General features: G+C 38.7%; 1 protein-coding gene across 1 annotated transcript; it reads left to right on the forward strand.

Annotated features, from left to right (window-relative positions):
- The first annotated feature begins 52,001 nt into the window (after nt 1–52,001).
- On the forward strand, nt 52,002–218,280 carry STING1 (stimulator of interferon response cGAMP interactor 1). The gene is made up of 7 exons (XM_053718542.1): nt 52,002–52,064; nt 59,051–59,304; nt 102,030–102,195; nt 129,621–129,729; nt 129,824–130,062; nt 140,652–140,838; nt 216,407–218,280. The coding sequence occupies exons 2-7, from the start codon at nt 59,051–59,053 to the stop codon at nt 216,514–216,516; spliced, it is 1,065 nt and encodes a 354-aa protein (XP_053574517.1). The 5' UTR covers nt 52,002–52,064; the 3' UTR covers nt 216,517–218,280.
- The last annotated feature ends 70,078 nt before the right edge of the window (nt 218,281–288,358 follow it).

Here is a 288,358-nt window from a genome sequence, read left to right on the forward strand (position 1 = left end):
CGGCATAACTTTCCCCTCGTCAGATTCCTCTGGTGATAATTTTTTTAAAAACAGAATATGATCTTTATTGCATAAAATGAAATCAGTACATTTGGTACACATTCTAAGAGGGGGTTCCACCATGGCTTTTAAACATAATGAACAAGGAGTTTCTTCTATGTCAGACATGTTTATACAGACTAGCAATGAGACTAGCAAGCTTGGAAAACACTTTAAATCAAGTTAACAAGCAAATATAAAAAAACGGTACTGTGCCTTTAAGAGAAACAAATTTTGTCAGAATTTGAAAAACAGTGAAAAAATGCAGTAAATCAGACGAAATTTTTACAGTGTATGTAATAGGCTAGCAGAGCATTGCATCCACTTGCAAATGGATGATTAACCCCTTAGTTCAAAAAACAGATAAAAAAAACGAAATAGACTTTTTTTTTTTTTTTTATAACAGTCACAACCAACTGCCACAGCAAGCTGTGGTCCTACCTTCCCCAATAAACGACTTTGGAAAGCCTTTGAGCCCTTTAGATATATCCTATAGCATACAGGGGACTCCTGAAGGAAGCTGGATGTCACAGTTTGTAATTTTAACTGCACCAACTGTAACTTTTATACTATAACAGTGGAAAGCCTCAGTAAAACTGTTTCTAGTCAAAATTTAAGCCAGCCATGTGGAAAAAACTAGGCCCCAATAAAGTTTTATCACCAATGCATATATAAAAACGATTAAACATGCCAGCAAACGTTTATATTGTAATATCATAAGGGTATTACCCCTGGGAGTAAGCATGATACCAGTCGTTATTAAATCACTGTATTCAGGCTTAACTTACATTAATCCAGTATCAGCAGCATTTTCTAGTGTTTTCCATCTCTAGAAAAAATTATAACTGCACATACCTGATAGCAGAATAAACTGCACGCCATTCTCTCGCTGAAGTTACCTCATCTGTGTAATCCCCTCAGACATATGTGAGAATAGCAATGGATCTTAGTTCCAACCTGCTAAGATCATAGAAACCTCAGGCAGATTCTTCTTCTATTTACTGCCTGAGATAAAATAGCACAACTCCGGTACTATTTAAAAATAACAAACTTTTGATTGAAGAAAATAAACTAACTATATTTAACCACTCTCTCCTACAACATCCTAGCTTGTTGAGAGTTGCAAGAGAATGACTGGGTATGACAGTTAGGGGAGGAGCTATATTACAGCTCTGCTGTGGGTGTCCTCTTGCAACTTCCTGTTGGGAATGAGAATATCCCACAAGTAATGGATGATCCGTGGACTGGATACACTTAACAAGAGAAATAATGCATATCACATTATAAAAATGTATTTATATTGTATGCTGAACATAATTGAATGTAAAATTTCATGTCCCTTCAAATAATATACCTCTATTTCAACTATAGAATGTATTCCTTTGTCTGAATGGTCATAATGTGAGTCCTCTCTAGCACAAAGTAGGGGTAATGTATGTAAAATAAACATATTCTAATATAGGACATGTATCTATTCCTAATTATTTTAACATTCTTCCTCCTGTGATTCTTAACTAGCATGCATTGTGCAAACTAACCTGGATGTATGGCCTTTGAAAGGCAATTATCTTCAAAATATCAGTTATCTTTATTAGGTGTCTTATTCATCATTTTCAAAATAGAGGATTGTGAAATACCATCTAAAAGAAAAATAATCTAAGTGTCTCCAATAGGATGCATCCACAGCCTTAGTCCATAAAATTGTTACCACTTACCATGTGAATGTGTCTTTGTATGGTTTTCAAGGTCAGCACATTTGAAAGACAATGCCAGACATGATCACATTGGTATTCATCACTTTAAATCTGGGATTCTTCACTTTCAGTCTGGGATTCTTCACTTTCAGGCTTGAATTCTTCACTTTCAGTCTTGAATTCTTCACTTTCAGTCTTGAATTCTTCACTTTCAGTCTTTAGATGAAGTCATCTCCCTAATGGCCGAAAAAGTGAAAATAAAAATATTAATAGAAGTGTGTAAATTAGTTCTGCACCCCCCCATTTCTGAAACTATTTCTATCACTAGCTTACTAAGTATGTATAGCATCTTGTGTTATGTTCTATCAATCAAGTGTGAAGATGAGTCATACATTGTACAGACCTATCCTCTGATGTGTGACTTTGAATATGACTTTGAAGCATATAGTCTTGCTAGAGGATCCCTTTCTGAGTATCCACATTTCTAGTAATGTGTAAACTAAATACTACTTTGTAAAATGTATGCCATATGATGGGTGATTGTGCCAAATTCCCGCCAGCCACAGTCCATACATTATTTATACTTACCAGCTGATGTCTTTAAAAACCAAGTGGCGCAGTCATTACAGGACCCAATGCCAGGAGCATCACCTATAATAATCCAAGTACATTTTTATAATCATTTGATGAACAATCCTAACATGTTTGCACAAGTCTCTACTTCTCATTTCCCTAGAATTCACACATATTCGCAATACTCCAATCTAACGTCTATTATTTACCGTCTGAAGTGGCGGTTGATGATGTCTGCTTTGACATTGAGCCCCTCGTCCCGGAATGGCCCCTCTAGAACAGGGTCATCCTCCTCATCTTGGAGGAGGCCTTGGGGTGCCTGGACAGCCTGCAGCATCCCAGCCCGCTGTGCAATGTTATGTGCACCCTATTATAGTGCTCCTGGGCCTCGTCAGTGGGGTTATGTATAGGCGTAATGAGCCAAGGCCGGCTCATGTAACAAGAATCACCTATAAATAATGAACATAACAAAATGACAAATATTAATAATTTATTTATAATTATTATATTAAAATACTTTTCATTTGTGTACATGAAAATCCCCTAAAATAAACATTTTCCTTAAAAAAGAATTATATGTTTAAATCGCATTCTTTATCTGCACATTTAAGCTAAGACATACTACATATCTGTTTTTAACTAAAACTAGACATTTGCGGAAAGAGACAATGACATGGTTAAATTGCATTCTCTATCTGCCCATTTAAGCTAAGACATGCTACATATGCGTATTTCGCATAAACCAGACATTTGCTAAACTAAAAACAAAATGGTTAAATAGCATTCTCTATCTGCCCATTTAAGCTAAGACATGCTACATATCTGTTTTGAACTAAAACTAGACATTTGCGGTAAGAGACAATGACATGGTTAAATAGCATTCTCTATTTGCCCATTTAAGCTAAGACATACTACATATGCGTATTTCGCATAAACCAGACATTTGCAAAACTAAAAACAAAATGGTTAAATTGCATTCTCTATCTGCCCATTTACGCTAAGACATGCTACATATCTGTTTTAAGCTAAAACTAGACATTTGCGGAAAGAGACAATGACATGGTTTAATAGCATTCTCTATCTGCCCATTTAAGCTAAGACATGCTACATATCTGTTTTGAACTAAAACTAGACATTTGCGGAAAGAGACAATGACATGGTTAAATAGCATTCTCTATCTGCCCATTTAAGCTAAGACATGCTACATATGCGTATTTCGCATAAACCAGACATTTGCTAAAATAAAAACAAAATGGTTAAATTGCATTCTCTATCTGCCCATTTAAGCTAAGACATGCTACATATCTGTTTTGAACTAAAACTAGACATTTGCGTAAAGAGACAATGACATGGTTAAATAGCATTCTCTATCTGCTAAAACTAGACATTTGCGGAAAGACAATTAAATGGTTAAATTGCATCCTAGAGCTGCACATTTTGCACATTACACAAACACAACTGGTTTTGAAGACTACAGTGGCAATTGTCTAACTAATTAACCATGTTGTGCACAAGTACTCACCAACGAGCCACCCAGGTGGAAACTCTCTGTCCTCAAACTGCCGCCACAGGGACGACTGTCTGAGGATGCGGGCATCATGACAAGCCCCGCCGAAATTCACACACACCTGCATAATCCGCATACGTGAGTCACAAACAAACTGCACATTGAGACTATGGAAGTGTTTGCTATTTCGGAAGGGCTTGTCATGTTGTGGAGCATGCAGCGCAATGTGGGTGCAATCTATTGCTCCCAAGACATTGGGCATTCGAGCGATAGCAAAGAATTCCCTCTTCAAGCGCCTCCAATCACCATCATTCTGAGGGAATCCTATGTAACGCTTACTGACTCGTACCATGGCGTCCAGAAAGTTGTCAAAAACCACAGAGAAAGTACCCTGAGCAAGCCCATGCAGGTACCCCTCTCCAGATTGAAAACTCCTGGAGGCCAGGACGTGTATGCAACTAAGCATCTTGGTCATACCAGGGATTGCCGTTGCCATACGTCTCGGTGGCTCCATATGAGGTCTAAGAACATCGTAAAGGCCAATGAGCTGTTCGTGATTGAGCCTATACTTGTCATAAACCTCAAAGTCACTCATGTTGTCCAAGGTGGGCCTCACCCTGTGAACAGGAGGACCTCTAACCAAATGAGCCCTTTGTCTCTCTTGGAGCTGCCGAGCCCGCCTGATTCTATTGAACGCTACTTATGCAGCAGCACCAGCAGCAACTAACTGAGCATCATCCATATTTGCCAAGCTAAGCAGCACAAAGCCAAACAGCAGAACAAACGCACAAGGAGTAACAAGGTATGCAAAAACACAAAACCGATTTGATACAATGTTGATCACAAGTGATGCTTTGGCCATGTTGTTTGGGGGATTTATAGTGCAATTAGTCCAATGGTAGCGTGTTCATAATGATTGCTGATTGTATACACTTGTTTGTATGTGAGCGGCGTGAATGCTTTCAAAGTGGGCGGTTTTTTTAGGTGTTTGCTGAAATTTTGTTTTCCCCCAATGAATCGCAATGTGAAAGTGTAAAATGTAACATATACAGTGCATCTTCATAATGTTTGTTCATATGCGTAATAAATACTTAATAAACGCGATGTTATAGTAAAAAGCACACGTTCACGCTAACATGAATGAAAGTGCATACTTGTGTATAATGGCATAGAATCTGATCGATCAATGTTGCTGCAATATTGTTTGTAAACGATAAAGTAACAGCTGACATCTATAATATTGTATATATAAGTGATTGGCGAGATGTCAATATTGTACGCGTCCCATTAAAATCGCAATAATAATGAAGATCTTCCGGCTGACATCTCTAGTATTGTATATATAAGTGATTTGCAAGATGTCAATATTGTACGCGTCCCTTTAAAATCGCAATAATAATGATGTTCCAAACTGTCGTTTACGTATATGTAGTATTGTAGTATTGAGTGATAAACTTCTGAAAGGGGCGGTACAGTCCTAAAGCTGTAATGTGTATGGTTGAAGCTTCTAATGACGTCATCATATTATCAACCTTCCCTGTCTAGTTATCAAATCCTCATTGTGTTGTTGTATTTTACTACATTGTTATTGTGTGCTGATTAAAATATAAATGTGTGCTTTGTGGTTGCGTGATGCGTGTTATGTATAGTACATATATATGTATGTATTGTGATTCTCTCCCACATATGCTGACTTATATAAAGCAGTATAGCATTGTTGTTCCTTCCCAAAAAGTGACAGCTGTAATCTGTTCTAATGATGTTCTTATTGTACGTAATTCCTAATGGTATATTCTGAGTGAATCGTGATGTTAAAGGGACAGTAAAATCCCTATTTTATGTTTCATGATTCATAGAGAGAATCTAATGTGTTTTTCCCCCATCATATCAATGCACATGTATGAGTGAATGATAAAAGTAATGTATGTGCATCCATTAATGATCATGTGTTAAGCCTATGTAGATATGCTGTTCATGCAAGCATATGAGTTGAATAAATGAAATGCTATAATAGAGGTAAATGAGACGTGTTTCCAATTGTCTACTGTTTGTGAGTAATGAAATGTTCAAATTATTTTTCTGTCCGTTGAAATATGATGTAATTTATTAAATATATTTCGTATTGTTGATGGTGATTTGTAGTTGATGTAATGTAAATGTATAAAACAATTTGATGTTGTAGTGAATTTTACACAAGTAAAAGCCATAACTCCATAGAGAACTAGCCATTTCTTGATCTATTTGTCATAGCGGAACTAACGCAAGAAAGCATGAGTTAGTTTCACAATTTTAACCCTGGTATTACGAGTTTTCTTGTCTACGCTTTTTCCGTGCGTTAGATAAATCTGTCTGTCGTGTGCACGAGCACGTCTTCCCCATAGAAGTCAATGGAGGAGACAAATGTGTGTAGAAATAAAATCCAATACTTGTTTTGAGCATAAAGTGAGTGACGTCATGGTCTTGTGTGAAAAAGTAGCTAAATCGTGTTTATTTCATAATAAAAATCTTATTTGTGTATGTAATGTGCTGTATATTGTTTGTATGTATCGTTTAGTGTATGTATGTGATAATATTTGTAGTTAGATGTAGCTATATGAGTGTCTGTTCCCGTCTGTCTATGTAAGTCAATGGAGAATGGATTTGTGTGGCTTTTTTCAAACACCCGAGATCTCGTAACTTTGATCCGTTCTATTTTGACGTGAAAATATAAAATCTTAAAAATAAATATAGTGTAGTGTTTGTATGAATGTAAGTGTAGTTTGTGTAATGATTTTTTTTGTGACTCGTGGATGTTTTTTTTCGCGGTATATGTTAACTACTGGGTCTGGGTTGACGTAAATAATTTCAGCGGAGTCGGATATTTTTGTGGCGTTAGGGAAACTCATAATACCAGCGGCCATAAAAAAGCAGCGTTAGGACCGGCCAACGCTGCTTTTTAAGCCTAATGCCAAACTCGTAATCTAGCCGAAAGAGAGAAATGCTCTACCAGGAATGAACAACAGCTCATCAGCTAGTTCTATGGCGATTTACCACCCAGGAGCAGCCTCTTTTAGACCAGTGTGCTTTTCACAGAGGAAAACGTTCCTGAAGTATATCAGTTTCATCCCGCCAAATAAGGTCAGTCCAGCCCCGAAATACAAGGCAATACTCCTCTGAACAAGGAACATGACAACATACATATGGAAAGTAGATGATTCCTTTTTCAATAATGCAGAAACTCTAAACAAATTAAACAAAGCCATCACTGAATATTTTCAGATAAACTCCCCTGCTACTTATAACAATAACGTATTATGGGAAGCCCATTAATGCTTTTTAAACAGTGAATTTATCAAAATCAAAGCCCACTACCAAAAAATAAAACGTCACCTATATGAACTTTGCAATTTAATGGGGGATTGGTAGGAGTTAGTAAATGATAGATATTGTACCTATTATATAAATCAAAAGGGGTATGTAATATACCAGTACTTTGTAGTCACTTATAATAGTTAAGGTACGTATCTATTGTGGATTCTTAGAGAGCAGAACTAAACAACTAGGAATACTAATTGTACAAAGAGATACATTTAGGATTGATAGAAAAGAATACCACAGAAGTAATAAATTCTCTAACTCCAATTATTCATGTAGATGTAGGATTACTCTATCTATTAAAATGTTCCATATCATTCATACTTTAAATCTTTATTCTTACAACTAGGAACAAACATTCACACAGTAGTAGCCTGAAAGAGTTAAAAACACTTAAACCCAGTCATATAGGATTAATATGATAAGCAATAATGTGTATATTTATCCTGATGCCCACAACAATATAATGTAAGATAAGCTAAGCCCTTACAATCCGAGGGCTGAATTACTTTTAAGTTATTATATTTTAAGGTAAATGGTAGGCACCAGGAATCAACAAATATTCATAAAGATAATGGTTCTTTTTTAACTTAGGTAAGCTGTTAAAAAGCGACAGACAGGAGAGAACTAGCTTCTCCTGCTGGACCCCTGACGCGCGTTTCACATAACGCTTCCTCAGAGGGGGTGCGGGCCGCTGCTACTCAGCGTTATTTATGTGGGTAGTTGTCCCACCTCATGCCCCTGATTCGTTGTCCCTCTTGGTTTAGATAGATCTGATTCGCTGCTAAGTCAGTCTGTAATAAGAATAGACGGTGACATCCGGAGTTACGTTGCGTAATGAGGGGGTGTGAGTAGGGGGGCGTGTATACTTTTACTCATTGACCAGTCACTACTCAATAAACAGGGGGTGTGTGTGTTGTATAGTAGCGATTGGATGATCACCAATCGCTACTATACAACACACACACCCCCTGTTTATTGAGTAGTATCTAAACCAAGAGGGACAACGAATCAGGGGCATGAGGTGGGACAACTACCCACATAAATAACGCTGAGGAGCAGCGGCCCGCACCCCCTCTGAGGAAGCGTTCTGTGAAACGCGCGTCAGGGGTCCAGCAGGAGAAGCTAGTTCTCTCCTGTCTGTCGCTTTTTAACAGCTTACCTAAGTTAAAAAAGAACCATTATCTTTATGAATATTTGTTGATTCCTGGTGCCTACCATTTACCTTAAAATATAATAACTTAAAAGTAATTCAGCCCTCGGATTGTAAGGGCTTAGCTTATCTTACATTATATTGTTGTGGGCATCAGGATAAATATACACATTATTGCTTATCATATTAATCCTATATGACTGGGTTTAAGTGTTTTTAACTCTTTCAGGCTACTACTGTGTGAATGTTTGTTCCTAGTTGTAAGAATAAAGATTTAAAGTATGAATGATATGGAACATTTTAATAGATAGAGTAATCCTACATCTACATGAATAATTGGAGTTAGAGAATTTATTACTTCTGTGGTATTCTTTTCTATCAATCCTAAATGTATCTCTTTGTACAATTAGTATTCCTAGTTGTTTAGTCACCTATATGAAGACTTATCTACTGCTTTTTTGCATCTAGACCTGGCACATAAGAAAGCACCACTAAATTCTGATATTCTAGAACAACTGCTGAAAGCCAGAAAAGATCTAGATAACTTTCTCAATATTGAATACCAAACATTACGACTGAAAACCAATAGCATGTACTATTTTGAAAATAATAGATCTGGTAAACTATTAGCTAGGGCTTCGAAATAGAAAAAACTAAAATGCCACATATATGAGCTCCATTCCAATTAACATACAATACTCAAAACCACAAAAGATATTCTAGGATCATTCCACACCTACTACTCTGATCTGTACAAGCTGCACCCTAATAGGTCACATGCCAACACCACTCGCCAAATGTCATGTCCCACAACTAACCACAGAACAATCCAGTGATATGCTGTGACATCAGAGGCTGGTGAGGCACTGTCAATGATAAGCCGGAGAAACACATATATGAACCCAGTAGAAGTAGCTTAAATTAAACTAAAGCATTGTTTCTCAACCGTGGGCCTCAAATACCCCCAACAGGGCAGGTTTTCGTTATAGCTGAACCAGTGCACAGGTGAAATAATCAGCTGATGGTTGAGAGTTGGTTAGTAACCATGGTGTTAATAATCAGCTGTTTATTTTACCTGTGCACTGGTTCAGCTATAAGGAAAACCTTGCATGTTGGAGGTACTTGAGGACCGTGGTTGAGAACACTGCACTTAAGCACCAGCACATCTGTATTGTGTTGATTACCTGGAGAATAAAGCACACACACAACATGTGCACAAACACTCTGCTCAAACAGTCAAATTCTGACATAATTACATAGGAATACAATATATTATTTTGTATAATAAAAGCGGGGTTATCCTATTGTTAACTTGAGATAAGTTTGAAATGAAATTATGAGAAATACATACTGCCACATCTGCAGCACTTAGATTGTATAACATCACCTCTTCAGTCAAGATTTTATCTTTTTATTATTTATGCAAATGATCATTTGCATATTATTTTGTACAAATCGGTACTGTTTCCCAGCTGACAGCAAGCTAATAAGCTAATAATAATAATAAATAATAATTAAAAAAAAACTCAAACAAGTGTAGAATTTTAAGATAAAATCTTGACTGAAAGGTATAATAGGGCAGATGGCGCAGTTAGATATATTTCTTTAACAGTGACACTAGCTAATAAACAGCATTAAGACTAACAATATGGCAATATGACAATTTTTCCCTCTCTTCTCCTCCAATATTTTTTTAAATTGACACTAGGTTGACATAAAAACAAAATAGACCGGTTACAATTTATGAAAAAGAGTGTTAATTTAGTTTTTAAAAATGTTGAGAGCAGACAGTATCACTAACCATGAAAATGTAATTAAATTTGCTGTCGGAAAAGTGATACTACAAATGACCACTAGAGGTCCTCAGAGACAAAAATATTTTTTCATATAAAATAAAACAAATACAATACGTGATAATTCTATAAACATTTCAACACGACAAGGAAGTTGGTTTCTTATTCAAGCTGTTTCTTATTCGTGAAATTCTGTTTCTTATTCATGGAAGTTGGTTTCTTATTCCATTTTTTTAGTCAGACTGCTTTAAATTGACTTTAAAATAAAAATATAGGTTTTATTTCAATAACAATATGATTCATATAATGTAGTTACACCGAGGTGAATTCCCTTTATACAACAATTGGATTTACAAACTGGAAAAAAGGGCATGCGTTGGCACCAATACAAATATTACAATTTTGAATAAGTAACTGATATTTTCAAAAGGTTAATGACCATTGGGCCACTCATTTTACTGTTAATATATGTACGATAGATCCCCCTCCATGACATGCAATTGTTTTTAGCCTGGCCCAATGGTGTTCTTGGCACAGAAATTGTTGCCAACCCTGGCATAGGTGCTTTAATTCTCATTTTTGAGAAAGTAAATTATATTTTCAAAGGGTTAATAACCATTAAGCCACTGATTTCACTATGGATATATACAGGGTAGATCCCCCTCCATGATATGCAATTGTTTTTAGCCTGGCCCAATGGTGTTTTGGGCACAGAAATTGATGCCAACCCTGGCATAGGTGCTTTAATTCTCATTTTTTAATAAGTAACATGTTTTCAAAAGGTTAATGACCATTGGGCCACTGATTCTACTGTTCATATATGTAGTGTAGATCCCCCTCCATGACATGCAATTGCTTTTATCCAGATCCAAAATTATTCCACAGCACCAGGAATGTATAAACAAAACTTTTATTAGAACATCAGAGCCAACAGACAATGCAACGTTTCGGGTTATTCACCCTTAATCATAAAATGCAAATACACCTGTATAGGTGCCTTAAATACACCTCCACACACCAACAAGTAATACCTATTATCAGTAGACATGTGCGATTCGGTTCGGCCCGAATCGAAATTCGGACGAATTTGTTCGAATTCGGGATTCGGATCGATTCGAATTTCCGAATTGCGGTAGTTCCGAATCTACCGAATAAATCCAAATCGATTCGAATTTATTCGGTAGATTCGGATGGATTCGGATGGCTGTGTATTACACTAGTATACTAGTGTAATACACAGCACATCCCACTTTACAGTGACCGAATTTCCGAAAATCCGAATCGATTCGAACCGAATCGAACCGAACCGAAACAAATGCGAACCGAATTTTTTCGAATCCGAATTAATCCGAAACGAATTCATTCGATTTCTTCCGAATTCGAATAAATCCAAACCGAAATTCTAATCGGTCCGAATCGATCCGAACCGAACCGAATTTTTCGCGGCTGCACATGTCTAATTATCAGACCATATATCCTATATACCAATACAACAGTATTGTCATAGTGACACTTAGTGTTCAAAATTTAAAATTACAATCATAATATATACTATGAGGATTACTATGCTCTATACAAAATGTATCAACATAATATCAGAAGTTGAAGCAGCATTCATTCATAAATATTATTAAAATTTTTATATTATATTAATATATATATATATATATATATATGCAATGTATATTCATAAGAACACTGACAAATCTTTTTCTTTATTCAGACCTTTTGGGATCATAGTGTCCAGCTTATCAATCCAGAATACCTTCCTTTATTTCAGTAATAATTCCCTATTACCAGCCCTCCTAGGTTTTTTCACACTATCAATTACCTGCCATCACAACTGACTAATGGCGTGCCCTACTTCTAAAAAATGTGATGACAGTGGCGCTTCCTTATTTTTGCACCTTATATTAGATCAATGTTCGTACTGTTTCCCAGCTGACAGCAAGCTAATAAGCTAATAATAATAATAAATAATAATAAAAAAAAACTCAAACAAGTGTAGAATTTTAAGATAAAATCTTGACTGAAAGGTATAATAGGGCAGATGGCGCAGTTAGATATATTTCTTTAACAGTGACACTAGCTAATAAACAGCATTAAGACTAACAATATGGCAATATGACAATTTTCCCTCTCTTCTCCTCCAATATTTTTTTAAATTGACACTAGGTTGACATAAAAACAAAATAGACCGGTTACAATTTATGAAAAAGAGTGTTAATTTAGTTTTTAAAAATGTTGAGAGCAGACAGTATCACTAACCATGAAAATGTAATTAAATTTGCTGTCGGAGAAGTGATACTACAAATGACCACTAGAGGTCCTCAGAGACAAAAATATTTTTTCATGAAAAATAAAACAAATACAATACGTGACAATTCTATAAACATTTCAACACAACAAGGAAGTTGGTTTCTTATTCAAGCTGTTTCTTATTCGTGAAATTGTTTGTTATTCATGGAAGTTGGTTTCTTATTCCATTTTTTAATCAGACTGCTTTAAATTGACTTTAAAATAAAAATATAGGTTTTATTTCAATAACAATATGATTCATATAATGTAGTTACACAGAGGTGAATTCCCTTTATACAACAATTGGATATACAAACTGGAAAAAAGGGCATACGTTGGCACCAATACAAATATTACAATTTTGAATAAGTAACTGATATTTTCAAAAGGTTAATGACCATTGGGCCACTGATTTTACTGTTAATATATGTACGGTAGATCCCCCTCCATGACATGCAATTGTTTTTAGCCTGGCCCAATGGTGTTTTGGGCACAGAAATTGTTGCCAACCCTGGCATAGGGGCTTTAATTCTCATTTTTGAATAAGTAACTGATATTTTCAAAGGGTTAATAACCATTGGGCCACTGATTTTACTGTTAATATATGTAGGGTAGACCCCCCTCCATGACATGCAATTGTTTTTAGCCTGGCCCAATGGTGTTTTGGGCACATAAATTGTTGACAACCCTGGCATAGGGGCTGTAATTCTCATTTTTGAATAAGTAACTGATATTTTCAAAGGGTTAATAACCATTGGGCCACTGATTTTACTGTTAATATATGTAGGGTAGATCCCCCTCCATGACATGCAATTGTTTTTAGCCTGGCCCAATGGTGTTTTGGGCACAGAAATTAATGCCAACCCTAGCATAGGTGCTGTAATTCTCATTTTTGTATGAGTAACATGTTTTCAAAGGGTTAATGACCATTGGGCCACTGATTCTACTGTTAATATATGTATTGTACATCCCCCTCCATGACATGCAATTGCTTTTATCCAGATCCAAAATTATTCCACAGCACCAGGAGGAATGTATAAACAAAACTTTTATTGGAACATCAGAGGCAACAGAGAATGCGACGTTTCGGGTTATTCACCCTTAATCATGAAATGCAAATACACCTGTATAGGTGCCTTAAATACACCTCCACACACCAACAAGTAATACCTATTATCAGACCATATATCACCAATACAACAGTATTGTCATAGTGACACTTAGTGTTCAAAATTTAAAATTACAATCATAATATATACAATGAGGATTACTATGCTCTATACAAAATGTATCAACAAAATATCAGAAGTTGAAGCAGCATTCATTCATAAATACTATTACAATTTTTATAATATATTATATTAATATATATATATATGCAATTACCTGCCATCACAACTGACTAATGGCGTGCCCTACTTCTAAAAAATGTGATGACAGTGGCGCTTCCTTATTTTTGCACCTTATATTAGATCAATGTTCGTTAATCCGATCGCGTATTCTACGTGTCGTTTCACCTATATACACCTTAGAACATGGGCATTTTATAAGATAGATAACTTAAGTAGAGTTACAGGTATAATAATCATTGATCTGATACTTATATTCAGTTCTGGGATGCAGAAAGAGAATGTTTACTGCTACCAATATCAGATTTTACCAATTTATCATGCACACTAGGGACCTTCCTTCCTATATGCCATCAAGGGAAACTATATAAATTCCATAATGTTTTTATTACATTGATGTAAAATGTGCCAATGTTGTCTAATGGTAGATTCTATCTTATTATTAAGAGCATTGTATTATGATACAAATACTAGTCTATTTGGTTTCCTCACCTCTCTATTGATCTTAGATTTGATTTTCTTATGAGTGTCAACAACTCCCATCATCTCATTCGTAGTCAGGGGTTTAGGATAACAAGCACAGGACAAGTGGTGAGGTTCTGAGTCTATTGTGACTTTATATGCAATTGTTTTTAGCCTGGCCCAATGGTGTTTTTGGCACAGACATTGATGCCAACCCTGGCATATGTGCTGTAATTCTCATTTTTGAATAAGTAACTGGTATTTTCAAAGGGTTATTAACCATTGGGCCAATGATTTCACTATGAATATATACAGGTTAGATCCCCCTCCATGACATGCAATTGGTTTTAGCCTGGCCCAATGGTGTTTTGGGCACAGAAATTGATGCCAACCCACCCTGGCATAGGTGCTCTAATTCTCATTTTTTAATAAGTAATATATATATTCAAAGGGTTAATAACCATTGGGCCACTGATTTTACTGTTAATATATGTAGGGTAGATCCCCCTCCATGACATGCAATTGTTTTTAGCCTGGCCTAATGGTGTTTTGGGAACAGAAATTGATTTCAGCCCTGGCATAGGTGCTGTAATTCTCATTTTTGAATAAATAACAGATATTTTCATAGGGTTAATAACCATTGGTCCACAGATTTTACTGTTAATATATGTAGGGTAGATCCCCCTCCAAGACATGCAATTGTTTTTAGCCTGGCCTAATGGTGTTTTGGGCACAGAAATTGATGCCAAGAGAGATGTCACACAGACAATGTGAAGGGCCTAGGTGCAGAGTTACTTCGAAAATTGCTACTATTGTGTGAAAAAGAGTCCATATCTGAGCAGCCACATCTCTCAAAAGGACCCATTACTGGAAAAAAGAGGGTCTTTCATTTCAGATGAGGGCTTTTATGTCCCTCTAGGATGAAGGTTATTAACATAAAAATGTTGATCACCGGAATCAACAGCTAAAACATATTAGCGATCAGTTGTTCTCCTATGATATGAATAATCACCAAGAGAAATAATGAAGACTTCCCCAAATGACTACCATGGACTTTGCTATGAAACTCTTGGAAGGCTACAATACAGCTCAGAGCTCTAGAGTAAGTAAACAATTTTATACATTGTAAAAAGGTTTATTTGTAGCAGAGCAACATTAAACACCTAATAATTACAATACTTTTTCTTTGCTAAGATATGGTAACTCCACAGCGTCATCAATTACTGTTGGGAATATCACTCCTGGCCAGCAGGAGGAGGCAAAGAGCACCACAGCCAAGCTGTTAAGTATCACTCCCCTTCCCACAAACCCATTCGACCGAAGCAAAATGGAGAAAAAAGGAGTAACACAAGGTGTAGAGGTGTCTGAGGTTTAGTAAAAAATAACTAACTGTCTTAAAATAAAGGGCTGGGGCCATGGACTCACCATATCCGGAAAGAAATCTATCAGGTAAGCATAAATTTAGCTTTGTTTCCTAAGATATGGTGAGTTCACTGCGTCATTAATTACTGTTGGGAACCAATACCCAAGCTAGAGGACACAGATGACTAGAGAGTGTTGTATATACTAGGTTACAATATTATTTATTATTATCTCAGCAGTAACCTCCAATTATTTTTATACGTCTTGTAATTATGAATATTAATAATTAATAGCAGTATAAAACTATTGTAAGCGATATCTACAATTGATATAGCAGAACTTTGTCAATACACTTCAGTAAGATATTACATCTGCAGTGTACTCCAAAATATCGCTACTGAGATGTCTATAAATTTGACAACAATATTATTATTAAAAATTAATAATGAATCATTTGTTCTTGATCAGTTATCTTTAGACACCTTGAATTATATTTATATAAAAACTAGTTTATGAATCAATTATACACGCTTATTCTGTTACAATTTTCTATACAAAACAGATAATAAAATATATCTCTAAAGATTAACCTTACTCACAATGAATCATTTATTAAAATACCACAAATGAGAATACCAGAACAGCCTATAATTAGCCACCAATTCTAATTTACTGCTACTACATAAGCCTATAAGTTATAATGCTGAACTTATAACAATCAGAGAAATTGTATATTATTAACACAATAACCAATTTATATGCAATTTCTAAGAGATTTCACAATAAGTAAGACTGACTTATAAATACCAAAATACAATTTTTTTTCCTAGCAATAAAATAACTTAGAATCAATATAATTATTTCTAAGCTACACAGTCCAATAGGACATACATTTTAAGTACAAAATACCCTTTTAAACCACAGCTACAATTTAACTACAGTAATAGCTTTAGAGTACCTTGATTTAAATATTAAATATACTTAACAATCGCTTATACTTTACAAAATAACCAATTTATGAGGGTTTCAGCTTTTGCCAATATTCTGTCGGTCATACGTGAAGGAATATTCCACTATTTGCCAGGGCACAGATCACAAAATTTTCTTTCTTATCCACAAGAAAGGGTTCTAAAAATAAATGTCAGAGAAAATACTAGCCCCAAATCTGTGTATTTTTCTCTTAGTCAAGTAAGTCTGATCCTGTTTCCTCAGTGTGTGGCAGTTTTATCAAATGATAAGCCACTACTTCACTTCTAATCATTCCACCAAGAATTTGGATAAGACCTTAATCCAAGCTTGTCTCTAATTGGTTATTTGGAAATGCCTCTCTGAACATCCAAATACCTTGACTGCAATACCAGTTTTATTCCATTGGGGGGCAGCAGACATAGAAAAAAACAGTTTCATTTTCAATACTGCTACAGAAAATATAGATATTCTTATATATTTTTATACACTTATAATCTCCTAGTTTTAATAAACTATCGGCTAGATTACGAGTTGTGTGTTAGGCTGAAATAGCAGCGTTAACAGGTCCTAACCCTGCTTTTTCACTACCGCTGGTATTACGAGTCTTGCAGGTTTAGGGGCACCGCACAGTTTTTTGGCCTTACCGCAAAACCACTTAAGTAAACTTCGTAAAGTCTTTTTTCTATGGGACTTCCATAGCGCCGGTATTACGAGTCTGTCCTGGGAGGCCAAGAAGTGAGCGGTACACCCTCTTCCTCCACGATCCCTAATGCATTTTAAAGTCAGTAGTTAAGACTTTTATGGTACAACGCCGTAACATAAAACTCATAATTAAAGTGCTAAAAAGTACACTAACACCCATAAACTACCTATTAACCCCTAAACCGAGGCCCTCCCGCATCGCAAACACTAAAATAAAAAATTTAACCCCTAATCTGCCGCTCCGGACATCGCCGCCACTAGAATAAACATATTAACCCCTAAACCGCCGCACTCCCGCCTCGCAAACACTAGTTAAATATTATTAACCCCTAATCTGCCATCCCTAATATTGCCACCACCTACATTATACTTATTAACCCCTAATCTACCGCCCCCAACGTCGCTGCCACTATTCTAAATTTATTAACCCCTAAACCTAAGTTTAACCCTAACACCCCCTAACTTAAATATAATTTAAATAAATCTAAATAAAATTACTATCGTTAACTAAATTATTCCTATTTAAAACTAAATACCTATAAAATAAATCCTAAAATAGCTACAATATAACTAATAGTTACATTGTAGCTATCTCAGGCTTTATTTTTATTTTATAGGCAAGTTTGTATTTATTTTAACTAGGTAGAATAGTTACTAAATAGTTATTAACTATTTAAAAACTACCTAACTAAAATAAATACAAAATTACCTGTAAAATAAAACCTAACCTAAGTTACAATAACACCTAACACTACACTACAATTAAATAAATTAACTAAATTAAAAACAATTAAATAAATTAAATTAAATTAGTTAAATCACAAAAACCCCCACTAAATTACAGAAAATAATAAACAAATTACAAGATATTTAAACTAATTACACCTAATCTAATAGCCCTATCATTGCCCCAAAGAAATCAGCTCTTTTACCTGTAAAAAAAATACAAACAACCCCCCCCAATAGTAAAATCCACCACCCACACAACCAACCCCCCAAATAAAATACTAACTAAAAAAACCTAAGCTCCCCATTAGCTTTTTAGCGGCCCAAAGCCCTAACCTAAAAATAAAACCCAAAAAAAGAGGTAGAAGCTCTCCAGAATGCCAAAGATTCAATACTTTATTATAATCATGTGCAGAGTCAAACAGCCACTACGTTTCGGGGTACTATGCCCCTTAATCATGTGGTAAGTGATTATACAGGTACACCTGTTTAAATAGCTTCACTGGGATTTTAACCCTTACAATCTTATAAAGCACATAGTTTATATGCATTAGCACCATCTACTGGTCAAGATCAGGTATAAACAAGTACAAAAATTTAAAACAAACAGCTATGAAGCCTCTAAAAATAGATCACATACAACACCAAATTGTAAAAAAATTCCACATAACTTATACTAGATTTATTTACAAAAAATTATGCATTAAAGAGATATTAAACACAAAAGAGCAACATTAAACTAATAAAAGACAGCCCAATCAATTACTCTATTTAACCCCTTCGGCTCCAGGGTATCCAAATGAAAGATCCAAAAAGTCTCACGTTGTTTAAGAAGGGTATCTCTATTAACCCCTCTTCTAGGAACCTTAAGAGATTCATGAAAATGTTGACATAATTAGGGGCAACGTTGGAGCCCATGGCTGTCCCCTGCAAATGTAAATAGAAAGAATCCTCAAAGAGAAAATAATTATTGTATAGTATTATCTATATAGGGTATCTGTATTACCCCCTCTTCTAGGAACCTTAATCTGTTTGATAACCTGGAACCAGAGTTGGCTAACATGACGACCTGCTGCTAAAAAATGATAAGCAACCGGAGCTGTTAATGTCTTACACCTAATGTTGCTCTTGTGTTCTGTTATGCGATCACGTATCCTTCTTGAGGACTCGCCAATATAGGCCTTCCCACATGGGCATTTAATCATGTAAATAACATAACTACTATTACATGTAAAATAATCCTTATAATAAAATTTATAACGACTGTGTGGATGTGAAAAATAAGGACTCTTTACTATAGAGTTACAATTACTGCACCCAAGACAAGGAAAACAGCCTAGACTTTTCTTAGTGATATATTGTTTTACCGATGTTTTACCAGAGCCAATGTCAGCTCTAATTAACCCCTTAACGACCAAGGACGTGTGCCATACGTCCTCAAAAAAAATACACTTAACACCTGAGGACGTATGGCGTACGTCCTCGGTCTGGAAAGCAGCTGGAAGCGATCCTGCTCGCTTCCAGCTGCTTTCCGGTTATTGCAGTGATGCCTCAACATCAAGGCATCCTGCAATAACCCCCCTTGGCCATCCGATGCAGAGAGAGCCACTCTGTGGCCCTCTCTGCACCGGACATCTATGGCCGGTTTCGTTGGTGGGTGGAAGCCAGTCTGGGAGGCGGGTGGGCGGCCATCGATGGGCCGTATGATGTGGAGGGGGGCGGGATCGTGGGCGGGAACGCCGGGGGCGCGCGGGGTAGGGAGCGGGTGGGAACCGCTATACTACAGAAAAATGATGGGAGAAAAGTGGCAGTGAGGGCCAAATATATCTAAAGTATGTCGATCTAAGAGATCTGGGAGGGGGTGGGGGGTTGGTTTTTGGGGGGGGGGCAAGCTACACTACAGAATTTTTTTAAAAAAAAGAATAAAAACAAATGTTTTACTATAAACTGGGTACTGGCAGACAGCTGCCAGTACCAAAGATGGCTACTAATAAGTTAGAGGGGGATGGGTAAAGAGCTGTTTGGGGGGTATCAGGGAGGTTGGGGGCTAAGGGGGATCCTCCAGAGCAGCATATGTAAATATGCCTTTTTGATTATTTTTTTTATCAAGTATAGCTTTTTTTTTAGTACTGGCAGACTTTCTGCCAGTACTTAACATGGCGGGGACAATTGTGGGGTGGGGAAGGGAAGAGAGCTGTTTGGGAGGGATCAGGGGGTGTAATGTGTCAGGTGGGAGGCTGATCTCTACACTAAAGCTAAAATTAACCCTGCAAGCTCCCTACATGCTACCTAATTAACCCCTTCACTGCTAGCCATAATACACGTGTGATGCGCAGCGGCATTTAGAGGCCTTCTAATTACCAAAAAGCAACGCCAAAGTCATGTATGTCTGCTATTTCTCAACAAAGAACCATTTGTGCCATAATTGCACAAGCTGTTTGTAAATGATTTCAGTGAGAAACCTAAAATTGTGAAAAATTTTACTTTTTTTTTTTATTTAATCGCATTTGGCGGTGAAATGGTGGCATGAAATATACCAAAATGGGCCTAGATCAATACTTAGGGTTGTCTACTACACTACAATAAAGCTAAAATTAACCCTACAAGCTCCCTACATGCTCCCTAATTAACCCCTTCATTGCTGGGCATAATACACGTGTGGTGCGCAGTGGCATTTAGCGGCCTTCTAATTACCAAAAAGCAACACCAAATCCATATATGTCTGCTATTTATGAAAAAAGGGGATTCCAGAGAAGCATTTACAACCATTTGTGCCATAATTGCACAAGCTGTTTGTAAATAAATTCAGTGAGAAACCTAAAGTTTGTAACAAAATGTGTGAAAAAGTGAACAATTTTTTTTATTTTATCGCATTTGGTGGTGAAATGGTGGCATACCAAAATGAGCCTAGATCAATACTTTGGGATGTCTTCTAAAAAAAAATATATACATGTTAAGGGATATTCAGGGATTCCTGGAAGATATCAGTATTCCAATGTAACTAGCGCTAAGTTTGAAAAAAAGTGGTTTGGAAATAGCAAAGTGCTTCTTGTATTTATTGCCCTATAACTTGCAAAAAAAGAAAAGAACATGTAAATATTGGGTATTTCTAAACTCAGGACAAAATTTGGAAACTATTTAGCATGGGTGTTTTTTGGTGGTTGCAGATGTGTAACAGATTTTGGGGGTCAAAGTTAGAAAAAGTGTGTTTTTTTCCATTTTTCCTCATATTTTATATTTTTTTTTATAGTAAATTATAAGATATGATGAAAATAATGGTATCTTTAGAAAGTCCATTTAATGGCGAGAAAAACGGTATATAATATGTGTGGGTACAGTAAATGAGTAAGAGTAAAATTACAGCTAAACACAAACACTGCAGAAATGTAAAAATAGCCTTGGTCCCAAACGGTCAGAAAATGGAAAAGTGCTGTGGTCATTAAGGGGTTAAAGAATCTCTCAAGCTTTTACTCCGCTTGTAAGCTGGCATTGGCATTTGATTAAACTCCACTACTTCTGAATTGCAACTTTTCAGAATACCCCAATGTCTCTTGATTATCCTCCAAACCTGATCACTCTGTCTAGAGAATTCAGAAACAAAAATCATTCTCTTAGAATCTTTTTTGACAGATTGACTAGGTTGCAATAGTGTATCACGGTCCAATTGAGACACCTGATTAATGGTGTCAACAATTAGATCCTTAGGGTATCCACGCTGCAAAAATTTATCACCCATTTCAGATAATCTCATGGGGACCTTGGACTCCTCAGCTACAATGCGCTTCACTCCGAGCAATTGACTTTTGGGTAATGACCTGATCAAGGAAGGATGATGGGCACTATTGTACACCAACAGGTTGTTTCTGTCCATATCTTTCCTGAAGATATCTGTTTTAAAATTACATCCATCCTTGGACAGAGTCACATCCAAAAAATCAATTGAAATATCACTATAGGTCAGTTTAAATTTTATGTTGCCAGTTGAATTATTCAACCCCTCAACAAAGAGCTCAAGGGCTCCAACGTTGCCCAGCCATGCCCCAAAAATATCATCAATGTAGCACCACCAGGTGGTGCCACATTGAAGAAACAGGGCATTTTCAAACACAAATTTCTCTTCAAAGAGATTCATGAAAATGTTGACATAATTAGGGGCAACGTTGGAGCCCATGGCTGTCCCCTGCAACAGTAAATAGAAAGAATCCTCAAAGAGAAAATAATTATTGTATAGTATTATCTATATAGGGTATCTGTATTACCCCCTCTTCTAGGAACCTTAATCTGTTTGATAACCTGGAACCAGAGTTGGCTAACATGATGACCTGCTGCTAAAAAATGATAAGCAACCGGAGCTGTTAATGTCTTACACCTAATGTTGCTCTTGTGTTCTGTTATGCGATTACGTATCCTTCTTGAGGACTCGCCAATATAGGCCTTCCCACATGGGCATTTAATCATGTAAATAACATAACTACTATTACATGTAAAATAATCCTTATAATAAAATTTATAACCACTGTGTGGATGTGAAAAATAAGGACTCTTTACTATAGAGTTAAAATTACTGCACCCAAGACAAGGAAAACAGCCTAGACTTTTCTTAGTGATATATTGTTTTACCGATGTTTTACCAGAGCCAATGTCAGCTCTAATTAAAGAATCTCTCAAGCTTTTACTCCGCTTGTAAGCTGGCATTGGCATTTGATCAAACTCCACTACTTCTGAATTGCAACTTTTCAGAATACCCCAATGTCTCTTGATTATCCTCCAAACCTGATCACTCTGTCTAGAGAATTCAGAAACAAAAATCATTCTCTTAGAATCTTTTTTGACAGATTGACTAGGTTGCAATAGTGTATCACGGTCAAATTGAGACACCTGATTAATGGTGTCAACAATTAGATCCTTAGGGTATCCACGCTGCAAAAATTTATCACCCATCTCAGATAATCTCATGGGGACCTTGGACTCCTCAGCTACAATGTGCTTCACTCTGAGCATTTGACTTTTGGGTAATGACCTGATCAAGGAAGGATGATGGGCACTATTGTACACCAACAGGTTGTTTCTGTCCATATCTTTCCTGAAGATATCTGTTTTAAAATTACATCCATCCTTGGACACAGTCACATCCAAAAAAATCAATTGAAATATCACTATAGGTCAGTTTAAATTTTATGTTGCCAGTTGAATTATTCAACTCCTCAACAAAGCGCTCAAGGGCTCCAACGTTGCCCAGCCATACCCCAAAAATATCATCAATGTAGCGCCACCAGGTGGCGCCACATTGACGAAACAGGGCATTTTCAAACACAAATTTCTCTTCAAAGAGATTCATTAAAATGTTGGCATAATTAGGGGCAACGTTGGAGCCCATGGCTGTCCCCTGCAACTGTAAATAGAAAGAACCCTCAAAGAGAAAATAATTATTGTATAGTATTATCTCCAACAGCTGCAGGATAAACCAAATTTGGGAAATTTAATATAAACCAGAAGTGAACAGCGCATGTTTCACAGCTCCTAGACCACTCTCATGGGTGATTGAAGTGTAAAGACTTGCAACATCCAGACTAAAAAGAATGAATTTATCAGTCTGGTGCTGCAAGTTATTCAATTTGACCAAAAAATCATTGGTATCCTTAATGAAAGTACTTGACTGCTCCACCAGGGGTCTCAATAACCTGTCCAGAAATATGGACACGTTAGAAAAAACAGAGTTAGTCCCAGCAACAATGGGATGTCCTGGTGGAGCAGTCAAGGACTTATGGATCTTTGGCAAAATATATAACACTGGCGTAATAGGATCTTTAACAATAAGATATTTAGCTGTTTTGTCATCAATAATGCCATTATTCAATGCAAATCTAATAGTGGTTGATATTTCTTTGTTAATCTTAAACACATGGTTAACTGGAATCTCCCTATAAACATTGCCAGTATTTAACTGATGATAAATCTCATATTTATAATCCATTTTATTTAATACTACAGTTGCACCGCCCTTATCCGCTTGCTTCAGTATGACCTTATCCTTAGATTTAAGGTATTTCAGGGCTAGGTGGTTAGCAGCTGTAAAATTAACAAAATTAGGTTTAACCCTAGATTTTTGGTGAGTAATTTTAGATTGTAATTTGTGTAAATCTAGTAGTACAAGTTGTTCAAAAGTTGCTATACTATGGTCAGTGACCATAGGATAAAAATAACTTTTATTAAACAGCCCCAAATTGTTAATGCTCAAAGGGTTAACTTTATTCACATCAATACTGACAGATTCGGAATGTAAACCAGTGGAACCTGAAACAATATTACACTGTGACACAATTTTGTTCTTATTACTGTGCCAGAATTTCAATCCAATATTCCTGAAAAATCTGTAAATGTCTCTGTTCAAATTAAAGAAATTACAGTCACTCAATGGGCAGAAAGATAGTCCCTTCTGAAGGATCTCAGTCTGGATCATACTGAAGCAAGCGGATAAAGGCGGTGCAACTGTAGTATTAAATAAAACAGATTATAAATCTGAGATTTATCATCCGTTAAATACTGGCAATGTTTATAGGGAGATTCCAGTTAACCCTGTGTTTAAGATTAACAAAGAAATATCAACCACTATTAAATTTGCATTGAATAATGGCATTATTGATGACAAAACAGCTAAATATCTTATTGTTAAAGATCCTATTACGCCAGTGTTATATATTTTGCCAAAGATCCATAAGTTCTTGACTGCTCCACCAGGACGTCGCATTGATGCAATCAGCCAATAGGATTGAGCTCGCATTCTATTGGCTGTTCCAATCAGAAGATGCTGTCTGGATGAAGACTTCTGCCCGTCTGGAGGACCACTTAGTCCGGCTTGGATGAAGACTTCTCCCGGCTTCGTTGAGGACTTCGGCCCGGTTGGATGAAGACTTCTGCCGCTTCCTTGAGGATGGATGTCCAGTCTTCAGAACAGTAAGTCGATCTTCAGGGGGTTAGTGTTAGGATTTTTTAAGGGTGTGTTGTGTGGGTTTCATTTTTAGGTTAGGGCTTTGGGCCGCAAAAGAGCTAACTGCCGTTTTAAGGGCAATGCCCATCCAAATGCCCTTTTCAGGGAAATGGGGATCTTAGGTTTTTTTAGTTAGGGTTTTATTTGGGGGGTTGGTTGTGTGGGTGGTGGGTTTTACTGTTGGGGGGTTGTTTGTATTTTTTTTTACAGGTATAAGAGCTGATTTATTTGGGGCAATGCCCCGCAAAAGGCCCTTTTAAGGGCTATTGGTAGTTTAGTTTAGGCTAGGGTTTTATTTTATTTTGGGGGGACTTTTTTATTTTGATAGGGCTATTAGATTAGGTGTAATTAGTTTAAATATCTTGTAATTTGTTTATTATTTTCTGTAATTTAGTGTTTAGTAGTTTTTTGTGATTTAGCTAATTTAATTTAATTTATTTAATTGTTTTTAATTTAGTTAATTTATTTAATTGTAGTGTAGTGTTAGGTGTTTTTGTAACTTAGGTTAGGTTTTATTTTACAGGTACTTTTGTATTTATTTTAGCTAGGTAGTTATTAAATAGTTAATAACTATTTAATAACTATTCTATCTAGTTAAAGTAAATACAAACTTGTCTGTAAAATAAAAATAAACCCTAAGCTCGCTACAATGTAACTATTAGTTATATTGTAGCTAGCTTAGGGTTTATTTTATAGGTAAGTATTTAGTTTTAAATAGGAATTATTTAGGTAATAATATTAATTTTTATTTAAATTTATTGTAATTATATTTAAGTTAGGGGGTGTTAGGGTTAGACTTAGGTTTAGGGGTTAATACATTTAGTATAGTGGCGGCGACATTGGGGGCGGCAGATTAGGGGTTAATAAATGTAGGTAGGTGGCGGCGATGTTAGGGACGGCAGATTAGGGGTTAATAATATTTAACTAATGTTTGCGAGGCGGGAGTGCGGCAGTTTAGGGGTTAATATGTTTATTATAGTGGTGACAATGTCAGGGGCGGTAGATTAGGGGTTAATAAGTATAATGTAGGTGGCGACGATGTCGGGGGCGGCAGATTAGGGGTTAATAAAAATAATGTAGATGTCGGCGATGTTGGGGCAGCAGATTAGGGGTTAATAAGTATAATATAGGTGACAGCGGTGTCCGGAGCGGCATATTAGGGGTTAATAAGTATAATGTAGGTGTCGGCGATGTCGGGGGCGGCAGATTAGGGGTTAATAAGTGTAAGGTTAGGGGTGTTTAGACTCGGGGTTCATGTTAGGGTGTTAGGTGTAAACATAAAATGTGTTTCCCTATAGGAATCAATGGGGCTGCGTAACTGAGTTTTACGCTGCTTTTTTGCAGGTGTTAGACTTTTTCTCAGCCGACTCTCCCCGTTGATTCCTATGGGGAAATCGTGCACGAGCATGTACGACCAGCTCACCGCTGACTTAAGCAGTGCTGGTATTGGAGTGTGGTAAGGAGCCTTTTAACGCCGGGTTTGTAAAAACCTGTAATACCAGCGCTGTAGGTAAGTGAGCAGTGAGAGAAAACTGCTTGTTAGCACCTCATAGCCTCTAATGCAAAACTCGTAATCTGGCCGTATATGTTCCATACAAGGCCCATTTAGTCTGACCGAGCACGTAGTTATAAGTCCAAACATGAGTATTCCACCTATAATATTTTAGAAAATGCATATTGTCATCTTTTCCAGTTATTATAGATATTGTATACTTGTGAATATAATTTTAATATTCAGTGTCAGGATTTATGTTTATGACCAATATTTATAGGACATCTTATTGGTTTATTACATGTCTGAAAAATACAGAACTAGATGTTGTTATTTTGAAATAAGTCAAACATTTATAAATACCAATGCAGTTATTAATTTTTAATTCATTATATCCAACACAGTATGTAACATGTGATGTATCTCTTAGATCATTATATAAATTATTCAGGCAGTCTGCTGTACACATTAATTTATCTAAGAACTATATAGATAATTTGTTTAAATTTTAAATATTCAAGACTCTTATGCTTCCAAAAATACATAGGTTAAGATATTTTAAAATCTTACGGCTAGATTACGAGTTGTGCGTTAGGTTAAAAAAGCAGCGTTAAGAGGTCCTAACGCTGCTTTTTAACGCCCGCTGGTATTACGAGTCTTGAAGGTACAGGCTCACCGCTCACTTTTTTGGCCAGACTTGGAAAAACCGCAAATACACACGTAAATTGCGTATCCTCTTTTTTCAATGGGACTTGCATAGCGCCGGTATTACGAGTCTGCCAAAAAGTGAGCGGTAGACCCTCTCCTGTCAAGACTGGTACCGCATTTTAAAGTCAGTAGTTAAGAGTTTTACACTACAACGCCGTAGCATAAAACTCTTAACTAAAGTGCTAAAAAGTACACTAACACCCATAAACTACCTATTAACCCCTAAACCAAGGCCCTCCTGCATCGCAAACACTTTAAAAAATTTTTTAACCCCTAATCTGCCAAACCGGACATCTCCACTACTATAATAAATATATTAACCCCTAAACCGCCGTCCCTAACATCGCCAACACCTACCTACATTTATTAACCCCTAATCTGCCGTCCCCAATGTCGCCGCCACTATACTAAAGTTATTAACCCCTAAATCTAAGTCTAACCCTAACCACCCCTAACTTAAATATAATTTAAATAAATCTAAATACAAATTACTATAATTAACTAAATTATTCCTATTTAAAACTAAATACCTATAAAATAAACCCTAAGATAGCTACAATATAACTAATAGTTACATTGTAGCTATCTTAGGGTTTATTTTTATTTTACAGGCAAGTTTGTATTTATTTTAACTAGGTAGAATAGTTATTAAATAGTTATTAACTATTTAATAACTACCTAGCTAAAATAAATACAAAAGTACCTGTAAAATAAAACAACCTAAGTTACAATAACACCTAACACTACACTATAATTAAATTAATTCCCTAAATTAAATACAATTAAATAAAATTAGCTAAAGTACAAAAAAAACCCCACTAAATTACAGAAAATAATAAACAAATTACAGGATTTTTAAACTAATTACACCTAATCTAATCTTCGGCCCGGTTGGATGAAGACTTCTCCCGGTAAGGTGATCTTCAAGGGGGTAGTGTTAGGTTTTTTTAAGGGGGTATTGGGTGGGTTTTAGAGTAGGGTTGGTTGTGTGGGTGGTGGGTTTTAATGTTGGGGGGATTTGTATTTTTTTTTAAAGGTAAAAGAGCAATGACCCGCAAAAGGCCCTTTTAAGGGCTATTTAAAATTTAGCTTTTTTTTTATTTTGGGGGGCTTTTTTATTTTGTTAGGGGGATTAGATTAGGTGCAATTAGTTTAAAAATCTTGTAATTTGTTTATTATTTTCTGTAATTTAGTGTTTGTTTGTTTTTGTACTTTAGCTAATTTTATTTAATTGTATTTAATTTAAGGAATTCATTTAATTATAGTGTAGTGCTAGGTGTTATTGTAACTTAGGTTAGGTGTTATTTTACAGGTACTTTTGTATTTATTTTAGCTAGGTAATAACTATTCTACCTAGTTAAAAAGAAAATTTATAGAATTTAAATGTTACAAAGGGTGGAGGCGGCGCCAAAAAAGGCGATCTGGCACTTATAAATTACTTTCTATTAAACCGTGTTAGTATCAAGTTCAGAAATTGTAATGTCAGTCACAAATGAGAAAAATCCCAATTAATCAAAATGGATTAGCAGCTAACAATATATAGATATATAAACAATTTAACCATAGGATCTAGTTTGAATTATTTATACTTCTTTAAACTAACCCAAACCAATTTAATCAGAGTTGGATTCCTTAAAAAATGCATGGTGCTGCGGGTACTAATGTCAAATAACAAATTTTATTACAGATTTCCAGATAAATCTAGGTAAATTCACAGGGTTCAAAAATAACATATGGAATTATTCACTAAAATACTGTGACACCGGTGTCCATTAATCTAAAAAATAAAAATAAAATTACTAATACCTGTTAAAATCTGTTCAACAGACTACAAGCAAACATTAAACAAATAGTTACAACGCTCTAATCAGACATTGGTTGTAGAGCAGGTTCCATCTACTATATAGAACTGTTAGCAAAGACCAGTTTAAAACTCTGTGCGATAATACTTAATATTGACTATAACTAAAACAAAGCTTAAATTAAGCTGTTATAAGAATGACCAGACTGAATAACGAATGTAGTGACCACTTATGATAGTTACACAGTTCTTTGTGTGTTAGGACGCTATTGGGAGTCTGTTTGCAGCGGTGTGATCATACTCATATATGCGCTGTTGTATGACAATCTTCCGTAAGGGCTTTAAAGTCTCTTAGGCTGCAATCGCTTCCACAGATATAAATCAGTGTTTTCAAGGTAATTTGTAAGTCTCTTTTAACCATTCAGAGTATCTGTGTTTGAACATTTGTCATAATCCAATTTGACACGTTTAAAGTTGAGATTGAAAACACTCACCCGGTCTTTCGGTAGTTCAGGCGGTAGGTCTTCAGCCTGTTTGTCTACGTCCCACCGTGGTCATGTTGGTTCACTTTTGATATGTGTTGACAAACTTCTCCTGATTTCTTTAGTGTGCACACTGGTAGATAATCCGTTGATCTATACTCCTACCATCTGACCAGGTTATTCAGGTATTTCTGGCGTGACGGTCCTGGGAGTAGATGTGTCTCTGTATTTCTTTCCTCTCCTGGTGAGCTGAAACGCGTAGACTTGTCTATTATCCAGCCCTGCAGAGAGGAAAGAAATACAGAGACACATCTACTCCCAGGACCGTCACGCCAGAAATACCTGAATAACCTGGTCAGACGGTAGGAGTATAGATCAACGGATTATCTACCAGTGTGCACACTAAAGAAATCAGGAGAAGTTTGCCAACACATATCAAAAGTGAACCAACACGACCACGGTGGGACGTAGACAAACAGGCTGAAGACCTACCGCCTGAACTACCGAAAGACCGGGTGAGTGTTCTCAATCTGAACTTTAAACGTGTCAAATTGGATTATGACAAATGTTCAAACACAGATACTCTGAATGGTTAAAAGAGACTTACAAATTACCTTGAAAACCACTGATTTACATCTGTGGAAGCGATTGCAGCCTAAGAGACTTTAAAGCCCTTACGGAAGATTGTCATACAACAGCGCATATATGAGTATGATCACACCGCTGCAAACAGACTCCCAATAGCGTCCTAACACACAAAGAACTGTGTAACTATCATAAGTGGTCACTACATTCGTTATTCAGTCTGGTCATTTTTATAACAGCTTCATTTAAGCTTTGTTTTAGTTATAGTCAATATTAAGTATTATCGCACAGAGTTTTAAACTGGTCTTTGCTAACAGTTCTATTTAGTAGATGGAACCTGCTCTACAACCAATGTCTGATTAGAGCGTTGTAACTATTTGTTTAATGTTTGCTTGTAGTCTGTTGAACAGATTTTAACAGGTATTAGTAATTTTATTTTTATTTTTTACATTAATGGACACCGGTGTCACAGTATTTTAGTGAATAATTCCATATGTTATTTTTGAACCCTGTGGATTTATCTAGATTTATCTGGAAATCTGTAATAAAATTTGTTATTTGACATTAGTACCCGCAGCACCTTGCATTTTTTAAGGAATCAAACTCTGATTAAATTGGTTTGGGTTAGTTTAAAGAAGTATAAATAATTCAAACTAGATCCTATGGTTAAATTGTTTATATATCTATATATTGTTAGCTGCTAATCCATTTTGATTAATTGGGATTTTTCTCATTTGTGACTGACATTACAATTTCTGAACTTGATACTAACACGGTTTAATAGAAAGTAATTTATAAGTGCCAGATCGCCTTTTTTGGCACTGCCTCCACCCTTTGTAACTTTTAAATTCTATAAAATCAATTGCACAACTGTGAGAGGTGCAATTAGGAGGTAGGCAATTCTGGTAACCATCGGTCCAAACTAACCTTGTAACTAGTCTAAAAAGAAAATTTATGCTTACCTGATAAATTTGTTTCTTTTTAGACATGATGAGTCCACGGATTTCATCCTTACTTGTGGGATAACGCCTCCTGGTCAGCAGGAGGAGGCAAAGAGCACCACAGCAGAGCTGTATATATAGCTCCTCCCTTCCCTCCCACTCCAATCATTCGACCAAAGTTAGGAAGAGAAAGGAAAAGCCAAGGTGCAGAGGTGACTGAAGTTTAACAAAAAAAAGAAAAACCTGTCTTATAGAAACAGGGTGGGCCGTGGACTCATCGTGTCTAAAAAGAAACAAATTTATCAGGTAAGCATAAATTTTCTTTTCTTTTTAAAGACACGATGAGTCCACGGATTTCATCCTTACTTGTGGGATACAATACCAAAGCTATAGTACATGGATGAAAAGGGAGGGACAAGACAGGGAACCTAAACAGAAGGCACCACTGCTTGAAAAACCTTTCTCCCAAAAATAGCCTCAGCCGAAGCAAAGATATCAAATTTGTAGAATTCAGAAAAAGTGTGAAGTGAAGACCAAGTTGTAGCTTTGCAAATCTGTTCAACAGAAGCATCATTTTTGAATGCCCATGAGGAAGCCACAGTCCTAGTGGAATGAGCCGTAATTCGTTCAGGAGGTTGCTGTCCAGCAGTCTCATATGCAAAACGGATGATACTCTTCAGCCAAAAAGAAAGAGAGGTAGCCGTAGCTTTCTGACCCCTACGTTTCCCTGAAAAAATGACAAACAAAGAAGACGATTGTTGAAAATCCTTAGTTGCTTGTAAGTAGAACTTTAAAGCACGGACTACGTCTAAATTATGTAACAGACGTTCCTTCTTAGAAGAAGGATTAGGACACAAGGAAGGAATAACAATCTCCTGATTAATATTCTTGTTTGAAACAAATTTAGGAAGAAAACCAAGTTTTGTACGTAACACCACCTTATCCAAATGAAAAATGAGATAAGGAGACTCATATTGTAATGCCGAAAGCTCAAATACTCTTCGAACAGAGGAAATAGCAACCAGAAATAAAACTTTCCAAGATAATAACTTAATATCTATGGAATGCATAGGTTCAAATGGAACCCCTTCAAGAACTCTAAGAACTAAATTTAAACTCCAAGGAGGAGCAATTGGTCTAAATACAGGCCTGATTCTAGTCAGAACCTGACAAAAAGATTGTACATCTGGAACATCTGCCAGACGCTTGTGTAACAAAATCGATAAAGCAGAAATCTGTCCCTTTAAGGAACTCGCTGATAACCCCTTCTCCAATCCTTCTTGGAGAAAAGACAAAATCCTGGGAATCCTAACCCTACTCCATGAGTAGCTCTTGGATTCACACCAATAAAGATATTTACGCCATATCTTATGGTAAATTTTCCTAGTAACAGGCTTACGTGCCTGAATTAAAGTATCTATGACCGAATCAGAAAAACCTCGCTTAGATAAAATTAAGCGTTCAATCTCCAAGCAGTCAGTTGCAGAGAAACTAGATTCGGGTGACGGAAGGGACCCTGAATGAGAAGGTCCTTCCTCAATGGAAGCCTCCAGGGTGGCAGAGATGACATGTCCACCAGATCGGCATACCAAATCCTGCGATGCCACACAGGGGCAATGAGAATCACCAACGCCCTCTCCTGTTTGATCCGAGCAATCACCTGGGTCAGGAGGGCTAACGGGGGAAACACATACGCTAGGCTGAAGGACCAAGGAACTGCCAAGGCATCAGCTCGGCCCGAGGATCCCTGGATCTGGACCCGTATCTCAGAAGCTTGGCATTCTGACGAGACGCCATAAGGTCCAACTCCGGCCGACCCCATCTGAGAATCAGGATTGAAAATATATCCGGATTGAGTTCCCACTCTCCCGGATGAAAGGTCTGCCTGCTCAGAAAATCTGCCTCCCAGTTCTCTACCCCTAGGATGTAGATCGCCGACAGATGGCAAGAGTGAGTCTCCGCCCACTGAATTATTTTGGCCACTTCGGTCATCACTAGGGAACTCCTTGTTTCTACCTGATTATTGATGTAAACCACTGTCATTATGTTGTCCGACTGAAATCTGATGAATTGGGCTGAGGCCACCTGAGGCCAAGCCTGAAGTGCATTGAATATCGCCCTCAACTCTAGGATGTTGATGGGAAGTAGAGATTCTGCTTGACTCCATACTCCTTGAGCCCTCAAGGAGTTCCAGATTGCTCTCCATCTTAACAGGCTGGCATCTGTTGTCACAATCACCCATGAGGGTCTGCAAAAGCATGTTCCCTGGGATAGATGATCCGACGGCAACCACCATAGAAGAGACTCCCTTGTCTCCTGATCTAGATTTATTCTAGGAGACAAATCTGTATAATCTCCATTCCACTGCCTGAGCATGCTTAGTTGCAGAGGCCGGAGATGAAAACGAGCAAACGGTACAATTTCCATTGCCGCCACCATCAATCCGATTACCTTCATGCATTGAGCCACTGATGGTCGAGGATTGGACTGAAGGGCTCGACATGTATCCAGAATTTTTAACTTTCTGACCTCTGTCAGAAAAATCTTCATTGAAATAGAGTCGATTAGAGTTCCCAGAAAGGGAACCCTTGTCCGAGGAATTAACAAACTCTTTTCCCGATTTACCTTCCACCCGTGAGTTGCCAGGAAGGATAGCACAATGTCGGAATGGGACCTTGCTAGTTGATAGGATGATGCCTGGATCAGAATATCGTCCAGGTAAGGCGCCACCGCAATGCCCCACGGTCGTAGAACTGCCAGAAGAGACCCTAAAACCTTTGTGAAAATTCTGGGTGCCGTGGCCAGACCAAAAGGGAGAGCTACAAACTGAAAATGTTTGACCAGAAAGGCAAACCTCAGGAACCTGTGATGATCTCTGTGGATAGGAACATGAAGATATGCATCCTTGAGATCCACTGTTGTCATAAATTGACTGTCCAGGATCAATGGGAGAATGGTAACAATGGTTTCTATCTTGAAGGATGGAACTCTGAGAAACTTGTTTAGACTTTTGAGGTCTAAAATAGGTTTGAAGGTTCCCTCTTTTTTGGGAACTACAAACAAATTTGAGTAAAAAGAATGCCTCTCTTTTTATCTGGTCTGCAGATAATCATGAAAGAAGAAATCTTTCTCTAGGGGAGGAATTTCTGAACTCCAATTTGTATCCCTGGGACACATCTCTATTGCCCAGGGATCCTGAACGTCTCGTATCCAAGCCTGTATGAAGAAGGCCAACCCTTCATGCTGACTTGGGAGCAGCAGCAGGTTTTTTAGATTGTTTACCCTTGTTCCAAGACTGGTTGGGTCTCCAGGTAGACTTGGTTTGTGTATAGTTCCATTCCTGTTTAGAGGAAGAGGAAGGAGGGATTCCCTTGAAGTTTAGAAAGGAACGAAAATTACTCTGTGGACCTCTCTGTTTGGATTTCTTATCCTGAGGGAGGAGATGACCCTTGCCTCCTGTGATGTCAGAAATAATTTCCTTCAAGTCAGGTCCGAACAGGGTCTTCCCCTTGTAAGGAATAGCCAAAAGCTTAGACTTAGATGACACGTCCGCAGACCAAGATTTCAACCATAAGGCTCTGCATGCTAAGATGGAAAAACCCGAACTCTTAGCCGCCAATTTGGTAATCTGCAAAGAAACCAGGATCAGTAATCCCCCAAAAGAGGCGCACTTGTGTTTAGTGTAATTGTAGAGTGATTCAGATATGTCTCAGGCTGCACTCACAGTAAGATTATCCAAGGAGGACTCCTAAAGATGACGAATAGAAAGAAAGAGAGGCACCAAGTGATAGAGCAGTATCGTCTGGATGTAAAGGCACAATTTGCAGCCCTTCCCCCAAATAACAGACTACTCACATACAATGCGGCTAGGATTGCTAGTACGAGCAAGCCGGGACTATTAGGAGTCACCCGACAGACGCATTAAGGCTGATGACATCACAGGGGCTCTTCCAATCGTGGTGTCAGTTCCTCTGGTCTGGTCAGAACACCAGCTCCTCCCGAACTCCCCCGGATACAAGCCTGTATGTGTTAAGCCAAAGTGGATGGCTAGATAGAATGGCGGGCAGTCAACGTAGTCAGTCAGACTAAGACTCTTAGGCCAGCATAGGTAAAAATATGAAGCATTTATTTATAACAAAGTTAAAACAACAACAGCAACGCTGTTTCATCAGGCTGTCAAACGGCTGATGAAATGGCTATCAGCCGAGAAATGCGTTGCTGCTGTTGTTTTAACTTTGATTTAAATAAATGCTCCATATTTTTACCTATGCTGGCCTAAGAGTCTTAGTCTGACTGACTACGTTGACTGCCCGCCATTCTATCTAGCCATCCACTTTGGCTTAACACATACAGGCTTGTATCCGGGGGAGTTCGGGAGGAGCTGGTGTTCTGACCAGACCAGAGGAACTGACACCGCGATTGGATGAGCCCCTGTGACGTCATCAGCCTTAGCGTGTCTGTCGGGCGACTCCTAATAGTCCCGGCTTAATCTGCAAAGAAGCATCTGTAATAAAAGAATTAGCTAATTTAAGAGCTTTAATCCTATCCTTTATCTCTTCCAAAGAAGTCTCAGTTTTAAGAGATTCTTCCAGAGCATCTAACCAATAAGCGGCCGCACTTGTAACCATAACAATGCAGGCCGCCGGCTGCAATAGCAACCCCTGATGAACATAGATCTTCTTAAGGAGACCCTCCAATTTCTTATCCATGGGGTCTTTGATAGCACAACTATCCTCAATAGGAATAGTAGTTCGCTTAGCCAAGGTGGAAATAGCTTCTTCCACCTTAGGGACGTCTGCCAACAGTCCCTAATAGCGTCAGCTATAGGGTAAATCTTCTTGAAAACAGGAGGAGAGAATGGAATACATGGTCTCTCCCATTCCTTAGCAATAATCTCTGAAGTTCTCTTAGGAACTGGAAAAACATCAGAATAAGAAGGGACTTCTAGATATCTGTCCAACTTACTCAATTTCTCTGGAGGGACCACAATTGAATCGCAGTTGTCCAGAGTCACCAAAACCTCCCTCAATAACAGGCGGAGGTGTTCAAGTTTAAATCTGAAGGAAACCACTTCTGAATCTGTCAGTGGCAAGACACTTCCTGAGTCAGAAAGTTCGCCTTCGGATAGGATCTTCATACCCTCCAATTCAGAGCCCTGGGAGGGTATATCTGAGATCACCATCAAAGCATCAGAAGCTGTATTGACCACTTGGGTTTCCTTCCTTCTGCGTTTGCCTTGAAGTACAGGAAAGGCAGATAATGCATCTGAAAGTGTAGATGACATAACTGCAGCTATGTCCTTTAGTGTGATCGCAGCAGAAGCTGCAGAGGTTCTTGCTTCCGCTTGCACGGGCATTAAAGTCTGTGACCCTTGGGGAGAAAACTGCAGCATACTCTATATCTCATCAGTAGAACCCTGAGAAACATCCGTTTTAGTCAAATTTTTAGCAAAGCAATTTGTTCTCTAAACTGTAATGCCCTCTCAGTGCATGAGGGTCAAAAAGTAACAGGGGGTTCCACATTGGCATTCAAACACATGGAACATGTGACGCTCTGAAGGTCTTCCATGAAAACAAATAAAGCAAAAACAAATTTTGGTCGTGGACCTGTTGCACTTAAATCATAAAAAGTATGAGAATAGCCTAATATGACTTAATAAAATATCTCCTGAAAGCAGAGCTTAACTGTGCCTTTAAATAATAAATTTACACAATTTTACTGTACCAACACTCAGCCTTGCAACAGAGTGTAACTGTATCTTTAAAATATAAAAACACATATTAATACAGCAACTCTGACAATTAATCCATTTTACTAGGAATAATAATGAAAAACTAACATTGCACCTCCTCGCCTCAACATCTCTGCTGAGGCGCCTACCTGCCCCGACGGTACACCAACCACGTCTATCCGATCTGCAGAATGCCTAAGTCCGCCTGGCTTAATCCATGCGGTCTAGCAAACACCGGAGCCTAAAGCTTGTTGCGCATCGGATGTCGGGATCCCTTAGAAGAGACAACTGCGCGGCTTCTCAGCGTGCGAATGCTAAGCCCAACCCATCATGGGCGGTCATCTGAACCTGGCTAACCATAGTGAAACAAATGCCGGAACCCCAGTAAAACACACTGCCTACACCGGAGTACATATCAAAAACTCTGTAACATCCCCAGCGTCTCGCCCACAGCACCACCAATATTGGTCTATTAGTTCAGGAAGAGCCCTATCAAGTTACGGTCTGACATGACACTTGAAAGCTCCTTCCACCTTTCGAAAGTCAGAGTACTGAGGGAAACCCTTAATAAACGTTTATGACCCCTCTTGTTAGAAAGGAAAATATACAGTCTTTTCTGAGCTAGCTCATGTCCCAGAGAAATAACATACTGCACATATCTCTATGCTGAGTGACAGCATGACAAGTCCCACAGGATCCAGAAGTCTTCTCCCTCCTGTCGATCTGTGGAGACATACAGGGCCTTAGTTAACATCTGCTAAGACCATCATCAGAAGGGCAGCACTCAGTATGGGAGGCGCAGTGAGAGTTAAGTCCCACCAGTTCCCATTGCTTTAAAGCCTCCTGTAGCTCTACTCTAGAGGCTGACAAGGAATACGGCTACACCCTTAATAAAATAGCACTCACTGGTACCATTTTAAAATAACAAACTCTTGATAGAAGAATCTTAAACTAACATCTCACTTTACCTCTTCCTATCACTAACACAGGCAAAGAGAATGACTGGAGTGGGAGGGAAGGGAGGAGCTATATATACAGCTCTGCTGTGGTGCTCTTTGCCTCCTCCTGCTGACCAGGGGGCATTATCCCACAAGTAAGGATGAAATCCGTGGACTCATCGTGTCTTTAAAAATAAATAAATACAAACTTGCCTGTAAAATAAAAATAAACCCTAAGATAGCTACACTGTAACTATTAGTTATATTGTAGCTATCTTAGGGTTTATTTTATAGGTAAGTATTTAGTTTTAAATAGGAATAATTTACTTAATGATATGAATTTTTATTTAGATTTATTTAAATTATATTTAAGTTAGGGGGGTTAGGGTTAGACTTAGATTTAGGGGTTAATAACTTTAGTATAGTGGCGGCGACGTTGGGGGCAGCAGATTAGGGGTTAATAAATGTAGGTAGGTGTCGGTGATGTTAGGGACGGCAGATTAGGGGTTAATAATATTTAATTAATGTTTGTGAGGCGGGAGTGCAGCAGTTTAGGGGCTAATATATTTATTATAGTGGCGGCGACGTTGGGGGCTGCAGATTAGGGGTTAAAAAGTGTAGGTAGGTTGAGGCGACATTGGGGGCAGCAGATTAGGCATTAATAAACATAATGTAGGTGTCGGCAATGTTGGGGGCAGCAGATTAGGGGTTCATAAGTATAATGTAGGTGGCGGCGGTGTCCGGAGCGGCAGATTAGGGGTTAATAATTATAATGTAGGTGTCTGCAATGTCAGGGGGGCAGATTAGGGGTTAATAAGTGTAAGATTAGGGGTGTTTAGACTCGGGATCATGTTAGGGTGTTAGGTGTAGACATAAAATGTATTTCCCCATAGGAATCAATGGAGCTGCGTTAAGGAGTTTTATGCTGCTTTTTTGCAGGTGTTAGACTTTTTTTCAGACGGCTCTCCCCGTTGATTCCTATGGGGAAATTGTGCAGTTGCACCAGCTCACCGCTAACGTAAGCAGCGCTGGTATTGGAGTGCGGTAATGAGAAAAATTTTGCTCAACGCTCACTTCTTGTCTGGTTTGAAAAACCCCATAATACCAGCGCTGTCTGTAAGTGAGCGGTGAGCATAAACTGCTCGATAGCACCGCACAGCCTCTAATGCAAAACTCGTAATCTAGGTGTTAGTCTTTCAACTTCCCATATTACCCTTCTTAGGCATAGACAATCTTCTAGGTTCATATATATATATATATGTTATTTGAGTATTTTAAATAGATTTGAATATTATAACAATTAATTTCAAATGACTCTTTTAAAGTTTCAACCTTATGATTTCAAATTACACAGGTTAGGATATTTCTTTGTTTTCTCCTGTTGTTTTCCAAAGAGACATAAGCCTGAACTTTGTGTATTTGAACTCAGTATGGGGTAGTTAACACTTAGATGATAAGGGCCACAATCCCTGAGAATCTTGGTATATTCAAATATCAGTTCAGACTGAGCGACTGTTGTCTACAGGGGGTCTGTGTCATCCTTGGGAGTTTCTGTAACATATACACATCTTGGGCAGGAAACTCCATATATGGGCGTTCAGACCTGAGGGTGCCATGTGATAAAATTTCTTTGAAGGCAATTCCTTTGATGAATTGGGACAAAGGTTTGCAATGCGTCCTTGACAACAAGAAGGGGGGGGGTTGTGTTACCCAGCTCAGACCATTTGATAGAGAGAACTGTAACATACAGTAATAAAACTGATACAAACAGCTTCATATATAAATGAATTATTTGGTCTTATCATATACAGTATCTCACAAAAGTGAGTACACCCCTCATATTTTTGTATATATTTTATTATATCTTTTCATGTGACAACACTTAAGAAATGACAATTTGCTACAATGTAAAGTAGTGAGTGTACAGACTGTATAACAGTGAAAATTTGCTGTCCCCTCAAAATAACTGAACACACACCCATTAATGTCTAAACTGTTGGCAACAAAAGTGAGTACACCCCTAATAGAAATGTCCAAATTTGGCCCAAAGTGGCAATATTTTGTGTGGCCACCATTATTTTCTAGCACTGCCTTAACCCTCTTGGGCATGGAGTTCACCAGAGATTCACAGGTTGCCACTGGAGTCCTCTTCCACTCCTCCATGATGACATCACGGAGCTGGTGGATGTTAGAGACCTTGCGCTCCCCACCTTCCATTTGAGTATACCCCACAGATGCTCAATAGGGTTTAGGTCTGGAGACATGCTTGGCCAGTTCACCACCTTTATCCCCAGGTTCTTTAGCAAGGCAGTGGGCGTCTTGTAGGTGTCTTTGGGGTCATTATCATGTTGGAATACTGCCCTGTGGCCCAGTCTCCGAAGGGAGGAGATCATGCTCTGCTTCAGTATGTCACAGTACATGTTGGCATTCATGGTTCCCTCAATGAACTGTAGCTCCCATGTGCCGGCAGCACTCATGCAGGCCCAGACCATGACACTGCTTGTAGGCAAGACACACTTGTCTTTGTACTCCTCACCTGGTTGCCGCCACACACGCTTGACACCATCTGAACCAAATAAGTTGATCTTGGTCTCATCAGACCATAGGACATGGTTCCAGTAATCCATGTCCTTAGTCTGCTTGTCTTCAGCAAACTGTTTGCAGGCTTTCTTGTGCATCATATTTAGAATAGGCTTCCTTCTGGGATGACAGCCATGCAGACTAATTTGATGCAGTGTGCGGCTTATGGTCTGAGCACTGACAATGCTGACCCTCCACCCCTTCAACCTCTGCAGCAATGCTGGCAGCACTCATACGTCTATTTCCAAAGACAACCTCTGGATATAACGCTGAGCATGTGCACTCGACTTCTTTGTTCGACTATGGCGAGGCCTGTTCTGAGTGGAACCTGTCCTGTGAAACCGCTGTATGGTCTTGCCCACCATGCTGCAGCTCAGTTTCAGGGTCTTGGCAATCTTCTTATAGCCTAGGCCATCTTTATGTAGAGCAACAATTCTTTTTTTAAGATCCTCAGAGAGTTCTTTGCCTTGAGGTGCCATGTTGAACTTCCAGTGACCAGTATGAGAGAGTGTAAGAGTGATAACACCAAATTTAACACACCTGATCCCCGTTCACACCTGAGACCTTGTAAAACTAATGAGTCACATGACACGGGACAGGAAAATGGCTAATTGGGCAAAATTTGGACATTTCCACATAGAGGTGTACTAACTTTTGTTGACAATGGTTTAGACATTAATGGCTGTGTGTTTAGTTATTTTGAGGGGACAGCCAATTTAAACTGTTATACAGGCTGTACACTCACTACTTTACATTGTAGCAAAGTGTCATTTCTTCAGTGTTGTCACATGAAAAGATATAATAAAATATTTACAAAAATGTGAGGGGTGTACTCACTTTTGTGAGATACTGTATATGTGTGTGTATATATATATATATATATATATATATATATATATATATATATATATATATATATATATATATATATATATATATATATATATATATATATATATGTAGATACTGTATATATACAGTATATATATTATTTAATAACACTCACAGATATCCTGACAGGAGGGACAAGACATCTCTCACATCCTTTACCGCCTCGACTACTGCAACCCCGTCCTCTCTGGTTTACCTAGCTGCCACATAGCTCCTTTACAATCCATTATGAATGCCTCTGCCAGGCTCATCTTCCTTGCACGTCGCTCTTCATATGATACACCCAAATTTTTTCTTTCGTGATCCAGATAGAGCATGCAATTGCAAGCAACTTTCTAATTTACTCCTATTATCATTTTTTCTTTGTTCTCTTGCTATCTTTATTTCAAAAAGAGGACATCTAAGATTTTTTATTGGTTCAGACCTCTGGACAGCACTTTTTTATTGGTGGGTGAATTTATCCACCAATCATGCATCTAAACTTACATTCTTGCATTTCAAATAAATATACCAAGAGAATGAAGAAAATTTGATAATAGGAGTAAATTAGAAAGTTGATTACAATTGCATGCTCTAAATCACGAAAGAAAGCATCTGGGTTCAGTGTCTCTGTTTTTGGACTGATTTTAGCTTTGAATTCTGCCAAGACACCATCAGATCCAACTCCGGAACCCCCCATTTAAAGCTTAAGCTGGAGACCACCTCTTCCCACTCCCCGGGATGAAAAGTCTGTCTGTTTAGGAAATCTGTTTCCCAGTTGTCCACTCCTGGAATGTGGATGGCTAATAGAAATCAATTGTGAGCTTCCGCACACTGAATAATCCGAGTCACCTCCTTCATGGCTACAGAACTCAGAGTTACTCCCTAATGGTTGATGTAAGCCACTGAGGTTAAGTTGTCTGACTGGAACCTGATAAACTGGACTAAGGACAGCTGAGGCCAAGCCATCAGAGCATTGAAAATTGCTCTCAACTCCAAGATGTTTTTGGGGAGAGCAGATTCCTCCTGAGTCCAGAGTCCCTGCGCCTTTAACGAGTCACAGACTGCTCCCTAGCCCAGCAGGGTGGCGTCTGTGGTCACCATCACCCAGGATGGTTTCCGAAAGCATGTTCCCTGAGACAGCCACCACGGGAGAAAGTCTCCTGTCGACTGATCTAGATCTATCCTCTGAGACAGATCTGCATGGTCCCCATTCCATTGACTAAGCATGCATAACTGCAGAGCTCTCAAATGTAATCGAGCAAAGGGAATGATGTCCATGGAAGCAACCATCAGACCAATTACCTCTATACATTGAGCCACGGATGGCCGAAACAGTAAACTGTATAGAGAGAGGCAAGAGCCCAGAGGCAGAACTTTTTTTCATTTTCTGCAATGAGAAATTTTTTAGTGAAAATGCAGTGTCTCTAAGGAGCCGGTGTTGCTGTGTTTGTTGCCCTTACTCGCTGTGTATAAGGACAGGTTCATGTACAGCCTCGCTGATGTCTGCTGTACGTTCTCAAAGTGTCAGTCTGCCTGGGAACCTGCTCTACTGTACTGCTGGGGTCTATATGCTTATTTTGCAGGGTCTGCTGCTCTATGATTATCCTGCTGATGTAGATGTATGTTGTGTGTGTGTGTATATGTTGTGTGTGTGCATATGCTCTGTGTGTGTGTCTATATGTTGTGTGTGTATGTGTGTGTATATATATATATATATATGTTTTGGGTGTGTGTATGTATATATGTATGTATATCAGTGGCCCAATGGTTATTAACCCTTTGAAAATATCAGTTACTTATTAAAAAATGAGAATTACAGCACCTATGCCAGGATTGGCATCAATTTCTGTGCCCAAACCACCATTGGGCCAGACTAAAAACAATTGCATGTCATGGAGGGGGATATACCCTGTATATATTCATAGTGAAATCAGTGGCCCAATGGTTATTAACCCTTTGAAAATATCAGTTACTTATTCAAAAATGAGAATAAGAGCCCCTATGCCAGGGTAGGCATCAATTTCTGTGCCCAAAACACCATTGGGCCAGACTAAAAACAATTGCATGTCATGGAGGGGGATATACCCTGTATATATTCATAGTGAAATTAGTGGCCCAATGGTTATTAACACTTTAAAAATATCAGTTACTTTTTCAAAAAGTTGGCATCAATTTATGTGCCCAAAACACCATTGGGCCAGGCTAAAAACAATTGAATTTCATGGAGGGGGATATACCCTGTATATATTCACAGTGAAATCAGTGGACCAATGGTTATTAACTCTTTGAAAATATCAGTGTTTTTATTAAAAAATGAGAATAAGAGCCCCTATGCCAGGGTTGGCATCAATTTCTGTGCTCAAAACACCATTGGGCAAGGCTAAAAACAATTGCATGTCATGGAGAGGGATCTACGCTGTATATATTCATAGTGAAATCAGTGGCTCAATGGTTATTAACCCTTTGAAAATATCAGTTACTTATTCAAAAATGAGAATTACAACACCTATGACAGGGTTGGCATCAATTTATGTGCCCAAAACACCATTGGGCCAGGCTAAAAACAATTACATGTCATGGAGGGTGATATAACCTTTATATATTCATAGTGAAATTAGTGGCCCAATGATTATTAACCCTTTGAGAACATCAGTTAATTTTCAAAAATGAGAATTAGAGCACCTATGTCAGGGTTGGCATCAATTTCTGTGCCCAAAACACCATTGGGCCAGGCTAAAAACAATTGCATGTCATGGAGGGTGATATACCCTGTATATATTCATAGTGAAATTAGTGGCCCAATGGTTAACCCTTTGAAAACATCAGTTACTTTTCAAAAATGAGAATTAGAGCACCTATGTCAGGGTTGGCATCAATTTCTGTGCCCAAAACACCATTGGGCCAGACTAAAAACTATTGCATGTCATGGAGGGGGATCTACCCTGTATATATTCATAGTGAAATCAGTGGCCCAGTGGTTATTAACCCTTTGAAAATATAAGTTACTTATTCAAAAATGAGAATAACATCACCTATGCCAGGGTTGGCATCAATTTCTGTGCCCAAAACACCTTTGGGCCAGACTAAAAACTATTGCATGTCATGGAGGGGGATATACCCTGTATATATTCATAGTGAAATCAGTGGCCCAATTGTTATTAACCCTTTGAAAATATCAGTTACTTATTAAAAATGAGAATAAGAGCACATATGCCAGGGTTGGCATCAATTTCTGTGCCCAAAAAAACATTGGGTCAGGCTAATAACAATTGCATGTCATGGAGGAGGATCTACCCTCTATATATTCATAGTGAAATCAGTGGTCCAATGGTTATTAACCCTTTGAAAATATCAGTTACTTATTAAAAAATGAGAATAACATCACCTATGCCAGGGTTGGCATCAATTTCTGTGCCCAAAACACCATTGGGCCAGACTAAAAACTATTGCATGCCATGGAGGGAGAAATACCCTATATATATTCATAGTGAAATCAGTGGCCCAATGGTTATTAACCCTTTGAAAATATCAGTTACTTATTCACAAATGAGAATTCGAACACCTATGCCAGGGTAGGCATCAATTTCTGTGCCCAAAACACCATTGGGCCAGGCTAAAAACAATTGCATGTCATGGAAGGGGATCTACCCTATATATATTTATAGTGAAATCAGTGGCCCAATGGTTATTAACCCTTTGAAAATATTAGTTACGTATTCAAAAATGAGAATAAGAGCACCTATGGCAGCGTTGGCATCAATTTGTGTGCCCAAAACACAATTGCGCCAGGCTAAAAACAACTGCATGTCATGGAGGGGGATCTACCCTCTATATATTCATAGTGAAATCAGTGGCCCAATAATTATTAACCCTTTGAAAATATCAGTTACTTATTCAAAATAGTAATATTTGTATTGGTGCCAACGTATGCCCTTTTTTTCCAGTTTGTATAAAGGGATTCCACCTCTGTGTAACTACATTATATGAATCATATTATTATTTTAATAAAACCTTTATTTTTGTTTTAAAGTCAATTTAAAGCAGTCTGACAAAAAAAAAATTGAATAAGAAAACAACTTCCATGAATAAGAAACAGAATTTCACGAATAAGAAACAGCTTGAATAAGAAACCAACTTCCTAGTCATCATTTTTATCAGCCTTATGATTAGTGCAGAACTGCAGATAAGATGAAGAGTAAGTAGTAACCTTCTATTGCTACAAGACACCCGCTCACATTAAAGGGACATTCTAGTCAAAATTTAAATTCACAGAGATGAATTTCATCTTTGAATAGAAACATATTTGCAATATACAAATATACAGGTATTGGCAAAAATGCTTCTAGTAAAAGTTATCACTGTATTATTGTTAACATTTTTCTCTGCACGTGCATGTGAGACATAGCTAGAAATTCTCAGAACACCAGAATTTTAAATACTGCAGCTGGTCAGAGTGCCAGTGGGCTTGTATCATGTCAGCAATTAACAAATTCAGTCATTGCCAGATACAAGTGCCTTAGGCTCTCTGAGCAAGTGCTGTGTTTATATGCTGGTGCACGGTGCATACTTAAATACACTTTTGAAACAGCTATAGCTTTCATAAGAAGCATTTTTGCTAATACATGTATATTACAAAAATGCTTATATTCAAAATTGAAATGCAACCATGTGGATTTCAGTTTTGGCTGGAATGTCCCTTTAAAAGCTGCAGCCCCGAGTCCACACACTCCCCTTTCTATTCCTAGTAGCAGAACCTGCTCCGAGCCTCTTACTGACTGCTGGAGAGACACGGGGGGGGGGGGGGGGGCAGAGGGAAGTTTAGAATAAGAGACAGATGTGGGAGTTCCTTACCAATGTAGCTATGGAAGACAGTACCTGCAGCTGTTACAAGAACACCACACTCTCTATGATCAATAGTAGTGTAGGGCTATAACATAGATCCAACATAAATAATACCTTACACATTCCTTTGTTCTGTACTTTTGGTAAGAGTTTAGTAGTCATGGAAAAAGTTAAGTACACATATGCCGTGTATGAGTTATACAGTTATAGAGGAGGTGTTAAAAAATGGCTGTGGTATTTTCCATCATGTTCTCTCACACACTGAACATTTATTCAAGCTTTACTAACCTGGAAGATAAGGACTTTGAAGTTGCTCCTTCTAGTGGAGACGAGACAGACAGTGAGCAGAAGGGAGGGATGATTTTTCAGTAAGCTACATAACACCGTTCACAGAGAATACAGTTTGCAGCAACCCATGTGACTGCCCCGCAAGGTCTCTGGATAAAAACAGTACATTGACAGTCTGTGCTCTTTTGAGGTTCAAATTTGCCAATCTGGTGTTCAACTTCACACAAACAGATTTAGTTATAGGCACTCTGCTGACTGTTACCTATGAATTAACTGATTGTCGTTAAAATTCTGATTCAGATTCCAATCAGTTACTTCACGTGTGGCTAACAGTCAGCAGAGTGGCTATAACTAAATCTGTTTCTTCCGCAGAGACACAACTTCTCCCTCATACTTTCATCACGTACGTGCGGGAGGAGGAGCCTCGTCGGCTCCACAGTGATGGCTGACTTTCATTCGCACAGCAAAATCTGTGCAATTAAGAAGGATAGGGGCTGAGTTGGGAGCGGAGCTACAGGAATATAGAAATTAGTGCAAAGGGCTTGATGCCTATACTTCTATTTATCGCACGTGCAGTGTGACAGATAGAAGTGAAAACAGCAATATTTTTTTCTTTTTTTTTACAAAACAGAACTGGAACCTTTTTGGCTGAATAAATATAATTTTTCCAATAGTGGGGTATTGAAAAAATTCTATTTATTCAGCCAAAATGTTTTTTGTTTTTTCTCTCTGTAGGGTTGACATGCACCTTTGCTCATATAGAGGAGCATCCACTGCTCTCAAACCATAGGGGGTAGACATCATATGACCCTGCAACATGCACAGCCCTGGGTGCTCATGGGACTCACATTCTGGACTTCCTCTGTGTGTTGTATTAATTTGTTTTGTAATTTTCCCTATGGCCCTTGCACCCAGACCTGTCTGGGGTTAACTGTCTGTGACTCTGGGGACAGTGCAGCTGTCTGAAAGTGCTATTTAGCATGTTGCAGGGTCATAGGATGTGTACCCAGTCCAGTCTGAGAGTGCAGTACCCTTCTGTGTTTTGTATATGTCTAGAGTGATTACATAAGCCCATGCACCCTTCACTTGTTCCCAGTTTGTTTGTTTGATTGAGAGCTTGCATTTGTATGGCTCTATTAGGGGCCCATGTTTTGGGATAGACCTTAAAGGGACAGTCTACACCAGAATATTTATTGTGTTAAAAGATAGATAATCCCTTTATTAACCATTTCCCAGTTTTGCATAACCAACACAGTTATATTAATATACTTTTAACCTCTGTGATTATCTTGTATCTAAGCCTCTGCAAACTGCCCCTTTTTCAGTTCTTTTGACAGACTTGCAGTCTAGCCAATCAGTGCCTGCTCCCAGATAACTTCTCGTGCAAGAGCACAGAGTTCACGTATTTCATATAGATAACAAACCCTCTAGTGGTGAAAAACTGTTAAAATGCAATCTGAAAGAGGTGGGCTTCAAGGTCTAAGAAATTAGCATATGAACCTCCCTAGGTTAAGCTTTCAACTAAGAATACCAAGAGAACAAAGCAAAATTGGTGATAAAAGTAAATTGGAAAATTGTTTAAAATTACATGCTCTATCTGAATCATGAAAGTTTATTTTGGCCTAGACTGTCCCTTTAACGTGGTACCTGGGCTTGTCCCATTTGGCCAGATGCAGTAACTAACTCTCCCATTTTTGCTTTTAATTTTAGCTGAGAGCTTGCAAGTGAGTGCTGGGCTTCCTCTGTGTGTTGTATTAATTTGTTTTGTAATTTTACCTATGGGCCTTGAAGCCAGACATGTCAGGGGTTAACTGCCTGTGACTCTGGGGACAGTGCAGCTGCCTGAGAGTTCTATTGAGCACCCTGGGCTATGCATGTTGCAGGGTCAAAGGATGTATACCTAGACCAGTCTGAGAGTGCAGTACCCTTCTGTGTTTTGTATATATATATATATATGTGTGTGTGTGTATATATATTTATGTGTGTATTAATGTTTGTCTGAGGATGGGGGTAACCCCGAAACGTCCATACAATAAAGGAGATAAGTTTATTAAGACCCGGTGAGTGCCTTTCTTTTTTGAATGACTATATATATATATATTTATACTCTGTTATATTTATATTTTGTATATGGTGCTTGAATTACTCATAGTTCCTTCTAAAAACAGACTGAATGTTATTGTTTTTGGATTGGCATTATTTTCCTGTATCCGGTTCCTTTTTTATGTCTGTATTTCAGGGATAGGGACTGTCCCCAGTATATTTTTTCCATTGTACTTTTTTTTTACTGCTGTGGGGACAGTAAAGAAATTTCAATTATTTGCCTTCTGTCTTAAATAAACCCTAATTTAGGGAAGTGTACTTTCTATTGTGTGTTTTGAAATAAAAATTATTTTTTCACATATCAGTCTGTAATAGACTATATTCTGCAATAAGTCTAGAACTTAACACTTTCTTTAATTAGTTCTTGTCATCAATCATATTATGCATGTTCTTATAAATGTTTTACTTTTAGTTATTCAAATGTCACCTGTATAAAGTAAAACTGAACTTCTTACATTTTACCTCTTACTAAATCATAGATAACTGAACTTCTTACATTTTACCTCTTACTAAATCATAGATAACTGAACTTCTTACATTTTACCTCTTACTAAATCATAGATAACTATATCTCTATCATTCATCTCTGGCTTTCGCCCATCTGTTTATATTGACTAAAATATCCTATCCTATATAATAAAAGGCCAAGTGTGTTTGTCCGAAGCTGTCATGCGCAGTAGAGACTGCGCCCAAGGACAAACACACCTGGCCTTCCAACTGACCTGGCGTGTGGTGTAGTGGGCATGACCGGGTGGGTGCGGCGTGGGCGGGGCCCGGACGTGGCGCGGGCGGGGCCGGGCGTGATGCGGGCGGGACCGGACAGGGCCAGATGCCGGAGCCGACAGAGAGCTCTAAAGAGGGGGGATAGAGAGAGCAGAAGAGGGGGGATAAAGGGAGGGAGAGAGACAGCAAAAGAGAGGAGGGAGAGAGACAGAAAAATAGAGGGGGGAGGAAGCACAAAAGAGAGGGGGGAGAGAGCACATAGAGGGGGGAGAGAGCACAAAAGAGAGGGGGAGAGAGCACAAAAGAGAGGGGGAGAGAGCACAAAAGAGAGGGGGGAGAGAGCACAAAAGAGAGGGGGAGAGAGCACAAAAGAGAGGGGGGAGAGAGCACAAAAGAGAGGGGAAGAGAGCACAAAAGAGAGGGGGAGAGAGCACAAAAGAGAGGGGGAGAAAGCACAAAAGAGAGGGGGAGAGAGCACAAAAGAGAGGGGGAGAGAGCACAAAAGAGAGGGCGAGAGAGCACAAAAGAGAGGGGGGAGAGAGCACAAAAGAGAGGGGGGAGAGAGCACAAAAGAGAGGGAGAAGAGAGCACAAAATAGAGGGGGGAGAGAGCACAAAAGAGGAGGGAGAGAGCACAAAAGAAAGGGGAGAGAGAGCACAAAAGAGAGGGGAGAGAGAGCACAAAAGAGAGGGGGGAGAGAGCACAAAAGAGAGGGGGGAGAGAGCACAAAAGAGAGGGGGGAGAGAGCACAAAAGAGAGAGGGGAGAGAGCACAAAAGAGAGGGGGGAGAGCACAAAAGAGAGGGGGGGGAGAGAGCACAAAAGAGAGGGGGAGAGAGTGCATAAGAGAGGGGGAGAGCGCACAAAAGAGAGGGGGAGAGAGAGCAAAAGAGAGGGGGAGAGAGAGCAAAAGAGAGGGACAGAGACAGCAAAAGAGAGGAGAGAGAGAGCAAATGAGAGGAGAGAGAGAGCAAACGAGAGGAGAGAGAGCAAACGAGAGGGGGGGGGAAGAGAGAGAGCAAAAGAGAGGGAGAGAGACAGCAAAAGAAGGGGGAGAGAGCAAAAGAGAGGGGGGAGAGAGAGCAAAAGAGAGGGGGGAGAGAGAGAGCAAAAGAGAGGGGGGAGAGAGAGAACAAAAGAGAGGGGGGAGAGAGAGAGCAAAAGAGAGGGGGGGAGAGAGAGAGCAAAAGAGAGGGGGAAGAGAGAGAGCAAAAGAGAGGGGGAAGAGAGAGAGCAAAAGAGAGGGGGAGAGAGAGAGCAAAAGAGAGGGGGAGAGAGAGAGCAAAAGAGAGTGGGAAGAGAAAAAGCAAAAGAGAGGGGGAAGAGAGAGAGTAAAAGAGAGGGGAGAGAGAGAGAGCAAAAGAGAGGGGAGAAAGAGAGAGCAAAAGAGAGGGGGGATAGAGAGAGAGCAAGGGGTGGGACCGCTGTACTGCAAAAAATGGCCCGTGTATACGGGCTTTAGGACTAGTATACTATATTTTGTTAGTCATGCAATACAAACATAAAAAACATATTATCTAGAAATTAACAGTTATCTATACAGGTTACAAGCTTTTGAAGCATTTATCAATTTAAAGGATCTTTGTAATCAATTTTCTCTTTGTTCCTCCTAATAATGAGGTTATGCTACAATATACTTTTTCTTTATTTTTTTTAAGACAAAGTAATACCTGTCTACTCACTACAATGGGAATGATCCTTATCACCCTTATATGTCATATAGAAACACACATTATATCAAATTTGAAATTAAATACAAATAGATTTTTAATCTAGAACAATGTAGCTTATTTAAAGGTACAGTCTACTCCAATTTTTTTATTGTTTCAAAATATAGATTATCCCTTTTTTACCCATTCCCCAGTTTTGTACGGTCAACTTTTTACCCCTGTGATTACCTTTTATCTAGGCCTCTTCTGACAGCTCCCTTATCACATGGCTATTTATTTATTATCTACTGGCTTGCAATTTAGCCAATTAGTTTAATGCACAACTCCAGGGGAGTGAGCACAATGTTATCTATATGGCACGCATGAATTAGCAGCCACTTGTAGTGAAAAGCTAATTAAAAAGCATGTGATAAAAGGCTGTCTGTAGTGGCTTAGAAACAGGCAGAAATTTAGAGGTTTAAGTATATTAATATAGCAATGTTGGTTGTGTAAAGCTGGGGAATGGGAAGTAAAGGCGTTATCTATCTTTTTAAACAATAACTATTTTGGTGTAGACTGTCCCTTTAAAAAGACAGTATACTGTAGCATTGTTTTTCCATTAATGTGTTTCCAATTACTTTTTTTTTTTACCAACTGCATAGAATAAAATATATAAGAATTTGATTTTTAAGGTTTATTTGTGTATATGAAACAGCTGATTTTGTGTTTTGAAGCCACAACCTAATAAAATTGGTTGAGTTTATAGGTATAATCAGATCTCATTTCTTTATCACATTGTGTACATACACATGCTTCATTATTTTATATCTGTCCATAAACCAAAGACCAATACTTGGAGAGAACAATGGAAAATTAACATTTTAGTAACTTATCTCTTCTATACCCCACTAGGAGTGTAATTGCTTCTGCTGGCTGTGTTTACACAGCTTATCTATAGCTTGGACCAGAATAGGTGGGGATACCACAGGCTAAATCAACTATTTCAAATGCCAATATAAGGGTAAATTAAATACTTGTAAACAATTTAATACAATCCAGTAGGTAAAGTGGATCATTGGGAACAAACTAAAAGGGAGAAATGTTTTGAGTAAACTGTCCCTTTAACTTCTGTTCTTTCATATCTAGGATTTAAATTCATTGCATTTAATTTCCTTTTAAAAATCTAATCTACAGATTTGTATTTGTGCTCACAAATATGTTTTACTACCACCTAAATCTGTCACGTAAACATACAGAACAAAAGAAAGTTACTTTTACTTTCATTTCTCATTCTATCCCCGCCCATGGTACATAAGCTGTAATCTCAGTTATTGCTGCCGATCTGTAAACGTAAGATAAGGTAAGAGTAGCATTTTACAAAGGCTGTATGTATTGTCTGAGACATTGTGAACTGCATAAAAACACTGTAATGCCTTTAGTTCTCTCTAAATATTGTACAGGTAAAACGCAGGTCAGCCTAAAACACATTCTTATATTGCATTGTTGTCAGACTGAGGATCCGCATGTGTGTCTGTTATTTATGGGCGAGGTGCGTGGATTCTACAGTTTATTTTAGCTTTTAGCAACAAGGGACAGTATACAGTAAAACTGGTTTTCCCTTAAAGGGACAGTTTACGCAAAAAAAATGCCTCCCCTTTAATTTGTGCCCAATGATCTACTTTACCTGCTGGAGTGTAATAAATAGTTTACAAGAATTAACATTAACCTTATATTGGCATTTGAATTTGTTTATTTAGCCTGTGGTGTCCCCACCCATCCTGAAAGTTTTTGGCCTTGAGGCCAAGATGTTTTAACACAGTCAGTAGAAGAAATTACACTCCCAGTGGGTTATAGAAGAGATAAGGTAATAAAATGTTAATTTTCCATTGTTCTCTCCAAGTATTGGTGATTGCTTTATGGACAGATATAAGATAAAGAAACAGGTATATTTACACAATGTGATAAAGTAATGAGATCTAATTATACCTACAAGGTCAGCCTATTATTAGGTTGTGATAATGACTTCTTATACAAGCTGCAAAGTATAAAATGTATGAGAAGTTGCATTTTCAGGTTTATTTGTGGATATTAAATTGCTGGTTTTGTGCTTTGAAACCACAGCCTATGAAATGGGTTAACCTTGCAGGTAAAACTTGTAAACAATTCAATTCACTCCAGCAGGCGAAATAGATCATTTGGAACAAATTAAAGGACAGACAAATATTGGGTAAACTGTCCCTTTGATACATAGGAAAAGTTTATTTTTGGTCTATTATTATCTTGTAATGTGATGTTTATTATATTAAAGGGACAGAGTACAGTAAAATTGTTTTCTCAATACTGTATGTTTCCAATGACTTGTTATACCAGCTGCAGAGTATAAAATATATGAGAAATTGCTTCTTTATGTTTATTTTTTTATATTAAATTGCTGATTTGGTTCTTTGAAATCACAAGCCATTAAAATTGTGCTTGCAGGGAAATCAGATTTCCTTATTCTATCACTTTTTGTCTGTATACCAAAGCCTAATACTAAGACCCTGATGACCAAAAGTGCAGACAGTCTGCAAGAAAAGGAATCCGTTGTGATGTTGAGAAAGCCCGCAAAATGTTCAAAAGGGTCAACAGTACTGTTTAAAGGCAGCATCACCATGAGGCATTTTACCATACATATCAGTGGGTGCCAATACTGCTCTTATACGCAAATTGCAATATATATTTAAAGCATCATTGCCACCTACATCAATACACTTAATACACTCCAGCAGGTAAAATGGATGTTTGGGAACAAATTAATGGGGAGAAAAATTTAGAGTAAACTGTCCCTTTAAGTTATTTTGAATAGAGAATGGTTGCTATAAGGGACAGCTCAAGCCAATATGATGCTGAATGAAATGTCAACCCCCAAACTGTTCTTTCACTCCAATCAAAACCCAACCATAGTCTGCAATCTCAAAGATTAAAAAATTGCTCAAGATCATGATAATACCCAGCTGACACTATGGGGTAAATTTATGAAATGGCGGGCGGACATGATTCGCTGTAGTGAATCATGTCCGCTCGGCATCGGTAAATGCTGACAGCATACGTGGTGTTTAAATGCTCTGGTACGAAGCACACAATAAAGCATTTATTAGAAGTCTCTCTCATACACACAAACACATATGCAGTCTCACACATATGCTCTCTCTCTCTCATACACACACACACATGCTGTAACACACACACACACGCTGTCTCACAAATATGCTCTCTCTCATACACATACACACATACCCCCCAACTGTCCCAATTTTCGCAGGACAGTCCCGATTTTAGGGGTCTGTCCCGCTGTCCCGGTTTTCTAGCCATCTGTCCCGCATTGCCCTATGCATTTAATTCTATTGGGCACATACTCAGAAGCAGCTAGTTTTTCTCTCCCAGGGTTATATACCTGTTAGATTCCTTGTGGAAAAGTAATGATGTGTGGGTTAAGCATTAGTAGGCAGGCTGTATACCCTCTGACCTCAGGTAATAGTGACCTCTAACCCCTGGCAGTGATGATGTTTAACCCCTGGTGATAATACTAGCATGCCTTCAGTTTTATACAATGAGCAGTGCTAACACCAGGGTAACAGACAGCGGCAGCCTCAGACTGCCAGATAATGTGCTTGCCAACCCCAGGACCCCATACAATGAGTTACAGATACCCATATATGATGTAGTGTGTGTGTCTATCTGTATCTATTAGTATGTATGTGTGTGTATCTGCATGTATAAGTGTAAGCTGTGTAGTGTGTGTGTATCTGTATGTATAAGTATGTGTGTATCTGTATGTATAAGTGTGTGTGTGTATCTGCATGTATAAGTGTATGCTATGTAGTGTGTGTGCCTGCATGTATAAATGTAAGCTATTAAGTGTGTGTATCTGCATGTATAAGTGTATACTATGTAGTGTGTGTGTATCTGCATGTGTAAGTGTATACTATGTAGTGTGTGTGTGTGTTTGTATCTGCCTGTATAAGTGTATGATATGTAGTGTGTGTCTGCATGTATAAGTGTATGCTATGTAGTGTGTGTGTATATCTGCATGTGTAAGTGTAAGCTGTGTAGTGTGTGTGTGTATCTGTATGTATAAGTATGTGTGTATCTGTATGTATAAGTGTGTGTGTGTGTATCTGCATGTATAAGTGTATGCTATGTAGTGTGTGTGCCTGCATGTATAAATGTAAGCTATTAAGTGTGTGTATCTGCATGTATAAGTGTATACTATGTAGTGTGTGTGTATCTGCATGTGTAAGTGTATACTATGTAGTGTGTGTGTGTGTTTGTATCTGCCTGTATAAGTGTATGATATGTAGTGTGTGTCTGCATGTATAAGTGTATGCTATGTAGTGTGTGTGTATATCTGCATGTGTAAGTGTATGCTATGTTGTGTGTGTATCTGCATGTATAAGCTTATGCTATGTAGTGTGTGTGTGTATCTGCATGTAAAAGTGTATGCTATGTAGTGTGTGTGTATCTGCATGTGTAAGTGCATGTGTAAGTGTATGCTATGTAGTGTGTGTGTGTGTATCTGCATGTGTAAGTGCATGTGTAAGTTTATGTTATGTAGTGTGTTACTGTGCATTTTTGCTTACTTTAAAGGCCAGAATCTAGAATATTAATGAGGAAAGCAGAGAGCAGCTTTAAAGAATCTATTATTAAATGTCCAATTAAGATAAAATATTCAGCACTGTCTCTGCAAAGGCTAATTAAATACAGAGCTCACATAGCTATACCTGTGGTTTGAGCTTGTGTTTGATTTGCTGCCTAAGAGTATTAAAAGATATGACTTTATTTAGAATTTTATTTATATTACTTTGGTCTTATGAATTTTTAAGCCCCGCCCCCGCTCCTGCCCACCACATTTACATTTTTTGCCACAGAGGGGGGGTGGTGTGTCCCTCTTTTGAATTTTGAAATGTTGGGAGGTATGCACACACACATATGCTGTCTCACATATATGCTCTCTCTCTCATACACACACACACATGCTGTAACACACACGCACATGCTGTCTCACACATATGCTCTCTCATACACACACACCCACACATGCTGTAACACACACACGCTATCTCACACATATGCTCTCTCTCTCATACACACACATACTGTAACACACACATGCTGTCTCACACATATGCTCTCTCTCTCTCATACACACACACATGCTGTCTCACACATATGCTCTCTCTCTCATACACCCACACCCACACATGCTGTAACACACACACGCTGTCTCACACATATGCTCTCTCTCTCATACACACACATACTGTAACACACACACATGCTGTCTCACACATATACTCTCTCTCTCTCATACACACACACAAATGCTGTAACACACACATGCTGTCTCACACATATGCTCTCTCTCATACACACACACATACTGCAACACACACACATGCAGTCTCACACATACTGTATGCTCTCTCTCATACACACACACACATGCTGTAACACATACATGCTGTCTCACACATATGCTCTCTCTCTCATACACACACACATACTGCAACACACACACACATGCAGTCTCACACATACTGTATGCTCTCTCTCTCATACACACACATGCTGTAACATACACACACTTATGCTGTCTCAGACAGATGCTCTCTCTCTCATACACACACACACATGCTGTAACACACACACACACACATGCTCTCTCACACATATGCTCTCTCTCTCATACACACACACATGCTGTCTCACACATATGCTCTCTCTCTCATACACACACATACTGCAACACACACACGTGCTGTCTCATACATACTGTATTCTCTCTCTCTCAGACACACAAATTCTGTAACACAAACACACATGCTGTCTCACACACATGCTGTAACACACACACAAACATGCTGTCTCACACAGATGCTCTTTCTCTCTCACACACACACATGCTGTCTCACACAGATGTTCTCTCACACACACAAATTCTCTCACACACAAAAAAAAATGCTCTCTTTCCTACAGATTTTTCTAACACTAACACACACAGATCTTACTCTCTAACACAAGGGGGCCAATTTATCACGCCTGTATGGGGCCATATACCCCTTTTTCCGCACCAATCTTCAGAATCGCCGGAAACAGGAGTTAAGAAGCAGTGGTCTTAAGACCGCTGCTGAAGCGGTGGACAGCAGTCCACCTGGTCGAATATGATTGGGTTGATTGACACCCCCTGCTAGCGGCCGATTGGCCGCGAATCTGCAGGGGGCGGCATTGCACAAGCAGTTAACCAGAACTGCTTATGCAATGATAAAAGCCGACAGCGTATGCTGTCGGCATATATCGATGTCTGGCGGACATGATCCGCTACAGCTGATCATGTCCGCCAGACACTTGATAAATCGGCCCCAAGGTATCTCATACACATTCTCACAGAAACAAGCAGTAACACTGACATTCAGAAGCTGTCTCAAAAACTCACAAAGATAATAACTCATGCTGGGCTCCCCCACTGCAAAAAAAAAAGATCAAACTTACCCAAGAAAAGCATGCAAGAAGTTTCTTAATAACTCAATATTCCTGAAAGCAGAGCAGCCACTGGTCATGTGACCTACTGATGTCACAGGATGCTCCCCAGTTGCTTCCAAATTGGGTGATAGATAGTATGGGGGTGTAATAACATTTTGGTTGGGAGAATCAGGAGATCAAGGAATCAATGTTATAAAAAAAATACAGCAATTAAAAATACCTTTATAGTAATTAAGCAGAGGCAGCTTGACTGTTAGGCACTGAGGACTTGCAGTGTTAATCTCCCTGGCTGCTTACTGTGACAGACAGCCCAGGAAGCAGCAAGGTTCACCGGCTGGTGGCAGATGCAAAAGGACACAGGGAGCAATATAATATAATAAAACATAACCTGGCTTCCGGTTCTTCTAGTCTCTTGATGCCTGGGTGACCCATCCCTCACCTAAGCTTAGCTCAATTAGATCCTTATTGCAGGAAAAGATCCCTGAGCTGAGTGTGGATAGAGCACAGAGGAAGAAGTTTAGGAAGTTTGACTCAAGCACACAAATGTCATGGAACAACACGCAAGCTCCTCTTACCTTCTCTCCCTAGACCTGCATGGTACAGGATTACAGACTGTATACATGTTTAGCGTGCTGCAAGAAGAGGTGGGCGGGGCTACGGTGCAACTAAAAAAGCTATGGTAGGATAGTGTTACTTACAGAGCTGCCACCTATGCCGCACAGTTTATAGTTAATGCTTGTGCTTGCTGAACAAAACACAGTCACACAGTGCATGTGCTGCTGACTGCACTGAATATTGCATCTTCTGCACCGCTAGTACTGTAGTAGATCCGCCCTTGGCCAGCTGAACATGCTGAAGATGTGAGAAATTAATTGTGTCGTAACAGGAGCGGTGCAGACCATCTGTCTTCTGGGGACATTTCCGGGAACATAATTTGTTTGGGGTCAGTCTCCTCAATCCGGGGACTGTCCCCGGAAATCGGGGACATCTGGTCACCCTACTTTAAGCAAATACATAATTTTTTTCTTTGTTGTTGTTTTTATGCATGAAAGACAATAAAAGGGTCATTCTAGTGTAAAAATAAAATGCTTCCTTTTATTTTACTATGTGTTTAGTACCTCAGAGTACTGACGAGACATCTTAAATAATCTTGCAAAGCCAGAGAGCTTTAGAGAATTGGGCCCTAGGCAGTAGCGTCATTGGAGACCTCCGACAAATGCCCCCCCATAATTACATTCTGAGAATTTCACTGGTCCTAAGAAATGGATATTTTATCCACTGTACAAAACATCAGTTGGAAAAAAATACTTTTAGAAGAGGTTCTTATAATATCAGTATTAGTAGTTATACTGTCTGGAGATCCAGTGTTTTGTATACAGCATAACAACATATTATTTAAAGGGATATAAAACCAAAAATGTTTCTGTTATGATCCAGATAGAGCATGTGTTTTTAAAAAAAACTTTCTAATTTACTTCTATTATCATTTTTTCTTAGTTCGCTTGGTTTCTTTTGTTGAAAAGCAGCGACGTATGCTTAGGAGCCGGACCATTTCTGGAGCACTATATGACAGCAATTTTGCAAGAATGTTATCCATTTGCTAGAGCACTAGATGGCAGTAATATATGATAATAGAAGTAAATTGGAAACTTTTTTTAAAATTGTACTCTCTCTGCCGGAATTAATCAAAAACATTGGCCTATCCTACTATGGCAGGCAGATCAACTGAGAATAATTACTGGTATGATGTGTAATTTAAGCTAAAAATAAAGATAAAAACCTATCAACATTTTAAAGAAGTTTCTTGAAAAATTTGCTTTATTCCAGATGTTACCAAGAAGACTAAACGTTGAAGTTGAAAACAGCAAAATTATTCCCCAGCCAAGAGGCCACTTTGCTTCTGCGGCAGCTCTCATATTTTTTCTCATTTGCGTCATCAGTTTGTACATATTTGGGACTGAAGAGTATACAGTTATGCATATTCTGTCTCGAATAATAGAGAACTTTGCTATTGTATTTTTTGGACATACTGCAACAAGTATATGTGAATGTTTTGAAGAATTCAGGCATGTGAATACCAGGTATATACAAACTATAACTAATGTTTAAAAAATAATAATAAAGCAATATGGATATAATATTCCATAGAGCTGATTTTATACATATACACACACACACACACACACACACACACACATATATATATATATATACACACACACACACACACATATATATATATATACACACACACACACATATATACACACACACACACACACACACACATATATATATATACACACACACACACACACACATATATATATATATATACACACACACACACATATATATATATACACACACACACACACACACACATATATATATATACACACACACACATATATATATATATACACACACACACACACACACACACACATATATATATACACACACACACACACACACACATATATATATATATATATATATATATATATATATATATATATATATATATATGTATATATATATATATATATATATACTGTATATATACACACTGTTCATGATGTTAAAGGGTCTTAAGTGTTTTGCATATGAACATTATTCTGTCAGTCTTTCTCCTTGCAGCAAGAAGCACCTGACAGCACACTCTACTTTCCAGGAATTAGTTGAACCCATCTGTTTGGCTGCATCCTCCAGCACAAGGCCGGCTCAACCATGGGACCAAGTGGGTCCCATGGACCCAGGCGGCACTTGACAGGGGCCGGCACTTCAGTCAGTGACTATTATTATTATAGTCTGCTGGCTGCTGCTCCTCCTCCCTGCCTCCTGTCTTCCCCTCTGTCAGGCTCAGCTAAGTAGCATAATAATCAGTTATTTCTCTGACCCAAGCAGCACAATGGGGCCTATTTATGAAAGGCCTGTCCGATATGATCCGATCAGTGGATCATGTCCGATAGACCTCGCTGAATGCGGAGAGCAATACGCTCTCCGCATTCAGCATTGCACCAGCAGCTCTTGTGAACTGCTGGTGCAACGCAGCCCCCTGCAGATTCGCGGCCAATCGGCTGTTGGCAGAGCGGTGTCAAGCAACCCGATCGGGTTGAATTGCGGCGATGTCTGTCAGCCTCCTCAGAGCAGGCGGACAGGTTATGGAGCAGCAGTCTTTAGACCGCTGCTTCTTAACTGGTGTTTCTGGCGAGCCTGAAGGCTCACCAGAAACACAGGGCTTCAAGTTCCATACAGAGCTTGATAGATATGCCCCAATGTCTTGAGCCAGCCCTGCTCTAGCATACTTAACCCCTTCATGCTGGGGTGAAGGTGCTTAGGATCAGAACAATGTAAACACTTGCATGAAAATATGAAATCACGCAACCGTCAATAAGATCACGTGATTTCAAGGCCAGGATTGAATCACGCAGGGCTGCCTACAATGCTAGGCACACCCCCCCAGTCTGAATTTCCATTTTCTCAAAGGAGGAGGCTGCAGGACGCCATATACGTTAGGATGTTCCATGCCGTGCTAACAGCGCTAAAGCCCAGCGCTGTTAGGATGGCATGGAACGTCCAAAAGACGTTTAGGGGTTAAAGGGACAGTCTAGTCAAAATTAAACTTTCATGATTCAGATATGGCATGCGATTTTAAACAACTTTGCATTTTACTTTTATCATCAAATTTGCTTTGTTGTCTTGATATTCTTTGTTGAAAGCTTAACCTAGGTAAGATAATATGCTAATTTCTAAGCCCTTGAAGACCATCTCTTATATCAGTACATTTTAACAGTTTTAAACAGCTAGACAGTGCTAGTTCATGCGTGGCATAACATTGTGCTCACTTCCGTGGAGTTATTTATGAATCAGCACTAATTGGCTAAAATGCAAGTCTCTCAAAAGAACTGAAATAAGGGGGCAGTCTGCAGAGGTTTAGAAACAAGGTAATCACAGAGGTAAAAAGTATATTAATATAACTGTGTTGGTTATGCAAATCTGGGGAATGGGTAATAAAGTGATTTTTTTACTTTTTTAAACAATAAAAATTCTGAAGTAGACTGTCCCTTTAAAAAATGGGCTATAGCAGAGGGCAGACTAGAGCCAGCAAAAACAGGGAAATATTTATTTAAAGGGACATGTAGTCATAATTAAGTTTTCATGTTTCCAGCAGAGTATACAATTTTAAAAAAATATTTCCATTTTACCTCTGTTATGAAATGTACCTCTTTCTGTCGGTTGAACCTTATCTCCTGAAATGAGAATATCAACAAAAAACTATCAAGATAAAATGCTTTACACTCAAAAGCTCCATTTGTTTTTTAATTAAATATCCATACCCTACACCAGTGATCTCAAAATACAGGCCCCAGGGCCATATGTGGTCCTCAAGATAGTTTCATCTGGCCCTCCCTTTTTTATCAAGTAAATTATTAATTTGGACCCGTCAAATATTTTATGGCCCTAAGAAGTGTATCTCGGTGATATTCTAAACAGACTCTTAACGTGCACTGCTTGGATAAATGTGACTTTTTACGTCATTACTAGTGATGTCACGAATAGTTCCCGGCGAACATAGCATGTTTGCGTCCGCCGTCATTGAGTAATACTTTGACCCTGTACCTCACAGTCAGCAGGCACATTCCAGCCAATCAGCAGCAGACCCTCCCTCCCAGACCCTCCTACCTCCTGGACAGCATCCATTTTAGATTCATTCGGAAGCTGCATTGTTAGTGAGAAGAGGGACAGTGTAGCTGCTGCTGATTTAGTAGGGAAATCTATAGCTAGGCTAGTGTTTTCAGTGTCCACTACAGTCCTGAAGGACTCATCTGATCTCTGCTGTAAGGACAGCACCCCAAAAAGCCCTTTTTAGGGCTGCTTTTTTTTTTTTCCCTGTGTAATCTAATTGCAGTTGCCTGCCTGCCAGAGTGTGTGTCAGGCTCACAGCGTATACTGTGCCCACTTGCCCAGTGCCACCACTCATATCTGGTGTAACAGTAGTGTAGATTTAAAAAAAAAAAAACACTTTTTTGACTGTGTTAAATAATAGCAGTCAGCTTCCTTCACACGTGTGCGTTTAAGTGCCTGCCTGCCAGGGCACAGTGTCACCCCAGTGCAACTCATATCTGGTGTAACAGTAGTGTACATACCTGATGTTTTAAAGCACGTTATTCCAAACAATTTAGGAATGTTAGGTGATTTATGCCCTTTATGGATTAAAACCAGACTCTGCATCAACTAGGTAATTTTCCATGGGAGTTTTGCCATGGATCCCCCTCCGGCATGCCACAGTCAAGGTGTTAGTACCCTTGAAACAACTTTTCCATCACTATTGTGGCCAGAAAGAGTCCCTGTGGGTTTTAAAATTTGCCTGCCTATTGAAGTCTATGGCGGTTCGCCCGTTCGCGAACAGTTGTGGAAGTTTGTGTCCGCCGTTCGCGAACGCAAAATTTTAGGTTTGCAACATCACTAGTCATTACACAATTCCCTTGACATTCACAAAATAAATATAAACAACTATGTTGGTCTATTATGGGCTACAACTCCCGCCATGCACTACTACTTGGGTAAATGTTACTTCCAGTTCCTAGTATATCCAGTTCCAGAGCACTCACTCTGTTCAAACAGCCCTCATGGAATAAGAACACTTGGCCAGTGGCTTCAGATACATTGAGCTTGATACCTCTGCCCTATACTTAACCATTCTGGCGCCTAATACAACCTTTGTAAGCTGCCGATTTCCACCTCCTTAGCCTTTTTATTTGCTCCTCTGGGCAGCTTCTTAGAGGGACATTGCACACTAGATTTTTCTTTGCATAACTGTTTTGTAGATGATCCATTTGTATAGGCCATCTGGGAGTGTTTTTGTAAAAATGTATAGTTTTGCTTATTTGTAAATAACACTGTGCTGATTTTCAGACTACTAACCAAGCCCCAAAGTTTTAGATGTATACTGATGTCTACAGGTTTCTGTTTGTCTAATGGGTCTTTGCACATGCAGTTGAGTTGGAGGGGAGAGTATCTGCTCTTCATGCTTTCCCAGCCCATTTAAGTGGTTGTCCCAGCCTAACCTCATCAACAATGCTAAATTGGGAACTTCTCAGTAAGTTTTTAAAAGGTTTTATACAGGATTTTTATATCAGTATCTGTGCATATTCTTATTTATAGTAATGTCTATTACATGCAGTTATATGAAAATTGATGTATACTGTCACTTCAATGCTGCGCTTGTGGCTGCACCTATTCTAAACGAATGTGGTACAAAGTACCCTTTCTCCCATCCCAACTCTTTCACCATTAATTGCATTAACCCTCTAAACTAAAATTTAGTTAGACCAGATTCATCCTATGCATGAAAACATTATTGGCTAGATTTAGAGTTTGGCGTTAGCCGTCAAAACCAGCGTTAGAGGCTCCTAACGCTGGTTTTGGGCTACCGCCGGTATTTAGAGTCAGTCAGGAAAGGGTCTAACGCTCACTTTGCAGCCGTGACTTTTCCATACCGCAGATACCCCTACGCCATTTGCGTATCCTATCTTTTCAATGGGATCTTTCTAACGCTGGTATTTAGAGTCGTGGCTGAAGTGAGCGTTAGAAATCTAACGACAAAACTCCAGCCGCAGAAAAAAGTCAGTAGTTAAGAGCTTTCTGGGCTAACGCCGGTTTATAAAGCTCTTAACTACTGTGCTCTAAAGTACACTAACACCCATAAACTACCTATGTACCCCTAAACCGAGGCCCCCCCACATCGCCGCCACTCTACTAAAATGTTTTAACCCCTAATCTGCCGACCGCACACCGCCGCCACTTACATTATCCCTATGTACCCCTAATCTGCTGCCCCTAACACCGCCGACCCCTATATTATATTTATTAACCCCTAATCTGCCGACCAACGTCGCCTCCACCTACCTACAATTATTAACCCCTAATCTGCCGACCGGACCTCACAGCCACTATAATAAATGTATTAACCCCTAATCCACCTCACTCCCGCCTCAATAACCCTATAATAAATAGTATTAACCTCTAATCTTCCCTCCCTAACATCGCCGACACCTAACTTCAAGTATTAACCCCTAATCTGCCGACCGGACCTCACCGCTACTCTAATAAATTTATTAACCCCTAAAGCTAAGTCTAACCCTAACCCTAACACCCCCCTAAGTTAAATATAATTTAAATCTAATGAAATAAATTAACTCTTATTAAATAAATTATTCCTATTTAAAGCTAAATACTTACCTGTAAAATAAACCCTAATATAGCTACAATATAAATTATAATTATATTGTAGCTATTTTAGGGTTTATATTTATTTTACAGGCAACTTTGTATTTATTTTAACCAGGTACAATAGCTATTAAATAGTTAAGAACTATTTAATAGCTACCTAGTTAAAATAATTACAAAATTACCTGTAAAATAAATCCTAACCTAAGTTACAATTAAACCTAACACTACACTAGCAATAAATTAATTAAATAAAATACCTACAATTATCTACAATTAAACCTAACACTACACTATCAATAAATAAATAAATTAAATAAAATACCTACAAATAAATACAATTAAATAAACTAACTAAAGTACAAAAAATAAAAAAAGCTAAGTTACAAAAAATAATTACAAACATAATAAAAATATTACAACAATTTTAAGCTAATTACACCTACTCTAAGCCCCCTAATAAAATAACAAAGCCCCCCAAAATAAAGAAATGCCCTACCCTATTCTAAAATTAAAATAGAAAAGCTCTTTTACCTTACCAGCCCTTAAAAGGGCCTTTTGCGGGGCATACCCAAAAGAATTCAGCTCTTTTGCCTGTAAAAAAAAACATACAACCCCCAACATTACAACCCACCACCCACATACCCCTAATCTAACCCAAACCCCCCTTAAATAAACCTAACACTAAGCCCCTGAAGATCTTTCTACCTTGTCTTCACCATGCCAGGTATCACCGATCGCTCCAGGCTCCGAAGTCTTCATCCAAGCCCAAGCGGGGGCTGGAGATCCATCATCCAGCTGAAGTCTTCTATTAAGCGGCGGCTGAAGAGGTTCAGAAGAGGCTCCAAAGTCTTCATCCTATCCGGGCAGAAGAGTAGATCCGGACCGGCAACCATCTTCTTCCAAGCGGTGACAAGCGGCTCCATCTTGAAGACCTCCGGCGCGGATCCATCCTCTTCTTCCGACGTCCTTAGTCCGAATGAAGGTTCCTTTAAATGACGTCATCCAAGATGGCGTCCCTCGAATTCCGATTGGCTGATAGGATTCTATCAGCCAATCGGAATTAAGGTAGGGAAAATCTGATTGGCTGATTGAATCAGCCAATCAGATTGAGCTCGCATTCTATTGGCTGTTCCGATCAGCCAATAGAATGCGAGCTCAATCTGATTGGCTGATTGGATCAGCCAATCGGATTGAACTTGAATCTGATTGGCTGATTCCATCAGCCAATCAGATTTTTCCTACCTTAATTCCGATTGGCTGATAGAATCCTATCAGCCAATCGGAATTCGAGGGACGCCATCTTGGATGACGTCATTTAAAGGAACCTTCATTCAGACTTAGGACGTCGCAAGAAGAGGATGGATCCGCGCCGGAGGTCTTCAAGATGGAGCCGCTTGTCACCGCTTGGAAGAAGATGGTTGCCGGTCCGGATCTACTCTTCTGCCCGGATAGGATGAAGACTTTGGAGCCTCTTCTGAACCTCTTCAGCCGCCGCTTAATAGAAGACTTCAGCCGGATGATGGATCTCCAGCCCCCGCTTGGGCTTGGATGAAGACTTCGGAGCCTGGAGCGATCGGTGATACCTGGCATGGTGAAGACAAGGTAGAAAGATCTTCAGGGGCTTAGTGTTAGGTTTATTTAATGGGGGTTTGGGTTAGATTAGGGGTATGTGGGTGGTGGGTTGTAATGTTGGGTGGGGGGTATTGTATGGGTTTTTTTACAGGCAAAAGAGCTGAATTCTTTGGGGTATGCCCCGCAAAAGGCCCTTTTAAGGGCTGGTAAGGTAAAATAGCTTTTCTATTTTAATTTTAGAATAGGGTAGGGCATTTTTTTTTATTTTGAGGGGCTTTGTTATTTTATTAGGGGGCTTAGAGTAGGTGTAATTAGCTTAAAATTGTTGTAATATTTTTATTATGTTTGTAATTAATTTTTTTATTTTTTGTAACTTAGCTTTTTTTATTTTTTGTACTTTAGTTAGTTTATTTAATTGTATTTATTTGTAGGTATTTTATTTAATTAATTTATTGCTAGTGTAGTGTTAGGTTTAATTGTAACTTAGGTTAGGATTTATTTTACAGGTAATTTTGTAATTATTTTAACTAGGTAGCTATTAAATAGTTCTTAACTATTTAATAGCTATAGTACCTGTTTAAAATAAATACAAAGTTGCCTGTAAAATAAATATAAATCCTAAAATAGCTACAATATAATTATAATTTATATTGTAGCTATATTAGGGTTTATTTTACAGGTAAGTATTTAGCTTTAAATAGGAATAATTTATTTAATAAGAGTTAATTTATTTCGTTAGATTTAAATTATATTTAACTTAGGGGGGTGTTAGTGTTAGACTTAGCTTTAGGGGTTAATAAATTTATTAGAGTAGCGGCGAGGTCCGGTCGGAAGATTAGGGCTTAATACTTGAAGTTAGGTGTCAGAGATGTTAGGGAGGGCAGATTAGGGGTTCATACTATTTATTATAGGGTTAGTGAGGAGGATTAGGGGTTAATACATTTATTATAGTAGCAGTGAGGTCCGGTCGGCAGATTAGGGGTTAATTATTGTAGGTAGCTGGCGGCGACGTTGTGGGGGGCAGATTAGGGGTTAATAAATATAATATAGGGGTCGGCGGTGTTATGGGCAGCAGATTAGGGGTACATAGGTATAATGTAGGTTGCGGCGGTGTACGGAGCGGCAGATTAGGGGTTAATAATAATATGCAGGGGTCAGCATGCACCCCATGTGGCCTTAGCATTATCAGTTGTCCCTTACCTTCTCGGTCAGTTTTAGTTTCCTTATCATTCCTTTTCTTCATGTATCCTAACATCTTTATCAATTGAGCCCTGATTGTCATCCTTCTTAGAACTAGCTATTAGCTGTCCTATTCCCATTGTCTCCCAACAAGGTCTCACAGCAAGGCAATATGCCTGTCAATTCTGACAGGTTCTCTGATATCCCCCCTATGTCTCCCACAAGGAAATAAGCCTGGCAATTGTGTCAGGTTCTCTGCTATCCTCCCTAGGTCTCCCAACAAGGCAATAAGCCTGTCAATTGTGACAGGTTCTCTGATATCCCCCTATGTCTCCCAACAAGGAAATAAGCCTGGCAATTGTGTCAGGTTCTCTGTTATCCCCCCTATGTCTCCCAACAAGGAAATAAGCCTGTCAATTGTGTCAGGTTCTCTGTTATCCCCCTATGTCTCCCAACAAGGAAATAAGCCTGTCAATTGTGTCAGGTTCTCTGTTATCTCCCCTATGTCTCCCAACAAGGCAATAAGCCTGTCAATTGTGTCAGGTTCTCTGTTATCCCCCCTATGTCTCCCAACAAGGAAATAAGCCTGGCAATTGTGTCAGGTTCTCTGTTATCCCCCCTATGTCTCCCAACAAGGAAATAAGCCTGTCAATTGTGTCAGGTTCTCTGTTATCCCCCTATGTCTCCCAACAAGGAAATAAGCCTGTCAATTGTGTCAGGTTCTCTGTTATCCCCCCTATGTCTTCCAACAAGGAAATAAGCCTGTCAATTGTGTCAGGTTCTCTGTTATCCCCCCTATGTCTCCCAACAAGGAAATAAGCCTGTCAATTGTGGCAGGTTCTCTGTTATCCCCCCTATGTCTCCCAACAAGGCAATAAGCCTGTCAATTGTGGCAGGTTCTCTGTTATCCCCCCTATGTCTCCCAACAAGGCAATAAGCCTGTCAATTGTGGCAGGTTCTCTGTTATCCCCCCTATGTCTCCCAACAAGGAAATAAGCCTGTCAATTGTGTCAGGTTCTCTGTTATCCCCCCTATGTCTCCCAACAAGGAAATAAGCCTGTCAATTGTGGCAGGTTCTCTGCTATGCTCCCTAGGTCTCCCAACAAGGAAATAAGCCTGTCAATTGTGTCAGGTTCTCTGTTATCCCCCCTATGTCTCCCAACAAGGAAATAAGCCTGTCAATTGTGTCAGGTTCTCTGTTATCCCCCCTATGTCTCCCAACAAGGAAATAAGCCTGTCAATTGTGGCAGGTTCTCTGTTATCCCCCCTATGTCTCCCAACAAGGCAATAAGCCTGTCAATTGTGGCAGGTTCTCTGTTATCCCCCCTATGTCTCCCAACAAGGCAATAAGCCTGTCAATTGTGTCAGGTTCTCTGTTATCCCCCCTATGTCTCCCAACAAGGAAATAAGCCTGTCAATTGTGGCAGGTTCTCTGCTATGCTCCCTAGGTCTCCCAACAAGGAAATAAGCCTGTCAATTGTGGCAGGTTCTCTGTTATCCCCCCTATGTCTCCCAACAAGGCAATAAGCCTGTCAATTGTGGCAGGTTCTCTGTTATCCCCCTATGTCTCCCAACAAGGCAATAAGCCTGTCAATTGTGGCAGGTTCTCTGTTATCCCCCCTATGTCTCCCAACAAGGAAATAAGCCTGTCAATTGTGGCAGGTTCTCTGCTATGCTCCCTAGGTCTCCCAACAAGGCAATAAGCCTGTCAATTGTGGCAGGTTCTCTGCTATCCTCAGTAATTTATTCACCCCTCCCTCCACTCTCCCAGAAGCTGTGCAAATAAGGCTACCCCAGCAAATGCTTTCTTTTCTCCATCTATTTAATTTTCCACAGCTACTTTAAAAACACTTCCTCTTCACTACTACTAGTTTTTACTCTAAAATCCTTCCATTGCACCAATTAACTTTTGTAAATCGCCCACATTCCTGCAGCCACAGACATGGTTACCATTTGCCTTATTTAGGGTTACCATATTGCCGCTTTAAAAAGGGACACATATGAAAAATACATATGTCAGGGTTCTTATACAAAACATTTCTTTAAACAGCCCTGTCATATGTATTTTTATATGTGTCACTTTTTAAAGCGGCAATATGTTCTCATGGGGGCCGATTTATCAAGGGTCGAATGGCCCCTGATGCCCCTGTTTCCGCCACGAGCCTTCAGGCTCGCCGGAAACAGCAGTTATTAAGCAGCGGTCTTAAGACTGCTGCTCCTTAACTGGTCCACTGCCTCTGAGGCTGCAGACATCAATCCGCCCGATCCTATCCGATGTTGATAAACACCCCCTGTTAGCGACAGATTGGCAGCGAATCTGCAAGAGGCGGCATTGCACAAGAAATTCACCAGAACTGCTTGTGCAATGTTAAATGCCGACAGTGTATGCTGTTGGCATTCAGCGATGTCTGGCGGACATGATACGCTACAGCGTATCATGTCCGCCAGACATTGGTAAATCGGCCCCATGGTATTCTTTGTTTACAGCTAAACCTACGTAGGCTCATATGCAAATTTCTAAGCTCTTGAAGGTCTCAGTGCATTTTGACAGTTTTTCACAGCTATACAGCTCTAGTTCATGTGTGCCATATAGACAACATTGTGCTCACTCCCGTGGAGTTATTTATGAATCAGCATTGATTGGCTGAAATGCAAGTCTGTCAAGAGAACTGAAATAAGTTTGCAGAGGCTTAGATACAAAGTAGCCACAGAGGTAAAAAGTAAATTAAATTAATATACCCGTGTTGGTTATTCAAAACTGGGGAATGGGTAATTAAAGGGATAATCTCTTTTAAAACAATAACAATTCTGGAGTAGACTCTTTAAATATCTGATCACTGGATCAAGTGACGTTGACAAGTTATTGACTGCCTCCAATACTCTCATATTATCTGACCAAAATATAATTAGCTTGATCGCCAGATACTGCAACCATATTTCCACTGCCACCACTATGGGAAAACCACTCTAAAAGCCCCAGGTTCCTTACCCATCCCTTATTTATTCAATCTATTGGTCAAGCGGCAGCACACTACTTTTCTTGCAAGCATAAAACTAAACCTGGCTTCCGTTGGGGGAGGAGTTTTGCAGAGTACCTGCATGCAGGTGTCCTGAGAGGACGCCAATTCATCAGCACCCAGCTCTCCGCCACTTACCTGGGAAAGCTTGCTTAGGTTACGAGTGTGGCGCTCTACAGGGTTGAGTCCCGCCTGAGAGCTAGAAGCCTGGAAAAGCCATTTCGGCTACGACTGCATAGCAGTATATTGTTTTAAACTTTCCCTACAAGCTACCGCCAAAAAGGGGTCTTGCACCGCTCCTGAGGGTTTTGCACCGCTCCTGAGGCAAACATGGGAAGGATCGATCCTGTGTGGTGAAGCTGTTATGCGGCTGCCTGGACAACGCTGTTCTTCAGTACTGGCACTCTGGGCTGGAGGGCTATGAGAAAATTTCTGATGATATAGTTGCCGCGCTGGACCTGGTCTCACTTCCAGACACCAACCGGACAGAGACATCACTGAGAGATAAGTCCTGATCGACGCTGCCAGTTAAAGGTCACGGATCCTGCCTCCAGCAATAACAGGTGAAGGCTGGTGCCGCTGTGTTCAGAGACTTACATCATTGGCAGGTCAGACCCGCTTACGGGCTTCTTTTTAAGTGGTTAAAAGGTCTGGTTTGATGAAGGGGGCAAACTGGAAGCCTATTAGTGCTGACCGGTGTTATCTTGAACCCCTCTGCTGGTAAAACTGACATCGGTCTGCCAGATATAGCTGCCTGAGAAGGGATCAGCAGCTTAACAAGTATGTGATACAGCTTGCTGACAAAATTAGAGGACGCTGATCTGGGCTTTTGTCTCTCTGTCTCTCTCTATGTGGCATAGTTTTACATAGGCGGTGTATGGCCAAAAGAGAAGAGCGGTCTAGCTTTAAAGCTGTGTTCAGCCACCTTTGGACTTTTCTGTGCTCACTTTTATTGTGGAGCTGTGTTGCTGAGGAGGACTTGGCAATCTGACCAATATCCCACTAAAGTCGCTACCGCATACCCTTTCTCCAAAAAGTTGGAAAGGGAAGGGGAAAAAAAAAGAAGGGAAAATATATATATCTGCATTGGGCTGGGGTATGTGCAAAGAAGGGCAGGTGTAGCTGTTTAATACAATTCAGTTTTCTCCAGCTATGATACAATAAAAGCCTGCTGGAGTAGGTGCAGCGTTGAAATTCCCTGCTATCTTCTCTGTCCTAGTCTGTTAAGCCCCCCGGAGTTCGGGGGGGGGGGTGGAAAGGGATAACCAAGGTAATAACATCAGACGGGGATACAACTGTGGAGGAGTATACAGTCATAACACCCGGCTTAAGATGCTCTGCTCTTGACAAGAAGTGTCTTTATTCCCTAGACGGTGGATACATTGTTCTGTGGACTCAATGGGGCCCATTTATCAAAGGGCTTGCGGACCTGATCCGACACTGCGGATCAGGTCCGCAAGACCTCGCTAAATGCGGAGAGCAATACGCTCTCCACATTTAACATTGCACCAGCAGCTCACAAGAGCTGCTGGTGCAACGCCGCCCCCTGCTGACTCGCGGCCAATCGGCCGCCAGCAGGGAGCTGTCAATCAACCCGATCGTATTCGATCGGGTTGATTTCCGGCGGTTCCTGTCCGCCTGCTCAGAGCAGGCGGACAGGGTTATGAAGCAGCGGTCTTTAGACCGCTGCTTCATAACTTGTGTTTCTGGCGAGTCTGAAGACTCGCCAGAAACACGGCCCTTCAAGCTCCATACGGAGCTTGATAAATGGGCCTGAATGACTGTACTAAATGCTACACTTAAAATATCTCTTTGCTACAATGTTAAGTTAGATACTTATGTTATCTCTCCCCCTTAAAGTTGGGTTAAGTGGTATCCTAGAACTCAATTTCAAACTACTACATAGGTGGTATTTTACCCCAAAGAAACTACACAGGTTATTTCGCTCCCACCCAAACACGTGTTGGAGATGCGGACACGTGAATAGTAATGATGCACATATGTGGTGGTGGTGTAATGACATTCAAAATTTCTGGTGACACGTAGTTAAGGAAATAGAAACTATTCTGGAGATTGTGCTCCCCCTAGACCCCATGATATGGCTTCTAAATAAACCCCCAAATATTAAACATAAACCTTATTTACGATTATTTATGATAATGACAAATGGAGCAAAACAACTAATAGCCAAAAACTGGAAAAGTAATAAAGGCCCTTCACTGGGTATGTGGGTTGAAAAAGTTACAGACCTTTTAGAACTTGAAGAATATTATTACCTCAAAAATGCAAAAATGGAAACTTATGCAGAAATGTCTCAAATCTGGGAAACTTACATACACACAAATTAATCCTATATATACATCTCCAATTGGTTGCGGGCGGGACAGGACTCGTCCACCAATACCTCCCCTTTTTCTTTCCCTTGAAACTCCCTTTCCCTTTTTTTTTTCCTTTAAACTCATTTTATAAATTCTTATGAACATAAGTTTTTGTTCGCTTATTCACAAATTCAAGAACATTTATGACAACTGTTGAACATGTAAATTGGAGGAGCTGCGTCTCCCACTTCTTGTATGTTACTTCTTTATTTTCAATAAAGTTGTTTGAAAAAAAAAAAAAGTTGGGTTAAGTGGTAAGGTAAGGACGGTATTCTGTCCTGAGAAAAAGGTGGTTGACCTAATTATTAGCTATAAGGTTGTAGTATTTTCATGGTGTAAAGTCTATTTATAGCTAAAGTGGAGAGTTTATACTCCGAATGCAACTGTAGTCTATTTTAAATGCTAAATGCAGTACTAGAATTACAGATAGTTAGAGGTTGGAGCTTTGCCGGTTAGAGCTGAGCTTTTCACAGCAGCTGTATTAACCATATCTGTTATAATATGATGTAATATCTATAACTGTCATTTATTTTCAGGGTTGGAAGATATGTGGTAATTTATATTGGGGAGATAGTATCCTCATTCTGATCTGAGTTTGACTTAAATGAGTACAATGTTATAGAATGTTAGATAGTTAGAGGTTAATAGCTTATTCTAGTTACCTCTAAGTAGAATCTCTTGAGTTTAAAGGGTAACGATAATTAGTGTCCCCACGCTGCTAGCACTAAAGACAAAATACAGTATAGGTATCTTTACATATTATTAACACATTTTTTTGATCTATTATAGGCTGTTGGTTGGATCCTAAGTGAGAGTGATTTGCTATTGGTTCTAATTTGAGATCCTGCTAATATAATAATTGTCCCTAGTGGGGGTGGGTTTTTTTTTTTTTTTTTTCTGTCACTGTGTATGCGTAGGCGCATACTCCTAAATAAATCAAGGGCCTGATCTTCACCCAGGAGGGGCACGGGCTCCCCTTCAGTTTTTTCTCTTTTTTTTGTGTGGCACTTTTGATGCACTAGGGCCAGACAGGGCCATACTATTAAAAATCAAGGGATCTGATTCCCTTATAGGTGGGGCGGGGTCTCCTCCCTAACTTTTATATATTTATAAAAAAAATATCTCACGCATGTTTTTTTCTTGGTGCACTCACCTATCACATAAAAGTTTATGGATAAATTTTTGTTGCAAGGGAAATCCTCTTCACCCAAAATGACGGGTAAAACTAGAGATAAAAGAGTTAAAACGTCTGAGCCTGACTTAGATACTACGGTAGAACCAGTGGCTAATTTGGTTGATACTCACTCTTTATTTTCACAGTTGTCCGATTTATTCTCGATTTATTCTCACCGCAATTTGATATGATTAGAAAGGAGTTAGGATCTATTTCATCCGGAATTACTGCTTTGTCAGTAGAAGTAAGGCAGTTCTCTCATAGAATGCAAGAGGCTGAAAATAGGATTTCTGATCTGGAAGATCAAGTCAGTACCCAGGAAAGCATAATATCTCAACACGATTCTAAAATTACTAATCTCCAGCGGCGTCTAGATGATCTTGAAGATTGGGCAAGACGAAATAACATTAGAATTGTGGGTCTCCCGGAAGACGCAGAATTTGAAGATTTATTAAAGTTTATTTCTGTATTACTTCCGCAGAGGCTGGGGGTCCCACAATCGATCTTACCTATCATGATTGAGAGAGCCCATAGAATTGGCCCTAAAAAAACACGGATGCAGGACAAAGTAGGAGTAGGATGTGTATATGCAAGGTGTTAAATTTTCAGGACAAAATTATTTAAAAAATTGAATGAACCTTTAATGTTTGGTAATAGCAAAGTTTTACTGTTTCAGGACTTTTCAGCTGAAACCTCGATGAAAAGAAGGATGATGGCTCCTTTCTGTACCCAAATTATTAATAAAGGAATTAATGCATTGATGGTTTATCCTTCCAAAATAATAGTTGAGTACAGGGGATCTCGCCTGGTCTTTACTGAGGTGGGGGAAGTGAAAGATTTTCTCAAAGATAAATGAGAACTAGGCTATCATCTTTTACCCCAGGATATATAAGTGCTGAATGGTATTATAAATTGGTATTCCTGTACTTTCAGGAGCGTTCTATTACACTAGTCAGCGAACTATGTAGATTAAATATAAAATGCCTAGTTGTGATCATGGTTTTACTATTATTATATCATAAGACAAGATTGTCCCCCCCTGTGTTCTTTCTCTCTTTCTTTCCCCTTCTTGGTCCCTTCCTCCCCGTTGTTTTTTTTTTCTCCCCTCCCCCCTCAGGTCTGCTAGGGTACTCACTATATATTAGTACATGGAGTTGAAGATAACTTCATGGAATGTGGGTGGGATCTCTTCACCCTCAAAACGCAAAGTAATTATCAAACTCTTAGCTAGAAGCAAACCCGATATCTCCTTCCTCCAGGAAACCCACCTCGAAGAACAGGAAGCCAAAAAACTTAAGATTAAATGGGTAGGTGAGGTAGTTACTTCTTCTGCTAGAAGTAGGAAATGTGGGGTAGCGATCCTTATAAATAAGACCCTAGACTATAAAATTATTCAGGCAGAAACAGATCCGGAAGCTAGATTTATTATTTTGCATATTCTGGGAGAAGATTAAGTTCAAATTGTTTCCTTTGGTAAAAGAGAATTTGGTAATCGGGGGCGACTTTAATATGACATTACATCCAGAAATAGACCGACTTTTAGGTAAAAATATTTTAGAGAATAGGAGAAGTTCAATGTACTTTCTGCAATTCTGTCAGAAACTGCAGGTCTATGATATATGGCGTAGGTTAAATCCTGATATACAGAACTTTACATGTGAATCCAAAGCACACAGAACGTTCTCTCGTATAGACCTATTTTTAGTTGCAGAGTCTGTTGGGAAAATGGAGGCAGAGATTGATGAGATCTTGATCTCGGACCACGCAATCATTTCTTTAGTCTTTTTCTTCCAGGACAGAAGTGACGCTAAATCTCCTAGATTTTTTTTACCCAAGATATTTTTATAATGATCCTAGATTTTTGTCCTGGTTAGAATATAAGTGGAAGGAGTATTGTATGTTTAATTTTGGTTATCTCCATAAAATTGAGGTTTTTTGGGAGGTGGCGAAAGCAGTTCTAAGGGGAGATATTAAGGGGTATATGGTTGCTCGGAATAGGAAAATTCAGGCTAGGGATATACAATTGTCCAATCAAGTCAGAAACACTTTTAAGAAATACTGTGGTGACCGTTCAAAGGCCAACTGGATTATATATATATATATGGCAGAAAGGAAAGAGATGCCTTCCTGCTGCAAAAACATCAGCAAGAGGAGTCAAAAATCAACCTACGGTTTAGGGGCATCCATGGTAGCTCTGCTAAATATCTGGCCAGATTGGTTAAAGCTAGGAATAAGAAGAACCTTATTTTGGTGATTCAGGCAGAAGTAGGGCGTACCTCTGATGCTGATGAAATATCCGGAACCTTTTTCCAATTTTACCAGCAATTATATTCAGAAGGGGAGTTCAATCAAGATAACCAGACAGAGTTCTGGTCTTTTATCTCTGTCCCCAAAATCCAAAAGGAAGAACTGCAGATGCTAAATGCGCCAGTCTCAGCTGAAGAAATAAGTAAAGCTATAATACGGTCCAAACTTAATAAAACAGCAGGTCCATATGGGCTACCAGCCGAATACTATAAAAGTTCAGCGGACCAGGTTATACTAATATTGGAAAGATTATTTAATAATTACTATTTCAGGCCTCAATGCGGACTATAAAATCCTAGTCTCTATTATAGCTCAGAGATTAGTCTCTTGCCTGGATAGGCTGATTCATCCGGACCAGGTGGGTTTTATGGCATCTCACAGCTCCTCTAGAAATATAAGGAAGTTAACAACTTTAGTTGACTTTATTTGGAATACAGAGCAGTTTAAAGAGAGGACTGATCTCAAGGATATAGCGGTCCTTATGTTAGATGCGGTCAAATCAGTTGACTGCATTTCATGGAGACATCTCTTTGCAACGTTAACTAAATTTGGTTTTTCAGGTAGTTTCTTCAATTTTGTCCAAAAAATATACCAGAACCCAGTGTCATATCTGCTGGTAAATGGTAGGGTCTCTCCCAGGATATTATTGCAAAGAGGTACAAGACAGGGTTGCCCTCTCTCGCCTTTGCTTTTTAATATTGTTTTGGAACCTTTGGCGATTAAACTGCGAGAGGTCTTGCCTGGGATTCCGTTGGGTGGGTAGAATTTGAAAATACTGCTCTATGCGGATGATATTTTACTATTTTTGAATAAAACAGTAGTAACGATCCCGAAAGTGGTTTATACGATAAAGCAATTTAGTACATTTGCGGGCTATAAAATCAATATGGAGAAGAGCGACTTGATGTGGCTCGGGCGTCGGTGTGTAGATCACCCCGATACAATATTCCACAATGTCAACGCGATTAAATATCTTGGGTTAGAGATCAATAGAAATCCGAAACAGTGGTACCAGCCAAATTTTAGGTCACTTTTTCAGAAAATCCAGGAAGATCTTAAGTTCTGGACTGCATTTCCTTTGTCACTTACAGCCTCTATTAATTTAATTAAAACTATAATTTTCCCTAAAATTCTCTATTATCTTCAAAATTTACCTCTTATGATCCTTAATAAGAATCTGAAGAATTTGTCTTCATGGTTTTCGAAGTTTCTATGGAAATCTAAAAAAACGCGAATATCGATTAATAGATTAACGCAGAAATATACAGAGGCAGGCTTGGCTCTGCCCAGTATCAGATTATACAATTGGGCATCATTGATTAAAATAGCAATTGACTGGATTGCTCAGTCCAATTTGGTTTCTACATATGAGCTTGAATCTTATTTGGTCAAACCATGGTCTTTAAAAGCCCTTTTACATTGTCCTCCGCATTCTTTACCTTTGAGGGTATCTTCTCTTATCTCAGTTAGGAATATAGTTGTGATTTGGCATAAGTTTTGCAAGCTTTTTAAAGTTGATCCTTCTTTCTCTGACTACTTACCCATTAGAGGGAACCCTTTATTTTTACCAGGATTAGACCAAAAATGCTTTCAGGACTGGCAGGCTGGGGGGCTTGAATATTTGTATCAACTAGTCAATAATGATCTACAGATACTCCCATGGGAGACTATCAGGGAGCAGTTCTCTTTACCCAGCTCAAATCGGTTTGCTTATTTTCAAATTCGACATTTTCTTAGTGCTCAAAACTGGTATGCGACCAGGAGATGTGAGTGGCCCGAGATCTCTCTAATTTATGATATTATGTTGACAAAACAAGGTATACTGGAGGAGGATAAATGAATCCAATTTTGGCTATCTTATATCCCCTCTATAGACCATGAGATGATATCAACAGCCTGGCGACAGTGGCTAGATATCCGGTAGCAGGGAGCTGGAAAGAATCCCATTTAAAACTACTAAATAATTATTATTATTCTCCAGCGATACTAGCTAAATATTTTTCTGGCAAAACTTTTATGTGTGAACATTGTTCGTATGTCCGGGCTGATATCCGTCATATGTTATGGACTTGCCCTAAAATCTCTCAATTATGGCAGAAGGTCCAATTTTGGTATAATAGAGTCTTTGAAAGTGCTATCTCCTTTTCTCTGAAAGATATAGTGTTACTTTTCCCAGATGAAAGAGGCAGTTTGACTTTGCGCATCTTAAATACTATTATATTAACAGTGAGATATAATATTTTTAAAAAATGGATATCAAAGACCCCTCCTACTCTCTCATTAGTTCTGAGGGACATCCAAGCACAGATTATTTTTGAATCTTTTCATCTACAGCAGTTATCTGAAAAAAGAATTAGAAAGTTTCTGGAAGGCTGGGCTCCGGTCATTAAGTCATATACTTCCTGCCTCCAGAGACAGATCTTACTGCCCTTTGTAGCCTCAGTAAGCTTTGCTGAGCTGGTCATACTGCAGGTATTTCCGGATACCTGGATAAGGAATGGCTGCAATATAGATTAGAAAAGGAAAAGTAAGATTAGATAGGGTTGCTGATATATAATATCATAATATCATATTCGACTCTGAGAGGGGGGGGGGTTCCCCAATTGTCTTTTTTCCTTTTTCCCCCTTTTTTTTTCTTTTTTTTCTTCTGTCTCTTTTTTTTGTTTGTGTGTTTTCTTATGTTTACTTGGATGTATGTATATACTTGAAAATTTTTAGCCATTATAATGTTGTCCGTATCGAGTAAATGGATAAGGACAATTCACATTTGGGAATTTCTTTTTGTGTTTTCTTGATTTGTTTATATATCATTCTAGATATTTTGTTTGTCCTGTGTGACATTGATTATGTTGAGATTATGGCATTTTCCTTTGTATGAAATGGCTAAACCCAAATAAAAATATTAAAAAAAAAAAAAAAAAAAACCTTTGCCCCATGTCTATTGACTTATTTTAAGAATTCTGCCCAGACCTTCAGGTGTGCCTTTATCTGTCCTGTTACCACAATTTTCCAATAACCTCTTTAATTCTCTGTCAAAGTATTCTTAAATTTTCCACATATTCCTGTATTTTCTGGGCCAACCAAAATCATCTAGGTAGTGCACTACTGTGCAACTGACTGACCCCTGCAGTAACAACCAGTGTAGAAATGAACTAAAGTACTGTTCAAATATTGAACATAACACAGCATGGCCTAGATTACTAATGGAGCGCAATCAATAGCACAGGGTGCGCTATGCATATCAAGACTCATTCTGGTATTATAAGTGAATGGTAAAAAAGATTTACCTGAGAAACTTAAAGAGGCCAGCATTTTTCAGCAAAGCCTATACTTTCAGTGGATAGATTAGAGTGTGCTATCATCACTCGTATTAAAATGGTAAGTTATGTGAGCTCAACACATACTGAGTCAGATTACGAATGGAGTGCAAAATATCGCTTACGCGAGTGCAATATTTGGGCTCCACTCAGTAATACCAGCACATGCAAATGTACTCTGGTATTACAAATTAGGTGCACCTAACGCATTTGCTTCTGCCTTGTCCTGTTCTGATTGGTATTTTCCACTGTGCTTACTCTTTCTCCTGTATCTGTCCTCTCTGTTGCTGCTGCTGTTTCAGCTCCTCTGTCTTTCTGTGCCACAGGGTCCCAGTCTGTACCTGGGTTTGTCTGTGGAATGTTCCTAGCTTCTTGTGTTGGTGCAGCTTCTGCACGACGCAAAGGAACACTGGTAGCAACGTTCACATTCTGTCCCTCAATCATATTGTTAACTGAGACCTGTTGGGCCTTGACATAGGTATTACCATGTGTATCCCTAATAAATAAACCTGGAACACAAGTTTACTGGTTGAGAACATTGTCTACCCTCACTATGTGAAATGGACAATTCTATCGGAATCATGAAAGTTGAGTTGTAACTTCCATATTTTTTGAAGTATGAAAGAAACATGTATTTTTAATGTGCAACTAGCGATGCTGATTGGATCGTGAGATTGGGAGATGAAGTGACACAACTTTGATAGGGAACCAGTTCCTGCACTCAGAAGAAGGGTATATTTGTATATTTAAAAAGATTATTTCAGGGACAGATTCTAAGGGGCCTTATGTGTTGGGGAGTACTTCGGAATCATCTAGTGGAGCCAGAGTTGCTGGTAGGGCCAGGGATGTCAGAGTAGGGCCAGGGTTGCAACTAGGCTTGGGTAGTGTAATGTTGACCAGGGAGTTGCAGTGTTGCAAATATGGCTGGGGTTAACTGAGGTGTGAGAAGTTGTGGTTAGGGATAATTTTGGTTGGTGGGTAAGGAATAAAGGAATTTGAGGATGTCCCTAAAACATATATAGGCAACTGTGTAAGGGATGGTAAAGGTTCAAAATACTTCTAAATATTTCCATAATACTCCCCAACTTATTAGATTTAAATGCACCCTTTCTTTTCAATTCAACTTTTAATCTTTTAAGCCCTTTGCTATGGGAATTTCAAAGAGCAATTTACCCAAGGTACCAGAGATTATTAGCATTTTTGAAGGTGTTGATCTAAGCCCATTTTGGTATATTTGATGCCACTGTTTGGCCGCCAAATACAATCATATTAAAAAAATTATTAACTTTTTCAGAAACGTTTCTCACTGCAGTTATAAGACCAATGGTTGTAAAGGCTTTTCTGGGGTCCCCTTTGTTCAGAAACAGCAGACTTGCATAGCTTTGCAATTAGTTTTTGACAATTAGAAGGCCGATAATTGTAGCTGCGGACTACACTTCTGAAATTCTTGTGAAGGGGTTAACCAGTTAGTTTAACCAGTAAGATAAATGTTTTCTGTAGTGTAGATATTACCATCCCACCTGACACCTCCCCCCTCACTGGACACCACCATCTTAGGCATTGGCAGAGAATCTGCCAGTATGCAGTTTAGAGCATTTAAAAAATATATTATTCATTTATTTATTTATGCTGGGCAAATATATATAAAATTATATATATATATATATACACACAGTATATATATATATATATATATATATATATATATATATATATATACTTTGCTCTCTTGGTTATCTTTGTATAAAAACATACCTAGGTAGGCTCAGGAACAGCGATGCACTGCTGGTTGCTAGTTGCTGATTGGTAGCAGCACATATACGCCTCTTGTTATTAACTCACTCAAAATGTTAAGCTAGTAGAATAAAGCAAATTTTATAATAGAAATAAATTGAAGAGTTGTTTAAAATTGTATTCTCCGACTGAATCATGAAAGAAAAATGTTGGGTTTCATGTCCCTATAATGCTAACTAGAACAACAATATGGGAAGCTTTGTACAAAGGTGAACTGGCAGCATTTACATAAAACCACACCTGTAATTTTAATATGAATAAAGTATTTAAAGGTGCACAGGCCTCCCAAGAGAAAAGGACAAAAAAAAAAGTACAAAAGGTTTTACATAAAATAGTACTTTAGCTGCTTAAACAACAAACTAAGACAACTTTAAAAAAACTACAGAATGAGAATAGGGGAAATGAAATGGGTGGAAAAGGATTTGCACAAATTGTGATGCGTGTAAACGAGGAAGTCAAGAGAAAACTAAAGAATTAAAGGAATAGTCCAGTCAAAATTAAACTTTCATGATTCACATAGAGCAGGCGATCTTAAGCAACTTTCTAATTTGCTCCTATTATACATTTTTCTTCGTTCTCTTGGAATCTTTATTTGAAAAATCAAGAATATAAGCATAGGAGCCGGCCCAATTTTGGTTCAGCACCTATGTAGCTCTTTCTGATTGGTGTCTAAATGAAGCCACCAATCAGCAAGCGCTATCCAGGTGCTGAACCAAAAATGGGCCGGCTCCTAAACTTACATTAAAATAAAGATACCAAGAGAATGAAGTAAAATTGATAATAGGAGTAAATTAGAAAGCTGTTTAAAATTGCTGCTCTATCTGAATCATTAAAGTTTAATTTTGACTAGACTATTCCTTTAAAAAAAAAAAGATATGAAAGAGGAAAAGCATAAAGTGGAAATAAATACAGAGAAAAAAAGTACCAAAGAAATGAGAATGTGGAGGAAGAGTTGGGTGGATGTGTATGTGAAAAGGAAGTCCTTATACCCTAGTTTGTCAACCTGAGATACATTATACCATAGGGGCATCCTAGCCAAAAGCAAGAAGGACGTAGGTTTGCCCTATAATTAAATAGTTTATTTGTCCTGATACAAATGAAAAGGACATTGTACTGAAAAAATGTTCTATCAGCCAAATGAAAAATGTGAAGCAAAAGCTGGGTAGCCATATCAGTTGTGTTCTTCTTAAGTAATGCTCATTGGCTGATAGGTGCTTCACTAATGCTCATTAACATTCACTCACTATCAAAGGGTAGGCGTATAGTTACAGCAATGAAGTGCTGCTGTAAATATGGAACGTTGGGTTGATGGTAGAGCATTTCCGTTAAGGTGGAGGGCAGCTGCGGTGTGGAGGTGCTGAGAAGAAGTTTAGGGGACTTTCAAAGGGAGAGGCAAAGTCAACAGGAGTGTGGCTTATGTAAATTAGGTAGGGCCCTGATTTGGCTGATTTGAGGTCTGGGAGCAATAGAAAATGAGGGGATGGGGCATATGTAAATAGAGAAGGCTAATTGGTCGTCAGTAGCAATTAAGTAGCATCTCTAAATTTAAAATGTTAGTCAACGTTCAAATTAATGTTACATAATTCTGCATTATGTGCAGAATTATGCAACTTTAATTTAAATATTGACTGGTACTTTAAGTGGGAGAGTTTTTGAGTTGTATACATTAAAACTTGAGCAACAAAGGGTATCTTGAGAGATTTTGAGGTCTTTTCTGAGATTTTTGCTTTCAGATATCCTAGTCAGGTGCCAAAGTAGGGGAATGTGCTTAAAACATTTATTTAAAGGAATATTGTGGGGAAATAAGAAATGCTCTGCACCCATAGAACAGTTAATTTTTAGCAGATAACTCCCTTAAATGGATAATGTATTCAAGCAAGCAGCTGATGCATTTTTTTTTTGTATTCAAAGTTACTACAGGGATACTTTTTCTTCTAATAGTAATTATTACATCTTATTTGTAAAAAAAAATTGCCATAATGATGCAGCTCAATCTGTCCCTAAAGTTACTATAGGAACTGTCTGTTGAACACCTTTCTATCACAGCTAAGTGTGCTTATTGTAAAAACAACTGAAGTAGCTTCTTCAGCTCATTTACATGACTCATACTTAGATTTCTTATCACATACTGATCAATCTAATGGTGTTTCTATGTGTACTAATGCACCTACTGTCCTACATAATACTGAAGTATATTCAAATGATGAGGATTCCTCTAATAGTGAGGTTCCCTCATTGGATGTAGAACCTGATAATTCCTCCTTTTTATTTAAAATTGAACATATTCATTCTTTTTTTGAAGGAAGTCTTAGTCACTTTAGGAAATGAAGAAGCTAAACTTTCTAATGATAAACACTGTAATTGTTTGAATTCAGTATATATATATATATATATATATATATATATATATATATATATATATATATATATATATATATAAAACTGTTGTAAATCTCTCTGATATTTTCCCTATACCTGATGCTGTCTCTGATTTGATTGCTAAGGAATGGTCTAAACCAGGTGTCTCTTTTAAGTCTTTTTCAATGTTTAAAAAAACTATATCCTATTCCTGCTGCTAACTTGAGTTATGGAAAACGGTTCACAAAGTTCATGGCACCATTTCCACTCTGGCTAAACGCATTACTATTCCTTTAGAAGACAGTGCTTATTTTAAAGACCCCTTAGAAAGAAAACTAGAATCTTATCTAAGAAAGGCATATTTACAAGGGGGGGGCGGAGCCTGCTGCATGCGTGAGGATGGCAGCAGAGACCTGAAGCTCCGCAAAAAAGTCTCCCTGCCGGAATGAAGATATAGCTAAAATGCTTTAGTAAACTACAAGGAGCGACTATATTATACCCCCTGTCATATGGTAAAATAAATGGTCTCTCTTCGTGCAAGAAGAACCGGATCCCTGGGACAGGTTTTCTTACCTGCGGAAAAGAGCCGGGTCGGCGTGTGACATCAGCGGACCCAGGTAGCAAGACAAGCGGTGTTGCAGGAGCGCGCGCCGCATTCGTGGAGCTCACCCAGGGAGTTGAAGTGGTGGAGGAGTGGTGTAGATTTCGGACACCCGAAAAGAAACCAGCTTGTTGAATTGGAACAGGAGAAGTCCTTGGAGACTAAAAGGAGGGTAACGCTGTGGACGCCCGTGGTGAAACGGAGAAGGGGTATTACACGGAAGCCCAGGAGAGAGCTGTCAAGGGAGTCATTGGGGAACAGCTAACTATCCCCTATTTAGACACAAACGGGGAACATATAAATAATCAGTTGTGTTAAGAAAAAAACAAAATAGATCTCCAACATAAGTATCTTACCTTGGGAAAAGTGCTTGCAGACACCGGCCCGAAAGAGTGACGTCAGAGACTTTCGGGGAGAGGAGAAAACAAGCTATTGAAAGAGCGTAGGATATACATACAAAGAGACACCTGGAAATTGAACTAACAGCAGAGCGGCCCTGACTCCAGACAATAGAGAGCAGAAACCCCCTGGAGGAGAAGGGGTAATAAACAGCCACTGATACGCTGAGCTCAGAAACAGAATTTTACCGCCAACCTCCCTGCCGAGAGAAACAAGGATTCAGGTAATTACTAAGAAGTACCCCAGAGACATTTCCTAACTGTGATATTCTGAGTTGTATAAGGAAGTAGAGCAGTGGGGATAGTCGCAATAAAGGCAATTCTATGGTTTAAAGAAAGAAATAAACCCAGAGTGACCTTGAAAGAAAAAGGGGAAAGGAAAGAATAAAAAAAAAGGGGGAGAAGAAAAGGGAAGAAAAGAGAAGAGAGAAAGAGATGAAAAATATATTTTAAAGGGGGTAATAAAGTGCAAATTGCAAACAGTGACATATCCAAATCACTATAACTAAAAGTTATATTGTATAGGGGATGAGCGGTGTGACTGATGACTATAAGTCCTTCTGAGAAAGTCATAAGGAAGTGTTTGTGCCCCCCCTTCGAACCCCCTGGACCTTAATAAGAAGATCTAGTTATCCTACTAAAAAGGAGAGAAAAGGAAAGAGAAGGGGAAGGGAGAAAAAAGAAAAAAGGGGAAAAAAAAAAACCTTAGAGGGATGACGTCAAAAAAAGCCACTAAAACAGACAAAATGAATAAAAATAATAAATCTCCAAGTATGAAAGACAATCCCTTTTTTCAAAATTTGAGTATGGAGAGCCACAATACCCCTAAAAATATAGGGGCAAAAGACATGGATAGCGCTTCAACTAAGGAACTCCAGTTTAACATAGAAGAAATAAGAAAACTAGCTACTAAAGAAGATGTTGCGTCAATAAAAGAATGTATAGTGGCAGAAATCTCAGAATTGAAAAAAGATGTGAAGGAGGTGGGACAAAGGGTTAATTCTCTAGAAGAACAACAGGAGGAAATAGAGAAAAACCTTACCCAGGCTAATGAAACAATAACAGCCCAATCACATATCATTTATGATATTCAAAATAAACTTGAAGACCTAGAAGATAGGTCTAGAAGGGAGAATTTGAGAATAAAAGGTATCCCCGAAGAGATCAAAGCAGAAGAACTTAAAACTTTCATACAAAACTTTTTTGGTTCTCTCGATCTGAACTTGCAGAGCAGAGAAATAAAGATAGTCAGATGTCATAGATTAGCAAGTCAGGGTCCAACAGGGAGGCCAAGAGATGTAATATTAAAACTACAAGAATTCAAAATAAAAGAACAAATACTAAGAATTGCTAAAAAATATCATGTTCTTAAATTCCAACAATGGGACCTCCAAATTTTTGCAGATCTGAGCTTAGCAACAACTAGCAAGAGAAGGGAGCTTAGATTTCTTACTAGATCCCTACAAGAAAAGGGCATTAGATATAAGTGGACATACCCTTTCGGTTTAATTATCACATATAATGGGAATAACTTATACTACAAGAGAAAAGAAGATATTCATCAAATTAACACTAAACTACATCTACAATTAGAAGTACCCGAGGATTTTGCAAGGTCCATACATGAGGAGAGTAAACAAAGCTTACCTATGGGCAAGGAACTTAATAAGAATTACTGGGAGGAGACCAGAAGAAGGAAATAGGACTTCACAAGATAAAACCCTATAACAGCACCTTCAACATAATGTCAGAAGACCCATTTGGAAAAAAAAGGACTGATTAGTTTCACTGTACTGCATTTTAAATATGTGGATATGCTCCATATGAGATTATAGACAGGGAACAATTTTTTTTATTTTTTTTTGCTCTCACTGTATTCACCACACTTAGGCCTAGATTTAGAGTTCGGCGGTAGCCGTGAAAACCAGCGTTAGAGGCTCCTAACGCTGGTTTTAGGCTACCGCCGGTATTTGGAGTCAGTGATTAAAGGGTCTAACGCTCACTTTTCAGCCGCGACTTTTCCATACCGCAGATCCCCTTACGTCAATTGCGTATCCTATCTTTTCAATGGGATCTTTCTAACGCTGGTATTTAGAGTCGTTTCTGAAGTGAGCGTTAGAGCTCTAACGACAAAACTCCAGCCGCAGGAAAATAGCAGGAGTTAAGAGCTTTCTGGGCTAACGCCGGTTCATAAAGCTCTTAACTACTGTACCCTAAAGTACACTAACACCCATAAACTACCTATGTACCCCTAAACCGAGGTCCCCCCACATCGCCGCCACTCGATTAAAATTTTTTAACCCCTAATCTGCCGACCGCCAACTACGTTATACTTATGTACCCCTAATCTGCTGCCCCTAACCCCGCCGACCCCTGTATTATATTTATTAACCCCTAACCTGCCCCCCACAACGTCGCCGCCAGCTACTTACAATAATTAACCCCTAATCTGCCGACCGCAAAGCGCCGCCACCTACGTTATCCTTATGTACCCCTAATCTGCTGCCCCTAACACCGCCGACCCCTATATTATATTTATTAACCCCTAATCTGCCCCCCTCAACGTTGCCGACACCTGCCTACACTTATTAACCCCTAATCTGCCGAGCGGACCTGAGCGCTACTATAATAAAGTAATTAACCCCTAATCCGCCTCACTAACCCTATCATAAATAGTATTAACCCCTAATCTGCCCTCCCTAACATCGCCGACACCTACCTTCAATTATTAACCCCTAATCTGATGACCGGAGATCATCGCTACTATAATAAATGGATTAACCCCTAAAGCTAAGTCTAACCCTAACACTAACACCCCCCTAACTTAAATATAATTTAAATCTAACGAAATTAATTAACTCTTATTAAATAAATTATTCCTATTTAAAGCTAAATACTTACCTGTAAAATACATCCTAATATAGCTACAATATAAATTATAATTATATTGTAGCTATTTTAGGATTAATATTTATTTTACAGGTAACTTTGTATTTATTTTAACCAGGTACAATAGCTATTAAATAGTTAAGAACTATTTAATAGTTACCTAGTTAAAATAATAACAAAATTACCTGTAAAATAAATCCTAACCTAAGTTATAATTAAACCTAACACTACCCTATCAATAAATTAATTAAATAAACTACCTACAATTACCTACAATTAACCTAACACTACACTATCAATAAATAAATTAAATACAATTGCTACAAATAACTACAATTACATAAACTAACTAAAGTACAAAAAATAAAAAAGAACTAAGTTACAAAAATAAAAAAATATTTACCAACATAAGAAAAATATTACAACAATTTTAAACTAATTACACCTACTCTAAGCCCCCTAATAAAATAACAAAGACCCCCAAAATAAAAAAATTCCCTACCCTATTCTAAATTAATAAATGTAAAAGCTCTTTTACCTTACCAGCCCTGAACAGGGCCCTTTGCGGGGCATGCCCCAAGAAAATCAGCTCTTTTGCCTGTAAAAAAAAACATACAATACCCCCCCTCAACATTACAACCCACCACCCACATACCCCTAATCTAACCCAAATCCCCCTTAAATAAACCTAACACTAAGCCCCTGAAGATCTTCCTACCTTGTCTTCACCATCCAGGTATCACCGATCCGTCCTGGCATCCGGTGCTGAAGAGGTCCAGAAGAGGCTCCAAAGTCTTCCTCCTATCCGGCAAGAAGAGGACATCCGGACCGGCAAACATCTTCTCCAAGCGGCATCTTCGATCTTCTTCCATCCGGTGCGGAGCGGGTCCATCTTGAAGCAGCCGACGCGGATCCATCCTCTTCTTCCGTTGTCTCCCGACGAATGACGGTTCCTTTAAGGGACGTCATCCAAGATGGCGTCCCTCGAATTCCGATTGGCTGATAGGATTCTATCAGCCAATCAGAATTAAGGTAGGAATATTCTGATTGGCTGATGGAATCAGCCAATCAGAATCAAGTTCAATCCTATTGGCTGATCCAATCAGCCAATCAGATTGAGTTCGCATTCTATTGGCTGTTCCGATCAGCCAATAGAATGCAAGCTCAATCTGATTGGCTGATTGGATCAGCCAATAGGATTGAACTTGATTCTGATTGGCTGATTCCATCAGCCAATCAGAATATTCCTACCTTAATTCCGATTGGCTGATAGAATCCTATCAGCCAATCGGAATTCGAGGGACGCCATCTTGGATGACGTAATTTAAAGGAACCGTCATTCGTCGTTCAGTCGTCGGCCAGGATGGATGTTCCGCGGTGGAGGTCTTCAGGATGCTGCCGCTTTGCTCCGGATGGATGCCGCTTGGATGAAGACTTCAATCGGATGGAAGAACTCTTCTGCCCCGCTTGGATGAAGACTTCAGCTGGATCATGGACCTCTTCAGCCCCCCGCTTGGGCTTGGATCAGGACATCGGAGGAGCTCTTCTGGACCGATCGGTGAACCTGGTATGGTGAAGACAAGGTAGGAAGATCTTCAGGGGCTTAGTGTTAGGTTTATTTAAGGGGGGTTTGGGTTAGATTAGGGGTATGTGGGTGGTGGGTTGTAATGTTGGGGGGGGTATTGTATGTTTTTTTTTACAGGCAAAAGAGCTGATTTTCTTGGGGCATGCCCCGCAAAGGGCCCTGTTCAGGGCTGGTAAGGTAAAAGAGCTTTTAAATGTATTAATTTAGAATAGGGTAGGGCATTTTTTTATTTTGGGGGTCTTTGTTATTTTATTAGGGGGCTTAGAGTAGGTGTAATTAGTTTAAAATTGTTGTAATATTTTTCTTATGTTTGTAAATATTTTTTTATTTTTTGTAACTTAGTTCTTTTTTATTTTTGTATTTTAGTTAGTTTATGTAATTGTAGTTATTTGTAGGAATTGTATTTAATTTATTTATTGATAGTGTAGTGTTAGGTTTTATTGTAGGTAATTGTAGGTAGTTTATTTAATTAATTTATTGATAGGGTAGTGTTAGGTTTAATTATAACTTAGGTTAGGATTTATTTTACAGGTAATTTTGTTATTATTTTAACTAGGTAACTATTAAATAGTTATTAACTATTTAATAGCTATTGTATCTGGTTAAAATAATTACCAAGTTGCCTGTAAAATAAATATTAATCCTAAAATAGCTACAATGTAATTATAATTTATATTGTAGTTATATTAGGATTTTTTTTTACAGGTAAGTATTTAGCTTTAAATAGGAATAATTTATTTAATAAGAGTTAATTAATTTCGTTAGATTAAAATTATATTTAACTTAGGGGGGTGTTAGTGTTAGGGTTAGACTTAGCTTTAGGGGTTAATACATTTATTAGAATAGCGGTGAGCTCCGGTCGTCAGATTAGGGGTTAATAATTGAAGTTAGGTGTCGGCGATGTTAGGGAGGGCAGATTAGGGGTTAATACTATTTATTATAGGGTTAGTGAGGCAGATTAGGGGTTAATAACTTTATTATAGTAGCGCTCAGGTCCGCTCGGCAGATTAGGGGTTAATAAGTGTAGGCAGGTGTCGGCGACGTTGTGGGGGGCAGGTTAGGGGTTAATAAATATAATATAGGGGTCGGCGGTGTTAGGGGCAGCAGATTAGGGGTACATAAGGATAACGTAGGTGGCGGCGCTTTGCGGTCGGAAGATTAGGGGTTAATTATTGTAGGTAGCTGGTGGCGACGTTGTGGGGGGCAGGTTAGGGGTTAATAAATATAATATAGGGGTCGGCGATGTTAGGGCAGCAGATTAGGGGTACATAGGGATAATGTAAATTGCGGCGGTTTAGGGAGCGGAAGATTAGGGGTTAATAATATAATGCAGGGGTCAGCGATAGCGGGGGAGGCAGATTAGGGGTTAATAAGTGTAAGGTTAGGGGTGTTTAGACTCGGGGTACATGTTAGAGTGTTAGGTGCAGACGTAGGAAGTGTTTCCCCGTAGGAAACAATGGGGCTGCGTTAGGAGCTGAACGCTGCTTTTTTGCAGGTGTTAGGTTTTTTTTCAGCTCAAACAGCCCCATTGTTTCCTATGGGAGAATCGTGCACGAGCACGTTTTTGAGGCTGGCCGCGTCCGTAAGCAACTCTGGTATCGAGAGTTGCATTTGCGGTAAAAATGCTCTACGCTCCTTTTTTGGAGCCTAACGCAGCATTTTTTTGAACTCTCGATACCAGAGTTAATTTTATGGTGCGGCCAGAAAAAAGCCAGCGGAGCGTTAACAGCCCATCTACCGCCAAACTCCAAATCTAGGCCTTATTTTTGTTTTTTAGGTAGAACACAAGAGCACAACACCACGAGGGTAATACTTTTTTTTTGTGTTACCCCCTCTTTTTAACACAGGATACACTGAATGTAGAAGGCAAGACCTTCCTAAAAAAAATTTTTTTTTTTTTTTTTTCTAACACTAGATACACCTGGATTAGAAGGCAAGACCTTCTTTAATTTTTTTTTTTTTCTTAACTGTAGTCACTATACTTATTTCTGTTTTTAAGCAGAACACAAGAGCACAATTCACGAGGGTAATACTCCTGTTTTTTTTTTTTGTGTTACCCTTCTTCTTAACACAAGATACACCAAATGTAGAAGGCAAGACCTTCCTAAAAAAAAAATTTTTTTTTTTTTTTGTGTTTTTGATAAGATTTGTTCTAAAATTTTTATGAGATTTAATCTAATTTTTTTTTTGTTTTTTCTCTCTCTCTATAAAAGAAAAAGTAATAATTCCGTCAGGGAGGAATGACTACCCCTTGATCTTAAACTTGGTTGTTATGTTTTTTTGTTTTTTATTATTTTTATTAATGTTTAAGCTTAAAACTAGAAGGATTTTGTTAGAGTTGAATTACAATCACCCATGGTATAAAATACATAATGTTTCAGTTGAGAGAGAGAAGCGGAAAGTTTTTATGGATACTCTTCTGGGGAGTCTTTAAATGACTGACATACAATTTATCTCTATAAATGCCAAAGGGCTGAATACTCCCCAGAAGAGATCCATGGCACTGAGGGAGATGGAGAAGTTGAAAGGGGATATTCTATTATTTCAAGAAACTCACTTTAGAAGAAATAAAGAACCCAAGTTTATTAATGAAAAATATAATGTATGCTATTCGGCTTCGGGCGGGGATAGGAGGAATGGAGTCTGCATTCTAGTACATAAAAAACTGAATTTCCAATTAAAAGACCAAATAAAAGATAAAGAGGGAAGATATATAGGAATAAAAGGGAATTTACAGGGGGAATTGGTGACTATCTTTAATGTATACGCCCCGAATACGAAACAGAATATATTTTTTAAGAAAATTATTAATCTTATTTTAGATTTTCAAGAAGGAATTACAGTAATGGGGGAAGACTTTAATGTGACATTGGACCCATATCTAGATAACTCAAAAAAAAAATATTCTACGCCAAAATATATTATAAAACAAGTTAATAAAAGTTTAGACCAACTAGACCTTTTAGATGTATGGAGATTATTTCATCCGGATCAAAGAGATTACACTTTTTTTTCCCACCCTCATGCAGCTTATTCTAGAGTAGATTATTTTTGTTTGGATTTTAAGGGACTATCTAAAATAGTGGAAATAGGAATTTTTTCAATGACATTGTCAGATCATGCTCCGGTAAGCTTGAAGTTAAAATGGGGATCTCAGGAAGATAAACAGTATAATTGGAGATTAGATGACACTATATTAAAGACACAAGAAGATAGGGATAACATTGCTAGATTAATGACAGAATATTTCGAGTTTAATAATATAGAGGATATCCCAGCATCAATTCTTTGGGATGCACATAAATGTGTTATGCGCGGAGAATTAATTAAACTTAGAAGTACTCAAAAAAAGATAAGAGAAAAGCAATTTCAGGAAATAATGAATAGAATATATGTTTTGGAGAAAAATCATAAACAATCCCCAGAAAATGAAAATATTTTAGAGGAATTAATGAAAGAAAGAAAATCCATACAGGAGTACTGGTCGAGTATTAATAAAAGAAAAGCAATATGGCTAAAACGTAAATTTTATACAGAAGGGGATAAAAATGGAAGATTACTAGCTAGAGCTATTAAGAAAAAAGAAATAAGTAATGGGATTTATAAAATAAAGAATGAGGCTAATAAATTATGTAAGAACCAAAAAGAGATTAACACACAGTTTGTAAACTTCTATCAAGCTTTATACAATTTAGACACCCAAAGAAGTAAGGATGTAGACTGGAGAATTTATACAAATAAACTTAGTTTAACTAAAGTAACAGAAGAAGAAAATAAAAAATTAGAACAACCAATAAGCCTCCAGGAAATAAAAGAAACAATAGAAGGATTAACAGAAGGGAAAGCCCCCGGTCCAGATGGGCTCTCTGCCTTATATTATAACAATTTTAAAGATATCTTATCTCCATTTTTATGGAAATTATATATGTCAATAGATGAAGGAAAGAAATTTTCCATAGAAATGCAAGAAGCGAGTATAAGTATGATACCTAAGACAGACAAGAATAAGGAGGATGTGAAAAATTATAGACCTATTTCCCTGTTAAATTTGGATTTAAAAATGTATGCTAAGATTATGGCCAACCGGTTAAAATATATTTTAGAACGAATTATACATCTGGACCAAGTAGGTTTTGTACAAAACAGGGAAGCGAGAGATAACATTATTAAAAACATACATCTATTAGAATATGCTCGAATAAATAAAATTCCATCGGCGCGCATCTCGGTGGACGTCGAAAAAGTGTTCGACCGGGTGAAATGGTCTTTTCTAGAAAATACGTTAAGGTTGTTTGATTTTAATCAGATAACTATTAAGAGAATAATGGCACTATATTCAGACCCATCAGCGAGGATAAAAATAAATGGGAGATCCTCTGACAGATTTAGAATCCGAAATGGGACAAGACAAGGGTGCCCATTATCGCCAACTTTATTTACACTGACTATAGAAATTTTAGCAGCTCGAATCAGACAAAATTCACATATTAAAGGGATTACCATAGGAAATATGGAGTATAAAACCTCATTGTTTGCGGACGACATCCTCCTGTCCCTGACCGAACCGGAAACATCAGTGGCAGCCCTCCTAGAAGAACTGAAGGAATTTGGATCAATGTCAAATTTCTTGGCAAATGTGAGTAAATCAGAAATAATGTGTGTGGGAACCGATGTAAAGCTACAAGATACTATAATTGGGGGGTCACCCTTTAAAAGGACGCAGGCACTTAAATATTTAGGCATATATTTGTCAGAATCATTAAGTAAAATATATGACCTTAATTACGGAAATTTCAAAAAAATTATTACAAATGAACTATTGTCATGGTACCCCAAAAAGATTTCATGGATAGGGAGGATAAATATTATCCAGATGAACGTCCTACCAAGATTTTTATATATTTTACAAGCTCTCCCGATATATCTCCCATGTAGTTATATGGTAGAGCTTCAAAAAATGATTAATAACTATGTATGGGTTAAAATCCACCCAAGAATTGGGATAACCACTATGTATAGGAAAAGACAAGCAGGGGGTATGGGCCTACCCAATTTAGGAATGTATAGACAAGCATCTATACTGCAAAGGGTAATAGAGTGGCATACCAAAAAGGATATGAAATTATGGGTGGTAATAGAAGCAGCTCTCATAGATAGTAGGGAAATATGCAATCAATGTTGGATAAAGCCTAAGGATAGATCAATACATATAAAAAAATTTAGTATATTGGAAGAAAACTTTAAGATATGGGATAAATTGATAAGGAAGAAAGAGGGAATCTCCTCTATCCCATCCCCATTGCTATCACTAGTTGAGAATAAAGCATTTCAGGAGGGCCGGTTTATAGGAGATAAAAAAGAAAATAAATATTGAATAATAGATTTATTAGAAAAAGGGAAAATAATGACTCAGAATAATCTACAGGCAAAGGGAATGGAGGGAATCAGTGAGTGGTATACGTATTTTCAAGCCCATCATTATCTTGTAACTTTTAAGGAAAAGGATAAGATAATTAGGCCTTTAACAAAATTAGAGACTCTTTGTAACCTAAAGATGAACATAAGACATACTCTTTCTAAAGCATATGGTATCTTACAAAATAACTTAGATCTCCCCCCTCCATATACTAAAAACTGGCAAATAGAACTAAATATGGATATTAATATTAAGACTTGGACAAAGATCTTTCATAGCACAGCTAAATCCTCTATATCAGCTAGAATGCTGGAACAAAATCTAAAAATCTTAACTAGATGGTACCTTACTCCTACTAGAATTAAAAAAATGTATCCACACACTCAAGATAGCTGTTGGAGAGTATGTGGGGATAGGGGTACACTATCTCATATTATGTGGTTTTGCCCAAAGATTAAACCTTTTTGGGCTAAACGTTTTCAGATAGTGGATAAAGAGGAAGACAAGAAGAAATTAAATAAGTTCCTGACAGCAATACTAAATAACCTTGACTTTAAAAGTAATACACCTAGAAGATACCTCTACCAAATAATGCTGAATAGCGCCAAGAACCTAATTATAAGTAAATGGAAGACAATAGAAATCCCTACAAAAGAAGAATGGGTCAGAAAAGTTAATGAAAATCTGCTAAATGAGGAATATTTTTACTTAAGTATTAATAAATATGAAATCCCATTAGAAGCTAAGGTCATTTGGGAAAAATTAATAAGGGATTCTCCACCTCCCTCAGAGGTAGAGGGAAAGGAGGGAGAATAAAGAGAAAGGGACTTTGTTTATATATAAAAAAAAATATATATATTTTCCGCTACCATACGAAAAGTGATAATAAGTAAGGTGATAACGAATAAGTACATTATGGGTGATGTTTTTGTTTTGAAGTTTTAGTTTTTTCTTTTTTGTCTTTTTATGTTTGAAAAAAATAAAAAAATTATAAAAAAAAAAAAAAAAAAAAAGAAAGGCATATTTACATAATGGCTATATTCTTAGACCAGCTATATCTATTGCTAATGCGGCAGCTGCTTTTACTTTCTCATCAGGGCAGATTTAACCTTTTTCAGAATGCTTGGTTACAATTTATCCAATCTATCCAAAATCCCTGGATTAAAAACATTATTTCTCAGGGATATCGCATTAGATTCAGAATACAACCTCCTAAAGGAAGTTTTTTTCTCACCCATATTCCAAAACATCTGTTGAAAGATCAAGCTTTTCTCAAATCTGTCTCAGATGTCCCAGACATCTAAACAGATATTCTTAGATCCAAACACACATCTATCTCTGACTTGGTGGCTAAATCACCAATCTATTATTCAGGGGGCTTTTCTGCTCGTCCTACCTAGTTTGTGATCACCACAGATGCAAGTATTTCAGGTTGGGGAGCTGTCTTTCTTGGAATCCTCGGGAGGTGATGTTACCAATCAATATTTTGGAATTCTGTGCTCTCATCAGGGTCCTTCAGGCTTAGCCTCTTTTGAAAAGGAAGCCTTATCTACTTTTTCAGACAATATTACGGCAGTAATTTATGTCAATCCCTAGCCACAATAGAGGTATTTAGAATTATTCCTTGGGCAGAATCCAATTCCTGCCTCATCACTGTGATTCACATCCCAGATGTAGACAACTGGGAGGCAGATTACCTCAGTCGCTGGTCCCTACATCTAGGAGAGTGGTCTCTCCACCAAGATGTGTTTTATCTGATTGTAAATCTATGGGGCCTACCAGAAATAGATCTGATGACCTCTTGTTTGAACAACAACTTCCCAGGTACCTTGCGAGGTCCAGGGATCCTCAGGAAGAGGTGTTGGATGCTCTATAAGTTCCTTGGTTTTACCAGCCTGCTTATATCCCCCACCCTATCCCCCCACCCCTCTGGTCCTGCTTCCTAGAGTGATTTCCAAATTAAATATGGATCAGTCATTTAATCATGATAGCCCCAGTATTTGGTTGCGGACCTGGTCTGAATGTTCAGTTGCCTGCTGTGGCCTCTTCCTCTAAGGCCAGACCTTTTGTATCAAGGTCCTTTTTTCCCATCCAGATCTAAAGTCTCTGAACTTAATGTCAAATTGAACACTTTGTTCTCAGTAATAAAGGATTTTCTGACTCTGTGATTAACACTATGATTCAGGCCTGTAAGCCTGTTTTTAGAAAGATCTATCACAAAGTTTGTAAAACTTACATTTCGTGGTGTATTTCCTATGATTATTCCTGGCATTCTTTCAGAATTCATAGGTTTTTTTCAGTTTCTTCAGAATGGTTTTAATAAAGGTTTATCTGCCAGTTCTTTGAAAGGACAAATTTCTGCCCTTTCTGTATTATTTCATAGGAAAATTGCTAATCTTCCTGTTGTGCATTGTTATGTGCATTGTTTTGTTCAGGCTTTAATCTGGATTAAACCTGTTATTAGGCCTATTTTTCCACCTTGAAGTCTTAACCTAGCATTAAAGTCTTACAGGCTCCTCCTTTTGAGCCTATGCGTAAACTGGACATTAAACTTCTTTCTTTGAAATTGTTGTTTCTTTTGGCTATCTCTTCTGCTGGAAGAGTTTCAAAATTGTCTGCTCTCACTTGTGAGTCTCCTTATCTGATTTCTATCAGGATAAAGTAGTTTTGTGAACTACCTTTCGAGTTTTAACTAAAGTTGTTAACTCCCACAACATTAATAGGGAAATAATCGTTTTCTTCTTGTGTCCTAATCTTAAAAATGCTACTGAAAAAGCATTGCATTCTTTGGATGTTGTTAGAGCATTGAATTATGTTCATGCTTCTAAGGATTTCAGACAAACTTCTAGTTGTTCATTTGTCTGGTCCTAAGAAAGGCCAGAAGGCCTCTGTTATTTCTTTAGCCTTTTGATTGAAACTTTTGATTCACAAAGCTTATTTGGAGGCGGGTCAGCCTCCCCCTCAGAGAAACAAAGCTCATTCTACTAGATCAGTTGACACATCTTGGGCTTTCAAGAATGAGGCTTCAGTTGATCAAATTTAAAAAACAGCCATTTGGTCTTCTCTGCATACATTTACAAAATTTTACCATTTTGATGTTTTTGCCTTGTCAAAAGCAGCTTTTGGTAGAAATGTTCTTCAGACAGTTGTCTCAGTTTGATAATTGCGCCTATATTTTGAGTTTTTGTCATAAAATACATTATTTTGGGTTATGGATTTAATCTCTCAGCGAAAAAAAGCTGTTTTTATTGTATCCCTTTCTTGTTACTCATGGACTCCACATCTTGGGTATTATATCCCATACGTAATAGCTTGTGGACTCTACATGAAAGAAAACATCATTTATGTAAGAACTTACCTGATAAATGTATTTCTTTCATAGTGGTGAGAGTCCATGAGGCCCCGCCCATTTGGGGTTAATTTTTTGTTTAAAACACATCTTTTTTCCCAGACTATCGCTCAAGCGTTAAAAGGCAACTTTGGACTTATGGGTGCAAAAATGGAAGAGCTCTTTTTTCGCGCCACATGTAATCTAGCCCATTATTAGCTAATTTTATTTTATTGGTTTCACAGACAAAGGGGCACTAACAGTTACGAGCAAGCATTATCGGGTTTATCACGGCTGTGTGAGCTCATTGGATGTAGTGCTCATATTAGAATTTTAAAGTGAACGCAATAGCTTGAGCGCAATTGAGGTTAATGTGATCGAGAGTGCGACTGTAGAGGTCGTGTTAACTGTTTTCGTGAAACAAAAAACTGTCACAAAACACACAAAAAATACATTTAAAAGCACAGTTACACTCATAATAACACTATCTAATACAAATGTTTAAAAAAGATATGAGGTCTCAATTGTCTCAAGTGTTAGAAAAAAAAAAGACAGGCAAAGTGATTAAAGGGACAGTTTAGTTCAAAATTGTTATTGTTTAAAAAGATAGACAATCCCTTTGTAACCCAGTTTTGAATAACCAACACGATTATATTAATACACTTTTTACCTATACGATTACCTTGTATCTAAGCCTCTGCAGACTGCCCCCTTATCTCAATGCTTTTGACAGACATGCATTTTAACTAATCAGTGCTGACTGTTAAATGACTCCATGTGAGTGAGCACAATGTTATCTTTATGGCACACACAAACTAGCACTGTCTAACTGTGAAAAACTGTCCAAATACACTGAGATAAGAGGAGTTTTTTTTAACAGTTTAGAAATCAGCTTCAGTATACCTAGGTTTGGCTTTCAGCAAATAACACCAAGAGAACAAAGCAAATTTGATGATAAAAGTAAATTGGAAAGTTGTTTAAAATTGCATGCCCTATCTGAATCAGAAAGTTTAATTTTGACTAGACTGTCCCTTTAACATAGAGATACATACATACAGTATACATGTCTAAATATGTGTATGTATGTGTGTGTGTGTGTATATATATATATATATATATATATATGTGTGTGTGTACAGATGTATTTATGTGTATATACACATATAAACACATAAATACATATGTATACATATATATATATATATATATATATATATATATATATATATATATATATATATATATATATATATATATATATATATATATATATATATATGTGTGTGTGTGTGTGTGTGTGTGTGTGTGTGTGCATTAGAGCCCTTTGCAGTCAAGTACAGTGGGGCAAAAAAGTATTTAGTCAGCCACCAATTGTGCAAGTTCTCCCACTTAAGAAGATGAGAGAGGCCTGTAATTTTCATCATAGGTATACCTCAACTATGAGACAAAATGTGGAAACAAAGCCAGACAATCACATATTCTGATTTGGAAAGAATTTATTTGCATATTATGGTGGAAAATAAGTATTTGGTCACCTACAAACAAGCAAGATTTCTGGCTCTCACAGACCTGTGTCTTCTTCTTTAAGAGGCTCCTCTGTCCTCCACTCATTACCTGTATTAATGGCACCTGTTTGAACTTGTTATCAGTGTAAAAGACACCTGTCCACAACCTCAAACAGTCACACTCCAAACTCCATTATGGTGAAGACCAAAGAACTGTCAAAGGACACCAGAAACAAAATTGTAGACCTGCACCAGGCTGGGAAGACTGAAAATGACAGGCCTCTCTCATCTTCTTAAGTGGGAGAACTTGCCCAATTGGTGGCTGACTAAATACTTTTTTGCCCCACTGTAGATGAAAACATGAAAAAGCATATTTATGCAATATTCATATTTAATAAAGTGTTATACTGTGTATTTACTGTAAATATTTGACATTCCAAAGTTCTGCAGATAAGTTCACTCACGGGCCACTTTATTAGGTATACCTGTTTAATTGCTTGGTAACATAAATTGCTAATCAGCCAATTAGATGGCAGCAACTCAATGCATTTAGGCATCTAGACGTAGTGAAGACGACTTGCTGAAGTTAAAACTGAGCATGGGCTCACTGAAATTGGACAATAGAAAATTTGAAAAACATTGCCTGGTCTTATGAGTCTCGATTTCAGCTGTGGCATTCAGATGGTAGTGTCAGAATTTGGCATAAATAACATGAAAGCATGGATCCATCCTGCCTTGTATCAACGGTTCAGGCTGGTGGTGGTGGTGTAATGGAGTGGGGGACTTTTTCTTGGCACACTTTGGGCCCCTTAGTACCAATTGAGCATCGTTTAACTCCCACGGCCTACCTGAGTATTGTTGCTGACCATGTCCATCCCTTTATGACTACAGTGTACCCAGGGTCGGCTCCAGAACGAATGAAATGGGGGGGCATTTTTTTTTCACGAGGGGGCACGCATTTAAAAAGCATGTATGAGAGTCAAAATAAGAGCAGACCTACTGTGGCAGTCCAGGGGTTACATTTATCAGATCTCTGGCTGTGCAGGAGTTAGATTTGTTTATATTTCTGGAAGTGCAGCGGTTACATGTGTCATATCTCAAGGAGTATAGGGGTTACATTTATAAGATGTCTGGCAGTGCCGCAGCAGTTACATTTACCAGATGTATGGCAGTGCAGGGGTTCCATTTGTCATATCTCAGGAATGTCTCCCACATATGACACAACCAGTGGACACTGTTTGCATGTGTAGCTCTACCAATGACCCTACTAATGATCAAATAAGCTTTTATGTGACAATAAGTTTGAGTGCCAAGCAATACATTACTTGTACAGATAATATTAATGATATTTACCAGCACACACACAGTATATACAGTATGTATATACACACAAATTATATATATATATATATATATATATATATATATATATATATATATATATATATATATATATATATATATATACATATACACACACACATAGACACACACACACACACACACACACATATATATATATATATATATATACACACATACACACAGTATATATATATATATATATATATATATATATATATATATATATATACATATATATATATATATATACACACACACACTACTCTCACACACACATTGGTTATACGGCTGTGTTTTCACAAAATTACTTCTGCCTTCCCTCTCACTGACTGTTAGCTTCTCCCAGCACTTCCTGCAGAGGTCTGATGATGTCATCATCTCACTTCAGCTCTATAGTAAGTGGGCTAGCAGGAGGAGGGGCATTGCAAGCCCTAGGTTAACTGTGAGAGCACCAGCAGGGAAATGCAACTTTATTTGTTATCTGGTTGTAAATAGAGGAGAGTAAAGAGATTAGCTGGGCCCTCCAGTGACGGATCTCCAGGGTCCAGTGGCTGCAAATGGTTGATGCGACATTTGGGACCCTGGACGTTCCGTCACTTTTAAAATGTAAAAAAAAAAAAAAAAACACTTCTTTTGCCCTGGGGGGCACAGCATTCCATTTGGGGGGGCATTACCCCCAATGCCCCCCTTAGAGCCGACCCTGAGTGTACCCATCTTCTGATGGCTACTTCCAGTAGGATAATGCACCATGTCACAAAGCTCAAATCATCTCAAACTGGTTTCTTGAACATGACAATGAGTTTACTGTACTCCAATAGCCTCCACAGTCACCAGATCTCAATCCAACAGAGCACCTTTTGGATGTGGTGAAACGGGAGATTCGCATCATGTATGTGCAGCCGACAAATCTGCAGGAACTGCGTTATGCTTTCATGTCAATATGGACCAAAATCTCTGAGGAATGTTTCCAACACCTTTTTGAATCTATGTCACAAAGAATTAAGGCAGTTCTGAAGGCAAAAGGGGGTCCATTATTTACATATATCTCTAAATAACTATACCTATATATATAATAATTTTTTGCTATATTGACTTCTATGGGGGGAAAAGTTAACGCGTTTGTGATTTTCTAACTTCAGGTTTTTTCGTACATTGGGTTAGCGTGCAAGCAAAAAACGTTTTACTTTTAATACGAGCGCCACCCAATGCACCCACAAAGCTTAGTTCTAGCAGATTTAGTGCGGGAGCGTTAAATACTGCTCCACTTGTAATCTGGCCCAAAATGTTTTCCTTGTACAGTGTGTCATCCTTATTCATACATATGCTAAAAGTGTCTGTTTATATTGTCTAACTGAAACATTCATGTTTATCTTTTCTTTTTAAGGTACAATGGAAAATACTTGAAAGCAATGAAAGCAAGTTTCAACCCAAAGTATTTTATATTTTTTATACCAGTCTGTTTGATAGTATACCAAATGGAATTCTCTGAATCAATCAAAGTTGCTCTTAAAGTCCTTTCCTATGTACTGGCCTTTCTTTTTGGACTTCAGGTAAAGTAAGATTGTTCTGAAATTAAATGATTTTATATATATATATTAAGTGTTAAGTAAATACAAATTATGGTGGGATAAACGCTCACTAGAGAAATATATGTCCCTATCCATGGTTCCTAGGGGCTTACGTTTGAGAAAATACCCCACCTTTCTGATTCCTGACGATAAGTTCATTCAAGAATGGAATACAATTCTATCAGAATGCTCTCTCCGACTGATGGCACTCATTGTACAACACAAAGAGAAAAAACTAGCGGAAGCAAGAGAACATATAGAAGAAGTACAGAGGGATCTCAACACATTCATGAACCATCCTGACTACCCGAAACTTGACGGAATCCTACAATCCACGGTGGACAAAGCAAAGAAGGAAATGGATAACATTAAATTCAAGAAATACTCCAGAGATTTGGAGGACTATAAAGGTCACAAAGTATACAACTGGAAAACAAGAAAATTTCCAAAGAGAAAATCTGGAAACAAAAAGATGCTCCAGGGAAAAGGAGAAAACAAGCCCCAGAAACGGGTTTCATTCTCTGACACTGATCCTGAATCAAATGAGGATGACGACCTGCAGGACTTTGTCAATTTCATGACTAGTGAACAGTCCTCAGAAGATGATGGCCGAGTACTAGACCAGACGCCTATGGCCATAACCAATATGGTCCCCCCTGCTCCCCAATTAACCCATGTTAATATACCACCGCCTGATACTACACCTTCCACTCAAATATATGAGCCAATGGGTGCACTGGTCAGTAATAGTCAGTTAGAACCCCCAAAGCCACCTAGAGGTAACAAATATAAAAAAGCACAGGTTACCCCTAAAACAGATTCTAAGGCAAATCAGCAGGTTTTTCAGGTGGCAATAGGCCAAGAGGAAGGAGGAGGAAGAGGAATTCTCAGACAGGCCCAAAAGAGGGAACAATACCCACTAAGGAGAGCCAAGCAGGGCAACAGATACAGAGATCAAATGTGATTAATTTATCTAGTGTCCCATTAACTAAACCAGAGGAAGAAGTACTTAGTTTAGGCCTTAATTTTGTACCATCCACTAAATTTAATGTCTTCAACACACTGTTAGATTTAAACAGGTTTATCCGTAGTCTTACACTCAACAAGTTCTATAAACTCAATCCCATTGAGGACATAGACACCAGAGTTCCAGACACTACACCACAACATGATTACTTCAACATAACAGAAGCTACTGATTTTTTAAACCTCTATACACTAGAAAGGGAGGGTTTGACTGAGGAGGCAATCATTGACTCCCATAAGGGCTACAAGCCCAAGTCTATTTTTTACCCTACACAATGTAGGGGCATTGCCCTAGAGTCGTTTCAACGACGTATGGAGGAAGATCTGGTAGCACTAGATCGGAAGCATAAAGCCACGACAAGTAACTTGACAAGAAGTCAAAGATTGGCTCTGTACAAATTGCGGAAGAGAGAAGACATTATAGTGAAACAGTCGGATAAGGGGGGGTCTGTTGTTGTGCTGGATCGAAATTATTATATTTCCGAGGCACACAGACAACTCCAGGACCGAGAGGTCTATGAAAAGTTACCAGGAGACCCCACACGACTTTTTGGAGCCTTATTATTAGATCTACTAGATGATGGTAGGCACCAAGGCCTACTCGATGATGACACCCTTGATTTCCTGAACACCAAACACCCAGTGGTGCCGATATTCCATCACCTCCCCAAGGTACACAAGTCCTTGGAGGAGGTGAAAGGACGGCCCATAGTTTCAGGAATAGGGTCACTCCTTGAGAATTTGGGCAACTGGCTCGAATCATTACTTCAACCACTGGTCTATAAATTACCGTTGTTTCTAAGAGACACCAAACACCTGTTAAACATATTAAGCACCTGCCAATGGGATGACCGTATGTCTTGGTTGGCTGTTGATGTGGTAGGGCTGTACTCGGCCATCCCACATGAGCAAGGTCTAATAGCTACGTGCTATATGCTCGACAGTTTTAGTGACTACTCTGTTAACTTGAAGAATTACATCCTCCAGGTACTGAAATTTTCATTGACACACAACTATTTTGAGTTTTTGGGAGATCATTACCTACAGAAGAGAGGCACGGCCATGGGGGCCAAATTTGCCCCCGCCTATGCCAACATCTTCATGGGCTATTGGGAGCACAGTTACATCTACAGTGACCAAAACCCATTCCTCAAATCCATTATTGGATATAAAAGGTACATTGATGACCTCCTAATCGTGTGGGCTGGCACACAGCCAGACAGTAAATTGTTTGTTGATTATTTAAACAATAATGAAATGGGATTACATTTTACTTATACTTTTGAGAAAAAAGAAATTCCTTTTTTGGATTTAGTTCTAACTGGAGTCCCAGGGGAAAACAGAGTAGTCACTTCACTGTACGTCAAACCGATTTCATCCAATACTTACTTACATGCCAAAAGCAATCATCCGCCGCATACCAGCTATGGAATAGCTAAAGGACAATTCTTGCGAATCCGGCGTAACTGCTCAGAGGATGATGGCTTTTTGGCAGAAAGTGAAAAACTAACTCAGAGATTGTTGGAGCGAGGTTACGACATCAAAGTGGTGCACAAAGCACTCGAAGATGTCAAACATCTCGACAGGAATTCTTTACTTGAGACAAAAACAGTAACAAAGGAAGCTAGAAAAAAGCCTACCTTTGTGACTACCTATAGTCCGCAGTATTATTCAATTTGTAAAATACTGCGCAAAAATTTGCCAATTCTGTTGGGAGATGATTTCCTTAAGGATGACATCAAAGACGGCTGCTTTTGTGTAGCAAGACGAAATATAACTATTGGCAATCAAATTTCGCCATCAATGCTCAAAAAACCAAAACCACAAAGTACCTGGCTTTCACAGAAGGGACACTAAGTGGAGTGGGGAGAGGGAGAGCTAGAAGGGATGATGGGAGGGGAGATGCCCGAGAGCCCCAGAGACCAGGCACATCTAGGAGAGCGACAGAGGGTGCACATGGGGACAGAAGGGGGGAGGAGGGAGAGGATAGGGAGGAACCCACACCAGGGACATCACAGGGAGCAAGCCAGGTGTCCATGGAGGATGAGATGTCCCAACTTCTCCTTTGATGAAAATGTTGCCCTAGTCCAGGCCATCATGGACAATTACAGTGCCCTCTTTGAGCAGGAGAAGGGCAAAGGCAGTGCCAAAAGGCGAAAAACAGCATGGTTGGTGGTAGAGGATGCTGTCAACAGTGTGGCCCGCAGAGGAGGACTGTTGAGGGCCTTAAAAAGCGGTGGAATGACTGCAAGAGGCAGGTGAAAGAAAAGATGGGGCAGGAAGCTATGCACCAGAGGGGAACAGGCAGTGGTCCATCCCTGGACATAGAATATAACACCTGGCAGGAAATGATACACAGGTCCCTGAGTATTACAGCAGTCCGTGGACTTCCAGGGGCTCGTGACTCAGGGGCTGCAACCACAGCACATCATGCTGATGAGTAACATTCTACACACCAGTATTATATGTATTTGAGATATAACATCCTTTAATATCACACATTCATGTACTCAATGAGGAGCATGGTATTTGGCCTACTAACAAAAACATCTACAATTATATTTGACATTAATGCTACTTAACACAATGCAATTCATGATATGAGGTGGAATAGTGCAATACTAACATGTCTCAGAGTAACACAGGCCACATGCCACATGTAGAGTTTTCAGTAAATGGACACTATAGCCATCACAATACTTTTAGCTCAAGAAAGCAGGTTCTGTGCCTACATCAGGCTAAAGTAAATTGTGTGACCATAGTGTCACTTAAAGAACACATTTTTTCCATCATAGACATGTACACATAACTATTGTATGAAACACATACCTGTATACTGCACATATTAAAATCCCTCATAGCACAAATCACAATGTGCACATGCATGTTATAGAGTTTGACATGAGAATCAGTATAGGCCCTAGCATGTATCAATGTACATTGTATGCCCACATGGACATATATATGACTGTACTAATCCCTCTCATCATTTGACTCCTCCACATAACCTCCTGTCATGAGGATACAAACAGGCATGCCGCCACCACCACCACCACCACCAGTCACAGGCATGCCGCCACCCCCACCACCATCAGTCACAGGCATGCAGTCACCACCACCAGTCTTCAGGCACCCACATGAACAGTATGCTCCCAGGCATGAGCAGTGTTGGATGGCTTCAGTTGAGGACCCAGGAGTGATGCCACCAACATTGCCATATGACCCCTGGCAAGATTCCTGGCCAGAGGAATATTCTTCTTTTGGCTTTGAGGGGGAGCCAAGACAGCCACAAAGGGTCCATGTATTTAACCCCCCCCCCCCAACACAATCTCAGGGCAGTCATGGCTTTTACCCACAGACTATGTCACAAGAAGTGCCAACTGGACAGGCTGAGTGGTCACACACTGGTCATCAGTGGGACTATCAATCCACCCTGAGAGCTCCACCATCCTCATCACTTGGGAGAGCTCCACCATCCTCTTCACTTGAGAGAGCTCCACCATCTGCAGATGAAAATATAGCTGAAAGTACTCAAGCACCAGCAGATGCAGCTGAACCTGTCCCACCAGAAAAAGCAGATGCAGCTGAACCTGTCCCAACAGAACCAGCAGATGCAGCTGAACCTGTCCCACCAGAACCAGCAGATGCAGCTGAACCTGCACCTCAAGCACCTAGAAGCCCTGCTGCTCAAGAGCCTGTGGATGCATTGTATTCTCCCTTGGGTGAGGAATACATTGCACTCCAGAGGAGGCTCATAACAAGCTCCGAGAGCAGACAAAGAGGCCAAGAGAGGTTCTTCAGGAGCCAAGAGAGGTTCTTCAGGAGCCAAGAGAGGTTACACAAACATAGCATAGAGCTGCAGAGGGACATGGCAGCATCATTAAGTGGAAGTGTTCAAAACCAGTCACAGATTATGCAAATTCTGTCTGATATGCAGATGCAGACGGACAATAGATGGCAAGAACAAAATCAGCTCTTGGGTGTGTTGGTTGAGCACTTTACACACCAGCAGGACACTGCCTTCAGCCTATCATCTGTGGCCAGCACACCAGCAGAAACATCAGAATCCTCTCAAACCAGGAGAACAAGGCAATCCACTACAGTCACCTCAGCTCCCTCATCCAAGAAGCCAAAAAAGAAATAAATATTCTTATAGTTCACCATAAATCTTGTCCTCTGTTATTTAACATATAATTGTCATCCACATCTATGTGAGGTGTGTTTTAGTACACTAATATTGTTAAAACATATAATAAGACCTGTGTGGAAATGGCAAAAAAAAGGTAATATTATCATGTTTATGACATATTCATGTTCTATAAACCACATCACATAGTTGTGTATGAAGGGTACATATAGTAATATTCACTTATAAGATGTAAATCAAGGTTTCTCACATCCAATATAAATTGACACATGGGTATATATAAATAATAATGTATTTACAGAAGGTGTGAACATAAGGTATAAACATCCATTTTCATTATTCTTAATGATAGTCAATACATCATAGTGACCTAAACATGAATTAAACAAATGAGACATTTTCAGTAATTAGGGTGGTTAAGGGAAGGGGGTGGGATGTAATAGTTTCACTTACATACAGTGGAAATCCGCAGTATGTAATTCTGCAAGACATGATATATACACATGCAATGGTTGGTGAGGTACAGTCAAACATCATAATACATGTGATTGTTACAGTTTACTGTACTTATGAACAAGTAACTTACAGGTGAAGTATTCACGGATGACAAAGTCCCTCACTTCATTCCCCCTCAGTGTCCCCCTGTCCACATCCTCAGGTACAGGAACCAGCTGCTGATCTTGGTCTGGTTCTATGTCCCCCAATATACGTGTGTCCACAGCAATGTTATGTAGAATACAACATGCATTGACAATGGAACACACTTTGTTGGGGTTATACTGTAAAGCTCCACCTGTCAAATCCAGACACCTGAATCTGGTATTGAGTAGGCCAAATCTCCTTTCTATAACATTTCTGGTATGTATGTGGGCCTCCTGGTACCTGAGTTGTGGCTCTGTAAGGGGGTGTGCCAAGGGGGTTAACAGCCATGGTCTGCAGCTGTACCCTGCGTCACCTGTCATGTAACATATGTATTCTGATTACTACAGGTTCATCATGTGCTTAAAGGGACATAACATGGATTTCATTTAAAAGACATATTTTCCAAAAATAAATAAATTGGTGCATTGTAAGCAATCTACTTTTATGCCAGGATTAGTCTAGACAAAATTCTATTTTCATGATTCAGATAGAACATGCCATTTTAAGAAAATGTCCTTTTAAGTGAAAAACTATTTATAGTATAGTGTCCCTTTAAAGGGACATGAAACACACATTTCTTATTTCATGAGTTAAAAAGAACCTGCAATTTTATTCAACTTTATAATTTATTTCTATTATGTAATTTGCTCCATTCTATTGATATCATTTGCTGACAAGCATATTATATATGCTCATTAGCTGCTGATTGGTGGCTGCACATAGATGCCTCATGTGATTGGCTCATCTATGTGCATTGCTATTTCTTAAACAAAGGATATCTAAAGAATAAATCAAATGAGATAATAGAAGTAAATTGTAATGTTGTTTAACATTGTATTCTCTATGTGAAACATGACATAATTATTTTGTGTTTAGTGTCCCTTTAGTAGAAATATACAGAAAGAATGATGGTGCATACTCACCAAGCAGCCAACCTCCCGAGAGTGTTCCAGATTCAAAAAGCTGGAATAAGGAGGTCTGGCGCAGGATGTAGGAATCATGGGCACTCCCTGGAAAGCCTGCATACACATGTGTGAATTTCAGAGTGGTATCGCAGACCATCTGGCAATTCAAGGAGTAAAACCCTTTCCTGTTAATATAGAGGAAGCTCCTCATGTGGGGCCACGATACGTACATGTGTGCAATCAATTGCCCCCATGACATTGGGAATACCCCCCAGTCGATAGAAGCCTTGTTTAAGACTGTTCCATTCCTGGGGGGTACGGGGGAAATGAATGTATCGCTGTGTCTGGTTATCTTCTAGAGCAGTCAAAACCTCCCCTAGGAGCCTGGAGAAGGTGGACTGCGCTAGGCCAGACACAAGGCCCTCTGTTGACTGGAATGAGCCAGATGCCAGGAAGTGTACAACACACAACAACTTCTGCATACCAGTCAGAGCTTGGTTCCTATTCGCTTGAGGGTCAATATCATCCTTCAAGACCTCATATAGGTCAATGAGGCTTGCAGAAGTCAAGCGATACTTTTACCTGACCTCATCTTCTGTCATTCCAAACAGGATGACCCTAACCCTGTGTATCCTTGGTGCCCTTGCTCTTCCCCTCTGCTGATTCCGATGTCTTATAGGCCCTGCAGGCCTATGACCAGCTGCAGCAACAACAGCAGCAGGGGCAGCACCAGGAACAGGGACAGCAGCACCAGGAACAGGGACAGCAGCAGGAGGAGCAGGGACAGCAGCAGCAGGAGCAGGGACGGCTACAGCACCATGACCAGGGACCTCAGCAGCAACTATAGCACCAGCAGGTATATCCTGACCAACAGGGGCTTGTAGGGCTTCCAGCTGCCCTTGTGCCCCATGATGCTGTCTCTCTACATATTGTAGGTAAAGCAGGGGAAACATGGTGGCTAATGAGGGTGTGCATTGCCAGGTGTTTTAAGGCTGCAGGTGAGAGGCTGTGCTGTTTGTGATTGGTTTGACACACTTGCAGGGGCAGGAATAATAAATGCTTAGAAGAGGTTTAACTGTTTGAGATTTGCGGCTGATATGTATGTGATTACGCATGCGTTTGTTAGGCCTTCAGGGAGTTACGTTGCTTTTTTAGTCAATGCAAGGGTTACTACGCCAGCAATTTGTGGTGAGATAAAAATGGAGTAGATTCTCTGAATTCTGCGTGTGTAAGTCCTTACGCTGTATATTGGATACCAAATTGCGTGTCTGTTCTATGTTAGTCTATGGGTAATAAAAATACGTCCGAAGGGTGAAATATACACGCGTAACTTGTATGCTACGCCGTATATGTAATACCAAAATCGGGTAAAAACTGGCGGCGGAGGATTTTGCGGGCGACGCTGCATATGTAATGGAGGCCAAGATGTTAACAAATAACTAACGGTCTCTGCTGATTTTTAGGCTTGCTCACATTGTTCTAACAGCTGCAGGTTACATACATAAGAAATTAAGAAGAGTTAACGGTTTACCAAAATCCCTGATATTACTCTGATGTATAAAAGGCTACTGACAAATTCAATCCATAAGAAAACAAGTTTTGCACTGGTTTTCACTTGAGCTTTTAAAATGCCAAATTAAAACCCACTTTACCCATTTTCTCTAAAACCATAACTTTTGTCTTATCGTACGGTGTTAGTGCTCAAACAGCACTAATATTTTTGTGCTCCACGTGTAATCTGGGCCATAATTGGTTATTAAAAGTTGCTGGCTAAAATGCATTTTAACCATAGAGAAAAGTTTAACCAAAGTATTTTAATGCACTTGGTACGTAAATAGCACACTGTTTACTTTCAATGGGATGCGGTAACAGCATGCTCATTGTGCTTCTGTCATGCTCATTGTGCTTCTGTCATGCTCATTGTGCTTGTGTCATGCTCATTGTGCTTGTGTCGTTCTCATTGTGCTTGTGTCATGCTCATTGTGCTTGTGTCATGCTCATTGTGCTTGTGTCGTGCTCATTGTGCTTGTGTCATGCTCATTGTGCTTGTGTCGTGCTCATTGTGCTTGTGTCAGCTGAGAGTTGCACTTGTGCATTGTCTGAAATACCAATTTTGCATATGAAAACCAGGTATTAACTGATATTCAACTAGATTACGAGTTTTGCGCGTAAAGAACACAATATAATGAGCGGTCCCGCACTTTCCATAGCGCTGCCATTACAAGTTACTGAAAAACCTCTTTGTGCTGTGCATTATGGTGCGTTAAGCTCCATACCACACAAAACCCAAGGCCTGACTTTTACGTGCTCGTGCACGCTTTCCCCCAAGTCATCAATGGGGAGAGAGTGTTAGAAAAAAACTAACGCCTGTGATTGCGGAATGGCAAATCACCGTAATGCAACCCCATAGATGTCTATGGGGAAAAGAAAATTATGTTTAAACCTAACACCCTAACATAAACTCCTAAACACCCCTAATCTGCCACTCCCCGACATAGCTGACACTAATAAAAGTTATTCACCCCTAATCCGCCGCCCCCTGACATTGCCAACACTAATTAAAGTTAGAATAAAACAGATGAACAATAAAGTAGTGGATATGTAATTGCCGGTTACTGTTTGAAGTCACGTCAGTTATAAAGTGCTGTGGAGTGGTGATGGCTAGTTTCGTGGGTGAGACTAAGGTAGTAATTATTGGACAGGTTGTTACTAAACTCTGCCACCCCAAGATATACAGAAGTAACTCCAAAATTCAATCCGTATCGTGTGTGTGAATCACACATAGAGCAGGAAAATACTGGGAGATAAACCGGTGGCTTTAAACTGACCGCCCGCTCTCTGGTATCGGCGTGTCAGTCCCCAATCCCGGAACCCAAAACAAGGTGAAATATCAAGGGAACTTCACTCACCAACTCTCGTAAAGAAAATCGGAAGCCCTGTAGTCCAGATTCAGGATAGATATTGCCGGAACGAGTGGCCGGGAAACAACTTGCCGCACTTCCTTCTTGTGTCCTCTATCCTGCGTGATCTGATCACATGTCTAGGGCCTCTCCAATCAGGTCCAAACAGCAAAACAGTATCAGAAGCTGACGTCACTTAGTTGCCCGGCTTAGCACAAACACGGCTGTAAATTAGAGATACGCTAGTAGACACATCAAGGTTTTAAAAAATGGAGCGGATCCCTGAAGTCCACTTAAAATAATGCAAAAAAGAAGCCCAAAAAGCCTTGATATAGCAAAAGTTAAAAAGCAAACTTTATTAGAGTATAAAGTTAAAAGCACACAGGAGATAGTAAAAATAATCCATTGGCCAACCAAAAAAGATAGTCTGACCGGTTTCGGTGTCAAAACACCGTACTCATAGACCTAAATTTTCTACACCTGAGGCAAACTTAAAAACACCGGTTTATCTCCCAGTACTTTCCTGCTCTATGTGTGATTCACACACATGATACGGATTGAATTTTGGAGTTACTTCTGTATATCTTGGGGTGGCAGAGTTTAGTAACAACCTGTCCAATAATTACTACCTTAGTCTCACCCACAAAACTAGCCATCACCACTCCACAGCACTAGCAATTACATATCCACTACTTTATTGTTCATCCTTTTTATTCCTTCATCACCCTGCTATTGTGGATTGTGACTTTCAAACTATAGGCTGTACGCTGCCAGAGAACAGTTTGTTCCAGTACATTACTAGAGACACCCAACACACTATATTTTGTTTAAGTGTTTATTATTATTAATTCATTAGCTAATATCCCTATGGAGGGGGCACAGGAGATAGATACCCTTATGTTTTCTGAAATTGATGAGGATAACCTGGATATGTTGGACTTGGAGGATGTCTTTTGCCATGATTCCCCAAGGATTAAACTAGGGGATCTATTTCAAGATTTTGAAAACCTAAAATTAAAGGAACAAAAAACTCAAATGGGATAAGTGGATTCTAACGAAGTATCTCAATTTAAAGATGATCCCTAGAGGCTTAAGACTGAACAAATTCCCCACGTATGACATCAAAGATGAATAGTTTATGTCACGTTGGAACCAGGCATTGACTGACTGTTCACTAACATTGATCTCTCTCCTCATAGAGTATAAGGATTTTTTGTTAAATGAAGTTAAGATAAAAATTGCTACTTTACAATCTACATAGTAACATAGTAGATAAGGTTGAAAAAAGACTGAAGTCCATCGAGTTCAACCTATACAAATCTAAAATACTTACAAAAAGCTCCAGTTAAGCTTAAATAACCCCATTAAAATGTGACCCATTTAATACTAGCAATCATATCCATGAATTTTGTTTATATACAGAAATTTATCCAGACTATTTTTAAATGAATCTATGGTATTGGCATTCACTACCTCCTTTGGTAATGAGTTCCACAATTTTATTGCTCTTACAGTGAAAAAACGTTTCCGTTGCAGGAGATTAAATCTCCTTTCCTCCAACCTTAAATTATGACCTCTTGTCAGAAACATTTTTCTTGGAATAAAAAGAGCTTCTGCCATCTCTGTATATGGGCCTTGAATATATTTATATAAAGTAATCATGTCACCTCTCAAGCGCCTTTTTTCTAAAGAGAACAGACCCAGTTTGGCTAGCCTCTCCTCATAGGTTAATTTCTCCAATCCCCTTATTAGCTTTGTGGCCCTTCTCTGAACTTTTTCTAGTTCTGCAATATCTTTTTTAGCAATCGGTCCCCAGAACTGCACTCCAAACTCAAGGCGAGGTCTTACCAGGGCTTTATATAATGACAGAATTATGCTTTCCTCCCTTGAATCAATGCCTCTTTTAATACATGCTAGTATCTTATTAGCCTTTGAAGCCGCTGCCCTGCATTGTGCACTCATCTTTAGCTTGTTATCTATTACTACTCCCAAATCCCTTTCCTCCTGTGTTTGGCTAAGTCTTGTCCCATTTAAAAAATACGTAGCCTGCTTATTTTTACTTCCAAAATGTAGAACCTTACATTTTTCTGTATTAAATCTCATTTTCCATTCACTTGCCCATAGTTCTAATTTTAGCAAATCCCTTTGTAAAGAGAGTTCGTCCTGCTCTGACCTAATGACCTTACTTAACTTAGTATCATCTGCAAAAATAGAGATGTCGCTATTTAATCCTTGCTCCAAGTCATTTATAAAAATATTAAAAAGAACAGGGCCCAGTACTGATCCCTGGGGGACGCCACTGATTACCTTTGTCCAATCTGAGTATGATCCATTTACTACTACTCGTTGCTCCCTATCTTTTATCCAGTTATTTATCCATGAGCTAACATTTTCAGCTATTCCCAGTCCCTTAATTTTGTGCATTAATCTCTCATGTGGCACTGTATCAAATGCCTTTGCAAAATCTAAGTATATCACATCAACTGATTCCCCTTTATCTATATTTTTACTTACTTCCTCGTAGAATCTAATTAGATTAGTTTGACATGATCTATTTCTCCTAAAGCCATGCTGATTAGAACTCATAATCTTGTTTACACAAATATGCTCATCAATATAATCCCTTATAATCCCTTCAAATATCTTCCCCACTATTGATGTCAGACTAACTGGTCTATAGCTTCCTGGATCATCCCTGCTTCCCTTTTTGAAGAGTGGCACCACATCAGCTTTACGCCAATCCTGGGGTACCATGCCTGAGGATAATGAGTCTTGAAAAATTAAGAGTAAAGGTTTGTCTATAACATTGCTAAGTTCACTTAACACCCTTGGGTGTATTCCATCTGGGCCTGGAGTTTTATTTACCTTAATATTTTTTAGTTTTTTCCTGATATCTTCTAAACAAAACCCAGTTAGTGGTATGGACTGGCATGTTTTATTCTGTTCCAAAGTATCATTCAATGGTTCCTCTCTTGTGTATACTGAAGAAAAAAACTGGTTTAGTACCTCAGCCTTCTCCCTGTCATTATTTATCATGCTACCCTCCACACATTTTAATGTACCTATATTATCCTTCTTAGATTTTTTGCTATTTATGTACTTAAAGAACCTTTTAGGGTTAGACTTAGAATCCTTGGCAATTAATTTTTCATTTTCAATTTTGGCTAATTTGATTGCTTTTTTGCATGCTTTGTTACATTCCTTATAAATATTGTATGCTGAGTCTGTACTATTTTCTTTTAATAATTTAAATGCCCTACGTTTTTTCCTAATTTCTCTTAACACATTTTTATTTAGCCATAAAGGCTTAGTTTTTTTATTTTTATTTTTATAACCATATGGTATAAAAAATCTGATATGGATACTCCATTAATAGAGAAAACAACATATACATCAGGTGGTGGTAACAAAAGTATTTTGAAAGGTTTTTCATCCCTAGGGGCAAAACCTAAAATAATAAGATCAGACACTTATTCAGAAACTAATATTAGTAATGGCATATATAATCATGATCACCCTAGTCAATGGCCTGCACAGACTAATACTCAGGTTTTTCAAGAGGCCGAGAGACAATTTTAGGGAGGGGGAGCCCAGAATCAAGCAAATATAGGCCTCTATATAGAGAGCCAGAGGCAACCAAGGTACACACTAAGGCCACAGAACCACAACACAAAACAGAAGAAATATCATTAGACATGGTCATCAATATTCCTTCATATGCTTTGACTGATATAGAACGCAAGGTTCTTAATTATGATTTAAGTTTTGTTCCATCTCGAACATTTGACTTATTTCAGACCATTTTAGACGTAAACAAACTAGTCAGAGATTTAACTCTCTGCAGATTTTTTTTCAGGTGAGAATGTAATAGAACAGAGGCCTAGTAGCCTTACTCCCTTGAGTCCTGTGGTACATAGTTCATTGACCTTTGAAGATATCTGCACCTTGGTTTCTCTTGAGAGTCTGCAGGGTGATGGACACACAATTGATGACCCTCACCAACAGACTACTAACCCTGTCCTGAGATCCAAATCCACATTCTATCCCCTCCAAGCCAGAGGTAAAGCACTAGAGGTTTTCCATCAGCGAGTTGTAGAAGATCTAACACAATTATCTATGGTCCCAAGAGTAGATGTCCACAACTTCACAATCAGAGAGAAACAAGCATTATCTAGTTTACGTGAGAATGACCAAATTGAGATTAAACAGTCTGACAAGGGAGGTAGTGTGGTAGTTATGGACAAGACGAGTTGATGAGGCATTTCGCCAACTAAATGATGTTGAGACCTATATCATGCTGCCCTGCAACCCCACTGCTAGGTTTTCAAGAGAGCTTGGGCACCTTTTGGATGAGGCGGTGGAGGATGAATTGATTGATTCACAGTTGGCTGAACAGATGTTGGTTACCAATCCAGTCACTCCCATCGTCTCCCACCTTCCTAAGGTGCACTAGAGTATCATCAATGTAAAAGGTAGACCAATAGTGGCTAGTATTGGATCCCTTTTGGAACCACTGTCCAAATGGATTGATTCCTACTTACAGCCACTTGTACCCAAATTGCCTAGCTATGTTAGGGACACCACTCAGACTATACAGGTCATGGAAAGTATTGAATGGAGAGAGGAGTACAGTTTCCTTACAGTAGATGTGGTTTCCCTGTACTCTTCTATTCCACACCAACATGGTTTAACTGCCATTCAATACTTCCTAGACTTGTATATGAACCTTTCTTGTGAGATGAAGGACTTCCTAATCTGGGTGGTTAAGTTCTTGTTGGAACACAAATTTTTTATGTTCCAGGGTGTCAGGGCTTTTTCCCTGTTGTGTTTGCCATGTGCTGCTGGCAGCCATTTTACTCACCTCTCTTCCTGACTATGGTGCATTGTGGGGGATGCTGCTCATTTCCTGCACTTCCTTTTATGGCCAGACTAGTGTGCATCATCCATGTGAGACAGGATGCAGTCTCAGAATTGTGATGTCATCACTTATTATTTAAAGGGCCTCTGTTCAGTATGCTTTGCCTTTGCGTTGTCTCAGACCTGTTTGTGTGAGTTCCTGTGTATTACCTGGCTGCCTGATGTCCTTCCTGGTTACTGATCCCTGGCTTGTTCCTGGCTCTGCTGTTTTCCTTGTTCCTGATTCCGGCTCATTTGACTATTCGCTTTGGCTCCTGACTCGGCTCGTCTGACTCCAGCTCTGGTTTTGACTCCTGGCTTGTTATTTGACTTGTGGATTTTTTATAATTTTTTGCTATTAATAAAGGTGTGATTATTTTTGCACTTCTCATCTCAGTCTGATTCCTGGCACCCTGACATTACACAAAGGCCATGAATCCTGATGGTGCTAATAATCCACCTTTACCTGCCATCATTTCCAGGATGGATGAACAGGATCACCGCTTGGATCAATTTGCACTAGCCCTGCAAACCCTGCTGACTCGTACTGCACATTTGGACCAAAGTGTCCCGCAAGTTATGGCTGCTCCTGTTTCCGCTGCTGCACCTATGCCTACCAGGAGCATGTCCGGTTCTGCACCTCTACCTCAGCAATATGGAGGCGATCCTATTCAGTGCAGAGGGTTTTTGAACCAGGTGGGCATTTACTTTGAGATGTTACCTCAGGCGTTTCCCTCTGACAGAGCTAAGGTGGGATTTCTCATCTCGTTACTGTCTGACACAGCTCTTGCCTGGGCTAATCCCTTGTGGGAGACTAATAAACCTGTGATTTCAAATTACCCTGAATTTGTGGCCTCCTTTCGAAGGGTATTTGACAGGGGCGGAACTACCGGTGGTGCAGCAGTCGCGGTCGCGACCGGGCCCCCGGAGGTCCCCCTGAAAGGGGGGCCTGCTTCAGAAAAAAAAAATGACATTTTTTTATTTTATTTATTTTTTTAAACTTTTCTGCCTGCATGACTAACAGGCCGTCTTTAACAAATTGCCGATTGCGAAAGGGGCCCCTGTAACTGCTCCTGGCAATTGACAGCATGCCTTCCTTCCCGGCCCTAATCCCGGACCCCATTCCAGTCGTGCGGTGGTGGAGCTGGCTGCTGAGGGGGCGGGCTTATCTGGGAACTATGTGTAGCTATCTTGAAGGAAGTTCCTCCTGCGCGGCAGCGAGTGAGGGAAGCAGAGCAGTACCTCATGTTTCTGGGACAGTGGGAAAGCAGGGGACTCACAGAGCCTATATTAGGTAGGTAATGTTTTATTCAGAATTTGTAGGATTGATAAAGGCAATGATTGTAATTTAATGCTATGAAGATTGCCCATCACTCGATAGCTTTACTGCACACCAGACCCTGCTCAGACTAAATACTTTGCATAATGTTTCTTCATTTTTACAAAAATGAATAACCCGCTTTTACTTTTTTAAAAGCTGGTTATTAATTTTTGTAAAAATGAAGAACCATTATGCAAAGTATTTAAAACAAAAAAAAAAACACCACAATAAGAAAGTATTCAGGCAATCATAGGCTGGTAATTCCTGACAACTACTGTGAGTCTCCTCTCCATGTGAGAGCTGCCTTCAGTAGTGGGGGAGGTGTCTGTTCCGTCGGAAGAAGCAGCTCCACTTAACAGGGCTGAAGTTGCTCACCCCTAACTGAATGGGGTCAACTGGAGATTGCAGGAGCCTTAGAGATCCGTATCTGAGAGGGCTGGAAATAGTAGGTAGCACTGCAGCTATAATAGAAACTTAAAAACAGCAAGCTGAGTGCAACCTGCCTGTGTGGACTGACGGTTAGTGACAGATCCATGCTTCAGTGAAGTTAGGATAACATCTCCCTGTGTCACTATCATTTTCCCATTTGCCTTACATTTTCTTGTCTTTTCATTTTTATCTGTAAATGTTGTGTTGCTTACTGTGAACTACTTGTGACTGAGTGGTCTCTTATGCCGGCACACATAGCAGACAGTTTTTTTTTATTTGAATATATTGATGCCCTAGTTATTGTTCATACTCTGTTCACCATTCATAATTTCTTATAATTTACTAAATAAGAGTCCATTTGAGATCTTATCATGTAGGAGTCACTCATATTGTTTAATAAGAATTGAGAGTTTGAGACTATTATTGTTCAATGTAGTATATACTGTCTCTTTAAGACTGCATCTTATTTACTAAGCCAGAGTCCAATTGAAATCTTATCATGTAGAAGTAACTCATATTGTTTTATAAGAATTGAGACTATTATTGTTCAATGTAGTATATACTGTCTCTTTAAGACTGCATCTTATTTACTAAGCCAGTGTCCAATTGAAATCTTATCATGTAGAAGTAACTCATGTTGTTTTATAAGAATTGAGACTATTATTGTTCAATGTAGTATATACTGTCTCTTTAAGACTGCATCTTATTTACTAAGCCAGTGTCCAATTGAAATCTTATCATGTAGAAGTAACTCATGTTGTTTTATAAGAATTGAGACTGTTATTGTTCAATGTAGTATATACTGTCTCTTTAAGACTGCATCTTAAACTTAGTAGCAAGCCTATAGTCATTAATAGATTCTTATCAAAGATACTCAGGGATAATAGTGGATCCACCTTTACAGCAATGGTGATTAAGAGATAGAATCCTGCGAGTGGGTTAATGCAGGTTATGTGATATGAATAGTCACAATTTTGTAATGAAGTGTTTAGGCTTGTATTTTGTGTATTTGCCAGAATATAGTTTCTTACTATTTTTGATGGGCTAACTAGCACACACACTGTTTTCTCTTTGCCCCTTCTTTTTTTACTCTCTCCCCTTTTATCTGTGTGTGAGTATGTTTGATGTGGTCACTGTATGAGAGTGTGTGTGTGATATCTGTTTTGTATGGTGTGTGTGTGTGATGTGTGGTTTGTATGGTGTGTGTGTGTGATGTGTGGTTTGTATGGTGAGTGTGTGTGATGTGTGGTTTGTATGGTGAGTGTGTGTGATGTGTGGTTTGTATGGTGAGTGTGTGTGATGTGTGGTTTGTATGGTGTGTGTGTGTGATGTGTGGTTTGTATGGTGAGTGTGTGTGATGTGTGGTTTGTATGGTGTGTGTGTGTGGTTTGTATGGTGTGTGTGTGTGATGTGTGGTTTGTATGGTGAGTGTGTGTGGTGTGTGGTTTGTATGGTGAGTGTGTGTGATGTGTGTTGTGTCTGTGTCTCTGTCTCTCTCTCCCCTCTGTGCGTGTGTGTCTTGCTTTCCCTTCTGTGTATGACTCTCACTCTGTCTCTCACTCTTACACTCTCTCACTCTCTCTAGGTTTATTGTATTAATTTGAGGGAAACTGTTTTTTAAAAAATAAAAAAAAAAGCTTAAAGGGACAGTCAAGTCCAAAAAACTTTCATGATTTAAATAGGGCATGCAATTTTAAACAACTTCCCAATTTACTTTTATCACCAATTTTGCTTTGTTCTCTTGGTATTCTTAGTTGAAAGCTAAACCTAGGAGGTTCATATGCTAATTTCTTAGACCTTGAAGACTGCCTCTAATCTGAATACATTTTGACCACTAGAGGGCATTAGTTCACATGTTTCATATAGATAACATTGAGCTCATGCACGTAAAGTGACCTAGGAGTGAGCACTGATTGGCTAAACTGCATATCTGTCAAAAGAACTGAAATAAGGGGGCAGTCAGCAGAGGCTTAGATACAAGATAATTACAGAGGTAAAAAGTATATTTTTATAACTGTGCTGGTTATGCAAAACTGGGGAATGGGTAATAAAGGGATTATCTTTCTTTTTAAACAACAAAAATTCTGGTGTTGACTGTCCCTTTAAGCAGAGGTGTACAAGATCTGGAGGAGTTTTTCTCAAGCACTTTTAGAGCTTCATCTTATTTTTGAGTGTATAGAAAGTGTATTTTTGTTAATACAAATGTGTAATACACGCATGTATGAAATATCAAATTACCTCCCATTTCTACATGAAATATCAAATTTACACATTTTGCAACGCAAAAATCTGAAGTTAAAAAATGGGACCACTTTGAAATTTCATGGAACCACTAGTTCTTGGGCAACTTTTTTCCCTGTTTGTGTGTGTGTGTGTATGTATATATATATATATATATATATATACATACATATTTTATATATCACACATATTGTGCCAGTAAGTACACTCTCCAGCAGCATATCTTGTGAAATATTAATATTGCAGAAGCCATATGTGTGTGCACATAGGTGACTGTTGGTCCTTATGAATGTCTATGACCCGAGGGGGGGGGCCCTTTATTGATTCTTGCACCGGGGCCCTGGACTTTCTAGTTACGCCTCTGGTATTTGATGTTCCGGCTCGCTCCTCCTCTGCTGCTAAATGACTCATGTCCATTCAGCAAGGTACAAGATCTGTTGCTCAGTATGCTATTGAGTTCCATATGCTTGCCACAGAGGTAGGTTGGAACAATGAAGCCCTTGTTGCCGCCTTCTTTCATGGGCTCTCTGATGCGATTATAGACGAAGTTGCTGCCAGAGATTTACCAGAGGATCTCGACGCATTGGTGTCTTTTTTGATCCTAATTGACATCAGACTCAGAGAGAGGCCCTCTTTCAAGGAGCGCTTGCAGAAGCCTCCTGTTCCGTTGTCTCCTACGTGTTCATTCCCACCCATGCCTCTCTCTCCTCCCATGCCTCCTGGTCTCGAGTCACCAGGTACTGCTGAGCCGATGCAGCTGGGATTCACGCGTCTCTCCGCGGCGGAGAGGGCCTTTAGGAGGAGGAAGGGCTCTGCCTCTATTGTGGGTTACAGGGTCACCTTTTGAAGTCTTGTCCTACACGGCCGGGAAACGCTCACACCTAAGGTCCTGTTGGGGGCAGACCTTGAGTGGTTTATCCTCGTCCCCGGAACCGCTTAAGGAGAAACCTTTGGTCACGGTTGTCCTTTCCTGGGTGCACTCCTCCATAGTTGACTCCGGTGCTGCGGGCTATTTCATTGACAGTGCTTTTGTATCAAAGCACTCCATTCCTGTTTTGCATCGGTCCGTTCCGCTTGCTATTGAGGCCATTGATGGCAGGCCCCTTCAGCCCGCACTCGTTACTCACAAAACCGCTCAGTTGTCCATGGCTGTTGGGGCTCTCCATTTTGAAACCCTCCAGTTCCAGGTGATAAACTCTCCGCATTTTGCGGTTGTTCTGGGTTATCCCTGGCTCCAAAAGCACAATCCCAGTCTCGACTGGCGCAGGTCCGAAATTTTGTTGTGGTCCCCGCAATGTATTTCCACTTGTCTTCAAAAAACAGTTAAAGTCTTGTGCACTTCTTCAGTATCTCAATTGCCAGAGGAGTACCGAGAGTTCCTAAACGTGTTTGACAAGGTGCGTGCTGGTACGTTGCCTCCTCACCTGTCTTACGATTGTGCCATAGACCTGCAACCCGGAGCCATTCCTCCTCGGGGCCGGATGTACCCTCTGTCTTTTGCAGAGAATTGTGCTATGGAGGAGTATGTTGCCGATGCTCTGTTACGGGGGATCATCCACAAATCCTGCTCTCCTGCAGGGGCTGGCTTCTTCTTTGTGAAGAAAAAGGGTGGCGAGTTAAGACCATGTATCGATTATAGGGGTCTTAATTGTCTTATCATTAAGAATGCTTACCCTATTCCGCTTATTACGGAACTCTTTGACCACCTCAAGGGAGCTACGGTCTTTACTAAACTTGATTTGAGAGTAGCGTACAATCTCGTTAGGATTAAGGAGGGCCACAAATGGAAAACAGCATTTAACACCAGGAGCGGGCATTATGAGTATCTTGTAATGCCCTTTGGCCTATGTAATGCTCCTGCTGTTTTTCAGGAATTTATTAATGATGTCCTACGAGATATGTTGCAACAGTGTGTTGTGGTGTACTTAGACGACATCCTCATACACTCACCCACACTTGAGGCTCATCGTTCTGATGTTACACTGGTTCTTCAGAGACTACGTGAGAACGGCCTGTTTTGTAAACTCGAGAAATGGGAGTTCCATTAGACTCAAGTAAACTTCCTAGGTTATGTTATCTCCGTTGCAGGGTTCTCCATGGATCCTGACAAGTTATTTGCAGTTCTGCAGTGGCCTCACCTAGTTGGTCTTCGGTCTATTCAACATTTTTTGGGGTTCGCCAATTACTATAGAAAGTTTATTAAAAACTTTTCTTCCTTGGTCAAACCTATCACAGACATGACCCGTAAAGAGAATTATCCACTCCATTGGTCACCTACTGCCATTAAGGCCTTTGATAGTCTTAAGACTGTCTTTGCTGCTGCTCCAGTTCTGGCTCATCCTAACCCTGTCCTGACTTTCGTTCTTGAGGTCGATGCGTCTGACACTGGAGTAGGTGCCCTTTTGTCTCAACGTCCTACGACTGACGGTTCCTTGTATCCGTTTGGTTTCTTCTCTAAGAAATTGTCTCCAGCGGAGTGCAATTATGAAACTGGCGACAGGGAATTACTGGCCATAATTTTGGCACTTAAGGAATGGAGGCATCTTCTCGAGGGTATTAGCGTGCCAGTGCTCATTCTTACTGACCACAAGAATTTAACTTATCTATCTGAAGCAAAACGTTTGTCGCCCTGACAGGCCAGATGGGCGCTATTTTTGTCTTGGTTTAATTATGTGGTCTCCTACTTGCCTGGTAGTAAGAATTTTAGGGCTGATGCCCTATCTCGACAATTTTTGCCTCTGTCCAAGGAGGAGTCTGTACCTACTCCTGTTATACCTCCTCACCATATTTTGGCTACCATACGTACTAATTTGACTTCTCCCTTGGGGGAGGAGATCCTGGCTGCACAAACCAATGCACCTCCTGAGAAACCTAGTGGTAAGTGTTTTGTTCCTGAGAATCTTCGAACTAAACTTTTGCACACTTACCACTATCCTAAAGCCGCAGGTAACCCAGGCAAGAACCAAATGATTTGGTCTGTCACTCGACAATTCTGGTGGCCAGGTCTTCGTTCTGATGTTGCTGCGTATGTTGCCTCCTGCTCAGTTTGTGCACAGAATAAGACTCCTCGACGTCTTCCTGTGGGTCTTCTTCAACCTATTGCTAATGGTGAGCGTCCTTGGACACATCTTTACATGGACTTCATTGTCGAGCTCCCTGTTTACAATGGCAATACTGTTATCCTTATGGTGGTTGACCGGTTTTCTAAAATGTCTCATTGCATTCCCTTGATGAAGCTGCCTACCGTTCAGGAGCTTGCTTCAATTTCTGCCCGGGAGGTCTTCCATTTACATGGGTTTCCCAAGGAGATAGTGTCGGACCGGGGTAGCCAGTTTGTCTCCAGATTTTGGCTTTCCTTTTGTGCTCAAATGGGGATCCAGCTTTCCTTCTCCTCGGGCTGCGGAATGGTCTAATCAAGCTCTGGAACAGTTCCTCCATTGCTATGTCTCAGATCACCACAATAATTGGTCTGAACTGTTACCTTCGGCAGAGTTTGCTCGTAATAGTGCTATTAATGCTTCCTCCAAGTTATCCCTGTTCATGGCAAATTATGGGTTTCAACCATCCTTGTTGCCCGATTCATTCATGTCTCAGGGTATTCCGGCTTTGGAGGAGCATCTCCAGGAACTCCGTTCCACGTGGGTGCAAATTCAGGTTTGCCTTCATCGTTCTATGCCAAAAGTTCCAGGCTGATCGTAGGTGTCTGCCCGCACCTTCCTACCAGGTTGGTGAGAGAGTTTGGCTGTCCTCCCGCAACTTGAACCTTCGTGTGCCTTCCAATAAATTGGCTACTCGTTATGTTGGTCCTTTTCGAATACTCTGACGGGTTAATCCTGTGGCCTACGCTCTTGACCTTCCTCCTGCTATGCGCATCTCCAATGTTTTTCATGTCTCCCTCTTGAAACCATTGGTTTGTAATCGGTTTACCACTGTGTTGCCTTGTCCCCATCCTATCTTTGTTGACAACCATGAGGAGTATGAGGTCAGCAGCATTATTGACTCTTGTATGTCCAGGGGCTGTGTACAGTATTTGGTTCACTGGAGGGGCTACGGTCTGGAGGACCATGCCCGTTTCCCCAATAATCCTTTTGTCCTCCCGCGGGGGAGGGGTCGTTGAGGGGAGGGTACTGTCAGGGTTTTTTCCCTGTTGTGTTTGTCATGTTCTGTTGGCAGCCATTTTACTTACCTCTCTTCCTGACTATGGTGCATTGTGGGGGATGATGTTCATTTCATGCACTTCCTTTTATGGCCAGACTGGTGTGCATCATCCATGTGAGACAGGATGCAGTCTCAGAATTGTGATGTCATCACTTATTATTTAAAGGGCCTCTGTTCAGTATGCTTTGCCTTTGCATTGTCTCAGACCTGTTTGTGTGAGTTCCTGTGTATTACCTGGCTGCCTGACGTCCTTCCTGGTTCCTGATCCCTGGCTTGTTCCTGGCTCTGCTGTTTTCCTTGTTCCTGATTCTGGCTCGTCTGACTATTCGCTTTGGCTCCTGGCTCGGCTCGTCTGACTCCAGCTCTGGTTTTGACTCCTGGCTTCTTATTTGACTTGTGGATTTTTTATTATTTTTTGTTATTAATAAAGGTGTGATTATTTTTGCACTTCTCGTCTCAGTCTGATTCCTGACACCCTGACACAGGGACATCATTACCTCCAGAGACGTGGCACGGCAATGGGAGCTAAATTTGCCCCATCATACGCCAACCTGTTTATGGGTTGGTGGGAGAGGTGCAATGTCTATGGAGGTACTGGCATTCCCTCAACATACATTGTCAAATATATCAGGTACATAGATGACCTACTCATAGTATGGTCATCTGATCAGGAACATGCTGAATGTTTTGTGAGAGACCTGAACAAAAACATGGTAGGGATACAGTTCAACTTTGAGTGGAATAAGGATAGTATTAACTTCCTGGATGTGTCTCTTAAGGGTTTGAAGTCAACAGGCAAAGTGATTTCCACTCTCTTCAGGAAGCCCATAGCGGGCAATAGTCTATTGCATGCACGCAGCAGTCATCCCGAGCATGTCTTCAGGGCCATTGCTAAGGGTCAGTTCATGAGGGTAAAAAGAAACTGTACCCTTAATGGTTCCTTCCGACAAGAGAGTGGGTTTCTTAGCCAAAGGTTAAAAAATAGAGGATACCCAAAAAGGGTGATAGATAGAGCCTATACATCGGTTCAGTACATGAATAGGGAATCCTTGTTCACCAACACGTCCAGGACCTCACAGAGGACTGGGCAAATTGATCAACTCCAACCTAGATTTGTGACTTGTTTCTCAGATCAATATGACCAGATTCGTAAAATTATTAACAGGAATCTGCCCATATTGAGGGGAGATAAAAAATTGAGAGATATTGTGGACAAAGGCTGAGCTTTTACAGCAAAGCGGAATGCCACATTAGGGAACATGTTATCCCCCAGTCTCTTAAGAGATAAAACCTCTGGGAGCTCTTGGCTACACTGTAATGGCACCTATAGGTGCGGTAGGAGAACATGTATTTCTTGTGATCATGTACAGATCTCCAAGTCGTTCACTCACAACCAGACAGGGGAAGAATTCCCAATTAGGGGGTGTGTGAACTGCAAAAGCACGTATGTCATCTATCTAGTGGAGTGCACACAGTGTCAAAGGGTATATGTAGGAACGACCACCAGGGAGGTGGGTACCCGCATAAGGGAACATCTTTCCTATATTTCTGGGGGAAAACCATGTTCAGCCCTGTCTAGGCATTTTTTGGAGATCCACAATAAAAAAGTGGATACGTTTAAATGGAGGGCAATCGAGAAAGTACAAAGACCACTTAGAGGTGGGGACAAGTTCTCCATACTCTGCAGACAAGAAACCTATTGGATTTTCAAACTGAACAGTTTGATTCCAATAGGTTTCATTTCCGAATTTGACATTATACATTTTTGTGATTTGCCTGTACATGCTTATGAGGCAAGTTTCCTGCCTTTTTGCATCCATTTGTCCTTAATTTACCTTTAGACATTTGCTGCTGTTATACATCCCATTGCCTTTTTTGTTATAATTATATTCTCTTAGTGACCTATCTTGTGTTGATCCATGTGTCCATATGCTAACTGTTTAGTATTAACCAGTTGAGTGTACATTTATCTGGTTTAGTTTTTGTTGCATTCTCATTTAAAATGTATTTAAGATTTTACAGTATATTTATATTTGTATATATCTGCAACTTGTGTTACCAAATATCTCTCCCTGTCTGTCTATGCGAGTAAGCCCCATACTGTTATGCCCTTTTATGTGTCACTACCATTCAATATATTATAACCATGTCCAGTTTAATTATTCTAGTCATACTCTGTGCATTTTCGTTAACCAAACAATTAAGGGTTAATCCTTGGCCGACCTCACCAATCTTTTTTTTTGTTTTAACCTATCAGAGTATGGTAGACTGTTTTTAAGTTTGCCTCAGGTGTAGAGAATTTAGGTCTATGAGTACGGTGTTTTGACACTGAAACCGGTCATCTTTTTTTGGTCGGCCAATGGATTATTTTTACTATCTCCTGTGTGCTTTTAACTTTATACTCTAATAAAGTTTGCTTTTTATCTTTTGCTATAGCAAGGCTTTTTTGACTTCTTTTTTGCACTAATTAAAGTTATTAACCCCTAATCCGCCGCTCCCGACATTGCCGACACTAAATAAACCTATTAACCCCTAAACCGCCAGCCCCCCACATCGCAAATAATAAATAAACCTATTAACCCCTAAACCTCCAGAACCCCACATAACAAAAGACTAAATTAAACTATTAACTGCTAAACCTAACACCCCGTAACTTTAAATTAAAAATACAATATAACTATCTTAAAATAAATAAAAACTTACCTGTGAAATAAAAATTAAACTATAAATTAACCTAACATAACTATTCTAATAAAAAAAAAATACCAATTAAAATTTCTAAATTACAATTTTAAAAAAAAATAACACTACTAAAAAAATAAAAAAAATCCAACATTACAAAAAATAAAAAACACTAAAATTACAGCTTACAAAAATAATAAACAAAAATAAAAACAATTACACCTAATCTAATAGCCCTATAAAAATAAAAAAGCCCCCCCAAATAAAAACACCCCCTAACCTACAATAAACTACCAATAGCCCTTAAAAGGGCCTTTTGTAGGCCATTGCCCTAGGTTAAACAACTCTTTTACCTAAAGGGGCAATGGGTAGCTTAGGTTTTATTCAGACTTAGGTTTTTTATTTTGGGGGGTTGGTTGGGTGGGGGGGTTTTACTGTTGGGGGGGACTTTGTATTTTTTTCTAGGTAAAAGAGCTTTTTAATTTAGGGCAATGCTCTACAAAAGGCCCTTTTAAGTGCTAGAATAGTTATGCTAGGTTACTTTATAGTTTAATCTTAGTTTTTTTTTATTTCACAGGTAAGATTTTATTTATTTTAAGATAGTTATATTGTAACTTTTAATTTAAAGTTAGGGGGTGTTAGGTTTAGGAGTTAATAGTTTAATTTAGTGTTTTGCGATGTGGGGGTTAGCGGTTTAGGGGCTAATAGGTTTAGTTTATTAGTTACGATGTGGGGAGCTGGTGGTTTAGGGGTTAATAGGTTTATTTAGTGTTGGGGAGAGGCCGATTAGGGGTTACTAGATTTACTTATTGTTGGCGATGTGGGTGGGTGGCAGATTAGGGGTTAATAGGTTTATATAGTGTTGGTGATGTGGGGGCAGGTGGTTTACGGGTTAATATGTTTATTTTAGTGTCAGCGATGTTGATTGCGGCAGATTAGGGGTTAATAGGTTTAATATAGTATTTGCTATGTGGGAGGGTGGTGGTTTAGGGGTTAATAGGTAGTTTATGGGTGTTAGTGTACTTTGTAACATTTTAGTTATGAGTTTTGTGAAACATTTTTGTTTTGCAAAATCCATAACTACTGGTCTCAGATGGCGGAATGGCTCGTGTCGTATAGGCTGTAACACAAGCATTTTACCCGGACCGCAAAACCTGTAATACGGCGCTATGGAAAATCCCGCACTCCAAGGTAATTTTTTTGATTGCGGAATGGACGTTGCGTTACAGGCTAAAATGCTTGCGGTATAGCTATACCGCTGCGACTCGTAATATGCGTTACCGGCCATTCTAGCGCAATGGCAAAATTTTCAGCACTAATAGCCGTACTGCACCGTAACACAAAACTCGTAATCTAGGCCATTATTTGCTATTGTACACTCCAATGTATAGAAAAGAGCTTAACCAAAAAAACTACAACTTTTCATTTCTGCGTTCCATCAGCCTACAGTTCTAAATGCATTTTAGAGAGGGCCCTCAGAGAAATCTATTATTTGAAGGAAAGAACAGAAATGTGCTAACCGAGATGAATTGTATTGAATTATTAAACAATGGCATTGTAATAACAGAGCAAAAATGCAAGCAGTATAGAATATGCTCCAGCGATATTAAAGGGATAGTAAACCAACTTGTTTCTAATATTGTGTTGACTAAATGTTTTACATCATTATACTGGAGCTTCCACCACAAAGGAAGAACCAAACAAAGCCAGAAGGGATATTTTTATCATTCTCATTGGCTGAATAGTTATCTGCTGTGTCTTTAAAATTGCCTTCCTAGTCCTAATCACCTAGGCATAAATAAATCCCTGCTTTTCCTCCCTGCAGGATCCTCCCAGGTGGGTTTCTTATAATGAGAAAAACCTATGAGGAACCTGGGGTATCCTGCCCTTAGAGATTGTATGTTCTTATAAGTTGTTGTTTTTTTGTTTTTTTTTGCATGTTTTGTATATGTTTATATTTATGTCATGTTTAGAGACGGAACAATACAATTTTACTTTTATATCCAAAATAGATTATTAAATGCAGTAAAAATATTTTTCATCTTTATAATTTTATGCAGGCTCCTGCACCTGCAACTATCTCTGAAATTACAGAAAAAAGAAAAATGAATGTTGCACATGGCTTGGCTTGGTCATATTTTGTTGGGTATTTAAGTTTTATTTTACCAAGTAAGTAAACACACTATTCATAATGTAATTCATATTAAAATTCTTTAGACATTTCATAAAAAAATACTTTCACCAATGTCTCTTTGTATTGTAGATTTAAAGAACTCTGTGAAAACATTTAATGAAGAAAACAACAATCTACTGAAATCTCCAGAAATGTGTAAATTGCTTATTTTGATACCATTAAGCTGCAGGTTATGTGATGATCTAAATGGAGCTGATGATTATATCAATTTTGAGAAGGAACTTCCACCTCTCTATAAAGATCGTGCTGGCATCAAAGAAAGAGTTTTTAAAAATAATGTGTATCGTATTTTGGATGATGAACACAGGGTAAATACTTTTTTTCCCCCACTAATTTCTGTATAATCCTGTAGTAATAATTAAAAATACCAGTTGAAAAGAAAAATCATTAATCCAGAAAAAAATACTTATATTTTGTTGGATCCATATATCTTTTGGACTAAGGAGATGATAGTTCCAAATTACTGTCTTGAAATGAGGTGAGGCAGCTGTAAAATCTAAGCCTCCATTTACATTAAATGGACACTCAAGTTAAAATTAAACTTTCATGATTCAGATAGAAAATGCAATTTTAAACAACTTTCCAATTTACTTCCATTAACAAAACGTGCACAGTCTTTTTATACGTATACTTTTTGAGTCATCAGCTCCTACTGAGCATGTGCAAGAATTAACAGAATATACATATATAAATTTGTGATTGGCTGATGACTGTCACATGATACAGGGGGAGTGGAAATAGACATAACTGAAATTTGTCAGAAAAAAATCTACTACTCATGTGAAGTTCAGACATAGGGGTATAGTTATCTAAAGACCGCTGCTCCATAACCTGTCCGCCTGCTCTGAGGCGGCGGTCTGAAATCAACCCGATCGAATACGATCGGGTTGATTGACACCCCCTGCTAGCGGCCGATTGTTCGCGAATCTGCAGGGGGCAGCATTGCACCAGCAGTTCACAAGAACTGCTGGTGCAATGATAAATGCCGACAGCGTATGCTGTCGGCATTTACCGATGGGCAGCGGACATGATCTGCTATATCGGATCATGTCCGCTCGCACAATCATAAATATGCCCGATAGGGGTAGATTTATTAAATGCCGGGCAGACATGATCCGCTGTAGCGGATCATGTCCCCCCAACATCGTAAAATGCAAAACGGGATAAGCTGTCGGCATTTGAAGGGACAGTCTACACCAGAATTTGTGTTGTTTAAAAAGATAGATAATCCCTTTATTACCCATTCCCTAGGTTTGCACAACCAACACAGTTATAATAATACACTTTTTACCCCTGTAATTACCTTGTACCTAAGCCTCTGCAAACTGCCCCCTTATTTCAGTTCTTTTGACAGACATCCATTTTAGTCAATCAGAGCTGACACACCTGAACTCCACGTGCGTGAGCACAGTGTTATATATGACACAAATGAACTAACACCCTCTAGTGGTGAAAAACTGTCAAAATGCCCTGATAGCAGAGGTGGCCTTCACAGGCTTAGGCCTAGATTTAGAGTTTAGCGGTAGCCGTGAAAACCAGCGTTAGAGGCTCCTAACGCTGGTTTTAGGCTACCGCCGGTATTTGGAGTCACTCAAAATAGGGTCTAACGCTCACTTTTCAGCCGCGACTTTTCCATACCGCAGATCCCCTTACGTAAATTGTGTATCCTATCTTTTCAATGGGATTTTTCTAACTCCGGTATTTAGAGTCGTTTCTGAAGTGAGCGTTAGACATCTAACGACAAAACTCCAGCCGCAGGAAAAAAGTCAGTAGTTAAGAGCTTTCTGGGCTAACGCCGGTTTCTAAAGCTATTAACTACTGTACTCTAAAGTACACTAACACCCATAAACTACCTATGTACCCCTAAACCGAGGTCCCCCCACATCGCCGACACTCGGAAAAAAATGTTTAACCCCTAATCTGCCGACCGCCACCTACGTTATACTTATGTACCCCTAATCTGCTGCCCCTAACACCGCCGACCCCTATATTATATTTATTAACCCCTAATCTGCCCCCCTCAACGTCGCCTCCACCTGCCTACACTTATTAACCCCTAATCTGCCGACCGGACCTGAGTGCTACTATAATAAAGTTATTAACCCCTAATCCGCCTCACTAACCCTATCATAAATAGTATTAACCCCTAATCTGCCCTCCCTAACATCGCCGACACCTAACTTCAATTATTAACCCCTAATCTGCCGACCGAATCTCGCCGCTATTCTAATAAATGTATTAACCCCTAAAGCTAAGTCTAACCCTAATACTAACACCCCCCTAAGTTAAATATAATTTAAATCTAATGAAATTAATTAACTCTTATTAAATAAATTATTCCTATTTAAAGCTAAATACTTACCTGTAAAATAAACCCTAATATAGCTACAATATAAATTATAATTATATTATAGCTATTTTAGGATTTATATTTATTTTACAGGTAACTTTGTATTTATTTTAACCAGGTACAATAGCTATTAAATAGTTAAGAACTATTTAATAGCTAAAATAGTTAAAATAATTACAAAATTACCTGTAAAAGAAATCCTAACCTAAGTTACAAATAAACCTAACACTACACTATCAATAAATAAATTAAATAAAATACCTACAATTACCTACAATTAACCTAACACTACACTATCAATAAATTAATTAAATACAATTGCTACAAATAAATACAATTAAATAAACTAGCTAAAGTACAAAAAATAAAAAAGAACTAAGTTACAAAAAATAAAAAAATATTTACAAACATAAGAAAAATATTACAACAATTTTAAACTAATTGCACCTACTCTAAGCCCCCTAATAAAATAACAAAGCCCCCCAAAATAAAAAAATGCCCTACCCTATTCTAAATTACTAAAGTTCAAAGCTCTTTTACCTTACCAGCCCTGAACAGGGCCCTTTGCGGGGCATGCCCCAAGAAATACAGCTCTTTTGCCTGTAAAAAAAAACATACAATACCCAAGCCCCCCAACATTACAACCCACCACCCACATACCCCTAATCTAACCCAAACCCCCCTTAAATAAACCTAACACTAAGCCCCTGAAGATCATCCTACCTTGTCTTCACCATACCAGGATCACCGATCGGTCCAGAAGAGCTCCTCCGATGTCCTGATCCAAGCCCAAGCGGGGGGCTGAAGAGGTCCATGATCCGGCTGAAGTCTTCATCCAAGCGGGGCAGAAGAGGTCTTCCATCCGATTGAAGTCTTCATCCAAGCGGCATCCATCCGGAGCGAAGCGGCAGCATCCTGAAGACCTCCACCGCGGAACATCCATCCTGGCCGACGACTGAACGGCGAATGACGGTTCCTTTAAATGACGTCATCCAAGATGGCGTCCCTCGAATTCCGATTGGCTGATAGGATTCTATCAGCCAATCAGAATTAAGGTAGGAATATTCTGATTGGCTGATGGAATCAGCCAATCAGAATCAAGTTCAATCCGATTGGCTGATCCAATCAGCCAATCAGATTGAGCTTGCATTCTATTGGCTGATTAATTTATTGATAGTGTAGTGTTAGGTTAATTGTAGGTAATTGTAGGTATTTTATTTAATTTATTTATTGATAGTGTAGTGTTAGGTTTATTTGTAACTTAGGTTAAGATTTCTTTTACAGGTAAATTTGTAATTATTTTAACTATTTTAGCTATTAAATAGTTCTTAACTATTTAATAGCTATTGTACCTGGTTAAAATAAATACAAAGTTACCTGTAAAATAAATATTAATCCTAAAATAGCTATAATATAATTATAATTTATATTGTAGCTATATTAGGGTTTATTTTACAGGTAAGTATTTAGCTTTAAATAGGAATAATTTATTTAATAAGAGTTAATTAATTTCGTTAGATTTAAATTATATTTAACTTAGGGGGGTGTTAGTGTTAGGGTTAGACTTAGCTTTAGGGGTTAATACATTTATTAGAATAGCGGTGAGCTCCAGTCGGCAGATTAGGGGTTAATGTTTGAAGTTAGGTGTCGGCGATGTTAGGGAGGGCAGATTAGGGGTTAATACTATTTATGATAGGGTTAGTGAGGCGGATTAGGGGTTAATAACTTTATTATAGTAGCGCTCAGGTCCGCTCGGCAGATTAGGGGTTAATAAGTGTAGGCAGGTGGAGGCGACGTTGTGGGGGGCAGATTAGGGGTTAATAAATATAGGGGTCGGCGATGTTAGGGCAGCAGATTAGGGGTACATAGGGATAATGTAAGTAGCGGCGGTTTACGGAGCGGCAGATTAGGGGTTAATAATAATATGCAGGGGTCAGCGATAGCGGGGGCAGCAGAATAGGGGTTAATAAGTGTAAGGTTAGGGGTGTTTAGACTCGGGGTACATGTTAGAGTGTTAAGTGCAGACGTAGGAAGGGTTACCGCATAGCAAACAATGGGGCTGCGTTAAGAGCTGAACGCGGCTTTTTTGCAGGTGTTAGGTTTTTTTTCAGCTCAAACAGCCCCATTGTTTCCTATGGGGGAATCGTGCACGAGCACGTTTTTGAGGCTGGCCGCGTCCGTAAGCAACTCTGGTATCGAGAGTTGAAGCTGCGTTAAAAATGCTCTACGCTCCTTTTTTGGAGCCTAACGCAGCCTTTATGTGGACTCTCAATACCAGAGTTATTTTTATGGTGCGGCCAGAAAAAAGCCGGCGTTAGTTTTTCGGGTCGTTACCGACAAAACTCCAAATCTAGCGGTTAGAAATTAGCATATGAACCTTCTAGGTTTAGCTTTCAACTAAGAATATCAAAAGAACAAAGCAAATTGGTGATAAAATACATTGGAAAATAGTTTAAAATGACATTCTCTATCTGAATCATGAAATTTTATTTTGGACTAGACTTTCCCTTTAACATTGCACAAGCATTTCTAGTGAAATGCTTGTGCAATGCCGCCCCGTGCACATTTGCGGCCAATCGCCTGTTAGCAGGGGGTGTCAATCATTCTGATCGTATTCGATTGGGATGACTGCTGTCCGCCACCTCAGAGGTGGCAGATGAGTTAAGGAGCAGCTTCTTAACTTTTGTTTCCGGCGAGCCAGCTGTATTCGCAGCATAGTAAATCTATCCCTTTGGGGTAAATTTATTAAATGTCTGTCGGCATTTAACATTGCACAAGCATTTCTAGTGAAATACTTGTGCCATGCCGCCTCCTGCACATTTGCAGCCTTACGACCGCTGTTTCTTAACTTAAGTTTCAGGCGGACCTGAAACTTCGGGGGTAGATTCCGGCATTCGCTGCTTAATAAATCTACCCCTAAGTGCTATTGCATTGGGGTTTTTTTTCATGCATTTGTTGATTATGCAAATCTACTGTATTTACTGGTCCTTTCAAACCTGACTCATTAGTCACCACATATTGGTCCAGATTACAAGTGGAGCGGTATTTAGCACTCATGCTTGAATGTTAATAACGCTGAAAGTAAACTTGTAATTTGCATTTTTTAATATTGTAAAGAAAATGTTCCATCGCAATTAAAATGAAATTAATCTGCAAGTGTGTGTCTAAACAAATAGGACTAGATTCAATGATTATTTAAAGGATAGTCCAATGTTTATGTTTTCATATATAGCTGAAATGAAACTTTCACAATTAAGACAGAGCATGCAATTTTATTAAAAAAAGAAAAAAGAAAGAAAATTTTCCATTTTAATTCTACTATCAAGTTTAACTCTTTGTATTGGTATTTTGTGTTGAAACATAGCTCCTTTCCACAAAAGCATATTTAGACTTTGCCTAGCTAGGCTCAGGAGTGAGAATTTCTTGAGCACTATAGGGCTGCATTAATCAAGCAGAGGAAGCTGCTTTGGAGCTGTTGCAGGGCAGACCTGCTCATGCCAACCCGCTTACCACAAGTTAAAGTGATGGTAAATAATAGCGCTGCGGAATCGGTTGGCGCTTTACAAATACCTGATAATAATCCTAGCATTTCAAAAACGCTAGAATTTATCAGGACTAAAAATAAAGGTGACTTTCATTCACGAGTTCAAAAAAAGTTACATTTATTTTGCTGTGGCAATACTGCTAACCTAAGAGCCTACGGCCTCCCACGGCACAGCTCAATTATTTTCAATGAGGTGATGTTTCCACCTTTTACCCAATAGCCGTGCTAGCCATATGGCACTGTGCAGTATGCTAGCACAGCTATTGGCTAAGAGTTTGAAATGTCACCTCATTGAAAATAACTAAGGTGTGCGATGGGAGGCCGGAGGCTCTTTGGTTAGCAGTGAAGCCACAGCGAAATAAAGGTGACTTTTACACAGTTTTTTTTTTAAAACTCGTAAATAAAAGTCACCTTTGTTTTTACTGCGGGTAAATCCTAGCGTTTTTTAAACCTGAAACTGTGCAAACTTATTAGTTCAGAGTAACTGACAAATCCTGCTCTTGCGTGAGAGCAAGAGACTTACGGCTAGATTTAGAGTTTTGTCTGTAACGACCCGCGTATCTAACGCTGGCTTTTTTCTGGCCGCACCTTTACAATAAATCTGGTATTGAGAGTCCACAGAATGGCTGCGTTAGGCTCCAAAAAAGGAGCGTATAGCATATTTAACGCAACTTCAACTCTCGATACCAGAGTTGCTTACGGGCGCGGCCAGCCTAAAAAACGTGCTCGTGCACGATTCCCCCATAGGAATCAATGGGGCTGTTTGAGCTGAAAAAAAACCTAACACCTGCAAAAAAGCCGCGTTCATCTCCTAACGCAGCCCCATTGTTTCCTATGGGGAAACACTTCCTACATCTGCACCTAACACTCTAACATGTACCCCGAGTCTAAACACCCCTAATCTTACACTTATTAACCCCTATTCTGCCGCCCCCGCTATCGCTGACCCCTGTATATTATTTTTAACCCCTAATCTGCCGCTCCGTAAACCGCCTCTACTTACATTATCCCTATGTACCCCTAATCTGCTGCCCCTAACACCGCCGACCCCTATATTATATTTATTAACCCCTAATCTGCCCCCCACAACGTCGCCTCCACCTGCCTACACTTATTAACCCCTAATCTGCCGAGCGGACCGCACCGCTATTATTATAAAGTTATTAACCCCTAATCCGCCTCACTAACCCTATAATAAATAGTATTAACCCCTAATCTGCCCTCCCTAACATCGCCGACACCTAACTTCAATTATTAACCCCTAATCTGCCGACTGGAGCTCACCGCTATTCTAATAAATGTATTAACCCCTAAAGCTAAGTCTAACCCTAACACTAACACCCCCCTAAATTAAATATAATTTTAATCTAACGAAATTAATTAACTCTTCTTAAATAAATTATTCCTATTTAAAGCTAAATACTTACCTGTAAAATAAACCCTAATAGAGCTACAATATAAATTATATTTATATTATAGCTATTTTAGGATTTATATTTATTTTACAGGTAACTTTGTATTTATTTTAACCAGGTACAATAGCTATTAAATAGTTAAGAACTATTTAATAGCTAAAATAGTTAAAATAATTACAAATTTACCTGTAAAATAAATCCTAACCTAAGTTACAATTAAACCTAACACTACACTATCAATAAATTAATTAAATAAAATACCTATAATTATCTACAATTAAACCTAACACTACACTATCAATAAATAAATTAAATACAATTCCTACAAATAAATACAATGAAATAAACTAACTAAAGTACAAAAAATAAAAAAGAACTAAGTTACAAAAAATAAAAAAATATTTACAAACATTAGAAAAAAATTACAACAATTTTAAACAAATTACACCTACTCTAAGCCCCCTAATAAAATAACAAAGACCCCCAAAATAAAAAAATGCCCTACCCTATTCTAAATTACTAAAGTTCAAAGCTCTTTTACCTTACCAGCCCTGAACAGGGCCCTTTTGCGGGGCATGCCCCAAGAAATTCAGCTCTTTGCCTGTAAAAAAAACATACAATACCCCCCCAACATTACAACCCACCACCCACATACCCCTAATCTAACCCAAACCCCCCTTAAATAAACCTAACACTAAGCCCCTGAAGATCTCCCTACCTTGAGTCGTCTTCATCCAGCCGAGCCAAATTCTTCATCCAAGCGGAGCAAGAAGAGGTCCTCCATCCGGTAGAAGTCTTCATCCAAGTGGGGCAGAAGAGGTCTTCCATCCGATTGAAGTCTTCATCCAAGCGGCATCTTCTATCGTCATCCATCCGGAGCGGCAGCATCCTGAAGACCTCCGACGCGGAACATCCATCCTGGCCGACGACTGAACGACGAATGACGGTTCTTTTAAATGACGTCATCCAAGATGGCGTCCCTCGAATTCCGATTGGCTGATAGGATTCTATCAGCCAATCGGAATTAAGGTAGGAAAATTCTGATTGGCTGATGGAGTCAGCCAATTAGAATCAAGTTCAATCCGATTGGCTGATCCAATCAGCCAATCAGATTGAGCTCGCATTCTATTGGCTGATCGGAATTCGAGGGACGCCATCTTGGATGACGTCATTTAAAGGAACCGTCATTCGTCGTTCAGTCGTCGGCCAGGATGGATGTTCCGCGTCGGAGGTCTTCAGGATGCTGCCTGTTTGGTAGGTTTAGACTGTCTAGCTGGTGGGGAATCTAGCACACCTGAAGTAAACTTTATCCCAAAGTTTAAAGAGTTATAGTTAGTTGTAGTAGGTGGCGCAAAACAAGTTGCTATTCCCAATGTGTCTTACTGTAAATATGTGTGATAATATGTGGGCTCAATATATGTTAATGTTTTGATGAGTCCTAATTTTATATTCTCTTTTGGAAAAAAAGAGAATATAAAATTAGGACTCATCAAAACATTAACATATATTGAGCCCACATATTATCACACATATTTACAGTAAGACACATTGGGAATAGCAACTTGTTTTGCGCCACCTACTACAACTAACTATAACTTCAGGATGCTGCCGCTCCGCTCCGGATGGATGACGATAGAAGATGCCGCTTGGATGAAGACTTCAATCGGATGGAAGACCTCTTCTGCCCCGCTTGGATGAAGACTTCTACCGGATGGAGGACCTCTTCTTGCTCCGCTTGGATGAAGAATTTGGCTCGGCTGGGTGAAGACGACTCAAGGTAGGGAGATCTTCAGGGGCTTAGTGTTAGGTTTATTTAAGGGGGGTTTGGGTTAGATTAGGGGTATGTGGGTGGTGGGTTGTAATGTTGGGGGGGGTATTGTATGTTTTTTTTTACAGGCAAAAGAGCTGAATTTCTTGGGGCATGCCCCGCAAAGGGCCCTGTTCAGGGCTGGTAAGGTAAAAGAGCTTTGAACTTTAGTAATTTAGAATAGGGTAGGGCATTTTTTTATTTTGGGGGTCTTTGTTATTTTATTAGGGGGCTTAGAGTAGGTGTAATTAGTTTAAAATTGTTGTAATTTTTTTCTAATGTTTGTAAATATTTTTTTATTTTTTGTAACTTAGTTCTTTTTTATTTTTTGTACTTTAGTTAGTTTATTTCATTGTATTTATTTGTAGGAATTGTATTTAATTTATTTATTGATAGTGTAGTGTTAGGTTTAATTGTAGATAATTATAGGTATTTTATTTAATTAATTTATTGATAGTGTAGTGTTAGGTTTAATTGTAACTTAGGTTAGGATTTATTTTACAGGTAAATTTGTAATTATTTTAACTATTTTAGCTATTAAATAGTTCTTAACTATTTAATAGCTATTGTACCTGGTTAAAATAAATACAAAGTTACCTGTAAAATAAATATAAATCCTAAAATAGCTATAATATAAATATAATTTATATTGTAGCTCTATTAGGGTTTATTTTACAGGTAAGTATTTAGCTTTAAATAGGAATAATTTATTTAAGAAGAGTTAATTAATTTCGTTAGATTAAAATTATATTTAATTTAGGGGGGTGTTAGTGTTAGGGTTAGACTTAGCTTTAGGGGTTAATACATTTATTAGAATAGCGGTGAGCTCCAGTCGGCAGATTAGGGGTTAATAATTGAAGTTAGGTGTCGGCGATGTTAGGGAGGGCAGATTAGGGGTTAATACTATTTATTATAGGGTTAGTGAGGCGGATTAGGGGTTAATAACTTTATTATAGTAGCGGTGCGGTCCGCTCGCCAGATTAGTGGTTAATAAGTGTAGGCAGGTGGAGGCGACGTTGAGGGGGGCAGATTAGGGGTTAATAAATATAATATAGGGGTCGGCGGTGTTAGGGGCAGCAGATTAGGGGTACATAGCTATAATGTAGGTGGTGGCTCTTTGCGGTCGGCAGATTAGGGGTTAATTATTGTAGGTAGCTGGCTGCGACGTTGTGGGGGGCAGGTTAGGGGTTAATAAATATAATATAGGGGTCGGCGGTGTTAGGGGCAGCAGATTAGGGGTACATAAGTATAACATAGGTCGCGGTCGGCAGATTATGGGTTAAAAAAATTTAATCGAGTGTCGGCGATGTGGGGGGGCCTCGGTTTAGGGGTACATAGGTACTTTATGGGTGTTAGTGTACTTTAGAGCACAGTAGTTAAGAGCTTTATAAACCGGCATTAGCCCAGAAAGCTCTTAACTACTGACTTTTTTCTGCGGCTGGAGTTTTGTCGTTAGATTTCTAACGCTCACTTCAGAAACGACTCTAAATACCGGAGTCAGAAAGATCCCATTGAAAAGATAGGATACGCAATTGACGTAAGGGGATCTGCGGTATGGAAAAGTCGCGGCTGAAAAGTGAGCGTCAGACCCTTTTTTGAATGACTCCAAATACCGGCGGTAGCCTAAAACCAGCGTTAGGAGCCTCTAACGCTGGTTTTCACGGCTACCGCCAAACTCCAAATCTAGGCCCTAGTGAATCTAACTCACTATAAAGTATGTCATCCAGGTTCACTTTTAAAGAATAAAAATTAAATATTTTAGTGTCTTTCTTGTTTCTCAGGCACATTACTGTATTGTGGAATATGCAACACCTCTGTACACGTTATATCAAATGTCAGATACATCGAGTGCAGCCTTCAGTTCAGAAGATCGTGTTGAACAAGCAAAGCTTTTTTATCGTACACTAAGGGACATCTTAGAAAAATCAACTGAATGTCAAAACACATATCGACTAGTAATTTATGATGGTAAGTGACTTTTGCGGATGCAACTATATATTGTTTAATAATTTGACATACATTTAGTGACTCCAAAGTATTTTCTTGTGAAAATTACCGTGGGAGAACATTTTTCATGCAAGATTTTTTTCAAGGGACAGTAAACACCTTAGAGCTGAAAAAAAACTAATCGATAATAATCGATTATGAAAATAGTTGTCAACAAATCTCATTATCGATTAGTTGGTTTGCAATTAGTTGGTCTGTGCACAGCACCAGCTGCTTTACTCCAATGAGTTCCTGCACATGGTATTTTGTTTTATGGTTATGCTCTTAGCCTAAAGGATGTTTACTTTTCACTTTTTCATGACAGTATAAATTTACAACTACTCCTGGATTATCTGCAAACCAGAAATAAAATAGGTGTCATCATTTGGATTTTTTATATTAAATCAGGTGATTTGGGACTCTGCTTTGCATGATATAATGCCGAGCTTGTGTTTTACACCTAGCCTTAGATTGATGGGATTTGTTATTTGAATTGATGTGCACTATTATTAGCGGATGGCTTGCTATTGCTGATTATATATTGTATAGATAAATGTGTAAGGCTTTGTCCTGTTATTGATATATAGTTCTTAGCGCTTTTGACATTTTTGTTTTTTTAATATTTATAATTAATTGTAATTTGTACCAGATTCAACCTCTAAATATACTGTATATCTTTTTTTTAAGAGTGGGCTAGATATTTTTTCCCAAACCTTATAGCTTAATATTTACCATTGCATATAGATATTCAAGATATTGTTATGTTAGAATAAAGTCCAGGCTTACTTCATTTAAACACCCCTTGCATTGGTGGAGAGCTAACAAAGATAAATATCCTACCTTGGCGAAATTGGCAAAACCCTACTTATGCATCTCAAGCACCTCAACACCATCTGAGCGCCTCTTCTCTGCTGCAGACAAAATAGCTGCAAAAGATGAACCAGCCTCAGCCAGGAGCATGTAGGCATGTTGTAAGTTTAGCATTTGAATGTAAAGTTTCTGAGAAAGTGAATAACAGAATGCTATAAACAGTAATAGTCTACCTCTTTTTTTAAATATAGGAAAAAAATGTTTTGTTTTATCCGATTAGTCGATTAATCGAAAAAATCATTGTTCGATTAATCAATTGTTAAAATAATCATTAGTTGCAGCCCTAGATTTCTCTTGTGTTGCTATAGAATAATATATCAGCCAAGGCTTAATGTTTTTAAAACAAATTAACATCCTTTTTATTGCAATTATTTATCAATAGCCAAACTCCGACTGAACAGATAGCCCCAGGTATAATGTTAGTATAAAGATGCATTATTTAGCAGCTGTTATCAGTTAAAGCCAATTAGGGAAAGATATTTATCAGTTAGCCTTGAGAAGTCAACAGGGTCCAGTTTAAGTTCTGAGAATTAGAAATTTCCCCAATGTCAGAGCTAAATAACATGAAAAGTGTGTGTATGGGGGGGGGGGAAATAATTAAAATATATTGCCTTTTTGTTAATTATAGATAATACTACAAAAAACAAGAGCAAGAGAAGCGCGGACTCAAGTGTAGCATTAAAAGTTTTATTGTTATAAGACACACATAAGGTTAAAAACTCACAAGATGCTCATAGCATATATGCACATCATAGCCGTCTGCTATCAGTGTCCCGATGTCCAATATCCCTCCGTGTCTGTATTCCGTAATATAGAAGTTCCAAACTTGTCCTGATTGGAAGAACGCTCATGTGTTACAAGCCGACTAGACCCGCTATGCAGTCGCGGGGAGATGACGTCTTACGTGCGCTGGGCAATAGACACGTCCGTGGATAGTGAGGAAAATTACGGATCCTCCAAAGGACCAAAAAAAGGCTGTATACTTCAACGCGTTTCGTCCCGATCGACGGGACTTTGTCAAGAATACTGAAATAGCTCCTTTTGGGCCCTTATATACCGGAGTTTTGTGTTGATACTCCCACTTAATATGAATATAAAAATTTAATTAATGGTATATAACGGGCTCAAAGAAGTACAAATTTTACAATAATAAATAAGATGTTAAAACTAATATATAATACCCATTTTGCAATTACACTAACCAATCTATATCGATTATGATTCCCTTAATTATATATAAAGAACATATTTGATCCTGCATAATTAATACCCTAATAAAAACATATTTTATAAACAGTACACTCCAAAAATTGATAATACATATAAATATAAAGAAGCATTATTATACATTTAAAAACATTTGATACATATAATTAAAACATTTCATATTACAAGATTTAAAATTGAATAAATGATTTTATAAAAACGCCTGAATGTCTAACTCTATGTTTAACCCTTTTGGCTCAAGACAATCTAAAGATTTTATCCAAAAGGTTTCCCTTTGTCTAAGCTTCAGCAACCTATTAGTATCCCATCTATCTTGTGCTACCCATTCTATAATTTTAATATGAAGATCCTTGGGGTTTTTGTTGTGGCAAATTTTGAAATGATAACCATAGTGTATCCTATCATTTCAAAATTTGCCACAACAAAAACTCCAAGGATCTTAGGCATTTTTATAAAATCATTTATTCAATTTTAAATCTTGTAATATGAAATTTTTTAATTATATGTATCAAATGTTTTTAAATGTATAATAATGCGTCTTTATATTTATATGTATTATCAATTTATGGAGTGTACTGTTTATAAAATATGTTTTTATTAGGGTATGAATTATGCAGGATCAAATATGTTCTTTAAATATAATCAAGGGAATCATAATCAATATAGATTGGTTAGTGTAATTGCAAAATGGGTATTATATATTAGTTTTAACATCTTATTTATTATTGTAAAATTTGTACTTCTTTGAGCCCGTTATATACCATTAATGACATTTTTATATTCATATTAAGTGGGAGTATCAACATAAAACTCCGGTATATCAGGGCCCAAAAGGAGCTGTTTCAGTATTCTTGACAAAGTCCCGTCGATCGGGACGAAACGCGTTGAAGTATACAGCCTTTTTTTGGTCCTTTGGAGGATCCGTAATTTTCCTCACTATCCACGGACGTGTCTATTGCCCAGCGCACGTAAGACGTCATCTCCCCGCAACTGCATAGCGGGTCTAGTCGGCTTGTAACACATGAGCGTTCTTACAATCAGGGCAAGTTCGGAACTTCTATATTACCGAATACAGACACAGAGGGATATTGGAAATCGGGACACTGATAGCAGACGGCTATGATGTACATATATGCTATGAGCATCTTGTGAGTTTTTAACCTTATGTGTGTCTTATAACAATAAAACTTTTAATGCTACACTTGAGTCCGCACTTCTCTTGCTCTTGTTTTTTGTAGTATTCACTGTTGGGAACTTTGGAGTTAACCCTTTCTTGGAGGAGCTGCAGGACTGTTTTCGGATAACACTAACCTTATCATCAATTTGATATATGGACTCTGATTTTTGTAAGTACTGTCTTTTGGATTGGACATTACAAGTGTTAATATATGGATTTTAATATCTGTAAACATTTTTAAACTACACTCAAAATGTTTTTATGATGTTTTTAAGTTGCTCATGATTGTTTAATTATCTTGAGACATATATTATTAGGGGGAAAGATTGATGGTACAGTGTACATTTTAAATCATTTTCGTAATCCTTTAGTAATTTATATTAGCGCCCTGTTGTGTGTATTATTACACACATTCTTTTGTATTAATTATAGATAACTAAACATTTTATATGCAAATTTGTGTTAATTGTCCCTTTAATTTGCTAGAAAAACTCCAACTTGTTGGTAAAATGCAGGAAGCTTTCTATTTGTAGTCATTGGCTCTGCCGGCCAGACTTTTCTATTGCCTTGCAATAGATTAACACAAACATAATGTTAATGCTTTCACAACTAACACCTTACTTTCTGGAATTGTTTTTCAATGGACAAACTTCCTCCCCCTCTTATCTTATTTACTGGAGTGGACTCATTCATTTTCTAAACTTTTTTTTTTTTCTAAACTTACATATACAAATATAATTGACAGCTTCAGTCACATGATGCTGAGTTTACAAACATGAGCTGTATAGTAATTTATCTACAAAAACTACAAGAAAGAACCTTCTGTGGTACAGTGTTTTATTAACACAGTATTCTGAGAGGGCACATAAGACAGTCTTTGCCCAATGGGAGGATGCTCTTTACTAAACCTTTTGGTTAAGCAGTTCCTTGGTAGTGTTATGCTTGTGCAGACTGTAGTGTACATTTCCAGTTCTCAGAATTAGGTTAAATTATATGAAATTCATGTAAAATAAATGAAGGTATATTGTAAAAGTAAACATTTTTTATTCTAATCTCAAGGTTTTTTTATGTCCCTTTAAAATAATTTTCTAGCGACAATAGCATTGCATTTAGTTTAATATAGCAAATTACTAAATGCATTTACTGTTTACTGAGCATATAGAGCAAATATCCTTATGCTCAAACATCATTTGCATAATTTTACCTTGATAAAATTCACTGTCAGCTCTTGATGCAGACATGGGGGCCGATTTAACAAATGGCAGGTGGACATGATTCACTGTAGCGAATCATGTCTTCCCGACATCGCTAAATACTTGCGGCGTTTAACATTGCACAAGCATTGTCAATCATCCCAATCGTATCTGATCGGGATGATTACAGAGCAGCGGTCATATCCCCACTGCTTCTTAACTTAAGTTTCCGGCAAGCCAGAAACTTCGGGGATAGATTGCAGCATCCGCTGCTTGATAAATCTACCCCATGATGTCTAAATGCAGGTTCTTGGGGCACACAGATATATCGGGGCCAAATGGAGCTTGATGGGCTCGCCAGAAACAGAAGTTATGAAGCAGCGGTCTAAAGACCACTGCTCCATAACTTGTCCGCCTGCTCTGAGGCGGCAGACAGAAATCAACCCGATCGAATACGATCGGCCGCAAATCTACAGAGGGCGGTATTGCACAAGCAGTTCTGGTGAACTGCTTGTGCAATGATTAATGCCAACAGCGCATGCTGTCGGCATTTATCGATGTGCAGTAAACATGATACGCTACATCGTATCATATCCGCTCGCATCTTGATAAATATGCCCCATCTTCTCTATACCATGTGTACATTAAAAGTTTTTACTGAAACAATGTTAGTTTTTAATAAAAGCACTTTTGCTAATACAATTACAAAAGAAATACTTATATTCTACATTGAAATGAACTTGCACATTTTAGTTTTGAATAGAATATTGATTCAATATAATAAAAGCAAATGCCAGGGGGCCAATTTATCACGGCCTGAATGGGGCCATGTACCCGTTTCCGAAACAGGAGTTAAGAAGCAGCATTCTTAAGACTGCTGCTCCTTAACTCGTCCACCACCTCTGATGCGGCGGACAGCAATCCGCATGATCGTGTACGATCGGGTTAATTGACACATCCTGCTAGCGACCAATTGGCTGCATATCTGCAGGGGACGGCACTAGAACTGCTTGTGCAATGATAAAATCACCAAATAAAGTCCATCAAAGATGGCCCCTCAGGACAAAGGCGCCCTCTAGAGGCTTCTGTCGATGGTTAAGGAGAGATACACCAGGATCAGCTCTTCTTGAAACAAAGTGGAGAAAAAACAGAAAAGGGCGCTCCAATGGTGCAGAAGATCACAACAATTGTTGGAAATTGTATCAATACATCACTCTACAGAATGATACTCACAAAAGTGGCGCACTATGTGGCAGTGCAAGTCAGACAGGCTGGATAGATCAGAGCCCACCAGCTGGCTTACTCCAGATTGTGGATATACCAATGGTTGCTGCAAAATAAAATGTAAGGAGGGAGGGGGAAGGGTGCTCCAATAGTGCATAAAATCACTACAAAATAGAGAAAAATCCCAAAGACCCTCCAAAGAATATACTCACAAAAGTGGCACACTATATTGCAGTGCAAGTCAAACAAGCTGGGTTAATATGAGCCCACCAGCTAGCTCACTCAGGCAAACAGGTACCAGATCCACAGTTAAAATAAAGGTAAAAGAACACTCACAGTTTTAGAGTAAACCAAAATAACCTCTATGCATAGAGAACTATTTATTTAAAAAAATATATATTTAAAACTTAAATATAATCTGCAACGTGTTTCAAAGTGCTTATGACACTAACCCCCTGAAGATCGACTTACCGAGCTGGGGCACTTACCAACCCCTATGAACCAGACAATGTTTAAAAAATATCCAATGACATAGAAGAATCATGTGCATATGACTTTAAAGGGACAGTAAACCTCAAAAATAATGTTATATAATTCTGCACATAGTGCAGAATTATATAACATTATATTAGCCTTATCTTTATAAAACCTAATATTCCCTTTGATTTGGCCCGACCGCGCCATTATACACAGTGCAGCTCGCTCCTGCTGTCAGACAGAGCAGGAGCGAGCTGCACTGAGTATAATGGCGCGGTCGGGCCGGGCTGTGACTATACAGCTGGCCCGATGCGCTGTGTGAAAAAAACAGACCCGCTCAGAAGAGCACAGAGAGCGGGTCTGAAAAACAGTCATTTTTAAAAAAAAAAATCAAAGGGAATATTAGGTTTTATAAAGATAAAGCTAATATAATGTTATATAATTCTGCACTATGTGCAGAATTATATCACATTATTTTTGAGGTTTACTGACACTTTAATGATATTTTAGCTACTGCTGTGTGAGCAGAGGAAAACAGGTGATTAATCTCCTCTGAGGCTCACTATCCATTAACCCCCTGTTATCCTTAATCTATTGGGGTTTATTATATAGTGCCTATATATTAATTAATAGAGATGTTTGCCATGAAACTATACTTCCCAAATTCATAAGCATGACAGCAAAATAGTGCAGTGTTATATTATAACCGTGTTTAGCTGTAACAATCCTGATTTTGAACAATACACAAATCTGGCAAATTGTACTCATAAAGTATTCTGCTGCCATGCATATATAACTTGAATGGGCACAAATTGCAGTCACACAAAACATATACACACACATATAATATAAACACAGCGCATCACCTAAAAAGAAAAGTAAAAAATCTCAAACATCCTATTAAATTAATTAATGTAACAGATACATAATAGAAAACGTGCCTAAACAATATGTTTAATGCAAAGGCCTTCTAAAAACACAAAGCTCCTAAAATATAAATACATACTATATGTGCATGCATATAGAATGTATGTGCACCCTTGGAGAATTCACAATGCTCCCCATTCAGGTACTGGCCGGGCCTGACCCTGTTTAGCTTCTTAGATCAAACAGGATCAAGTGCATTCAGAGTAGTGTGGCAGTGGTTCTAACAATACTAAACTCTCATATTAAAATATTTCTTAATATTTAAATGACCACAAACGTGCGTAAATACTGGATGCTCTAAGTGCATTCCCATGTATAATTCTCAATGTATAAAAAAAGAGGATCTATTGGAAAGCAGTCAAATCAATATTTTCATTCAGCCCCTCAGGAAAGAGGGTTCTTAATTTCCAGATCCAGAAAGTTTCTCTCTGGCGTAACCTATTAAATCTGTTATAATATATAGATTTTCGAATATATTCAATAGGAGTTAGCCGATAGGTGTCCTCCCTCCCCTCATGTATATGCGTACTATGACTGGATACACTCTGTTCAATATACTTATTTTTAATATTCCTGAGGTGCTCACCCCAACGTGTTCTCAAACACCTACTAGTACACCCACAATATTGCTTGCCACATACGCAGATAATAAGATAAATAACATAAATGCTTTCACATGTTATTCTAGTTCTAATAGGAAACACTTCTCCTGTAACGTTGCATTTAAAACTAGTATCCTTATGGCTAATATATTTGCATGTTAAACATCTATTCTTAGCACATTCGAAGACCCTTTTTTGAGATTTAGAAAACCTAAAGACTCCTTAGACTTTTTGTGATCCTCAAAACTTTTTTTGTGGCAACCACCTTACTTGGAGCTAGGGAATTTTATAGGGTAGGAGCCCTTCTGAATACACAAAGCGTTTTTTCACCCACTATTTCTTTCAATATTGTGTCATTTTGTAAAATAGGCCAATATTTCTCTATTGTGCATTTCATTTCTCTGTAGTTACTGTTGAATTGTGTTATACATTTTGGTGCATTCTCATATTTATTCTCTGTCCTGAACTTAGGCTGTAACAGTTCACCCCTATCTCTAGCTGCGCCTTTATGTACCCCAGAGCTAGTATTCGTGAATGATATCCTTTTTCTTTGAACCTATTCATTAAGAGGTCCACTTCCACTCTAAAATCATGGTCCTTATTGCAATTTCTACGTAGTCTACAGAATTGGCTATATGGAATATTATTCAACCATCTAGTATGGTTACTCCTTCTATCAATGTAGCTATTACAATCTACCTTCTTAAAGAAGGTTTTGGAGTATACACTCCCATCTGTATCCCACCCTAGGGTGACATCCAAAAACTCCATACTCACTGCATTGATATTATGTGAGAAAGAGATCCCAAAGGTATTAACATTACAAAATTGTATGAAGCTTATGGCCTCTTCTTCAGTCCCACTCCATATAAAAAGAAGGTCATCTATGTCACTGGATAATTTTTTTTAATTTTTTTTTTCATTTTTCAAATAAACTTTATTTATGAAAGAAAAATAACATACATGTTTCATATCATCATTTCAAAAATAACCACCAATACATATACGTCCCATGGACCCATTGTAAATAAAAACAGTGGCTTATCTAGATTAGTACCATTATAGGTCCATATGTTACATAGCTCTTCTTATCCTAAATTATAATAGTAAGAAGAAATTGAGGGCTTACTCAAAATGGGATCAACATTAGGAGGCCTAGTTATCAACGTGTCTACTTTACCTGCCTTCGCCGGTCCAATACGCCCGCCTAAGCTCGCCTACCTTCGCCGCCGCGGACCTGCAAAATTTCGCCTAAGTTATCAAAAAAGCTGCCAAAAAGCCGCGCACCAAGTACGGGGCAATGAGCAGCGGACTGTGAGAGTTATCACTCATCCGATCTCGCTGCTCTTCGGCTTTTTCCCAGCTTTATTGCTAGCCTGTCACTAAGCACCCACACTAACTACACTGTTCTACCCCCTATACCGGCGCCCCCGGAGCCTCCTGCAACTAAATAAAGTTAGTAACCCCTAAACCGCCGCTCCTAGACCCCGCCGCAACTCTTATAAATGTATTAACCCCTAAACCGCCGCTCCCGGACACCGCCTCAACCTACATTATACCTAGTAACCCCTATCCTGCCCCCCCTATACCGTCGCCCTCTATAATAAAGTTATTAACCCCTATCCTGCTGATCCCGCACCTCGCAGCAACTAAATAAATAGTTTAACCCCTAAACCGCCGCTCCCGGACCCCGCCGCAACCTATATTAAACTTATTAACCCCTAATCTGCCCCCCCCTACACCGTCACCACTGTAATAAATTTATTAACCCCTAAACCTAAGTCTAACACTAACCCTAAAACCCCCCTAACTTAAATATTAATTAAATAAATCTAAATAATATTTCTATTATTAACTAAGTTAATCCTATTTAAAACTAAATACTTACCTTTAAAATAAACCCTAATATAGCTACAATATAAATAATAATTATATTGTAGCTATTTTAGGATTTATTTTTATTTTACCGGTAACTTTCAATTTATTTTAACTAGGTACAATAGCTATTAAATAGTTATTAACTATTCAATAGCTTACCTAGCTAAAATAAAGAGAAATTTACCTGTAAAATAAAAACTAACCTAAGTTACAATTACACCTAACACTACACTATACTTTAATAAATTATTCCTATTTAAAACTAAATACTTACCTGTAAAATAAACCCTAAGATAGCTACAATGTAATTAATAATTACATTGTAGCTATTTTAGGATTTATATTTATTTTACAGGTAACTTTGTATTTATTTTAGCTAGTTACAATAGTTATTAAATAGTTATTAACTATTTAATAACTACCTAGCTAAAAGAAATACAAAATTACCTGTAAAATAAATCCTAACCTAAGTTACAATTAAAACTAACACTACACTATCATTAAATTAATTAAATACATTAACTACAAATAACTACAATTAAATACAATTACATAAACTAACTAAAGTACAAAAAATAAAAAAAGCTAAGTTAAAAAAATAAAAAAATTTAGTTACTAACATTTAAAAAATATTACAACAATTTTAAGCTAATTACACCTAATCTAAGCCCCCTAATAAAATAACAAAGCCCCCCAAAATAAAAAAATTCCCTACCCTATTCTAAATTAAAAAAGTTCAAAGCTCTTTTACCTTACCAGCCCTTAAAAGGGCCTTTTGCGGGGCATGCCCCAAAGAAAACTGCTCTTTTGCCTGTAAAAGAAAAATACAACCCCCCCAACATTAAAACCAACCACCCACATACCCCTAATCTAACCCAAACCCCCCTTAAATAAACCTAACACTACCCCCCTGAAGATCATCCTACCTTGAGTTGTCTTCAGCCAGCCGACCCTCCGATGGAACCGAAGAGGAGATCCGGAGCGGCAGAAGTGATCCTCCAAGGGGCGCTGAAGAAGTCTTCCATCCGATGAAGTGATCCTCCAGGCGGTGCTGAAGAAGTCTTCCATCTGGGCAATGTCATCTTCCAAGCGGCGCTGAAGAAGTCTTCCATCCGGGCGATGTCATCTTCCAAGCAGGGTCTTCATTCTTCTTTCTTCAGGATCCATCTTCATCCCGCCGACGCGGAACATCCTGCTTTCCCGACGGACTACAGACGAGTGAAGGCTCCTTTAAGGGACGTCATCCAAGATGGCGGCACTTCAATTACGATTGGCTGATAGGATTCTATCAGCCAATCGGAATTAAGGTAGGAAAAATCTGATTGGCTGATTGAATCAGCCAATCAGATTGAAGTTCAATCCGATTGGCTGATCCAATCAGCCAATCAGATTGAGCTCGCATTCTATTTGCTGTTCCGATCAGCCAATAGAATGCAAGCTCAATCTGATTGGCTGATTCAATCAGCCAATCAGATTTTTCCTACCTTAATTCCGATTGGCTGATAGAATCCTATCAGCCAATCGGAATTGAAGGGACGCTATTTAATTAATTTAATAATAGTGTAGTGTTAGTTTTGATTGTAACTTAGGTTAGGATTTATTTTACAGGTAATTTTGTATTTCTTTTAGCTAGGTAGTTATTAAATAGTTAATAACTATTTAATAACTATTCTAACTAGCTAAAATAAATACAAAGTTACCTGTAAAATAAATATAAATCCTAAAATAGCTACAATGTAATTAATAATTACATTGTAGCTATTTTAGTTTTTTTTACAGGTAAGTATTTAGTTTTAAATAGGAATAATTTATTAAAGTATAGTGTAGTGTTAGGTGTAATTGTAACTTAGGTTAGTTTTTATTTTACAGGTAAATTTCTCTTTATTTTAGCTAGGTAGCTATTAAATAGTTAATAACTATTTAATAGCTATTGTACTTAGTTAAAATAAATTGAAAGTTACCTGTAAAATAAAAATAAATCCTAAGATAGCTACAATATAATTATTATTTATATTGTAGCTATATTAGGGTTTATTTTAAAGGTAAGTATTTAGTTTTAAATAGGATTAATTTAGTTAATAATAGAAATATTATTTAGATTTATTTAATTAATATTTAAGTTAGGGGGGTTTTAGGGTTAGTGTTAGACTTAGGTTTAGGGGTTAATAAATTTAATACAGTGGCGGCGGTGTAGTGGGGGGCAGGATAGGGGTTAATAAATGTATTATAGGTGGCGACGGTGTAGGGGGGGCAGATTAGGGGTTAATAAGTTTAATATAGGTTGCGGCGGGGTCCGGGAGCGGCGGTTTAGGGGTTAAACTATTTATTTATTTAGTTGCGGCGAGGTGCGGGATCAGCAGGATAGGGGTTAATCACTTTATTATAGAGGGCGGCGGTATAGGGGGGCAGGATAGGGGTTAATATGTATCATGTAGGTGGCGGCGGGGTCTGGGAGCAGCGGTTTAGGGGTTAATATGTATAGAGTAGCTTGCGGTGGGCTCCGGGAGCGGCGGTTTAGGGGGTAATAACTTTATTTAGTTGCGGCGGTGTAGGGGGGACAGATTAGGGGTGTTTAGACTCGGGGTACATGTTAGGGTGTTAGGTGCAGACATCTCCCATAGAAATCAATGGGATGTCTGGCAGCAGCGAACTTGTACTTTCGCTATGGTCAGACTCCCATTGATTCCTATGGGATCCGCCGCCTCCAGGGCGGCGGATTGAAAACCAGGTACGCTGGGCCGGAAAAGTGCCGAGCGTACCTGCTAGTTTTTTGATAACTAGCAAAAGTAGTCAGATTGTGCCGCACTTGTGTGCGGAACATCTGGAGTGACGTAAGAATCGATCTGTGTTGGACTGAGTCCGGCGGATCGAAGCTTACGTCACTAAATTCTACTTTTGCCGGTATCTAGGGCTTGATAACTAAGGCGAATCCAGCGTATTTGAGGTTGACGGCTTGATAACTACCCCCCTAGGTGTTCCTTATATTATATCAACATATTTACATATTTAAGATTCATCAGCACGTTGAATGTCACATAATGCAAGTCGCCATTTAGCGTTCTACTTATGTATGCCCTGGGGATATCAGACATCTGAGGTAGCTTCGGGGTTGGTGGGTAAGGGTAGAGGGGAAGGAGTGGGGTCTGTCAAAGAATGAAGGTATTCTTCCCAAATAAAGCGAATGTCTTGGAAGTCACCCACCCTATCCGTTTTAGTATAATGGTATTGTTCTAAGTTTAAAGCTACAGTAAATCTGTCTCTCCAAAACTGTACTGTTGGTAGTGTGAGTTTTTTCCAGTTATATGGAATATATCTTTTAGCCGTGTTTATCATAATTATCAACAATTTGAGCCTATACAAACAAGGTATAGCAGGGCGAACATTAAACAAAAACGTCCATGGCGTGTGAGGAATTGGGGAGCCTAAGACTATCTTTATTTCCTTACTAATATCTAGCCAATATTGTTGTACAATAGGACATATCCACCATATATGTGCGAAAGTGCCTCTATCCTCACATCCTCTCCAACATTTAACATCATAATCGGGAATCATTTTCCCTAATTTGTCTGGAGTATAATGCCATCTGCACAGCAGTTTGGTATTCATTTCAGTTACCTGTAGTGATGATGTTGAGGAGCTCATCTGTCTATATACTATGTCCCACGTCTTAAGTGGTATATGGTCAGTCAACTCAGATTCCCATTTTGCAACATAAGTTGGTGGTTGTGTGGTCTGGTGTGTAAGAAGTAGTTTATAAGATGTAGATAAAGTGCCACTATGGGGTAGTGGTGCATAACACATGTGTTCAAAAGGTGTCAGGGATCGAGAGATATCACTCTTATTTAGGTGCTTTTGGTGGCCGTGTGACATCTGGTGGAATATCAGCCAGTTGTTGTGTTCAAGACCTAGGATATCCAAGATCTCTTGTTTAGTTTTAAGTCTACCATTCTGTAATACTTTGTGCCAGGGCAAGGCGTGGTGTATTGTTAGTGTGTGTGAATTCTGCTTATGGAATTGGTTAAGGGCTTCAATATCATGAGATATTGGGGTCAAGGGAGAGTAGAGAGACGAGATTGATTTATGTGATCGTAAAATTTTGTGCCATGTCTTAAATGTTTCTTGAACTGTCAGTGGTCCGTTAAGTTGGACATAATTAACATTGTCTCTTTTGCTTGATGACCAGCACTGGCCCCCTAATTGAATGCCTCCACAGATGCTAGTTTCTAAAGACATCCACTCCTTGTGCGTAGTATGTTGACACCAGTCCACTATTCTGGACATATGAGTTGCATATCTGTATAACTGGAGGTGGGGTGCCCCCACTCCACCATGTAGCTTATTTCGGTATAAAGTCTGGGTAGCAATTCTTGGTCTTTTATTATTACATATAAAGGAGTTTATTATTTTTTGCAACTGGTATATTGTTTTGTCAGTGATATTAATAGAGATTGTTAGAAGAAGGTAGAGCATTTTTGGTAGGATGATCATTTTAATAGAATTGATCCTGCCTAACCATGATAAGGGTTTGTATTTCCAAGAGGCCAATGTGGATATGATATGTGTTTTAATATGTTCAAAATTTAAAGGGATTATTTTGTGTAAACAGGGGGCTCTGTAAATACCCAGGTACTTAATTGCCACTGATTGTTGCTTGAATTGGTACTTTGTGAGAAGATGTAGTTCTTGTTGTGGTGTACCTATATTGATAAACTCCGACTTTGAGTAATTAATGCGAAAAAAATGACATCTTTCCAAATTCGCACAATGTTGACATAAGTGCGGGGATAGAGTTTTGTAAGTTTGTTAATGTTAAGATGACATCATCCGCATATAAAGAGGTCTTGTATTCACTATGGTCTACAGTTATGCCTCTGATGTCTGTATTGTGTCTGATATATGTGGCCAGGACTTCTATTGCCAAAATGAACAAGGTGGGGGACAAGGGACAGCCCTGTCTGGTTCCATTATTGATTTGAAATCGCTCAGACAGGGAGTCATTTAGTTTAATTTTGGCAGTGGGGGCATTATATAAGGCAAAAACTTTATCAAGGAATTCATCATTGAATCCGAAACCTAATAAGGTCTGTTTAAGGAAGGACCAATTCAGGCGGTCGAATGCTTTTTCAGCTTCCATAGAAAGGACTACTGAAGGGATTTTATGGGTGTTTGCAAATTCTATAAGATTGATAATTTTAGTGGTGTTATCTCTGGCTTCACTGTTTGGGGTGAATCTTACTTGGTTAAGGTGGATTAGATCTGGGAGCACTCTATTTAAACAGGTTGCAAGAATTTTAGCATATAACTTAACGTCTACGTTCAATAGGGAGATGGGCCGAAAATTTGAAGGGATTGTAGCTGGTCTGCCTGGTTTAGGCAAAACCACAACATGTGCTTCTAACATTGAGGGTGGGAACTTAGCCCCTTGACTGATTTCATTAAAAATTGTAGCTAGGTGTGGAGTTAGACTGTCTTGAAAGATTTTATAATATTTCGTAGAAAACCCATCTGGGCCCGGGCTTTTTCCCTTTTTCAGCATTTGTATTTCCTTTTTGATTTCTGAGATAGAGAAAGGAGAGTTTAGTTGCTCTAATTGCGCATCCGTCAGCGTGGATAGTCAGTAGTAGGGGATAGATTGTATAAGTCTGAATAATAAGAGTGGAATGCCTGAAGGATTTTGGGAGTAGTGGCCAATGGTGATGTATTAGGGGGTTTTAATTCATAAATATGTGACTTAAGTTTCCTTTTTTTTAAAGCTCTTGCTAGGTATTTGCCCGCCCTATTATTCTCATAATGGAAAAAGCTATTTGTTTTATGTGAAAGGTTACGGTATTCTATTTGTAAAAAGTCATCCAAAGCTTGTCTAATTCTCTTTATGTCAAATCAAACGCTCTCATCTAGAGGGGAGTGTTTATGTAAGTATTCTAGATCTGAGAGTTTAGTGGTAAGTTCATCATATGTTGCCCTTAGAGTTTGTCTCGTTTGGGCCCTTATTTTTTTTTTTTTTTTTTTTTTTTTTAGTTTTCAAAAGAGCTTTATTAAAGTAAAAAAAGATTACAAATCATATAGTTGTTGTACAGAAAATAGATTGTTGAATGTTACAAATTGCCATGTCTCAAATATATATATATATACAAACATGTATCTTAAAATGTAATGTACAGACCCATCAAACATTTATAGCGAATTTGACTATGGTTAATCAACAATATTCACCGAGCTCTTTCATTAACCCCCTATAACTAAGATAGAGGCCGCTCTTGGGCCAGTTCTTACGCTTAAAAAACATACAGGGAGATTATTAAATATAAAACATTTACATATAGCACCAAGCACCATATTTAAAGACATTGTGAGACAACACATTTCTGGTAAGTATTTATACAGGTGCTACGGTCAGGACTGTATGTAATATTTACACAAAACTCACAAAGAAAAAAGACTATTTTTGTAGTCTTAATATAGAACTTCAGAACAATATATTAAGAGGCAAACCTTCACAAAACCCATTTCCTGACGTTGAATAATTTACCTCATGGAGCCTTGGTATTTATATACATGCGCTTTCAGCAGGTTATTAAATGTCAAGCCTTAGACTAATATCAGTTACAGGATGTGGCCCATGTAACTTTCCTCTAAGGCACAGCTCATATTGATAATAATAGTTGATAATTAAGCGCCCCACAGCGGACCCGGCCGCAGCCCGCAAGAGGGACACTGATATTGCTGTCCCCTATTTTCTCTTGCTTTGAACTGAGGCAGCTCTTATATCATGAAACCCTTCTTTAGTTGTATATTATGTCACCCCAGGGGCCCCCCACCAAACCCCACAGGGGACACACAGAGATTATAAAGGGTGTGCATGCATTCCCTATGCCTCCATCATAACCTAAAATCATAGGTAATTCTAAGGCTTACTTATATCATGCTCCAACAAAAATATACTTATGGTTATTTATAATAAATCTTAGAATGACAACAGCCATTACAAACACTATAATCTAACCATAAACAGGGTTAAAACATTTTTAAACGAACAAGATGCAACAGTAGTTGTAAATACCCATGCTTTTTCAGGCTGGTTTTAGTTTGTCCCAATACTGCATTATATACTGTCTATTAGGGACTTCTCTATCGGTAAGAAAAGGTATGTCCGTCTGCCAAGGTAAAGTTATTGCCATGAAGGGTGACATGTAATTGATGGCTATATCTAACCCGGATCCAACACTACATCCCCAATCGAGAGGTGCTTCGGACTCCTGTCTGAATATGCACGGGGCAGTTTGGGTTAAAGTGTTGGGCTTCTTGATCCAATCAGGGACTGCATCGCTACTCACTCTGTCACCGCAGTTGTTTTTAAATGGTGATTCATCCCTGAAAGGTGCTTTGCGGCCCAGGCTCTTCTTATGCTTATCAGACGCTTGCGGCTGATTGATTTGCCGGGAAAGCTTTTTCTGAGCTACTGCCCGCATGGGCAGCCCTGAGCCAACTTTGGAATCTCCTTTGCTTTGAGGAGGGAGAGCCGCGGGAGCGCTCTTAACCACGGCTCCGTCCTCCCCAGCTGTCATCTCACTACCTTTCATGCTGCTCTCTAAGCTGAAGTGTGTCTTGTGTGATTGTGTTAAAAAATCCCCGGGAGCCCTTTGCATAAGACCCAGTAAGCAATGCTCCATTTTCTCCAAGAAGTCGTCAATACGGGTCAGAGAGCTTACTTCCTTCACGGCGGCCATATTTGTTGCGCAGTGATAAAATTCTAGTTGCAGGTTTACTTATATTAGGAAGGTCCTTACTGTTCCGATATGTGAACAAGATGTGAGATAGATCTCTTAATTATTGTGTCCAGTCCTGACAGTTACCCTCGGGAATCCGAGGGGGGTAGCGCTGCCTGTCCTGAGCCGCCGCTCCAGGCCTTTATTGTCCGCTCTTATGCCCCAGCGTCAAAAATACAGGGAATAATCCAGTTCTTATTTACCAATCCACCAAACCAGTAGTGCTGATCATTTGAGTTGCTTTATCACTGTAAAAAGTACCCTACACCGGCGGGTTGTTAGGTAATCAGCAGGAGCTCTAAGAAGATGCAACCTTCCACAGTCGCTACTTGGACACGCCCCCTGGGCCCTTAGTTTTATCAATTCTCCTCTGAGTAAGCACTTGTGTGCCTCCCAAACTGCAAACTGGTTAGAAGTGGAAGGGATATTTATTTGAAAGTACTCCTGTATTACTTTATTTAGCAGGACTGCTGAAGCAGGACTGATGAATGATCTGACCAGACCGTAGGGGATATTAAGCATTTTTGAACCTGTGTAAGGCCAATTTGGTTAGTTAAAAAGTAGTCAATCCTACTATATGATTTGTAGGGGTGGGAATAGAATGTGTAGTCTCTAGTATTGGGGTGTTGAAATCTCCATATGTCGTACAGCTTATGTAATTTAAGTTGTTTCCAAAAGTATGTATGGAATTTCATGCTATGTGTGAAACGGGAGTTATTATTATCTAGATGTGGTTGAAAGTGTAGATTAAAATCTCCACCGATATATACTGGGCCTATTGAAATGTCTAATATATGGTTGAATAGATTTGCAAAAAAGGGTTTTGGATTGCTGTTAGGGGCATATAAATTAATAAATGTAACCAGTCTTCCATACAAAAGGCCTACCAATCCCAGAAAACGGCCTTCTGCATCTGTTTATTTTTTAAGAAGGGTAAAGGGCAAATTTCGTTTTAACAAGATACTTACACCACACCCCTAATCTGCCGCCCCGTACACCGCCGCAACCTATGTTATCCCTATGTACCCCTAATCTGCTGCCCCTAACACCGCCGACCCCTATATTATATTTATTAACCCCTAATCTGCAGCCCCCAACGTCGCCTCCACCTACCTACAATTATTAACCCCTAATCTGCCGACCGAATCTCACCGCTACTCTAATAAATGTATTAACCGCTAAAGCTAAGTCTAACCCTAACACTAACACCCCCCTAAGTTAAATATAATTTAAATCTAACTAAATAAATTAACTCTTATTAAATAAATTATTCCTATTTAAAGCTAAATACTTACCTGTAAAATAAACCCTAATATATCTACAATATAAATTATAATTATATTGTAGCTATTTTAGGATTAATATTTATTTTACAGGCAACTTTGTATTTATTTTAACCAGGTACAATAGCTATTAAATAGTTAATAACTATTTAATCGTTACCTAGTTAAAATAATTACAAAATTACCTGTAAAATAAATCCTAACTTAAGTTCCAATTAAACCTAACACTACACTATCAATAAATTAATTAAATACAATACCTACAAATAAATACAATGAAATAAACTAACTAAAGTACAAAAAATAAAAAAGAACTAAGTTACAAAAAATAAAAAAATATTTACAAACATTAGAAAAATATTACAACAATGTTAAACTAATTACACCTACTCTAAGCCCCCTAATAAAATAACAAAGACCCCCAAAATAAAAAAATGCCCTACCCTATTCTAAAATTAAAATAGAAAAGCTCTTTTACCTTACCAGCCCTGAAAAGGGCCCTTTGCGGGGCATGCCCCAAAGAATTCAGCTCTTTTGCCTGTAAAAAAAACATACAATACCCCCCCCAACATTACAACCCACCACCCACATACCCCTAATCTAACCCAAACCCCCCTTAAATAAACCTAACACTAAGCCCCTGAAGATCTTCCTACCTTATCTTCACCACGCCGGGTTCACCGATCGATCCAGAAGAGGGTCCGAAGTCTTCATCCAAGCCCAAGCGGGGGCTGAAGATGTCCATGATCCGGCTGAAGTCTTCATCCAAGCGGGAGCTGAAGAGGTCCATGATGGGGCTGAAGTCTTCTATCAAGCGGCATCTTCAATCTTCTTTCGTCCGGATCCATGTTCATCCCGCCGACGTGGAACATCCATCTTCACCGACGACTTCCCGACGAATGACGGTTCCTTTAAGGGACGTCATCCAAGATGGCATCCCTCGAATTCCAATTGGCTGATAGGATTCTATCAGCCAATCGGAATTAAGGTAGGAAAATTCTGATTGGCTGATGGAATCAGCCAATCAGAATCAAGTTCAATCCGATTGGCTGATCCGATCAGCCAATCAGATTGAGCTCGCATTCTATTGGCTGTTCTGATCAGCCAATAGAATGCGAGCTCAATCTGATTGGCTGATCCGATCAGCCAATCGGATTGAACTTGATTCTGATTGGCTGATTCCATCAGCCAATCAGAATTTTCTTACCTTAATTCTGATTGGCTGATAGAATCCTATCAGCCAATCGGAATTCGAGGGACGCCATCTTGGATGACGTCCCTTAAAGGAACCGTCATTCATCGGGAAGTCGGTGAAGATGGATGTTCCGCGTCGGCGGGATGAACATGGATCTGGAAGAAAGAAGATTGAAGATGCCGCTTGATAGAAGACTTCAGCCCGATCATGGACCTCTTCAGCTCCCGCTTGGATGAAGACTTCAGCCCGATCATGGACCTCTTCAGCTCCCGCTTGGATGAAGACTTCAGTCGGATCATGGACATCTTCAGCCCCCCGCTTGTGCTTGGATCAAGACATCGGAGGAGCTCTTCTGGATCGATCGGTGAACCCGGCGTGGTGAAGACAAGGTAGGGAGATCTTCAGGGGCTTAGTGTTAGGTTTATTTAAGGGGGGGTTTGGGTTAGATTAGGGGTATGTGGGTGGTGGGTTGTAATGTTGGGGGGGGTATTGTATGTTTTTTTTTACAGGCAAAAGAGCTGAATTCTTTGGGGCATGCCCCGCAAAGGGCCCTTTTCAGGGCTGGTAAGGTAAAAGAGCTTTTCTATTTTAATTTTAGAATAGGGTAGGGCATTTTTTATTTTGGGGGTCTTTGTTATTTTATTAGGGGGCTTAGAGTAGGTGTAATTAGTTTAAAATTGTTGTAATATTTTTCTAATGTTTGTAAATATTTTTTTATTTTTTGTAACTTAGTTAGTTTATTTCATTGTATTTATTTGTAGGTATTGTATTTAATTAATTTATTGATAGTGTAGTGTTAGGTTTAATTGTAGATAATTGTAGGTATTTTATTTAATTAATTTATTGATAGTGTAGTGTTAGGTTTAATTGTAACTTAGGTTAGGATTTATTTTACAGGTAATTTTGTAATTATTTTAACTAGGTAGCTATTAAATAGTTATTAACTATTTAATAGCTATTGTACCTGGTTAAAATAAATACAAAGTTGCCTGTAAAATAAATATTAATCCTAAAATAGCTACAATATAATTATTATTTATATTGTAGCTATATTAGGGTTTATTTTACAGGTAAGTATTTAGCTTTAAATAGGAATAATTTATTTAATAAGAGTTAATTTATTTTGTTAGATAAAAATTATATTTAACTTAGGGGGGTGTTAGGGTTAGGGTTAGAATTAGCTTTAGGGGTTAAAAATTTTATTAGAGTAGCGGTGAGCTGCGGTCGGCAGATTAGGGGTTAATGCTTGAAGTTAGGTGTCGGCGATGTTAGGGAGGGCAGATTAGGGGTTAATAAAATTTATTATAGGGTTATTGAGGCGGGAGTGAGGCGGATTAGGGGTTAATACATTTATTATAGTAGCGTTGCGGTCCGGTCGGCAGATTAGGGGTTAATAAGTGTAGGTAGGTGGCGGCGACGTTGGGGGCGGCAGATTAGGGGTTAATAAATATTATGTAGGTTTCTGTGGTATTAGGGGCAGCAGATTAGGGGTACATAGGGATAACATAGGTGGCGGCGGTGTACGGAGCGGCAGATTAGGGGTTAAAATTTTTAATAGAGTGGCGGCGATGTGGGGGGGGCCTCGGTTTAGGGGTACATAGGTAGTTTATGGGTGTTAGTGTACTTTAGAGCACAGTAGTTAAGAGCTTTATAAACCGGCGTTAGCCCAGAAAGCTCTTAACTACTGACTTTTTTCTGCGGCTGGAGTTTTGTCATTAGATTTCTAATGCTCACTTCAGCCAAGACTCTAAATACCGGCGTTAGAAAGATCCCATTGAAATGATAGGATACGCAAATGGCGTAGGGGGATCTGCGGTATGGAAAAGTCGCGGCTGCAAAGTGAGCGTTAGACCCTTTCCTGACTGACTCCAAATACCAGCGGGCGGTAAAAACCAGCGTTAGGAGCCTCTAACGCTGGTTTTGACGGCTACCGCCAAACTCTAAATCTAGGCCATAGTAAATTAACATTAATTTTGAAAGGAAGGGGAGTGGGAAGAAGAAGGTGGAAAAGGGGAAGAAAAAAGAAGAGAGGAGAAAAGGGGGACTTTGTGCTACAGAAGGGAAGCCCTGTTGGAGGCTTGTCTATATTATATTATAATTGCCTAAACATGTAATACTCATTTATTTGGTGCCTTTATAAGCTTCAATCTCACAAGAAGGAGAAAAGGAAAAGGGTGTAAATCTAGGAAGCAAAAAGGGTTTATTTACTGCTATTTTCACTGGTCATTGACTGTAATTCTGCTTGTGTAAGAAAAAGGGGAAGAAGTTTCATTAATGGGGATTAGGAGGGATTATCTTACACTCTTTTTTCTGTGTACTAAGAAGTTAATTATCTGATTTACCCAGGAGAACGTTATTAAAGGGGAAGGAAGATAAATTGGGAGCAAATCAAATATACCTATACTGAATGGGCATTTTTCATTGCACTTCAATGTTGGGAATTCTGTACGTTAGATCTATATAATTTATTTATTTTTCTTCCACCGCATTCTTTTTTAGTGAGCTGTTACTACTCTGTTTCAGGGTGGAAAGTTTGATTAGAGTGTATTAACCTTGCGAGATCTATTTTTTGAGTATCTACTGACATTCAAGGTATAATTTACTCTTTACGCAAAAGAGGTACAGGGTAAGGTTAGGGGTCACCCAAACATATATTTTTAGCAAGGACATTAGGACCGACTCCAGGTAGTATAGGGCAACTTAAAACTAAAACCACTAAGGCTCTAATTCACTGAATTCCAAAAAAAAATTTGGATTAATTATGTTTTCTTTCCTCTTCTTATTTGAAGAGGATCATATTATTACTAGTGCACTATATTACACGTTTGAGTATTTGACACATTAGTACTTACCAATTCATTATCACTGGTTTGGAAGATTTGTAGATTTGAGTTCACTTTTTTTTCTACCACATTGTAATTTGAATTTATGGAAAAATTTGTCACACATATTAATTCACCATCACTTAAAATGCCTGTAAAGAACAAGGATAAAAAAAATAAGTCGCCCGAGCCTAATTTAGACATCACGGGTGATCCTATGCCTAGGAATACTGACAATTCGACTCTGATAGCTCAATTAACAGAATTCTTCTCCCCCCAATTTGATATAATAAAAAAAGAACTGGGGTCAATCTCTTTGGAGATATCTGTTCTCTTAGCAGAAGTCAGGCAGTTTTCCAACAGAATGCTAGAGGCAGAGAACAGAATCTCTGAACTAGAGGACCAGGTTAACATCCAAGCCAACTCTAGTGCCAAACAAGAATCTAAAATAAACAACCTACAATTGCATCTTGACGAACTCGAGGATCGTTCAAGACGCAATAACATTAGAATTGTTGGTCTTCCTGAATCAGCTGAATATGAAGATTTGATAAATTTCACCTCTTTGATATTACCCAAGGCTCTTGGCTTCCCTCATATGGCACTTCCAATAGCCATGGAGAGAGCACATAGAATGGGCCCCAAGAAGCTCCATTCTGAAGGCCCTACCAGGAACAGAATGTGCATCTTTAAAGTGTTAAATTTCCAAGATAAAATTCAGATAATGAGATTATTTAAGAAAAGTGATCCCCTTATTTTTGGGAATAACAAAATATTATTATTCCAGGACTTTTCTACGGAAACTTCCCTTAAACGAAAGACAATGGCACCCTTCTGTACCCAACTAATAAGCAAAGGAATAAGTGCGAGGATGGTTTATCCGGCCAAAATTATAGTTGAGCACAGTGGGTCCAGATTAGTCTTTTCGGAAGTTGAAGCAATTAAAGAATTCCTGGAAGATAAGTAAGATATTTTCTTATTCTTCTTCCCTCCTCTATTTTATCCGGTTAATAAGCAGAATGTATTATAAAAGGTCATACATGGGTTCCCTCGATTTCCCAAATTTTAAAAACTCAGGTAGAGTCATATACATAATTTTCCCTTTAGGTTATGAAATCAATATAGCGTTCCTTTCCTTTTATGGGACCAATTCGTCTCCTCTGTGTTTCCTTTTCTTTTTTCTCTCTTCCCTCCCTTTTTCTTTTTTTTTCTCCCATGAGGAGAATTTTTTTTTTACTTGTTCCTTTTTTTTTTTTAAGGGTCGTTAGTGGATATTAAACTTTTATCTTGGAATGTAGGAGGGATTGTCTCTCCTATAAAGCGTAAATTGATTGTTAAGTTATTGGCCAAACAGAAACCGGACATCGTTTTTATACAAGAGACTCATCTTACAGAACCAGAAACCGCCAAGCTCAAGTCAAAATGGGTAGGGGAGGTAATTGCCTCCTCTTCCAGTAGGAGAAAATGTGGCGTAGCCATATTGATTAGCAAGTCTCTTGATTATAAGATTTTACAGGTGGAGACAGATTCAACTGCTAGGTTTATCTTATTACATATTCTTATTAATAATATTAAATTTATTCTCTGTAATGTTTATGGTCCAAATAAATTATGTAGTGAGTTCTGGGAGAATATTAAAGTCAAGCTGTTTCCTCATATAAAAGAGAATCTTGTACTGGTTGGAGACTTTAATATGACTCTTTGCCCTGAAGTAGATAGATTATCACATAAAAATCTTCCAGACATTAGGAGAAGCTCAAAATACTTCCTTAGATTCTGCCAGAAATTACAGGTTGTTGATATATGGCGGTGCCATAATCCTGACTTATTGTGTTTTACGTGTGAATCTAAAGCGCACAAGACATTGTCTCGATTAGATTTATTTCTAATTTCTGAATCATTATCGATCTGTAAAACAGAGGCAGGAATTGGTGAGATTCTGATCTCGGATCACTCAACCATATCTCTAACTTTAAAGTGCCATGACAGTTCTAAATTTAAAGTTCCTAGGGCATTCTTTTACCCACGTTATCTTTATAATAACCCCAGGTTTGTAAATTGGATAAAACAGACTTTGAAGGATTACTGTACGCGCAACATTTCTTACTTTCATAAGATTGAAACTTTCTGGGAGGCATCAAAAGCTGTCCTACGAGGTGAAATTATGACATTCTTAGATGTTAGGAACAAGAAACAACGAGCCCGAGACTTACAACTAACTAATCAGGTCAAAAACGCTTATAAAAAATTTCTTAGAGACCGCTCAAATAGTAATTGGAACAAGTATATAGATTTTAGGAAGGAGAGGGATATATTCTTAGCTCAAAAACATCTAGAGGAAGAGACCAAAATTAATTTTCATTTCAGGAGCTTTCATGGCAGTTCAGCTAAAAACCTTGCTAGATTGGTCAAAGTAAGGAAAAGGAAGAATTTCATACTAAGTATTAAGGAGGGAAATACGAGATATTCAAATCCAGAGGAGATATGTGGAGTCTTTTTCAAATATTATAAACAATTATTATTCTGTTTTCATTTACTGTTTGCAAGATGACTGCCTAATGATGTAAAGTTAAACATGCAATCCAACTTACAGATTAGTAGAATCCAGCAGAGTAGCTTAACTCAGACAAATTCCACAGCAGAGATGTATGAATCCTTCATGCTTTATTGTTGCAAAACAAGAATTCTGAGGTTCCAGAAGTGGTAATTGCCAGGTAAAAAGATTTTGCCTCTACAAAGCTATTAGCAGAGTTCTAGCAAACTTACACATTGAAAGTGAAACTAATTTACACACACAATTGAAACAAAATGGAGGCAGGAAGTGACCTCCAAAATGTCAGAGGTAGCACATAGAATATACATTAAATTGAATACAATGATAAAACATAACACTAGAGGGAGCACAAGAACTAAAATAGCATTTAAAGATGTACATATGAATATATGGACAGAACACTCCCCGTCTGGTATCTGTAGATACCACTATATAAATCAAACAATAAACAATAAACATAAAAATGTTGATTGAAGTCTCTTTATCCATGAGATCTGCAAGACAAAGAAAGAGAGAAAACGTACAAAATGCAATTGCAAACATAAGTCCATGTTGTTTTCACATGATAAATCTTGATTAGTAGCAGGGCTGACACTGTCCCCTGTAGTCTTCAACCAGCTGTATTATCACAGTCCTTGTGAGATAGAAGTAGTACTAGTTCTGTAATTGGCCTGGTGAAGGATTTTACAACACCTTCTCTTGATACTTTTACTTCTACTTTACGTATTTTTCCATCATCACTTGGTATAACTTTAACAATAAGACCTAATGGCCATTCGTTTCGATGAACAAGTTTGTCCTTCAATAAGACCAGATCTCCAACGTGAATGTTTGGTCTGCTTATCTGCCATTTGTGACGACTTTGTAATGTAACAAGATACTCTTGTCTCCATCTGCTCCAAAATGAATTGGCAAGATGCTGAACATGTTTCCATTGTCGTTTGTAAAGATCTTTGGTGTTAAATTGTTCTAAAGGAACTACATCTACCCCAATCTTCTGATTAAGAAGAGTAGCAGGTGTCAATAAAACTGGAAACTCTGGATCTGAAGAAACGGGTACCAGCGGTCGAGCATTAATTATACCCACTACTTCAGCAAGGAATGTTACCAAGACTTCATGAGTGAGTTGATTTGACCTTGAGTCAAACAATATAGAATCCAGAATGCGTCTTGCAATACCAATCATCCTTTCCCAAGGTCCGCCCATGTGAGAAGCATGAGGAGGATTGAATATCCATGTACAACCATTATTACTTAGATAGTTTTCTATGTGATTAGTATTAATCTGTAGTTCATTGCATGCTCCAATAAAGTTTGTTCCACAATCAGAACGTAGTTGCTTAGCAGGTCCTCTGATAGAGAAAAATCTTCGCAGGGCATTGATGAAGCTTGAGGTATCCATAGATTCAATCACCTCAATATGTACGGCACGAATGCTCAAACATGTGAACAGAACAGCCCATCTCTTGTTGTTAGCTTGTCCTCCTCTTGTTTTACGTATAATTACTGACCATGGGCCAAAAACATCCAGACAAACATGTGTGAAAGGAGGTTCATTACTTGTCCTTTCAGCTGGTAAGTCGGCCATCTGTTGTTCTTGATATTTTCCCCTTAATCTTTGACATTTAACACACTTGTGGAGTATAGTAGTGATACGTTGTTTTACACCAGTGATCCACAGTCCTGCTGATCTTATTGCCCCTTCAGTAAAATGTCTACCTTGATGTTTGACTTTCTCGTGGTAGTGTCGAATGAGCAGTGTAGCAACATAGTGACGACCAGGGATAATTAATGGGTTTTGTTCGTTACTTCTCAAATTAGCATATTTTAGACGACCACCAATTCTCAGTAAATTATCTTCATCAATAATTGGATTCAATTTCCAAAGTGGACTGTCCTTGGGAAGATCAACTTTCTTACTTATACACTTGATTTCTTTATAGTACACTTCCTGTTGCACACAACGAATGATAATATTCTCTGCAAAATTTAGTTAATTTGCAGTTGGGTTTTTTCTACATAGGTGCCATCCATGACAATCTTCAGGTTCTCCAGAAATTTGGTGTTGGAAACAATGAATAATGTGAATCAAATGTGCAATGGTGCGTATGAGTGATGTCCATTTTGAAAAACGTTCAAAGCGGTATGAGCCAAGACAATTTCCATTGGTAACACTGGTGACAAGTGTTGTAGTTTGAGGATGGATCTCTTTATCAGATTCAGGATCTACAAGCTCAAATGTAGCACTGGCTGATGTTGTATCTGTAGAGTATAACAAGAATGGTGGTCCTGTCAACCATGTAGATTTCATGAATTGTGCTGAAGTTAATGACCTGGTTGCAAGATCTGCAGTATTTTGGTTAGTAGGTACGTAATACCATTGCTCTGGTTTTGTAGATCTCCTGATGTGTTCTACTCGGTTGCTGATAAATCCTTCATGTGGTTTTTCTTCAATGTCAATCACTTTTAGGTAGGCCACAGCTGCATTAGCTTCTGTAGATGCATCTGAGAAGATGTAGATCTCTGTAGCTGTTGATAGAGATGTAAAAGCATAACACCGTGGAATACAGAGCTTTTCAAGACCCTTCAAAGAATCCTTCCACTTTTCCCACATCTGAAGTTTCTCTATAGGTAGTAAAGTATCCCAGGATTTTGACTCAGATGAAAGCTTGACTCAGACTTTCCTTGTATAGTCACTGGAGCTACAAACCCCAGTGGGTCATAAAGACTGTTAATAATTGATAAAACACCACGTCTAGTGTATGGCTTTTCATCAGTAGAAACTTTGAAAACAAATTCATCAGTTGATATGTTCCAATGTAGACCAAGACTTCGTTGTACAGGTGGTGTATCTGTACCTAGATCTAAGTCTTTGAGGTCCGTTGCATGGTCTGCTGGAGGAAAGGCTTTCAACACCTTGCTGCTGTTTGAGACTATTTTATGAAGCCTTAGGTTTGCTACAGATAGCATCTTTTGTGTTCTTTTAAGCAGATCAATGGCTTCTTCATCTGTCGGTACAGACTTGATTCCATCATCCACATAAAAGTCTCTTTCTACATATTGTCTGGCATCTGTTCCATATTCCATTTCACCTTCTTGAGCTGTTCTTCTTAGTCCATATATTGCCACTGCAGGTGATGGACTGTTGCCGAAAACATGCACTCTCATTATCTCAGCACTAGTATCATTGTTGTGATGCCACAAAAACCTGAGGTAATTCCTATTGTCTTCTCTAACAATGAAACAATAGAACATCTGTTGTATGTCAGCCATGAATGCTACAGGTTCTTTCCTGAACCTGATCAATACTCCTAAGAGACTGTTAGTAAGGTTAGGTCCAGTAAGAAGAACACTATTGAGTGACATGCCTTCATACTGTGCACTTGAATCAAACACAACCCTTATTTGACCTGGTTTGCGTGGATGATAGACGCCAAATGAAGGAAGATACCAACATTCTTCACCTTCTTTTAGTGGAGGAGCTGGCTCTGCATGCTTATTTTCAAATATCTTCTGCTTGAATGATACAAAGTGTTCTTTTATCTTCGGATCTTTCATTAGAGTACGTTGTAAGGAAGAAAGTCTAGAAAGTGCTTGAACTCTGTTGTTGGGTAACCTTTGTCTTGGATTGCGAAATGGCAGAGGGGCTACCCAACTGTTTGAGTCATCCTTGTAAAACTCTTTGTCCATTAACTTGAGAAATTCTTTATCTTCGATATAAGGAGCTCGTTTATTGTCATGCTGTGTTGTGTGGAACACTGTACTTCCAATGTTGTCATCATCTGGTAAGGGAGTAACTATATCATCTTGACTGGCATAGTATGAATGTTCATAGATTCCAGGTTTCTCCTTTACATGGTAGTGATTTGGGCATGGCTCAAAGTAAGATGGACGTCCATTAATTAACACATTAGTTTTCAAGGAGTTAGTAATATCTGTTCTGTAGATTTTTCCTATACAGGCATCTCCAACTATTACCCAGCCAAGGTCAAGTCTCTGAGCGTATGGAGAATTATGAGGTCCATTACATTGCTGGCGTACCTTGTGTATTCTTAGAATGTCTCTACCAAGTAAAAGCAATATCTGGGCATTCTTCTCTAGAGCTGGTATGCAACTAGCTATGTGTTTCATGTGAGGATGGTAATGTGCTATTTCTGGCGTAGGAATCTCATCCCTGTTATCTGGAATTTGATTGCATTCAATAAGTGTAGGTAAAGGCAACTGTATACCATCTGTAATAGAAGCTATTATGAAATCACTAGCTCTTCTTCCTTTTGTTTCAAACTGACCTGCACATGTACCAAGGGTGTAAGATGAAGGATTACCATTTACGTTGAATATGTTGAAGAATTCAGTTCTAGCCAGTGATCGATTGCTTTGATCATCCAGAATTGCATACATTCTTACTGATTTATCAGGCTCTCCCTTATGATACACTTTAACAAGACATATTTTAGAGCAGGATCTTCCACTAAGTCCTTCTCCGCATATTTCAGTACATTTAGAAGCAACAGATGTTTTGTTTGTTGTCTCTTCTTCTTTCTCCCCGCCATGCTTTTCAGCAGGGGCAATACTTTCAAGTGGAAGGGAACTTGAAGACTCTGGGTGGAGAGCAAACACATGTCTGTCACTATTGCATTCTGAACATCTAATATTGGCTTTACAGTATCTAGAAAGATGATCTGTTGAAGCACAGCACCTGAAGCATAGTCCATAATTTTTAAGAAGCTCTATGCGTTCTTGCAAAGGCTTTTCTCTAAAGCTACGACATTTCTTAAGTGGGTGAGGCTTCTTGTGCAATGGGCATTCTTTAATTAAATTCTTTAATTTCTCACTTTGCATTTCCTGTCTGGAAGGTGCTACATCTGTCTTTTGGACAAATACTGATTTCTTTGAGTTCTTGAATCTTGAATTTTCTTTCTCATGTTCTGGAGAAGTCACCACCCACTGATTTAATTCGGTTAAAGAGAAACTTGGATCATATCTTGTTTTTGCTATGTCTTGGATGAACTTACTGAAAAAGGAAAAGGGAGGGAATGATACATTATTCTCTTGCTTGTATCTTGATCCTTGTGTTGCCCATTTATCTTGAAGAGCATGAGGTAACTTCGCCACAATTGGATTTACACCTTGTGCAGTATCAAGATAACACAGTCCTGATAGACATGGATCTGCTTTAGCTGCTTCTAGTTCCAGCAGAAGATCACTTAACTCTTGTAGCTTGCGATTGTCCCTAACTGTGACTTTTGGAAATGTTTGTATTTTCTTTAAAAGGGCATTTTCAATTACTTCTGGACTACCATAAGTCTGATCCAAACGTTCCCAAATCATTTTTAAACCTGCAACTGGGTTGTCTACATGGACAGCTCTGAGCCTCTTGACATGTTCTGCAGATTCAGCACCTAACCACTTTACCAGCAGATCAAGCTCTTCTCTAGCAGATATACCTAAATCTTCAACAGCAGTCTTGAATGTAGACTTCCAAGATCTGTAGTTCTCTGGCAGATCATCAAATTTTGTAAGACTTGTATTAGTAAGCTCACGTCGAATCATATACCTTGCAAACTCAGATATCTCTAACCTTTCAGTCTTTGTTACTGGAGGTGCCTGTAGATCACTTGGGTAATAGGAATTGAATGCTGAGGGATAGTATGGGTTCGCTGATACATTTAATCCAGCTGAAGCCTTTTCTTTCACTGATCTTAATGGAGGTGACTGTGATGGACCCCATACTTGTTTGTTTACAAGAGGTTGTGTGATTTGTACATTGACACCTGAGCTGCTTATCCGCTGAATTGCATCTGTTCTGGCTGGAGCAATTGGATCGCTATTGAGATGTAAATCATTTGTGGTAGGGTGCACATCATTCCAACCTCTGTCTTTATGAGCATTGCCTCCTTCTTCCTCTTCAAAGGAGTTGTAGTGTTTTCCACTCTGGTTAAGAACATAATCACATGTTCTCTTCTCTTTGGTAGTCTGATCCCACCAGACTGACAGAATATTCTAGGAGCTCTTCTGTATTGGCTGCCTCAAGTACCTTTAATCTTGCCATGGCAACAGCTACTTCTTTTTCATTTTGCAGTATTTCTAAATCTGTTTCTTTTTTCGCTGCTTCTAATTCTTTTTCCTTCTCCTGTTTTGCTGCCTCCATTTTCAGTGTTGCTTCTTTTTTGCTAAAAGAGGCGCGCACCATTGCAGCTTCTGCTTCTGCACGTGCTTTGATAATGGCGGAGCTTATAGATGAAGAGGAAGTACTTCTAGATTTAGCAGAGCGAATTGTTGAGGCAGCACGCTGTGATCTGGATTCTAGCAAGTCTGCAATCCTGCTTTCAACTGTTGCTAATGTGCTTTGCACTAGTTTCTTGCGCTGTAGATTAGATTCATTAAACTGGGTTTGAATTTGCACAGTTTCCTCAACATTAGTTTTTGATAGCAGATTAAAATATTTGCGTGACAACCTTTCATAATTTTCATAACAAGCATTAAGTCTGTCAGCAATCTTGTTTAACTGTTCTTTATCATTAATAGTTTCATTTGCTAAAGATACACATTTTCTAAGCTTCTCCCACATTTGATCCAATGCATCCACTAATTCATCTTTCTCAGCTTGATAACTTTGTATGACTTTCTCAGTGGGTTTTATTGTACGCTGTGGTCTAATGCTCTGCTCTTTCTCCTGTGACAGTGTATCTTGTATTGCAAGTTCTTTTTCAGACATTTTAAGTAACTAGATTAGAGCTATTTTAAGTGCAGTCATAAATTTCTCTAAGGAATCTGACAGTTTATACAAAGTTCAGTTTACACTTTTCAGCAGCAGATATCTTCTGTGAGACAGTGCAGATGTTTAATGAAATCTTCCTTGTTAAATGCAGAAACATTTACTGAGCTGTGTGCAGCAAGCAATGCAGCTTCTCATTTATATTATATAAAGTCCTTAGTTACACACTGAGCTGTGTACAGTTTACCAAACATGAGTCTTTCTATTGAAGATTAATAACTCTGAAGGTATTCTTTTTACTATTCTGTTTTCATTTACTGTTTGCAAGATGACTGCCTAATGATGTAAAGTTAAACATGCAATAAAACTTACAGATTAGTAGAATCCAGCAGAGTAGCTTAACTCAGACAAATTCCACAGCAGAGATTTATGAATCCTTCATGCTTTATTGTTGCAAAACAAGAATTCTGAGGTTCCAGAAGTGGTAATTGCCAGGTAAAAAGAATTTGCCTCTACAAAGCTATTAGCAGAGTTCTAGCAAACTTACACATTGAAAGTGAAACTAATTTACACACACAAGTGAAACAAAATGGAGGCAGGAAGTGACCTCAAAAAGGTCAGAGGTAGCACATAGAATATACATTAAATTGAATACAATGATAAAACATAACACTAGAGGGAGCACAAGAACTAAAATAGCATTTAAAGATGTACATATGAATATATGGACAGAACAATTATACTCTCAGGGCGAATGTAACTTCACAAATCAAGAACATTTTTGGGCTAAGGTCATCTTACCTAAGATCCAGAAAGAGGAGTTAGAACTTCTTAATGCTCCGATCACTATTGAAGAAATTTTTAAAGCAATCGATCTAGCAAAACTGAATAAATCAGCTGGCCCAGATGGGTTTCCAGCAGAATTTTATAAAAGTCTAGCTGAAGAAGTAACCCCAGTTTTAGAGAAATTGTATAATAGTTATTACGTCTCTGATAATCCAATCTCATGTTTTTTTGCAGCAGCAAATATTTCATTAATATTGAAAAAGGTAAGAACCCAGAAGACCCAGCCTCTTACAGGCCAAAAAAATTCTCACCTCGATTATTGCTCGCAGACTTGCATGTTGTTTGGATAAACTTATCCATCCCGACCAGGTTGGATTTATGACAGTGCGGAATTCTGCAAAGAATATTCAGAGACTGACCACCCTGGTAGATTATATTTGGAACAGTGACCAGTTCCAAGAAAAAAGGATATAGCAGTTCTTACCTTGGATACTGTCAAGGCTTTTGACAGCATCACATGGACTCACCTGTTTATGACTCTGGCGAAATTTGGCTTTTCAGACAATTTTGTGCACTTTGTCCGGAAAATTCATCGAGACCCAGTGTCATTTCTGTTGGTTAATTGTACGCTTTCTCCTAAGATAATATTAGAGAGGGGGACAAGACAGGGTTGCCCCCTCTCACCTCTTTTGTTTAACATCGCCCTTGGGCCGCTTGCAACTAGGTTGAGAGAAATCTTGCCCGGGATTCCAGCTTTAGACCAAAATTTAAAAGTTTTATTCTATGCGGATGACATTTTGATATGTCTTCAAAATACCAGTGAGACAATCCCTAAGGTCATAAGTACTTTAGAGGAATTCAGCTCTTTTGCGGGATATACGTCTAATTTGGATAAAAGCAAATTCATGTGGCTAGGTAAACATAATAATGAAAAAACTAATTCAATGTTTCGCACAGTTACAGCCATAAAGTATCTAGGGCTGGAGATCCATAAAAATCCTAAACATTGGTATTCAGCTAATTTTGGTGCTCTCTTTCAAAAGATCAAAGAGGATCTTGAGCTATGGCTTGCTCTGCCTTTATCCATTACAGCGTCTATTAATTTGATTAAAAACATAATTTTTCCACGGATTCTTTATCCTATGCAAAATTTGCCACTAATCATACTAAACAAAGATCTACGCAAATTGAACTCCTGGTTCTCCAAATTTATCTGGAAATCTAAAAAACTGCGTATATCATTGGAAAGGCTGTCACAAAAAACCCTGAATGCTGGTTTAGCCCTTCCTAATGTAAGATTTTACAATTTTGCTTCATTGCTTAAGATAGCTATGGATTGGCTAGCACAAACTAATAGGGTTGCTTCCCTCCATTTTGAATCCCAGTTGATTGATCCGGGGTCCCTGAAGGCTCTTTTACACTGCCCGGTACATAAACTCCCACGGAAAGTACTCATTCTACAGTCTTTCAAAAATCCAATCTGCATATGGCAGAAGTTTTGTCATATATTAGAAATTGATCCTTTATTTTCTGAATTCTTACCCATTAGGGGTAACCCGCTTTTTATTCCTGGAATAGACCAAAAAGTTTTCCAAGAATGGCAGGATAAAGGCCTCAAGGATATTCATCAGCATTGTATACCATGGGAAGTGATCTTTCCACAATTTTCTCTACATAAGGGGAATCGATTTGCGTACTTTCAAATCCGCCATTATGTATGCTCTCAAAGCTGGTACTCTTCAATTAGGTCAGAGTGGTCCGAGGTCAAGATCTGTATCCAAAAATTTATAGCAGGAGATACATCAATTTCTTTAATCTACGATATTATGCTCACTAAACAGGGTATACTGGCTGGTGAAAAACTGGTTAATTCATGGCTTTCTTATATCCCTACAATTGACCAGGAGAAGATTTCTTTTAGCCTCGTGATGGTAGCCAGTTATCCTTTCGCGGTAAGCTGGAAGGAATCTCATGTCAAATTAATGAATACATTTTATTTATCTCCTCTTAGGATAGCTAAATTCTATCCTCTTAAAGGGGCTGACTGTCCGCGCTGTTCATATGGTAAAGCAGATCTTATGCATATGTTGTGGCACTGCCCTAAAATAAAACAACTCTGGCCGAAAATTCAATATTGGTTCAATAGACTCTATAATGGGGCTTACTTGTTTTCTCTGGAAGATATAGTCTGTTTGGTACTCAATCCTAGGTCAGATTTGAAAACTAGGATTTTAAATACCATCAAACTAATAGTTAGATATAATATTTTTAAATGCTGGATTGCTAAGCGCCCTCCCAGCTTGGGGTTAATTCTAAAAGGAATTCAATCCCAAATTATATATGAATCATTTCACTTATCCCAGGCTTCTGAGAAAAAAAATAAAGATATTTTTGGTAGAGTGGGCACCTATTATCAAGACTTACTCATTACAAGTCCAGCGGCGGATTCTGTCTCCATTTGTCTCCTCTATCAGCTTCGCTGAATTAGTCTTGTTACAAGTCTTCCCTGGTTCTTGGATAAGAAACTTTAGAGACATACCATAAGTTACAAAGGCAGGAGCTACAACTTCTAAGGTAGATCCTCACAGGCCCGGAGCTCCCCCCTTTTTTTTCTTCTTCTTTTTTCCTTTTTTATTATTTATAGGATAAAATATATATATATATATAACCACTAAATCCATTCAAATTACTTGTTTATTTGCAGGATGGAAATACATTTACAGTTTCATTTTTTCTTTAAATATGTTCATACCGAGAAGGTATTAATTTCTGTTTATTAAGTACTGTGTAATGATGTATGTGTTGATTCTTGCTCATTGTATTATAAGATGGCTATGTATAATAAAGACATGTTAAAAAGAAAGAAAAAGGAGCACCCTTCCCCCTCCCTCCTTGCATTTTATTTTGCAGCAACCATTGGTATATCCACGATCTGGAGTGAGCCAGCTGGTGGACTCTGATCTATCCAGCCTGTCTGACTTGCACTGCCACATAGTGCACCGCTTTATCATTCTGTACAGTGATGTATTTATACAATTTCCAACAATTGTTGTGATCTTTTGCACCATTGGAGTGCATTTTTCTGTTTTTTTCTCATTTGTGCAATGATAAATGCCGACAGCATATGCTGTCTGCATTTATCAATGTCTGGCAGACATGATCTGCTACAGTGGATCATGTCCGCCAGACACTTGATAAATCGGCACCCATATATTTTCTACAGGCTTCAAAAGTGATTTGCTAGTAACATATTCTAGGCTAATAATGTGTAAGATTTAAAAGATTAAAGGAATAGTCTAGTCAAAATTAAACGTTCCTGATTCAGATAGAGCATGCAATTTTAAGCAACTTTCTAATTTACTCCTATTATCAATGTTTCTTCATTTTCTTGGAATCTTTATTTGAATATAAGTTTAGGAACCGGACCATTTTTGGTTCAGAACCTAGGTAGCTCTTGCTGATTGGAGGCTACATTTAGCCACCAATCAGCAAGTGCTACCCAGGTGCTGAAGCAAAAATGGGCTGGCACCTTTGCTTACATTTTTGCTTTTTCAAATAAAGATACCTAGAGAATGACGAAAAATTGATAATAGGAGTAAATTAGAAAACTGCTTAAAATTGTCTGCTCTATTTAAATCATGAAAGTCTAATATTGACTAGACTATTCCTTAAAGGAAAATGTGAAATAGTCACTAAACCTAGGGGAGACAACAAAATGATGTGAATTAGATTTGGTTCTCTGTATTTAGCAGAGAAAATGTTGTTCATGGTTTACTGCTCTTAATAAAGTGTTATTACATTTATTAAAGGGACACGAAACCTTATAACTTTCCTTCATGATTCAAAGTGTTTCAGACACATACATGCTACCTACCTAGATATTCTGTTCAACAAAGACTACTGATTTGATCATAGAATTAAAATGCAAACGTTTCAAAAAGTGTTTGGTCTGTTTGAATTATGAAAGAAAAATTGAATGGATTGAAGTGAACCTCCAATAAATTCTGTTATTGGCCCATTAACCCTCCTAATGAAGCCCCTGACTCAATTTGTAAAGGACAAGAGCATGTGAAAAACATACATTGTTCTCTTGAATACTCATTTGTGATCTCATTCTTCTGCCAATGACACCCATAGAATCACAACAAACATTGCTAAACTGTCAATAGATAACAGATGGAAATAGGAAGAAACAGTGTTGGGATGTGTTTATGTAAGTGAGCTCACTGTCTCCCCCCACACTATTTCCATCTCACTGGCCCAAGTGCATGGCACTGGCTTCTACAATGCAGGATGCATGTTTTTATTCCATTTATTTTTAATAAGGCACAAAATATGCACGTCTTGCTTGACCTGTACTTGTATCTAAATACACATGCTGTAAATTGGCAGCGCTTTTTGAATTTGCCTTTCATTGGGAAACCTACTAAATTTAATCCCATTCTTTGTAAATTTAGAGGTGACAGAAAGACACAAGGTGAAAAAGTTTATTCATATTCAAATGAATCTAAGTCACTGCTTGACTTTTTTTGTCTATTGTTTTCTAGCCATGAGGCTAGGTGTATTCAAAAGCCAAATAGTGGGTTGTATATCACTTTGGTGAGAAATCAGCAGGGTGCAGTCCTCAGTATAAAATAAATAAATAAATAAAAATAAATAAGGCAAAGGGGGAGTGAACAGAATGGATGGAAGTTTATACCCAGAAAGATTACTCTGGGAGGCTCTGGGAGCTTGTTTGTCACTAACATTCTTAAAACGTCCTGGTGTTACGTTGTATATATAGTATTGCATTTAAAAACTGAAATGATTGGATAGGGATATCTTATATTTAATATAAAACTCCAAGAGGCTTTTTTAATTTATTTCATTAAAGGGATATGAAACCCAAAACAATTATTTCAGGATTCAGAGAGACACACAGGTTAAAAAAAGTCACCAATTTACTTTTGTTATCCAATTTTCTTTATTCTCTTGGTATTCTTTGTTGATAAGCATACCTGGGTAAGCTCAGGAGAAGCAATGTACTTCTTGAACTAGCTAGTGGCTGGTGGCTATACAAATATGCCTCTTGTCACTGGCTCACTAGATGTGTTCAGCTATGTCCCAGTAGTACATTGCTGCTCTGGGCGGGATTTTTTTTGTGTACTGTAAACTTTTCTCCCTTTTATTTTGTTCCCAATTATCAATTTAACCTGCTGGAGTGTATTCAGTTATTTATAAATAGCTCCTTCATATTTATTCTAGCATTTGACACATATGATTTTGCCGGTGGTATCCCACCTATACTATAAATTGTAAATACTCTAGTATTGGCTATAGAACAGCTATATAAACACAGGCAGCAGAATAAATTACACTCCCAGTAGGAGGTAGCAAATATAAGCAATACAATTGTATTTTTAAATTGTTCTCTCTAAATATGTGGCTTTGGTATACAGAGACAAGATAAGGAATCATGTGTATGTATAAAAAGTGATAAAATAAGGAGATATAGTTTTCTTGCAAGCCTAGCTCATTTTAATGAGTTGTGGTGTCAAAGAACAAACTAGTCATTTCATATACAGAAATAAAGCCAAAGAAGCAATCTCGCATACAATCTCCCATTACATTAAGGGGAACCATTTTTACAGTACACTGCCCCTTTAACAGGTCAGTAAACACTTTGAGATTTTCATATAAAATGGTTAATTATGCATCGTAAACCCCCCAAAAATATACTTTAATTACTACAATATACTTTATTTATTTTGCCCCCATTTCCTTTAATGTAAGTCTAAATATTGTTGAATTTCCCATCCTGCAAAACTGAAAGAAGGCATGGCAGGCTTCACAAGCCTAAAGCTACAACATATCTGTCCCTAATTTGTAGCTTGTTTTCTATCTTTTCTGCTGTCAAACAAGTCCAACAACACAATGACAATGTCAAGCTCAGTCGTATATATTCTTGTAAAATAAATATGTATAACTATATATCTATATGAATATTTATATAGATATATTTTGTATATATAGATATTTATAGAAATATATATTTAAAAATAAAAAGAACATTTTCTTCTAAGTGAAGAACATATATGCACATACATATTTAAAACAGTTAGAAAGAGTATGCCCAGAAACCCTAAAAAGCTGCAATAAGCAGAAAGCAGCTACAAAATATAACAATATTTCATCCTTTAATGACCGAATATCCGTCTTGAGGATCGTAATAAAAAGTGAGAGCCACCCGGGGGGCGGAGCCGACCATGGACTGAAATGGCCGCATAAATCTCAAGCTCTGTAAATCCTAAGACACAGTTGGGGCATAATACTCTATTTACTCAGGCTATGATTACAAATCCATGTTCAGTAACTTCACTGAACTATACAGCACAGAGAATGATAAAGAAATAATGCGTGAGTAACACAACCAGCACTGCTTGTAACGGAACACTATTACCGCCATTTAAGAAACAGCTTTCACCCTCTAAAAGGCACCAGACTCGCAACAAAGAACGGTTTGCTGACCGCATCATAAACCTAACATCTCCCCAGTGCAAAAGTAACTGTCCGATCAATAGCCGAGTGAGCTGACGTACGCCAGACCGGGCACAGGAAAAGAGCTGAAGGAGGCGGCCATAACAACGCAGGCACAAATAAATGGTAAGCGCCATACTTGACCACATAACAGCACAGGTGATCACACTTACCCATATCACTGTTTCATAAGCACGGGTCACAGGGAGCTGGACAACACAAACACCGGGCGGGCAGCCCTCTGATATAAATAAAGGTGTCGGCTATACAGGAGTTGTTACTAAGGCACTTTATCAAGCACCAAGACAGGCCCATACACGCCGACCGCGTGGCACCGGAACTGACAACCAAACATTAAGGACTGACACTTACCTCCCTGTGGCTACTTATTTTAAATGGCTGATTCCCCTAGATAGATCCAAATAAATTGGCTCAGCCTGAGAGAGATTAGAGTGAAAGTACGGGCTGCTCCCTTTCCCTTCTGCCTTATCAGCCAGAAGCAATTGTGTATAAACAAGACTACACCATTACGAGCATTAACAGGGACCATAGTTCTATGTCCCCACTTCGACACCTGCTAACAAGTGGGAGGATAAATATACAGACAAAATAAACCTAAAAAGGGGCATAAAGAGAAAGGTGGAAGAAGAGAATAAGTGAATTTACGAAACTGAGGAGGGGAGAGAGAAAGGGAGAGGGGAAGAGAGAAAGTGAGAAAGGGAAGACAGAAGATAATCTGGATCGCACTATCCCTTTTAATTTTAAAAAACAATTAGTGCTTTAAAGTTAATAAGCTTACTTCCAGAGAAGGAAACCTGCACAGCCGGATTCCCACTGGGATCTCAAACATGGCGTCAAGGAGGTCAGTTAAAGGGGACAAAAACACAAAAAACAACCCTAATAAGATGAGCATGTTCTTTAAAACGTCTCAGGCGCTGACAATGGAGGATGATGATTCATCTCAGAATCCAGAAGAGACAGATATTCAACAAGAGATAGGGGGGGATACCCCACTCACAAGAGCTGATCTGAAAGATCTCCCCACGAAGGGAGATTTCACCTCATTCATACAACAAGTAGGCAGAATGATTAAAGATGGGCTGGCGGAGGTGAGAAAAGAGATTAATGAGTTGGGAAACAGAGTGGAGTTCCTGGAGGAACAGACTGAAACACAGACATCAGATATGGATTTAATAAACAGAAAACTTTTGGCACAAGAATCACAAATATCCTTCCTTCAGGAAAAATTGGAGGATTTGGACAATAGAGGGAGGAGGCAAAATATACGGATAAGAGGACTGCCAGAAAGAATCACTCCTGAAAATTTGCATTCCTCCCTCCAAGATTTGTTCAAGACCATGCTGAAAGATCCTGATTTCAACGAAATCCCACTTGATAGAGCCCATAGGGCACTCCGCCCTCAACCCAAAGAAAAGGAACCCCCAAGGGATGTAATCATTAAATTCCACAAATATCTGGACAAGGAGAGGATAATGAAAGCATCAAGACAACAGCAATCTATATCTTACCAGGAGCACCAGATACAAGTTTACTCCGATCTTAGCCCACTTACTTTACAAAACAGAAAAGAAACAAGATTCTTGACACAGCATCTTCAAGATCACGGAATCCCCTATAGATGGGGGTTTCCCTTCAGTGTTAAAGTGCTGAAGAACAACCGCATGCACACTTACAAATCAATAGATGATCTGGAACCCTTTTGCACTCAACTTGGAATACCGCTACCATCCTTGCCATCTCTACGTGATGCAAAAGCCCCATCAGAATCCAATCCATTACAGCAAAGGCCTCGCTGGCAAACAGTTCAGCGTAAACGTCCAAGAACCCCTGCTGCGGGTGGCTCATCGAAAATACAGGATACTGAAGATGGGTGATTTATAACATCATTAACAGAACATGGATCTTGAGAAGACAACAGGGACCCGGAGGTAACTTACTGGCCCACCTCTGCTTTGTAGAGGCTGGCTCTTAAAGACTCAGGTAACACTGTTTGATGTTCATTATATTGTGCTGTCCAGAACACTACCGGATTGGGCACTACGCCTAATCACAAAAGACTTATCAGTGGACTCACTTACAGTTATAGATTAAAAATGTTATTATTATTATTGTTATAAACAGATTTTGCAGTTATAATAAACCACTAGAGTCATTGGTGCTCTCAGAATATCTACCTAGTAGAGGTGTTGAAAGTATCAAAAATAACGACAAGAAATATAAATATATTTAATTAAAAAAAAAAAAAAAAAAAAAAAAAAAGAGAAAAAAAAAAGAAACATACATATATGTACAAATAGCAAGTGTATACTTAATACTTTGCTCCCCCAACTGTGTCTAGACCCAAATAGGTCTTTGGATTCCCCTATCCTTTTTTCCCTTTTCTTTTCTTTATTTCTCTTGTTTTTATCTCCTAATGGGAAAAATGATATTGACATTGAGACTTACAGTTAAAACGTTGATAATGTTTAATTGTGTTAACAGGTTAATTTTGATTTCTATGTATTGTTGGTCACCATTGTATATAAGGTATCATCATATTGCCCACCCGTTGATAAGGATGATTAGGAAAGCGCAATTGTTAAATAAACCCACTAGTCAATGTCTCATGACATAAAACTAATCTCACAAAATTGTAAAGGCCTGAACTCCCCCACCAAGAGATCAATTGCCCTGGCATGGTTTAAAAAATCACAGGGATCGATAGTGTTTCTGCAAGAAACCCATTTTTCCAAATCCAGAGAGCCAACTATATACTCCAAATACTATACTCAAAATTTCTTTAACTCTAATGTCAGGAAAAAGAACGGAGTGGGCATCTTAATTAGTAAAGACATCCCTTTTCAAATTATAGATAAATTCTCAGATGAGGAAGGTAGGTTCTTGATATTAGTGGGTACGTTATATAACACTCAGCTAACTTTGATGAATATATATGCGCCCAATACGAATCAACAACCATTTTTTAACAAGGCTCTAAACAAATTGGGAGAAGTCCGAAGAGGGGTGATAATAGTGGGAGGAGATTTAAATATCACAATGAATCCACCTATGGACTGCTCCACAGGGAAAAGTCAAATAACCCAGAAAAATAGATTAGGCCTTATCCAAAAATTAGACACTCTTTTACTAATGGATGTTTGGAGGTTACACCACCCTAAAACACGCAGCTATACCTTTTACTCGCACCCGGGCCATTCTTACTCTAGAATAGACTATTGGCTGTTAGATCATAATAATATAGCTTTGGCCACTGAAACTGAGATTCTACCGATATCGTGGTCGGATCACGCTTCTATCACTATAGAACTAAGGTGGCCCTCAATGCCCCAACGTCAATCTACGTGGCGGTTGGATCCTACTTTATTACACAATCCACTTATTAAAAATCATATAAGCGAACACATAAAAGAGTTCTTTAGGCACAACACTTCAGTGGACACAAATAAGGTTAATAACTGGTTAGCACATAAAGCGACTATTAGGGGAGAGCTAATTAAACAAAGAGCAACCCTCCGCAAACAATATGATATAGAGTATCAAACACTATTCTCAAATTTAAAGACAGCAGAACAACAACATAAACTTAACCCCATAAGGGAAGATCTCACAAGGCTAGTGTGCGAGGCCAGAACCGCCTTCCGAAAACATTTACAAAAGGCTGCAAACAACAAAGCATTCTACCTTAAAAAAATGTACTATCACAATAGCAATAAAGCAGGTACATGGCTGGCAAAAGCCTTAGCAAAAAAGATATATCAGGCCCATATTTTTAAAATTGAAAATGACGGGGGACAGATTGAGACGGAGCCGAAACGCATAGCAAATGTGTTTGGTGACTATTATGCCAAACTATATAATATCACGAACCAAGACACAACAGGAAATTTAGATGCCCTTAACCAGTACCTAGACTCGGTAGAAACACCTAAAATTTCCATCCAAGAAGCAGATACCCTAGACTCCCCATTCACGCTGAAAGAAATCTTAAATGCCATTGAGTCGCTACCCAATAATAAAAGCCCGGGTCCAGATGGATTCTCAAATGATTATTATAAAATGTACAAATCACTGATAGCCCCACATTTATTGAAAGCTTTCCAACACATAGATGAATTAGGGGGTTTCCCAGCGGAATGTACGGAAGCCTATATTTCCGTGCTCCCTAAGCCAAACAAGCCATCTAATCTACCAAGTAGTTATAGACCTATATCACTACTCAACACAGACCTCAAACTCTACGCAAAGATTCTGGCTGGGCGTATCAATAAGATATTACCTCGGGTTGTTCACCTGGATCAGGCAGGTTTTGTCCCGGGGAGGGAAGCGAGAGACAACACCATCAGAACATTACAACTAATTTACTATGCCAAATTTAATAAACTAGGGATGGTGGTTGTCTCCGCTGACGCTGAAAAGGCGTTTGATCGCCTGGACTGGAGATTTTTAATGGCAACATTACGGAAAATGGGATTTGGGGAAACTATTATAAAAAGAATATTTAGCCTATACCATAACCCTTCAGCTAAAGTAAAAGCAAATAATATATTATCTGATACATTTTTTATTCAGAACGGAACCCGACAGGGTTGCCCTCTGTCTCCCCTCCTATTTGTGTTGAGTATGGAAATCCTAGCCCATAAAATTAGACAGAACACACAAATCTCAGGCATATCGATAGGACAAAACAACTATAAACTGTCACTCTACGCAGATGATGTGTTACTCACATTGTCTGATCCGGGTGAGTCGATCCCAGAGGTACTGAGGGAGTTTAGGGAGTTTGGAACTTTTTCCAATTTCCTACTCAACGCCCAAAAATCAGAAATTTTAAATATCACTATGCCAAATAAGGAGTATTCTGAAATACTAAAGAAATGCCCTTTCATCCCTCAAAAAAAAAACCATTAAGTATTTGGGAATCCATCTGTCACCTAGACCCAGCACCTTGTTTGAGAAAAACTACCAAAACTTATATAACGATCTAAACAAAGATCTGAGTAAGTGGAGCGACAAATCAATCTCTTGGTGGGGTCGCATACAGGCGGTTAAGATGACTGCATTGCCCAAAATTCTCTATCTGCTCCAGACCGTTCCTATTGCGCTAACTACCTCATTCCGTAATAAGCTCCAAAAATTGTTAAATAACTATATATGGGGCAAAATTAAACCAAGAATCATTAAGTCCACAATGTATAGACCTACCCAAAGTGGAGGTCTCGGACTCCCCAACATCGAATTATATTATAAAGCAAAATGTTTACAAAAAATATTAGATTGGCATCGAAATGCAGACAACAAGGCCTGGGTGGCACTGGATTCCCACATCTTGAAGGCCCCTTCCCCCGGGGTGCTGTGCTGGGTAGATAGAAAGAGCCGCCCACCATGGATTAAAGCATATCCACTTTATCAACATACATTTGACATATGGGATACTACTATAGCCGGCGAAAATAGAATATCGTCCCTTAGATCCCCAATGTCTCCAGTTTCACCTAATGCTGAATTACATGGAGGCTTGGAGCAGAAACTCATTATGCAACTTGATTGGGAAATAGGTTATACCATGCCCATACACTATTTTTTAAACGGGGGTAAAATTAAGCAGAGAACTGATCTTGGAGATGTAATGGGAGGGGCCTTTTCGAAATGGCTGAAATATTTTCAACTCCAGCACTTTCTGACCACCTCACCAGATAAAGAAAAACTCACTAGACAACCCACCTTGTTTGAACAACAGTGTCTTAGTAATCAACCATTGTGTCATACTTTGGCATGGGCCAAAAGGGCACTGTCACTCAGCGAACTGACCAAAGTTCCTAACTATATGAGTAGATGGCATAGGGAGTTAGGCAGAGAATTAAGTGAACAAGATTGGGAACATATTATACAGAACACCAGAAAATCCTCAACATCTGCTAGGGCCCTAGAGTTAAATTTTAAAATTCTGACTAGATGGTACCTCACCCCAGCAAGAATCAAAACAATTTACCCAACTGCCTCTGATGTGTGCTGGAGGGGGTGTGGGGGCAGGGGCTCCATGATACATGTCTGGTGGACTTGTACCAAATTACAACCTTTTTGGCTTAAAATAGGGGAATATATCAAATCTATTAGTAACCAAAATAATGAATATCAATTACAACCCACAACGGCATTACTAAACCTACTTCCAAAATGTAAATGCAAGATTCGCAGAAAATTAATTCAGTTAGCTCTAAACACTGCTAGATCTCTGATAGCTACTAATTGGAAATCTCAAGTAATTCCCACATATAAGGCCTGGGAAGCATCAATGGAACATACTATCCACTTGGAGGAATATGGCTATTTTGTAAGAAAAGATATGGAATTGTTTCACAATATAAAATTCTACTGGGAAACACGAATGCATACACATTAAGAGCTGTATAAAATCCAAGAGAAATTTAATACAGAAGGGAGAGGGAAGTTCTTCATGAGACAATACAGACACAACACACATACTTGTATCCTTGCATTAGGATGGGCAGGAGAATCCTCAAATTAAATATAATTACGGTGACCAACTTGTGTTTTCGTTTTTGTCTTCGTTTTTGTTTTCTTTCTTATTTACTAAAAAGTTGTATAGATTGATTAAGATATAAATATAGGATGTTATACCCTTGCAAAAAGCAACTTGACATGTTGATTTGTATCTACTGTAACCTGAAATGCAATAACATGTACTGTATTATTTTCTCATCCAATAAAAATAGAAATAAAAAAAAAAAAAAAAAAAAAGTGAGAGCCACCCGTGTATAATAAGCCTCCGTCAGTCTCCACTAGCAGACTTCCGACACGAACATTGATATCTGTTTCCTTCCGTGTCCATGGTATCTCCGTGAGGCTGGCGTTCCTGTGGAGCTGTAGCTTGACTCCTTCTACTATCGGGGATGTGTGTAGGCTATTGTCCAATCACGGATTAGCGTGGCAAGCATCACTGCAATCCTACGATCCTGCTCCAATCACTACTGCAGGCTGTGGTTAGTATGGCGAATCAGCTGGTTCAGAACATATCAACAAAAGGAAATTGCCGCCAGACTAAGTGGTGTAAAGTAAAACTTCTTCTTTATTAAATTCCAAATAAAATACGGTCCAATGGAGTACTGCAACAAAATATAGGACATGCACACAAGCACACTGGCGTAGCACAGGTAGGCTTACGCGTTTCGGCTTACACAGCTGTAGTCATAGCCTGATGTGCTAACATACAAGTCAGTATAAAACAACCTCAAAAGTTGGCAATCGGTTAAAAATTTCAACGCCCATTATTGTGTGGTGTCCTGCAATTGGTCAAAACTTAATTATACTATCTGTGTTCACTACGTCTGTACAGCTTACAAATGAATCTACATTAGCATATTAAGGAAAGGATGTGAATAACAATCATTAAATAAATATCGTTAAACTATACACATTCCTATTTTTTATCCCCTTTTTTTTGTCATTGTTTGCTAAATGTGTTTGCAGATACAGGTACCGAATGTAGATTGTGTTGAAAAAGGAATGCTCCAAATATTGCTAAAAAAATTATCAACAGTGGGGATCTTTGGGGCCTAATTGCTTGTATCCAGATTAAAGAACATATACTATATAAAATATAAATAATAAATATATAGAGTATATAGAACAGAACCTATATAAACTATGTCTGCAGTGATTAACAATATTTGGTCATTAGTAACACATATATTAACTGTACTGAATCTTCAAGGTACAATAAATGAATACTTAGTTAACAAATGGTAATCTTCCATATTGGTCTAATAACTGAATAATAATGGGATTTTAAAATTCTAGCAGACACAGTTCATTATTGTAATATAGTTGGAGGGAGGTGGTGGGATTCTGGATATAAATACTGGATTAGAATAAATTACTCCCAATGATTCATAATATCATATCTGGAGTTCAGACCTTTGGGTATTCTAGTATCCAAAGTAAATATCCAGTATGCCTCCCTCTTGGCTAATAGGCGATCAATGTCCCCTCCTCTTTTGGGTTTCTGAATTTTTTAAATCGCACACCAGGCAAAGGTATTAAGACTACCATTATGCTGGATACCAAAATGTTGAACTATTGGTGTTGAGGAGCGTGTGGTTTTAAATGATGAAAAATGCTCTCTAATCCTGGTATTAACATCACTGGAGTTGAGTCCTACATACTGTAGGCAACATTGGGCACATTCAATTAAGTACACTACATATCTCGATGTACAGTTCATGCAACTGCCAATATCATAGGTCCTATTGGTTATATTTCTTTTAAATGTCTTAGTGATTTTAACATAATCACATGGCTTACATCTCTGATGTCCACATTTAAAAATCCCTAGATGTTTAAGCCATGAACTGTTTACATTCTTTTTACTTGGAAGAAGTGTGGGGGATAACAGTGACCCTAAAGTGGAACTCCTTCTGTATGTACATCTAATGCCTTTTTTCACTGTATCAATGAGCCTATCATCTGCGTTCAGAACAGGAAAATGTTTCCGTATAATGTCGCAAATATATGGGTAATGAGTGCTATGACCAGTAACAAAGGTGACTCCATCAAACCTGTCTTTTTTGTGATCTGTCTGTTCTAATAATGAATTTCTGGATTTGTTTGCTAAGGTTAATTTCGCTTCCTGTATGTCTCTACGGGGATATTTTCTCTAGTAAAGTCTCTTATCTAAATCCTTAGATAATGCTCTAAAGTCCTCTCGATCAGAACAATTTCTTTTCAGTCTTATATATTCCCCTTTGGCGATTGCTAGGGGAACATGTTTTGGATGGCAGCTCTTGCCATGTAATACTGTATTGCCTGAAATAGGCTTACAATAAACAATGGATTTCACATCCCCCTTAGGCTGCCCTATGAGTGTAAGATCCAAATAATTAATCTGAACTGCATTGTGTTCATGAGCAAAACTTAAACCTATTTGATTTTTGTTCAGATAATCCAAAAACTGAATAATCTCTTCTTCAGACCCAGTCCAGATGAACAACAGATCATCTATGTATTGTTTGTACAGTGATACACGATGCTTGTAGGGGTTACTATCCCCAAAGATGTGGAAGAGCTCCCAACAGCCTAAAAAAAGATTTGCATATGAGGGAGCAAATTTAGCTCCCATGGCTGTTCCACATCTTTGGAGATAGTATACTCCTTCAAATAGAAAGAATTGTGAGTAAGTAGAAAACCTATTATTTTAAGCGTTTTAAGATTTCTTGGCATACTCTTTCTAACTGTTTTGCTTGTGTGGTATATGCTGGTTATACCTGACCCAGTCTCCTAACAAAAGACTCCATCTACTGCAGTGTTAAAATGGAGGAAGAGATGCAACAATTTTATTCACTAATGTCCACTACAGCTAGAAATACAGATACACCAGATTGTGAACTGATTTTTTCTGATGATAAAGGAGTCCTGGCTCTAAGTACTCTCTTTGAAAATATGGAAAATCTTCTACTTAAAGAAGCAAAGATCCAATGGGACATTTAGACATTTGAGAAATACAGAGCACTTAAAATGATACCTAGGGGCTTGAGAATATTCAAGTTTCCTACTTTTGACGTGGATAGTTACCACAGATAATGACTTTATTGAGTCTTGGAATAATGCCGTAACAGAATGCTCATTGAATCTTATGTTTCTATTAATACACTATAAAAATAAACAACTAGAACAGATAAGGAGGTATATAGCAGAGCTACAGACAGAGATGAATAAAAGGAGAACTGCTACAGAATTTGCTAAATTTGACACTATCTTGAGAGGATTAGTAGCAAAAGGAAGGGCTTATCATCAGAAAAAATCAGTTCACAATCTGGTGTATCTGTATTTCTAGCTGTAGTAGACATTAGTGAATAAAATTGTTGCATCTCTTCCTCAATTTTAACACTGCAGTAGATGGAGTCTTTTGTTAGGAGACTGAGTCAGGTATAACCAGCATATACCACAAAAGCAAAACAGTTAGAAAGAGTATGCCCAGAAATCCTAAAAAGCTTAAAATATTAGGTTTTCTACTTACTCACAATTTCTTTCTATTTGAAGGAGTATACTATCTCCAAAGATGTGGAACAGCCATGGGAGCTAAATTTGCTCCCTCATATGCAAATCTTTTTTTAGGCTGTTGGGAGTTCTTCCACAGCTTTGGGGATAGTAACCCCTACAAGCATCGTGTATCACTGTACAAACAATACATAGATGATCTGTTGTTCATCTGGACTGGGTCTGAAGAAGAGATTATTCAGTTTTTGGATTATCTGAACAAAAATCAAATAGGTTTAAGTTTTACTCATGAGCACAATGCAGTTCAGATCAATTATTTGGATCTTACACTCATAGGGCAGCCTAATGGGGATGTGAAATCCATTGTTTATCGTAAGTCTATTTCAGGCAATACAGTATTACATGGCAAGAGCTGCCATCCAAAACATGTTCCCCTAGCAATCGCCAAAGGGGAATATACAAGACTGAAAAGAAATTGTTCTGATCAAGAGGACTTTAGAGCATTATCTAAGGATGTAGATAAGAGACTTTACGAGAGAAAATATCCCCGTAGAGACATACAGAAAGCAAAAGTAACCTTAGCAAACAAATCCAGAAATTCATTATTAGAACAGACAAATCACAAAAAAGACAGGTTTGATGGAGTCACCTTTGTTACTGGTCATAGCACTCAATACCCATATATATGCGACATTATACTGAAACATTTTCCGGTTCTGAACGCAGATGACAGGCTCATTGAAACAGTGAAAAAATGCATTAGATGTACATACAGAAGGAGTCCCACTTTAGGGTCACTGTTATCCCCGACACTTTTTCCAAGTAAAAAGAATGTAAACAGTTCATGGCTTAAACATCTAGGGATGTTTAAATGTGGACATCAGAGATGTAAGCCATGTGATTATGTTAAAATCACTTAGGCCCAGATTTAGAGTTGGGCGGTAACCATCAAAACCTGCGTTAGAGGCTCCTAACGCTGGTTTTTACCGCCCTCTGGTATTTGGAGCCAGTTATTAAAGGGTCTAACGCTCACTTTACAGCCGCGACTTTTCCATACCGCAGATCCCCTTACGTCATTTGCGTATCCTATCTTTTCAATGGGATCTTTCTAACGCTGGTATTTAGAGTCGTGGCTGAAGTGAGCGTTAGAAATCTAACGACAAAACTCCAGCCGCAGAAAAAAGTCAGTAGTTAAGAGCTTTCTGGGCTAACGCCGGTTTATGGAGCTCTTAACTACTGTGCTCTAAAGTACACTAACACCCATAAACTACCTATGTACCCCTAAACTGAGGCCCCCCCACATCGCCGCCACTCTATTAATTTTTTTTAACCCCTAATCTGCCGACCGCCACCTACGTTATACTTATGTACCCCTAATCTGCTGCCCCTAACACCGCCGACCCCTATATTATATTTATTAACCCCTAACCTGCCCCCCACAACGTCGCCGCCAGCTACCTACAATAATTAACCCCTAATCTGCCGACCGCAAAGCGCCGCCACCTACGTTATCCTTATGTACCCCTAATCTGCTGCCCCTAACACCGCCGACCCCTATATTATATTTATTAACCCCTAATCTGCCCCCCTCAACGTCGCCTCCACCTGCCTACACTTATTAACCCCTAATATGCCGATCGGACCGCACCGCTACTATAATAAAGTTATCAACCCCTAATCCGCCTCACTCCCGCCTCAATAACCCTATAATAAATAGTATTAACCCCTAATCTGCCCTCCCTAACATCGCCGACACCTAACTTCAAGTATTAACCCCTAATCTGCCGACCGAATCTCGACGCTACTGTAATAAATGGATTAACCCCTAAAGCTAAGTCTAACCCTAACACTAACACCCCCCTAAGTTAAATATAATTTAAATCTAACGAAATTAATTAACTCTTATTAAATAAATTATTCCTATTTAAAGCTAAATGCTTACCTGTAAAATAAACCCTAATATAGCTACAATATAAATTATAATTATATTATAGCTATTTTAGGATTTATATTTATTTTACAGGTAACTTTGTATTTATTTTAACCAGGTACAATAGCTATTAAATAGTTAAGAACTATTTAATAGCTAAAATAGTTAAAATAATTACAAAATTACCTGTAAAATAAATCCTAACCTAAGTTACAATTAAACCTAACACTACACGATCAATAAATTAATTAAATAAAATACCTACAATTATCTACAATTAAACCTAACACTACACTATCAATAAATTAATTAAATACAATATCTACAAATAAATACAATGAAATAAACTAACTAAAGTACAAAAAATAAAAAAGAACTAAGTTACAAAAAATAAAAAAATATTTACAAACATTAGAAAAATATTACAACAATTTTAAACTAATTACACCTACTCTAAGTCCCCTAATAAAATAACAAAGCCCCCCAAAATAAAAAAATGCCCTACCCTATTCTAAATTAAAAAGTTCAAAGCTCTTTTACCTTACCAGCCCTGAACAGGGCCCTTTGCGGGGCATGCCCCAAAGAATTCAGCTCTTTTGCCTGTAAAAAAAACATACAATACCCCCCCAACATTACAACCCACCACCCACATACCCCTAATCTAACCCAAACCCCCCTTAAATAAACCTAACACTAAGCCCCTGAAGATCTTCCTACCTTATCTTCACCATACCAGGTTCACTGATCCGTCCTCGGAAGTCTTGATCCAAGCCTCGGAAGTGTTGATCCAAGCCCAAGCGGGGGGCTGAAGAGTGACGTCCATCCTCGGGCTGAAGTCTGGATCCAAGCGGCGGCTGAAGAACTCCATCATCGGGCTGAAGTCGGAAGTCCATCATCGGGATGAAGTCTTCTATCAAGCCGCATCTTCAATCTTCTTTCTTCTGGAGCGGAGCGGAGCCATCTTCTTTCCAACCGACGCGGATCCAACCTCTTCAACCGACGCCTATTCGCAGAATGACGGTTCCTTTAAATGACGTCATCCAAGATGGCGTCCCTCGAATTCCGATTGGCTGATAGGATTCTATCAGCCAATCGGAATTAAGGTAGGAATATTCTGATTGGCTGATGGAATCAGCCAATCAGAATCAAGTTCAATCCGATTGGCTGATCCAATCAGCCAATCGGATTGAACTTGATTCTGATTGGCTGATTGTACCTGGTTAAAATAAATACAAAGTTACCTGTAAAATAAATATTAATCCTAAAATAGCTATAATATAATTATAATTTATGTTGTAGCTATATTAGGATTTATTTTACAGGTAAGTATTTAGCTTTAAATAGGAATAATTTATTTAATAAGAGTTAATTAATTTCGTTAGATTAAAATTATATTTAATTTAGGGGGGTGTCAGCCAATCAGATTGAGCTCGCATTCTATTGGCTGTTCCGATCAGCCAATGTCTGCAGTATACTTTGTTCGATTTATAAAAGCTAAAAAGTGGACTTGGATGACACTAAAATACAGAATTCATATATATATAGTAATAGCTTCACTTAGTGGTGCTTAGGAGTGACCCTGTGACCTGCAGTGGGTCTGGAGCCGGACTTCAATATCTTAATAGGCCCACGAGGCTGGTGACTACAGACGCCTTTTTGAAAGAGCTAGCTGTTGGATGCAGGGACACTGATTCCTCTGAAGGCTTAAGTGCTGAACTACATTCCGGAATCTCAATCACCAGGTTTATACTACCCGGATAACACTAAAATGGAGACACAACTATATGGAACAATTGAGAGAGCTATGGTTACGCATTTTTTTTCGGATCGAGGAGGAGATAACTGAAATGATATGGAACTTTTTTTATGGGATCTCACAAGCACAGTTGAGTGATTTGCAAAGAGCTCCGCAGCATGCAACAACTCAGGCACCTAATGCTATAAAAGCGGATAGTACCGAAATACAGGCAAATTTAACAAAGAGACATATACCCCCTACTGCAGCCCTCCCTGAATCTGAAGAGTGGCTGTATACAGTTGAAGAAGCGGATGCTGGTATGCTGAGTCCCGCAGTGAGGCGGACGATCGCTGGGGGAACAGCATGCAAGGCTCAGGACGAGTGGGTTATTAAATCCACGCAGGCTCAAAATCTGCTTCTGCTCGTAGAGATTGCTGATTTGAGATCTGCATGCTCCTCAATTGGCCCCTGTTTGGTTGCAGAGATCAACAATGCTATAGAGAGTAGGTTTTCTGTGACTCGAGCCGGAGTGGGGTGACGATATTACAGAGATATTGAGATGACTATGGGACATTCAGAGGTTGGGTTTGAAATCCTTCCTGCTCACCGTTAGTTATGATTATTAGCTACAAAATAATAGCGTGTCCCAGCTCAGATTGTATATTGTTGATGTTTGAGATTATTTTGTGTGATGCTCCTTTTTCTCTTTTATGACCTTCAGAACTAAGAGAAGTTATACGGGACACTATATAGCATTTACTCTGTATGAAGGCCTGACAACCTGATCTAAGAGACTTTGCTAATGGGCCACGTGGAGTGCTTCATACAAAATATTTATTATGCTAGTAAATGCGTTGCTGTTGAACCAGGAAGGTTACAGTATATAATGATTTCTTATGGTTACAGCTGAGACATACATCTCTTTTTCCTGATGATAGGCTTAACATGTATAACTTTTACTTACTGTTTGTACTGTTGAGTTACAGCTACTTCACTTATCCTGATGGTTGTTACGCCACTAGTTATGTTTATTATGACCTACATAATCGCAGTTGTGGCATTGTGGTATATAACCAGTATTTATTTTTTGATATCCCACAAAGTTTATAGTATGTATATATGTAATGATTATGGTTATTAACAGGGTTCACACATTATGTCCCTGGAACTAATGGATTAGTAGAAGCAGTTCTGATGGAGACTGTAAGTTTGACGTTCAGGTTCTAATTTAGCTGTAATATATCTTACTAGCTCTGAAATTTTTAATATAGTTCAGTAAGGGATAGTTAGCATTAGATTTTATAATACAAACCTCATCTAGGTCCCGTTTATTAGTGCACTTGGTTAAGGGTCTGTATTAACTGACAGACTTATTATTTTGTGAACTAGAGGGCTGGCGTTGTGAATAGGGTTGTTTAACCTGTACATATCTAACTTTAATAACATGTTTCTATACAATTGGGTGGGGACAGCTAAATAATCGTCAAGATCCTGCAAAGTGTGTATATGATCCCTGAGCCCTTCCTTGTCATAGATTGACCACATCCTTATATTTAATATATTACTTTGGCTATGACACGCAGGGGCTCTGCATCTTCGGCTCTAGGCCTTGGGGTATAGGGCCCATGCCCCTGGGGTGAAACTATAATGTGTAACTTTCGTGTACAGTCCTCACTGCCCTTTTGCCGAGCATTACTGTGTATGCCCATATTTAATTAAGTGTTTACATATATATTTCACAGGCTACTGCCTGCACATTCACCATACATTGCGGTTCCTAACCATTAATGTAACTTTTATGCTGAACTATAGTCATCCAGTTTATACTTCAAATTTACAGAGTCCAAAATACAGCAGTAGGCCAGAGACTTGTTTTTCCTCTACCCTGGATTGTCAAATTTATCGTTCTAGACTTTGAGTTTGCAGTTTTTTTATGTTTCATAGACTGTAAGACTAACGGCTAGATTTAGAGTTTTGTTGGTAACGACCCGCGTAGCTAAGGCTGGTTTTTTCCCCCCGCACCTTTTAAATACCGCTGGTATTTAGAGTTCACAGAAGGACTGCGTTAGGCTCCAAAAAGGGAGCGTAGAGCATAATGTACCGCCACTGCAACTCTTAATACCAGCGGTGCTTACTGACGCGGCCAGCTTCAAAAACGTGCTCGTGCACGATTCCCCCATAGGAAACAATGGGGCCGTTTGAGCTGAAAAAAAACCTAACACCTGCAAAAAAGCAGCGTTCAGCTCCTAACGCAGCCCCATTGTTTCCTATGGGAAAACACTTCCTAAGTCTGCACCTAACACCCTAACATGTACCCCGAGTCTAAACACCCCTAACCTTACACTTATTAACCCCTAATCTGCCGCCCTCGCTATCGCTGACCCCTGCATATTTTTTTAACCCCTAATCTGCCGCTCCGTACACCGCCGCCACCTACGTTATCCCTATGTACCCCTAATCTGCTGCCCCTAACACCGCCGACCCCTATATTATATTTATTAACCCCTAATCTGCCGCCCCCAACGTCGCCTCCACCTACCTACAATTATTAACCCCTAATCTGCCGACCGGACCTCACCGCTACTATAATAATGTTATTAACCCCTAATCCGCCTCACTCCCGCCTCAATAACCCTATAATAAATAGTATTAACCCCTAATCTGCCCTCCCTAACATCACCGACACCTAACTTCAAGTATTAACCCCTAATCTGCTGACCGGACCTCACCGCTACTCTAATAAATTTATTAACCCCTAAAGCTAAGTCTAACCCTAACACTAACACCCCCCTAAGTTAAATATAATTTTTATCTAACGAAATAAATTAACTCTTATTAAATAAATTAATCCTATTTAATGCTAAATACTTACCTGTAAAATAAACCCTAATATAGCTACAATATAAATAATAATTATATTGTAGCTATTTTAGGATTTATATTTATTTTACAGGCAACTTTGTATTTATTTTAACCAGGTACAATCGCTATTAAATAGTTATTTACTATTTAATAGCTACCTAGTTAAAATAATTACAAAATTACCTGTAAAATAAATCCTAACCTAAGTTACAATTAAACCTAACACTACACTATCAATAAACTAATTAAATAAAATACCTACAATTATCTACAATTAAACCTAACACTACACTATCAATAAATAAATTACATACAATACCTACAAATAAATACAATTAAATAAACTAACTAAAGTACAAAAAATAAAAAAAGAACTAAGTTACAAAAAATAAAAAAATATTTACAAACATTATAAAAATATTACAATTTTAAGCTAATTACACCTACTCTAAGCCCCCTAATAAAATAACAAAGCCCCCCAAAATAAAAAAATGCCCTACCCTATTCTAAAATAAAAATAGAAAAGCTCTTTTACCTTACCAGCCCTTAAAAGGGCCTTTTGCGGGGCATGCCCCAAAGAATTCTGCTCTTTTGCCTGGAAAAAAAAACATACAATACCCCCCCACCAACATTACAACCCACCACCCACATACCCCTAATCTAACCCAAACCCCCCTTAAATAAACCTAACACTAAGCCCCTGAAGATCTTCCTACCTTATCTTCACCACGCCGGGTATCACCGATCGGTCCAGAGGAAGCTCCGAAGTCTTCATCCAAGCCCAAGCGGGGGCTGAAGAGATCCATCATCAGGCTGAAGAGGTCCATCATCGGGCTGAAGTCTTGATCCAAGCGGTGGCTGAAGAAGTCCATCATCGGGCTGAAGTCTTGATCCAAGCGGCGGCTGAAGAAGTCCATCATCGGGCTGAAGTCTTGATCCAAGCGGCATCTTCAATCTTCTTTCTTCTGGATCCATCTTCATCCCGCCGACGTGGAACATCCATCCTGCCCGACAACTTCCCGACGAATGACGGTTCATTTAAATGACGTCATCCAAGATGGCGTCCCTCGAATTCCGATTGGCTGATAGGATTCTATCAGCCAATCGGAAGTAAGGTAGGAAAATTCTGATTGGCTGATGGAATCAGCCAATCAGATTCAAGTTCAATCCGATTGGCTGATCCAATCAGCCAATCAGATTGAGCTCGCATTCTATTGGCTGATCGGAACAGCCAATAGAATGCGAGCTCAATCTGATTGGCTGATTCCATCAGCCAATCAGAATTTTCCTACCTTAATTCCGATTGGCTGATAGAATCCTATCAGCCAATCGGAATTCGAGGGACGCCATCTTGGATGACGTCATTTAAAGGAACCGTCATTCGTCGGGAAGTCGTCGGGCAGGATGGATGTTCCGCGTCGGCGGGATGAAGATGGATCTAGAAGAAAGAAGATTGAAGATGCCGCTTGGATCAAGACTTCAGCCCGATGATGGACTTCTTCAGCCGCCGCTTGGATCAAGACTTCAGCCCGATAATGGACTTCTTCAGCCGCCGCTTGGATCAAGACTTCAGCCCGATGATGGACCTCTTCAGCCCGATGATGGATCTCTTCAGCCCCCGCTTGGGCTTGGATGAAGACTTCGGAGCTTCCTCTGGACCGATCGGTGATACCCGGCGTGAAGATAAGGTAGGAAGATCTTCAGGGGCTTAGTGTTAGGTTTATTTAAGGGGGGTTTTGGTTAGATTAGGGGTATGTGGGTGGTGGGTTGTAATGTTGGTGGGGGGGTATTGTATGTTTTTTTTTCCAGGCAAAAGAGCAGAATTCTTTGGGGCATGCCCCGCAAAAGGCCCTTTTAAGGGCTGGTAAGGTAAAAGAGCTTTTCTATTTTTATTTTAGAATAGGGTAGGGCATTTTTTTTATTTTGGAGGGCTTTGTTATTTTATTAGGGGGCTTAGAGTAGGTGTAATTAGCTTAAAATTGTTGTAATATTTTTATAATGTTTGTAAATATTTTTTTATTTTTTGTAACTTAGTTCTTTTATTTTACAGGTAAGTATTTAGCATTAAATAGGATTAATTTATTTAATAAGAGTTAATTTATTTCGTTAGATAAAAATTATATTTAATTTAGGGGGGTGTTAGTGTTAGGTTTAGACTTAGCTTTAGGGGTTAATAAATTTTTTATAGTAGCGGTGAGGTCCGGTCGGCAGATTAGGGGTTAATACTTGAAGTTAGGTGTCGGCGATGTTAGGGATGGCAGATTAGGGGTTAATAAAATTTATTATAGGGTTATTGAGGCGGGAGTGAGGCAGATTAGGGGTTAATAACTTTATTATAGTAGCGGTGAGGTCCGGTCGGCAGATTAGGGGTTAATAATTGTAGGTAGGTGGCGGCGACGTTGGGGGCGGCAGATTTGGGGTTAATAAATATAATATAGGGGTCGGCGGTGTTAGGGGCAGCAGATTAGGGGTACATAGGGATAACGTAGGTGGCGGCGGTGTGCGGTCGGCAGATTAGGGGTTAAAATTATTTTATTATAGTGGCGGCGGTGTGGGGGGGCCTCAGTTTAGGGGTGCATAGGTAGTTTATGGGTGTTAGTGTACTTTAGAGCACAGTAGTTAAGAGCTTTATGAACCGGCGTTAGCCCAGAAAGCTCTTAACTCCTGACTTTTTGCTGTGGCTGGAGTTTTGTCGTTAGAGTTCTAACGCTCACTTCAGCCAAGACTCTAAATACCGTCATTAGAAAGATCCCATTGAAAAGATAGGATACGCAATTGGCGTAGGGGGATCTGCGGTATGGAAAAGTCGCGGCTGCAAAGTGAGCGTTAGACCCTTTCCTGACTGACTCTAAATACCAGCGGTAGCCCAAAACCAGCGTTAGGAGCCCCTAACGCTGGTTTTGACGGCTAACGCCAAACTCTAAATCTAGGCGTAAGACTTACATTTATACTGAGGGACCTATGTATCATTCTATGTCATGTATGTCTAGGTAAAAATGTCCTAATATCAATCTATATTTGGTGTGCTATACAATTTACAAGGTTTTTTACTAATTTTAGAGAGATATTGATTTGGTGTTGAGTGGTTCCCCTAGTTTCATAAGAACATAAGAACCTTTAGACACTAGAAAACTTGTTCACACTGTGACAGATAAACACAAGACTATATATCCCTGTCCATACTTATTTATACATAGTTAGAATTTTGGCTCTGCCTTCCCTTAGGTTCTGTTTATTGAGTAAACAAAGGAACTATATATTTCTGCCGCCATATGTTCAGAGTTATTAAAACTCTAGCTCCGCCACCCCCTTCGGGTCTTGTTTACTGAGTAAAGAAAGGAACATAGATTCCCTATTATTTTTTCCATATCTGTTGCAATATAGCGGCCATAGATATCCCCCATCCTTCACCACTCTCTATGACATAACTGAATTAGATAGTACTATTCCTAAGTTTTCTATATCTCCCATATTTTTTTCTTGTCTACGAGTAACTACCTATTGGTTTGGGAAATAATATGTCATAGTTAAAAAAGAGGTCAGCATTCAAATACACAGGACCTGTTTATATATTTCCAACCTCATAAGTTTATCTTTGAAAATGTCTACCTCCTCTGTATGTTAGATGTGAATTATAGGCTTTGTTTAATACTCATATCATTGTCTAGATGTATGCCTATGTCCATAATTGTCCTGTAAGCTTGTTTATGTTTAAAGTTGTATGACCTCAATAAAAAATAAAATATAAAAAAAATAAAAAAATAATGGGCGTTGAAATTTTTAACCGATTGCAAACTTTTGAGGTTGTTTTATACTGACTTGTATGTTAGCACATCAGGCTATGACTACGGCTGTGTAAGACGAAACGCGTAAGCCTACCTGTGCTACGCCAGTGTGCATGTCCTATATTTTGTTGCAGTACTCCATTGGACCGTATTTTATTTGGAATTTAATAAAGAAGAAGTTTTTTGTTTTTTTTTAATAATTTTTTATTGAGGTTATGCTGGTGAATACAAAAGGTATGGAATAAAGAAGAAGTTTTACTTTACACCACTTAGTCTGGCGGCAATTTAATTTTGTTCACATACATATTTACACATATAAACACATAAATACACATGTACACAAACATACATATATTTAAACATATACTTGGAGACCTGTCTAGTCAAATACCATGACATATACCATATCCCTTTTTAAACTAATATTCAATCTTAAACTTATATTTTATATTAAACTAGTCCTAAAACCCGTTCACATGCAGTACAGTGGTCCCACCCCTTGCGTTCTCTCCCTCCCACTCTCTTTTGCTTTCTCTCTCTCCCGCTCTCTTTTGCGCTCTCTCTCCCCCTCACTTTTAAGCTCTCTCTTTCCCCCCTCTCTTTTGTGCTCTCTCTTTCCCCCCTCTCTTTTGCACTCTCTCTCTCCCCCCCCCTCTTTTGCGCTCCCTCTCTATCTCCCCTCTCTTTCTATCTCCCCTCTCTCTTTCTCTCTCTCCCCATCTCCCCTCTCTCTCTCGATCGCCCCTCTCTCTTTCTCTCTCTCCATCTCCCCTCTCTCTCTCCCCCCTCTCTTTTGCGCTCTCTCTTTCCCCCCTCTCTTTTGCACTCTCTCCCTCCCTATCTCCCCTCTCTTTCTATCTCCCCTCTCTCTCTCCATATCCCCTCTCTCTCCATCTCCCCTCTCTCTCTCTCCCCCTTCTCTCTCCCCCCTTCTCTCTCTCCCCCCCTCTCTCTCTCCCCTCTCTCTCTCCCCTCTCTCTCCCCCCTCTCTCTCTCACCTCTCTCTCCCCCCTCTCTCTCTCCCCTCTCTCTCACCCCTCTCTCTCACCCCTCTCTCTCCCCCCTCTCTCTCTCCCCTCTCTCTCCCCCCTCTCTCTCTCCCCTCTCTCTCCCCCCTCTCTCTCTCCCCTCTCTCTCCATCTCCCCCCTCTCTCTCTCTCCATCTCCCCCCTCTCTCTCCCCCTCTCTCTCTCTCTCCCCTTCTCTCTCCCCCCTTCTCTCTCTCTCCCCCTATCTCCCATCTATCTCTCCCCCTCTCTCTCTCCCCTTTCTCTCGCTCCCCTCTCTCTTTATCTCCCCATCTCCCCTCTCTCTCCCCTCTCTCTCTCTTCCCTCTCTCTCCCCTCTCTCTTCCCTCCCCTCTCTCTTTCTCCCCTCTCTATCTCTCCCCTCTCTCTCTCCCCCTCTCTCAACCTCTTTCTATCTCCCCTCTCTCTCTTCTCTCTCTGTCTCTCTCTCTCATGTCTCTCTCCCTCTCTCCCCCCCCCTCTCTCTCCCTCTCTCCCCCCTCTCTCTCTCCCCTCTTTCTATCTCCCCTCTCTCTCTCTCCTCTCTCTCTCTCTTCCCCTCTCTCTCCCTCTCTCCATCTCTCTCCTCTCTCTCTCTCTCTCTCTCCCCTCTTTCTATCTCACCCCCTCTCTCTCTCTCTCTCTCTCTCTCTCTCTCTCCCCCATCTCCCCCTCTCTCTTTCTCTCTCCCCTCTCTCTCTCCCCCTCTTTCTCTTCCCTCTCTCCATCCACATCTCCCATCTTTCTCTCTCCCCTCTCTCTCTCTCTCTCTCTCCCCCTCTCTCTCTCCTCTCTCTCTATCTCCCCCCTCTGTCTCTCTCTCTCCCCTCTCTCTTCCTTCTCTCTCTCTCTCCCCCCTCTCTTTTTCTCTCTCCCCTCTCTCTCTCTCTCTCTCTCTCTCTCCACATCTCCTCCACATCTCCCCTCTCTCTCTCCCCTCTCCCTCCACTCTCTCTCTCTCTCTCTCTCTCTCCACATATCCCCTCTCTCTCTCCCCTCTCTCTCTCTCCTCTCTCTCTTTCCCCTCTCTCCCCTCTTTCTCTCCCCTATCTCTCTCCACATCTCCCCTCTTTCTCTCTCCCCCCTCTCTCTCTCCCTCCCCCCTCTCTGTCTCTCCCCCTCCCCCCTCTCTCTCTCTCCCCCTCTCTGTCTCTCCCCCTCTCTCTTTCTCCCCTCTTGATCTCTCTCTCCCCTCTCTCCCCTCTTTTGAGCTGTTTGAGCTCTCTCCACGGTCTTTCACGGCCCCGCCCACTTCACGCTAGGCTCTGCCCCTTCAGAGCCTTCACACTAGTCTCCGCCCCCTTCACCAGCCTTCACGCTAGGCCACGCCCCCTTCATGGTCAACCATGCCCCCGTGCGCGCTCGGCCACGCCAACTTCTGCTCGCGGCAGTCGGCAGATCAGGTAGGGATTTAAGGCCAGGTGTGTTTGTCCTCGTGCTCTCTCTACTGCGCATGACAGCTTTGGACAAACACACTTGGCCTTTTATAGTATAGGATATGGCTATATATGAGTGTAATATGTTTTACATGTGTTTTGTAAAACTTTTATTCTAGCCCCAAAACTTTATTTCAGGTCTCAAGTCACACTAATTCTTCTAGTACTTTAAGCAAAGCCCATAACTTTCAACTTGCAATATGAGTGTCATTTTGGACCTCAGGGACCACTAAACTCACAATTTTGAATTATTTTTTGGAATTAAATAACTGAATGACACAACTGAGAGAATACTTCCAAATGACAGATGAAGGGTAAGTGCCAACTTTTGAGCTGGAAACAGAGAGGCAGAAAGTGGGAAAAAAGAATTATGTTTAAAAGGACCACAAGACTTCCAAGTTACCTCCCCAGTTAGGAATTATTTAAAACTACTTATAATCATGGACAGAGATCGGAGTCATAAATTAAGTTTATATCAAAAAGCTCTCAATATGGATGTGAGCTAACCACAACTGATGCTACTGGCAGTTACTATAATACTGGTGGGATATGGCTGATCTGCTGGATGGCAATTACTGGAATTCAGGTGGAATGGCTTTGTGCAGAGGAAAATTATTAGAATGAAAAACAATATTTAAGAAAAAAAAAAAGAAGAAGATGGAGGGGAGGAAGACAAACAATGATATAAGGAACGCTAGGGTATTGGTGAGGAGTCCTAGAAGCTCCTGTGTTTTAGATGGCCTTAGGCTACCCCATGTAGTATACTTACTCGCTCATTAGCTGGAGCGATCGACTGCTTGCAGCTCACATTAATATGACTACTCCGGGACTTTGCTTAACTGAACTCTGAATATTTGGATGCTCATTTAACCTAGTTCCTAACCCTAATTGTATTACTCGGCTATTCTATGAATAGAGGTCTATGATACACTATACAAACGTATTCAGAGGCTTTGTTTAAGCCTTTTCTCTAGGCACATATGATTTTGTTTCTGCGACCTCCCAATGTACAAGCTATCCACGGCACTATAAGGGTAGATTACGATCAGTTACATTTCCATTTGCTTCAATCATGTATGTTGACTACTTTATTATGAACTATAAGAGAATTATTTATTTTTTTAAAGATTTTCTTTTTTATATACTTTAATTCCACTATTTCAAGTCAAGACTATACCAACCTCTGCTGGCTTTAGAATGGAAGCATCTTCCTCTGAGCAGCGCAATGGGTGGGAGGAGTTAAAAATACAATCTAGCTGCGCAAGTTGTGCAGTACTACGCAATGTGCATAGGGGGATTGTAATTTAACTCCTCCTCTGTTGGTTTTCACTGATGTCCTGCCAGGCACTGTAGCGAGTTGCATCGCGACAGGGGTGAAACCATCAGAGGAGAATAATTCCTGCTTGATAGTGTCACCGACCACTAACATCTTCTCGTGGACCACCAGTGGATGTATGAAGCGCTAAACATTCTCTGGGAATTCTGTTTTAGCATGGACTTAAGTTTGCATGTTAATTTTAACAGGGTTCAGAGATATTGATATTGCACCCTGCACTATCAATAGCACTCGACTTGTAATAAGGGTCTAGATTGGAACTTGAGCAACTGAGGCTGGTGGTATGTAAGTCAATGGTTTTGGTACCTCCAGCTGTCACATTTTCTAAACTAACCTAGGAACAAATCTAAGATTCCATTTGAAGACCTATGTTATTCCAATCAAACACCAAATTAAGTCTATTATCCTTAAAGGAACATGAAACACAAAATATTTTTTTTCATGATTCAGATAGAGAATACAATTTTAAACAACATTCCAATATACTTCTATTATTTAATTTCTTCATTATTTAGATATCCTTTGTTGAAGAAATAGCAATGAATATGGGTGAGCCAATCACACAAGGCATCTATGTCCACCAATCAGCAGCGACTGAGTCTATTTATATATGCTTTTCATCAAAGGATATCAAAAGAATGAAGCAAATTAGATAATAGTAGTAAATTGGAAAGTTTTTTAAAATTGCATGCTCTATCTGAATCATGAAAGAAAAAAATGTAGGTTTCATGTCCCTTTAAACTATAAGCTTCTACTGGAACATCACTCCCATAATCCACCCTCCTATGTAAAAACATAGGAAAGGGAGCTTCATTTTCAATTGACAGATTAACAGAAATTAATATTTGGCTATAGATCTGCTCTTCTTAAAATAGTGATCAATAGGCCTCTAGCTATCAAGCTCCATAAGGAGCTTGATGGCCCCTGTTTCTGGTGAGTCTTCAGACTCGCCAGAAACAGCAGTTATGAAGCAGCGGTCACAAAGACCGCTGCTCCATAACCTGTCCGCCTGTTCTGAGCAATGCTGAATATGGTGAGCGTATTGCTCGCCGTATTCAGCGAGGCCTGGCGGACCTGATCCGCAGTGTCGGATCAGGTCCGCCAGACCTTAATAACTAGAGGCCATAGAGTTAAACTTATTCCTAGATATTGAAAATACAGTTTTATGAGGAAATGGAGGAGTCAGGTTTCCACTACACTTTCCTTAGAACAATAGCATTATATACTGTACAATAAAATGGATGATTACCATTCCATTATATTTATATGTGATGAATATGTTTAAGGTTTAAAGGATTGCGCACAGGCAATGTTGGTATATGTTATGGATGATTGCTATATAATAAACTGTTAGTCATGTTTGCTACTTACATGTCATGTAACCAAATGTTTTATAGGGCTTATTGTATCAGCCAGGTTTTTCTTTGACATTTTTTGTTTTCATTTAGTCACTGCTTTTTCTGTACCCATGAGTAAACCATACTTGTTTGTAAAGAGAGCATAATGTATTTTTATTTTATTTTTGTCATCTTTTGTAAAATTCAGCCATGTTAAGATGCTCTGGTTAAAGGGACAGTCTAGTCAAAATTAAACTTTCATGATTCAGATAGGGCATGTCATTTTAAACAACTTTCCAATTTACTTTATCATCAAATTTGCTTTGTTATCTAGGTGTTCTTAGTTGAAAGCTAAACCTAGGAAGGCTTATATGCTAATTTCTAAGCCCTGAAGGCCGCCTCTTATCTGAATGCATTTGACAGTTAGTTCATGTGTGCCATATAGATAACATTGTGCTCAAGCCCGTGGAGTTACTTATGAGAGGGTACTGATTGACTAAAATACAAGTCTGTCATAAGAAATGAGAAAAGGGGGCAGTCTGCAGAGGCTTAGATACAAGATAATCAAAGAGGTAAAAAATATATTAATATAACCATGTTAGTTATGCAAATCTGGGGAATAGGTAAGAAATGGATTAGAGTAAGAGTAGAGAAGAGTAATGACACCTCTAAGCACAATCTTGATTAAAAAGGATATTCAAGCCTCTGCTCTCTACCCTGCAAAACTTAGGGTGTATTACAAGGAAGAAGTGTTAATATTTGAAAACAGTTTGGAGGCAAAACAATTTATTGATAATCTGACGTGTGAGTAACAGCGCTATGATATTAACATTTCATCTCTCCTTCGGGGGGTCTTCCACCAGGTGCACACTTTCTACCTAGTTGGTATGAATGGACAAGTGAATAAGGAGGTTAGACAGGGTAATGTAAGATTAGGGTTTATGGGTAAGTTAAGGCAAAAATGCAAAGTTTATAAGAAAGTTAAGAATGCCTTGAAATTGCAGTTGAATACTGATTTTACTTCTTGTTATGTTTATGTACCACATCTGTTTAATAAGTTTATTGGCCTAATTGTAAGTCTGTTTTTTTTTCTTATTTCTCTCTCTCTCCCCGCCCGTCCCACTTTCTCACTGGTTGATAAATATAACAGTATTAGTTATTGCTTTAAACCAGTCTAGGAAATTTGGTTATAGTTGGAAATGACAAAAAAAATATTAAATTTGATTTCTTGGAATGTAGGCGGAATTACGTCACCCATTTAAAGAAAGAAAATTATTTCTTATTTACAACAGATGTTGCAAGAGTTAAATAAACAAATTTAAGTGGGTGGGTGAGGTCATTGCCACGCCCTGTGAGAGCAGAAAGAAAGGAGTAGCATTTTTGATGAATAAGAGTTTAGAATATGAGATTTTATACTCAGAAATAGATAAAGATGCAAGATATTTGATTTAAAAGAATTCAATTGACAGAGATATATATACGTTCTGTAACATATACGGACCAAATTCTTTAGATAAGGAATTCTGGAAAAAGATGCATATTAGGTACTCACATTCATAGATACAAAGCTCATAATAGCCGGTGATTTTAATATGTCTACAAATCCCAAAATGGACAGGCTAAACACAAGACCTTCCAGGCAATATGATAGGGAAGCCAGGGTGTTATCAGAATTTTGTAAGGGTTTAAAAAAAAGTGAAAGATATCTGGCGCATTCAACACCCAGATCAAAGATCCTTTACGTGTGAATCCAAAACGTATAAAACGTTTTAAAGGATAGATTTTTTTTTAACCAATGAGAAATTGATGAAATTAGATGTATCTGCAGATATTAATGACTTTTATATATCAGATCATGCTAGTATTTTGTTAAAAATTTATTATAACACACAAGAGCTATATGAGAGAAATCATTTTTTTTTCCGAGATTCCTTCTTCACAATATTCAGTTTGCACATTGGTTAAGGGGGAAATGGGGGGAGTTTGTGTTTCATGATGAAGCATATAGAACCAAGCCAGAGATATTTTGGGAATCAGCCAAAGCTTTCCTGAGGGGGGAGATCAAAGCATGGTTAGTAAAATGGAAGAGGATCTCTGGACATAGAGAACAACAACTTTCTAATACTTTAAGGAACAGTAACAGACGTTATATTGATAATCCAGGGAAAAAAACCTGGAACAATTACCAGAGGGCCAAGGCAGATAGAGATTTATTCATAAACAATAAATTAATACAAAAAGATCTTAAAAAGTCAGCGGCATATTTAAACTTTATTGGGCGCACTCTGAAGTGGCTGTCCCTCTAACTCTCCAACCGAAAGAGAGCAAATCAAATAGCAGTGGTTAAAGATAAGACTATAAGATATACAGAAAATAAAGACATTAAAGATATCTTCTTTCAATATTTCCAGAAATTAAATTCAAAGGGAGAGTTAGACCTTAATCAGAAACGACAATTTTGGGAAGGTATAAAAGTTCCAAAGGTAAATAATAAGGAATTATCAGACTTAAACGCACCTATAACTTTAGAAGAAATAGATAAAGCCATTGATACATTGAAAGTAAACAAAGCCCCAGGTCCAGATCAAGTGCCCGCTGAATTTTATAAAATTCTTAAAGAAATCTGACCGTCTCTTGTAGCTTTGTATAATAAATATTATATACAGAGTGAGATGACTTCTCCATATTTTTCAGCCTCTATTATTAGTTTGCTATTGAAAAATGAAAAAGATCCAGAACTAGTATCCTCATATCGGCTGATATCCTTGTTAAATAGTGATTATAAACTTTGAATGTTCATCTTGGCTAACTTGGTTTTATCATACATAAAGATCAGACAGGATTTATGTCTGGGAGAAATCCCTCTAGAAATACACGTAAGGTAGTAATGCTGATTGAACATTTCTGGTTGAAGAATTTAAGTAGTAAAAATAGGGAGGAGGCCACGCTCATTTCTATAGATGCTGAAAAAGTGTTTGATTCAATCACCTGGAATCACTTATTTGAGTCATTGGGTAAATTTGGTTTCACAGGACACTTTCAGAACTTTATTAAATTAATATATAATAATCCGACATCATAGATCTTAATAAATGGAGAATTATCCTCAAATATTTATTTAGCTCAAGGAACTAGACAAGGTTGCCCAATGTCGCCTCTTCTTTAACATTTCTTTAGAACCTTTGGCAATTAGCCTGCGGAAAGAGTTAGATGGGCTTTCTATGGGGAAAAGGAGACTGGTACTATCTTTATATGCCGATGATTTGTTACTCTTCCTACGGAAATCCAAGATAAACCTACCAATTTTGCTAGATATCATTAAAAAGTATAGTTCATTTTCTGGTTATAAAATAAATGTTGATACAGTGGGGCAAAAAAGTATTTAGTCAGCCGCCAATTGTGCAAGTTCTCCCACTTAAGAAGATGAGAGAGGCCTGTAATTTTCATCATAGGTATACCTCAACTATGAGAGACAAAATGTGGAAACAAATACAGACAATCACATTATGGTGGAAAATAAGTATTTGGTCAATATCAAAAATTCATCTCAATACTTTGTTATATATCCTTTTTTGGCAATGACAGAGGTCAAACGTTTTCTGTAAGTCTTCACAAGGTTGTCACACACTGTTGCTGGTATGTTGGCCCATTCCTGCATGCAGATCTCCTCTAGAGCAGTGATGTTTTGGGGCTGTCGCTGGGCAACACGGACTTTCAACACCCTCCAAAGGTTTTCTATGGGGTTGAGATCTGGAGACTGGCTAGGCCACTCCAGGACCTTGAAATGCTTCTTACAAAGCCACTCCTTTGTTGCCCGGGTGGTGTGTTTGGGATCATTGTCATGCTGAAAGGTCCAGCCACGTTTCATCTTCAATGCCCTTGCTGATGGAAGGAGGTTTGCACTCAAAATCTCACGATACATGGCCCCATTCATTCTTTCATGTACACGGATCAGTCGTCCTGTTCCCTTTGCAGAGAAACAGCCCCAAAGCATGATGTTGCCACCCCCATGCTTCACAGTAGGTATGGTGTTCTTTGGTTGCAACTCTGCATTCTCTCTCCTCCAAACACGAGTTGTGTTTCTACCAAACAGTTCTACTTTGGTTTCATCTGACCATATGACATTCTCCCAATCCGCTTCTGGATCATCCAAATGCTCTCTAGCATACTTCAGACGGGCCCGGACATTTACTGGCTTAAGCAGGGGGACACGTCTGGCACTGCAGGATCTGAGTCCCTGGCGGCGTAGTGTGTTACTGATGGTAGCCTTTGTTACGTTGGTCCCAGCTCTCTGCAGGTCATTCACTAGCTCCCCTGTGTGGTTCTGGGATGCTTGCTCACTGTTCTTGCGATCATTTTGACCCCATGGGGTGAGATCTTGCATGGAGCCCCAGATCGAGGGAGATTATCAGTGGTCTTGTATGTCTTCCATTTTCTAATTATTGCTCCCACAGTTGATTTATTCACACCAAGCTGCTTGCCTATTGCAGATTCAGTCTTCCCAGGCTGGTGCAGGTCTACAATTTTGTTTCTGGTGTCCTTTGACAGCTCTTTGGTCTTCCCCATAGTGGAGTTTGGAGTGTGACTGTTTGAAGTTGTGGACAGGTGTCTTTTATACTGATAACAAGTACAAACAGGTGCCATTAATACAGGTAATGAGTGGAGGACAGAGGAGCCTCTTAAAGAAGAAGATACAGGTCTGTGAGAGCCAGAAATCTTGCTTGTTTGTAGGTGACCAAATACTTATTTTCCACCATAATATGCAAATAGATTCTTTCCAAATCAGACAATGTGATTGTCTGGATTTGTTTCCACATTTTGTCTCTCATAGTTGAGGTATACCTATGATGAAAATTACAGGCCCCTCTCATCTTCTTAAGTGGGAGAACTTGCACAATTGGTGGCTGACTAAATACTTTTTTGCCCCACTGTAAATCAGAAATTCTATGGTTATGTAAAAATAAGGAGAGTGTGAGGGATACACCATTTAGAGAAGTGCATTCTCAGATTAAATATATGGGTATTCTCTTGTTCAGAAATCCTTCAGAATGGTATAAGATTAATTTTTAACCGCTTTGGCGCTCCTTATCTCAAAAATTAAAGAACTGGGAGCATTTTACGCTGTCTTTATCAGCTAAAATACAATTAATTAAAATGATCCTTCTACCTAAAGTCTTATTTTTATGTCAGAATCTACCTTTATTTATCTGTGAGAAGGACCATAATAGATTTCATACTCATTGCAAGCAATTTCTCTGGGGGAGGAAAAAGGTTAGGACTGCACGTAGTAGGCTAATGTGTAATAAAGAAATGGGCGGATTAGGATTCCCCAATTTGAAATATTATAATTAGTCAGTTTTGATAAAGATAGCCAATGATTGGTAAACAGAATCTAACATAGTAACATACACAAAGTTAGAGATGCAGCTAGTTCAGCCTTTATCGTTGTCAGGGCTTCTTCATACGAAGGGGAAGGAAATACCTATGGGAATCAAGAAAAGGAAAGCAATATACAATATCATACTGGCATGGCAGAAAACTGCAAAAGTGTTACAGATCAATCCTGCATTATCTAAATATATAATGATTAGTGGCAATGTGGGTTTCGCCCCGAGTACGGTCACAAGCACTTTTAACTCGTGGAAACAGAAGGGTTTGATCTACCTATATCAGTTAAAAGATTCCATTTTGGGGTCGATGAAAGCTTTCTCTGAACTCCGTAGAGACTTTGATTTACCAAAATCAATTTTTTTTGCTTATCTATAAATAAGGAACTTTTATTCAAAACTGGTTGCAGAGAACAATGATGAGTGGTCATTAAAACAGTTAGAGGATGGACAGAGCAGGGATGACAGATTTGGCAATCTGGTATAATATCCTGTTGAACAAACAGGGTATAGTAAATTTAAATAGAAATACAAATAGATGTAAGGATACCTGGGGATATCATTTCCCGGAACTCTCAACAGAGGACTTAATGCAGAGTTATAAAATTCTTTTAGAAACTACAAAATCTCAGGCTTGGAGAGAATCACATATGCGCCTATTAAACAATTCTTACATTACCCTGGCAGACTTAGCTAGATGGTCCACAAATAGTAATGTTAACGGTTCAAGGTATAATGCATTGTTTGTGGTTTTGCCCCAAGATTAGAGATTTCTGGAAGAAAGTTAACTTTTGGTTAATCAGATTCCTATTTAGACGTGGTCTTAGAAGCTCTGGATATTATATTTTTAAGTTTCAAGAGGGATGATAACAAGGATTTAATAAACACAGGAATCCTACTTGGAAATACATGATATTTAGATCATGGAAAGCGAAGGTAACACCTAGTTTTAAGGAATTTTCAAATAGAATCCTTACTCAAATAAGTATTGAAATTTATGATTTGTCATTGCTCCAGGAGAAATGGGTAGAACATTTTTTTTCATAAATAGGGTAGAGTGATCTTGTCACGACCGGATGTTACACAGAAGCAATTGGTGAGAAGTTTACGAAAATCCGAATTTCTCGTCTTGGCCATCATGAGGGGTATATACCCCAGTTTTTGGCTAGATTAGAGTAGGAAGGTTGGATCGGCGGGGCAAGGGGGTCTCCCCCCCCTTTTCCTTTTTTTTTTGTATTAATAATTTTTTTATAATTAAATGTTGTCATTAATTACAGCTGAATTTTGCGATGAGTGTAATTATTTATATTATATATAGCTAAATGCTGTTATGATGGTAAACAGATAATTACCTCTTCTTCTAGAAGAATTGTTGGTTTGATTATAAACAGATGATTATTTGCAAAAAAAAAAAAAAAGAAATGGATTATCTATCTTTTTAAAAAATAAGATTTTTGGTGTTGACTGTCCCTTTAAATTTTTTAACCATGCACTGAGCCTTAAACCATACACAAGATAATTCACCCTGCATTATCGATTGCGCTCCACTTGTAATCCAGGCACTTGTAATCCAGTAAATAGAAGTAAATTACAATCTTAAAGGGATATTAAACCCACATTTTTTCTTTCATGAATCAGATAGAGCATGACATTCTAAGCAACTTTGTAATTTACTTCTATTATCATTTTTTTTCCGTTCTCTTGCTATCTTTATTTGAAAAATAAGGAATCTAAGCTAAGGAGCCAGCCAATTTTTGGTTCAGTATCTTGGACAGCACTTGTTTAATGGTGGCTGACATTTAGCCTAATGGTCGCTGACATTTAGCCTCCAATCAGCAAGAACAACCCAAGTTGTGAACCAAAAATAGGCCGGATTCTAAACTTACATTCTTGCTTCAAAAATAAAGATAGCAAGAGAATGAAGAAATATTGATAATAGGAGTAAATTAGAAAGTTGCTTAAAATTGCATGCTCTTTCTGAATCGTGAAAGAAAAAATGTGGGTTCAGTTACAGTATCTCTTTAAATGGACATGATAGTCAAACAACTGAATCTTCATGAATTGAGATAAATCATACCTAGATAATCTCCGGAGCAGAAATGCAGAGCTAGCTTATGATTGGTGGCTATACACATCTGCAAAATGTTCACTTATGTTTAGCTAGGGGCCAGTAGTTCATTGCTGCTCTGCAGCTGACTTCTGCTATGTGTCTAAATCCCCTCACCTGGACAGCAAACCTTTCAAAGCATTGCACATACACACACATATATACACAAACACACACACACAGGCTAGCAAACACCCCTAACAACACTACAGCACTTAGTAAATTGGAAGGTTGTTTAAAATTGCATGCCCTTTCTGATTCATGAAAGTTTAATTTTGACTAGACTGTCCCTTTAACTGCAAAGGGCTCCAATGCATATCATATATATTCAGTTTTGTGTAATTATTTGGTTTTGTCGCCTGCACTCCCCAAAATGTAATTTAATTTTTTTTTTGTAAAGTGTGCTAAACCATATCAATTTGTATTTAAATGAAGACTAAGGGGTCCATTTATCATTGTGCGGACGGACATGATCCGCTATAGCGAACCATGTCCACTGCACATCGATAAATGCCGACAGCATACGCTGTCAGCATTTATCATTGCACCAGCAGTTCTTGTGATTGCTATCATTGCACCAGCAGTTCTTTAGACCGCTGCTTCATAATTTGAGTTTCTGGCGAGCCTTCAGGCTCGCCAGAAACACAGGGGCATCAAGCTCCGTTCGGAGCTTGATAAATAGACCCCAATCCATCTTCTTGGGTTAAAGTACCTCGCCCAGTACTCAGGTGCTCTGGAATTAGAATTGTGTATAAAGCCAGAGAGGCCCATTCTAATATGCAGAGTTAAAGCAGGAATGATTCAGCCTATAAAGGCAGTGCATTACAGTGTTAGGACCAGTCAACAGATCACAATTTCAACATATACAGTGGGGCAAAAAAGTATTAAGTCAAGAGTGTAAGTTCTCCCACTTAAGAAGATGAGAGAGGCCTGTAATTTTCATCATAGGTATATCTCAACTATGAGAGACAAAATGTGGAAACAAATCCAGACAATCACATTGTCTGATTTGGAAAGAATTTATTTGCAAATTATGGTGGAAAATAAGTATTTGGTCAAAATCAAAAGTTCATCTCAATACTTTATTATATATCCTTTGTTGGCAATGACAGAGGTCAAACATTTTCTGTAAGTCTTTACATGGTTGTCACACACTGTTGCTGGTATGTTGGCCCATTCCTGCATGCAGATCTCCTCTAGAGCAGTGATGTTTTGGGGCTGTCGCTGGGCAACACAGACTTTTAACTCCCTCCAAAGGTTTTCTATGGGGTTGAGATCTGGAGACTGGCTAGGCCACTCCAGGACCTTGAAATGCTTCTTACGAAGCCACTCCTTCGTTGCCCGGGCGGTGTGTTTGGGATCATTGTCATGCTGAAAGACCCAGCCACATTTCATCTTCAATGCCCTTGCTGATGGAAGGAGGTTTGCACTCAATATCTCACGATACATGGCCCCATTCATTCGTTCATGTACACGGATCAGTTGTCCTGTTCCCTTTGCAGAGAAACAGCCCCAAAGCATGATGTTGCCACCCCCATGCTTCACAGTAGGCATGGTGTTCTTTGGTTGCAACTCAGCATTCTTTCTTCTCCAAACATGACGAGTTGTGCTTCTACCAAACAGTTCTACTTTGGTTTCATCTGACCATATGGCATTCTCCCAACCCGCTTCTGGATCATCCAAATGCTCTCTAGCATACTTCAGACGGGCCCGGACATGTACTGGCTTAAGCAGGGGGACACGTCTGGCACTGCAGGATCTGAGTCCCTGGCGGCGTAGTGTTACTGATGGTAGCCTTTGTTATGTTGGTCCCAGCTCTCTGCAGGTCATTCACTAGGTCCCCCCGTGTGGTTCTGGGTTGTTTGCTCACCGTTCTTGTGATCATTTTGACCCTACGGGGAGAGATCTTGCGTGGAGCCCCAGATCGAGGGAGATTATCAGTGGTCTTGTATGTCTTCCATTTTCTAATTATTGCTCCCACAGTTGACTTCTTCACACCAAGCTGCTTGCCTATTGCAGATTCAGTCTTCCCAGCCTGGTGCAGGTCTACAATTTTGTTTCTGGTGTCCTTCGACAGCTCTTTGGTCTTCACCATAGTGGAGTTTGGAGTGTGACTATTTGAGGTTGTGGACAGGTGTCTTTTATACTCATAACAAGTTCAAACAGGTGCCATTAATACAGGTAATGAGTGGAGGACAGAGGAGCCTCTTACAGAAGAAGATACAGGTCTGTGAGAGCCAGAAATCTTGCTTGTTTGTAGGTGACCAAATACTTATTTTCCACCATAATATGCAAATAAATTCTTTCCAAATCAGACAATGTGATTGTCTGGATTTGTTTCCACATTTTGTCTCTCATAGTTGAGGTATACCTATGATGAAAATTACAGGCCTCTCTCATCTTCTTAAGTGGGAGAACTTGCACAATTGGTGGCAGACTAAATACTTTTTTGCCCCACTGTAAGTATAGGTGATTTTTGCAATATTTAAAAATGTTTTGTTAATGTGAAACTGGATGTGCGCCAATATTCAGTTTTTTTGTAATTATTTGGTTTTGTTGGCTGCACTCCCCAAAATGTAATTTAAAAATAATTCTGTAAGGTGTGCCAAACCATATTAATTTGAATTTATTTATAAATGTATCTAATTATGTAAATATATCTATACCTGTATATATTCATATAGATATATAGGTACAGTGGGTATTGAAAAGAATCACCCCCTTGAAAATTATTATATTTTGTTGCTTTGCAGCCTGAAATAAAGACAGACACAGTTTTTGTTTATCCAGTTGTAATTACTCAGTGCAACTTATAACATCCAAGTGAAAGATATAACACCAACATGTCAGGATAAAATAGAGGAGTCAATTTATCAAACTTTATATGGAGCTTGATGCCCCTTGTTTAGGAACTTAAATATGTATTACTCCCTTTGGGTTAGCGCTGTAGGTCTATTGCAGTGTCGAGATAGTGCACAATCGATAGGTGTTCGTTTGTTTTTATTCTTTGCACACTCCATTGAAGTCTATAGGGAGAAGATAATGTGTTTGCGATATTTGAAGTCCTACAGTTAGCACGCATCATGTTTTGCTCTTGCAATAACTTTTTACTTTTAACTTGTAGTACGTGCGCTATCCAATGCGCATTACAAATTTACTTTCAGCGTTATTAGCATTCAAGCATGAGTGCTAAATACTGCTATTTTGAGAGTATTTGGTCTTTTTATTCTGGGTTTTGTGGGTGGGGGGAATGAAGACCACTGTATGTATTTTTAGGACTATAATATAATACATTTATCTACTATTTTTACTTTTCTCCATCATGAAGTAATACATAATGATATCTCATCTGTGAATTGTTTTGCTTTTTAGATTCGCAAATGGATGAAGGGCAGGAGCAGCATATATTATCCAAAGAAATACTAAATCATTTAAACCAACAAAATTCTGAGGAATATTACCTGGGTCATAGAAAAGAATAATAATTTTGTGCAAATCATTACTGTCATGTAAAGCTACAAAACTGTGAACATCACCAAAGGACAGAGAAAGCATTACAATCTATGCATTTGAGTATATTTTATACATTTTTGCTTAAAGATATTAGCATTTTTGTTATTTTGGCTTGTGCTGATTAGATGTTTTCATCATATTGTTGGTTTCAATCTTGCTGAAATGGCACAGGTGGCAGTAAGAATGGAAGATTTTAGTCTCACACAATTGCTAATGACATGGACTTTTTCAGTAGCAGGCTATCCATTATACAATTAAATAGGTACTGGATAATAACTATGGTGTTGGTTGAAAGTTTATTAGACTCATTCATTTGTATTAAATGTGCATATCTACGTACAATACATTTATAGATAAAGACCCAAAGAGTTATAAAAGGTTTTTTTTGCTATAATTAACACTTGTGGAATTGTTGTTAACATCTAAATACCACTGGCAGGTAGATGCTACCTTCTGTAGCTACCTCCTCAGGTAGATGCCAGCTTGTGTGGCTACTCTATCATTTCATTTACATCTGTTTTGCAACCTTCATATGTTTAGTGTAATTCACTTCCCATCTTTGTCCGTGACTGCATACACTTTGCCCTTTTGTAATTTCCAACTGCTATGTCTTAACTAAATATGCTCATGCACTCACACACACCAGTTGTAATTAGGGCCAATATATATTTCCCTAATATAACTCTATAACCTTAGCCATTGTTTTGTATCAACTTTGCCTTTAACCAGACTACTTTTTGTACTAATCTTTATGCACCTAGCTTGTTGGACCCTCTTAGATCCTTTTTTTTTTTTTCTGTCTTTGCATCATCTGCCAAATCTTCTTACCTCTACCTCCCCTCTACCACAAACATGCTTTTGTCCATATCCAAACTCGTCCTCTCTATCCCCCTTCCCTTCATCCTGGAACCACACCCAAAAAATATTTCAAATAAAAAATAAATAAATAAAAAATACTGATAAACCTAAATGAATTTTAAATGAATTTAAAAATAATAAAAAATAAAAATACTATGCACTGTGTGTCACGTGCTAGAATACTGATTTAGTCAAAGCTTATTCTCTTATACACAGCTGTTAAAGGGACAGTCAAGTCCAAAAAAAAACTTTCATGATTTAAATATAGAATGTAATTTTAAACAACTTTCCAATTTACTTTTATCACCAATTTTGCTTTGTTCTCTTGGTATTCTTAGTTGAAAGCTAAAACTAGGATGTTCATATGCTAATTTCTTAGACCTTGAAGACTGCCTCTAATCTGAATGCATTTTGACCACTAGAGGGCATTAGTTTATGAGTTTCATATAGATAACATTGAGGTTATGCACGTGAAGTTACCCAGGAGTGAGCACTGATTGGCTAAAATGGATGTCTGTCAAAAGAACTGAAATTAGGGGGCAGTTTGCAGAGGCTTAGATACAAGGTAATCGTAGAGGTAAAAAGTGTATTTCTATCACAGTGTTGGTTATGCAAAACTGGGGAATGAGTAATAAAGGGATTATATTTCTTTTTAAACAACAAAAATTCTGGTGTTGACTGTCCCTTTAATATGAAATTTTAGAAACATTAAATGGACATTTTGAGATAAATATGCAATATTAATTTTGTATGAACCAGATTTACTGTGGCTATTTGTGAACTTTCAGAAAAATAACAGAAAGTCTTAATTAACCAAATGTGATCTCTCAGTAAAATTACTTATGATAACATTAAAGGAATATGAAACCCAAAAATGTTATTATGTGATTCAGATAGAGCATACAATTGGTTTGAGAGGAATGTCTGGCAGAATGTCTGAAGGAGATAGGGTATTGTCTGATTTGTTGTATGGCTTTGGGACTTGTTGGCTAGGTTGGAGAAGTGTGTGGGTTTCTCGCGTAAGGGGTGCTCAGCCAGTGAGTGTGCCCATTGATGCAGCTGGGTCAGGGAAAACTGCAGATTTATTATTGGGGGCAGGAAGCGAGTTAGTAGGTCCGCTAAGGGGAAGTGCCTCCCTAGTAGTGGGTTCAAATAAACCAACTAGTGGGCCAGAACTTAGAGTGGCTGACATGGAAATGTCTTGCTTGTGTCTTTGCTCCATAAGTCCCTTAGGTTTGCATTTATCTATGGAGACTAGACAAAAAATATGTAAGAGGGAATATAATGATATTTTTTCATTGCTGCATCTGGAGCATCCTTTTGAAGTGCCAAAGGATTCAAAAAAGGAATCCATTAAGAAGGAAGAAGAGGAGCGTAAAAAACATTACCACAAGCTCCCAAAGACTTTTACTTATTGGTTTTTGGCTTTTGTTATTTTTGCTAGCGTTTTGGCAGTACATTTTCTGGACCAAGGGGCTCCTCTTTTTTGCTATTTGGATGAGATTGTGGTGGCCCAGAGAACTTATAGGGGTATGGCTTGGTGGTCATACGAAAATCAGTTCCATCAACGTATGGCTGTTAAACCTGACATGAGATGCAATGATAGGGTTATGGGGCTTTGGCTGAAGGTGATGACACCCTCTTTATCGAGTTCACTGGCATATTTCAGAAAAGGGTTTTGTTTTGCCTTTAATGAATGCCAGTGTATGCGGGGTTCTTCCTGCAAATTCCAAAATGAGTGTTCGTATGCGGAGGATCTCATTCATAAGGTGGAAGTGCTTTAGGAAAAGAAAACTGGCAGGCAAGCCAGATGGGCTTGTAAAAGACAGTATTGCCAGTGATCGTAAAAAGGATGGAGCCGTGGTACACTAAGAAATTAGGTTGTTTCGAAAAGACGGCCTTGTTATTATTATGTGGCTTTACATTGGGTTTTTTAAAACAGTTGGAGGATGGTTGTGAGAGATTTTTGAAGAACTTAAAAAGACAGTCTAGTCAAAATTAAACTTTCCGGATTCAGATAGGGCATGCAATTTTAAATAAATTTCCAATTTACTTTTATCATCAAATTTGCTTTGTTAGCTTGGTATTCTTTGTTGAAAGCTAAATCTAGGGGCCCCATTACATATGCGGCGGCAACCGCAAAAGCCGGCGATGCCGGTTTTTGCGCAGTTTTGGTATCCTATATACAGCGCTGCATATAAATGCGGCACGTATATTTCACCCGTCACCTGCAATTTTTACTCCCATAGGCCGCGTCGTAAATCGGTATCCAATATCCAACGCAAGGACTTACGTGGCAAAAATGGAGAAATCTTACTCCATTTTTACCTCGCCATAAAAGGCAGCCGTAGCAAGCCTTGCGCTGAGTATGGGAGCACTGTAACTCCCAAAAATGCCTGCAAAAATAAACTAACACCTAACGCATGCGCAATGTCTATTTACCTGTCAACCGCAATCCCCCACCGCAATAACTAATAAAGTGTATTAACCCCTATATCCGCCATCAAACCCACACCACAAGTAATAACTAAATTATTAACCCCTAAATCCGCCAACCCCAACATCGCAAACTACCTATTAAAACTATTAACCCCTAATCCGCCATTAACCCACAATGCAATAAATCCATTAAAACTATTAACCCCTAATCCGCCATTAACCCACAACGCAATACACCCATTAAAACTATTAACCCCGAAACCAACAAAGCCCACAACACAATAAACCTATTAAAGTATTAACCCCTAAACCGCCAAAGCCCACAATGCAATAAACCTATTAAAGTATTAACCCCTAAACCGCCAAAGCCCACAACGCAATAAACCTAACCCCTAACCTAACCCCCCCTAACCTAGCACCCCCTAAATAAACCCAAATTACCTAATTTACGGCTAGATTTAGAGTTTTGCGGCCAAAGGGGTGCGTTAGCTACGCATTTTTTTTTTCCCCTGCACCTTTTAAATACCGCTGGTATTTAGAGTTCTCTGAAGGGCTGCGTTAGGCTCCAAAAAGGGTGCGTACAGGCATATTTACCGCCACTTCAACTCTCAATACCAGCGGTGCTTACGGACGCGGCCAGCTTAAAAAACGTGCTCGTGCACGATTCCCCCATAGGAAACAATGGGGCAGTTTGAGCTGGAAAAAAACCTAACACCTGAAAAAAAAGCAGCGTTCAGCTCCTAACGCAGCCCCATTGTTTCCTATGGGGAAACAGTTCCTAAGTCTGCACCTAACACCATAACATGTACCCCGAGTCTAAACACCCCTAACCTTACACTTATTAACCCCTAATCTGCCGTCCCCGCTATCGCTGACCCCTGCATTTTATTATTAACCCCTAATCTGCCGCTCCGTACACCGCCGCAACCTACATTAGAGCTATGTACTCCTAATCTGCTGCTCCTAACATCGCCGACCCCTATATTATATTTATTAACCCCTAATCTGCCCCCCCCCCATGTTGCCGCTACCTACCTACACTTATTAACCCCTATTCTGCCGACCGGACCTCGCCGCAACTATAATAAATGTATTAACCCCTAAAGCTAAGTCTAACCCTAACCCTAACACCCCCCTAAATTAAATATAATTTAAATCTAACGAAATAAAATTAATCTTATTAAATAAATTAAACCTATTTAAAGCTAAATACTTACCTGTAAAATAAACCCTAATATTGCTACAATATAACTAATAATTATATTGTATCTATTTTAGGATTTATATTTATTTTACAGGCAACTTTGTATTTATTTTAACTAGGTACAATAGCTATTAAATAGTTAATAACTATTTAATAGCTACCTAGTTAAAATAATTACAAAATTACCTGTAAAATAAATCCTAACCTAAGTTACAATTAAACCTAACACTACACTATCAATAAATTCAATCAATAAAAAAAAAAAATATGAAAATTAATTATAGTTCTAATCTGTCAAAGGAGGAGCAGCAAGCTCTAGGAGATCTAAAAAGGAATGATAAGATAGTGAAAAAGCCCACGGATAAGGACGGAGGGACGGTTGTAATGGATAAAAATAAATATGATGAGGAATGTCTTAGACAGCTCAACAACACAAATGTGTATATTAAATTGGACTCTAATCCAGTTTTGAAGTATAAAAAGAGGATAGAAGCATATTTTGATAAAGGTCTAAAAGAGGACATCTTAAACAAGAAGGAATATCTATATGTTAAAAATAAATTCCCTAAAACTCCCACATTCTATGTATTGCCAAAAATACATAAAGGTCCAGTTAACCCCCCGGGGAGACCCATAGTGTCAGGGGTTAATTCTCTAACAAGCAACCTTTCGGCTTATATAGATCAGTTCTTACAAACCTATGTGAAAGAGACCAAATCTTACCTTAAGGACACCATGAGTATTCTCAATCATCTAGAAAAACTCAAGTGGGACAAAAATTGGTGGCTTGTAACTAGCGATGTGACCTCGTTATATACTATAATTGACAAAGAATTGGGGATCTCATCAGTTAAGAATATCTTAGAAAAAGATGACTCGCTAAATAGTAAACAACTTGAGTTTATCTTGGAGGGTATTGCCATTATTTTAGAAACCAATTACTTCTGGTTTAATCACAACTATTATTTACAAATAGGCGGTACGGCGATGGGCACCAGATTTGCGCCCAGTTATGCCAATTTGTATATGGCTAATTGGGAAAATCAGTATATATACAATTCCCACTGGGCGCAATATCTGGTGTCCTATCACCGCTACATAGACGACCTGTTTTTAATTTGGTCAGGGAGTGAGAGTCAGCTCTTAGAATTTATGGAATACCTAAAACCCAATGAATTTAAAGTAGCCCTTACTTGGAATTATAGTAAAACCAAGGTAGAATTCCTTGATCTCGAAATTTATATTGAGAAGGATATACTAAAATCTAAAAATTATTTTAAAAGTATAGATGTCAATAATTATATTAGTCTTGACAGCTGTCACCAAATGCATTGGCTAAAAAATGTACCTAAATGTCAATTTGTTCGCTTAAGGCGTAATTGTAAAGATAAAGAGGTATATAGGGCTCAATCAGCATTTCTAAAAGAACGATTTTTAGAAAAAGTCTATTCAAATATATTCTTAGAGGAAAAAATAGAAGAAGTAACAAACATGGATAGGACTGAGTTATTGAAATATAAAACTAAAGATAAAAATAGTATGGAAGGGTTACATAATAATCTTGCTAATAGATTGATTTTCCAACACAATACACAAAGTAGTGAGTTGAGGAAGATAATTCAGAAACATTGGGGCATTCTCTCAAGGGACTCTAGCCTAGTTGAATTTTTGGGAGATGGCCCAAACGTAATGTTCAGGAAAGTTCCTAATCTAAAAATACAACTCTCCCATGGCAATAAGGAATTAGTTAAGAATGGAGCCACAAAGAATTGGCTGCTACCATCCCAAATTGGTTTTAGAAGATGTCAGTACTGTAATGCATGTAAATTGATGAAAAAGACTCCTAAATTATGTAATAAATTTTATTCAGCGGATCATAAGAAAGAATATGATATTAATTAGTTCATTACTTGCAATAGCAAAAATGTTATCTATTTGTTACGTTGTTCATGTAATTTAATCTATATAGGACGTACCTCCAGACTTTTAAAAACCAGATTAAACGAACACATTTATAATATTGAGAAGGGATATCAGAATCACACTGTGTCTGCACATTTTGATAGAAAACATAATAGGAAGACAAGTGATCTAGAATTTCTAGGTATTAGAAGAGTGGAACAAAATTGGAGAAGAGGTGATATTCAGAATAGTCTGGGTCAGTTAGAAATGAAGTGGATACATATTATGGACAGCTTCATACCTAATGGACTAAATAAGGATTTCGAAATCCATCACTTTCTGTGAAAGTTTTTTCTGTGAACAGCATAGGAATCCCTATTTAGTTGTATTGATAAGAGGAACTAGAAAAGAAAAATATAATAATTGTGAATCATACATTTCTTGCAGAAGATACGTGCAGGAACATTAATATAAATCTAGCAGTATGTGCACATAAGAGTTAAACGTGGATTCAAATTTAAGGTTATTACATAAGATACATTGTTACCTTTGGATGACAAAAAAGTATGGATATATCCGGTTCAAAGTTATGTATTTGGTCTGAATATGTATATATGTATGACCTGGGTCTTAATACAAATATTCCAATATAAATATCTGGAACAACTAAGTTAATCACTTATTATAAAAACAATGTGCAAACTTAATATTCTGTGAATGAGCAGTGAATTAACGTCCTAATTTACATCCTAAATAATATTACGATATACAGTATTTTGTATTAACCTATTAATGTAATATGTTGTTTTGCCTTAACTATTGTATATATATATGTACAAAGATCTATATTGATCGAGTAAAAGATCCATCGCATTGGTAGAAATTAGTATTATAGCGACATTTTAAACAAGATGCCCATTTTCAAGATGGAGGAACAGACTTCAAGTTTCCGTTTTTGTCATCAATTAGAGGTTTAAAAGGACTCACAGACATGCGCACTTTATTCCTTGAGAAAGCTGATCTAGCGAATTGACACTCTCTTGTGCGTCTTTACATCTGCCTATACACCTGAGGGAGGAGCGTTCTTTACTGGCACTGAGAGGTGGTGGTTTTAGCGGTTAAGATTCTGCTTTTCCATCCATCTCCATCCAGGACTTGTATCGACTCTTGAGTAATCTTACAGTTATTATTACTCAGTTACTCTTTGTAAGAGGTGTTTTGGGGGCATTTGTGACGCTTTTTATGTATTTTAATAAATATTTGTTTTAAGAGATTTGCCTGAGAGTACTGTTTTCCCACCAGTATAAAGTGGGAGTGCGCATTTCCCTGAGCTTGGTTATAAGCTCCAACAAATGTGAGTAATCACTCGTTAAACAAGCAGAACTGTTTCATTTCAAGTGGTTACAGAGTTACACTATGTTGTATATTTTTTTTCCTTTTCCTTGACAACACACGGAGGATCGCAGAAAAGTGAAGAGACCCTTCCCAAAGGAACAAACATATCCTTACATATGAACTTCTAATTTACGGCTCACTCTTGTATTTTATTGTCACATTTATTTTTACCTACAATTATCTACAATTAATTCAACTAAACTAAATTACAAAAACAAACAAACACTAAATTACAAAAAATAAAAAAAGATTACAAGAATTTTAAACTAATTACACCTACTCTAAGCCTCCTAAAAAAATAACAAAGCCCCCCAAAATAAAAAAATGCCCTACCCTAATCTAAAATAAAAAGTAAACAGCTCTTTTGCCTTACCAGCCCTTAAAAGGGCCTTTTGCGGGGCATGCCCCAAAGTAAACAGCTCTTTTGCCTGTAAAAAAAACATACAATACACCCCCAACATTACAACCCACCACCCACATACCCCTAATCTAACCCAAACCCCCTTTAAATAAACCTAACACTAAGCCCCTGAAGATCTCCCTACCTTATCTTCACCATGCCGGGTATCACCGATCCGTCCTGAAGAGGCTCCGAAGTCTTCATCCTATCCGACAAGAAGATGTCAAGAAGAGGGTCCGAAGTCTTCATCCTATCCGGCAAGAAGAGGACATCCGGACCGGCAGACATGTTCATCCAGGCGGCGTCTTCTATCTTCATCCATCCGGCGCGGAGCGGGACCATCTTGAAGCAGCCGACGCGGATCCATCCTCTTCTTCCGGCGACTCCCGACGAATGAAGGTTCCTTTAAGGGACGTCATCCAAGATGGCGTCCCTTGAATTCTGATTGGCTGATAGGATTCTATCAGCCAATCGGAATTAAGGTAGGAAAAATCTGATTGGCTGATTGAATCAGCCAATCAGATTCAAGTTCAATCCGATTGGCTGATCCAATCAGCCAATCAGATTGAGCTTGCATTCTATTGGCTGATCGGAACAGCCAATAGAATGCGAGCTCAATCAGCCAATCAGATTTTTCCTACCTTAATTCCGATTGGCTGATAGAATCCTATCAGCCAATTGGAATTCGAGGGACACCATCTTGGATAACGTCCCTTAAAGGAGCCTTCATTCATCGGGAGTCGCCGGAAGAAGAGGATGGATCCACGTCGGCTGCTTCAAGATGGTCCCGCTCCGCGCCGGATGGATGAAGATAGAAGACGCCGCCTGGATGAACATGTCTGCCGGTCCGGATGTCCTCTTCTTGCCGGATAGGATGAAGACTTCGGACCCTCTTCTGGACCTCTTCTTGCCGGATAGGATGAAGACTTCGGAGCCTCTTCTGGAAGGATCGGTGATACCGGCGTGGTGAAGATAAGGTAGGGAGATCTTCAGGGGCTTAGTGTTAGGTTTATTTAAGGGGGGTTTGGGTTAGATTAGGGGTATGTGGGTGGTGGGTTGTAATGTTGGGGGGAGGTATTGTATGTTTTTTTTTACAGGCAAAAGAGCTGTTTACTTTGGGGCATGCCCCACAAAAGGCCCTTTTAAGGGCTGGTAAGGCAAAAGAGCTGTTTACTTTTTATTTTAGATTAGGGTAGGGCATTTTTTTGTTTTGGGGGGCTTTGTTATTTTTTTAGGGGGCTTAGAGTAGGTGTAATTAGTTTAAAATTCTTGTAATCTTGTTTTATTTTTTGTAATTTAGTGGGGGTTTTTTTGTAATTTAGTTTAGTTGATTTAATTGTAGATAATTGTAGGTAGTTTATTTAATTAATTTATTGATAGTGTAGTGTTAGGTTTAATTGTAACTTAGGTTAGGATTTATTTTACAGGTAACTTTGTAATTATTTTAACTAGGTAGCTATTAAATAGTTATTAACTATTTAATAGCTATTGTACCTAGTTAAAATAAATACAAAGTTGCCTGTAAAATAAATGTAAATCCTAAAATAGATACAATATAATTATTAGTTATATTGTAGCTATATTAGGGTTATTTTACAGGTAAGTATTTAGCTTTAAATAGGATTAATTTATTTAATAAGATTAATTTTATTTCGTTAGATTTAAATTATATTTAATTTAGGGGGGTGTTAGGGTTAGACTTAGCTTTAGGGGTTAATACATTTATTATAGTAGCGGCTAGGTCCGGTCGGCAGATTAGGGGTTAATACTTGAAGTTAGGTGTCGGCGATGTTAGGGAGGGCAGATTAGGGGTTAATAATATTTATTATAGGGTTTTTGAGGCGGGAGTGAGGCGGTTTAGGGGTTAATACATTTATTATAGTTGCAGCGAGGTCCGATCAGCAGATTAGGGGTTAATAAGTGTAGGTAGGTAGCGGCGACGTTGGGGGGGGGCAGATTAGGGGTTAATAAATATTATGTAGGTGTCGGCGATGTTAGGGGCAGCAGATTAGGGGTACATAGGGATAATGTAGGTGGCGGCGGTGTGCGGTTGGAAGATTAGGGGTTAAAAAATTTAATTATAGTGGCGGCGATGTGGGGGGACCTCGGTTTAGGGGTACATAGGTAGTTTATGGGTGTTAGTGTACTTAAGAGCACAGTAGTTAAGAGCTTTATAAACCGGCGTTAGCCCATAAAGCTCTTAACTCCTGACTTTTTTCTGCGGCTGGAGTCTTGTCTTTAGAGTTCTAACGCTCACTTCAGCCAAGACTCTAAATACCAGCGTTAGAAAGATCCCATTGAAAAGATAGGATACGCAATTGACGTAAGGGGATCTGCGGTATGGAAAAGTCGCGGCTGGAAAGTGAGCGTTAGTCCCTTCCTGACTGAATCTAAATACCAGCGGGCGGCCAAAATCAGCGTTAGGACCCCCTGACGCTGGTTTGGACGGCTAACGCAGAACTCTAAATCTAGGCGTTACAAAATACTAAAGTTACTATTAAATTAAAAAAACCTAACACTACTTTAAAAATACAAATAAACTAAGTATAAATTAAAGTGACAGTCTAATCAAAATTCTGGAGTAGACTGTCCCTTTAAGCTACAATTACAGAAAATAAAAAAGAAAAATAACCATATTTTAAAAAATTATACCTAATCCCTATGAAAATAAAAAGCCCCCCCAAAATAAAAACATTGCCCCTAGATAATCAGCTCTTTTACAATAAAATACACAACCCCCCCTAACAGTAAACCCCCCACCTACCAAACCCCCCAAATAAAATAACCTAACACTAAAAACCCTAAACTACCCATTACCCTGAAAAGGGCATTTGTTGGGCATTGCTCTTAAAAGGGCATTCAGCTCTTTTACTACCCACCCTATCTGAATAAAATAAACCCCCAAAAACCCTAAGTCTAAGCCCCAGGTTGCTACTCACCGTTCCTGAAGTCCGGCGGATAAGGTCCTGTTCCAGGCGGTGAAGTCTTCTTCCAAGCGGCGACCTCTTCTTTCTTCTTCCTGAAACATCCTTTGCGGAGCGGAGCGGAAGACTGAAGACCGCAGAGCTGAAGACCGGCGACCCTGGAACCGAAGACTGGCGACCCTGGAAATGAAGACCGGCGACCCGGAGCCATGGAGCGTGGAGGATCCTCTTCATACGATCTTCGCCCCCCCCTAACAGTAAACCCCCCACCTACCAAACCCCCCAAATAAAATAACCTAACACTAAAAACCCTAAACTACCCATTACCCTGAAAAGGGCATTTGTTGGGCATTGCTCTTAAAAGGGCATTCAGCTCTTTTACTACCCACCCTATCTGAATAAAATAAACCCCCAAAAACCCTAAGTCTAAGCCCCAGGTTGCTACTCACCGTTCCTGAAGTCCGGCGGATAAGGTCCTGTTCCAGGCGGTGAAGTCTTCTTCCAAGCGGCGACCTCTTCTTTCTTCTTCCTGAAACATCCTTTGCGGAGCGGAGCGGAAGACTGAAGACCGCAGAGCTGAAGACCGGCGACCCTGGAACCGAAGACTGGCGACCCTGGAAATGAAGACCGGCGACCCGGAGCCATGGAGCGTGGAGGATCCTCTTCATACGATCTTCGCCGCACACTGGATAAAGAATTCAAGGGACGCGATTAAAAATGTAATAACCCGATGTGCGAAGTGAAATTACGGGTGGTGCGGGTTGCAGCGCTTGCGCTGAAGCCTGCGCCGTATATGTAATCGTGCCCTAGGTTGGCTCATATGCTAATTTCTAAGCCCTTGAAAGCTGTGCTAGTTCATGTGGGCTGTATAGATAGCATTGTGCTCACCCCTGTGGAGTTACTTATGAGTCAGCACTGATTTGGTACAATGGTACAAGTCTGACAAAGAACTGAAATAAGGGGGCAGTCTGTAGAGACTAAGATACAAGGTAATTACAGAGGTAAAAAGAATATTAATATAACCACATTGTTTATGCAAACCTGGGGAATTGGGTAATAAAGGGATTATCTATCTTTTTAAATAATACAAATTCTGAATAAACTGTCCCCAGGGAGTGGCTAGTTGTTGTGAGAGCGGAGATTCAGAAGGAGGTTGCATTGGGCCAATTGGCAGGCCCAGTTTTACTTTCACCTATTCTGGGATTAAAGGTTTCTCCTCTAGGAGTGATTCCCAAGTGGGAGACCGGAAAATATAGGGTAATCCATCACTTATCTTATCAGAAGGGTTTTTCTGTGAATTATGGAATTCCTGCAGAGTTGTCATTGGTTAAATATAATTATTTTGATCAGGCGGTGTCCTTGGTTAGAGTGGCGGGTCGGTCAGCCTCTATGGCTAAAGTGGGTATTGAGGTAGCTTTTCTTTGTTCCCCATGCATCCTTCCTCTCTTAGTCTTTTGGGTTGCTTTTTTGAAGGATCCTTTTATGTTGACTTATGCCTTCCAATGGCGGGGGAGGGGGGGCTTGATTCCTGTTCTCTGAGTGCTTTAGCTCTTTTCTTGAGTGGGTAATGCATGAGGAATCAGGCTAGTCATTACTCGTGTATTATTTAAATGACTTTTTGTTCATCTGACCGGCGGGGATGTTGATTTGCTTGGTTTTGCAAGATGCTTTTTATCCCATGGCAGAGGAATTTGGGGAACCAATTGCAGTAGACAAGTTGGAGAGTCCCATTACAATAATATTTTTTTTTTAGGAATCACTATTTATTCTGATGTAATGGAATGTAATGGTCCCAGTACACTTGGGCCTCTAGTTATCAAGCCGTCAACCTCAAATACGCTGGAATTCTGCAGCGTATTTCTGGCGAGGCTGATTCGCCTTAGTTATCAAGCCCTTTACACCGGCAAAAGTAGAATTTTGTGACGTAAGCTTCGATCCGCCGGACTCAGTCTAATACAGATCGATTCTTACGTCACTCCAGATGTTCCGCACACAAGTTCGGCACAATCTGACTACTTTTGCTAGTTATCAAAAAACTAGCAGGTACGCTCGGCACTTTTCCGGCCCAGCGTACCTGGTTTTCAAACCGCCGCCCTGGAGGCGGCGGATCCCATAGGAATCAATGGGAGTCTGACCATAGCGAAAGTTCATGTTCGCTGCTGCCCGACATCCCATTGATTCCTATGGGAGATGTCTGCACCTAACACCCTAACATGTACCCCGAGTCTAAACACCCCTAATCTGCCCCCCTACACCGCCGCAACTAAATAAATGTATTACCCCCTAAACCGCCGCTCCCGGACCCCGCCGCCACCTATATTAAATTATTAACCGCTAATCTGCCCCCCCCTACACCGTTGCCACCTATAATAAACGTATTAACCCCTATCCTGCCCCCCCTACACCGCCGCCACTATAATAAAATTATTAACCCCTAAACCTAAGTCTAACCCTAACCCTAACACCCCCCTAACTTAAATATTAATTAAATACATCTAAATAAATTTAACTCTTATTAAATTAATTATTCCTATTTAAAACTAAATACTTACCTTTAAAATAAACCCTGAGATAGCTACAATATAATTAATAAATACATTGTAGCTATTTTAGGATTTATATTTATTTTACAGGTAACTTTAGCTAGTTAGAATAGTTATTAAATAGTTAACTATTTAATAACTACCTAGCTAAAAGAAATACAAAATTACCTGTAAAATAAATCCTAACCTAAGTTACACTATCATTAAATTAATTCAATAAATTACAATTACAAATTACCTACAATTAAATAAACTAACTAAAGTACAAAAAATATAAAAGCTAAGTTACAAAAAATAAAAAAAATAAGTTACAAACATTTCAAAAATATCACAACAATTTTAAGCTACTTACACCTACTCTAAGCCCCCTAATAAAATTACAAATCCCCCCAAAATAAAAAAATTCCCTACCCTATTCTACATTAAAAAGTTACCAGCTCAATTACCTTACCAGCCCTTAAAAGGGCCTTTTGCGGGGCATGCCCAAAAGAAATCAACTCTTTTGCCTGTAAAATAAAAATACAACCCCCTCAACATTAAAACCCACTACCCACCTACCCCCCTTAAATAAACCTAACACTACCCCCCTGAAGATCATCCTACCTTTAGCCGTCTTCAGCCAGCCGACCACCGATGGAACCGAAGAGGAGATCCGGAGCGGCAGAAGTCATCATCCAGGCGGCGCTGAAGAAGTCTTCCATCCGATTGAAGTCATCATCCAGGCGGCGTCTTCAATCTTCATCCATCCGGAGCGGAGCGGAGCCATCTTCAGATGAGCCTACGCGGAGCCATCTTCTTCCACCGATGACTGAACGTCGAATGACGGTTCCTTTAAGTGACGTCATCCAAGATGGCATCCCTCGAATTACGATTGGCTGATAGGATTCTATCAGCCAATCGGAATTAAGGTAGGAAAATCTGATTGGCTAATCCAATCAGCCAATCAGATTGAGCTCACATTCTATTGGCTGTTCCGATCAGCCAATAGAATGCGAGCTCAATCTGATTGGCTGATTGGATCAGCCAATCAGATTTTTCCTACCTTGGATGAAGATGACGTCACTTAAAGGAACCGTCATTCGTCGTTCAGTCGTCCGTGGAAGAAGATGGCTCCGCGTAGGCTCTTCTGAAGATGGCTCCGCTCCGCTCCGGATGGATGAAGATTGAAGACGCCACCTGGATGATGACTTCAATCGGATGGAAGACTTCTTCAGCGCCGCCTGGATGATGACTTCAATTGGATGGAAGACTTCTTCAGTGCCCCTTGGATGATGACTTCTGCCGCTCCGGATCTCCTCTTCGGTTCCATCGGTGGTCGGCTGGCTGAAGACGGCTAAAGGTAGGATGATCTTCAGGGGGTAGTGTTAGGTTTATTTAAGGGGGGTTTTGTTTAGAGTAGGGGTATGTGGGTGGTGGGTTTTAATGTTGGGGGGGTTGTATTTTTAATTAACAGGCAAAAGAGCTGATTTCTTTGGGGCATGCCCCACAAAAGGTCCTTTTAAGGGCTGGTAAGGTAATTGAGCTAGTAACTTTTTAATGTAGAATAGGGTAGGGATTTTTTTTATTTTGGGGGGATTTGTTATTTTATTAGGGGGCTTAGATTAGGTGTAAGTAGCTTAAAATTGTTGTAATATTTTTGAAATGTTTGTAACTTATTTTTTTATTTTTTGTAACTTAGCTTTTTTTATTTTTTGTACTTTAGTTAGTTTATTTAATTGTATTTAATTGTAGTTATTTGTAGGAAATGTATGTAATTAATTTATTGATAGTGTAGTGTTAGGTTTAAGTGTAACTTAGGATAGGATTTATTTTACAGGTAATTTTGTATTTCTTTTAGCTAGGTAGTTATTAAATAGTTAATAACTATTTAATAACTATTCTAACTAGCTAAAATAAATACAAAGTTACCTGTAAAATAAATATAAATCCTAAAATAGCTACAATGTAATTATTAATTACATTGTAGCTATCTTAGGGTTTATTTTAAAGGTAAGTATTTAGTTTTAAATAGGAATAATTAATTTAATAAGAGTTAAATTTATTTAGATGTATTTAATTAATATTTAAGTTAGGGGGTTGTTAGGGTTAGGGTTAGACTTAGGTTTAGGGGTTAATAATTTTATTATAGTGGCGGCGGTGTAGGGGGGGCAGGATAGGGGTTAATAAATGTATTATAGGTGGCGACGGTGTAGGGGGGGTAGGATAGGGGTTAATAAATGTATTACAGGTTGCAGCGGTGTAGGGGGGGCAGGATAGGGGTTAATAAATGTATTATAGGTGGCGGCGGTATAGGGGGGGCAGGATAGGGGTTACTAGGTATAATGTAGGTGGCGGTGGGCTCCGGGAGCGGCGGTTTAGGGGTAAATACATTTATTATAGTTGCGGCGGGGTCTAGGAGCGGCAGTTTAGGGGTTAATAACTTTATTTAGTTGCGGGGAGCGCCGGTATAGGAGGTAGCACAGTATAGTTTAGTGTGGGTGCTTAGTGACAGCTTGTCAATAAAGCTGTCAAAAAGCCGAAGAGCAGCGAGATCGGATGAGTGATAACTATCACAGTCCGCTGCTCATCGCCCCGTACTTGGTGCGCGGCTTTTTGACAGATTTATTGATAACTTTGGCGAGATTTTTCAGGTCCGCGGCGGCGATGGTAGGCGAGCTTAGGCGGGCGTATTGGGCCGGTGAAGGCAGGTAAGTAGACACGTTGATAACTAGAGGCCAAGGTCTTAGACGACTTTGGCGTTATTCACAAAGTATTGCATAAAGCTACTGTCATGAAGACCTCATAATTGTAGGTGTGAGGGGTTGACTTTTTCTTTGTGTGCTAAGTATTTTGTTTCTGTTTTTTTCAAATGAAGTATTTCCCTGGGTCTATCCTTAAAATTCATTCAACTTATAAAAATAAATAGTTTTAAAGGGACATAAAACAAGTTGGGATAGAGACAAAATAATATAATATATAGTTTAATTATTTTACTGCAAATTTATACTGCAGTGCCTCGCCATTAACCCTTTCTTTTTAGTTTCTGAATTGTAAAGCTCTATCTCCCCCCACACAACTCCTTTTATGGCTGTATCTATGTTTATTGTTCTTTTGGTAAAATGCAAAAGTGAATAGGGATTATCTGCTGAAGCATGCCTAGAAGCTGTGAACTCAGTTGAAATACAATGCCTGTGTCTAAACACTGATAAGAGGGGTGGTGTTAGCTGCTCCAGGCAGCTTAGCTATGTAATTCATTTTGCCTTTTTTTGAAAATTATTTTAAAATACTTGCCAGCAATTTTTAAACAATTTTTTAATGCAAACTATTTTAAATGAATTAGCCCTTTTAGGATATGCACAGATATCAACCTATTTTATGGCACTTTAAGTGTTACTTGAGAAATTGTATTACACACAACCAGAGTCCTGGTGCCTAAGCTCAGTTTATGGCCCAAGATGTCAACTACAAAGTGACATAAACCAGTCTCTATCAAGGCACAAGCCTTAGTTCAATTAAAGGTGACATTCTAGTAGAGATGTGCAAGGGAAAACATTAAGTTTGGCCGAAATTTTCTGTAAAATAAATGTTTTTGTTTTTAATTCATTTTCATTCATGGTCATATTCATTTCAAACGAATTTCTTTTGAAATATTCATTTTATACTAAAATTTTTGTTTTCAGCTACAGTGCAGATTCTTGCCATTTTTCTTAATCTGAAGCTGTAATCAGCTATATTAGTTTCAATGTTCTATGTAATTCTTAAAGGGACAGGAAACCCCAAAAATGTAATTCATGATTCAGATAGAACATACAATTTTAAACAACTTTCAAATTTACTTTTAATATCAAATATGCTTTATTCTATCCTTTGCACTACAGGCAGCTAGCTGAACACGTCGAGTTAGCCAATCACAAGAGACAAATGTATGCAGGCACTAATCACTAGCTAGCTCCCTATAGTGTAGCATATGTGCATACTGTATTAATTTTCAACAATAGATACCAAGAGAACAAAGCACATTTGAAAATGGAAGTGATTTGAAACTTATTTTATTTTTACATCTAATTTGTTTGCACTGCATTTTTAGTAAAACTAAAAAGTTTACTTGAAGATACAGTCAGGATCGGCTCCAAGGGGGGGCTTTGGGGGGCAATGCCCACCCAAATAGAATACTGTGCCCCCTCAAAAAAATTGATATAATCATATGCTTTAAAAATAATAAATAAAATAATGAATTGTTATGTAATGCTGCATGCTGGGGGCGGAGTAAGCTGCCAAACTGTGAGGTCGCATCACGCATCTGTAAGAGCTCCGTGTCTTAACCTCTTATTTGGAATTGGAAGTTAGAGACTTTTTGGTCTTGTCTTTAACCCTATTAATTTTACCTAACTATCGTGAGTTACTCATTTTCTTAAACAATAGACCATAACAAGAAAATGATTGTATCATATAAATATAAGTCTATAAATTGCTACCGGCTTCTATCGACGCCTCAAAAGTGCACTGTGATCTTAGGCCGGGCCTAAGATCACAGTGCACCTTTGAGGTATTGATAGAAGCGGTAGCCATTTACAGACTTATATTTATATGATACAATCATTTTCTTATAGGTTCACAGTACATAGGTTGTATTAAGTAGCCTGATATCCGTTAGCTATTGTGAAACAAATATAGCTAAATCTAATCTACAAAATTACCAGTACCTGAAAACCTAGTATCCTCACTACTATTGCATACAAAGAGGTTAATTCTATTTGGGGGTTTGGGGTGCATGGCTGTTTAGGGGACATTATTGAGATTTGAGAATGAGTTTAAGGGATTTGGATCATGGTGATTAAGGGGTGAATTGTTTTTAAGGAGCTATTGCACTGGGGGGGCTCAAGTTTAATGGTTTTGTTTTAGTGCACTGCATAGGATTCAGACTTCATTCTTTTACCTAGAGATTTAGCACATATTCTCCAAATGTTAATAGTGAAGGATAAGCCAGCCAGAAGCTACACTTTCCTGCAAAATATGTAGGTCTGTTCTTATTTTGACTCTCATACATGCTTTGTAAATGCGTGCCCCCTCGTGAAAAATAAATGCCCCCCCCTTTCATTCATTCTGGAGCTGACCCTGGATACAGTAACTAGTATACTATACTGAAAGTGTCTATATTTAAAGGGACATGGAACACATTTTTTTTTCATTCATCATTCAAATAGAGAATGTACTTTTAAACAACTTTCCAATTTACTTATTTTATCTAATTTGCTTCCCCCTCAAAGCTCCGCTGCAGACTCTTTCCTTCCCCAGCTACAAGAACATCAGTGGCAGCCACCACAAACACAGCCACGACAGTACATGCAATGGTGCAACCCTCTGCCACCACCACCAGCAGCACTGCTAGAGAGTTTGAGTGGGATGGGGTGTTGGTTCACTGGCTGGAACCATAAGTGGTGGCGGTGGCACACTACCACTCAAAAAAAGCAGGCTTCCTTTGTTGAATCTCAGCCACCCACTCACTGTTTTGATTGTTTGGGATATGACCTTTGACCAGTGTTACATTAAACAACTGTTTGTAACTGACCCAAGTGCAAGTACCATCAGCATTGCTACTATGACAAAACCACCCGGATGTGTCCATAGCCTCCTCCAGTTCCTCCACAGATCTGAGCCTCCTCTGAGCACTCTGCAATAAGTTAAAAATGACCCATTTACTTCCCTCCCTCTCCCTGAGAATGCTGGTTGGCTAGAAAACGTTACAGGCTTCCACTCGAAGGCTGAGAGAAACTGTCAATCTATTTTGCTGCTCCTTCCTGGTATGCATGCATTGGATAATGCCTGCTTGCATCATAAAAACAGTATACCCCAACCGAAAACGAAAATTTTAAAAGAAAATAAAGCACTTTTATTATTTTTTTTAATTATTTTTTTCCAGTCATTTTATTTTATTGGTAAAGCTTCTATGGGGTCCCCTTTGTCCAGAAACAGCAGGTATGCATGCAGACTGGCTATCTGCCAGGGCCCGCTTAATAGTTTTATTTATATTGTATTTAGAAAAAAATATATATTCTGTAGTGTAGGGATCACCCTCTCCCTCCAACTGATTGCTCATAGGGCCCCTCTCCCTCACCCATAAAAATATGAGAATATAAACCAAAAAAGAGAGACTGCGCTCACTGGATTTGCAGAGAAAAAGCAAAACAATTTTTAATCCATTATAATACTGGTGACGTTTGAGGTGCATAACCCCTTCCTCAAACCAGACAAAACTGAACTGATTCTTATTTCCCCCCTCTGTGAGACATCCAACACCTGACATTTCTCTTACAGTTGGAGACTCTATTCTCAACACCTCACTCCAGTTCTGCTGTCTTAGAGTCACATTTGACTTTGAACTCAAATTCACTCCACATATACAATCACTCGCAAAACCTGCTGTTCACACCTCTTAACATTTCCAGAATTCGTCCTTTCCTTACCCAAGAAACTACAAAATACAAATTCATTCCCTTATTTTGTCACAAATTTACTACTGCAATCTACTTCTAAATGGCCTTCCCAAACACCGCCTCTCCCCCTTCAAATATATAATGAAGGCTTCAGTTAGACCCATCCACCGAAGTTGCAAATCTACATCAGCTGCTCCACTCTGCCAGTCTCTACCCTGGATCCCCATACACTCCAGAATACAATTCAAAGTATTAACCCTAACCTATAAAGCACTCAACAGCCTCACTGCCAGCTATATTTTCTCTCTCATTTCCAAATACTCCCTTACCCTTACTCTTCAATCAACCTCTGACCTACATCTCTCCACTCCTGTTATCTTTATGTCCCTCTCCCGGCTCAAAGACTTCTCACCTGCTGCTTGTGTCCTCAGGAACTCTCTACCCCCTCTCCATCAGACTATCTCCAACCATGTATAGCTTCAGACGCTCCTTGAAACACACCTATTCAGAGAGGCTATACAAATAAATGATAATAATAATAGTAAAAGGCCAGTATTTGAAAAAATATGTCCAAAGCTGGAAGGATAATGGGCAGTGAAGTCAGATGAGAATATGTTTTGTAATTTCTTTGAACAGTTTGACCAGTCTATTGGAGATTGGATTAAGGGACCAGTGATGATATAGAAACTCATGTGTGATGCACAAACGTGAAGACAGTAGGATTGCAATGTTAATTTACTTTCGCCTAGATTTAGAGTTTGGCGTTAGCCGTCAAAAGCAGCGTTAAGGGGTCCTAACGCTGCTTTTTAACGCCCGCTGGTATTTAGAATCAGACAGGAAAGGGTCTACCGCTCACTTTCTTTCCGCGACTCGAGGCTACCGCAGATCCCCTTACGTCAATTGCGTATCCTATCTTTTCAATGGGATTTGCCTAACGCTGGTATTTCGAGTCTTGGAAGAAGTGAGCGGTAGAGCCTCTACCGATAAGACTCCTACCGTCAAAAAAAGTCAGTAGTTAAAGGGACACTGTACCCAAATTTTTTCTTTCGTGATTCAGATAGAGCATGACATTTTAAGCAACTTTCTAATTTACTCCTATTTTCAAATTTTCTTCATTCTCTTGGTATCTTATTTGAAATGCAAGAAAGTAAGTTTAGATGCCGGCCCATTTTTGGTGATCAACCTGGGTTGTTCTTGCTGATTGGTGGATAAACTCATCCACCAATAAAAAAGTGCTGTCCAGAGTTCTGAATAAAAAAAAAAGCTTAGATGTCTTCTTTTTCAAATAAGGATAGCAAGAGAACGAAGAAAAATTGATAATATGAATAAATTTAAAGTACACTAACACCCATAAACTACCTATGAACCCTTAAACCGAGGCCCCCCCACATCGCAAACCCTATAATAAAATTTTTTAACCCCTAATCTGCCGCTCCGAACACCGCCGCAACCTACATTATACTTATGAACCCCTAATCTGCTGCCCCTAACATCGCCAACACCTATATTATATTTATTACCCCCTAATCTGCCCCCCCCCAACGTCGCTGCCACCTACCTACACTTATTAACCCCTAATCTGCCGACCGGACCTCGCCGCCACTATAATAAATGTATTAACTCCTAAACCGCTACACTCCCACCTCGCAAACACTATAATAAATTTTATTAACCCCTAATCTGCCCCCCCACATCGCCGCCACCTACCTACAATTATTAACCCCTAATCTGCCGCCCCCAACGTCGCCGCTACTATAATAAAGTTATTAACCCCTAAACCTAAGTCTAACCCTAACCCTAACACCCCCCTAACTTAAATATAATTTAAATTAATCTAAATAAATTTACTATAATTAAATAAATTATTCCTATTTAAAACTAAATACCTATAAAATAAACCCTAATATAGCTACAATATAACTTTTAGTTACATTGTAGCTATTTTAGGATTTATATTTATTTTACAGGCAACTTTGTATTTATTTTAACTAGGTACAATAGCTATTAAATAGTTAATAACTATTTAATAGCTACCTAGTTAAAATAATTTCAAAATTACCTGTAAAATAAATCCTAACCTAAGTTACAAATACATCTAACACTACACTATCAATAAATTAATTAAATAAATTAACTACAATTAGCTAAACTAAAATACAATTAAATATAATACAAAAAAAAACTAATTACAGAAAATAAAAAAAATTACAAGAAGTTTAAACTAATTACACCTAATCTAAGCCCCCTAATAAAATAAAATAAAAAAGCCCCCCAAAATAATAAAATGCCCTACCCTATTCTAAATTACAAAGTAATCAGCTCTTTTACAAGCCCTTAAAAGGGCTTTTTGCGGGGCATTGCCCCAAAGTAATCAGCTCTTTTACCTGTAAATAAAAATACAACCCCCCCCAACATTAAAACCCACCACCCACATAACCCTACTCTAACCCACACAATACCCCCTTAAATAAACCTAACACTAACCCCCTGAAGAAGATCTCCCTACCTTGAGTCGTCTTCACCCAGCCGAGCTGAATTCTTCATCCAAGCGGAGCAAGAAGAGGTCATCCATCCGGTAGAAGTCTTCATCCAAGCGGTGCAAGAAGAGGTCCTCCATCCGGTAGAAGTCTTCATCCAAGCGGGGTCTTCTATCTTCATCCATCCGGAGCGGAGCCATCTTCCATCCAGCCGACGCGGAGCCATCCTCTTCAACCGATGGACTAACGACAAATGACGGTTCCTTTAAAGGACCAGTCAACACATTAGATTTGCATAATCAACAAATGCAAGATAACAAGACAATGCAATATCACTTAGTCTGAACTTCAAATAAGTAGTAGATTTTTTTATAACAAATTTCAGTTATGTATATTTCCACTCCCCTTGTACCATGTGATAGCAATCAGCCAATCACAAATGCATATACGTATAGTCTATGAATTCTTGCACATGCTCAGTAGGATCTGGTGACTCAAAAATTGTAAATATAAAAGACTGTGCACATTTTTTTTAATGGAAGTAAATTGGAAAGTTGTTTAAAATTACATGCTGTATCTGAATCATGAAAATGTAATTTAACCTGAGTGTCCCTTTAAGGGACGTCATCCAAGATCGCGTCCCTCGAATTCCGATTGGCTGATAGGATTCTATCAGCCAATCGGAATTAAGGTAAGAAAAATCTGATTTGCTGATTCAATCAGATTGAAGTTCAATCCAATTGGCTGATCCAATCAGCCAATCGGATTGACCTCGCATTCTATTGGCTGTTACTTATTTCTATGGTCTGCTCATGATTTTGGGCATTATATAATTTTAGATATGTATAAAATAGACCAGAATGAATGCCAAATAGGCTATGTTTGTGTTTGCTGTTTATTGGGGTTCCTTTTCTTATTTTGTTTTTCTCTCTCTCCTCTCCCCCTACTCTCCTCACCGATTGCTGCTTTGTATAGTGAAATAGGTTATGGCTACTCTTAAATTAGTATCTTGGAATGTTCGAGGTATTACTTCTCTCATTAAAAGAAAAATGATAATTAAAGAATTAAGAGTTCTCAATAGTAGAATTGCCTATTTACAAGAAACAAATCAGCAACATAAAGAAAGCCTTTAGTTAAAAGTAGGGTGGGTAGGAGAAGTAATCGCAACAGATGGTCTAGTAAGGAAAAGAGATGCTATTCTGCTGCATAAAAATGTTAAATATAAAATTATCAATTCTGAAATAGATACTGAGGGCAGATATATTAATTTAAAGATAGATATTTAAGAACAGCATTATATTTTATGTAATGTGTATGGGCCTAACTCCTTGGATAAAAAAATTCTAGAATAATCTTAAAAAGAAGTTAATGGAACACACAAGCAATAGATTAATAGTTGCAGATGATTTTAATATGATAGCCCAATATCCTATAGATCGTCTGAATCAGAGGAAAAAGGGTACTAAATGTCATAAAAATTAAACAGTTATTTTAGAGTATTCAGAAACACATTCAGGGGGATATCTATCAAGTCGTCAACTTTCTTGAATTCGACGGCACCAATACGCTTGCCTAACATCGCCTAACATTGCGGCCGCTGACCTGAATATGATCTCCATATTTATAAAAAAGCCGCGCACCAAGCACGGGGCGATGAGCATCGGACTGTTGTTAACTGACAGTCATCAATCTAGCGTCTATTCAGCTTTTTACCAACTTTATTTAGGATTGACTGATTAGAACCTTTCAGCCAATAGGAATGCAAGGGACGCCATCTTGGATGACGTCACTTGCATTCAAGTTCCAGTTTACTGCAGCGACCGTATTGAAGAGGAGCTCCGCACCGGATGTCTTCAGGATGGACCCACTCTGCGCCAGATGGATGAAGATAGAAGAGGCCGTCTGGATGAAGACTTTGCCGGCTGGATGACGATGGAAGAGACCGCCCGGATGAAGACTTGTTGCCGCCCAGTTGAAACTTCTTGCCGGCTGGATGGATCCTTCAAGCCGAACTTCAAGAACTTAAGTGGGGTTAGTGTTACGTTTATTTAAGGTTTTTTTTGGGTGGGTTTTATTTTTAGAATAGGGCCTGGGCAGTAAAAGAGCTAAATTCCCTTTTAAGGTCAATGCCCATACAAATGCCCTTTTCAGGGCAATGGGGATCTTAGGTTATTTTAGATAGGGTTTTTATTTGGGGGGTTTGGTTGTGGGGGTGGTAAGTTTTACTGTTGGGGGTGTTTGTATTTTTTTTACAGGTAAAAGAGCTGATTTCTTTGGGGCAATGCCCCGCAAAAGGCCCCTTTAAGGGCCATTGGTAGTTTAGTGTAGGCTAGGGTTTTTTTTTATTTTGGGGGGGCTTTTTTATTTTGATAGGGCTATTAGATTAGGTGTAATTCTTTTTTACTTTTGATAATGTGTTTTTTTTCTTCTTAATTTAGTGTTTTTTATTTTTTGTAACTTAGCGTTTATTTTTTTTGTAGTTTAGTAATTTGTAATAAGGCTAAATAGTAGATTTAAATAATTTGAGTAGGGTTAGTTTTTTTTTTTAATATGTACTTTAGTTAATATAATTGCTAGTTTAATTTAAGTGTAGTATATTAGTTAGGGTAGGTTAATTAAACTACAGGTAAGTTTAAATTTATTTTAAGTTAGGGATGTGTGGCTTGTTAGGTTTAGGAGTTAATAGTTTAATTTAGTTTATGGCGATGTGGGGGGCTGGCGGTTTAGGGGTTAATAGCTTTAGTTAGTGATAGTGATGTGGGAGGCCAGAGGTTTAGGGGTTAATACCTTTATTTAGTGGCGGCAGGATCCGGGAGCGGCAGGATAGGGGTCAATAACTTTATTTAGTTGGCGGCGGGGTCTGGGAGCAGCGGGATAGGGGTTAAAACATTTATTTAGGTGGCGGCAGGGTCGGGGAGCAGCAGAAGAGGGGTTGATAACATTATCTAGCTGGCGGCGATGTCGGGGTGGCAGATTAGGGGTGTTTAGACTCAGGGCTTATGTTAGGTGTAAATGTAACTAGTTTTCTACTAGGGCTGCAACAACTAATCGGTAAGTTTGATCATAAAAATAGTTGTCAACAAATCTCATTATCAATTAGGTGGTCAGCGATTAGTTGGTCAGTTGCACAGCACCAGCTGCTTTAATCTGATGATCTACTGCAACTAAGAGTGTGCAAAAAAAATTGAATTTATTTATTTTTTTAATCTTTTTTTCTATCCGATTAATCAGACAATAATCATCATAGAAAAAAAACAAAAACCAATTTGCACAATACCATGTGCAGGAGTTCATCTGACTGAAGCAGCTTGTGCTGTGCAATTAACCAACTTATCGCTGACCACCTAATTGATAATGAGATTCTTTGACAACTATTTTTACAGCCTGACATTGATGTGCATTTAGCCACTAAGTGGCGAATGTATTTCAATTCTTAATATCCCTACATCAGTGCAAGAGAATAACATTTACTAATACTGATCAATCTGTATTAGGTTTTTACGGAACCTGCTTCCTTATATTGGTGTAGCATAATAGCATCTACATTAGGATTTAACGGAATAAACTCAAAGCAACATTGTTAATATATAGATTAGCCGATAGCGGCAATTGGATATTGCTCCCCTATAAATGCTTCAGAGTAGCAATATTTTACATTGGTAACACCTGCATTTGAATTGTATAAATTAGCCTGGTACTGAGAGTATATTTAGCCGAAAGCGGCGCCACAGATTCGTTTCCTTCATGTCCTAGGACATATTAGGTTAATAAGACAGCAGGGCCAGATGCCCTCCCAATTGCATATTATAAAATCCTCTGCAAGCAGAATGTTGATCCCCTTCATAGGTTATTTAATAAATATTTCTTACAAGATTCTCCAATGTCAAAAAATGTCACGAGTTCCCTAATTTCCCTTAGCCTCAAAAAAGATAAAAATCCTGAAAAGCTGGATTCTTACCGCCCTATATAGCTATTGAACTTAGAGTACAAGATACTTGCTAGTATAGTAGCTGCAAGATTGCAGAACTTTATTCCAAACCTGATCTATAGGACCAAACAGGATTTATAAAGGGACGATCCTCCTTCTCTAATCTACATAAACTCTTATTGACCCTTGATTATTATAATATAGAAAAGAAAAAAGGGACGGTCTATAAAGAGGATAAGGCTGTTATTGTCATAGACGCAGAAAAGGCATTCGACTCCATCAGCTGGGACCACCTTTATGAATCTGTAGGCCAGTTTGGTTTCCATGGTCCTTTTTTAGATTTTATTTGCTCCTTATATAATAACCATTATCTGCGCTTATAATTAATGGGATATGTACACCTACTAGGGGAACACGACAAGGTTGCCCACTTTCCCCCCTATTATTTAACTTAAAGGGACACTCAAGACAAAATAAACTTTCATGAATCAGAAAAAGCATGCAGTTTTAAGACACTTTACAGTTTACTTCCATTATCAAATTTTGCACAGTCGTTTTATATTCACACTTTCTGGGGAACAAAATCCTTCTGAGCATGTGCACAAGCTCACAGGGTATACATATACTAGTCTGAGATTGACTGATGTCTGTCACATGATACAGGGGGCTGGATAATGGGAGAAAATAAAAATATTGTCAGAAAAAAAATCTACTGCTTATTTTTAAATTCAGAGTAAGTGCTATTGAATTGTCTTTTTATTATGTACTTGTTAATTATGTAATTCTACTGCATTGAGTGGTCCTTTAAAGTGAATGTAAACTTAACAATGCCGTGAAAACGGCATTCTATAGACTTTTAAAAATTAGCAAAAGTTTAATTCATTAAATTGTTTAAATGTATGTATTTTTTTTACATTTTTGTCTTTTAACTGCACCGCCGAATAGGGGGAAACCCCTCTGCTATACTGTCTAATTGATTGACAGATGACAATGCTTTAAACAAATAATCATGGTTTCCCCCTGGGCTGTGACGTTTATGCAAAGGGTCTGAATGTCCTGGGGGGAAGCCATGATTAGTTGCTTGAAGAATAGTTATCTGTCAATCAATTAGAAAGTATGGCAGGCGGGAGAGCTGGGCTTAATGGCGGTGCAGTTAAAAGATAAAAATGTAAGAAGATACAAAAATTTAAACAATTTCATGAATTAAACTTAAACTAATTTTTAAAAGTCTATAGAATGCCGTTTTCACGGCTTAAGTTTACATTCACTTTAAGTATTTAACTATTGGCAGTGGTTCTATGTAAAGAATTAAAAGGTATTCCAGTAGGGGAGAAAAACATCCAAATCTCTTTTTATGCGGATGATCTCTTAGGCCTAGATTTGAAGTTTGGCGGTAGCCGTGAAAACCAGCGTTAGAGGCTCCTAACGCTGGTTTTAGGCTACCTCCGGTACTTGGAGTCAGTCAAAAAAGGGTCTAACGCTCACTTTTCAGCCGCGACTTTTCCATACCGCAGATCCCCTTACGTCAATTGCGTATCCTATCTTTTCAATGGGATTTTTCTAACTCCGGTATTTAGAGTCGTGTCTGAAGTGAGCGTTAGAAATCTAACGACAAACGTCCAAAAAGTCAGTAGTTAAGAGCTTTCTGGGCTAACGCCGGTTCATAAAGCTCTTAACTACTGTGCTCTAAAGTACACTAACACCCATAAACTACCTATGTACCCCTAAACCGAGGTCCCCCCACATCGCCGCAACTCGATTAAATTTTTTTAACCCCTAATCTGCCGACCGCCACCTACGTTATCCTTATGTACCCCTAATCTGCTGCCCCTAACACCGCCGACCCCTATATTATATTTATTAACCCCTAATCTGCCCCCCACAACGTCGCCGCCAGCTACCTACACTTATTAACCCCTAATCTGCCGTCCGCACGCCGCCGCCAGCTACATTATAGCTATGTACCCCTAATCTGCTGCCCTAACATCGCCGACCCCTATATTATATTTATTAACCCCTAACCTGCCCCCCACAACGTCGCCGCCACCTACCTACAATAATTAACCCCTAATCTGCCGACCGCAAAGAGCCGCCACCTACATTATAGCTATGTACCCCTAATCTGCTGCCCCTAACACCGCCGACCCCTATATTATATTTATTAACCCCTAACCTGCCCTTCCTAACATCGCCGACACCTAACTTCAATTATTAACCCCTAATCTGCCGACCGAATCTCGCCGCTATTCTAATAAATGTATTAACCCCTAAAGCTAAGTCTAACCCTAACACTAACACCCCCAAGTTAAATATAATTTAAATCTAACAAAATTAATTAACTCTTATTAAATAAATTATTCCTATTTAAAGCTAAATACTTACCTGTAAAATAAATCCTAATATAGCTTCAATATAAATTATAATGATATTATAGCTATTTTAGGATTAATATTTATTTTACATGTAACTTTGTATTTATTTTAACCAGGTACAATAGCTATTAAATAGTTAAGAACTATTTAATAGCTAAAATAGTTAAAATAATTACAAAATTACCTGTAAAATAAATCCTAACCTAAGTTACAATTAAACCTAACACTACACTATCAATAAATTAATTAAATAAAATACCTGCAATTACCTACAATTAAACCTAACACTACACTATCAATAAATTAATTAAATACAATACCTACAAATAACTACAATTAAATAAACTAACTAAAGTACAAAAAATAAAAAATAACTAAGTTACAAAAAATAAAAAAATATTTACAAACATAAGAAAAATATTACAACAATTTTAAACTAATTACACCTACTCTAAGCCCCCTAATAAAATAACAAAGACCCCCAAAATAAAAAAATGCCCTACCCTATTCTAGATTACTAAAGTTCAAAGCTCTTTTACCTTACCAGCCCTGAACAGGGCCCTTTGCGGGGCATGCCCCAAAGAATTCAGCTCTTTTGCCTGTAAAAAAAAACATACAATACCCCCCCCAACATTATAACCCACCACCCACATACCCCTAATCTAACCCAAACCCCCCTTAAATAAACCTAACACTAAGCTCCTGAAGATCTTCCTACCTTATCTTCACCTCACCGGGTATCACCGATCGGTCCTGGCTCCAAAATCTTCATCTAAGCCCAAGTGGGGGCTAGACATCCATCATCCGACGGATGAAGAAGTCCAGAAGAGGCTCCAAAGTCTTCATCCTATCCGGGAAGAAGAGTAGATCCGGACCGGCAACCATCATCTTCCAAGCGGCATCTTCTATCTTCATCCGATGAGGACCGGTTCCATCTTGAAGACCTCCACCGCGGACCCATCTTCTTCAACCGACGACTAGACGACGAATGACGGTTCCTTTAAATGACGTCATCCAAGATGGCGTCCCTCGAATTCCGATTGGCTGATAGGATTCTATCAGCCAATCGGAATTAAGGTAGGAATATTCTGATTGGCTGATGGAATCAGCCAATCAGAATCAAGTTCAATCCGATTGGCTGATCCAATCAGCCAATCGGATTGAACTTGATTCTGATTGGCTGATTGTACCTGGTTAAAATAAATACAAAGTTACCTGTAAAATAAATATTAATCCTAAAATAGCTATAATATAATTATAATTTATGTTGTAGCTATATTAGGATTTATTTTACAGGTAAGTATTTAGCTTTAAATAGGAATAATTTATTTAATAAGAGTTAATTAATTTCGTTAGATTAAAATTATATTTAATTTAGGGGGGTGTTAGTGTTAGGGTTAGACTTAGCTTTAGGGGTTAATACATTTATTAGAATAGCGGTGAGCTCCAGTCGGCAGATTAGGGGTTAATAATTGAAGTTATGTGTCGGCGATGTTAGGGAGGGCAGATTAGGGGTTAATACTATTTATTATAGGGTTAGTGAGGCGGATTAGGGGTTAATAACTTTATAATAATAGCGGTGCGGTCCGGTCAGCAGATTAGGGGTTAATAAGTGTAGGCAGGTGGAGGCAATGTTGTGGGGGGCAGATTAGGGGTTAATAAATATAATATAGGGGTCGGCGATGTTAGGGCAGCAGATTAGGGGTACATAGGGATAATGTAAGTAGCGGCGGTTTACGGAGCGGCAGATTAGGGGTTAATAATAATATGCAGGGGTCAGCGATAGCAGGGGCGGCAGAATAGGGGTTAATAAGTGTAAGGTTAGGGGTGTTTAGACTCGGGGTACATGTTAGGGTGTTAGGTGCAGACGTAGGAAGTGTTTCCCCATAGCAAACAATGGGGCTGCGTTAGGAGCTGAACGCGGCTTTTTTGCAGGTGTTAGGTTTTTTTTCAGCTCAAACAGCCCCATTGTTTTCTATGGGGGAATCGTGCACGAGCACGTTTTTGAGGTTGGCCGCGTCCGTAAGCAACTTTTTTTGGAGCCTAACGCTGACATTCTATGGACTCTCAATACCAGAGTTATTTTAAAGGTGCGGCCAGAAAAAAGCCGGCGTTAGCTACGCGTGTCGTTACCGACAAAACTCTAAATCTAGCCGTTAGTATTCTTAAGTAATATCTATGAAAATGTGCCTAAACTTATTATAAATTTTAAATATGTTTGGCTCCCTTTCAGGATATGCAGTTATTACTCAAAAGTCAGAACTATTATGGATCTATAAAAAGAAAGATATGATCTACCCTTCAAAATTGTTAAATAGTTAAAATATCTGGTTATTTATGCAAGTAATCAACCAGAAGATTGGTATGAGGGGAATTTCTGCAGCGTCTTTAATAAAACTCAAAAAGAGTTTAAGAGATGGGCAACCTTCCCGCTGACCCTTGCTGGAAAAATCAATTTAATTAAAATGGTAACTTTACCCACATTGTTATACCTTATGCAGAATTTACCCATTTTCCTAAAGAATAAAGATGTAAAAAATATAAATACAGCCCTAAAAGCTTTTCTATGGGGCAAAGGTAAACCTAAGCTTTCTCTTTTTAGACTTACACAGCTATGGGATTTTGTAGGACTTAACTTACCCTAGTCATTTAAAAAATATAATGTAGCATGTCTGCTAAAAATTGTGCCTGAATGGCTGTTGAATAGCTATTGTGACGGATACCCCGGCTACCCCGACTGGGTAGCTCAGTCAAACGGGTCCTGCTTCCTCCCTGCCGACTGCAGCTATGTAGCTGCCAAGTGACCACAGCCTGTAGCCACCTCTGATGCCCGAAAGCACCGGTATTCAGGGTCCCACCCTGTGGCAGACTCCGGTGACCCAGACTAGGTAGCTCTGCCAGAGGGTCCTTCCTCTGCCTGGAACAGGCTGCTATGTAGCCCAGGAAAGTGATTTTAGCAGGAGCCCACTCAAATAACTAGACATACTAGCATTCAGGTGAAACAGGAACTGATTTTATTGTAAAACATACACTCCTTTTATACACAAAGCTCATCTTGATAAGACAATGGACAATCCCACAATTGTCCCGCCATTCCCGCCCCTCCAGACAGACCGGCGCCTTCATAGCAGCCATAATCCCACAAAATCCCATGTGTGATAGTTTCGGTGGGTGATCCCTGGGGAGCGGCGGCACTTCCAGGGTGTCAATTGAAAGCTCTCGGTCCCCAGATGCCACTTTCCAAAAAGCGGCATGATTAGTTACTGGGGACCGGAGATACAGCCCGTTGACATTATGGGGCTAGGGGTGTCCAAAACCCCCGGTTTTCAAAGGAGCTCCCCCCCCTGGTATTCCCCCATCTCTTGTCCTCCCTTGGGGCTACCAATCCCCAAAAGAGAGTTCCCAAATGATAGACAGCACACACCTGATGCACGTGGTAGAGGGCTACTGCAAACACCTCTGTGTAAACTATAGACAACCGGTTTCCACAGCACCAATGAATAAGGAAAAAAGTTTAACAAACTTGTCTTTTATTAATCCATTTCAGTTTATACAAAGCACTGGCACACAGCAGCATAAAGCAACGTTTCGGGCTGTTAACTCTTACTCATGCTCATCCCCAAAAGAGCGGAGCTCTGGGGCAAAGGGCCGCTGGAGCGACTAGGGGTAAAGTTAGTGGGTGTCCTGCTATTCTGTAGCCGGGGAGTTCAAGGAGCTGAAAGTATCAGCATGCGATGTAGGAACTGGCAGGAGGAGATGGGGGCGGTGGGGTTCCCTTTTTTTTTTCTTTCTTCTCTCTCACCCTAATTGGGTATCAGGACTAGATAAGTCTGTGTGTTTGAAGGTACTTGGAAGAAAAATCTAATTTTTATGAGATGAACTCTGAATACATATATATATATATTCCAGACAATGTGCACTCCAGAATTTCAATACAATGGCCTTAGTTTCAGCAAAAGGAGTAGATATAAGTCAAAGGGAAGCGCACTCCAAAGGTCTTGAAACAACAACGGTCACTTTAATTGTGAACTTTTTTGAGTCTATCAGACTTGTCCTCAGACACTGTCTGATAGACTCGAAAACGTTCACAATTAAAGTGACCTTTGTTGTTTCAAGACCTTTGGAGTGCACTTCCCTTTGACTTATATCTACTCCTTTTGAAATTATATATATATATATATATAAAGCAAAGTCCTGTGTAGAAATGCACACCATATATTTAGTAGCAGCTGCCAGGGTGCAATGTCAAAACAGTATGTACTATGCAAAAAAGGCAGCACTCACTGGTCATTTGTAAGTAAAATTTAGCTTTTAATAATACAAAAAGTTAAAATCTTGGGAAAAACATGATGTTTCGATGCCTAACTGGCATCTTTTTCAAATGTCCCAAAAGGTAAATCCCAAGTGGTCACACCAGCTATGTGGTGTTCCCCATGAGAGCATAAAACTACTGGCTGAATGTGTTATATTTATACAAGTCATAGCTGACATCAAGGCTGTGTTCAGCTGTGGATAATCACTTGCAAATCTGATCAGCTGGTTCTGTTCCCACTCACAAGCTTTATACTTCATTGCGCTGTTAGTTGAGCTGTTAGTGTTCCCCATGAGAGCATAAAACTACTGGCTGAATGTGTTATATTTATACAAGTCATAGCTGACATCAAGGCTGTGTTCAGCTGTGGATAATCACTTGCAAATCTGATCAACTGGTTCCGTTCCCACCCACAAGCTTTATACTTCATTGCGCTGTTAGTTGAGCAACTGCATGGCTAATTTGCATATGTGGGAGTGATCTGCACCGGAGTAGTGTCCAATGAACTTGCAATGTTTTCAGGCGTTATCATACACGCCCACTTGTCTCTGCTGTGAGCGAAACTTCCCCAAACAAAGGGATATTAGCCTGTGACTTATGAACTGCTTCTGGCACAACAATGCCGTATGTTTCAGATAGGTTGGTGAGGGGTCAAATTTTTGTCAATCAACGTAGAAGCTGCATGTTCACCTTGGCGCATGATGTACTGAACATTGTACTGGGATGTAATACACATTCAAAAGTTGTAGTGAGGAGATCAAATGTCCCACCTATAGCGGGTACACCCTCGCATTTATTCATAGAGCAACAGCTAATGCAGGAATATCAGGAAATATCGATGGGGTGTAATACACATTCGATCTATTCAAATCAGACAACACGAATGCCCCACTTGTAGTGGGTACATCCCCATTGGTTAATATGAAGCTCCCATGCAAGATTAGCAGAAAATGCTTGATAGAGCACACAATCCAGCAACATATTGGGGGTGGTGATGTTGAATAAATGACATCTAATAACACATTAGCCAAGTAGCAAAGGAAGAGAAAAAATGTAGAGAAGAAGAAATGAAAAAAAATGAAAATGAAAAAAGTTAAAAACATAGTAGAAGCTGGAACAATGAGCAAATTCAAAAAGTGTCCATTTTATAATCCAATGATAGAAACATTTTGTGCATTTGTATTCATTCATTAGTGGATCATTTTTATCCAATGAACGGCCCAAAGTCCAATTTAATGTTTAATCCTTTAGGAGAGACGGTGTCCAACATGTAGATCCATCTGGACTCTAGTCTAAGTAACATATTGTTGCGGTCTCCCCCCTTTTTTGGAATAGGTAGATGATCAATAATCATGCAGCGTAGGCTGGAGATGCTATGTTTCTGTGTAGCAAAGTGTCGGGCAACTGGGAGATCAGATGTTCCATTCTTCAGTGCCTCCCTAATGGAGCATCTGTGATTCGCCATTCTATCTTTGAAAGGGGTGGTCGTTTTCCCCACATAGACCAGAGAACAGGGGCAAATTAGGATATATATGACATATGAGCTGTTACAATTCAGACGGTAACGAATGGTATATCTTTTATTCTTGTGTGGATGTTGAAAAGAATCTCCAACTTGCATGGAATTACAGTTAAAATAATCACCGCATTTGTAGCAACCACTTTTTCAAGATTTTAACCACGTATCACCTTGATGGGAACTTTTGGGATCATTTTTTACCAGTAGGTCCCTGATACTCCTCGCCCGTCTGTAAACCACTCTTGGAGTGTTAGTTTTCCAGGATGCCAGGCTCCTGTCGGTCTCAAGTAAGTCCCATCTATTGTGAATGGAATCCCTTATGGTCTCATGTGATGGAGAGAATGTGGTAATTAAGTTTAACTTTTCTTCAGTCGTGTTTTTTCTTTCTTTATGTTTTAGGAGCGAATCTTGGTTACACATGTGGAATTTCTGTCTTGCCATATTAATATCCTTAATGTCATATAGCCTTTCCTCCAATTTCTTACACATAGCATCCAATTATTCCCTGCAGATTTCTGGTTCGGAATTATTCCTGATTACTCGCGTGAGTTGAGAGGAGATAATGCCTATCTTTTGGTGTCGTGGGTGATAGCTAGAGGCCAGCAGCAGCGAGTTTCTGTCAGTGCTCTTAGTGTATAAAGATGTACCAAATCTAATGTGTTGTTCAGTTCTGACTTTAAAAATATTTAAATCCAAAAAGTGTATTTGTTCATGATCACATTCCATTTTGAACCTAATAGGGCCTTTGATCTGATTCAGATGTTCTACCCATAGTATCAAGTCCAGTTCACTGCCACGCCAAATCAAAAACAAGTCATCTATGTATCTAGTGTACATCAGGATGTTGGGATGTGTGTAGGGTTGCATAATATGATGCTCATACCAGAGCATAAAGATATTGGCATAGACAGGGGCCATGTTTGAGCCCATGGCTGTCCCTGCTATCTGCAAATAAAAATTACTTTCAAAAGAGAAATAATTTTTAGTTAAGCAATGTTCCATAAGTTCCAAAAGGAACTCTAATGGAGGACCCCTATAGTCTGGGTTCCCCGTGACCATGGATCTAACAGCCTCCAAGCCATCCAAGTGGGGGATGACAGTATAGAGGCTGTCAACGTCCATGGTCACGAGGATATCCCCATCAGTCAATAAATGAAAAGTTTGTAGTTTACGTATCATCGCAGATGAATCTTGTAAATATGATCTCAAATTAGTAACTAGGGGTTGAAGGTGATGGTCAATGTACTTCGCCAATCCTGAGCATATAGAGACCCTGGCGGACACAATAGGTCTCCCAGGTGGGTGTGTCAGTGACTTATGTATTTTGGATAATAGGTATAGTATTGGTGTTTTTGGAAAGTCTATGGATAGAAAGTCACTTTCTTGTGTGGTAAGATATCCCATATGGAGTCCAAAATCAATGGATTTATCAACAAGTTTTTTTATAAGACAATGTGGGGTTAAAAGATAACCTTTTATAAGTTGAGGCATCGGAAAGTTGGCGGAGTGCCTTGAGCTTATAGTCATCGTAGTTTTGAATCACGATGGCACCCCCCTTATCAGCAGGGTGTATGGTGATTGTCGGGTCATGCATCAGTGTATCAAGGGCCACCTGTTCTGTTTTAGTTATATTTGAATAAACTGGTTTAGATTTCTTTTTTAAGTCAGTTCTAGTCATCCTTGTGAAACTACGTATGGAGGGATTTAAAGTAGGTTGGTCAAAAGTTAATGGTTTCTTAAAGCTGTAATTACAGTCAGTTTTATTTTGATCCTAAAAAAATTATCTGATATTTAACTGTCTTTGGAAACGGTAAATATAATTCACTATTATATTTCTTGACTAGTGTATCTAATTTGGTGATCCAATTGTCAGTTTTATCATCTATTAACACCTGATAACTTTCAGCCTTAATTATCTCTATCTCAACTTGTATTTTATCCTCTAAACGGGAGACTTCCTGTATGGTGAGTAAAATTAGATCATAGGAGCATTTATTAAGGATGCAGCAATGGTGCTGCATCCTTAAAGGGACAGTACACTGTAAAATTGTTTTTCCATAAATGTATTTTAAATGACTTATACCAACTGCAGAGTATAAAATATTTGAGAAATTGCATTTTCAGGTTTATTTGTGTATCTGAAGTAGCTGGTTTTGTGTTTGAAACCACAGCCTATTACAATGGGTTGAGCTTCAGGTAATATCAGATCTCATTATGTTATCACTTTTATGTACACAGACTTGCTTCCTTATCTTATATTTGTCTGGAACACCAAAGCTCAATACATAGAGAGAACAATGGAAATTATCATTTTATTACTTAACTATCATGCCCCCCACTGAGGGTGTAATCTCTTCTGCTGGCTGTGTTTACTTAGGCTTGTCAATAGCGTATACGCCAGTATCAAAACTTTCAGTATAGGTTGGGAAACCACAAGCTAAATCAGCTATTTCAAATGCTGAAATATGAGTAAAGGAGCTACTTGCAACCAATTTAATACACTCTAGCAGGTAAAAAGGATCATTGGGAATAATTTAAAGGGGAGAAAGTTTTGGGGTGAACTGTCCCTTTAATAAATGCTCCTATGATCTAATTTTACTCACCATACAGGAAGTCTCCCGTTTAGAGGATAAAATACAAGTTGAGATAGAGATAATTAAGGCTGAAAGTTATCAGGTGTTAATAGATGATAAAACTGACAATTGGATCATCAAATTAGATACACTAGTCAAGAAATATAATAGTGAATTGCTGGCTTTTAAAAATAGAAAACTCTGCACAGTAGAGACAGACTACAGAGAAAAAAGGTTGTACAAATGGCTTTATGGGAGTGACGATAGACGTAGGGAACACATCCCTAGGCGACGCACACAAACAAGAGTTATCAAGAACACTGTTGACACCATAGACACCAGCAGTTGCGAAAGCTCAGGCAGTGATTCTAATTCTGGTAAAACTAAGATAGGGACCACACAACCCCAAGGGGGTACGGTTACCACTAGATCAGCAAATAAAAACTCATTTACTACTAGTCAGTCAAAAAACTTGGAAGGAGGCATATCAGACGAGGGGGGTACAAGAAGAAAAATCACTCACAAAAAACTGACATAGTGTATAATTTGAGCATTAGACCCTGGTCCCTTGATGAAAACAAAGTATTGAACAAGGGTTTGTCTTTTATACCCACAGCTAAGCCGGATAATTTCCAGACTGAGGTTGACATTTACCGTTTCCAAAGACAGTAAAATATCAGAGAATTTTTTAAGGATCAAAATAAAACTGACTGTAATTACAGCTTTAAGAAACCATCAACTTTTGACCCACCTACTTTAAATCCCTCCATACGTAGTTTCACAAGGATGATTAGAACTGACTTAAAAAAGAAATCTAAACCAGTTTATTCAAATATAACTAAAACAGAACAGGTGGCCCTTAATACACTGATGCATGACCCGACAATCACCATACACCCTGCTGATAAGGGGGGTGCCATTGTGATTCAAAACTACGATGACTATAAGCTCAAGGCACTCCGCCAACTTTCCGATGCCTCAACTTATAAAAGGTTATCTTTTAACCCCACATTGTCTTATAAAAAACTTGTTGATAAATCCATTGATTTTGGACTCCATATGGGATATCTTACCACACAAGAAAGTGACTTTCTATCCATAGACTTTCCAAAAACACCAATACTATACCTATTACCCAAAATACATAAGTCACTGACACACCCACCTGGGCGACCTATTGTGTCTGCCAGGGACTCTATATGCTCAGGATTGGCGAAGTACATTGACCATCACATTCAACCCCTAGTTACTAATTTGAGATCATATTTACAAGATTCATCTGCGATGATACGTAAACTACAAACTTTTCATTTATTGACTGATGGGGATATCCTTGTGACCATGGACATTGACAGCCTCCATACTGTCATCCCCCACTTGGATGGCTTGGAGGCTGTTAGATCCATGGCCACGGGGAACCCAGACTATAGGGGTCCTCCATTAGAGTTCCTTTTGGAACTTATGGAACATTGCTTAACTAAAAGTTATTTCTCTTTTGAAAGTAATTTTTATTTGCAGATAGCAGGGACAGCCATGGGCTCAAACATGGCCCCTGTCTATGCCAATATCTATATGCTCTGGTATCAGCATCATATTATGAAACCCTACACACATCCCAACATCCTGATGTACACTAGATACATAGATGACTTGTTTTTGATTTGGCGTGGCATTGAACTGGACTTGATACTATGGGTAGAACATCTGAATTAGATCAAAGGCCCTATTAGGTTCAAAATGGAATGTGATCATGAACAAATACACTTTTTGGATTTAAATATTTTTAAAGTCAGAACTGAACAACATATTAGATTTGGTACATCTTTATACACTAAGAGCACTGACAGAAACTCACTGCTGCTGGCCTCTAGCTATCACCCACGACACCAAAACTTAGGCATTATCTCCTCTCAACTCACGCGAGTAATCAGGAATAATTCCGAACCAGAAATCTGCAGTGAACAATTGGATGCTATGTGTAAGAAATTGGAGGAAAGGCTATATGACATTAAGGATATTAATATGGCGAGACAGAAACTCCACATGTGTAACCAAGATTCGCTCCTAAAACATAAAGAAAGAAAAAACACGACTGAAGAAAAGTTAAACTTCATTACCACATTCTCTCCATCACATGAGACCATAAGGGATTCCATTCACAATAGATGGGACTTACTTGAGACTGACAAGAGCCTGGCATCCTGGAAAACTAACACTCCAAGAGTGGTTTACAGACGGGCGAGGAGTATCAGGGACCTACTGGTAAAAAATGCTCCCAAAAGTTCCCATCAAGGTGATACGTGGTTAAAATCTCGAAAAAGTGGTTGCTACAAATGCGGTGATTGTGTTAACTGTAATTCCATGCAAGTTGGAGATTCTTTTCAACATCCCCACAAGAATAAAAGATATACCATTCGTTAACGTCTGAATTGTAACAGCTCATATGTCATATATATCCTAATTTGCCCCTGTTCTCTGGTCTATGTGGGGAAAACGACCACCCCTTTCAAAGATAGAATGGCGAATAACAGATGCTCCATTAGGGAGGCACTGAAGAATGGAACATCTGATCACCCAGTTGCCCGACACTTTGCTACACAGAAACATAGCATCTCCAGCCTATGCTGCATGATTATTGATCATCTACCTATTCCAAAAGGGGGGGGAGACCGCAACAATATGTTACTTAGACTAGAGTCCAGATGGATCTACATGTTGGACACCGTCTCTCCTAAAGGATTAAACATTAAATTGGACTTTGGGCCGTTCATTGGATAAAAATGATCCACTAATGAATGAATACAAATGCACAAAATGTTTCTATCATTGGATTATAAAATGGACACTTTTTGAATTTGCTCATTGTTCCAGCTTCTACTATTTTTTAACTTTTTTCATTTATTTATTTTTTTTTCATTTTTATTTTTTTCATTTTTTTTTCTCTACATTTTTTCTCTTCCTTTGCTACTTGGCTAATGTGTTATTAGATGTCATTTATTCAACATCACCACCCCCCATATGTTGCTGGATTGTGTGCACTATCAAGCATTTTCTGCTAATCTTGCATGGGAGCTTCATATTAACCAATGGGGATGTACCCGCTACAAGTGGGGCATTCGTGTTGTCTGATTTGAATAGATCAAATGTGTATTACACCCCATCGATATTTCCTGATATTCATGCATTAGCTGTTGCTCTATGAATAAATGCGAGGGTATACCCGCTATAGGTGGGACATTTGATCTCCTCACTACAACTTTTGAATGTGTATTACATCCCAGTACAATGTTCAGTACATCATGTGCCAAGGTGAACATGCAGCTTCTACGTTGATTGACAAAGGTGACCCCTCACCAACCTGTCTGAAACATACGGCATTGTTGTGCCAGAAGCAGTTCATAAGTCACTGGCTAATATCCCTTTGTTTGGGGAAGTTTCGCTCACAGCAGAGACAAGTGGGCGTGTATGATGACGCCTGAAAACATCGCAAGTTCATTGGACACTACTCCGGTGCAGATGACTCCCACATATGCAAATTAGCCATGCAGTTACTCAACTAACAGCGCAATGAAGTATAAAGCTTGTGGGTGGGAACGGAACCAGCTGATCAGATTTGCAAGTGATTATCCACAGCTGAACACAGCCTTGATGTCAGCTATGACTTGTATAAATATAACACATTCAGCCAGTAGTTTTATGCTCTCATGGGGAACACCACATAGCTGGTGTGACCACTTGGGATTTACCTTTTGGGACATCTGAAAAAGATGCCAGTTAGGCATCGAAACGTCATGTTTTTCCCAAGATTTTAACTTTTTGTATTATTAAAAGCTAAATTTTACTTACAAATGACCAGTGAGTGCTGCCTTTTTTGCATAGTATATATATATTTATTTTAATGTATGTTCTTAATATTTTGTACCTCTCTTCATTTATATTGCCCTGCAGTATATTTTTGTGTCACCAGGAAAAATGAAAATATAATGTTAAAAAAAAAGAATGGTGTTTTATTTCTTCTGAATGGGGGGTGCGCATATTTCACACATTTTTGCAATTAGCTTAATTTTCTTGCTCTGTTTGAAAAAGCAGGGTCATCTAATGTGTCTCAACTTGCCTAAGTGTTCTATCTTTATTTTGTGAACATCTTCACAGCACTGCAAAATCTTGTCATTCACTAATGTCATTCCATAGAAAACAACTATAATCTCATGTAATCTCACTTTTTGAGTCTGATACTGTACTTGGGGAATATATCTGGTAAATATCTATGTGATATCATCTCTTACAGTTGTGTTGCCATAACACTTAATTTTACATCATATTAAATTCTATGGGCATTCCACTTTGTAATTCACCCTTGTCATTTCATAGAAAGGATATATAATCTCATTTTTTAGTCTACTACTGTACTTGAGGAATATATCTGGTAAATATCTATGTGATATGTCTCAAAATGCAGTTACGATAACACTTTTAATTTACATCCCATTAATGTATGAGCATTACATTTTGTCATTCGCCCTTGTCATTCCATAGAAAGCAGCTATAATTCCATGTAATCTCACATTCAGAATCTCCTATTTTATTGGGGGATATATCTGGTAAATATCTATGTGATAGTTTGGTTACTATAACACTTTTAACTTTACTTCACATTAAAATCTATGGGCATTCTATTTTGTAATTCACTCTTGTCATTCCATAGAAAGCAACTATATTTCCATGTAGCCTCAATTTTAGAATTGCTTCTATACTAGAGGAATATATCTAATAACTATCTATGTGATATGTTGCACAGTTTTTGTGCTATAGCACTTTTAACTTTACATCCCTTTAAAGTCTATCGGGTAGATTACGAGTTTTGTCGGTAAAGCTGTTCAGTGCTAACGAGCAGTTTATGCTCACCGCTCACCTACAGACAACGCTGGTATTACAGATTTTTATAAACCCGACATTAGCCAAAGAAAAGTAACCGGAGAGCAAAATTTAGCTCCACAACTCACTGTAACACCAGCGCTGCTTACGGTAGTGGTGAGATGGCTGAACGTGCTCATGCACGATTTCCCCATATGAATCAATGGGGGAGAACCGGCTGAAAAAAACCTAACACCTGCAAAAAAGCAGCGTTCAGCTCCTAACGCAGCCCCATTGATTCCTATGGAACACCCTAACATGAACCCCGAGTCTAAACACCCCAAATCTTACACCACTTAACCCCTAATCTGCTGCCCCAACATCACCGCCACCTGCAATATATTATTAACCCCTAATCTGCCGCTCCGGACACCGCCGCCACCTACATTATACTTATGAACCCCTAATCTGCTGCCCCCAACAACGCCGACACCTACATTATATTTATTAAGCCCTAATCTGCCGCCCACAATGTCGCCGCCACTATATTAAATGTATTAACCCCTAAACCTGAGTCTAACCCTAACGCTAACACCCCCTAGCTTAAATATGATTTAAATAAATCAAAATAAAAAAACTACAATTAACTAACGGCTAGATTTGGAGTTTGGCGGTAGATGGGGTGCTAACGCTACGCGTGGTTTATGTCTAACGCACGGCATTGTTTAACGCTGGTATTTAGAGTTCAAACAAAACCTTCTAACGATACTCCTAACGCGTGTATTTCACATGCGGAATCCTGCCCGCGTTAGACAGACTCCCATAGAGATCAATGGAAATGCAAACAAACACGCTTTTTTCATCTAACACTCGATCTCGCAAGAAATACGCACAGCTCGGTCATATGACGCATACCACATCATGCACAACAATAACACGCTGCAAATGTCACAACAACAATCACTAAACAAAGCACATAAGCATTACACATTCAGAAGCGGGTGGAATTTTATTTAAATAAAATACAGGGAATACGCATATACTTTAAGATGCGGAAATACGGAAAATAACAACAAGGAAAAAAAAAAAAAACATACACTAGCAAAATACTTGCATTCAATATTACTATATATTAGGACAAACATATATATACAACACTTCACTAATACCACACCATCGCAAATTCACATTTAAACATAATACTATTGGACAATGTTATAGAAAACGAGCACTATGACATCATCGCATTCTACTCATTCCACAAATACTAACTCCAAATGAGCATGCGCAAATTCACACACCTAATACACATTGCACAAATAATAAGTAAGAATAAAGCACACCTGAACACAATTTACAACGCAAACCGGTACATCATTAAACATTTACACAGGGTATATAAGCACCACACAATAATGGCTTCTCTCACTGTGTTGCTGGTGGGTTTTTGGAGATTGGAGCTTAGAGATTTTGTGCATTATTGTGAGTCAGTTAGTGGTAGTGAGAGTTAGTGGAAGTGGGAGTTAGAGAGTTAGTGGTAGTGGGAGTTAGAGAGGTAGTGGTAGTGGGAGTTAGAGAGTTAGTGGTAGTGGGAGTTAGAGAGGTAGTGGTAGTTAGAGAGTTAGTGGTAGTGGGAGTTAGAGAGTTAGTGCTAGTGTGAGTTAGAGAGTTAGTGCTAGTGTGAGTTAGAGAGTTAGTGCTAGTGTGAGTTAGAGAGTTAGTGCTAGTGTGAGTTACAGAGTTAGTGGTAGTGTGAGTTAGTGAACGACAGTTGGTTTGGGTGAGTGTGCGAGTGCTTTTTCTGTACACTTAACACATTTACACGCAAACACATTCAATACATACATACACTTATCAATAACACTACATACACTCCATACCCCATACCCTCTCATACTACACTCCATACCCCATTCCCTGTAGTCCCATTCCCTTTCATCCCATTTACTCTTATCCCATACCCCATCCCCATCCCATCACCATCCCCTAGTTACATTTAGTTTACATATCCTCCTTTTAGTCTTCTTCTTCATTTTGTTCATTTAAATACTCCTTACCCTCTTTTATTTATATCCCTTTCACACTTTCAGCACTTATTTTGGTCTTTTTAGTTCTTTATTTTGACCCCCTTTCATTTGATCACACTCACTTTTTGTTTGCTTAGTTGGGGTTTAGTTTAGGGAAGAGATGGAGGGCAGGCAGGGAAGAGGTAGAGGGGGGATGAGAGGGAGGGGGAGAGGAACAGGGCAGGAAGAGGGGCAGGAAGGGGGGCAGGAAGCGGGGGTGGAAGCGGTGGGTGGACCCAGCCACTTGGTTCAAGATGAACAAGTGGCTGGGCCCAGTGGCGGACAGAGTAGGGCTTCACAGTCTGGGAAAGAGAGGGCATCGTCACAGGGGAAGGCCAAGGCGACTAGGGAGGCGAGGTTTTCGATGGAGGAGAAGGAGGCCCTCATAGAAGCCTATATGGCCAGGTATAGGAGGCTGCAGCATCAGAAGACCACCCCGACTGAGAAGAGGAAGCTCTGGCATGAGATAAGGAATGCAGTCAATGCAGTGGGTGGCCGGAACAGAGATATGGACTCTATTAAACATCGATACCGGGACTGCAAGATGGATCTTAAGAAAAAGTTAAGCCGGGAGGCCCGACATGCCGCAGGAACCGGTGGCGGCCCTGCACTGGAAATCGATTACTGCCGATGGGAGGAAATGTTGCGTCCCAGCATCTCCGAGGTGGATATAGTCGGTATCGGAGGAATTGATACCGGGAACCTGCCATTCTCATCTGACGGTAAGCTCATTTAAGAATAAATTAACATACGAATGTATTTCAAGGGACACTATACGCAAACCTTTACTTTCATGATTAAGGTAGAGAATACAATTTTAAACAACATTCCAATTTACTTATATTACCTAATTTGCTTCATTCCTTAGATATACTTTAATAAAGAAATAGCCATGCACACGGTGAACCAATCACAGGAGGCAGCTATATGCAGCTACCAATCAGCAGCTTCTAAGCATATCTAGATATGCTTTTCAGCAAAGAATATCCAGAGAATGAAGCAAATTAGATAAGAAAAGTACATTAGAAAGTTGATTATAATTGTATGCTTCGAAATCATGAAAGATAAAACATTGGGTTTCATGTCCCTTTAAGGATCAGATTAATGCTATTACGTTGTTTACACGCATTCACAATTACTTTGCGGTTACATCAGTATCTAGGCTATAGGTTAGGTGTGCATTTAAACAGACTGAAAACAAACGCTAAAACATTCAGATTGACCAGAGATATCACAAACACGGTTTAGAAAATGCGGAAATCGTATTGATTGTTAGATTTCAAAGTGGATTAATGAGGCTGCATTTGTAATTGTATCGTAAGCTAAGTAATTTAAAGCTTTATTTGGAAATATGCTAATATATACATTTATTTCTTTTTCAAATATACAGAGTCTGGGGAGGAGGCAGCACAGCAGATACAGGCTCCTCCTTTTCCCCGGGATGAGAGTGGTGGGGATGAATCTCCACCTCGGAGGGAAGAGGCCCCCCTTGACGAAGAGGCCCCCCTTGACGAAGAGGACCCGGAAGCAGAGGAAGAGGCCGCGGAAGCAGAGGCCCCTCAAGGACCAGCAGGCCGCCGTGCACGGGCACCCCGCCGTGCACAACAAGAGGAAATAGCGGAGGTGCGGGTTCTACTAGACTACATTGACCAGATGCGTAACTCCCGGACACAAAATATAGAAGGCAGAACTAGAATTCTTGAAGGACAAAACAAAATCATTGAAGGCCAAACCCAAATCATACACCTCCTTACTCAAATAGAAGAAGGCCAAAACAGAACCTTTAGACTCCACCAAGAGATGTTTAATTTGTTCCGGGAGGCGCATGCTGGTCTGCCTCCTGCTGGTCTGCCTCCTGGTCCGCCATCTGCTGGTCTGCCTCCTGCTCCTGGGCCTCCTGCTCCTGGGCCGCCATCTGCTGGGCCTCCTGCTCCTGGGCCGCCATCTGCTGGGCCTCCTGCTCCTGGGCCGCCATCTGCTGGGCCTCCTGCTCCTGGGCCGCCATCTGCTGGGCCTCCTGCTCCTGGGCCGCCATCTGCTGGGCCTCCTGCTGCTGGGCCATCTTCTCCTGCCGGGCCATCTTCTCCTGCCGGGTCATCTTCTCCTGCCGGCCCATCTCCTCCTGCCGGCCCATCTCCTCCTCCTCACCTTGGTCGTCCCAGTACTCTTCCTTCCACTCTTCCCACAACATCTCCAATGAGAACTCGTCGGAGTCGGCAGTTGACCCTCCCAGAGCCTCAGCCCCGTGGGAAGAGGGGAAGGAAGAGGAAGTAAGTATTTGTTTTCATGTTTAATGTTTTTTTTATTTAATGTGTAATGGATAGGTATGTAATGATGTGGTTTTCATACACTTGTGGACCACACTCTGTATATAATCTACTTCTATGGGACCGGGTCCATGGAGGCAGATTGTTTGCATAGTGTGGGTTATAAGTGTGTGAAAACCACATCACATACCTATCCTTGTTCATGATATTGATTGGTTTCTGTGATGTGATGTCCAAACTGTTTCCCGAATCGCAAACAAAATTACCATTACAATTATCCATGATGGCATATTACTGTTTGAATGCCAATAACACAGCTTAAAGGGACAGTCAGAATTATTGATTACAAAGAAAACACTGTATTACGCATTATCAAGTTGGAAACAACAAAACATGGAGAAATACGTGTGACTTATGTGCTTACCCTTGTATCTATGCCTATGAAAAATGACCACTTATTTGTTGTTCTGACATAACAACATTTTAGACATCAATGATCAATACATGGTAAATATGCTGTATGAGCTCAAGGTTTTAGATATACAAATACTATCCAAATGCCCTCTAGTGGTCAAATTGCATAATGATTACATGCACTCTTCAAGCTCTAAGAAATGAGCACATGAACCTCATAGGTTTAGCTAGCAAATTAAAATAAACACAGACAAATGATTAATTGGTGAGAAACCTTTGATATCATTGATATTACAAAATTGACTTTTTTAATAATGCAAAACATTATTTGTTTTCGAAACTGTCCCTTTAACAAAATTACATATGCTAACATATAATATTTGCAGATTGTTGGTATATCTACATGTACTTGTTCAAACAATAAATATTGAAAACAGATTTATATTGACGTGTTAAATAAAGTCTATTTTCTTAAAGAGACATTATTGTGTTAATTTATTTTTATAAAGACATTTGTTTTAACAATGAATATGGTTTAAAGTCCTTTTAGGAGTGGGGGGTGAAAATATGCTAACAATAATATATTTGGAGATTAACCAATGTGGAACTCATACATGATACAAAAATCAACATTTGCATTAAAGGGACAGTATACTATATTTTTAACAGAACTGCATGTAATAGACACTACTAGAAACAACAAGATTAACATATACTGATATCAATATTACAAAGCTTTAAACACTTTCTAAGAAAATCGGGTTATCTCTATTGAAAATATAGATGAACCCCCATTACAACCGTAAAACAAGACAATACCCCATCATTAACATATGAAAAGACCCTTTACACAAACAGGAGAAAGCTGGAGATGGTACTCACATGAAACTTTGAGGCTTGGCGAGGAGTCTGAAAATTACTTACATTTTATTTGAACAGAAGCAAAATGAGACGTGTATTTGTTAAACAATGGACTATATAACTAGAGACCAAATAAAATATTTTGGTTTTTAATGTGAGTGTCTAATGAACCTTTAATAAAATATACGACGAAATTACATTTAGAAGAAGTCGGCATCATATATTTAGCATATGATAAAGATAAATGCATATTGATTACTTTATTCTAACACAATAGCGCATATTTATGAATTAGATATCTTTAACATTAAACACAACAGTCATTTTTCATAAAAAGGAACATATTGTTGACAAACATATTAAACAACATGGACTATAGAGATTTGCACTTGCCTCGAAATATCTTATGCATGAAAACATTTTGCTTTCGTTCGTTTATTCAACCAGACATCCAGCAAAAGAGAATGTGGTGGTCTTTATCAGCTATGGGTCAACAATGTAACATGATGCAAACAATCCATATTCGCCATGTTTTTAAACTTGTCTTCTCATTCACAAACGTGTTTAACGTGCACAAACAAATATTGCGGGACTACGTAATACAATCAGACGTTTTTTTATCTTTGCATGTGACGTCTTAATTAACATGGCGCTTCCTTGATCACGTAAGAACGCAATCCAATAAAAGGCACATTCTTGATCACGTAAGAACGCAAACCAAAAAAAGGCGCATCCTTGATCGCGTAAAAACGCCATCCAATAAAAGGTGCATCCTTGATCGCGTAAAAACGTCAGTCAATACAAGGAATCATTGGACAGCCTGGCAGGTGACGTCTTAAGCAACATGGCGCATCCGAGATCGCTGAAAAACCGCAGCCAATAAAAGGACTCAGTTGACAGCTTGGCATATCACTAAGAAACAAATAATAAAATTACATTGGAGATGTTAATCTTAAAGTCATTTACAATTGTATTACATATATGATTCAGGAAACACCATTATTTTTGGTAGGTCCCTTTAAGGATCAACCAGATAAACTAGAGATTTCAATCAATGACATGAATAAGGAGGACAAAGAATCGTGCAATGACATGTCTTTTATTAGTATGTCAGAAAACATCAACAACGTTTATAAATAATCTGGTAAAGATCAGGAAAATTGGAGACATATGACAAGGTAACAGAGTGCATCACAGTCCATGAAGAGAGTTGCCAAGGGCCAGCATAGCCCCATTGGAGACATATGACAAGGTAACAGAGTGCATCACAGTCCATGAAGAGAGTTGCCAAGGGCCAGCATAGCCCCATTGGAGCCATATGACAAGGTAACAGAGTGCATCACAGTCCATGAAGAGAGTTGCCAAGGGCCAGCATAGCCCCATTGGAGACATATGACAAGGTAACAGAGTGCATCACAGTCCATGAAGAGAGTTGCCAAGGGCCAGCATAGCCCCATTGGAGCCATATGACAAGGTAACAGAGTGCATCACAGTCCATGAAGAGAGTTGCCAAGGGCCAGCATAGCCCCATTGGAGACATATGACAAGGTAACAGAGTGCATCACAGTCCATGAAGAGAGTTGCCAAGGGCCAGCATAGCCCCATTGGAGACATATGACAAGGTAACAGAGTGCATCACAGTCCATGAAGAGAGTTGCCAAGGGCCAGCATAGCCCCATTGGAGCCATATGACAAGGTAACAGAGTGCATCACAGTCCATGAAGAGAGTTGCCAAGGGCCAGCATAGCCCCATTGGAGACATATGACAAGGTAACAGAGTGCATCACAGTCCATGAAGAGAGTTGCCAAGGGCCAGCATAGCCCCATTGGAGCCATATGACAAGGTAACAGAGTGCATCACAGTCCATGAAGAGAGTTGCCAAGGGCCAGCATAGCCCCATTGGAGCCATATGACAAGGTAACAGAGTGCATCACAGTCCATGAAGAGAGTTGCCAAGGGCCAGCATAGCCCCATTGGAGACATATGACAAGGTAAAAGAGTGCAACAGGCACAACAATAACCATAAAAAAAGGCCAAATGGCAACCATAAAAAAAACATCAACATGTGGACGGAGGATTCTTATCTGCGCCCTTGGAGCATCTCCAGATCCTCCACTTACTGGTCATCCCCTTCATCGTCCTGTGCATGTCCAGCTACAGATTCAAGCATTGAGTTCCACCGCCTCATCTGACGTAGAGTCATATGCTGAACCTGTAGCTGGGCCTGCATGGTGTCGGCCATCCCTCTCAGGACAGCTGCGTTCCTCAACACGGCCTGCTCTATGCGTGCTAGACCTTCGAGCGTGAGCCATGTTGAGTCACAGCCTAAAATAAATAAGAAATCAAATATTAATGATAATAATAATTACACAACAGACAAAATAAAAAGCAAAGATACATTGTCATCATAAAGACAAATAATTCTTTAAATTAATTTGTTGACATTGATTATTTACACATGAAATATGTTCAGACAGACCTAAACCATTAAATGGACATTTTAATCCAACATGTTGTCCCATTTAATTGGTTTTTGATGATCCACTTTTACAGCTTGAGTGTCTAAAATCTTGTTAAAGGATTTACATTGTACTTACATTAGCAATTTTAAGATTTTAGTTATACTGTCGTAGGCACACCTATCCTTAAACATTTTGGCGTTGAGGACAAGCTGTGTAAACATAGCAACCAGAAGAAATTACATTCCCACTGGGTTATACAAGAGATAATTTATGAACATTTGTACATAAATTTTTGGATTGGTGATTGGTATATGTAGTGATATCAAATTAAAGGGACAGTAAACCTAAATATTTTAGTTACTGATTCAGATAGAGCATGACATTAAAAAGAATAATTAATTTACTCGTATTCTTTAAATGTTTGAATTCTCGAGCTATATTTTAAATGCAAGAATGTAAGTTTATAGGGCAGGCCATTTTTGGTTATCAACTTTGGTTGTCCCTGCTGATTGATGGATACATTCATCCAACAATAAAGAAATGATGTACAGATTATTTTGGAATAAAAAAAAAAATAGGCATTTCTTTGTTTCAATAAAGATAGCAAGAGAATGAAGAATAATTGATAAGAGTATTAAATTTTAAATTTGATTAACATTGCATGCTCTATTTGAATCACAAGAGAAAAAATTTCATTCAGTGTACCTTTAAGTATCTTATAATGTTGATTTTGAATGATACTTACAGCTGTGCCTGGGAAGGACAATCCGACACCCAGGACAATGAAGGTTGAGACAGGGGGGAGGGATGGGATTGGGGAGGGATGGGCTGCTGCTCTGGGGTAGCCCGTACAGCTGGGGAGTGTGGAGTTGGGGGCTGGGCAGCTGGGGTAGCTGTACGGGCCAAAAGACGGGGAGAGCGGCGAAGGGGGACGAAGGGGCGTTTTTTGGGAGGGACAGGATAGGAAAAATGGGAAGGGCCGGGAGGGTCTGTGGTCTGTGGAGGGGCAGGGGGCTGGGCAGGGGACTGGGCAGGGGGCTGGGCAGGGGACTGGGCAGGGGGCTGGGCAGGGGACTGGGCAGGGGACTGGGCAGGGGCCTGGGACTGGGCAGGGGAGGAACAATGATGACCAGAAGAGGATCCATCTGAAATAAATATTATAAATATATTAACATCTCATACATCATGAAATCCAATCAACGCATTTCAACTTGATTATGTTTGCAATATACTTAGAAGTGTGTTTGAATTTCTAAACAATGATGACATGAGGATATGGTATGCATATAGGCACTCAGATGAATATCAATGACTGTCTGCACAATTATAAAATTATTATTGTGGTTTGGCCTAGAATATGCATGTGACATCATGATGGCATGAATTTCAAATCCAAATATTTAAACAAATCCAAGCATATCTTCATGCTGCCTGATATATAAAGGGGGAAGTAGTGTATTTTAACAGACAAATAATATTCCTTTTTAAGGTGCAAAAGCTGTAGACTTTGAATGTCTTCAATAAAATGATTTCCAATAAAGCAACATGTTGGAAACATGTTCGATATATTTCACATACCATCAGACTTCAAGGGAGCCTCTTCCTCCTCCGTCCCACATGTTAAATCAATCTCTGTAAAACATAACATGTTGTGTACACGTTAAGATCAGATATTATAACATACGTTACTGTTGCTCAAAGACACACATCAATGTTGCATTAAAGATATACACACCCAAAGTTATGATTTACATCATTTTGATGGAGCATACAAATAACATTAGATTTGTTATTCTCAATGATTCAGATTTTCAATTTATTGTTTGTATTAATTTTAAAATCATAAAAGCATAGTACATAGAACATTTAAGATTTCTCATGTGTGTATCACTTGATGATTGTTGTCAAAAATGAAAATGGAAACAAACATATGCTATACATCTTCTGAATAACAAAGGTGTAGACTAAGAAAGTTTTAATTATTAATCTTTCAATATTCAAATAAAATTAATATATAATCAGAGGAGTAAATTATATGTTTGTTTCAAATGTTATGCTTCATCAGAATCATGCTCATAATATTGATTACCAATACACCTTCAATGACATATAAATGAGTCAATGGACTTACCAGAAGACCGCAAAGGCAGCTCTGTGTCGGTGCTGGATTCCTCTGGGCTCCCCACACCAACTCTCTCTATGAATGATATAGATATATATTAGTGAACACATTTGGGATAGCACTAAATCACATCTGTATCGATTTATAAGAATAATCAACTTGAAAATGTGAAGAATAGAGCAGTCATTATCAAAAAAAATGCTTGATTGAATCAAGGGGATTCTGTCAAAAATGATGTATTGAACATATGTTTAATTTCTGACTATATTAGACATCAAACTCATCTCATACGATGCTATTGCATATCTAAATATACCCATTGATCAATGTTCTTAAAAGAATACACACAAACCACATTTTGAATAACAGCTGTTGACAAATATAAACAAAGACATGTGGCACATCGAGCCATTTGTGCAATGTACAGTAATCTTGTTTAGGACACAACACATATTGATCACAATACCAAACCAAATTGATTAGTACAAATATGTAATCATGGTGCTGTTAGAGTATGCTTATATCTATAAAGTAACTCCAACAGTGAATATGTGAATTATATATCAATATTGTCTAATCCAAAGAATGTAAGGATTAATGAATCTATTGTTTATTAAAGGGACACTGACATGATTTATTTCAATCATTGATTTTACTGTTCAAACTGTTCCAAATGATTTAACATTGACTCCTATTATAATTTTAATGTTGCTACATTTTAATCTTAAAGGCAGATAAGCAATATTGGATTCAATAAATATTGTTTGTTGAAGGTATCCACCAATCATCAATAAAAACCCAGGTTGGTCAACCAAAATTGAGCTTCAGATAAACGTACATTCTTGATTTTAAAATACATTTAGCAATAGAATATTTCACATATGATTATAGTATTATATTTAAATGTTGATTAATATTGCATGCTCTATCTGAATGACAACATTAATAATTTTAGCTCAGTGTCCCTTTAATATAAAAATATATTGATTTGACAATGTTGGTGTTAATGAATTCTCTACTCCATATGTTGATGTAATGAATGGGATTGAGCATGCAATTCCAATCTAATATGTTATTTAAGGATATCCTAAGAATTATTTAATTTTCATCTATTAAAGGGACATGAAGCTCTAAATGTGTAATTGTATACTTTTTGAAACTATGTACTACTGTTATCTGAACACATGATTTTAACTTTTGACAAAATGCCAATTTATGCATAAAAAAACAGCCAGATAATACCAGTAATGCATTGTTTAACCTAAACCAAAATCAATATGTTTTTAGAAGAACTAAAACAATAGACTGAACCAATGTAGCTCATAAAATGTTTAAACAAAACAATAAAATCACGTTTAAAAATCATTCAATGTAAAATTTAGTTGGCATGTCCCTTAAATGACGTGATCAATTTCAAAAATGGAATCTATATTTTTAAAATCAAAACATATGCAAAAGTGTGTGAATTTTTTCAAAATGTATACAAATAAGATTAAGCAATACACAAGGGAAGAATATAAATTGGACATTAAAAGAATCTTACATTAAAATTAAGACATCCAGAATAGATGGGATATCTTAAATTCGATAAAAATTCAGAGTAGTCTTACAATGTAATCCTATATTATTTTTTTTTTATTCTTATTTGTAAATATTTTAATAATCCATTTTGCATATACATATAAATATTGAACAATGTGGATTTAGTATGTAATGTTCTGTCCATGTTTCTAAGACAAATGTCAATTAAAATGAGACATACCATACTGTGACAAGCCCTGGCTTGAGGATCCAGCACCAACATCCAGATCTGTAATATATTAAATGAGGATTGGATATCATTAATACAAATCATGCCATGTTTAAAATCTTTACATTATTAGCAAATCAATTAAAAACTATTAATCTTTTGGTAGTCCCATGAGTTAATTGTTTCCTCAATTAAATTCATGATAAATATATCCTGTACTCTTATTTTCAATCAGTTGTGTTGTTTACTGTAGCTTTAATTATTTTTTTGTGTTATTTCATTCTCATCAATTGATGGGCATATGTTGTTATTTATTTGGATTCTGGTATTTTTTTTTTTATTATGTATAATATTGAAAATAAGAATACTGTATTCTTCACATATATAATAATTCACATTTCATTTTGACCAACATGTGTAAAGCAATGCCACTTACAGCAAACCCATGTTAACGTGTATGCGCAATTCTAATTTTCGTGATCATTGCGCAATGATTCCAAGCGGAATTACGCATCCGTCATTTGACCAACATGTATAAAGCAATGCCACTTACAGCAAACCCATGTTAACGTGTATGCGCAATTCCATTTTCGCGATCATTGCGCAATGATTCCAAGCGGAATTACGCATCCGTCATTTGACCAACATGTATAAAGCAATGCCACTTACAGCAAACCCATGTTAACGTGTATGCGCAATTCCATTTTCGCGATCACTGCGCAATGATTCCAAGCGGAATTACGCATCCGTCATTTGACCAACATGTATAAAGCAATGCCACTTACAGCAAACCCATGTTAACGTGTATGCGCAATTCCATTTTCGCGATCATTGCGCAATGATTCCAAGCGGAATTACGCATCCGTCATTTGACCAACATGTATAAAGCAATGCCACTTACAGCAAACCCATGTTAACGTGTATGCGCAATTCCATTTTCGCTCTGTGACGCATATTCTGTAGAGCGCAAGAAACATCATTCCTATTTCATGTGTCACTAATCTAAAATCATATATCTAAACATCATATGTAGTGTATGTTGTGAGATCTGTATAGGTTTAGTATCTGACTATATACACATTTTTTACAAATATAATCAAATATTAAGATATTATATGAAGTTGGATAGTTACCTTGTTCAGATTCTCTATCAGCTCCTCCCAGGCCACCAGACGGAGAAGCAGCTGCCCTGGCCCCCGGGTCAGGACTTTCAGATCCAGCAGCTGGGAGGGAAGAAGAGGAGGCAGAGGATGGCGAGGATCTGAATCTTTTGGGGACCCGGAGAGTGAGGAGCTCGCATAAAGTCACCTCATAAGGGAGTAGGTAGAGTTTCCGCGGGGCCTCTCTTTTGCCCCCTCTTTTACGGGCTTGTACCCACTCCCTTATGAGGGTGACTTTTTTTGTCAAGCGCAACCTCATATCTCCGAATCTCCTCATGATCTGATCCTGGGTCCTCTGGACGCCACACACCAATTGAACCGCATTGGTGATAGACTCCCAGAGGGCCTTCTTAACAGGCGCATCTGTCGACCTCCTCTTGTTCCCAAACAGCTGGGGATAAAAGTCCTGGACGGCGTGGACCAGTGCAGCGCTCTCCTGCTTGGTAAACCTGGGAGGTTTCATGCCTGCCGAGATGTTTGTAGATAGAATAATATACCAGCAGGCATTAGAGAACTGACAAAGATGCACCATGGGACAAGTTATCTGTACATCTGATTGGATAAAAGTTTGAAATATTGTTAGAATGTCTGTGAGACCATCCTGACTCAAGTTGTGTTTGTGTGATGAACTCTGATTGGCCGTTCCTTAATGTTTCATATCTTAGCAACTTCCATACACATACCTCCTGGTGGTGCTGTTACTTCATTTTTCATGTAGAAGTATTTGTAACTCATGGGCCTGTCATGCGGATATGTGTGACGCAGATTTAATATCCGTGATCCGTTAAATATTAATGTTTAAATTCTCTTTAAAATCTAATACTGTCACATTATTAAATGTTGTAGACATTTTTCTGTTTCATAACGGTCTGTTTCTTTAATACAAATACACATTTAATATTGTATGTCTTTATTGTTCATAAAATCAATTTGTTGACTTATTGTGAAGCATTGACATTGCTCTCTTAAATGTATTTATAATGCACATTGATTGTGTGCTATTGCGTGACATTAGACTCTAATGTTTAAAGATGCAAATCTGGTGTTTCAAGATCCGTTTCCCAAGCAACATTTCTGAATGTTCTAATTCAGGTTATAATGTCAGTAACTTGGATAATCTGTTTATAGATGTTAAACTACAGGTTTGTTTGTTATTAGTAAATAAACCTCGAGCTTGTATTTGTCTGAACTGCTCATATATGTTATTGTGCAATGGCGTCTTTATTTTTAAATAGACATTACAAACAAACAATTGTATCAAATGATCTGTAGAGATAGAAAATTGTTTAGACTCTAAAATGTAACTCAATTTATCTTTGTATTTAGATATCCTCAACAGAAGAAATTTAAATGCACATGGTTGAGCCAATCACATAAGGCATCTCTGTGCATCCACCAATCTTCATCTACTGAGCCTATCTCGATATGCTTTTCAAGCAAAGTATGTCAAGATAAGAAGAGAAGTAAATACACTCTTTAAATCTCTTAAAGGGACACTGTCCAAACAAATGTAGCGTTCGTGATTCAGATTGAGCATGAAATGTTAAGCAACTTTATAATTTAATCCGATTCTCAAATGTTAAGAATAATCTTGTTATCTTTCTTTGCAAATCAATAATGATATTTTAGATTACGGACAATTTTGGCGAAAAACCTGGGTTGTCCTTGATGATTGTTGGATAAATTAATCCACCCAAAAAAAAAGATTCTGTCCAGAGTACTGAAGCAAATAAATGATCAATTTAATGCCTTATTTTTAAAGTAATGATAGCAACATCACGAGGAACATTGATAATATGAGACAATTTATAAAGTTGCTTAAAATAGAATACTCGTTCTGAATGTATAAATCATTAATTTTTTAACTGTCTCCCTTTAAGTATATTTTGAGTTCATGTCCCTTTAAGGAGACATTTCACAATAATGCTTGAAAAATCATAAACCTAGGCACATTCCTTTTGCAAAATTAGTATAACATATGAGTAAAGCATATTTAGATTAACTTCTGGATTGTTTTACACACTGACTGAAATATATATTGTAATGGATGTATTTCGCAGTCTTCAGCTTAGAGGGACATTAAGCTATATGTTATTTATGCTTTTTGGATAAGATTATATTATTTGAACAACTTAATATGTTTTGTTATTCAATCATTAGATTGTAATTATATATATTCTTGGATTAAATACATATCTACATAGGCTATTTTGAGGCTGATTGTTGGTTGCACATAGATGCCTTATGTAATTGACTAAGATATGTGCATTGATGTATCTTTTTCTAAGTATATTTAAAGACTGAATGTAATTCTATAGTACTTTCTAAATATGTTTAAATTCTTTTATGATTTTTTAAAATTCAATACACTATATACTTTGTGAAAGTCCCTTTAAGGACCAAAACATTCGGAATGTTGATTTAACATTGTCGAAAGAAACTAAAGGGGAATGAAAATTATATATAGATATGTGATGTCTAACCCAAGAGGTAAGATTTTAAAAACTACATAATATTAATAACTATAGTTAAATGTCCCTTTAAATGACTCCACTAGAAAATAAAATCTATTAACATGGCATCCAATAACTAGCTTGTGCAAAATATGAAGTTAAATGACCTACCATTTTTAAATTTTAAATTTATAAATTTAATAAAATAATGTTTTTAGATACCTAAGTAAGATACAAGATCTTATAAAATTAATTTTACATTCAACAACACTGTCACTTTAATGTAAGTGAACCACTTCCCCTTCTTAAAAGTGAAACAAAAAAATTTATGTCAAATTCTGACTACATATCCGAAATTATTTTAACATCTAAGAATTTCACAAGAAAAGCATCGATGGATCTCACTCCCCAATTAATTTAAAAAAGATAGTTTAATTTAATATTCTCTGAATCAGTGGATTTTCAAAAATTAATGCCTAATTTGATCTTATGCATGTGCTTGTCAAATAGACAACTACCAGTCATGGGAGTCAAATTGTTTTTTATTGACAGATTATATGGATATTTATTATAATCTGTTCAAAAGAGGGTATTTAATAATAAAATGTTGATTATTACCATTTAAAAATAAAGTTTTTTTAACAAAAACAAAAACCAAAAAAATATTCCTGGAAGTCATCAGATGACAATCTGAAATTAAAAAACAAAATTTTACAAAGTTAATATACACGTTGTAAAATATTCATAAAATACATTTACAATCATCTTGTGTCTATGCTCTAACTTTGTGCATAATTTTATCAAGATATTTATGAATTAAATTTTTGGATTAAAAACCAAACAAACCATACACCATTATATTGTGTAATAAAAAGTAAATTTAAATATCAGAATTTCAAATTAAAAAAAATAATGTATATCACATTTCAATAATAAATATATATGTATGCTGAACATAAATGTTATATTTCATGTCCATTCAAATACCTCTATATCAACTATAATATGTATTCCTTTTTCTGATTGTGATCCCTAAATATCTTGCTGTGATTCTTAACTAGCATGCATTGGTAAACCAACCTGGATAATGCATGGTCTTTGAAAGTCAATTCAGGGGTAAACAGTTGATCTTCAATAGGTGTCTTATTCATCAGTTCAAAAATAGAGGACTGTGAAATACCATCTAAAATTAGAAAATCATCTAAGTGTCTGATTGTGATCCCTAAATATCTAATTAGGAACAAAGTATGACTAATGTATGTAAGCTACTAATATTCAACATTCTTGCTGTGATTCTTAACTAGCATGCATTGGTAAACCAACCTGGATAATGCATGGTCTTTGAAAGTCAATTCAGGGGTAAACAGTTGATCTTCAATAGGTGTCTTATTCATCAGTTCAAAAATAGAGGACTGTGAAATACCATCTAAAAATTAGAAAATCATCTAAGTGTCTCCAATAGGATGCCTCCACAGCCTTATTCTATCAAATATTTGGCACTTACCATGTGAACATGTCTTTGTATGGTTTTCAAGGTTAGCAGATTTGAAAGATAATGCCAGACATGATCCCATTGGTATTCTTCAATTTCAATCTTGTCTTTTTCCACTGTCAGTCTGGGAATTGTTCACTGTCATTCTTCGAATTCTTCCCTTTCAGTCTTTACATGAAGTCATCTCCCTAATGGCATAAAATTGTTTTTTTAAATTACTACTACAAGTGTGTGAATCAGTTCTGTACCCCTCTCCCACCCCCCATTTCTGAATCAATTTCTGTCACTAGCTTACTAAGCGTGTGTAGCATCTTGTGTTATGTTCTATCAAGTGTGAAGATGAGTCATATTGAGCAGAACGAACCTCTAATGTGTGACATTGAACCATAGTCATGCTAGAGGATAGTTATGCTAGAGGATCCCTTTCTGAGTATTTAAATTTTAAGTAATGTGTAAACTAAATACTAGTTTAGAAAATGTATGCCATATGATGTATTTGTGTACAATTCATGCCAGCAACAGTCCATACATTTATACTTACCAGCTGATGTCCTCTTTAAAAACCAGGAACCTCATCTTCAGGAGCCCGAACATTCGTTCAACCACCGCCCTGGTTCTCTTATGAGCCCTATTGTAGCGCTCCTCAGACACATCAGTCGGGCTACGCAAGGGGGTAATAAGCCAAGGCCGGCTCATGTACCCAGAATCACCTATAAATTATGAACAGAACATAATTCAAACTGAATCCTCAAAATAGTATTTTGAGTCAAATAAAAGTTTTTGTACACGATAATCCACTAACAAATGTTTATATTTTAAAAGAATAATCTAGTTCAATATTATTCTCTATCTTCCCATTTCAGCTAAGACATGCTACATATGCATATTTCTCCTAAACCAGACCTTGTGTAAAATGGCAACTAAATGGTTACATTGCATTCTCTGAGCATTTAAGGTAAGACATGCTACATATCTGCATTGAACTAAAAGTAGACATTAGCGGAAAGAGACAATGACATGGTTAAATTGCATTAGCTAATATCTTCCCATTTCAGCTAAGACATGCTACATATGCGTATATCTCCTAAACCAGACCTTGTGTAAAATGGCAACTAAATGGTTACATTGCATTCTCTATCTGAGCATTTAAGGTAAGACATGCTACATATCTGCATTGAACTAAAACTAGACATTAGCGGAAAGAGACAATGACATGGTTAAATTGCATTAGCTAATATCTTCCCATTTCAGCTAAGACATGCTACATATGCGTATTTCTCCTAAACCAGACATTGTGTAAAATGGCAACTAAATAGTTACATTGCATTCTCTATCTGAGCATTTAAGGTAAGACATGCTACATATCTGCATTTAACTAAAACTAGACATTAGCGGAAAGAGACAATGACATGGTTAAATTGCATTAGCTAATATCTTCCCATTTCAGCTAAGACATGCTACATATGCGTATTTCTCCTAAACCAGACCTTGTGTAAAATGGCAACTAAATGGTTACATTGCATTCTCTATCTGAGCATTTAAGGTAAGACGTGCTACATATCTGCATTGAACTAAAACTAGACATTAGCGGAAAGAGACAATGACATGGTTAAATTGCATTAGCTAATATCTTCCCATTTCAGCTAAGACATGCTACATATGCGTATTTCTCCTAAACCAGACCTTGTGTAAAATGGCAACTAAATGGTTACATTGCATTCTCTATCTGAGCATTTAAGGTAAGACATGCTACATATCTGCATTGAACTAAAAGTAGACATTAGCGGAAAGAGACAATGACATGGTTAAATTGCATTAGCTAATATCTTCCCATTTCAGCTAAGACATGCTACATATGCGTATTTCTCCTAAACCAGACCTTGTGTAAAATGGCAACTAAATGGTTACATTGCATTCTCTATCTGAGCATTTAAGGTAAGACATGCTACATATCTGCATTGAACTAAAAGTAGACATTAGCGGAAAGAGACAATGACATGGTTAAATTGCATTAGCTAATATCTTCCCATTTCAGCTAAGACATGCTACATATGCGTATTTCTCCTAAACCAGACCTTGTGTAAAATGGCAACTAAATGGTTACATTGCATTCTCTATCTGAGCATTTAAGGTAAGACATGCTACATATCTGCATTGAACTAAAACTAGACATTTGCGGAAATAAAAATAAATGGTTAAATTGCATCCTATAGCTGAACATTACGCTTACATTTTAAAACTACAGTGGCAATTGTCAAACTAATTAACCATGTTGTGCACAAATACTCACCAACGAGATAACCAGGGGGCATTTGTCTTTCCTCAAACGGTCTCCACAGGGACGACTGAGCGAGGATGCGGGCATCATGACAAGCTCCTCCAAAATTCGCACACACATGCATAATCCTCATCTGTGCGTCACAAACATACTGCACGTTGAGGCTATGAAAATGTTTGCGATTTCTGAAGGGCAAGTCATCAATTGGAGCACGCAGCGCAATGTGGGTACAATCTATGGCTCCCAAGACATTGGGCAATTGAGCAATAGCAAAGAATTCCCGCTTCAGGCGCCTCCAATCACCATCATTCTGTGGGAATCCTATGTATTGCTTACTGATACGTACCATGGCGTCCAGAAAGTTATCAAACACCACAGAGAATGTACCTTGAGACAGGCCATGCATGTACATTTCTCCGGATTGAAAACTCCCGGAGGCCAGGACATATAGACAACTTAGCATCTTACTCATGGCGGGAACAGCAGTCCTTATTCTTATACGTGGCTCCAAATGAGGTTTAAGAAGATCGTAAAGGCCAATGAGCTGTTCGCGATTGAGCCGATACTTATCATAAACCTCAAAGTCGCTCATGTTTTCCAAGGTGGGTCTCACCCTGTAGACACGAGGACCTCGAACCAGACGACCCCTTCGTCTCAGTCTGAGCCGCCGAGGCTGCCTGATTCGATCAACAGCTAGTTCGCCAATAGCAGCACCAGCAGCGTCTACCATGTCATCGTCATCCATCTTTCAAAACAGCGTAACAAGGTATGCACTTGATCTGATGTGGATCACAAGTGATGCTTTGGCCATGTTGTTTGGGGGATTTATAGTACAATTAGTCCAATGGTAGTGAGTTTGTAATGATTGCTAATTGTATTCACTTGTTTGTATGTGAGCGGCGCGAATGCTTTCAAAGTGGGCGTTTTTGTTTGTTTGCTGAAATGTTGTTTTCCCCTAATGAATCTCAATGTGAAAGTGTCAAATATCACACATACAGTGCATGTTTGTAATGTTTGATCATATGCGTAATCAATATTTCTTAAACGCGATCTTATAGTAACAAGCACACGTCCAGGCTAACATGAATGAAAGTGCATAGTTGTGTATAATGTGCATCGAATGTGATCTATCAATGTTGCTGCAATATTGTTTGTAAACGATAAAGTAACAGCTGCCATCTGTAGTATTGTATATATAAGTGATTGCCGAGCTGTCAATATTGTATGCGTCCCTTTAAAATCGCTATAATAATTCAGAACTTCCCGTCTGCCATCTGTAGTATTGTATATATAAGTGATTGCAGAGCTGTCAATATTGTATGCGTCCCTTTAAAATCGCTATAATAATTCTGAACTTCCCGTCTGCCATCTGTAGTATTGTATATATAAGTGATTGCCGAGCTGTCAATATTGTATGCGTCCCATTCAAATCTCAATAATACTGAAGAACTTCCGGATGTCATCTGTAGTATTGTATATATAAGTGATTGCCGAGCTGTCAATATTGTATGCGTCCCATTCAAATGGCACTAATACTGAATAACTTCCGGCTGTCATCTGTAGTATTATATATATAAGTGTTTTGCGAGCTGACAATATTGTATGCGTCCCATTAAAATCGCACTAATACTGAAGAACTTCCGGATGTCATCTGTAGTATTGTATATATAAGTGATTGCCGAGCTGTCAATATTGTATGCGTCCCATTCAAATGGCACTAATACTGAATAACTTCCGGCTGTCATCTGTAGTATTATATATATATAAGTGTTTTGCGATCTGACAATATTTATTAATTGTCCCATTCAAATCGCCCTAATAATGCTGTTCCAAACTGTTGTTTACGTATATGTTGTATTGTAGTATTGAGTGGTAAATTTCTGAAAGGGGCGGTACAGTCTGAATCTGTAATGTGTATGGTTGAATCTTCTAATGACGTCATCATATTATTAACCTGCCTATGTAGTTCTGAAATCCTCATTGTGTTGTTGTATTGTGCTACATTGTTATTGTGTGCTGAATAAAATATAAATGTGTGCTTTGTGGTTGCGTGATGGGTGATGCGTGTTATGTACATCTACGTATATATTGTGATTGTGTCCCACATATGCTGACTTCAATATAGCGGCTGGCATTGTTGTTCCTTCCCATAAAGTGACATCTGTATAATCTGGTGTAATGATGTTCTTCTTGTACGTAATTCCTAATGGTTTATTGTGATGGAATCATGATGTTAAAAGTACAGTAAAATCCATATGTTCTGTTTTGTGATTCCGAGAGAGAATGTAATGTGTTTTTCCCCCATCATTTGAATGCACATGTATGAGTGAATGATAAAAGTAATGTATGTGCATCCATGACTGATCATGTGTTAAGCCTATGTAGATATGCAGTTGCTGCAAGCATATGAGTTGAATAAATGAAATGCAATAATAAAGGTAAATGAGAGGTGTTTCCCATTGTGTACTGTTTGTGAATCCTGAAATGTTGTAATTATTTTTGTGTCCGTTTAAATGTGATTTTATTTGTAAAAATGTTTGTTACTAGTGATGTTGATTTGTAGTTGATGTAATGTAAAAGTATGAAACAATTTAATGCTGTTGTGAATATTCAATAAGTAAAATCCATAAGTCCACCATAGGGAAATAGTCATTTCTTGATCTATTTGTCATAGCTGGGTCTAACGCAGAAAAGCATGTATTTTTTTCCTATTTCTAGCGCTGGTATTTGGAGTTTTTTTGTCTACACTATTTGCGTGCGTTAGGGAAATCTGTCTGTCGCGTGCACGAGCACGTCTTCCCCATAGAAGTCAATGGAGGCTCAAAATTTTGGTAATTTTTTTTTCAAAGACTGGTTTTCCTCGTAAAGTGAGTGACGTCATGAGCTTGTGTGAAAAAGTAACTAAATCGTGTTCATTTTGTAATAAATAACTTTTTTGTGTATGTAATGTGGTGTATATTGTTTGTATGCATCGATGAGTGTATGTTTGTGATAATCTTATTAGTTAGATGTAGCTATATGAGGGTCTTTTCCCGTGTGTCAATGTAAGTCAATGGCAAAATGGATTTGTGTTGTTTTTTTTCTAACACCCGAGATCTCGCAACTTTGATCCTTTGTATTTTGAAGAAAAAATATTAAATCTGAAAAATAAATATAGTGTAGTGTTTGTATGAGTGTAAGTGTACTTTGTGTAATATTTGTTTTGTGATTCGTGGATGTTTATTTTGTCGGTAGATGTTAACTACTGGGTTTGAGCTGTCGGTAGAGATTTGTGCGTTGGATGATTTTTGAGTGTCGGTAACTAAACTCTAAATACCGGAGTCCGTAAAAAACAAGCGTTAGGAGCCTCTAACGCTGGTTTTGACGGCTACCGCCAAACTCTAAATCTAGGCCTTAAAATAAACTCTAAGCTAGCTACAATATAACTAATAATTACATTGTATCTATCTTAGGGTTTATTTTTATTTTACAGGCAACTTTGTATTTATTTTAACTAGGTACAATAGTTATTAAATAGTTATTAACTATTTAATAGCTACCTAGCTAAAATAAGTAACAATTTACCTGTAAAATAAAACCTAACCTAAGTTACAATTACACCTAACACTACACTATAATTAAATTAATTCCCTAAATTAACTACAATTAAATAAAATAAAGTAAAGTACGAAACCCCCCCACTAAATTACAGAAAATAATAAAATAATTAAAAAAAATGTAAACTAATTACACCTAATCTAATCCCCCTAATAAAATAAAAAATCCTCCCAAAATAATAAAAAGCCCTACTCTATACTAAATTACAAATAGCCCTTTAAAGGGCTTTTTGCGGGGCATTGCCCCAAAGTAATTAGCTTGTTAACCTGTAAAAAAGTACAATACCCCCCAACATTAAAACCCACCACCCACACACCCAACCCTACTCTAAAACCCACCCAATCCCCCCTTAATAAAACCTAACACTAACCCCTTGAAGATCACCCTACCTTGAGACGTCTTCACCCAACCGGGCCAAAGTCCTCAACTAAGCCTGCGAACTGGTCCTCCAGATGGGCAGAAGTCTTCATCCAAGCCGGGAAGAAGAGGTCCTCCAGATGGGCAGAAGTCTTCATCCAGACGGCATCTTCTATCATCATCCATCCGGAGCGGAGCAGTGTAATGCTCAGCAATTCGATTGCTGTTTCTTTAGTCTGATTATGAGTATTCTCTGGTAAATAGTTTGTATGTATCATGTGATTAAGTCTGTCTGCTAGTGAGGAGACAGAGTCTTAATCACCTGGATTAATGTAGCCCGGAATATTCACCTCAAAATTATAAGTAGTAAGATCAGGTGAATTATATCTGGGTCCAGAGATAAGTTTGTACTATGTAAACCTTTATAGATAATAAGTAGCAGTGAGGTCCCCTTTAAGGTAATACTGTGCCTTTAAATAATACACCTTGCGGTAAAGATAAGTTCACAGTGTGGAGTATAATGTTTCAGCTTGCTGGCCCTTTAAATAATACACCTTGTGGTAAAGATAAGTTCACAGTGTTAAGTTTACTGTTTCAGCTTGCTGGGCCTTTAAATAATACACCTTGCAGTAAAGATTTGTAAACAGTGTTAAGAATACTGTATCAGCTTGCTGCGCTGTTAAACATTACACCATACGGTAAAGATAAGTTCACAGTCTTAACGGCAATGCTAACACTTGTATACGGAACCTGGCTCTAGCAGCTGTGTGCGTGCAGCCTCTCTGATCCTCTCCGCAGATTGTGGCCTGTGTCCGTTAAGCTGGAAGTTGTTAGAGCGGCGTGCGTACTGCAGTTGCAACAGGTGACTTCTGCCTTAGATGAGAAGTAGCTTCAGTTGAGGGAGACAGAGCTAATCACAGAACAAGTGATACTCTGTTTTAGACAAGTAACAAGAAAGGCTGGAGAGTGAGTGGGTATCAACCTTCAATAAACCAGCAAAGGTGTATGGGAAATGGAAAGCTTTTAAAGGAAAAGAGAGCCAGATAATTGATTCTTAAGGTGGTATGTGAGATGTAGTAACATAAGTTAAGGTGGAACTGAGGAGTTCATGACACATCCCCCCCTCAAAAGAACCTCAAGGAGGTGTCAAGGCGCTGGACGATCAGGATGCCTACGGTGGAACACAGACACCAGACGGGGAGCCGATAGATTGGATGCCGGCTCCCAGGAATCCTCAGATGAGTCATACCCCGACCAGCGGACAAGGTATTGGAGTTCACCGTGATACCTTCGGGAGTCGACTATAGAATGTACTTCGTATTCGGGGTCAGGTGTAGGAGATTCTGGAGGAGATGGAGAGACATGGGTAGAGGGATCACAGGGTTTGACAAGTGACACATGAAATGTGGGATGTATACGGTAAGTTGCTGGGAGTTGTAGGGTAACAGTGACAGGGTTGCTTATAGCCACTATCAGGAAGGGTCCCACAAACAGTTTATTGAATTTCCTACAGGGTGTAGGTTAATTTAAGATTTTTGGTGGCGAGCCAAACTAAGTCACCCACTTTGTAGGCGGGTTGGGGACGATGGCGTAGGTCGTAGTATCGTTTCTGCGTGGCTTGTGCTTGCTTGATGTTCTCTTGTATGACAGTATAGGTCTGTTTAATGGAGTTGACCAAGTAATTTACTTGTGGACAGGGACTGTTTGCAGGAGGTAGCGGGTGAAAACGAGGGTGCCTTCCTGAGTTGACATAAAAGGGTGAAAATCCTGTGGATGAATTAGTAGTGTTATTGAAAGAAAATTCAGCCTGGGGAAGGAGCGAAGCCCAAGAGTCGTGTTTATGGGAGCAAAAACATCTCAGGTATTGCTCCAACCATTGGTTGGTACGTTCACATAGCCCATTTGTTTGCGGGTGGTACGATGTAGTCAAGTGTTGCTGAATGCCAAGAGATTGACATAGGGATCTCCAAAACTTGGATGTAAATTGCGACCCTCTGTCACTGAGTACAGATACTGGAAGGCCATGCAGTCGAACAATCTCTTTGATAAATAGATCTGCAGTCTGAAGTGGGCCATTCTAGAGAACAGGTCAACTACGACAAAGATGACAGTCATGCCACAGGAGCTTGGAAGATCAACGATAAAATCCATAGAGACGTATGCCCACGGATAGTCTGGTAAGGGTATGTTTTGCAATAGGCCCAGAGGGAGTTGATGAGATGGTTTACAGGTTTGACAGGTGGAACAGGAACTTATATATTGTTTTACTGAGTGTCTCATAGAAGGCCACCAGAAGTGCCTTTGTAGAAGGTCATAGGTCTTATGTATTCCCAAATGACCAGCTAAGGAGGAATCATGAGTTATAGATAACACTTTTGTCCGGAGAGATGGTGGTATGTAATATCTTGACTTATTACAGAGGATACCGTTTTGATCAGGGGTGAGAGGGTAAGTAGCCTTTGTTGTATCCAGTTGTTGTTGGTTCTTTAATTCAGTGCTATCAGGTGAGAGTACACCGATTATGGATGGAACGGGAACTATTGTTGAGTTGGGAGGAGCTGTGGAAGGCTTAATATCTTTTCGAGACAGAGCGTCCGCCTTACCGTTTCTTGATCCAGGTCGATATGTGATGGTGAAATTGAATCGCGAAAAGTACAAGCTCCACCTGAGCTGACGAGCTGACAAAGTACGACTAGTTTGAAGATATTGTAGGTTTTTATGGTCCGTATAAATTACTATTGGATGTTCTGCGCCCTCCAGCAAATGTCTCCACTGGTCAAATGAAGTCTTAATTGCGAGAAGCTCCTTTTCCCCCACTGGATAGTTGAGTTCAGCAGGTGTAAGGAGTCTGGAGAAGTAACACACTGGGTGCAAAGGATCTTTTGGTAAGAGTCTCTGGGATAGAATAGATCCGATGGCGTATTCGGACGCATCCACTTCCAATACGAATTGTGCTTTGCTGTTGGGAATGTGCAGTACTGGGGAAGTGACAAATAGAGATTTAAGGAGTTCAAATGCCTTTTGAGTTTCTGGAGTCCAGATGAATGGCTTAGAGGTCCTAGTCAGGTTAGTGAGTGGCCTAGCAATGGCTGCAAAATTGCAGATAAAGCGCCTGTAAAAATTGGCGAAGCCTAAAAACCGCTGGACTTCTTTTATGTTGGAAGGTATAGGCCAAGTGGTGATGGCAGAGATTTTACTATCCTCCATAGATATCCTGCTATTGCTAATGCGATAGCCAAGAAATTATACTTCATTTACATGGAAGAGACACTTCTCTAACTTGACATACAGCTTATGTGTCTGTAATCTGGATAACACTAACCTGACGTATTTGACATGTTCAGAGAAAGAGGAAGAATAGATAAGAATATCGTCTAGATAGACCACCAGGAAAGTGTCGAGGATGTCCCTAAAGATATCATTAATGAAATTCTGGAATGTTGCCGGAGCATTACACAACCCGAATGGCATAACTGTATATTCGAAAAGACCATACCTGGTCCTAAATGCAGTCAGCCACTCGTCTCCGGACCTTATTCTTACAAGGTTGTAGGCGCCCCTAAGATCAAGTTTAGTAAAAATAGTGGCGCCTCTTAACCTCTCAATTAACTCGGGAATGAGAGGCAAAGGGTACCTGTTCTTTTTAGTATGCTTGTTTAATTCCCAATAATCTATTATCGGACGTAAAGATCCATCCTTGTTTTTCACGAAAAAAATGCCGGCACCGGCAGGGGAGGTGGAAGGGCGAATAAAACCTTTTTAGATTATCAGTGATATAGGTTTTTAAATGAGCCAATTCAGGTCTAGAAAGAGGATAGATGTGGCCATAGGGAATGGTTGCCCCGGGAAGTAAGTCTATGGGGCAATCGTAAGGCCTATGTGGGGGCAACGACTCGGCTTCTGTTTTATTGAAGACAGCAGAGACGTCAAGATATTGTGTAGGAATAGGAGATGAGGAAGTAGTGAACAAGTGAGTGTTTGGAAAACAAGTTGAGACACAGTAGGGAGAGGAGAATGAAATGGTGAGGGTATCCCAATGTACCACAGGTAGGTGTAGTTGAAGCCAAGTGATTCCCAGAACAATAGGGTAAATGGGAGAAGAAATAATGTCAAAGGAGATAGTTTCAGTGTGACCAGGTGGAGAGGAAACGAGTAAAGGAATAGTCTGTTGAGACACTGGACCAGATGCTAAATGCGAACCATCATTGACTTTTATAGGCAAAGGTGTGCTTTTAAACTGAAAGGGTATTTTATTTAATTCAACCAAACGTAAATCAATAAAGTTGGCGCATGCGCCTGTATCGATGATGGCGTTACACTCTATCCTGTGTCGGTCCCACTGCAAAAGCAAGGGAATGGTAAGGTAAGCTGTAGCAGTGGTTTTTGTGTGGAAACAATGTTTTATGTTATGGATCTTACCTATCTTCTGCTTTAGTAATAGAGGGCACTCCTTAACTGCATGACCAGTACCTGCGCAGTACATACATAAATTCGCAGTTCGGCGTCTAGTCTTTTCCTGCGGGGTAAGTGGACCCCTAATAAAACTGATGTCCATGGGTTGGTCGGACGGTGGACCAACGGTTGGAGGAGTTGGCAGTACCCTGCGAACAGGTGCTGTAGATGGGCTTCTTTCCTGCTTCCTCTCTCTAAGGCATCTGTCAATTGTAATCGTGAGGGCATAAAGGTCGTCAAGACGATCCGGTATACCAATCCTGGCGAGCTCATCCTTGATCTCCTCTGCAAGTCCGAGACGGTATTGGTTTTTTAGAGATACCTCATTCCAGAGGGAATCTCTAGCCCAGATTCTAAATCTGGTAATGTACTCTTCTACCGGTGCTTTAGACTGCTTTAAGTTCCTGAGTTTACGTTCTGCAGTTATTTGACGGTAGGGGTCATCGTAGAGGCCTGATAATGCCTTTAGGAAAGCATCCAGGGAATTTAGAATGGGGTCCTGGGTCTCATAAAAGGAGTCAGCCCAGGCCCTGGGTTCTCCCCTGAGATAGGAGAGTATGGTTAGAACCTTGGACCTATCAGTTGCATATGTCCTAAGACGAAGGTCAAAAAGCAAGAGGCATGCATTCCTAAACTGCCTAAATGTGGAACGATCTCCAGAAAATTTCTCCGGGTAGGAGACTTGTGGTTCTGCTTGATGATCAGTTCATGTGATATACCTTTAAATCTAACATGTCACAAGCACTTCCTTCCTATTTAAGGAAGCACTCTAGCCTCATTCTGGGCCTGAAAATTGAAGTTGTTTTTCACAGTACACTTTGTTTCCTGTGAATCTACTTTACTTTTTGACTTATCTAAGTCTCTCAGGTCTCTGTGCTCTATTTTCAACTTTAACCGCTGGGTTACAAACTAATCCTCCTTATCCCTACCGGATCTTGTCCTCCGGATTACTACGCCAACCGGATCTTCATCCTTCAGACGCCGAAGTCGCGCTCACACTGAGCGGTTACCGGAGCTCGAGTTGCCTGCTTGTCAGCTCTCCCCAAAGCTCTCCCGCTCTCACGCTGCTGCATTCATCCAAGTTGCAGGCAAAGTACCGCTCTCCACGCACAATTACTTTTCTTTCTTATCCTTGCAACAATCCACCATACGTTTGTATTATTACCTACTAAACTGACATTTGGAAATGTATTTTCTACAACGTATTGGGGATAAATGAGAGTGTGCCTGGACTGTATATATTTTAGTGAATGTTTGTGTGAGTGCGTGAAAACTTTCCTTAATATAAATCCAACTATTGAATTTTGGATATATTTGAACTGCCATAAGAGTGATTAACCCATTAATTACTCTCATTATATTCTGTGGATTTTCTTGATATATATTATCTTAGTTCTGAACCACATATTCTTATTTGTTACTGCAAATTATAGTCACATTTATGTTATATCAATTACTAAACTAAAGCCTCACCTTATATAATCAAGTTGAACAAGTCATTTCTTCTTGTTTATTATAAGAAAAGAGCAACAAAACCTTTATTTTGTCAAATATATTTACTAATCATTTTAAAGTGAATCTGAATATCACAGAATTTTCAGGCCTATAAACTATAAGGACATAACTTAAAACAAATAAAATGGATCCCAGTGAAATAAAGAATGAAATCACTAATATAAATCAAAAATTGGAATACTTAGCCAGGGCTCTAACTGAGTTACAAACAGAAAATAAGGCACTCAAAACTCTAGTAAAAGAATGTTTACCTGTGAAAAGTTCAGAAACTCCTGAACCACATATTAATTACCCACAACCCTTCACTGGTAAACAAAGTGAATATAGAGATTTCAAAAATTCTTGTAATCTACTTTTCTCACTTAGGCCTAAGACTTATCACTCTGAAAGAATCAATGTGTGCACCACTATCTCCTTCCTTCAGGGGGAGCCCCGCTCATGGGCTAATAGA

The sequence above is a fragment of the Bombina bombina genome, chromosome 6 (genome assembly GCF_027579735.1).
Source record: "Bombina bombina isolate aBomBom1 chromosome 6, aBomBom1.pri, whole genome shotgun sequence".
NCBI classification, from domain to species: domain Eukaryota; kingdom Metazoa; phylum Chordata; class Amphibia; order Anura; family Bombinatoridae; genus Bombina; species Bombina bombina.

What these genes read in the sequence shown, in the direction of transcription:
- STING1 (XM_053718542.1), top strand. Translation starts at nt 59,051, where the DNA reads ATGTTACCAAGAAGACTAAACGTTGAAGTTGAAAACAGCAAAATTATT. An exon ending in TTCAGGCATGTGAATACCAG is followed by an intron (nt 59,305 to 102,029) that starts GTATATACAAAC and finishes TTTCTTTTTAAG; the next exon opens with GTACAATGGAAAATACTTGA. An exon ending in TTTTGGATGATGAACACAGG is followed by an intron (nt 130,063 to 140,651) that starts GTAAATACTTTT and finishes CTTGTTTCTCAG; the next exon opens with GCACATTACTGTATTGTGGA.